The sequence below is a fragment of the Leptosomus discolor genome, chromosome 2 (assembly GCF_034619465.1).
Source record: "Leptosomus discolor isolate bLepDis1 chromosome 2, bLepDis1.hap2, whole genome shotgun sequence".
NCBI classification, from domain to species: domain Eukaryota; kingdom Metazoa; phylum Chordata; class Aves; order Leptosomiformes; family Leptosomidae; genus Leptosomus; species Leptosomus discolor.
In genome coordinates, this window is record NC_141392.1 from 73,088,068 (window position 1) to 73,376,425 (window position 288,358).

A 288,358-nucleotide genomic window follows, 5' to 3' on the forward strand; every position below is an offset into this window, starting at 1 on the left:
GAAATCTCTGAGTCTGTTTAACTTCCTGGATTCTATCATATTTTGGCCCTAATCCAGGCTCTGTTTTCAAGTTAAGCATTTCTATTTATAATGCTTACAGTAAAGTGGGATTTGTTTCTTGCACTGAAAGCTTTCAGAAGAAAACCGCTATTTTTTTTAATATTTTTTTTCTCTCCTGTGACTCACCAAGGGGGTTTGATATTCCACTTATTCAGAATGGCACAAGAAAAAATTATAGGCAACTGTATTTATAATGTGATTGAGCCTTTCCCCGGGGAGTTCTGGACTGGCTACGTGCCTGCTGGAAGGGCTTGTTCATGGGCAGTTGTTAACAATAGATGTCTGTGGCTATACCATTATAGCCATTATACCATTATGGCTGTCACTCTCTGCAGAGATAAGGTTCCTGTAGCTTAGCCTGGTCTTTTCCCTCATAAATCTGATGCTATGCTTCAGATGAAATATTATCTGCCTCCAAGCATGTGTACAGAAAGAGGCATATTTTGTTTTAAAAGGCAGTTGCTTAAATGTACTAGAAAACTTATCTTGCTCCTTCCATGATGCTGAGTAGCAGCAGGCTGCCCCATGCTGTGACCCTTTGCCAGGGACATCAGAAGCATCATCTTCCTATCAGATCCCTCGCTGCATGGACTAGCGTGTCAGACTTTTACCTTTTTGCACAGAAGTTACTTTTTTTCTAAACCTGACTTTCTGAGAAGCTGTACTGTAGAACATCAAGGTGGTGCACAAACCACGTTTTACACTTCCTGCATTTTTGTTCCCTGTGATAGTAAAAGAAGGATAACATGGAAGCTCAGACACTGCCTTCTCACTGTTGGCATCTCTCTGCTAATTTATATATTCTAACACTCTTCTGTCATTTGCCTTGGTATGACTTAATGCATACTTGGCCCTAGGAGGAAAGACTTAAAGGTGAAGCTACAATATTTATTTGGTATATGATTGGACAAGTTATGGCCAAACACTTCAAACAAGGCCACTGTGAGAAATGTAAAATCACATTTCTACTGATGGCAAGAAAGATGATTACAAATTGTATATTGTTCTACATAGCTAGAAAGTAGCTAGAACCATAGAATTATTGAATGGTTTGGGCTGGAAGGGACCTTAAAGACCATCTAGTTCCAGCCCCACCTGCCATGGGCAGAGACACCTTCCCCTAGACCAGGTTGCTCAAAGCCCCATCCCACCTGGCCTTGAACACTGCCAGGGAGGGGGCAGCCACGGCTTCTCCGGGCAACCTGTGCCAGTGCCTCACCACCCTCACAGTGAAGAACTTCTTCCTAATATCTAATTTAAATCTCCCCTCTTTCAGTTTGAAACCATTACCCCTCATCCTACCACCACCCTCCCTGATCAAGAGTCCCTCCCCACCTTTCCTGCAGGCCCCCTTTAAGCACTGGGAGGCCGCTGTAAGGTCTCCCCAGAGCCTTCTCTTCTCCAGGCTGAACAACCCCAACTCTCTCAGCCTGTCCTCACAGGGGCGGTGCTCCAGCCCTCTGATCATCTTCATGGCCTCCTCTGGACCTGCTCAAGCAGGTCCATGTCTGTCTTGTGCTGGGGGCCCCAGAGCTGGATGCAGCACTCCAGGTGGGTTCTCACCAGAGCAGAGTAGAGGGGGAGAATCCCCTCCCTCAACCTGCTGGTCACAAAATTCGACTATACATCTATAGGAAAGAGAAGCACTCCAAGGCCAGATTGGAAACCATCCGTTTTGGTATGACAGTAGGCGTTGGCCGTACCCTACTTCTCTCTCAAGTTGGATTAGTACTCCTGGAAAGAAAAAATTGAGGTTTCTATAGGAGAATGACTGTTTCTCAGGAAAACACGAGTGAACAGTTTTGAATTAGAGCAATCATCTCATGATAAGCCAGCCTTTACTGAGGGTTACATGGTTTGCAATCTGGTTGTAGCCAGATCTGATCCAGAGTGTCCTAAGGCCAATGACTTGGAGCTGGGCCAGAGTTTGTGTTTGTTTTCCCTTAAACAAAAGTCAGTGTTGTGTATTGCGTGCAGTAGGTGATTTTCTCCATCCTATTTGACAATACAGCAACTGATATGTAATCAACATACCTCAACTTGCCAGTGAGGTATGTTACATTTCTTCAGTTTCTAAAGAATCTGTTAAAAAGATCGTTAAAAACCCTAAAGCCTGTACAGCTGCTAGCAGAATGTGACCTAGGAGGACATGGCAGGCAGCGTTTTCACCTGTCATAGTGAAATGGTCATATTGTTATAGCCAACTGCTGCTATAAAACATTAAGCTAGGCAATGTGGGTAGGGCTGAAGGTTATTTATTTGAACGCAGATAATGTTTGGAGCTTTCTGGGACATTGCAGGGGATGGGTGAGATCAGTGGTTGAGGACACTGGAGGGAGTCCAGCCACCCTCAGTAGGCTGTCACGCCAGGCTCGACAACGTCTGCTTGCTACTTACGTGGATTTAAACCAGTTTGGGGACTGCTGGTTCCTGGTGCCTATCATCAGGCAGATTGTCCTGGGAATTCCCGTAGGAATCGCTTCAGCACTGCTGCACTATCACACACCTGGGACTCAGATGAGCTGGAGAGCCCCAGCAGCCTGGGGAAGCACCAGGAAGGCCTGTGTCCAGCAGTGCCAGATAAGCTATCTGCATTTGTTTATTTAACTTTTACTCACTGGGGATTAAGAAGTCTTTAGTTTCCAGAAACAAGCCCTATTCAGGAAACACTTGCAGTGAGCTCTGCTTTGCATGAAAACTGACTTCCCTATAGGTATTAAAGGTATTAATTTATTAAAGGTATTAATTTATACTAGTTTTTGGTTGATTTATACATCTTTTATTCTGAGTGGGTCAAGTTTTGCTTTGTTCAAGGCTGTAGCATGAACCTCTCCTTGCACTGCTTTGTGATGACCTTGCCTCCCTTTTTTCTTTTTGCTGCTCAGCTATAAAGTAAATTCAGAGAATGTATTTTTTTTTTTCAGAAATAAATTCTCTTTATTTTAAAATTCAGACACATGCTTTATACCAAAACAGACACCAGAAGAGACTTGGTATTCATCTGTGTTTTTAAGCAAAATTGTGGCTTTCAGGGCTATATAACCAGACACTGTGATTTTAATGAATCTTTACAACTTTATGTCTCCCTGCCGATACTCAAGATAGTTTTGCAGGCACTTCAGCGATCTGTCAATGGCCTCTCACAACAGAATCCAAGAAATTTGAGATTTCCAGGGGTTAAAAAAAAAAAAAAAAAGAGAAAGAAGGAAGATGGAGTCTTTACGGTGTCATGTTAAATATGGCCAGCTCTCTACCAATTTTCTGCCATGTGCTTTTCTTCTCCCTGGTCTCCACGCCACTTCCATTTCCAAGAGCTCTCCTGTTGCCACAACACGGACTGCCCTCCTAAAGTTCTTCCATTGCCATCCTCTGCTTTGTGATAAGACCTGTATAATTTCCAAAGGATCTTGAATAAGGAGAGTCTTTAGTAAGAGTTGTTTTCACAGAATGCCGTTTTTTTTTGGCGAACATTTGAATTATTTTTCCTAAGTCTTCCTGCATCCACAGACTGTAGTGGCACATGGAGTCATGCTTACAGTAGCCTTCTGTTACCCACTTCTTTCTCTGCTACTATGTGGTCCTTCCAGCAGCAAGTGGCTGGTGACAGCCTTCGTCAGAAATGGGTACTGTCAACTCCCAGTTGAGTAAGTCCATATATGTATTTCTTCTGGTGAGCTTTATGTTCAGGCTGTCCTTAGAACCTGTCACCTTTCCATTAAAAAAAAATACTGCTTCTCCACTGAGATGCCAGGAACCAAGGACTTAGATGATTTTCACTCTCATTTTCATTAACAATTAAATTTTAATTAATTTTCTTTGAAAAACAAGGAAAGAATCCCGAAACTACAAAAATCAGTTCCAAATTCAGAACAACAAAAGCGCGAGGGTACACAATATTGGCTTGGACCATAACCTAGTTAGAAATTATTTGCAGAGGATTACTTGACTCAGGTTAGAATTTCAATTGATGCTGTAATCAGGGATCTGAGATTTTAATCTGGCTTAATACAAATCACACCCTTATCATGAGCCAGATTTGCTGCCCGAGACATTGATGCTAATTAAAAAATTTCAAAGTAAACTCAAGTGTTACTTATTGCTACCTTCTTAAGCCAAATATTTTCAGCCTATAATTTATGAAGAGGAGAATGGCACTTTCATATTCCTTCCTCAGCCACCTTGTTTTAAGGAAATTTTTTCTCAATTTTTTCCTCAATTGTTTTATGCTTCCCTTTCAAAAAAACAATGCTTAATGTTAAATTGGAAATGTTGCATATTACTTGCAAGTATACTGGACCCCAAGAATGCAAAAATAACATCCTATGTAAAGGTAGGAAACCAAAGCTGGTATCTCTCAAATGAGGTGGGATGGTGTTTGTATCTGATTCTGACACAAAATAATTTAACTTGTGAAGCTGCAAAAATATAGAATGAGCTGTGGTGACACAAGTTACATGTTACTACAAGTTAAATCCCTTCTGATAATTGTCTAGGCCTAAGAAAGTGAATTCTTTTTCTTGAAAACAAGAAAATAAAGTTTCTGTTTATTGTTCTTTAAACTTTGAGGGGAATTTATCCAAGATTCTCCCATCCATCTGACAAAACAAGTATCTTTGACATATTTTTGCATCCGCTACCCTGTGTTAGTTAGTGAAGGCTTCCTGTCCAAAGCGCTGGAAAACGGGTTTTTGGAACCGAATCCACAAAGAACAGGATGCCTGTTTGCTTAAATTACCTGATAAAAAAGCACATACTCAGTTTATGTCTTCGGTCTTGCTTCTTTTCTGGGCTGAGGCTGTACTTAGCAAAGATGGCTCTATATAGCCGGGTGCTATATCCTTCCTACTCTTGGAAGGATTTCCCAGGAAGGTGGAGAATGTGAGAGCTGAGAAGGGAACTGTACACAGGTTTCCCTCCTTCCGCAGAAGAGCTCTGACTCTTGAGGCTTTGAAGACTAAAGAAGGAAAAGGCATGTAGGCAACCTGACTGTTGAATAGTGGTTAGGCACTTTCAGGAATATGAAGCATGTGACAAAGGCTTTCAGGACTATCAGTGTGCATTTAGTTGCCTAAATCCCATTCAAGTCTCTTTTTGGGTATGATGCATTTTTCTCTTTGGGCCTCAGTATTTCTGTATCTCTATGAACAGTTACAGTGAGGGAATAAATTCCTCCAAGCCTGCAAAACACTGATCTATTGTGATAACCTGAGGTGCCCAAGGTAATTCTGAATGAAATATGGCTGAGGGTCTGGTTCATGCCTTTCCTGGGGCTTACGGTAGCAACAGCGTCACCGTACATAGGCATAGTACTGAAAATGTCCTTGAAAATGTAGAATGTAACTTGGGATGAGTTATTACTATTACATTTCTCTGGAAGGCTTTGGGCAGTGCACAGAAAAAGCCAATAGCTCTTTGCGAAAGGTAGTGGTGGTCAGAAGATTTAGAGAGAAGGATGCATTGCTCACCTGTTCCAGCTGGACTACAGCAACAAGTGAAACACAAGTCTACACAGGAGTCTGCTTTAATCCGTCATTCTATTTTATGAAGCATCACACAGCATTTTCATCAACTAGCATTCGATAGCAGTTTAAGTAAGGACCACGGGGTTATTTAAGGAAAAAGCCGACAACTTATTTCATAGTCACTGACTCCTCATTTGGCAGGAGTGCTCTTGGAGGGCTTGGGTAGTACCCAGCAGTTGCTGAGCTATTTGAGGAAAATCGCATAAATCTATAATCCAGTGGTAAATCTGAAAGACAGAAACATACCACATCTGATTAGCAATGCAGCCCATATCACATAAAAAATAAGCCTGTAGTGAACAGCAGTACTTCTTAAGCCCTTAAGCTGTTTGTTCACCAGCATTAGAACGCAACCAGATTGCACGATTACATATTTATTTGACATCTTCAGCTGTCCAAGGGATTGATTTTCAGAGTTTACTCAACTGTAGTAAAGGATATTCAGTTCCTTGATTGCTGAAATAATGCTGGTCATAGGAAATGATTTAACTAATGCTTAAAAACTAAACAAAAATCTTCATTGAGCCTAGATGGAATTTTCCCACTAGAACATTTTCAAGTTCATTCTTCAATTTGTCACCTTTCTCTTTTATGTCAGCAATCTACTCATAAGAGGGCTATCTTTAAAACAAACAAGTCTATTTCTTTTTTTTTTTCTTTTTCATGGCTATTATAGCCAGATGACCCAAAAGCACCTGCTCTTAGACCTTCTTGCAGTCCAGTGTTAACAACACAATTTTGCACCAACCATTCTTAGAAATCGGCACTTGTAACTTAGCGTACTCATCACTTCCAGTCTGTAAAGAACACTGAATGCATTAAAATAGTTCTGAACAGTCAAAGCTTTCTTTTCTGTAGCTTTTTAAAAAAAAGTCCTTACTGTCATCAGTGATCCACCCACCCTCACAGCTAGAAAACTGATACTTCCCATGCTCACCTCTTATTCAAAGTTCAAGAAACCAAATTAAAAAACTGTACAAATAAAACTTTATTCAAGAAACAATCACCCTTCCAAGAAGTGAAAAAAGAAAACCCAACAAAAAAGGGTTAGCTTCTTCCCAAGTTGTCTGTTTAGGACCAAAGCAAAACATAAAAACTATTACTCAGCTCATCTGAACAGTAAATTATTAATGACAACTTTTTTTTGTTGTTTTAATTTGGATTAAATTTGGGGCGATGATATCCTGTTACTAAACACTACAAATCTTTTTGCGCTCAGCACCTTTTGTGAAACAGAAAAACACAATCTTAGCAGTTTCGGCACAAACAACAGGAAGTTCAGGTCTGTCTCACAAGCGATTCACAGGCAGGCACCAGGACCGCATCCAGGTCCGCAGCTTTAAAACCATATTAAATATAACTAAAGCGAGTAAATTAGTATTTAGAGCCAGCTGAAAAATCAGATAGAGGCTGAAATAAAGTAGGAATGGGAGGAGACTTGATTGGAAGTGAATAATGCTTAATTAAGTGGGTTACTTCAGCTTGTCAGAGAAGTACATTTTCTCATTTTGTCTGAGTCAGGGGAATCTCTGGAACCCCTTCTGAGCACGGCAGAACAGGCAGATGTTTCTCTAGTCTGCAGAGGGCCCAATGGATTTACTGGCTGCTGAGCCTATTTATGACAGCTCTGTTCAAAACAAAGGTTTCCAAAAAAACAATTAGTAAGAAAAAAAAAAGCAAATCTGAATATCTTTACGAGCTATAAAAAACAAATGCCATACAGTTACTGTTATATAAAAGCTTTCATTAGCCTTTTAGTCCAGCAGTCTGGAGTCCCCCAAGAGTAGTTTAACCAAAGAGCAGCACAAATGGGGCAGACTTGCTCCAGAGTTGCTTATGCTGAAGAAAAGAACCAGCTGGATCAAAATGGTAATTTTGTTGATATTTCCTGGTAAACTGGCTTAAACACCAAACCCATCCTGCATACAATGCACAAGACTCCAAAAGAAAATAACCACTTTTTTACACATTCAAACTCCAATCTATCCATTTAAATATTGCTTTTGTTTGAGCAAGCTGACTTTGGAAGATGACCAGAAGGTATCCATATTTAAAAATGCTGCCCAAGGCATCGCTGAAAGTTGCATGAAGCATGAAGCAGATACTATTCTTCACTCATGAAGCAGATTTTATGTATCACAAAGAAGAAAAAAATTCCTGTATTCCCAGGCGCTTTTTTTCATCAGTGATTTCATTTGCAGCATCTGCTCTGCCTGGAATATGTAACATTTTATATTATTACTTGTGTGATATTGTGTGATATATTTATGAGAAAGCTCCAGACTGATCCAGAAAGGTGTACTTGGAATCTTAGTGGCTATAAATAAACACACAGTGAAGAAGAAGGGCAAGTATACAGGGAAAAAGAAATGAAGATTATTGGGGGAATGCAAAATTTATGAAGAAATGAAAATACAGAAAATGTCATAGATGAAGACTGCTGTAAATTCATTTAAACAAAGGTCTTAGAAAACTTTGCAACTTAAAATAAATTGCAGTTGCCCTGGATTGCAACAGTATCATGTGAATTGTATACCAAAGCTCAATCCAAATTCTTTTGCTGTAAATGGCAATGGTATCACTAAGTCCAGCAATACTGGCTCATCAACAAAGAACAATGACACAGGTCTGGAGTCTGCCTCCTGGACAAAGCAGCAATTCATTTCGTATCTGGTCTTATTCCATATTATCACTGATGACATACAGAAGAAATAAGCAGTTCCAGTTTGCTAAACTGAAATGCTTGCACAGGTCACAGCTTGATGCAAAAGCTTGCAAAAAATAATATACAGTATTTGATAATAAAACCAGTCTCAGGAAAAAAATTGCTGCTTATTTCCAAGTTGATCGTTTTCCTAGCGTGTTTGCCAGTAAATTTCTCCAGGTTCTGCTACTGTGTGTGCTCAGGACCCTTGCATCTTGGCACCCACTTCTCACCTAACCCTGATGGAGAGTCATAAATTAGGCAGGGGGCAGGTACTCAGTCCTCTCAGAGATATAATTTGACAGCGAGACTCTAATTAGTCCTAACCTACACTGACAATGAATTCAGCAGAAAACTCATCTAATATTGCCACTATCCTAGAAAAAACCCAAACAATTCTAAACAAACTAAACAGCTTGAGGCTGGAAGAATGAACTAGCTGGCTCTGCCCAATTGCTTGAGGACCACAATCCCAGAATTTTTCTATCGTACTTACATAATTCCACTCAGACTCATTTTGTTCCCCAATAGGATATTCACTTTTAGAGACAAAGACTCGTAGAAGTCAGACATGGAGGGTCTCAAGGTCTATGCTCCTTTCTAGATCTGCAGAAATGTCAGTTGTTAGATGCATCGCCCTGAATTTCTGTCCCACTCCTTTCTTTGCTCCCCCACCACAGCCTGAGGGCAAGTGAGTGACGAAAACTAGTTTCCTTTGCAGTGACCACTCAGCATTACTAGTGTTTCCCAATGGCTTGGGCAGCCCTCATGGGTTATATGCCTTGGCTTGAGCTCAGAAGCAGGACTCCTGCCCTGCCCTACCTCGCTTGCAGGACTCCAGCAGCCCTGGTGTAAATAAAATGGCAATCATGACGTTTGAATGGTAACCACTGTCAGTCACTGGGTTCCAGCTGCTTTGTTCCAGTTATCCAGATCCAGGTATTAAGTGAATTAATTACAACATTGTACTCTGATGCTTATGTATGCCCATATCCATGTATGTATTTAGGTGTTATGCATGGATTTATTTCGTAGTTACTAAGCTGACAACAGCTCAGTGTCTGTGTGCTGTTCAGTTAGTGTAAGCAAACTAAATGAAAGCCACAAGCTTTTATCAGAAGAAAAATTAGAGTTCCAGCCACAAGGAAGGAAAAGGAAACCACAAGATGAAGGGAAAACGTAATGTTCTCGATGAGCGATCAGGAAAATATTTGAGTTAACTGAATGGAAGACAATTATAATCTAATCCAGACACAGGCCTGCTTGATAAACTTAATACTCACATCTAATCCTTTTTTGAGATTTCCTTGAACAAAGCAATACATTGAACAAATATAATCTTAACTAAGCTCTTTAGATGGAAGGCATTTTTTTCAATTAAGAACACAGTCCAAGACTGAAACAGATTTTGCCCAAAATGCACAGCAGAAATGTCAGGAATCATTCTGCAGTATTGACCAACAAAAGCAAAGCCAACATTTTTTAATCGTGACACCACAGCAGCATCCCCGTGACGAGTGCGAAGCCCTACAGAAAGCAGAAGTCCCGTCCCCTCCCCGAGGTCTGCTCCCTGCCAGTCAGCAGGGCTGGAGCCAGAAACCTCCTAGTAAGCAGCAGGGTTGTGTTCTTAAGTGAATCCAAATATATCCTTCTGACTGTCACCAAGGAAAAGGCACTTGGAGGAAAACTAAAACCTCATTAGTGATACCCAAGTTTTAACTTGAAAGATCTTTGGACTGCTTAATTGTGGCAAATCTCAGAAAAGACAGACAGAGCTCTGTCTTACAGCTCAGCATCCAGGTGGTGCAACTACAGGGGCAGATCATCAGCCAGTATTAATTCTTTTGCTTTTAGAGGATTCCAGTAATTTACCCTGTCTTAGAAGCTTTGCCATAAATCTTTCCTTGACTTTCAAAAGTGCTGTTGAATAAAAAGGAAAATATTAATTTCTTAATGGCAACAATTTCTAATAATAATTTCTTAGCAGTGGAGTAAGTACAACCGCTGCAGGAGAGCTCACCAGTTTGGCTGCACTGTTGAGTGACCAGACTTGCCAATCTACAGGTAAACTGTAACAGATGTTGGGCTTTTTCTTTAATACTGAATGTTTTTATCTCCTGACCCATTTCTCTTTTATAACAGTCAAAGCAGTGCTTGCAGCAAGAGCTCAGAATGTGAGGGAGCGTACTAGCGACAAAAAGAAAAAATCAGATTTATCTGATATGGCAGTTATTTTTAGCAAAACTTTCCTAAACAGGACGTCAGATGTTTCCTACTAAATCAAGGTACCCGAAACAGTGAAGTCAGTACGAGGAAAGCATTCTTTCTATCAATTATGTGAAAGTCATTGCTGCTGTCTGCACACTCTATGACTCAAAAGTTAGAGAGGAGGAGGAGGAGGAAGGGTATCTGTGCAGTGTCATATGGGAAAGGGGGGACTCTTCACTATAGGTATGCTCTATAGAGGGAAGTTGCTAAAACTTCTGAGTTTGGCTGTAGTTGGTGATATGAGCCAGTGCAGATTACTCCTGGGCATCCAAGAATAAAGGAATAAAGACTAAAGCTAGCCTCTGTGAAAGTGCAGGTTTGCTGCTTTAATTGCACCTACGTGAGAGCTTTTGCCAACACAGGTATATTGGTCGGAGATCACGCCTGCGGCTCTGCCAGCAGACATTTGTAGCATGAGCTTGGCCTAACGAAGAGCTTTACTGCCACTGGGGTTTATCACTGGTTACTCTTCTACTGTATCTAACATGGAAGATGGTGACATTGGAGAAAACCCAAGTGGCAAACCGGAGGGAGATGTGGAGCAGCAGCTTTGCTATCAGAGTTTTGCAGAGGGATGACTGCCCGGAGGATGGAAAGACCATCCCATCGTGGCTGCTGTGATTGCAGTTTCACTGCTGTTATCTTGGGAGTAACAATTCACGTTACTTTGGGTCTACCCTACGGCCGAGGGACTGCAGACCCCGGCTTGAACAAAACAGTCGTGCACAAGGCGTGCGCTAAACTCACATCTGAGCCTGACAGAGTCTGCAGTGAAGGAAAGCCTTAGAAATTCCTCTGCTATTTTGTGTTTATATAAGAAAACTCATTATTTGTACGTGAGGGAAATTTCTCTCATTTTTGTTTTAGTTTCAGTGGTGAGATCCTTTGCGAACATAGCCCTCTGTGGTTCTTTGCTTGATCTGGAACTGATCAAAAGAAAATATTGGACTATAATATTTTTAAATATTTAGATGAAGACTTAATCTAAAAAAAATCCTATGAGAATGCCAAGATTTTACTAGCAGGTGTTAAGTTTTTCAGGGATCTGCTAATTAATTTCTGTCTGGATGACTCATCCTGGATCTAAGGGGGGTGGGAAGGGCTTCTGAGGTAAGCTGAACTAGTTAGCTTGAAAGCAAGAATTGTTTGAGATAACAGGCATTTCTGATTGATTAAGAAAAAGAAATAAGTTGTATTTTGAGACTGTGAAGTAGCTATATTAAGATAAATGCAGTGGTAGTACACCCCTTTACTTTCATTTTGAGGTAAACTCACCAAGATCAAACTCACTCTCCAAACTTGGGTTAACGTTGTCATGTTCCCCTCTCTTGTAAAACAAATGTTTTCTTTCCCCTTCCTATTTTTCCCTCTGGATTGTGACAAACATTGCTTACCTTAAGGTAAAAAGCCACACACAGATACACATTAAGCTTTTTAAGCAGTGAAGACAAAGCCTACATTGTTGTTTGTGTGTGTGTGTTACCATCTTAATCCAGAGGGAATATGTTAGGCACCAAGCCAGAGTATATAAATGCTCCCAGCAACTTTTTCTTGTACATGTGAGGTTGCAGGTTATATGAAATTCCAACCTAGTCAAATAAATATTTCCTGTACTTGGTGACTTACCTATTTTCACTGTTTTTCACACTCAAAAACGATCAACACTTTGTATTACTATCGGTGTTTTTGAAGAAGCCATCTGAACCCACCCCATAAGTCTGCGATCTCGTCAAAACCCAATTATAGCTTTAATTGCAGCCTGCAAATGAAATTATGCTGCCTGAGTTGAAGGATAACTTTAAAGCAGAAATGACTGAGTGGTTCTCCCTTTCTTAATGAGTTGCTCATGAGTTCTCCCTTTAATCTTTTAGAGGTGGCTGTACTTTGACATCTCACAGAGCAGAGTAACGACGGCAGGAACATTTCTGTCAGTTATTGGCTAGGAAGTAATCTTTGGGTTCTGCATGATTTGACACGGCCTTCAGGGGCACAAGTCAATACACCTTTCTGGAGGAGGAAGGAAAGGCTGAACAAACTAATACACCGCAAGCTGTCCTTTCTACATTGAAAATTACTACCAAGTAGTCAAATCCTTTGGGAAAGCTGGGGTCTCAGATCCTTTGGGAAATAACTGGGTCCTGAAGACTTGTTACAAGCTAGTTCTTATTTATTGAATAATAATTTGTTTCGGTTGAAATGCAGTTTATTGTCCGTTCCAGTTGTATTTTGCAGCTGAAAAAATAAATGCATTGTATTTGCCTGTTGTGTTGAGTATGTTTTGCTTTCTCTTAAATTAAGAACGCTGATACTAGTTTCCTGGAACAGATGAATCAGATTTACATTATCTGATGCTTTTCAATGTACACATAGAGCAAGATGCTGTTAATACATTCAGAACATGTGTCTTCTCTCTAGTTATCTTTGCTACCTGTTTTTTTACTTGCATCAAAATCTCAAATCCAGAAAACCTCAGAAATGTTGCTGTTGTATACGCATACCAATTTTTCACCAAATGTAAAAATAGGTTTCTTGCATAAAAATTTTCATTTCGGCCTTTTAGTAGCAACTACTATTTATAGCAGCTAAGCCCCAAAGCAGTTTTAATCCTCAAAGCATTTTGATAAAGTTAGTCTTTAGATGACATTGTATAAATACATTCTTACACTGAAGCTGATAAGTAAAAGCACGGTTGTAATGTAAGGCACTAAATATAAAAGGTTACTGCTAATTAACAAGTAATGTATAATACAGATAGTTCTATCTGTTTAAGGAAATTATATGCTATTATTGTATTATTTGAATAAGTAAGAGCACATAATTATCACTCTAGTTACAGGAAAGACCAGTTTTAATAGGAGTTTGATTTGACTTTAAATGATGTAATGTCAATGAAAAAGCACAGAACTAATGTATTGAAATATGGGGGATTTTTTGTTTCACTTCAGCAATAATTATGAACAATACTGTTCACGATATAGAAGTGAGTATATGGCTATATATGCTTAGTGAAGTTCATTACTCCCATGGTAATAGTTGATTCTTCAAGGTCATTCACCTTTAAAATACATCTTGAAGAAAGAGTGTGGGGTTTGCAATTTGTACTTGATCTGTGATGGGCAGACCCATGGATCTGCAACCCATGTGTTGCCAGTTCTGGTACCCCAGCTCCAGCTGCCTTGGGCTTTCCATTGTGCAGATAATTTGCAACCCTAAGCAGAAACATGAACTTTTTTGCCATGGTTCACTGGCAATGTTATCATTATATTTATACAGCAAGCAGGCTGATGACTCAAACTCCTGCAGAAAGTGGCAGGATACAGATCGGCAGACGTCTTTAAAGAGACAGCTTTGGTAAATTATAACAGAGATTTGTCTCTTGTACGAGCTAATTGAAATAACAACAAGGCATGAAGAAAAACTTATGCACCCATATGGGCAAAGCATAAGATTTCATATAGCACACAAGATTTAAAAGAATACATTAACCTCATGCAAGACACAAGCTTGGTTGTCGGATCTCCAAAGTGTGAAAAAAACTCTGTCTCCACAAAACACTTACAATCGCACTAACTCTTCTCTGAAATGCAACTCTCTTGAGCTGCAATATTGCTCAATCTCCTGTTCTTGCTTGCAGTAATTTTTAATCCTAATATGAACATCACCATTTAGAGGTTATGAGACAAGTTCAGGAGATAAGGTGAACAATCATGAAATTTAAGAAAAATTTTCTTTGGGTTCTCCTTATTAGGATTTAAAACCCACTTTCTTGAGGTTTTCTTTGCAACGAAGAACAAAACAAACTTACCAAAATTCCCCCATAAGCTGTAAAACACAGTTACTCATCATGGATTTTTTTGAAGTGGGAGTTTTATAAAAATACCAACCATAATGAGATTCAAATGAAAAGCATTAAATTGAAATATGCACATAATTTTTGTGATCAAAGAATTGTTAATCAAATATGCATCTGAAATGGTAGCACTGGCTATTTGAGTAACTGTTTTCCTACAAAAACTTGCTTAGTAAATAAGATGTTATTTATATTTGATCTTCTTTGTGAATCAGAGAGATCTTCTGTAATTATGGTTTAGGTATTCCAACCTAACGCAAGACATATAATTATTTACATGGGTATCTGGAAATTTGATCAAATGGCCACACAGTAGTGGTCGTCTGCTCCTTGAAGGTAAAGCTCAGATTATTCAGGTATAGATAAGAGCACCTGCCTCTACTTGGCTCATACCCAACTTTCTGAAGTGGAGGAGGATGTATTAGAAACTGTGGTTTATGCAAAGTGCCATTTTTGAGACAGACCCCTACACCTTTTAATTTCCATGTGTGAGCTCAAATGTAATATTCCCACGGTAACAGATCCTGGTTTGGAAAATTTGGCTTCCGATATTATTGTGCTTGAAAATGGTCAAAATCTGTAAGGGAGCTGTAAATGAGGAGGGATTCAGTAACAGAAAAGTGAAGAAACAGATTTGTGAATGAGGCATATAGAACAGGAATAGGGGCATTGGCTTCTACTATTTTATTAACCATGTACTACCAATATAACCATGAGCTCCTCAGCTTTCCAATACTTGAGAAAAACTTCCCTGCTTACTGAAAGTAGGTAAGGAGAATTAGCTCATAAAAGATCTACGAAATGTTTAGAAAACTTTCAACTTAACTTATCTTCTCTTAACATTACAAAGATGCAACCATAACGCTGCTCTTCAGTTAAACCTTCTTAATGTCGTCTTAATGTCAAGGTGATAATGCTGTAAATGAAGAGTTTTATTTGACCTTTATCTGATTTCCACTCCAAACAGAGGAAAGTACACAGAAGGTATTATAGAAGATCCTTTCTGTCCTTTGGGCGATTTTATCAATAAACAAAACGTCCTTTTTCATGCACAAGGGAAACGCCAATTTCTCTTCAGGGACTGTCAGGGGAGCTTAGATGACACACTGTGATGCAGTAATCTGCAATCTCACTAATACTTTCCTTGCCAGAGGCAAGATTAAAGTTCAGAATTTCTGATGCATCTTTGAATGCAAACCCCTTTTGAGTCACATACTGAATTTTCAAGTAAAGATGGGGACAGAAGTGTTGAAGAACAACTACATTCGATTAGCACAGAAAGCTAATGAAGAATAGATACCATTATCACCAAGCTTTCATTATACTAATTACACACATAAATTCTGTATATGCTGTTATTTTATACTCTGAATGGCCAAAAACTGTAACAGCAGCATTCCCTGTGAAACCCTTTTCTTTCAGTGTTCTTTGGTAAATATCATATTGTTCCCATTAGTTACATGTATAAATTCTTCACATGAAGCTATCAGACAGCGTCTGCACCAAACCTACAATGTTTGTGAAAAAAATAACTGTCAAAGTTGTTTCTATTCCAACTTCTCAATCCAGATCTACAGCTTATTTATTTTATTATGTATTTCCTCCATTTAAAAAAAATGGAAACAGGCTTGAAGGGTTTTATTACCCAAAATGAATTTCTGATAACTCTTTCAAAAGAATTCTCATAAAGAGTTTTGATGGAAACTGAGTTATTTTTATAAAACACCACTAGTATTGCATAACATTGAATAATTTTTGGAAAAATCTTTTTCAATGAAAAATGTGTCTTGAGAAGTAAACCAAGCTGTTCTTTATGCACAGACCTATGTTGCACCCAAACAACAAAAATCAATTTTAAGGCTAGCATAGCAGCAATTGTTTGTCTTTCCCCAAATATCGCAAGCTGTTGGGATATTTACTTGTACATGGCACTTACTATCCCTCATGTAGACGTACAAAAGTCAGGTATAGAGAAGTCCTGCTGACCCCACAACTCACAGGAGGCTGCAGCACACCTCCAGGGAGGCAGCAGCTCGTTTGGCTGGGTCAGGCTGAGCTGGGTGCTGTGGGGTCGTGCCAGCTGGTGGCCGGGAGCTGGCCACCTACAGCCAGCACGCCGTCAGCCCAGCTGTGCATTTGGGCTTGGGAGATCTTGAGGGAAGGCTTGCGTTTTTGCAGCTTGGAAGTGGAAAGTCCTCTGCTGGTAATTAAAGTAGATGAATAGAAAAGGAAAAGCTGGAGTGCATCAAACTCGTGTAACCCATTTGAATCTCTTCTAGCTAGTAATTCCCAAATAGTTGCAGCTAGGCTATGACTTACAACTGCAGCCAAAAACTTCAGGGCTTGGCAAAGCAGGGGCTCTCACAGCTTGCTGTGACAGGAGTCAGACAAGGTATTCGATAGGAGTCAGGAATTCCTCAACATCCATAATAATGAACATCTGCTCTTCCGCACAAACAAACAAGAAATACCTCTCTCTGTAAGAAACCAGAGATGTTCTTGTACCTTGAGCTTTGCGTCTGCTTTCAGGTGCCCAGCTGCAAGTTAAAAACGTTATTTCTCCCCCGTGCTTTAGTTCTGGGGTATGAGTTTTGCAGATACCAGCCCTTGCCGCAGCACCCGTCTGACACAGAGAGGGATGGCACAGAGTGTCTCTCCTAATGGAGGAACAGACTTTGCAGGGGCTCCACCACCGATGATAGGCAGCTATACTGCTTGCTGATTTACACAGAGATGCCTTTCTGGTTCTCACCCCTTCACCTGTAGCTGGAATGTTGGTGGTATATTTGCGGTCTAAAGCCTCTGCTAGCCCTGCAAACTGAGCTGTGGTTGGGGGGAGCTGGCTGGGAGGCAGTTTCACAGCGTGTGGCTGACCGACATGTTTCCTCTAGGACAACACTTCCAAAGTGAGCCACAGAATGACTCTGTAAAACGTATTAGAAGGGAGTTTGACAGAAGTTACCTCTCATCTTGGCAACTTCCCTTGGTATATTTGGGCTTTGTACCTTTAGGCTGAAATACAGACTGTAACACAGTGAATATCAGAAACATAAATAAACTGTGTTATGGAATGAGTTTTCTGTTTTGAGACATCCTTATATGCACATGTGTAAAATATGGTTGCAAAAAACAGGTCTATCACATGTTCTGGTGCAGAAATAACTGCTAGGCAAATCTGAAATGCTCTCTTTTTATCCTTGGTCTTATGCCTGAAGTAGGCAACAGACACAGAACAGAGGCGTTAGTAAACTAGATACTTGTTGTGTTCTTCATACAGCTAAGCATCTCATTCATTTAATAATTTGTTTATTTCTTTAGATATGGTGTATTGATAAAGTACTGCAGTTGCAAAAATTACTGCAGTATTACTGCTACAACTATTCCTACAAACTATCCAAAATTATGTATCATCCCTCCAGGGATAAACATCAGTGAAAATCAGAAGATAAGCCATAATTGTACCTTTAACGCAGCCTTGATGTAAGAAGGTAGAAAGCCTGAGCTGATTTCTCAATTAGGTGAATTTTTGGAGAACAAGACATTGCTTGTGATTGCCTTGTTTTCCAGATAAGGAGAATATTTTAGGCTCCAGCTCTGTCCATAATGATGCAGTTTCAAAAGCAACACACACATTAAAAAAAAAAAAAAAAAAAAAAAAAAAAAGAAAGTGAAGCACAGTCATAGGGATTCTTGGCTTCATTACATTCCTGTGTTACTTCATCTCCATTTCAACTGTAAAGGGATAAGTGAGCTGATTGAGGAAGGATAACAAGCCAGATCAGAGAGAAACATATTTGGAAGTCTAAAAAAACCCAAGGAACTTGGCATCTGTTTGTTTCCTAAGGTAACTCACCCCTGAAAGCAGACACAGCAAAATACTGTGGGGAAGTCCTGAATCAAAATTCAGGAACTAATCTACAATCTGTTAAATGTGGCATCCTATTTCTAACGTAGGATAAACTAAACATCTAATATCTGCAGGCACAAACAAAAAACTGAACTGGTGTAGCTGACAACTATTAAAAGCATAAACATCAAAGCAATTAATAGCCACTAGCATTACCTCTGCATGATATGAACGGAATATTTTTGAACGTATTTTGGATACATGTAATCTCAAAAATAGATCTACGGTATAACAAAGTTACTATGAATACTACATGTTCTTTAGGAAAAAAAAAAAAAAAAAGCAATCTTCCTTACCTGCTATTGCTTCAAGACTAGGGATTGCAATAGTGCTGTAAGTGCTAATACATCTACAGGACCATGTGCGAACTAAGGTTTCCTCTGCATTTTCCAGGCCTGGCAACCTGTCCACGAAGAAAGAGCCCCACTGTTTGGATACAAAGTAAGGAGCTTTGAGCTCATCTCCCTGAAAGAAAAATAAATAAATACATAATCTTAAGAAAAAAAAAATCTTCTATCTATATCCAACCACAAGCATTAGTTTAAGGAACTCTAGTGTTTCTCTGATTTTCTGGGAAAACTGTATTGTATCTCAGGAGGAATGTGACTTCAAAATATTATAAAGAAAAACAATAACAATCTTCCTCCCGTAAGTCCCCGAGCTCCTCTTCACACAATTTATAGATTCCCTAGGACACAAAAAGTTGCCTTTAAAGATTTTTGCCTTTAAAAATCTTATCTTTTCCCTGTTTTTCTGCTTTCAATAGTGTGAATAGCCTGCTGCCTTTCTCTGCTGGAGAAGCTGGGTAGCTGCAGCACAGACCGCAACCCAGCCTGGACCTCCTCCTGGGAGAAAGGAGTCTCCTGGTGCTGGATGGAATAACTGCGAAGATCGCATCATGCCACCTGTGTTGTGTTATCTGTTTCTGAGCTGAGGAATGAGTGAGGACAGAGCTGCAGGATCCATGGAGAGCTATTCAGTTGCCTAGCAAATTGTGAAAAATTGATTTTTTTTTCATATATATTTTGAGACAACAACATGTAGACTCATTATGTTTTAAAGAAAGCATTAAAGCAGCATTGGGAAAAGGGATTTTTTTAGCAGTTCATCTTGGAACCTGCTATATATTGCCATGAGCAGCCAGAAAAAGCTCCAGGAGGCCTCTACAGAAAGATGAAAAAATGGAAAACAAAACTGTGAACTACACTATAGAATATCTGTTAAAGTCATTTGCGTGCAAAGTATCTTTTCAGACCAGCAAAGCATAGAACAGATACCCTAGCATGTGCCTCCAGATTCATGAACTTTTGTACTTCATTTTCCATTTAACCCCCTTCTTAATAGTTTTGAGAATCTGCTGGAATCATTTGTGTTTATGACAGAAGTCCATGGCTTTTGGTCACAAGAAAGCTGTTGATCCAGCCAAACAGACCACGTCAGTAAACACAGAGCCATTCTTTTTGTGATTCTGCTTAACAGTTTTTTCTCTGAGCATAGGTGGGGGTGAGGAGGGAAGCATTGATTTTAACAAATATAGATATTGGTTTCTGTCTTCTGATTAAATAGGTTGGGAAAAAAACCCCATATCTTTTGTTTCAAAACTAGCAGTTAACTTAAGAGCTCGGCTCTTTTGTGGTTATTTTTTTTTGCCTCACACACAGGGACAGCACTTTTTTTTTTTTTTTTTGCCAAATCTTATCTTTCCATGCAAATCCTGGGACTTTACCTCAGTTATAATTAAATGTAGATGCTATGCTGAATTAAAATCTGTCTGCCAGCTGGATGACACATGCAGAAAACTCTTAAGGCTGTTCCAGCTGTTCAGAACAACAACCCCAGTACTGGCCCACACAAGCACCTGCACAAGACGGGACCTTGTTTATTGATGAGAGAAAAAATCTTAGGCTTCTGCTTTTTGAAATATATGATTGGTCCAACAGGCAATTCAAATTGCAATGTAAGGAGTTTAACTGATTTTTTTCAGAGGTCTGATTCTTTGAGTGGGAATTTCTTCCTTGTTAAGGAGGAGGGAGTTACATTTTGGATTTACAGCCCAAGCCCTTAATAAAACCAAGCCTGGTTAGATATGAGAGTTGTCTTCAAGTCACCTGGTAGAAAACTCCCATCATTTTGCTACTGGCTAATCTCCACGTGACAACGGTGTTTTTGGTGATGATGCTAAATCCTGCTCTCAAATCTGAAAAGAACTGTCAAAACATTGCCCACATCCTTTGGATGCACCTGACATCACTACCCCTGCCATCCCTAACTGCTGCCTACAAGATGTCCATATCTCACCTGAAGCATATATAGGCTGCAACAAAGAAGACATTGCATACCATGAAGCCTGGTAAAAGTCCCCTGGCAACATCGCTACTGCTGACACACGCCTGGAGACACACATTCAGCAGTGGGGCCGAGGAGCTCTGGAAGGTACACCAGCCACTCCTGTAGTCCCCAGACGTGGGGTTTGCTCTCACAGCAGGACAGTAGGTCCTGGGAAGTGCTGAGCAATCCCCCTTTCATATGCAAAACCCCCAAGTGTGCGGTTTTGCTCTTAGACATGTTGGTCAGACAGTAGCAGGTCAGATGTTGATTGTGTCAGTTGAGGGTACAAAACCTCAAAGACTAGGTCTAGACTTCAGTGAAATAATGGTAAGAGCTCTCCTCAAGTTCCAAGGCTTTCTACGAAGTTAAACCACCTGGAATACCTACTATCACCTTTGCTTTATTAACTGCAGACAAATAGGGTCTGTTAAGGAACAGACAGAATCTGTTAACAGGACCCTTGGGTGACACTGATGACACTGATTTGTCAGCTCAGAAATGGCCTATTTACAATTGAAATAGGCAGGGAGCTGAGCTCTGAAGTTTTTCTACATTTGGTAAAGAGATGAAAGAAAGAAGGACATAAAGGAGACAGGAGTAAAAAGTCAAGCTGAAAAAACATTGTACATGCAGAATATTAGTATTTTTAGATGGAGATTTGCCATCTATGCCATCAGTGTTGTTTAATATCTTCATTAATGATACTGACAGCAGCATTGAGTGCACCCTCACAGCAAGTTTGCTGATGACACCAAGCTGGGTGGTGCAGTTGATATGCCAGAGGGAAGGGAGGCCATCCAGAGGGACCTGGACAGGCTGGAGAGGTGGGCCCAGGTGAATCTCATGAGGTTCAACAAGGCCAAGTGCAGGGTCCTGCACCTGGGCTGGAGCAACTGCCAGTATCAATACAGGCTGGGAGAAGACATGCTAGAGAGCAGCCCTGTGGAAAAAGACTTGGGGCTACTGGTGGATGAGAAGCTGGACATGAGCCACCAATGTGCAATTGCAGCCCAGAAGGCAAATCGCATCCTGGGCTGCATCAAAAGCAGTGTGGCCAACAGGTCGAGAGAGGTGATTCTCCCCCTGTACTCTGCCCTGGTGAGACCTCACCTGCGGTGCTGCGTCCAGCTCTGGAGCCCCCAGCACATGAAGGACACGGACTTGTTGAAGCGTGTCCAGAGGAGGGCCACAAAAATGATCAGAGGGCTGGAGCACCTCTCCTGTGAAGACAGGCTGAGAGAGTTGGGGTTGTTCAGCCTGGAGAAAAGAAGGCTCTGGGGGGACCTTATAGCGACCTTCCAATACCTGAAAGTGGCCTATAAGAAGGCAGGGGAAGAACTGTTCACAAGGGGTTGTAGCAATAGGACGAGGGGTAATGGTTTTAAGCTAGAAAAGTGTAGATTTAGGTTGGACATTAAGAAAAAGTTCTTTAATATGAGGGAGGTGGATCACTGGAACAGGTTGCCCAGAGAGGTAGTGGAAGCCCCATCCGTGAAGACATTCAAGGTCAGGCTTGATGGAGCTCCGAGCAGCCTGACCTCGTTAGAGAGGTCCCTGCTTATTGTAGGGGGGTTGGACTAGATGGCCTTTAGAGGTCCCTTCCAACCCAATACATCCTATGATTCTACGATCTTTATACCAAACATGGGACACTAGGATTATTTTATTTTGTACTGTATCCTGTATCCTGCGTCCAATATAACGGATGGTACTGATGGCTGTATGCTTTGTGCCAAGGTGGTAACACCATCCCCAAGTCTTAGTGCCAGAAAAAAACAATGCTCAAAATACAGTTTTGCTGGCATAACTGCAAGTATTTGAGGTGTTTCTGCCAGCACAGCTGTGCTGGTCACAACAACCAGGTGTCCCTGAATAACACAGCCAAGCTGAGTGTGCAAACTTGCCACTGGTCTTTTGCACAGAACCTGCCTCCCACAAGTCGTGCAAATATAAAACATTTCGCCTGTGATCGTTACAGCTAAACTTCAACATGGATCACTATAAGCAGACTTCCTTCAAAATAAAATACATTTAACTTCAGGATATTGCTTTAAGGATATGGCTTTAACTCGCCAGGCTTCACAACAGCCAACCAGGTTGTTTCTGAAAATACTGTTAGATTTGTGTCAAACAGCAATAAAGAGACAAACAGAGCCAAAAGGCACAGAGTAATTAGCCCTTGTCTCAGGTCATGCTGAGGGAGTCAGGGAAATTCAGGGGGTTAAGGGCCTCGACCTCTCAACCCACCAGCCACTGGGCAATACTGTAAAAAATAGGTTTTCCTTCTAACTGCAAAAATGTCATCTATATCTGCCAATAACTCATTTGATTTCTGCTCCATTCATTCCTATAGGTTTTTAAATGCTGACTAGCTCCTCTGTAATCACTTCCCTCGAAATCCTGGGACAAATTCCAGCTTTTCTTCGAGTTTTCATTGATGGAATTGATCACACATTTAAAGAACAGAAGGCAAAAACAAAGCCTCCAGCCAAGCAAACAAACCCCCAAATCTGGGGGAAATCTCGTTTCAACACAATGCTTGGTATTTTTTCCCCTGCATGTTGCAATTCACTTAGGAGACGAGTAATTGCATGAATAGTTTTTAGTTTGCTATTCTCTTGCTCATTTGGTTATGACTCATGTACTTGAAAGAACTGCAGATGTTACCATAATTTTACAGTTGTGTGTTTCTGGCTTATATCATGCATTTAATTGAAGAGAAAAGACAAAAAAATGCTAATGAAAATGGAAATTACTAGCCTCCCAGTTTGTGTATGAGGAGGTTGTTTTCTTCCCCTCTCTCTGCTAGTGATGAAATACTAGTCAAACAACTGAAACCAGTTGTTTGTAATTTCTTTCTGAAAGATGCAATTGCAAATCAGAAGTAGTGCTTTATTTCTTGAATAATATTTTGTAAAGACTGATAGAAGGGAGGATTGCATCTTGTATTAAATATTCAGTCCCTCTCTGCACACGCAGCATGGCATGGAAAATCTGCAATAGTAGTGTATTTTTTTCATTGCCGATGAGTAAGGCTGATAAATAAGACTAAATCTAATTTGTTAGTGCCTAATTTTCCAAAAACACCTGACTTTGTACAATCCTTTGAGTTGGCTTTTCTCCCTTCTTAACCAAAGGGTTAACGGGGGAAGTTGATTAGGGGAATGAAAATAAAACTCCCATAGGCCTGTAAAGGGAGTCCCTTTGAACCAGTCCTGTTAAGTTAGTGGTGTCCAGTCAACTGCAGAGATATGGATATGACCTGTTGTTCAGACTCCAGTGAGCAGCGTGGTAATGAAATAACACCACTGACCTGCCGTGGCCCCCCTCGTTCAGATTCCTTTAATCAACGCAATTCATTTCTCCCTTGCTTGCTTGCTGTCACTGGTAGCGGATGTAAACCGAACAGGGGTTGTGTGTGGCAGGGGTGATGTCTCCCCGAGATACTGCAATCTCTTATCAAGAATACTACAGCACCAGTGAAATGTCAAGCACCTGTCTAAAAGTCTCAATTTCCTGCTTGATAACTGCAGTGATAGAGAAGATGTATCTTGTGAGCAGTCGACCAGAGGTACTGCAACAAGAGAAATCCAAATCGTCATCAAGGGCTTAGAAACGCCTCACTCATAACTCTTCCTTTGTACTTCCAGGAGAAGAAACATGTTCTGCCTGTCTGTTTAAATACGTGTGCTTCAAAAGCATGTATTGAACATACTTAAGAAACCATGATTGAATAAAAAACCCCAAACCTTACAGAGATGCAAGTTCTATGCAGCAATGCAAGAGTCTCCAGTCAGAGAATGAACAAATTTATGGAGGAGAAGGAGTTATTTTTATAGCATTAATTAATAAAATCAACTACTACTCACTCTTTCTTCCTTCCACGTGCACACACACACACACACACCCCCTGCCTGCTTTTTTACTGAGAAACACATTTTTCTTGATAGGAGACTTGAGTTTGTTTGACTTAATTTTTGTTTCTTCTATAACCCAGTAAAAAGCCTAAACATTAATGATTACATTTCCTTATTTCAGTGACTGAAATGTCCTTGTCTGACCTTAGTTTAGAAATCAGGATAGAGGGGAAATTATTAGATATGTCTATTAAAAAAGTAGAGAAATAGATGTCACACCTATATTGTTTTAGTCCCATTGAAGATACCCTTTCCTCCATAAAAACCAGGGGCTTTAAAAATGTTTCTTAGTCAGATTAAAAACATCTTTAAAAGCACCCCACAAAAATCTTCCTATCTGTATGTTAACTTTTTAATCACAAAGAGCAATTATTAAAAAAAAAAAAAAGTGCTTTTCAAAGCCAAGTGAAAAAGCACATATATCTCTCTGCAATTAGACAAAAATGAGCTATTTATTTAGGAACGTAAGAAAAGAAGAAACACTCCAAACAGAGAGTGCAGCTGCACTGTAGTTCCTGCATAGGACACGCTGGAGGTACAACACTGCTGCATCGTCCATCCGAGAGCCATTCCCCGTCTGCTTTGTTCTTCAGCAGTGGAGAGAAGGATAAACCATAGTAAGCTTCCACCTTCCGTGGGAGAATTAAAGTGTGGCAGTTGTGCTAAGGCCCTGCTTCCCAGCTGCGATCAACATGAAAATCACATTATTTATCTGAGGTAACTATCAGTAGTCTGCACTGGACCAGACTTCGAAACACAGCTGTCACCAAAATAAACAACCTATGAGGGAAGCAGCAAATTAAAAGTTCTTTGTATATAAGGAAACCACAAGCAAATTGTATTTCACAGAGAAAGAAAGAGAGCTTTAAAGCAATGTAATAAAAATTCCTCTGTGTTTACAGTTTGCCATGACGTGCAGGGAAACTTCATGAACTTGGCAGAGTTCACGTGCTGGACTTGTGATAAGTGGCCATGAAATTTCTCCCTGTAGGACGGAGGGCAAGTTCTTGTTACTGAAAAGGGGAAGACTATGTTTTTTTGTTAAGGGAAAGCACATACAGCTCTTTTTCCAAGATCTGTGATTCAGCTCTGGGTAGAGGCTCTGTGTCACCCATGCAACGCTGAGCTGGGACAGGATGGCACCCTCCTGGTGTGGCCAGGAGGATATGTCTGTGAGGGATGCTGAGGCTTTCATCAGCCTAGTAAGATAAGCAGGCTTGTTCTTAGCACAGGTGGCATGAGGCTTTTTTGTAAGTTACTGTCTTCTGTTCCAGGAAACATCTGCAAGGAACCCTTACCTCATATTTTCCTTTCTTTTCCAAGGGCTCAGATTCAGTCTCCACAGGCACTGCAACTTTGTCCCCTAGAAGCTCCTCTAAGATGAAGACAGTTTCCCAGTTGCTATAGTGACGAGCTGGGAAAATATCTGAGTGCATGCTGTCACCAAAATAAACAACCTATGAGGGAAGCAGCAAATTAAAAGTTCATTGTATATGAGGAAAACACAAGCAAACTGTATTTCACAGAGAGAAAAAGAGCTTTAAAACAACCTAATAAAAATTCCTCTGTGTTTACAATTGGTCATGACACACAGAGATCTTATTAATGTCACAGTTTGGGGTTTTATCTTCAGCCAGATCCATAAGGAAAAGGATGGCCCTGCACACCCTCCTCACTCTCACCCTCCAGGGGCACTGGATGGGGATGCCTGGCTGGGACTGGCACAGAGGAGACCACTGAGATTTTTGATGGACAGAAATAGCCTGCCAGGAAGCAGTGGAAAAAACTACCAAGAAAATGCACTAAAAAACGTGAATGGATTTTGGACAGCTTTGGAAACAAGGGAGAACATGGAGCATCTCTCAGTGACTCAGAACTCTTCTGTGCCCAGAGGGTAGTTTACCCACTAGGGAAAATGTGGTCCCACCGTCTTCAGTGGCATTTTCACCCATCCAGACCTGTAATTAAAATAACATGATCCTAGTTTTCACTGATGACACCTTTAAATCTATTCGATCTGTTTCCTCAGGGAGATTGTTTATTTATTGATTACAGTCTGATTCTTCCCAAAGCTGCCAAAATGCATGACCATGCATACAGAATAAAATATCTATTGATAAGAAGACTAATATGCTACTTCCAGTTATGGACTGAAGTCTATTAGACAACAGCAAGCGTAACCAGAACAAAAATTTGTGAACGATCACATCAATAACTTTAATGAAAGCTTGTCTGGTGAATTTTAGACTCAAACAGGGTATTTTCAGAAAGATTTACTCTCTCTTATAACATACCTTGGGATCCAACTTGCCAGTCATCTTCTTCAGTAGTTCATAAAGCTGGATAGCATTACCTTGGGAATACCAGCCGGGCTTGTCCAGTGACAGCAGAGCCTCCTGCTCCTCGTCATTCTCTGAAATCACCAAGCAAAATCACCTACTGTCAGTGAGAGCAGCCCATGCTTCTGTATTCGTGAGATGTGTGAGAAGCTGCCTGTGAACAGCTTGACGGAATGGGCCAACTCTTCATGGCCAACTCTCCATGAGGACAACTTTACTCGGGCCTCTCACTGGAGGTGGAGAGGGCACCGCTCACAAGCTCATTCCTGCCGTGCCTGCAGTGTACGTTACATTGGGGGGAGGAGGAGGAGGTTCACAAGCAGGTGGGCGAGCAGTGGGGGAGGCAGGGGGGAGGCAGCAGAGGGAGCAGCTCTGGGCACAGCTCCAGGTGTGGGGAGGGGATGCCAGCTGCCTGAGTACGGCCTTGTGGGACAGCCTGCCGTTTGTCAGCCTTGGCATTTTTTTTTTTCTCTTTTTTTTTTTTTTGGAGATGTTTTTTAAATTGAGGGCCTTATGGACATGGTGTCCCACCACCCCAGCATTCTCCTCAGCCCCAGGCAACCGGGAACGCAGGGAGTCAGCAGTCCCTGCCATGGCAGCACTTCTTCCCTGTCTGCCCAACATGCCCGGCAGTACCAGCACCGGAGCAGCCGCAGGGACTTGGTGGGTGGCGGCAGACAGTGGGGCAGTCACCTGCTCCCCAGCTTCCCAAGCAAAACCCTCCCGTAGTTCTCCGCACCCACCTTGCATCTCACCTGCCCGTTAGCTGGCTGCGCTTATGCCCGGCAAAATTTCAATTTTTGTACTTCACATTTGATTTAGTTGCTTTTATCTCATCGTTGTCTTTATCTCATCGTGGATTTTTTTGGCAGGCTCTCTCGCCAGGCAGTGCTCAGGTGGTTGGCTTCACCCCCCATACCCAGAGCTGCTCCCCACCACCTTCCCCCACTGCTTGCCCCCTCTGTCTGCACACCTCCTCCTCTTCCTCCCCCTAATACAATGTGCACTGCAGGCACGGCAGGAATGAGCTGGCGGGCGGTCCCCCCTCTGCCTCCCGTGAGAGACCCCTTGCTGCCAGGTGCTCGGGGCTCCCCATGGCACTGTGCAGAGCTCTTGCTGGTGTTCAAGGGCTTTGCAGAGCTTTGCGTGTGGCAGGGAGGACCGGCGGAATCTGCTGACCCGTGTAGAGTTGTCCTTGCACACAGTTGTCCCCTGTAGAGTTGTCCCATGGAGAGCTGTCCATGGAGAGCTGGCCTCAGAGAGTTGTTCTAGACCCCTTTTTAGCTTCTTGCTGGAGCCAAAACACCAGCCTTAGCGAACCGATAAACTGGAATTTAATCAGGAATATTAATTTCTGTCTATTGATGCGCTTAAAAAGGGTGATTTTGTTATTCAGTCTCAATCAAACATGTCTTACATTCTATGCTAGACAGATGGGTTAGAAGCCAATACAGTACTCTGATCTGACTTCAGTGTAACACCAGGACTTCCATTTTTCTCCTGTTTTATAGAATTTTTCAAAGTACTTAAAATGTATTGGGAAGAAGACTAAGACAGAACAAACTTAATTTGGTTAGAGACTGCTGAAAGCTGGAATGCAGATTTCAGAGAACAGTGAAATGACATGACAGCTTTATGTTTAAAAGCACTGAAGATGTACATGGCATAGTACGTTGGTCCTTGAAAGAAATAAAAAAAGAAGGAAAAAGAAGGAAATAGGTATGTGGAGAGAGGCAGTAAATCATTCTTTAATATTATGAATCTAAGAATTTGAATAAACACAGGATTTATTCTCAGACAAAACAATTCTATATTAAGGATGTTTTATAAACTAGGAAAAACCAAGGAAATTCAAAGTTGACATTAACAATTCATGTAGAACTCGTGTGGAAATTTCTTTCCTTTGTTCTTCTTCAGAAACCTAACGATAAGTACGATAGCATCCATTAAAAAACCTCTTAATTTCCTGACTTTTAAAATACTTTTGACCAAACAACTTTTGATCAAACAGAAGTTGTCAAACTTCAGCAAATTTGTTTTATTTTCCCTGTATTTTTAGACATATTTGTAATGCTGGCTGAACATGTAGACACAATCTTCCAATAATACGGACGTAGAAAAAGAAACTTATGAAAACAACTCTTTTGAGCTGCTATCAAAAGTTTCTTGACATCTGTGAAGGTTTGTATAGCTATCGTTGTCTCTCCATTTAGTCAAGCAGGAAAATACTAGAGAAAAACGGGGCTATTATGAGAGGGATTTTCAGGATAACAACACTGCATTTGCAAATAGGTGCCCTGTGTATTATAGCAGCACCAGAAGGCTCCAGCAAAGAACAAGACCCTCCTTTGCTACCTCCATGGAAAGACAGTCCTGACCGAAAAAAAATCACTCTAATTACAAGGTAGAAGATCTCTCACTCTGTGAGATCTATTACTGTCACCCCTAGCAATGGGATTCATCTCACTTAACTCGGTACATCCGGAGTTTGGGCTTCTACTTTACAGTTACAATCTGAACTAGTTGGCCAGGCTCCCTCAGTAGGCAAAAAGAATGCTCAAGAAGCACTTTTTAGAGGTGCCATCTCTGGAGAAGGAAAAGATTTAATTAAGTTAGGAACTTTGCTTTTAGGCAGTGAAATGACAGGAAATTTCGAAGCCTGGTTTCCTCCTCTATGCTTGGAGGCAGCAAACAGCACTGAGAAGTCTAATTCGTTATAGGAATACCTTGATTTTGGAAGCAGCTTCAGAAATCTGAGGAGTTAGGAAAGGTCTTTTATAATATTTGCGTTGTAGGGTTACAGGGATAATGACTCTGAACTGGCAAACCTTGACTCAAACCATCTCATATGGCTGCTTGTGCTCACACTTCGAGGGGTGACCGTGTCGATTTTACTTCTGTAATCTGAAGTGCAAGGAAATGAATCGTGTTTCAGTTGCACCATGTCATTAATGAGAAGGGTTTCTAATCCACTTACACTTTCCCTGTGGCAAAATATAGTCAAGAAAATTATTCTTTAGCTCTGGCTGTTAAGACCTCTTCTAATAGTTCTGATATGTAAAAATTGACACACAACAACTTAACTCATTAATGACATCCTTGACTCTGGCCTTATATCCTTCAGATCGCAGCTACACGACAGCCCTGAAGAAATCTGCAAATTTCCTGCAAAAATGCTGCATAAATGTGATTATGATAGCTCCTAATATATTTTAGATATTCCAGGCCTAACACTGGCTACACTCAGATTAGAGGAAAACTGCTGCTGACCTTCCTTCCACGTTGCTGTTATTGATTCGTAAAAGTTCATTCAAAGGTCAGAAATGCTATAAATATTCCTTCAGCAGGAAGCAACACATATATAGGCGGAGATGCTAATGCTTCAGGTCTTACAAAGCTGGGAGGAAAAGGAGACATCCTGACAATTTCAAACAGACTGGATAACCAAAAAGAATTTCTCAGATGATTTAGATAGAGCGACTTGCTTCCTTCTGAAGTCTAACATATCACTGCAACCTGGATTCCTGGCTGTAGACTGAAAACGTGTCACAACAAGAAACATAAAGGTAGCAAGCAAGTAAAATGAAAAGAATTAAACCCAGAAAATCGTTCTATTAAAACACTTAACCCAAACCTTAAGAGTGATTCAGAGCAATTTTCCTGAGGGGAAGTTACTCTTCCTTTTTGAAAACAGCAACAAAATCTTGATTTATGCTGGGACAATGTTAATATCGCTGGAATGGCAGTTTGCATATTGCTGTGTCTAACAGCTTGGGAAATGTTTTCAGATTCAGGAATGTACTCCGATCACCATTAGCAGATACGTTATTTTTGGATAAACCAATTCACTAACAAGACTCAATATTCTTTTTCTTGTGAGAATTTTCTTGTCTGCCTTTAAATGTGCATTGCAGGTTTAAAACATGGGCTGAGGAACATCTGGCTTCATTCTGAATGAACATGCAAAAAGTAATCAGTGATGCTTATTCCCATTCAAATGACAAACTGATGGTAATGTACTTTGGCACGGAGTTGCTCGTTGGGAAAGACTCTGCACAAGCTTGCTTACTGCCTCCTGGTTTGCTATCCATTTATGGGCTATACCTGCTGAGATGGAAACCTGAACACATGTGGTGCTGAGGTTGTGTCCACAGGGTCTGAACGTGGAGCTCTATCCCTAACCTGGCTGGCGTTTATGCTGTTAAACCCCAGCCCATGGGTCGGGGCTCTCGTTTGGGAAGCCTGAAGTTAAGAGTGAAGCTAAGAGGTGAGGGTGAATTTATGCTCTGACAGTTATTCACCTATACTCAGCCACACCTACACCGAGGTTAATTTTCATCAGCTCACCATGCCTGAGGCCATCACCCCGCGCTGCTCCGCTGGTTGGGTGCCCTACGGCGAGTGTTGGTTACATGCCGGGGCAAGGACCCGCGAGTGACTCACCCAAGAGCCCGAGGACACCTTGCACCTACCTGACTGGGCACAGACGGGAGTAAGAAAGCAACTCCAAGGGCCCGGAGGCCATGCCAGACGAAGTGCATGGTTTAACTGCAACGTATGTACAGCTCCCCAGCAGCCCCTTCTTCTGCCTTTGTAGTGTTCCTGACAGCCTTTTACTCATTTCCATACAAATCTGTTAGACCCGCTATTAGGGTTACTGACATTTTTTATTCCTTTCAGCTGCATAATAGAATGAAAACATGCGGTGACCCTGTGGCTGCTGGTGCCTCTACCTGCTCCTGCCTCTTCCCACCATGGGCAGCTCCTGTGGCCTCTCACCACGGGCAGGCGCTTGGCGCAGGCAGTAGCCTATGTGTTTAGCACACTGGAGCCCTGGTTACCGCCTCAGGGGGCTACTGTAAAACAAGTACATTTTATCATCCACAACTATCATACTGATATGCCTCTCTGTGATTTAAAATAATGTCCTTTCAGGCCCTGAGGGCATTAATATAAAAGCTGGGTTATGTTCCAGCCTGGCTTGCAAGCACAGTCTGATCCTAGTTGGCATTTCGAGCTCACTTAAGAAATACAAACTCTTTTCCAGAAGGGTACCTGGGGCAGGAAAGCACATAGTTTTACAGTTGAGACAAAGTGACCTGCATAAGTAAAAGCCTTCTGGTTCCTTCCAGTTGTAAAGTTAATGAGGCGGGATGACCTAAACTGCAGACTTCCCCTGTGGGCATGCTCTCCATGAGGCAAGCAAGTACTCACAAGCTTGCTGGGGGTAAAACTTCATACCCTGTGGGCACACTTCTGTAGGGCAGCACCCCAAATTCCTACATATAGACCAACCACTTTTGCTGGGTGGTTTCCAGGATTCACACAGGTATTACTATGTGTTTCACCATCCCTGAATTACTTTGTGCCCTGGAAGCAGCTGTGAAATCCATCTGCCCTGACACCTGCACCAGCGCTTGCCAGGCTCCTGTCTGACTGGGCGACTGCAGGGAAGTGATAAAGAACAAATTATTCCCTTAGCATGGTGTGCTGAAATAAAGGGTTAAGGCTTCCCAAAGTAACTAGTGATTTTGGCCATCTCCATTTTTGGCTGTGCAATCTGATTTTTTCAGAAAAAGCCTGAAGATCAGCTCCCATTGCTGCCCGTGCATCATTCTGGTGTCTTCAGGGTGGCTTATGGTTGGTGAGACAAAGGCTGAAACATTCAAAATAAAAATTCACTTTTGAAAACTGGAATGTGATTTTTAATTTTACATAGGCAGTAATACATCTTTCTTGTGCTCAGCAACCCCAACATATATGTGCTCATTCATATGGAGAACTGCCAATATTCCAAAAGATCACCATAGATAAAGCTGAGAAAAATACAGATACCTGTGAAAAAAATAAACTATAGTTGCTACTTATTCAATTACCAACACTTCCTTTTCTCATGATGGACTGCTATTCTTTTGTCATTTATAAAGCATGGTAAGACCAAGGTACAAGTTAGCGTACTTTCAAATTGCCCTGGGCATATAAGAACCAAGACTTCTTCAAGATGAGGGGAAAAAAAAAAGTTTAACACTTTTAATTTTACTTAAACCTTTGCAGTTTTTATTAAATTTGTCTTACTGCTAAGGATTAATTGTGTCAAGCAAAAGGATATGGAGAGACAAGATTGAAGTTTTACTTGTTTGTAAGAAAATCAGTATTTCCTTTAGACAAGTCAGCAAGTAAGTTTCTTTAGGAAGTTTAGATTACTGTATCACAGGAACTGAAAATAATAGCTCATTACAGATTTAGTAATTTGCTTTCAAATCCATCAAAGCATTAACTTTATAACTTCCCAGGAACAGTCTGGCTAACGAACGAAGTGTTTCTATGTAAAACATTGATATGACGAAATACAAGCAAAGCCTTTTTTCCTTGGAAAAGGAAAATAAATTTTTTTGGAAAATGATTCATCTGAAGTTTATTTTTAAACGTAGTTCATGTGCAGATTTGGTGAAGCTTTTACCATAATCTTATTTAATTGTATTTATAATTCAGAGAACTTATATTTTGTAAGGGTAAGAGGGACATAAATACAGAATTTAACTTCTTTCTTGCATATACTTTGTAAATTTGTTTTGTTTGGTTTTTTTTTTTTTTTTCCTTTTAATTGGGATCTTTGGAGAGGTACAAAATGGCAAGACAAGACGTAAATTCCATTCACAGAACAGTTTTATCCTGGGCCTCATCAGTTTTGCTATAAGGCTCCAGAGCCTTATAAATGAGTAACTTCCAATATCCAGACGAATGTCCCCAAATATCAATATTAATACCATAGGCATTCTAGAGATCTCTATACAATTATGGAGAGAGACAGGCTTTTCCAGAAAGCATTTTAAATTCAAGTAAGCTAGGAGAGGTATAGTAATTGTGAAAAAAATTTACATAATCTTTTCAGGAATATGCAGTTCAGTTCAAGCAACTGTCTATAACCTTTCTTAGGAGGTTGTGCTCCACTGCCATACAAAAATTTGAAGAGTGGATGGAAGCAGAAGATGGAGGGAAGCACAGGAGATGAGATGAGGGCCACCAGGCAGTTCTGACCTAACCTGTCACTTCAGAAAAACGTCTCAATTAATTTTCATAATTAAAAGAAAACTGAGACATGCGAAGCATCTTCTTTGCACTGTGTAGACTGTAATCTCTCAGCTTACCCTAACCCTCTAAGTGTCTATAACAGCACCTACTGAAATAAGGCACATTGGAATTTGCTCTTGGATCATATTCTTCCACACTGAAAATTGATACTGCAGTGTGGTGGGAAAAAACTTCCTGCCATTCATTTACTTTGGCCTCAGACATTAGAAAAAAAAAAAAAGAAAAAAAAAGAACAAAAGTTCTTTAATCCTCAGTTCCAGAAAGACTAAGAATTTTTTCCCCCTATATCTTAATACTTCAGGTATAAAATAAATTACATAAACTAGAACAGGCCATTTGATTCTGAACAACCATATCTCCACAAAGCAATATATGGAAATGCTGCAAGGGGCCTCTGTTTTTTATTTCTTCAGTTCCCTAAAATATGTTATTTTAAAGGGCATAATAATTGCGAAGTAGACATGAGCACGCATAGTTATTGCACATACTCATTTGCCTGGAATACACAATAGACATTTTCATTAACTTTTATATGAAAACTATTTATATAGCCAAGTGGAGTTACTATTTATAAGAAAGCTCTGTTCTTTTTTCCACACTTACTACACTATCTAAAATCCTTACTTGAATTTTATTGATTAGTTCTGTCTGAACTTCCAGCTCTCCAAATATCAGCCACTTCTGATGAGTGCAGCTTCACATCAGCTTTTAAAGACTAACTGCAGATTAAAAATTCCACAGGTAAATGTAATTTGGGAATTAAAAAAATAAAATCCACCCAGCCTTCTGCCTGTTAATAACTGTATAAGCATTCCAGAGCTGCAGAGAGCAGTTAAAACCTTGCTCAGACTGTCCCTCTGACTCAGTAAATAAAAAAGAAGGACCCCACCCCAACCCACAACAGTTTCCTTAGCACAGCGCTGCTGCTGAGCCCGGCAAGCACAGCAAGCAGCTGCGAGAGCATTCCTGGAGAGTGCAGAGGCCTGGCCACTGGAGCCCAGGCATCCCCCCACAGCCGTGTGGAGGTTAAAAAACTCAAACATGTGTTTTTCCTGTCTGAAAGGAGGAAATTCACAAAATGAGAGAAGGGTTCTGGCTCCTGTTGACCCAAGACTTCTTTTCATCACATGGTAGAAGCAAAGCATTACATCACACACTTAAAAACCGCAGCGATATTAAAACCTTTTAAATATGATTGTCAGGGAAGAGACTACCTTGGCATTGCTTCACATATGTACCTACATTGGTAGGTTATTAATAATACTTAGCAGTTCAAGTAATAATACAAGAAAAAAATCTTTATTTATAATCAGAATATGACGGCATTAAATATTTAAGGATCATTTTCTAATAAAAACCAAAGAAACTCCCCTTAATGGTTTAAAATCATAAATATGACAGAATATCAAACATACCAGAAAAGAATAAAATATGAAAAGAATCAAAGTGGGTGGTCATGTTCAGTAGCAAATAAGACCTTTTTGTCCTGGTACATTTTCTGCCTTATATTTTGTTTCCCTTTGCTTAAGTGAATGTTCAAGAAGAAGCAAAAGACAGTTTGGGACCTAACACTGACTTTAGTTTCAGAGAATCTCCCCTTGGAGACATAGCTCTGTTCATGTATCATCAATGAATCCCAATGGGGATTTTGCAATCTTATTGCAATAAGGAGGACACTTAGATGCTTTTACTATATTCTCTACTGTATTTGATATTATTACTATCCCTTCTAGAAAAACAAACAAACAAGACTTAAAAAAATTGGGGTTGTGCAGTGGCCCCTTGCCACGAGCAATTTGCACATTAGAGTCCATCACAGAAAGCCTTTACCAGAAACTGCTAAAGAAAGAAAATGGTTTGTAGTTGTGCTGGTGAGTAATTAGGTTACAGTTAAACAGGAGAAAAAGAAGAACATAAACCAGGAAACCTCCCCAGACCATGGGTGTGCTGGGGTGCGGGCCAGCTGGGGAGCAGGATGGCCAAGCTGCAGCTGGCTCCTCGAGTGTGTGTCTGGCCAAGAGGTGTGGGGGAGCCGCGCCCGAGGGCACCCTTGGAAAGGGTGCTTGCCCTTGGGGGCGCAGCAGGGAAAAAGTATCCCAGTGCAGCTAGTGTTCGAAGGGATCGTGGCCGGCTGCATGGCGGGGAGGATGCTGCAGCCATGCTTTGGTCTGGGTTAGTCTGGCTTTTGGGGCGGGGAGTCACCAGCTCTGCTACAGATTTCCTACCTGACCTTAGGTGTTTTGTATGTAAATAGAAGTGTTTAAGCCTCCACACACCAGAAGTGCTATGAGTGTAAATATATTAAGGTTCATGAAGTATCTCAGTACAGTGGCAACAATAGCCACTAAATAGTGGCTTAGGAGGGTAAAGTGAGATGAAGACGAAAGAGGTAGAACTGGATTTATGTGGACTGGATAAAAGAACAAGTAACTGCACTGTGATGTTGCTCAGGCCATGAATGTGGAGATAAGAGACAGTTGGAAAACATCTCCTGGGGGCCAGAGAAACGAAGAAATATTTTCACCTTCTTTCCATCACTTTGTGCCTCTTCTGCCCCTTTGCAGCTTCTGTCTATGTAAGTTGCACACGCCGAGCTCCCTGTTGAGCCTTATGACCTGTGGCGGACGGGGAGCAGAAGGGAAGGACAAGGCATGTGCATGCGACAGAAGACAGAGAGGTGACGGCAAGTTCAGTCTTGAGGTCTGGGGACAACTTCACGGCCCTGTGGCCCACAGTCATGGATGAATTCCGTAGAAGGACAAAGAACGTGACAGGGTAAGAATGACTAACAGAGACTCTGGATGATTTTTAAGGTCTGCTATGGGGCCAGGCATGTCGGGGAACACCAGAATGAAAAAGAACAAGAAACCCTGTTCCTATTAGATCTGTTGAGATATAGTAGAACTTCATATATAATAAACAAAATATAAAATGTTAGGAAATTAATGTTCTAACAAAGAGGAAAAGTTTTTATGCATGAAATAGTCACTGTAAATCTCAGAACAACGTAACCAGGCTGGAGATGGCAAGGAAAAATGAGAACTTCTTTCTGGCAAAGTACATTTAATTACTCTTTGATGGGAAGATCAATATGGAAGATTTGTAGTGATGAGTTTTTTGAAGAAGTAAGAGAGAAATGATCCCTGTGACACTTCCTATAATACTTTTCCAGTTCCTTATCTGTGCATTTCGTGTGGTTTGCAAAACCACTTTGTGTCTATAAAAAAATGTGCTTTACCTTGTTTCTCAGAACCAAGAGCATTGTGCCAGATCTCCGTATGCAGGAATTTCACAGATAAAATCTCTTGCTACTATTATTCCAGAAAAAATAATCATCTTGGAAGGCTCAGCCTTAGTCTGGCAGTATCACAGAGACACCTGGGATCTGTGGACAGTAATAATATATAAAGTGGTTTCACAGCAGATAAGAATCAGGTTAGAATGAATGTGTTTACTAATGAAGAGAAAAAGTCCTGGGGTCACTAATTCTACCTAGAAAAACATGTAACATACATATTGAAGTTTAAGACATCTGGAGTCTTATGTGAAAAAGAAAAATCGAAGAACAAAGAGAGCGAGGAGGAAGACGGCACATCACTTTTACCTTTTCCTGAGCTTTCAGCTTGCAAGAAGCAATTCCCTTCTGAACACCTGCCATCCAAGAAACGTCCAGTTTTGTGTTCTCTGACTTTCGTTGGGTGGGACAGGCTGAGCTGCTGCTGAACTCTGTAACTGTCTAGCCACCTAAGATCTCCTCCATGCACAATAAATCCACACCTGCTATGTGTTGCAGCTCTCCTCTGCCACTAACAGATTTGCCGTTCCCCCGGGTGCTTCATAAACATTAGGTAAGCCTTGGTCTTTAGAAACTGGGAAACTGAGGCAGAGATTCAGTGTCATATCAAAGTGAACCAGATCTCAGCCCAGGCTTTGGTCATGATTTTTCCTTGTGTTCTCAGCTCATTTCTAGGGCTTCCTAAACAGTTCCTTTCACTACTTGCTTCCAATAGCAGATCTGATGCCTGCAGGACAAAAACCAACATGTGCTTTCTGCGAAAAACAATTCTACAGACTAACCTTAATAAAAGCTTGACATTTTGGAAGAACACACAAGAGAACTCTAAAGCTCCTTAATGAAAACCAGCACATACAGATTCATGGAAACTATGCTGAAGGGAAGCTTTCTGCAGCGGTTGCCAGCCCTCGTTCTGCCAGGAATGTACCATACACAACTCTCTATTTTTGCTCTACTATAAACTGCCTCAATCCTAATTTCCAAATTAATGACAAATCATATCACAAGGTAACTCTTTATAAGGTTCTCTGTCTAATCATGTACTTATTTTTGAATCCTACAGAAGAAACAATTGCACAGAGAACAAAGGTGAATAAAACCCCCAACTTCTATCACATATTGCTTATGCATATGTGATCTATATCAAAGAATGTTTTTTTTCCTGACAAGTCATACTGATAAGTCCCCCATGACATAGGTAATCTTTCTTTCTTCCAGAAATTCCCTGTGGATTTTGACAGCTGTTTAAGAACTATGATGTGAAGTTACTTCTCACAAGTTTGCACTGAATCTTAGTGAAGCGGTAAAGTTTACAAAAGTGTATTGACCCATCCCGCAGGCAGTCAGACCTTGGCTGCTGTAGGCATAGGAGTAGACCTGCACAGATCACAGCTTTCTACTCAGCAGGTAGCCTGGTTCTATTCAGTTGCTAAAATACTGGTGCTCAGAGACATTTGAGATGCCCTAAATTCCTCCAGCACCTTAGTCTGAGCTAGGAAGGGCATGAGTCTTCCATAGGTCCTGTGCCACTGCTGCAAGACCTGCTTTGGGTTCCTGGGGGTTCTCAATTAGCACTGGAGGCCTATAATTAGGCAGTGAGTGCAGCATGGCTGGGATTCAGCCCTAGACGCAGAAACATAATGCAAAGGCTCTACAATAGGGAGCACAGCCACTGCAGATCGCAGCACTGAGTCAATGGGGCCAACGTGTTCTGTAGAGTACAGCGTAGGCACTGCTGTTTGGGCAGCTGCAGAGCCCTCCACTGTACAGACCCTGCTGCCTACCTCTTCATTGCCTGCACCAGGAGTTGGCTGAGGAATACCAAATGGTAGCCAGACAGAGCAGTTTCTATACACTGTGGTTTCTGTATTCATTCCTGGTACTTAATTATTTCAAAACAGACCTCTGATTTTTGACACACGGCGTCACCTCTACAATGCAGTCGTGAGTCCATTTTTGTTTAAGGGAGGGGCTTGCAACTGAACGTAAAAAATTAGCTTCTGAAAACTATACACTTCTCTGATACAAGTTTGGCAAGAAGAGAGGCCAGGTTTTGAATGAAACTACCGAGGCTCTAACATCCTACTTACAAACAGCAGTAGAGTCTGGTAATGATCTGCACGAGTTAATAAGCTTTCCAGTGGGACCTTTTATTATTTCGTGGACAAAATAAAATGTATCTGTTTAACCATCTTATATTAAAAATGGACAAAACAGATTGAAAGGAAATATGCATTCTCTTAATGCCAAAACAGCTGCTGACTTGTGCATGGTTTGTTTTCCTAGTGTTCTTTTCAGTCTTCTAATACTTCCAATTTAGCTCTTCTCCCCCAGTCATGGGTGGACACTCTTATGTGCTGGGAAAGAGAATGGAGGTGAAAAGAAATACTTCATACAACCAGAAGTAATATTTAAAAACCTCCCTTCTAGTCTAGAATTCTGGATATTGAATTATCTGTATACAAATTTGCTAGACATTCTGCAGGTATTATGTTATACTAGTCTGAGCTCCTATGTATCCAATGTAAATGAGCCACAAACTACTTATCACTGAGACTACATCTTTATGTTCTCTTCAATAAAGTAAGTGAGCTTACATGTCCCTCAGATGCAATTGCTTAGCCAACCCTTTCAAACTTTCAGCATTTCTATGGAAGTATAAACATGAGAACTGAAGGTATTCTTTCAGAACAGCTGCTACTAATGCTGCAACAAGAGTCAGTGTTGCAAGTCTTGCTCCTGTACGGAAGATATGCATTTGCTTTTGTCTTCCACACAGAATTGGGTCTTCACATTCAGTGCAAAATCTTCTGTAACTCCTGTCTCTTTCAGCATTACACATTGTTAGAGCATTATCACACTATAAATGTGATCCAGTGCCATTCTATGAAGTCTGTTTGCTGAACACAGTTTTGTTTGGAATACAAACTGGTCATTTTGGCTTTGGTTTTGAAAACACAGACTAGGATATGGCCATTCACTTTCTGTGGGGACTCTCTACAGAGAGAGGATGGGGTTGGCAGGCCCTTAGCAGCTCATTCTGCTGTAAACAGGAGCTGCATTTTTGGGATGAATTTGGCTTCCTAAGTGTGGGAGCTTTCCTGCCTTATTTCTCTGGTACTGCAGGTACAATCCAGATCAGACTGTATCATGGTTCCATTCTCTGCTAATATCCTGAAATAAAAGAGAATAAAGTAGCAACACCAGAAGGTGATTACAAAACTATGATTGAGGATTTTCTACAGATCTTGACTTTTAATGACCTCCCAGTCACATGGTGTATGTTTAAATGCAATTATATATAGCTACTCTATTTAACTGACTTTATCTGTCGTTTATGTAGTTATAAATGCTGCTGTTAAAACAACTGTTAGATTTAAATCCTGATGTCACCCCTCCAGCGACCATATTCAAAGCATCATCATGATTTATAGATTTTGCAACCTAGTTCACAGAAATAGGTTACTTGATAAACTTAATTCTAAGTACACAGGCTTGGAAAACTTAAAATAATTCACCATATTAAGAAGGCATTTGACATGCTTCTCTACGAAGAGAGGTTCTTCCATTAAAATTAAACATAAACATGACCTGATTACCAATAACCAATTTTAAGAAATCATTGGTATGGAACTGCCTTCCAAAACAATCAGTTACTCTAGCTTATTGCTTTAAAGAATTTGAAATAATTATTGAATAATTTGAATAATTTCAATATAGAACACATCAAGTTCATAGGTCCAATTCCTTGAACCTGTAAAGGATATATCACTGAACCATTAAAAGAAAATCCAGCAGAATTAACTACAACTATGTTATCTTTATTGCCCCATTATGCTAAATCTTTGGAAAGGGCTAAAAGGATTTTCACAGTCAAGACTCTCAGGGAGTCCTTATTCAAACTTCACTTACAATTCTTCACTGCTTCTGGACTAGGACATTAGAAATCTTAGTTAAATACGCAGATCTGACAGAGATATGATTATGGGTAAGTCATTCAGTCTCTCTGTTCCTTGGCTTGAACAGAACAGCCAGTGCTTTTGTTTTTCTACCATTTGTTTATCTGGTCTGCCTGTGGGCTCCTTGAAGACAGAGGCTGACTCTTATCACATGCTTGCACAATACCTTAAAGAACTGGGGTCTGAGTTTTATCCAGGCCTTGAATATAATGTAATATAATCAATAACTAGGATTTTGCAGTACTGTTAGTTAGTTACTGTTAACTCCTTTGAAAATGAAAATACACTTTCCATACACAAATAATTCTCGTTTTGGAGTACTTAGCTATTATGCTAAACATGTTTTGCAGTTTTAACAAAAGGAATATTGTTGATATTGTGCTTTTGAAAGCAGCAGCTTTAGCTTGCTTTGAACTAGCTTTCTGTAATATTCTTATCAGCTTTGTGCCAAACACAGTATTTAATATCAAAGGTAATCAGCTGAAGCAACCCCTGCTGTCTTTATGCAGAAGCACATTGCAGTTTTTCACTGTTTTGATTTTTGGATGAATAACTTCTTATTCCTTTTATCCCCTGAGGTACTTTGAACACTATGCAAACATATGAAGAACTTGGCTTGATGCATTTACTTTAATTTTTTCTTTTAAAGAAGGATGGGCATTGGATAATGCATCCACAGTTCAGCACTCATCTCAATACTAAGAAACAGTGTGCCATACTTCAAAGACTATTTAATTTTTTCTATTTTTTTTTTTAATAAACAAGGATTTGTTTATGAACAACAGTGGAAATAATGGGGCCTGTCTTCCTGTGAAGTTATGTCTTGCAGTTGCATTCACTGAATGTCTAATAGGGTGCAAAGTCTCACGGATGCTCTTCCAGTAGCTGGGTATTTGTGGCCAGGTTCTGCTGGATGCATATCTGATATCTAATCAAGGGCAAGTTTACACTGCGGCCTTTCTCTGAGTTAGCAGTGACAGACCCATTTTTTCCTCTCCAGCCTGTAGAGGCTGTAATATCTCTAAGAATAGTAGGCCACACTCAAATGTAGTTGAAACTGCATTAATGATAGAGGTTTGTAGTAGGGGATGGGCAGAAAATCTTACTCACACAAGCCGTATGATTGCATAAGCTGCAATGTTTAGGAAAACAGACTAAATGTTAAAGAATTAGCCTGTGCCCTAGTAGCTCCTCTGACTAATATGGTTGAGCAGCAGTCCCCAACCCAATTTCCAATGGCTGGCTCAGCTGATAACCAGGTACCTCCCTGGCAGTTAGGAGGGGCTATGAGCTGAAATCTCAGTGCTTGGCCCATGCTTCAGGTTTACAGTGAATTGCTGTGGTCAGGCCAGCATTGTGCCCTCCTGGTAGAATCAGAAACTGAGCTTGGCCACTCAACCTCTAGCTTCTGATGTGCTCTAAAACACACATTATGAGTGAAACCCATAATCGATGACAATATGTTTAAATGATGCAATGACAAACAGGCCTCCAAACGCTTTTGAAGCAAATACCAGTAAAGCCCATTCAAAAGAAACCAACCCCAGAATAAAATAAACCCACTCCATTCTTCTTCCTAGGAGAAAGGAATGGCAGATTGGCACGAAGGATAGACCGTAAGGGAAAGTTGTTCTTTGGATACCACACAGTCTAACTACTACAGAGTGGCAAATTGCAGGGATTACACCAGCTTAACTATGTCATTGTATGAGTGGATACATGTACCATCATGCATACTGCAGAGTAGCCCCTTGCATCATTTTACAAAAGAGTCATAAATGACACACTGCCAATTAGTAATAAAATGTACTTCCTCAGTTTCTAATTTGATATCTCTGCAATGGAACCAAAGATGTTCAGAACCCTGTTTTTATGAGGCAATGCCCATCAAGTATGGTAGCCAAGGACTTTGAAAACTATCAGAAAAAAATGAAGCTTTATGCCAACATTTTGCTACCCTCCATTAAAAATGTATTGTGTCTGTCTGTGACTTTTAACAGTCTACTCTTAAAAGGATGTGTGTACGTGCTGGCCCAACTTTACTTCGCTTTTTGCATCTGTTCTAAATGTGTTCACATACACCACTGTAACTGAACATGTAAAAAACAAAATCCAGACTGTTATTGTCAAACAAGACTATGTTTATCAAACATGCAATAAAATTTAACCATGAGAAAAGAGGTCCTTAACTACAGTCTCCCATTTTACCTGCCCCATGGCTTAATTACAAATGTTGATGGCACAATAGGAAATGATCACCTCTGTTCTCAAATGACTCCCAAACTGTTGATTCCAAACTACACACAGGTACTATCTAGCAAAAAGATTAATTGTTAAACCCCTTTGATTACAAGGTAACATACATTGATTTTTTAAATGTTTGTCTACCACATAAACACTGGGAAACCAGAAGTGCCTGAGACAGCTGTTCACCCTGTCAGAAAGAAAAAAATAAAATCTATTGAGTGGCTGATATCTGTGCAAACAAATGTACATGAAGTGGAATAGTTTTAGACTAAGATCATCTAAACAAAGGGTGGGAGGTGAAACAGTCAGCCAAGGAGACTGACATTGTAGATTTTTGGAAACGCCCTCGGAGCTTCTTTGATGGGTGATGAGTATTTGTATGAAAACCCTGTTACACGATGTTAAGTTTGTTTGCATGTGTGTCCCACTGTCAGCCTTACTGTCCTACCCTAGCCTGCTTTTCAGAAAGTGGAATCAGGCATTGACCATGCTGCTGAAGAGGGTGTCAGCTGAAGGAATCATCTTTACAAGGCACTTCCATAATCCTTATGGGTTTTTATAATAAAAAAATAAAAATGGTCAGGTTCTATTACTGAATGTAAAGATCTTTCTGTATCACCATCCATATCAATTAGTTGCTTAAAAAGAAACTCCTCTTTCTCCAGAAATGATGGATAAAATGAAAATCTCTAGCTGAGATAAGAGTAGGGAATTATTTCTCATTGGTGGCTTGGGTGGACCTCCTGCTCCCAGCTACATACAGAACCTGTTTCTGATATTAAAGTTTGGCAACTCTTGAACTTAACATCATGATCTCATGAGGTATAGAAAGATCTAGTTTTGAAAACTAGAGTAAAAAATGTGATTATTTATTAGTTACAACCCTTCTTTTTCTTTCCTAAGTAGCTAGAAAATAGATGAAAAGCATTGCCAATACACTATAAAGAATTGCTAAAGATTTCCCTGAAAAGAATTGCATTGCTTTCACAGACTATATGGCACTGTGGGATGTTATAACAATATAAAGGCAGTAATTTTAAAAGACATATGGGAAACATTTATGGACTTTATTCCTCCTGAATAATGCAGCCCTCAGCCAGTGCAACCTTTACATGCCACTCTGTCACAAGCTCTCAGCAAATATGCGTTATGTGGCCTCATGTTATAGAATATTTCCAGACAGGCTGATACAAAGAGCCACCATCTCCAGAAGAAAGGCAGCAAGCACAGATGCAGTAAATCAAGAAACACCCCGAGTCATTGGAAGAGTAGATTACACAGGTGTTCTTTGCTGACGGTGTTGTTATTCTGCTTGTGTTTTCTGAGAAGCGGGAAGAGAGGCCTTTTGCTGTCTCCCCCCAAAATGCTTCCTGAGCCCAGAGAGCCTCTGGGAGGGCAGTGCCACATCTCCCGCTGTGGCTGGAGAGCCAGTTGGAAGCACCAATCCGCACAGTACATGGGTAAATAAGTTTAAGCTATATGTTTGACTCATTAGACTTATTTAAAAAAATTCTCCTTAAGGCAAGGGTAGAAGTCAAAAAGCAAAGACTTGAAATTCACAGAATGGTAGGAGTTAGAAGGGACCTCTCGAGATCATCTGGTCCAACTCCCCCGGCAAAGGAGGTTCACCTAGAGCAGGTCACACAGGAACGTGTCCAGATGAGTTTTGAATATCTCCAGAGAAAGAGACTCCACAACCCCCCTGGGCAGCCTGTTCCAGTGCTCTGTCACCCTCAGAGTAAAGAAGTTTCTCCTCATGTTCAAGAGGAACTTCCTGTGTTCCAGCTTGCACCTGTTGCCCCTTGTCCTGTCACTGGGCACCACTGAGAAGAGCCTGGCCCCACCCTCCTGACATACACCCTCTAGATATTTGTAAGTGTTGGTAAGATCCCCTCTCTGTCTTCTCCAGGCTAGAGAGCCCCAGGTCTCTTAGCCTCTCCTCGTAGGAGAGATTCTCCAGCCCCCTAATCATCTTTGTAGCCCTCCACTGGCCTCTCTCCAGTAGCTCCTTGTCCTTCTTGAACTGGGGGGCCCAGAACTGGACGGCACAAAACTGGACACAGTACTCCAGGTGTGGCCTTACCAGGGCAGAGTAAAGTGGGAGGATGACCTCCCTCAACCTGCTGGCCATACTCTTCTTAGTGCAACCCAGGATGCCAGTGGCCTTCATGGCCACAAGGGCACATTCCTGTCTCATGGACATCCCGTTATCCACCAAAACTCCCAAGTCCCTCTCTGCAGAGCTACTCTCCAGCAGGTCGACCCCCAGCCTGTGCTGGTGTATGGGGTTATTCCTCCCCAGGTGAAGGGCTCTACATTGTCCCTGTTAAACCTCATCTGGTTCCTCTCCACCCAGCTCTCCAGCCTGTCCAGATCTCACTGAATGGCAGCATAGTATTCCGTATCTGCCACTCCTCCCAGCTTCATATCATCAGCAAATTTGCTGAGGATACACTCTGTCCCTTCATCTAGGTCATTGATGAATATATTGACTAAGACAGGCCCTAATACTGACCCCTGGGGAACAGCGCTAGACAGAGACCTGCAGCTGGACTCAGCACCACTGATCACAACCCTCTGAGCTCTGTCCTTTAGCCAGTTCTCAACCCACCTCCCTGTCTACTCATCTATCACACACTTTCTAAGCTTACCTATGAGGATGTGATGGGAGACAGTGTCAAAAGACTTACTAAGGTCAAGGTAGACCACATCCGCTGCCCTTCCCTAATCCACCCAGCCAGTCATTTTATCATAGAAGACTATCAGACTGGTCAAGCATTATTTCCCCTTAGTGAATCCATGTTGACTACTCCTGATAATCTTTTCCCCCATGTGCTTGGAGATAAGAGCCAGAATGAGCTGTTCCATCACCTTCCCAGGAATGGAGGTGAGGCTGACTGGCCAGTATTCAGAAAACCCCATCTGAGTGAAATCCCTCTCCTCTGTGTGTTTACATGTGCTGCTCTGCTCTTAACTCTGCCTCCTCCTATGCTCTCCCTTCCCATCACCTGGCTCCTCCAGCCCCTCTCTGATTCATCTTTGTCTCACACACGCCTCTCTGCATTTAGGTCAGGAGATTTTCCCTCCCCTCATCCCCTCTGCTGCTCGTGGGGGAAGCAGTGGTCATCCAAGCTTCAGTGTCCAGTGACAAGTATGTACCAGGGATCCATGTCAAATGATGGAAGAAAAAGTCCTATTTAATCCCATCAATGACTTGTGCCTGGAGGAATTCAGTAGACACCGAATCTCTGGAAAACATGGCCATCGTTGCAGACTGAGGACTCCAAGCCATACATTTGGGGAAGAATTCAGAGGTGCAGCAACAGACCAAGTTCCTATCAGGACAGCGAGCTCTCTGCCAAATATCAAGTCTGCATGAAAACACCAACACTTGTGCTGTCATATCTATGATGAGCTAAAGGCTAAATCTATTTTTAAATTTAAATCTACATTTAAATGTGAAGTTCCAATGATCTAAAGCAAGACAAGATTGGTAAAGAGAGGTGACTGGAACAACTAAAATAGCCAAAAAGAGCAGACAAGCTTTCTTGAGTTTTAACCTCTCAGGCTCATACAAAAAAAGAAAAAAAAAGCCACCAAACAACAAACCACAATGTTTTTTTTCTTATCACAGCAGCCTTCACTGTAGAGGTAGCAACTGAGATAGCTGTAATAGCAATTATAGCAACTGAGCTATATTGTAGACTCAATTCAATGTGTTTTGGTTAAACATTTAACCAGAATTTTGTATAGATAGTGTTTAAGTTCTTCAACTAAGTGAACAATGCAAGACTACTGAAGTGATATATTCCCTTGTAATGGTGCAATATGATCTATTTCAAGATGTCCACATTTTTAATAAATATTCCTCAGTTTTACTAAAGGTCTTTAAAATATATACTAGGTAGTATTTTGGTATTCTTCTGGTGGTAAACACAGAAGTCTCAAATAAACAGAATGACCTAAAAAGAAGTTATATGGCTTACACATTTAACTTCCAGGAAAATGTAGGCGCTCCCTTCCTGATCCCACTCCTCAGGCCTAAAAGGCCTTAGAATATAAATGCATAAAAATAGCTATACAGGGTTCAGCCTTGATTCTCCACCCAGTTCTGTATCCCATCTCTGGCAATAGCCAAGCCCAGATGTCACAGAAGATGGCAGAAGAAAAGTTAAATAGCAGACATGGGATCACCTCCTCCTGAAGTCCGGTAGCCCCTAATAACCAAAGAGAGTCTACAGCCTAGAAGTACATTATTTTATATCCTGTTGCCTTATTTTCTTTTCTAATTGGTCCTTTCAGTTTATAGCATTTTCCTGTATTTTTAAAAGGCTAGAGAAGAATGACTGAGGGAGGAAAAAAAGCTTCTGCAGCGAGTTGTTAAAATAGCAGTTACCAGAGAATTGTAAAAAATTGGAGGACTGAAGGAGTTTCCCAAATTGGGGGCTACACCACATAGCAGAAGCACCATAAGCTGGACAGAAAATCAAGTGCTGGAGTAAGGCAGACAGCTTGGAAGTGCAATTAAAAGTGGGCTTTGAAAACCTGAGACTCTCTGCAGGAGAAGGAGAGTAGGTTGTTTCTCTGGGCATTGGATAAGGGCGCTCGACCTCACAGAAATATGGCATCCACTGATACTTCATACAGATGATTATTTTTGGCCTGTACATATATGTACACATATATATGAAGATATATATATGCTCTTAAATACATGCATTGTACATTCAGACACTGATCAGAAACACATTTTCAGTTTATCAAAAAAAGCAGATCAAAAAAGACAGTAACTCTTCCTTATATAAAAGATATAAAATGTTTATTTAGGACCAAGTGAGAACTCCCTGTACAGGCAGACTTATAGAAGGCTTTCAGGGAATTTGGGGTTACCTTTAGCATTTCTATTTTAATTTTGCATTCTAAAAAATATATTTGACAATGATCAGAACAGGCAGTTAGGCTAGTAATTTGACAGATATCGACAAGTGATGTGGTAAAGGGAAAGCTCTGCTGTCAAATTTTACAGAAATCTTGGTGTACTGCAAATTATAAGACAAGTCACAACTGTATTTGCTATTTGTATTCCTTCAAGTCCTTCATTGAAGGATATATTATTTTAAGCTGGATGTAACCGCTGAAAGCAACAAAAATCCTACATTCTCAACATAGTATTTACACAAACATTTTCAACCTGATCCTTAGATCCAACAGCTCAAGATATTGTTAGTACTTTCAAGAACCATGTAAACAATTTCCCTGTGTAAAAGAAAATGTAACCTTGTGAACAGCAGGTAAATTACGCGGTATTCATATTATGGTAGTAAAGTTTTATTTTTCTATGGCACTGTGTTCATAAACTATGTGCTTTGCCACATAAGCTACTCCTAAGTACAGAAACTGTTTTGCCAGGTAAAAATAAATGTATCTGTCCTAAAATCTGTAAAGATACATTTAAACTGTTCCTTCACAGAATGGTACTTTGAAAGACAATTATGCAAATTAAATAATTGATTTTTGTGCTTTTCAGTGCCCCAGCTCAATAAAAAGTAGTCATACAAATCTTTTAAGATTTCAAAAAGTGTTTTGGTTGCTTTAAATGATGCATGTCTTGTAACTCAATGAAGTTGTGATGCATTTTTAATTGTGCAATTAAAATCAGCTTTTACAGTTTCTAAATGGATTAGTTCTAAAATTACTTGTCTACTGAAGAAACACTTCTGCAGAGCACTTATCTGACATCACATTTCTAGACAATGCATTCTTTGTCATCTTGCCCTGTTTCTTGGCCTCCTTCAAGTGTGTACTGAACAGTCACCTTTTTGAAATTATTCACTGGAAAGAATTTGTCATTCTCTTCAGTAAACCTCAGAATCTTTGCCTTAGTACATTTGCAGCAAAAATCCTGTTATATACAAATAAACTTTAGCTCCAGTACACAGTGCAACATTTGGGGTGCTTGAAATTAAGAACACATTCCATATTTTGTGCCTTAAGTCCATTTATAACACAATTGCCTTTGAATAGAAGGGAATATGGTATTATTTGGAATGTATTGTAATTCAGACCCACTGATGGATGGAACGACATGGCTGAAACTCAGCCCTGGAGAAATGGATAAGACTGATAAGCAGTAATTTCATTTTCTGCAACAAATTCCTTCATGGAACAAGCTTTGGTTCACTTACTGGGGCTCTTCTCCCTGAATTACACTAATAAATGTTTACTCTTTGTCCTTTAAGAATATATTTACTAGGATGTCCACCTCTAGTTTTAGTCCCATTTCAAGGCAAAAATAAGGAAGTTTTGTCTGCCTGATATATTATGTCCAGTGCTCTCAGAGAAGAGAGGGTCTGAAGCCCAGTGTCTAAGCTCTTCCTCTGCCCAAAATTTATAGTGGAAAACAGAAGATAGAAACTAGAAACTGAAATTTTTCATTTTCAGTAGTTCTGATATGAAAGGAAGCCTTAAAAACGTTCTGGGAACTGGAACACAGCCCCCCTTCTCAATGTATTAGAAGCTCCACCATACGCTGTTTCAGAAGTGAATTATGTTCCTTGGTACCCGCTGTGACTGAGTGAAACTATCAGCACCTACCCTGAAGCTACATGGTTGTTATGACAAACACAGAAGGAGGGTAGCAAAAGATACATTATAAAAAATATATTATTTTGGACATTTTCTCATATAATTGCTCCTATTTTGATGGTTTAAACTTCACATACTCTTGAACAAGCTCTAAAACCCTGTCCTATATGTATAATTCTTTGCTTTGAATGTTTTGGCTGGTCTTTCAGAAGAAACCAGTTACTGTCAATCAAATACAAATATATTAAAAAGAGTCCACCCACAGGTTAGTAGTTTCAGCAAATTATTTTTCTGATGATTGCTTTAGTCACATTTGCGTCCCTTACCTATTTAGATAGTGAAGTCTCCAGAACAGAAACTAAGTTTAATTCTGCAATAATAAGGTATTGATGTAATGAGTGATCAACCCCCACTTGAGCCTTTTTGCAATGCCAAAATACAAAGTGAATGAAAACCAGTACATTAGAGACTCCAGGCAATGCTGTTCCTGTTTGCATGAAAAAGAAAGAGCTTCATGAAAATTGGTACTTACAATCTAATAAGGTGATTAGGCTAACGCTACACAACATTTTTCAACGGAGACAGTAATTTCAAGTCTTCTCCCTCTGTTCTGCCCTTGTTTGCACAAAAGAAACCCTTGTCAAAATATCTTGGAGCTTTTTGGCTGTCTATTAAATTTACTGTAACTGGCCAACAGGTTCAAAAGTTGCTGGCTGGATTACTGACAGATGGACACAGCAGGATTTCCTTAGGAAGTCAGGCTAATCGGATTGTTTAAAAAGTATCCAAAGCAAATTACATTTTATTTTCAATTTGCATTATATGAAACTAAATAAAATACTTGCAGAACTGAGCCTTTTTCACCCTTTATGTTTTTGCTTCCCCCTTTCCCCATTTTATATAAATAGTTCCAATTTCCCTTCTGAGCTTATTTTTTCTCAAATTGTCAACTTAGCAGTTTCCTATTGGAACTAAACCTTTAAAAATCACATTTAAGGTATTTCTTACTTATTTTCCTATATAAATATGTGAAACACTAAAATGCAGTTTCAATATATACTTCTGCTGCTCCTTTTAGTTTTACTATAAAAGTTCCACAGGCAAAATTTCTTTTGGGCTGGAAAAGCTAATTTTCCTGTCATAAAATGCTAGACTACAGTTCAACATATGCTGACTTATGCTATTTTTGATATAAGATTAATTTTCAGGTAACACTTAATCATAAAGGTATTCAGCAAAATATGGAAAAATTAACTGTCTTCAGCCATGTTACTATTGTTATTTGTAGTTCAATGAACACTCTTCTTATAAACCTCTTTTGTTACAACCTTAACTACCTAATGGACAACGTTGCCAAACATTTCAGATTGTTTTAATTAAATTAAGTGAGTACAAAGGCACTTCCTTTTCACCTCCTTTGTCATCATTTAGCCAAAGTACACACATTTAATACTGTCAGATTTCCATCATAAATCATTTCTTTCAGCCTTGCAATTTTATTTGTACTGTTCTTTGAATTTCCTTTGAATTCTTGAAATATTTCTGCTATGTTTTTTACCAGAACTAAATTTAATTTTCTTTGTATGACCTTGTCAGCACAATAAAGAAAAGTATTCTTACTTTTTCATTAATGATGCAATATCTGAGCGCTAATGTAATTTTTTAAATTACTGTCACAGCTGTGCCATTTTATTGTCCTCAGCAGTGTAATTCTTAATTTCTCAGTATTCCTCAGTCTTAAGAGAATTGTTTACTAATATCTCTGGAAGAGTCTTGTGTAGAGTCCATCCCTCCCCCCCCGCCCCATGCTAGCTTTTCAAAATACGTTGTCCAGTTCTCTTTTACTTTTTTTTTTTTTTTTTTTTTTTTTGATAGAGGTAAGCAGATGAGAAGGCAGTCATAACTGCAACTTACCAAGAGTTCGGAAAGGTCTTTGGTTTGGGGTATGGGAGAAGAAACCAGGTTTCAAAGCATTTGTGATCACAATGTCAAAATACTCTTCAAAATTGTTCCTAAAAATTAAAGGAAATGGAATTAGATAAACTAATGAATTAGCCAAGATGCCATTAAATACTCTTAAGAAAATAGCAAAACTGTTCTTTAGAGCACCTTCTTCTGTCACTTTTCTCCCAATGCTTGTTCAGGGTCACTACTGCCCTTCTTTTCCTGAGGCTCACAAAAGCGAGAAGACAGCTGGCTGAGAACCCACAGCGCTGTACCTCCAGGACACCTCATTATTTGTAAAAAGATGTTCCTTGGCCCAGGGAGTTTTTAAGTCTCAGGAGAACATGTAACAGATCACATACTTTAATCTCAGGCAACAACATATGCATAGACAAGTATAGAAAGATGTAAATCAGGGGTTTTCTTTATAAAGCAGAATATATGAAGTCAAGTGATGGGTGTCTACATTTAGCCTGTACCCAGGGCTAAACTATCACCCAACAAACCCTCACCAGTGAGAAAGGGGAACTAGGAAGAGGAGAGCAGACCACTGGGCAGAAGCGCAACAGATTCAATGAAAACACCACCAATACCAACAGAGAGATACTTAGCCAAATGAATACGCAGTTGTCAAAATCAAACAGAGTAGCCCTCAGGAGAAGCCAGAGGAGAAGCAGCCAGAGGAGGAGCAGAGGGAACCTCAACAGAAATCCCACAAGATCTCTCTCCTCAGTAAACCTCCCCCCTTTACAATGGCCACGACACTATGGTACGGGCTACACCTGTACCTAACTCAGGTCAGCTGCCCTGGCTGACTTGAGCCTGCCTAGTATGGCTGGCCTGTGATTCCATTCCAGCCAAACCAGGGCAATGGGGTAGGAAGTAATTGAAGACCAAGGACACTTAAACACAGATGCTTTATTGTTGGTATCCGATGCACAGGCCTAATGGATGTCTAAGATGCCACTGATGTCAACAGAGACCTAATTAACACAGCCAATGAAGTCTAAAGGGTGGTTTCACGTACCCTAAAGCTGAAATGCCTTTTTGTTAGCTGAACTCTTTCTTCAGACTCTGCTAGCTGCTCTGACTAAATCTCCGCTGGTTACAGGAAGGTTAGGCATGTGGCCCACAAATGAACACCCACTAAGAATGATTCTTACTCTGCCAGGTGAATCCTATCATTAAATTCAGATTTTTCAAAGATCATTAGGTCCATAAGAATACAGACTGATATCTGAACTATGTAAATCCCACCAATTTAAATGGGATTGAACATTTCAGCATGGTACATAAGTGGGAATTATTTATATTTAGGTATATTTAGAGACCTGTATACAAGTCAGTAACATTACAAAGCCAATAGGAAAAATAGGCAACCTTGGGGATCATTCATGACATCTGTCCTACTGTGAGATAGACTATTTCTGGAGGTGCCAGTTACTCCTACTCTAGCAAGGGTCTACTTTATTTTAAGGAATCTAACCTCATTTATTATATCATCAATCTGGGAACCTTAGCAAGAATTAATAACAATAATGCCTACCTACAAGCTTTGAAGTTACTAAAATATAAAATTAGACAAATGTTGCTTAAAGAGTTGGGTCTTTTATTATTATTGGAAAACGTAAACATTCCCCATCTGTGACATATTTTATTAGAGAAGTTTTGTTGCTTAGGTGACTTTATTGCCTATAACATCCAAAAAAATGACGGATACTCTTGCATGGAACAAAGAAGTCACAGATGGCAAATCCAGGATGGGTACAGGCACTAAAATGCTATCAACAGTACAGGAAGTTTACTGGAAATAAACTAGCTATGTCATTTTCAAATAATCTACAATCTCCCAGGAAACTGAGATATCTTAACAAAAAAGCTGAATGCTCTCCCTATGAACTTATCGTCAAGCTTCTATTTTGTGCTCTACATTACATTCCAGCCTTAAAATAGAATGTCTTTAAATTTCCTTCTTCTAATGAAATTCTAGCATTGTCTATTTTTCTCCAGTTGTTACCATATGTAAACCTTTACTTTTTTTAAAAGAACCAGTATCAAATATGACAATGATGTCTTTTTAAAATTAGCTTCTCTGTGAGAGATTCCAGAAGTTGAGAAAACAGGTGTGGCTCTTCTGTCCTTAGGTGAAAAGTATCAAGAGGTAAACTTTTCAAATTAGCATATGGTGCAAATAATGCTTCCACGTGTAAGTTAAGCTTGAACTTTCAAAATAAAGCCAACACTTCAGGAGTACAATGAAGACTTGTGGGGATAGTGCTGAGTGCTTTGTCTAAAAAATTCAAAACAGAATGAACAGTTTTCACAAGATTCGATTAACTTTTTATTGATTTGTTGAAGACAAACCTGTGTTTTGTGTGAAGAGGGGTGTTACCTATTGCCTTTTTTTGAATTATACTAAATCTCATGTACAAAGCCTGTACCTTGTGTTACATTACTACATAACATTATACATAATAAAATGGCTAAGACAAAGAGTAGGATGTATCTCATAGAAATTTAGCCATGTAAAAATTGCATGTTGAATTCACAGCTAGTGATCTACACCACAGACAAAGCCAATGGAGAAACATCCACATTCTTAGAAGGCAATTCATCCCACTCATTTCAGACATAATTCTATGGTACACAATGATGATGCCCACTGTCTTCTTTCCACTAACCACAGAGGGAATCAAAATGATCAGCTTCACAAAACTCCTAGCTTTTAGATGGCTCACATTCATGAAAAGGTGAAACGACACTCCGTTTCAGTGCCTACGTGACTTGTCTTTAGGTGTGCTCTTGCGAACACTGAAACACTCAGTTAACTGGACATGCACTTTCATGGTAGGTAAGCCTGAAAAGTCATCACAACCATGATGTTGCTACTTGTGTGAATGATCTGGCACTTGCTTCTATAGGTTTACATGCCTTATACACTGATCCCAGCAATATGTGTGTGCTCTGGCTGGGAAACGGTTCTCATTTTATTTCAAAATGAGAATTTCTCTTAGACTTCCTCTCCCCTTACCAAAATATCTTTAAGGACAACTTGGTCAGATGAACACAACTGGGATAGTTTCTCTTGAAATGGTAAATGATAACAGTTACGCATGAATTTCCCAGCGCTGATTTTATGCGGACAACAATTTCTTAGCCAAAAAGGAACTTCTTAAATAAAGTGTAAAAAAGTTAGCAGTGACACGGTGAGGATATTAGAAGTAAGAGGCTAAAACTTCACATGTATCTCTGCTTTTCATCTATCCTTACAGGGGTTTTTTGGATGTAAAATCATACAGTTCCAAACTTCTCAGTATCATATTGATTAACTGAAAGAAGTAAGGAAAGAAATTAATAAAGGACTACGTAGACGTAATTCATAAGGGTTGATGTCAAGAATAAAATGCAGTTAGCCTGGTCAAATTAAAGTTAAGGGCAGAGATAACAGGTGTGAACCTAGACTATATTCCAGTACCACAAAAAGCAGCGTGGGTGTGCTGTGCCAATCTTATTGTCTGGAAAAAAACAAAAGCAATAAGAAGTTTAGAATTATTTTCAGGGAAAAAACACTTCAGTAATGTCTAACGGACAGTGGAGTCCATACTCAGTTGTCCAGCAGGCATCTTGGAAGCCACATTGCATGAGTCACTGGAAAATATGACTGTAATAAACAATGTAGAACATCCTACACTTCTGTGGAAAGAGAGAGCAATCCAGTATCTTTCTAGCAGAGCACCTATTTTTCTTTCTTATGAAAGGCAACCAACCCTTTCTGCTACCTGGCTTACTGTCTTTCAGCAGGATCTCTACAGCTGCCTTAAACAGCTGAAATATTATTCACCAACAAAAAGAAAGCCAAAATCATTATATGTGGCCAAGAATTTAGTTTTCTACCAAATTTTCATTCAGAAAACAACTTGGCAGATCTACACAAAAGAGTTAATTCACAGGCATTTTACCCATAAAGGAGAATTCCTTTTTGTAAGGAGACAGATTTTCACTTCAAATGAGGAAGCATAATGCCCAGCAAGGCAGTGAGAACTAGCACAGCCGATGCTCCATTTAGAATTTAGCCCAGAGAGTACAAAAGAGAAGTGATACTGGCAGGACTGGTTTTGGAAGAGTAGCACTGTTTTGCACCTTACCTGTGGTTTTCTTACTGTGTTGCTGTATTCACTCTGTTGTTCACTTGCATATCCAGATAGCCAAGGTTGGCTTGCATGGCACTACTTTGTTTCTTTGATTAATTTATTAAATAGTCTTACCATGTCACCCACCTAGCTATTTGCAATACTGACTAATTTGTTTCAGGGGATGTAAGTGATGGTTCTGCTGAATTTCACTGAATTTGACTTGACCAGTCATGTTCTTAACATTATAGCTAAAAATAGCTGTTGTGATCAGCAGCTACAATCTCAATCAATTGCCAAGCGCAATGAACTCTCCGTTTTACCTTTTCTGCTGTGATCTGTAAATGTACATTTCTCACGAACAAACTACTCTTGGAAACCACCATCAGGAAGAAGTATTTGTAAGCTTTTCCATGCAGATTTACTGCAAGGAAATGAAATACTACTACTACTTGCACTCACCATTGGAGAAGCACAGAAGGGAATTAGTTTGAATAAGACAGTCTAGCAAAAACTTTTGATAAAATTTGGATTCAGATGATGTAGTGGGTTTTGGCCTGAAAGATACTCCCTGTCATCTTCAATCCCATCGTGATGCCCAGAAATGATGCAAGATCTAAGTGTGCTGTGGGTCAGATACAGCTCACAGGCTTATAGATGGACTACTTTGACTCAAGCACCCTGTAATACTCTGCTAGAGAGAGGCCCATCAGAAACCTCAGATCAAATAATTCACAACACATAAAGAAACTCAGATTAACTTCCCTATAGCTCAAGCTTATCTCCAGTTGCTGTCTGGCAGATATAATTTGAAATGGACATTGTACTCACCCAAGAATATGTTCACACAGGAGCCTGCAATAGTCACTGTGAGAACTAGTAATTAATAGCAGAATCTTCCCAGCACTCTTCAGCTGTTTCAACCACTTTTTTACAGACTCGGGACATCTTTGTAAATATTTGTCTGGATGATTTTTCACTTCTGGGAAATACATCCCACAGTCTTCTAAAAAATTAAAACATAATTATGTATAATCCAATCCTGCTCACAAACCACTTAATCCACACAACAAATATCCTTTTATGTGCAAACAATACAATTTTAAAAAGGCGAAGCAAAGTGTAAAATTTTCCCTGGATTATAACTTAATATAAACAAAAAAAAACAATCAAACCAAGAGGATATATTGTAGCAGAATAAGTTTGTGTCACTTTTTTTATTATCAAAGTTTCATAGTTATTTTGTTTGATGTTCTTTTGCTCATAAGAGTAAATAATACATAAATCACAGATTATAGTCTTACACAGCAAATAATTACATCCTGTTGACTTTGCTCAATTTTTGGATACTCAATTTATGATTTGAAAATGAGTTTAATGTTTAGAAAACGGTAAGGACCCGAAATTCCCACGAACATCTATTCAGTTACTTCTGATGCTTTAGGTTAGCATTGTCTAATCAATAACATCCATTTTAATATTTTTGCATTTTTCACAACTAGCACTTTATCTATGAAAGGCTGATAAAATAAACTGGCAAAGACTCACAGGTATGCAGAATACTAGGAACAGATGCAAAAAAAACCCCAATCCCAATTCCAGCATCAATAATGCTCTTTTTGCCGAATACAACACCAACAGAATTTTGCAAATACACTTGGAATGTAAGATTTTAAAAAGTATGCAATAGCACTAAGTTGGCAGTAAAAGCTACCTATTCATCAAAGTCAGTAATAAATATTTACCTTATTATAACCCCTAGCTGCTTTACCAAGATGTCAAATTAACATTAAACGTATCTTTTAAAATCATTCCTATGATCTAAGACTACATATTTCCTCTGTGCTCAAACCCTCTATAACCAAAAATGTCAAGTTAGTTAAAGGTCTAAAAAGAAATATAATAATTGTAGCGACAGAAATGATACCAAGTATTTGGCCCTCAGTGTGTGTGTGTTATAGTATAATGAACATCATCACAGAAAATTATTTTTCTTCCAGCATTTGTTCTATATGCAACTGTCTGTGGTCAACTTTGCCGAATGATTTAATAAATCCCAGACATTACTTAGCCTTCTGGTATGTGAGTAATGCTATTCTCTAGTTTGAAAAAATAAGATTTAAACCACTTGAACTTTAGCTATTTAATGAAAGAGAACATGTATGTTTGAAACGGTAGTATCAAAGAAAGACTGAAAGATGCTGGTTGCTAAACACAACACTATTTCATAAATTACACATTCAAACATCTACAGATGTCAGGAAAAAAAGTCTTCCAGAAGAAGTTTTGAATTGGCTGTTATCACTGCAACTAGACAGGAGGCAAAAATATCTTACTCTGTACTATGACTTGACAGATTTCTTCCCAAAAGCTACAGAGTGGACTACTATATCTGAAGAAAGTCTCCCAAACAAAATCTCCGAACTCATAACCAAGTCACTATTCCAGTTCTTCATAGTATTTAGGTCAGGATGTGTAACAGCCTGTACCAGGGGAATCTGAGCGTGTTCCTGCAGCCAGAATTATGGGATGCCATGATGTTTACCTTGAGAGCTAGCCTTGAGAGCTAGCCAAGACCAATGATTTCTTTGATTAAACAAAGAAGATTTACAAAAGAAGGTTTCCTGTAGTGTTTTCCCCAACTCTTTCCTGGGGCACGAACATTGTTTGGGACAAGCGATATAGTTTTTAGGAGCAGAAGCTGCATTTTTTTTTTCAGTATTATTATTAGTAATTATATTTCATATGCTATGCCATGACAAGTTTTCTTTGTTGTTTTGGAAAATACACAACCTTACATGAGAATGAAGGGGAACACAAGCAAAGCAGGCTTGGCATTAGCTCTCACAGGTTCAAACAATTAAAAGAAAGACGGCAGAGTTCATTTATATATACAGTAATCTATCACTCTTTTTACCCTAAGGTGAAAAGATCTGTTTTATATGAACTATACTGTTGGCCCCTCTCTGTTTTTCTTTCCTTATCAAATGCCTCCCACCCTCTGTTGATCATTCTTTGATGTGCAACTAATTGAAAGACTTTGAGTTAATTTAATCTACACTGTCGTCTTTGTCCATACTCTGTGGAGTATCTGCTACGTGATAAGTCTATGATATTTGGCCTTTGAGTTACATCTGCTTTGGAAAAGGTCAACAACTCTGTATTCAACACAAAAGCTGAAAGAGAGTCTTTTTCTAGTTTTCTATCCAGACCTTGAAGCCCAACTGTTAATTGCAGACAAGCAACTAATCAGTTCTTGACACTGGGATCTGAAGTTTGCCTCTGGGCTGTCTGCCATATCAGGCAGAGGTACCTTAGAAGAAACCTCATTAAAGCATACTCTACTGTAATTAGGGCAACTTGGCCCAGGAAAGCAGAGTTTAACTTAATTCCTAACATAGTATTGCGTCTGGTGAAAACCGTTCGGTCAAATATATACTTACACCTGTAAAGGAGTTTAACCACCAAAGCTTGCAAGATCTTATTGAAAGCTAAATAAAATAAAAAGCTGAAAATCTTGCTCATTATCCCAGGGCAAGAGCCAGTTTTGAGGAGGACAGTGGAGCCACTTTTGTTGGCAGAAGAGTTGTGGAAGTTTTACCATCTGATGGAGAAACACCACCATGTCAAGACTTCACAATCAAATAAAATGATTTGACAGTGAGAAATGAAGCATTTTTCCAAGGGTATAGATCACCACTATGCTATATGCTGCACTTCATTTTTCTAAAGCAGGAAAACCATAAATGTTACAAGAAAATTCTGTTGTGAAAAGAGTCAGTGAGAAATCAGAAAATAACTAATTTCACCAGAGACAACAGAGAAAAGAAGAAAGTCAGTTACTGGTAATGAGTGCTTTTATGCAACTGTCATACAGCTCTGTTCTTGAAAAACAAAAAAGTAATTCTTCAGACAAACATGATTCTTAAGACATAAGAAATGTCTCTAGCCTGCAGTACCTTCCTGATAATGCTTATGGACTATACAAGTTTCAAAATACTCTTAAAAATGGATCTATAAGCACTTTCTAGAGAAGCTTTGTTGGTCCACAAATTAACTAACAAAATGGGGCACTTGTGGTCACCACCAGATCTACAACTGCTGGTTTGCTATCTGTACACTGCCTAAAGTAAAATCTCTACATTTTTACCTGTTTGATGAATATCACTTAACATACGGCTATATGGGCATTGACATGTATCAAAATGTACCCACACACCAGTGAAAGGAAAACAGCAATAACAAAACAAATGTCTCAACTTTCACTTCGAATGTCTCTCTTCATTGTTTTCAGTTATCTGCATGCATGCCAAAGTGTACAGTAGTAGCCCCTGGCTCTTTGGCAGTGTGAACACTTTCTCAAAACACAAGAAAGCTTTTCATGAAAAAAACGGTGACAATCAACACAGCAATCAACATATTTACCCCCTGTGATGGTATGAGAAAACTTAATCCAATGCTGTGCAGCAAGAAAGCAAATGTCTAAGCATTTTATGCACAACTTTGTAATTTATTACATGTATGTTGCCATGGAACAAATGCAGCTTTTCAATTTTCATTCTTGTTACTAAACAACTCAGGAGTTTATCTGAAATCTCTGAAATACAGCCTGGGATAGCAAATTAGCAACTAGCCTCTGTAGGGATTTGTAATCATCTTCCAAATGCACTTTCAAAAGTAATAATTGCCTTTGTAGTGCATTAAGTATCCTTTCAGAAAAATGTATTTCCTTTTTAAGTGGAAGATAGAAACACAAGCAATTAAAATGAGTTGTCTAGAACTGCCACATATTAAAGGCCTGCCAGAGCCTCTTATCAGATCTACATCCTGTTGTATTTTCAAAGCAATATAATTTCCTCTATGTATATTATCAGAGGTTCCCTTAGTGTCCAGTCTGGGGTTTGTTTTTTCTTGTCTCATCTGACACTGTAATTTGATCAAGATGTTCTTCGCATGGTCTTGCCTTACAGTTTAATTGCTTGTAATACAGCTGTGATAGCAAGTGTGATGGGAATTATGTATAGCTGGAAATACAGAACCCCCAGACCAGTCTCAGAAAGAGCCTGTACGATGCTTGCTGTGACTGGACTGGCAGAAGTCCTTCAGCACAGACAATAATCCAGTCTTTAATCCACCCTCCTCTACTACAATCGCAAAATTACTTTATTGATGTATACAGTTTGATGTTCTAATATAATACCTTTACTTGGAGAAAAAATAAATGTGGATTTGTCCTGTGCTGTTTATTACACTGCTTCTACCTGGCAGGGTCAGTTTACACCCCACTAGCTCTGGACTCCTTTGGACTGAATGTCTGTAAATCGACACTGCCTTAACTGTTATTTGGATTATAAAAAAGGCAAATGTTCAAGAGGCATGTTTCTGGCAAGGTTTCAGTCCAGAACTAAAACACAGGAACACAGTGTATTTTTTAGTATTGTCACTGATTCTAAGGGGCACCTACTTGATTGAATTAAAAAGAATTTATCTGCTATTTATATGATTTAGCTAAGCAGAGAGGTATGGGGCTAAAAAAATCCCTAGAGTTCAGCCAAGAAAAATAAACTTTCAGCTGCCGATTTGTAGCTTGTATTTAGTGGCTTTAACAACTAACCATCTCTTACAATGAAAGCAGTATTTGGGAATGTGACTTTTCTCTCTCTTAAATTCAAAGGCAATTTGATAGCTTAGCTACCAATACCCACAGCCAGATCCTCTGCAGCTCTGGCACCAATAACAACTTAGACTTCTTCCCTAATTTTTGTCTGAATGCAGGCTTGCAGGTAACAGTTATTAATTTGATAAACAGCGTAGAGCTGAAATAAAGTGTAACTATCAACAATGATGCAGACAACTATATTTATTGTATATTGCTTTCCACTGCAGTCTTACAGTACTTTAGGTTTTTAGAGTGAACAGAGACACTTCTTTGACCACTGTTGTCTTCTTCTCTTGTCTACACAAACATATCCAACAACTAACATGACTGTTCAACAGAAACACAAGAAAAATACCTTCATTACAGAAGACTGTGCAAAATAATTTACATTTCATCTAATGAAACTAAGTAGAGGAGAAAGGAGGTGATGGTTAAAAATACATTAGACAAGTCCGTCTTTCATTTCCTTTCATTTAAGCTTTGTGTGTAGTCTAGTAGGAGCAGCAGAAGCAAAACGAGAGACAGAGGGACGGAAATGTTAACATAAAGTAAGATAAGAAAGCAGAGTGAAGCATGAAGCAGGGATGATTGGGCAAAATATGGTTACATTCTGGAGGCCTGGGTTCAGGCAGATATCTGGAACGGGGAGCAGCAGGAAGAGATAAATCATCCCTCTCCTTCCCCCAGGAGATAACGACACTTAAAAACAGAATAAAAGGATGAGAGTCCAGGAAGACGGGAGGTTAGGAAGAGGCAAATGTCATAAAAGCAAAAAAGAATGTGATGGATGTAAAATATTCTGTATTTTTACGTTTTCTGCAATTGTCTCAATTCCTTACTGTACAGTTTCTTAACAGACCAAAGTGTTGAGGATCCTGGTCCAGTTTAGGCAGAAAGGATACTAGCTATTTACACCTCTTAGTTAACTAGGAGCCGACATGGAAAGAGGATACTGAGTTTAGAGACAAAGCAGATGTTAGTATTACGGTACCAAATCTCTTGTTCTCACCTGAAAAAAACAAACAAACAAAAGAGAAGCAGTATTTCTGGGAGAAGAGAAGGGAAAAAAAGGAGTATGGCTGGGTTGGGCAGTGGAGACCACGAATTCAGAATGACACTTGCTTGTCGCAAAGCTGAACTTGGCAGCATGATGAACCTCTGCTTGTCGTAGCTAAGAATTAGCTTCGGTGCCCGGATATACGAGTGGCTGCCTACAAAGCAGAGTATCTGCCAAGCTACCCTTGTATACACAAGTGGAGCAGAATGGGAAAGAAAAGGGAAAAAACCTGACAGAAATCAGACAGAAGAGAGGAGCTAGGAAATATGAAGAGAAATGAAAAATAGACCACCATTAAGGATAAGTTGTATTCTATTAATAATGCATACCCATAGATATGGAACATGTATCAGTATGTCAAATCAAATCAAAGAGAAAAATTTTCCTCCCATGCTCTTGGAAAAGTAAGGATTTTTCTGATCACAAAGTAAACGCTTTGCATGTGGCATTCCAGTGTTGAACGAATCACATATTACCAACGGAAATACAGGATCAACTGATCCTCAGTTTGCCTCTTTTGCCCGTATATCTGTTAAAGAAAATGTTTACAGCTCACGTAACATTAACCTTCTCAATATTTTTAGCAACATCCAGCTCTGGCAGAAATAGATTGTATTTTCTAAAATAATAAACTATTTTCCAGTGATGACAACTGTATGTTCACCTTGATTAATTTAAAGGGGGAGACCATAAGGTAAGGATCTGTGGTGGGCTAGGGAAAACATGACTACTTGGATTAATAGTGACTGCAGGGCTATATAAATATTTAATATACTGAATGAAACACTTCAGCAGAACACACACAAAACATCACCTCTGCAAATATTTCATGGGTCACTTCCTCTTCTACTCATTTTCTACTCCTGTGGCCTGCGAGAAACTTACTGCAAAAATTAAAATGCTTTGGTAGCTAAAGATAGGTCCCAAACTAAAAGGAGGCTGAGTGACTAGAAACTCTTCCAAGGAAGCCAAGAGCAGCTGTTGTTTCTTCTGGTCTGATATAATGAGGCAGGAACCACCACACTCCCTCCAACCCTCACACTTCATATCTGAAAGAACAACCCCATTCAGTCTTCCCCTAACCTTCACCCTCTTGCTTCCTAGTCCTGCCTCATCTCCCATTGCATCAGCAGTGTCCTGGCTGCAGAACAGTCAAGGCTCCTAGGAGTGCAATGCCACAGCCAGATGCTTGCATGGTTTTTTGCATGTAGAATTATTCTTGCTTCTTGTTGAGGTCCATGGAGACTGGAAGAGAAAGCCAGGCTATTTTTGTATGTTATCAGTTCTTATCAGCATTCCCAAGTGGCTGAGACCACTTCTACCTTTCTGGTACAACTGTTCCCACTGCCAGAGTTAGCCCCACTCTGCAGTCCTTGCCCTGTATCATCCCATGCTTGCAGATCCCTTCCTTTAGTAAAGGGTCTATTTACTAAAGGTTTAGTAAATAGACAAATTTAAAAAAGTCAGGAGAAGCACATGATATGTGGCAAAGTTTGCACGAGGACTGTTAACACACGACATTTGTTAGAAAGGTGACTAGATGTGGGTAGTTTGAATGACCTTCCACAGTTTTGTACACACAAAACTTGGAAACAGCATTTCCTTCTGTCCTTGTTTTTTCTTTTCTTTCTGCTTTTAATATTTACATCAACATAGCGATGTTTCCACAGTACACTACAAAGCAGGAAGGATGTACTTTGGAGGTGGGACAGGATCTGTTGCTACGTTTTAGAGGAAATTATTTCTTTCTCAAAATAATCCACTTCCTTGCTTTACATTACCATGCTAGTTTGCAGTATAACAGACCAGATTTATCAAACTGTATGAGATCAATTAATTTGTGACAACACTCTTGCAACACATGGACTGAGCACTAAACCCACGCAGAGGTTAATTACCATTTCTTGGACAAACACATGCAGTTAAATCAGGCTGATTCTCCAGAACTTCATAATCCCTACTGCAATGTTTGAACATCTAAAGTGAATATTCTGCAGGTGGAAAAATCTGGTTTGTTCCATGGTCAAGAATGTCTTCTTATAGGATTCATTCAACATGCTTACCTATGCTTAGAAGTAAAAGACAGAAAGGTGATATAGTGGTTACTCAAAGCAACAAAATTCACATTTTTTCCTCCCGATAAAGATTTACATGGATCATTTGTTATATAAGTATTGCCATGGTGTTAATATTTATAGGCAGATGACCTATCAGTGGGAAATTATCAGAAATATTCTGGAAAGCTCCATTTTCACCTGTACTCAGGTTGCTGAAACTACTGATACTGCTCCATTCATTTGTCACACAAGCTTGCTCTTTGCCATGGAAGTAAGTATATTTGAGATTATTCTTCTACATACATTATGACCATTTGCACTGAATACCTTCTCCTCCCAACAAACTTTGCATACTTAAATGCCTGTTAAGCTCTACCTGGGGTCAACTCACAGACCTTTAAAATACATTACCTGGTAAGCACATCACAAAAAAACCTTGCAAAACAATTTAGCACAGAAGGAGGAAAGTGCTTTGTTCAACTGAATACAGCTAAGAAGGCGAGAAATGGGATCTGTTCAGGATGCCACTGTAGTCTAAAAGAAATGCTGGCACCTAATTTGGCAGGAAGTCCAATATCAGAGAACATTTTTATTCATACACCTGATGGGGCTTACTTGAATCCATTGGCTTGCATGACACATGCTGTTACGTTTTGTGTGAAAATGAAATCCATAATGAAGAAATAAAATACAGGCCATAGATATTTTAAAATGACACCCAGACTAGACTACAGGTTGCTGATAAACAAGCTGAAAGTCTTACTCAGCTGTAACTGCTCCATCAAGAAGACATTACAGGCAATCGCCTTTTCTGTAGATCTCAAATTAAAACAGCTCTGGGGAGGAAATGAAATTCTTTTTCAAGCATTGAATGGCACTTGTTGCAGTAAGAATGAAGTTAAAGTTCTCAGAAATACGTTTACTGGAAGAAGTAGCATCATATACCTCTTACATATGCACATATACATACTAACACACACACACATACAAAGATATAAATATATGTATACACATTGTAAAGAAAATCCGTATTTTTTCTTAAAACAAGAAATAACCTTTTTCTGTCTCCTGAGGAACTGTGTACTGACAATAACAAATGGTGTTAATTCCAACCTCTGGGTCTACCGTGGCAAACTTTCCAAATGGGTACAAATGGCCCAAAAGCTGTATGTAGACTCCAGTTTTGCTTGCTACTTAACGTTCCTGTACAGATGCCGCTTCAACAGCAACCTGATGGGCAACGGGAAACTGCAAAGCAACAAGCACCACAAGAATGGGGTAATGGGAAGAACTATGCTTAAAATGAGGCATTTTCAACTGTATCAGAAAATAAAAGACAATACAGAAGAGTGTGACAATAAGGGAGATTTGTAACAGGCTATTCACCTTTCATCTTTATGTCCAGAAAATTCAAGTTACGAGTCGCGCGTGCTTTATGTGATCTCATGATTTTTCTAACTTACAAGTAGCGTTCAATAATAACTACCTCTACTGTAGGTGATGCACCACCTTCTCTTAAGCTTATTTGTCATATTACACACAATGAAAGTCTCACTCGTCGTGCCTGGCATCTCACACTAGCTATCCTGTTAATAGAGCTCTCAAGTCACTTACACAACGAGCACTTTTGATGGTTCTGTCCGATAGAGCTCCATAAACCATTTCCTGGATGAGACTGTAGAAGAGTATTTCCAGTCCCCTTGTATCAAAGAAATATTAACAGGCAGATGTACCAAGAAGGGCCGTCAGGGTAAGACCCAAAGACTTTAACCGAGGAGAAGAGAGGTAGGTTCCATTTGGACTCCGCAGTGAGGCGGAGCATAAAGGCATTCTTTTACCTCCAAGGAGCCAGCACAGGGAGAGCAAACAAAACCTACATGTACGCGTGTTTGTTTGCCCCCCCCCCCCCCCCCCCAGCGCGGCCCTACGGCGCTGGGAAGCGAGCCGGCCTCGTCCCGCGCTCCACCGCCTCCCTCCGGGCGCTGGTTCCCCGGTACCGCGGGCGGGTGGTGCCACCTAGCGAGCAGGGCACCCGCCGCCCGGCAGCCCCGCCGGAGCGCGGAGCCCGGCCCTGGCCTCCCCAGGCCCAAGCCCAAGCCCAAGCCCCGGCCCCGGCCCCGGCCCCGGCCCCGGCCCCGGCCCCGGCCCCGGCGGGGCGGCGCGGAGGACGGTGCCCTCGGGCGGGGAGCGGCGCCGCCACCCCGAAGCATCGCTGCTTCTCTGCTGTCGAGAACCACCAAAACAGGGGTGCCGGGAGGGCAGGTCCCTGCCATTTCCTGGGCTGTTCGGTTTTTTGGTTTGTTTGTTTGTTTTTTTTTTTTTCTTTTTTTTTCTCTCCCTTATTTTTTTTCCTTTTCTCTGTTTATTGGCCTCCATGAAGGCAGAAGGGCCTTAGGAAATGCCCTGCACTTTTAAGATAAAACTTTTAAAAGACAGAACAGAACCGAAACGAGCAGTTCCACGGAAATGACCCCAAATGGCAACGATCCGCAAACAGCAACCATCAGAGGTCGGGGGGGGGGGGGGGGGGTGTGTGTGGGAGGCGGCTTAATGCAAAAGACCGTGTGATTTTACAGCTTAAAGATAAATCTAAGAGAGAAATAATAGCAGTCTTCAAACATGTAGAAAGCTCCTGCTTGGGAGAAAAAAAGAAAAAAGAATAATGTGTCCCAAGACCAAGATCAATGAGTCAAGAAGCAGTGAGCTTACACTTCTGCAACCCTAGATTAGAAATGGTAAGAAAGTTTCTAATTTTAAGGGTACTGACACACTTGAAAAGCTGCCTGGGTGTTGTATGATCTTTGTAAGTGCAGGTCTTTAAAAAGAGGGTACAAGATTACCTGTTAGAAAGTGAACACCTAACCCACCCCTTTGGTAGTAGTGGGCTAAATGCAAGATATCTGCTATAGTTCCTTAAAGTACTACAATTCTGTACTACAGATGAATATGCACCCCCATGTCCACCCATTGCTTCAATGAGTGATGGTAGCGTTCAATACTTACCTCAGCTGTGGATAATGATGCCTATGCTCACGTCAGAAACAAAACTTCCTCGTGGGCAGTAAAAGGAATGAATTCAGCAAGGAACACCTGCACAGCTTTTGACTTCTTGCTTATTAATAACACAGTTTTTGCCAATCTGAACAATACACAAACTAGAGGTCTGACAATTTCATTGAAACAAAAGAGACACAGGCTGCTGACTTCATGCTACTTTCATTGCAGACCACCCCTCTCCCATTTGTACCAGCTAACTTGCCATAGGAAGGCTGAGAGGAACATGCAATTTCTAATGCTGCTTTTTTGAGCACAAAGACCTGTTCATTCTATTGAGTGCTATCAGCTTAAGAACAAAGAAAAAAAAGCTGCTTTCTAGAAATTTAACATGATGTACACTCTCCATTAGAATATTAAAAAAATAACAAAACTAAATTAACTAATTTTGTGCATAGCCTGTGTGTTGAGTTCATCACTCTCTTATGAAGAATGGGAAAGAAGAAATTATTTAAAATTATACATAAAGCGCTGTTGGAAAGGTCGTTGCTAGTCAGTCAGTCTACAAGAATTTTGTAGTTTAGAGCCCAGGGAAATCTATCTAAAAGTTTTGAAGAAAAATCTTGTGAGTGGTCTATTTGTGATTCTGCATTCTTTTCTCTCCCAATTTCTTCTGTTTTAACATTACCCAAACAAGGGCAAACAGAGAAAACTAAACTTGTAAATATCATTTCATGTAAAATAGAACCCAAATGAACAGTGGCTAGCCCGGATTAATTCCTGCATTGAGCATGAGGAGGAAAAAAGGGTTTCTGTAAGCAGAATTGTGCAAAACCCAATTATTTTTAGCTCACAAACTTCTCTGGGATTCCAGATTTTCCCCTGTTCTGCACCAGGATTAAACAGAAGCCCTTAAAAAAAGAAAAAGGAAGAAGGGAGAAATACACGTGCACGTGGACTGGCACTCGCTTACTACGCACAAGTCCATTTTGCAAGCCAGGCAGAAGTACTGTTTCTGCCTTGCTGGAACACGGTTCCAGTATGCTGAGTCCTGGTGCTGACGTGATTTTGTTTTTGTGCTTTAATCTCACTTATCTGACACTCTCCACTTCACATGGCGACAGGGACTCAAACTTTACAATACCTCTCTGCGTGTGGATGTCCTAATCATCAAACCTGGAATTAGTCTCTCGCTCTGTATTTCAAGCTCATCCTTTGGAAGTCTCAGTTAGTCTAAAATTATAACCTAAATCTAGCAGAAAAGGAATGACGTGAACACGGGCTCTCTTACATGCTACGTGAATGTCTAAGGATATCTTCCAATACCTGAAAGGGGCCTATAAGAAGGCAGGGGAAGAACTGTTCACAAGCGTTTGTGGTGATTGGACGAGGGGTAATGGTTTTAAGCTAGAAAAGCATAGATTTAGGTTGGACAGTAGGAAAAAGTTCTTTTAATAAGAGGGTGGTGGATCACTGGAACAGGTTGCCCAGAGGGGTAGTGGAAGCCCCATCCCTGGAGACATTCAAGGTCAGGCTTGATGGGGCTCTGAGCAACCTGACCTCGTTAGAGAGGTCCCTTCCAACCCAATACATTCTATTATTCTATGATACCTGCTACGCTTGATTTCTCCTTTTTTCTCATACTGATCAGAAATTAAGTAACTGTTAATGCAAGATCATTTACTCCCATGTCCAGTTCCACTGCCATTTTATTGTAAAAAATATAAACTTTTTGTCAGATTCTGTTTCTATGAAGGAGTTGCAGAGATGCTAGCATGGGCAATTCAAGTTGATACCAATCTAGCTTACGGGCTTAAAGAAACTTGCATGTTAAAGCAGCTACATTTACAATTAGGAGAGTGGAGTTCAAACTTCAGTTTTGAAGATACATTTGAATACACGTCCTGGTGTGCTCTGGCAGGTGGTGACCTCTTGCAGCAAGCAGATGGTAACATACTCTGGACAGACAGTATATATTTGAACAGACCACTTTGCCATTTCAGGTCATCTACAGGCTCTATCAAGTCAGAACTCTTGGATTTCTGAGGCCATTTTTGTATGGATGTCTGCAAATACTAGCATGAAATACTGGAAATTTAAGACAATTTATATATTTGATAAAAATACTTACATGACAACAGAACATCTCTTACAGCATTGCCAAAATGCTGTTGCTGTTTCTATTGATGCAAACTTTACAGGGCTCAATCTCTCAGGTCTGTTGAAGTCAAATTTATTGAGCATAGCATTTGAAAAAACATTTTTTTCATTCCCCTGTAACTAATCTGCTTGTGGTTCAACAACTACAACAGTATACAATACATCCATTTTACTTCTGGAAATGATTCTCTCCCTTGCTAGCCAACAATCAAAACCTGCTTACATCAAAAACCCCAATTACAAAGGATGTGGAATAAGGTGCTTATTTTGAAAATATCTATATTCAGAGCTGTCAAACTACCAAGAACTGCATGGTGTCCCCTGATGAGCAAACAGCAGCTGGTTGACCTCAGGACTCTCCTCTACACAGTGACAGTGCTGTAAAGCTCGGTCGGGCCTCATTTCTGCCTTGCCTTGTGCTGATGAGCAGGAGCCTCTGCCTTACATCCTCAGCAGAAGCCAGGGCCAATGCCAATATTGCAGCGCCCCAAACTGCAGGGATAACAGCAGAGGCCAGAGGATGCGGCTGAGCCCCTGCCCTGCTGTGCAGTGGCTGGCAGCCTGGCAGAGGGTGGCTGGGTACCCACACCATTCGTTAACAGCAGTGGGGACTCCTGGGCACCCTCCCATTGACAGTGTTTGGACAGGTGCCCTATGTAAATATTTTCTAGTAATTCTTTTGTACTTTTTAGCTTTATAAACTGTGCATGGGATCAAGAGTGAAACTGTGTGTAAAAACCAAAATAACCACCAGGACTTGCAGTGGAGGATGCACAGAATGCTTTTTATCTTGAGAGAACAGCTTCAAGGACTTGAGCTACCTGAGCAGCCAAGGATGTCTGAAGGCTGGCAAAGCGTTTCTGCACGAGTAACAACTCCAGCTGCGCCCTGAAGTGAACTTTGTCTCAGAATAAGTAGGGGGTGCTTACTCAAACGGCCACCGACGACCACCTGAGACCCCCATGGATGTGGAGAACAGTTTTGCAATGCTAGCAATATGCAAATAAGGTAGAAAGGTGGAGTTGAGTATGACAAATAATGATGTGTGTGGCACGTAAGTGAGACATGCAAATTCTGATACATAAACATGCTCAGTTTTCTGTTTAGCTTTGCACTCGATTTGGGAACTTTCCTCAAGTATTTGTTTCTGCGCACTATCGAATAAAGCAATGTCTCCTTCCTAAACGTAGTTTCATTTCTGCATTTCAGGAGTTTGACTAAAACAAGAACACCACTATTCTCCTGGGTGGGTGGGCGGGCTGTGAAGCAGGAGGGTTTCTGTGAACCTCCACTCCACCACCACCAGCCCTGCTCCAATTCTCTTCCCCTCCTGCTACACCCTCAATTAAACACTTACTTGATGAGAAAAAACAGAAGGCAAGAGCCTGGTTACCACTTGAACTCTCACTAGGCTGCAAGGAAGAAAAGTCCTGCCACTCAAATCCCACTTACATGGGGCTAAGCCAAACAGGACGGAGTATTTATGAAAGTAAAGCCTGCATGAACAATTCATATTTGTGAGTGTGGTACATTTAAAATGTTTGTAGAGGCAGCTTCCACAGAGCAACAAAACTCTTCCCTGAATAGTCATGAAGAAACCAGACACACAAACAGCTCTTTTGTTTTCCAGACTGCAGGGCTGGTTATCAAGTCCCAAGAAAACAGACATGTAAGGAGTCCTGTTTCAGCTTTAGGCTTTAAATTACCGTTTGTGCCAAAGCCAATGACATACACAGCATGTTTGCATCTAGCTCTATGCATTCTGCAACAATGAGACAACATTTTAATCCTTGTTCACTTATTTTTCACTGATATCTGAACATTAATGTCAGATTCTTGTGTTAATATAATGTATTATATAGGGTTTCTTTTATTACCTTCTTTCTGCTAGAAGATATGAACTGAATATGGAAAATGTATCTATAATTAATGCTGGTCTCAGACTATTTATAGTGATATAGGACACAAAGTAGAGTTCTCTATTTTTATCATTAAAATGCTCCTATCAGAACCAATCTTAAATTATATTAGCAATAGTAGCTCTGTCACAGTTGCTTTTTAAAAGGAATTTCCCAGCTGTATAAGGACTCAAGATAAGCCAAAAAGAAACAGAAGTAGAAATAAGGTTTTCTTTTTCCTTTTTAAATGGAAATTGTCAGGCATCAGAAACCATTTGAGTATCAAAGGCATAACTCTGTCTGAGAACACTACAGCAGATATACTTATATGCAGGTCTTTCAGGAATTTGCCCCTATCTGTATTCATTGGTAAAGGCCACTATAAACCAAAATCTATGCGTGCACATTACACATGTGAGTGTAAGATGTTTTTGTACAGAGAGATAAATATACTTCTATGCAAAAAAATGCCATTGTAAGTACAAATTTATGGGCTAGTGGATAGAATAAATCAGTAACTGTACTTAAAGAAACAGTAACACCAAAAATGATGTAGGACAAACTTGGAGACAAAAATATCTTTAGTTATACATAGAGACAATTGTCATACAGGAGTTCAGCTGCAGGAAATTCCAAGTCTCTGTAGGCAACAAAGAGCTAATGTAATGGAAGGCACAGAAGCGCACCTGTGGAAGAACATATGAAATCCATTCAAGAACATCCTGCCATGAGATGGACAGCTTAGTACTAACAGAGTCAGACCAGTAGATAAGATAAGCATTTTGGAATGCTGTAAATGCATTAGAAAACCAAAAAGAGTAACAGGATGACCATTAAAGGTCCCTTCCAACCCAAACCATTCTATGACTCTATGAAATTCTGTGGTGTTTTAGAAGTATAAATTACCTAATTGCCAAAGTTGCATGTATAAGTTGCAATCATAGTATTTACTTGATAATACGCAATCTCTGACATTATTGCTTACAGAACTGCATTTTTTGTGAAATGTGGGCATACGCTTGTACATTGTCTTATAATGACAAAGTATTAAAAAATCTATACAATTGTCTTTGGATTTCTCTTTTTGCCTTCATATGCTTCCCATGGTTAGACAGCCAAAGTCTCTGTGATAGTAAAAGGTCATACTGGTTTTCTCTGAAAATTCGGAACTTTTGGCCTACTGTTTATGTCAGTATCCCAGGATAAGCCAGGGAATCCAATGTAATGCTATTAGTGTTTATTCCCTTTGCTCGTTGCCTACAAGAAATAAGGTCTCTAATAAATCAAAGATGTAGGAGGTTTTGCCAGTAGTATGTTTTCTGTATTAATATAACTGAATATAAGATGGCAAAGTGAGGATGGACACACAATGCCTGCATCCAGCTGTTACAACTTAAACCCGCCTTTCGCAGGCATTCAAACCGTGGTAACATAATTTTACTGCTGGCTAGCATACTATTTTACTATTGACTAAGTGTACAATAAAACCTATACTAGAAAGTAAAAATGAGGAGCATATAAAACAGTTAGCAATTACAAGATAGTCAAGTGGAAAAAAATGCAATCATCTAGAAGAATGAAATATACCCTCGTAAGTGAGAACAGAAATCCACACAAGAATAGCCTGCTGTGGATGGATTTGGTACAGGCAGGACTAGAACAATACTCAATATTTAGGTAAGCTGCGATATGACTGGAAAAATTATTCAGCTGCGAGGGGCCTTGATGTGGTAGCTATTCAGATGCCAAAGACGAATGCCCAGTGTGTGATTATAGTACAGCTGGCTGCTGTTCATGAAATCATTAATGTGACTGCATTTATAGAATATAATCATTCATTTACAGAAATGCATTGTTAGAAAATACAAGGAACAGCAGCACATGCTGTTATGAATGGAAACATATAGTAGAACGGCTATAATACAAATTTTCTTGGAATATTTATTTAAACTCGTGCTCTTTCATGATTAGCTCAACACAATCATTGTGTTAATAAAAGTCTTTCTTGGTTTTTCCTGGATCTATGGTTGCATTCTTGCATAAATATTTTTTGCCCAAAGAGTGGGAGTGCTATATAGAAAAAAAAGGTATCGTGCCACAGACTGTCTAAATAACTTAACTGATTCTTTCTAGCTATATACACTTTGATATGTTTGTATCTGTTGGTATTTGAACACAACTGACTGTGTACTACTAAGAGATATTTTATGGATTGATAGAAGCGTGCCTCTCAACGATTTGGTCATGTTCCCATGACAAAATTCTCACTGGCTTCAATGGGATACAGGTCTTCAAGGATTTTATCCTCCTAAATATGACAGAAGACAGACTGAGCATGTTACTGAAATTTTATACACTCAAAAGACACAAGCTCATTTTGCTCCCACTCCTGCTCTCATTTCAATTTCTGTGTTGCAGATGATTGCAAGTGATCAAACAATCAAACCTAAGTGGCTGCCATCTGGCAGCTGAGAACGTGTACCTGCACACCTGCTTCCTTTTCTCCTCGTTTAGGCAAACGTTTCATTTCACCGTGGGGACAGGTTTAATGTGCACATATACAACCAGTCACTCCATCTCACCTGCCAGGCAGTAACTTTTTATGCCATTTGCAAGCGCAGGAACATGCCCCATGTAAAATGCCAATCTAAAAACACCTTTCACAGTGCTCATCTGGGAATTTTAAACTCTTCCTCTTCAGCTTCTTTAAAATGTCCTTTACGTGAGCCAAACAAAATGGATACAGAGATGCCTGCAGGAGTCCAAGACTGGGGAAAGCATTCTGGATTATTAAGCACAGAGAACTAAACCAAACAGGTGAAAGTATTTCCCCACAGTGCAGTAAGAAGCTTGTCTGAGTGACTTACAATCTTAGGCATGCAAGAAACATTTCATTTACTACAAAGTTCTTCTATGCAATGTGTCTCATATGTTAGTCAGTTGACCTTATCTGAGTTGTAAGCATGGATCCAAATTCTAAGGCAGGAGAACTACAGAACTCCAAACAATAATAATAATAAAAAAGCAGAAAAGAAAACAGGATTATTCAGTTTTCTGCCATGTTAAGGGAGAGATTTTTTCCTCCCCAAATAATGCCATAAGATGAAATATCAAGTTCTTGTGTAGTAGGTGAGAACCGAAGGACCATCACATGTCTTATACTGACCAATTGAAGCAGGAGTTTGTTTTTACAGAAACTGTTTGTTCAAGAGAAATTTCAACTTGGTTGTTCACTAATAATGTTTTTAGTAATGACACCTTCCCAACCTCAGTGAGAGAGCAATGTATTGTAAAGTACGTAATAATCCACTAAAACCGACAGAAGATAAATATTTCGGATAGGCGCAATGGAGCTTGTAATATCTCTGTCATTATCTTTTAATTTGCCTTTACCAGGAACCTGTCAACCTCCTGCTTTTTCAACCATTTTCTGTCGTCTCCATTGCTATTCACATGACCTGTCCATGATAGGTTGGTCCTGACCCTTCAAGGAGTAAAAGGGATTTGTAATATCAGTTTCACCAGGAGTAGGATTAAATCCTTGAAACACCTCATGTCAGATGGATACAGAAAGTTGCCTTCTCACCACAATTTGGTATTCTTAAATATAATTCCAGTTCAGTATTAAGGACAGTTTATGTTCCCAAAATAGGTTTTCTAGAAATATTCTGGGAACAATTTAAATTAGAAGCATGTGTACATGCCATTTTTTTTCTAGCTTGACAGATACAAGTAGTTTTACATTACAAACAAAAACCAAAACCCAAACAACAAGCTAAGTTTCTACATGAAGGTTCCAAAATGAGACTGACAAATTATTTTTCTTTAATTCCATAAGCATAAAACTTGGGAATATAATGGAATAATATAATAAAATGGAAGGATTATTTATAGGGAAGATGGCATTCAGAGTAATATGAGAAGGTACATGTATTGCTTTTGTATTCACTGCAATGACCCCTGACTGTCTCTACGAAAACCCTGACTGAACAAAATTTTATTTTACAGTAAGATACAATAAGTTTTTAAATAACCTTACAGGTCTTGTAAAGAAAAAAATCCTCATTACTGTGACGTAATTAAGTCATAAACCTGGATTCAAATTTCACCAAGCACTGGCTCTGCTGAAACACCAGAGGGAGCAAGTTTCACAGAGGAGTGAATGCTCTTACTGAGACTCTCCCGGCTACTAAGAGCGTTTCATCATTCAGCAGGATGCAAAAGAATTTAGTCAGATTACCTGGAATGGCTGGGGATACGTCACTGAAGCAAAGCCCTTCAACTTGCGATGAAATGTGTAACAAGGAGACATGAAACAGCAGAAAAAAATGAGGATATGCTTCATTTGGACACCTGCATGTTTTTACACGCAGAGTTTAAAAGTCTTCTGTTACTGACTATAGGATGAAAAAAACTAATAGCCTGACCGTCTTTGTCTAATAAAGATTATTTCTGTTCAGACAGGTTTTTAAAAATTGACTCACACTCCTCCTCCACAGCACAAAGACACAGATTCAGTTGTGAGTCACACCTTCTCTAAAAGAAGATTAAGAAAAAGCCATAGAAATTATCAAAGTCAAACCCACTTACGCATTGAACTGAATTACTTCGAAAAAACACATTCTCTTGTCCTCCAGCAGGAACTAAGCCTAGGCAAGGCTCAAAAGGAAAAGCCCCCCAAATCAGATGTCTGGAAAACCTAGACCTGGATGAGAAGTGACTTTACTGCTAAGTCCTAACTGGGAACTCAAACTACTCAGCCACTTTTAAGGACTGACCAAGTGACAATGTATGCCGGCACCGTTAACACTGTTTAAAATTTAGGAATGATAAAAATCCTTCTGTGTCATTACACTGGGCACAGATTTGGCCAGAACACATTGCTACCCACTACATAGTGCGATCCCAAGGGATTCTCATCACGACCGCTGTCCTGTTGCTAGTGGTGCCCTGCTCCAGGGGGACTTCTAAAGTCAGGACTAGTCTTCCGTTACCATTAGTGCAATGTCTTTTCATGTAGAATTTTTCATCTTTCTTAATTGTTCAGACTACTGATGGTCTTCTGTTTTAGTTTAAAACACAGCTTTTTCATTTTAATTTCCTTTCCCTCCTGAAGTTCATTATAGATTCTAACCTGCAGCCTCCCTTTGCCAAACCATAATAATTTAATCCAAATCCACATTTACAAAAATATGATGCATCAGGATACGTTCCATTTCCATAAAAATTAGTCTATAGGCACTAAGTCACAGGTTTATATGTAATGCAGAAAATTTTGTTTGCTGGAACTAGGTGGCCAAGAGCTCTTTGCTATACAGATGTACCTATCTGCTATGCAGATATAATTGTTGCTATACAGAAAAGATTATTCATCTGTGTTCTGGGTTACAGTGTAAAATGTGCCAAAAGGAAAAAAAAAATATTCTATTACCATCTTCAGGAGCTGTTGAGACCAGGTGGGGCGGTGCTCCTTGCCTCCCCCCTCTGGACTATCTCCTGTTACTGGGCACAACAATGCCTTATCGCCTGACCCATCGATAACTCGCTCCTGGGCCATCTCCTGTTAATGGCCCATCAAGGAACTGCCTCACGACTCCCCATCCCATTGTGAGATGCTCCGCCCGGGGAGGGGGGGGAAGGAGCCAAGCAGTCCATGCCAAATAAAAACGGAGATTTTGAACACCCTAGCAGCCTTTCTTCCACTGGATTCCCAGAGGAGCTTTTCCCCCCACTGGAGTTCCAGAGGACAAGAGCTACCTACCTACCACTGGACCTTCGGAGGAAGACCAGACTCTTTTACCTGATTGCTGCTTCCACAGAACTACATCCATCTCTTCAGGAGGACTGCAGCCAGCATCTTATCGGACTGCTACTGCCACCCTAACAGAGTGTCAGGTTGTATTCCTGACTCTGTCAGTGTAAACCAGTGGGTTGTTTGTTTTTCCCTGCCTTGTGTTATATATATATATATTAGTAAAGAACTGTTATTCCTATTCCCCATATCTTTGCCTGAAGGCCCGTTAATTTCAAAATTATAATAATTTGGAGGGAAGGGGGTTGCACTTTCCATTTCAAGGGAGGCTCCTGCCTTCCTCCACAGACACCTGTCTTTTCAAACCAAGATAATCTGCTTAACTGACTGTCACATACATACCCACAAATTAAATCTTGATAATATTTTATATAGCCTCTCATGTCTTCTAGTAGCATTTCCCTTGGAAATCCTGACATACAGCAAAAATCATTCAGAAGTGTCCACATAGTTCACACAAAAAAATAGGCTTGAAGTAACATATACTTTCAAGCAATCAAATGGCATCTAATACTGTGGGATACTGAAATGATATGATTCAAACCCCAAATGTTTCACACAGTGTAGCAGACTGGGACATCTTTAATGACCACAGATTTGTTAAAATCCTCATACCTGTATTATGAAGCTTTATGTCCAGCTGATGGCCTGACCCAACAAATAGAATTAGAAAGGAAGTTGTAAATAATTCTAGCTTTTCATGCTCAGCAGATAAAACTTTGTATGAGTAATGTATTTAGTGGCTAAGTCCAGGGAACTACTGGAGAGAGTCTGGCAGAAGGCTACGAAGATGATTAGGGGACTGGAGCACCTCTCCTATGAAAAAAGGCTGAGAGACCTGGGGCTCTTTAGTCTGAGGAAGAGAAGACTGAGAGAGGATCTTATCAATGCTTATAAATACCTAAACGGCGAGTGTCAAGAGGATGGGGCCTGGCTCTTCACAGTGGTGCCCAGTGACAGGAAAAGGGGCAATGGGCACAAACTGGAGCACAGGAAGGTCCGCCTCAACATGAGGAAAAACTTTACGTTAAGGGTGACAGAGCCCTAGAACAGGCTGTCCAGGGAGGTTGTGAAGGCTCCTTCTCTGGAGATATTCAAACACTCTGGATGTGGTCCTGTGCGACCTGCTGTAGGTGAACCTGCTTTGGCAGGGGGGTTGGACTAGATGATCTCCAGAGGTCCCTTCTGATCCCTACCAGTCTGTGATTCTGTGATTCTGTGAAGTGTCAAAACCAACCCTTATGGAGTCAGTAGTTCAGTGACTCTAAGGGAAAAGAATGTAGTTTTGTTAAACTAATCATGCCACTGTTGACCATGGTTATGTCCAAATTCTTAAAGAAACATTATCCATCTGATTTTTGACAAATTAGAAGTAAAACTTTTATCTGGTTTGTCATTTTTAAGTGAACCAAAAATATTTGAAGAAAGCGTCCTCTGGTGCTTTTACACTCTGGTGGGATGAAGGGATTGATGTGCATGCACATCATCTTATTCCTTTCCACTCTCTCTGGCGAATGGTGCCTGATCCAAACTGTTAGCAAGTCACTCCATATGCACAGTATGCACAGGAAGGGCTGTTGCAAACAGAAGAAACCAGTTTGTGCTGTTTTTGGAGTCTGCTTTCAATCTAAAAACAATGAGTTTCAGAAAAGAGGGAGGAAGAGCAGAGGAAGCCATAGGGCCAAGCCTGGGAAGGAGAGGGAGAAGGGAAAAGAGCTGCCTCTTGAGTGAGCAGGGCTTCTGGTCAGGGAGCAGTAGAAAGCAGAATTCATGATAGGTTTTTCTGGAGCTGATCTAATTGGTATTGTAGTAGCAAATCAGCTCATATTACATTCACTCCAAACACTTTATGATCACATGGGAGAAAGGCACTAATCATCCCAGGGATCTAATCATCATAATTGTTGCAAGAAGCAAAGACCTGGGTGCAAGGAGCAAGCAAAAAGAATGCCTAAAAGACAGTATTTCACAACATGCCCTGTAGCTGTATTTAAGTCAAAGTCTGTCAAACAAAACAGTATCAGAGAAAGCCTTAGTGCCCCTAGCCACCTTTAGGAGGACTTCTAATGCTTAGACCCAAAGTATTTTCCTGCTTCCAAAGTACAGGCTGACAAAAGGAAAACTGTTACAGGATCTGGCAACGTAAGGGCTGCTGGGGTGCAAGCACAGCCTTCTGACTGGGGCAGTACAGAAGACAGATACATATGTGGAGAAGGTCACACCCTGACGGGCCTGCTCTCTGTGACAGAGATCTTCAGAAGCTCGTCCCTCATCTCTGCATGCATGGCTGCATCATATCTCTGCTCAGGGTAGATCACCACTACACTGCCCACACGGCTGTTTAGAAATAAGGAAGGTCCTGAAATGAGATTTTAAGGAACCCAAAGTGAACGCAAGCCACTACTTCTTGGACTCTGTCCACAAACTACACCCTTCTATCTCTTTCCCATTATTTTGTGACTTGAAGGCCTGCTGTTGAGATAATGTGATGCTGTGAAACACTGTGTTGAACTTTTTCTTACAGGGTTGCCTTCATAACCAGTTTGAAGTGCTGAGTTTTACTTCACAGCATGTGAAAAGAGTATATGGCTCTTGTAAACCAGTGACTGCAGTGTTTCAGCTCCCACAAATGGCATGGTAGCCCTTCATTTTGTATTTACCTTTTCATCTAAGCTCACACGTTCCCAGGGATTCAGTGTGGTCATGTGAGCTTAAAGTTTCTATGAGAAGCCACTTGAGTTCTCTTTTTCTTTGGATCACTGATACTTACTGGAGCTCTCATGTTTGCTTATGGATCTGATACAGTGGCAGCTTGAGGTGAGAGGGCTCCAGGCCAGCACTGTTAGCAACCCTCATCCAAAGAAAGGCCATTCATACAATGACAGCCACCTCTGGGTGGGACAGCCTTGCAACACATCTTTTTCTAATGCATCCTTTTCTCAGAGGGATGATACTGTGAATACAGTTTGCAACTAGTACAGCTCCATCACAAAATTGGTACACCAGTATGGTAGAACAGCGAGCTTTTAAAGACTGAAGGGTATATTTGAATGAAAGAAAGGTAACTGATTTTATAAATGCCACAGAGTGTTTTTCCCTCCTTGTGGTAAGCAGAGAGGTCACTGTACTTCACCTGACCTTACTGGATAAACTTATTAGCTGTTGGATCACTTCACTTGCCCATTTAAACTCCAAAGAAGAGGCCGTCTGGCACCTACACAGGGTACTGAGATCCAGCAGCGCTGTCACTAACTCTCTACTTGAAACAATCCTTTCCAGCCCTCTCACATACCACACAGGTCCCGTAGTTCAACTCTCGAGCTCCCAGAGACCACGAAATATTTGGCAGCGCAACAGGTCTAAGATCCTTCCTGTTTGGTTTTGCTCAAAGCTCTATAAGGCAAATAGTTGGTGCAAAGGCACAGGAGACTTAAAGGATTTCAGCAGTGGCGTTCTCCCCCTGGGTTTTGGTTTCACTTGCTCTCTAAGCAGGCAGCTGGCCAGTATCCTCCGGCCATTTGGAAGTTAGTCTCCTTCTGAAATACACATTAATGCCACATATTGGCTTTCAGGCTGGAAGGTGGATGCATGCCATATCCCCAGTGACTGGACATATTTCACAGTGTTTTTGTATTTACCAGCAAGACAGTTCAAGTGACTTTCTAAGACTGATGTAAGTTACCAGTGTGATAATTCCAATTAAAGTAGTTATCTGGCTTCCTGACAGATTTCTTTGACACTTATAATTCTCCAAAAATAGCACATGATCATGTATCATTTTTTGGTTTTATTTTTTTCAGAAAATCAGTTACCATCTGTATCAATATTTAGTAGACCCTTATCTGTTTTCAAATGGAAAATGATTTAAACAATTTTTTCAGCATACTTAAACTGCACACATAACTTCTTGTCCTTTTTCCTCTCCTATCCTTTTCTGAGACTTCTAATTTTTCTCTTTTTAGAAAGAAGTTGATCCCTTCTTCCTAAAGTTTGACAGCAGTTATAAAGTAGCTGGCACTGCACACAGTGTCAGATCCCATACAGACTTAGATCTCACCAGTATTCTTTCTTTTGTTTTTAATGTCATTAAAAAGTAGTATAGTAACAACACTATACATCCAATTTCAAAGAACTTTATACATTTGACCATAAGAATTCACTCCAGGTTTATATTTAGCAAGAAGGTTTATATTTAGCAAATCTCTGCTTTGGACTTATAAAGCAATTTCAATAGCTTCAAACTATGTAAACGTAAAAATAAATGTACCTTAAAGTATCTATTTATTATAAAAATGTATGCAAATAAAGTATTTTTTTTTAGGAGGGGAGCTGTTTATATTGCCTAACTTTTCCAAGCCAGTTTTCTTAATTTATTAGTGCAGAGACTGAGGCAGGTCCAGGTGGCGATTTAGAACAAGAGTTTAATCCAGGTACTAACTCTGTAGAGAGTACATCACAGAAAGATCACTGCTAATGTTCTACTGGCAGCTAATTGTGTCTGCTCAGGCTAAATAATTACCAAACTAAAGTGTACTGAATAAAGAAATAAAAAGTATTAAAAAACCCTAAAGAAGTCAGCTTTTACATTACATTACTTACTCCATCCCAAGAAATCCTGAAACAATTCACTGACAAGACTTAACCAAGGAGAACAGAAAATATTTTCCAGTTCATGAGGTCAGGAGTAAGTTGTTGGCGATCAAACAGACCTTTCATTATTATTTTGTGGGATTTAGTAAGTATTTTTCTCTTAAACTTTTTTTTTTTTTTTTCCAGAACTGGGAAGTATTGGTTTCCTTCTCTCCCCTGCTAATGACTAAGACACAGTGGCTCTGCTAGGCTGGTCAGAGGCAGGGAGGCAAGAAGAATGTGTGATGTCTCCCACAGAGATTCTTTTCGCTGGACAATTTGAATGTGGCATAAAAGCTAGTCCTGTCCAGGTCAGGTTTAATAGGAAAGAGGATTCTTACCATGGATTGTGGTTACTCTCAACACTGCATCTCTTGGGAGCACAAATATAGAATTCCATTAACAGCTTGCTATATTTTAGCTTTCAAAACTAAAGCCCTAGTGTGCTTTGTCATGTAGAGGAAAAGCTAAGATATTGAAAATATTACTGTTTTTTTTAATTAATGAAATCTTCACCAGAAAAAATTGGTATATTGTTTGAACCACAAAGGGGTACTAAAGGCTCAGTATCTCCACTTCTTTATTTTGTCTTTTATTTCTACTAGGAAATCTAGAACTAAAAATGAATAAATCAAGCATCAACAGTGTTGTCTTAGCAAAATGTGCTTTTTTCTTTCCCTCTCTCCCGTTCTCCCTTCCTTCCTTTTTCACTTTTCTCTAGGTAAGGGAATATTAGCGCAGTTGCAATACAAGCACCTTCGTCATCTTAACACCTTCACCAGGTGCTTTGTCATTTCTTTATCTCTCTTTATTCTCCTTAAAATAGCCAGGTAATTTACAGAAGTGTAACAAGATAAAACCTAAGCTCCACAGACATTTATATCAGATCTGTGCTCTAGCAGATCACCCAGTTTGCACCAGGTCAGGTGTGGACATAATCACATAACCATCACATTCCTAAAGCACACATATAATAAGCATTTTATGCTGATATTATGACTTTGTGCTGGTTTTACCCTAAATGCAGATCAAATACCTGATCCTTTATAAAGTCTGAGTGGTGGAGGCCTCAAAGAAAGCCTGCTGGGACAAAATTAACCTGATGATATTTCTGGAAAGAAATCTTACCAGCAAAGTGATTTTACCCTACACCAGTGCTTTATGTCATGTGGTGTTCTGGATCAGGCAATAGGAGCCTTAAGCCAGCTTCAGTCCATCATTGAACTGAAAAGCACAGACACTGAGGTTCAACTCAAACTGAAGTGTTTGAAGACAGTCATTCTTGGACACTAAGGATGTTTCTGAATGCACCCTTTTACAGTTATCCACAGTTACACCAGTTTGAGAACATCTACAATGTTTTCTACCTACTGCAAACACTGTTTCTGTGAAAGCATTACTTTGAGTTTCCACATCGATTACTATAGTCTGTTTCCCTTTGCTCCAAAAACATTTGCAGGGGCAAGCAGAACATTGGCAAAGTCCTGAAACTACATGAGGTCACAAAGAGCAGCGCCAGGAACTCCTGTCTGCCCCCTAGGTCTTCCAAGGCAGGTTTTCACTGCCTTCATCCCAGGGTCATGAATAAAAGTCAGAAGCTCCCAAAGCAGTTAATGACAGCACTGGCGGGTCACTTCTGGGAGGACTGGTCCTAAACAAGAGCTCTCCCCTGAGATGCACATACAGTCCCAGCTACATAATGTACAGCTACACTGTAATTGTGGGGTGAGCAAAGAGGGAGAAGTTTCTCTCGGGGACTTGGAAATTTCCCAGCTTTGCAAGAGGAGGAGAGGACTTCCTCATGAATCACTGCTTTGGTAAAAATCTAGCCTAGTACAAGAACAGTCCTTAAGGATGGGAATCACCCCACCTAAGGCTGACAATCCCTAAATTTGTGCAGGATGGCAAGGCTTCTTTTATAGTTGGTGGGGACAAACGCGTGTCTCTAGCATGCTGCTCCTCCCATCCCAGTGTACACAGATGTCTAAAATAGATCATGTGAGTCACACGCTACAAATGCCCGTTTCTTTGCTGTGCTTAAAAAAAGACATCTAGACAACAGATGCCTAATTGTCAGTGTCCAGTGCTCAGTCACACGAAACCCAGTCTGGCTGGAAGGATGAGATTTGTTCAGCTGGGCCAATTAAACATGAACATCTCTAAATCAGGAGATAGCAAACAATGGTTAGGCAAGAATGAACTGGATTAACGAATACCAAATGACTAGAGGCATAAGGCTGTCTGAATATGAATTATCTCCTTTTCCATCCTCTTCCTCCTCTCTTTCATGAAAGATGAATGCTGACTATGCAGAAAATTCACATCCCAAATCTTGACTGTCTCCTGCAAATACCCATAATATGGGGAAAATGAGACATCTTAGGTGGAATACAGGCAGTGTCAGAGGGCATGGAGGTGAAAGAAATCTTTAAACTAGTATTTACGCTAAGCAAAGTTGTGTGGGCTTACTCCTTCTACTTGCATTAATTTTTCTCATAAAACTTTGCAACTATGCTCTTTATTGCAAATTCTGCCATTAATCTGTATTTCATTTTAGAATAGGCTAAACTGAACAAAAAAATACCCCAATCCCAAAAATCAGGATACTACAGTGAGTAACAACAGGTGTTTCTGCTTCACTGCATAACCTGGATTAAGAAACTATTAATACGGAGATTTTTGAAAAAGGGTCTCCCAGTGGCCTCTGATTGTCATGCAAAGCCTTTTGCTTACAGCAAATATCGCCGAGTATTCCCACTGGGGAACATAACAGCCTCCTTTCACATCTGCAAAAGAGAATACTGGCCTCTGTACTTCATTAGCAACTTTCCAAAACCTCATTGACTAAACATTTGAACAAACTAACTAAATAATCCTCTTTTTCTGAGCTAAATAATCCTCTTTCTCTCCACTTAATACAGAAGAAAAAAATATGCAGCCAAGTGCCATTGATGGTGAGGTGTTTTGATTTTGTAAGAAAATACTCAGTTGTGATATTCTTTGTAACTGTACTCCCTTGTTTATTGAACTCGGCTGCTAGGATCACGGTCCAATTAGTCCAGAGAAACAAATGAAGGAGCAAACAAAGCAGCTGCTGTCCAAAATGGCATTAATCAATTGTATTTCTCCTTTCTTCTAAAGCAAATGGCCCAACATGTTGGCCTCTCAAAGCACTAAAGCGAAAGGCCCCATACTGTCATGGGAGAGCCATATCCACTGTGTGGGGCACGTGTCTACAGGCATTTGGTCTTTTTTCCATTCTACATCCTTCTGGTGAACTTATTGCACAATAATTCTGTAACTGTTACTGAGCAATGTAATGCCACTGCATTATTTTCTTACATTTTCTTTGCAAAATGTCTTTAGTCTGCTACCTCTTAATGACTTAAAATAGTCTGTTTATATCTTAGTCAAAGTGTTTTGTAAAAGTTGTTTGGTCACTCATATCAAAGCCTTTTTCTTTCTACTTAAGCAATGATACAGTCACTGAAAACAAGCTTTGATTAACCAGAAACTCTCTTGAAAGTGTGCAAGTAATATAAGCTTAATTTTACTATTAAACATGCATAGATATTAATTTCACCTGTAAAATAAACTACTCAGCAGAGAGGACATATTTTAAAGCATCTTTTCAAGGGCTCCCTTGAGTTATATTCGAAAATACTAATCCTCTCAGACAAAAAATTGCTATAAAAGACCAACACATTGACGAAGGACACCTGAATTTCTTTGTATTAAATATTCATATATTACTTGGAACTTGCATCTCAAGGACAGGGAAATGCTTTTATATAATGTCTTCAGATCCAAATGGACAAATAACAATATTTGAAAAAGCAGAGAGCCTGAAATGACTGGGAATAAAAAATTTGCCAAAATGGCAAAATTAATTACTCCTTGAAAAAAAGATGCTTAAGGATATGCCAACAACTTCTTTATCTTGGGGCGGGGGGGAGGGGCAGGAAGAGTAGCTCTAGGGAAGAAGTAGTAATACCATAGTAGAAATCATCATGTGATCGATCCTCAAATTAAATGGAAGTCTTCAGTGAAGACACTGTGGTAAGATAAGTATATGCCCACAATCATAGTCAAGGCACAAGCAAAGCTTAAACACCTTAATGCACTTGAGTCTACTCACAAGCCCACTTTCATCTCCGAACTCTGAAAAATGGCCATATAATACCAGATCCAATAGAGAAGATTTTTAATGCAGGTGTTACCTGAATAGAGCTATAAAATATGCTCAAATCATAACAGGATTTGTGCAAACACCAGAGAATAAAAAGTGAGTCAAAACTCTTTATCCTTTCACACCTCAGGCTCTATGTTAATCTTAGGATAAAATCTGAAAGGAAAGAATAATTAATGGCTTGAAGGTAAATCAACAATAGAATAAAATGTAACATGGCTTTAGTAAAGGTAGGTCATGTCAGACTAGCCTGATTTTTTCGTTTGATAGGATACCCGATTTTCCAGACAAAAGAACTGCACAGAGAGATTAGATTTTATCTGAGCTTCAGCAGAACATTTGGTAAGGTATCACAATGAAGATTACTAGGTAAACTGGAAAAAAGGAAGATTAGAAAGAGACTATGAAGGTGCTGACTAAAGTGACTCTTACAGAGGAATTGCCAATGAACTGTGCTGAAAGGGGAACCTCTGGGCAGAAAATAGATTACTCCAGTAGTGCTCCTCCTGGATTAGCCTTGGCATTCATTTTGTTTACTATTTTACTTCATGATTTCTAAAATAGGAATGAATGCAGGAAGTCTGGAAAAAAATGAGAAGCACTGCCAGCATGAGGGGGAAGAATACCATGTGAAGGGAAAAATTGACTGGAACAGTAAACGTGGGATGGAATGTAGTAGTACAAAGTACAGTGTCCTGCAGTTAAGATGGGATTCAGCTCAGATAATCCATCTAAAAACTTTGTATCTTCACAGCTGTTGAGTCTCCTTGTATAATAACTAGAAAGATATGAACAAGTCTGATGGTAATTTCATATGATCTAGTTTAGACACATGTCTAAATGGGATGAATGGGGACTCTTCTTCCTTTCTATAGTCATTCATAAAGGATGTTTGGAAGACTTACTTAGGCGCCTAACTTTAAACTTCTAACTTTGATGAGAAAAATATCTCCAAGGACTACTACAAATTTTCATTATGGTAGCTCATCAGCCAGAAATCAGACAGGAGGAAAACACACATTTTTGGTATGACCCAGGACTCTGTGAAACACAAGTAACTTCTTCAGACATACTACACAAGGTAAATTCAATTGAAAGAGCAAAGAGTTAATACAAATGTACAAAACAGCAGTGAGATTTCATCTGACTAAATATCTGGCTGTCCATATTCTGCAAGAGTCTTTCAAAACACAGACAGCCTGCCTTCCAAACAAACACTGCAAAAGCAACAATCATGCGAATAGTTAAATACATCTTATGATCAGACTGCCCCTGCAAGACAGAAGGACAATTTAATCTTAAAAAAGTGCAAAAGCAACAAGCTGTAAATTTGTCATGAACAGATTTAGGCTGGAAACTTCCTTAAACATCAGAAAAGTGAGGTTGTGGGACAGCCTTCCAGAAGGGCTACTGAAGGCTAGAAACCTGAAGAGTCTTAAAGTGAGTTTTATGAAATAGATTATATGATACAGCGCCTAAAAAGAAGAGGCTATGCTTGGTGTGCTGGGAGAATCCTGCTACTTTTATGTTCACTTGAAAGAAGACTCGAGGAGCTAAATTCCTAACTGTAATTTGGAAATGGGCTGAAATGCCCTGGAAAAATTTTATTTTAAACTTAAAAAACCCAAAAAGCAATCTCCCAAGCTGTTTTTTTCCAGTGTACCTTAGTATATTTATACAGTTTATCAGAGGGAAATAACAGATTTGTCAATTCTGATGACAGTAACAGAACCAAAAATCTGAATCCAAAGCGATTTTTTTTTTTTTTTTTTAATGGGGTGTGTTAATCTAATCATATCAAACATTTGGTTGTTGGTTTTATGCTTTTGGATTATTTTTTTTTTTAGAAAGAAACACAGAAAGAGTGATTTGAACAACATAGATTAGCCTTGAACGCACTATTTCTTTATAATTTTTTTTTCTCATTTGGACAGATCAGGCACATGAACATTTTATTAAAGAGCTTTTTTTCACTTGTTTTTTTCTTCTTGAGCTTTTTTGGTATAGATGCATTGTTAAATTAAATCATTAGTGAGACAATATATATCATAACTAAAATAATTATTATAACTTGGATTTGTTTCAGCAACTATCTTTTTGCAATTTCATATGAAATAGAAGGCTTAAGATTCATCATGAGATAAATCTACTTAATTTTTGATGTCCTTATTTAAATTTGAAAGACAGCTTTAAGAATTTAATCAAAAAATTGAATTTATAAAGCCTACAACATAGCTGCTAGCTGGTTTTGTAGCATGCCCAGTTTAAATCAGCTCAGTGTAAGCAGAGTCAATAACTGTGAACAATCAGATTTTATTTCTTCCCCTAGGACTTCAAATCTCACTTTGTCATTTTGCCATATGCCAGTCATAATTGTAGCAGTCCCAAATAGCTATGGATGAAATAGACATTTCTCTTATAAATGCATCTTCTTGTAGTATAGATCTTAGGTAGCACGTGCTGAAACAAGCACTTAATGACAAAAATGTTGGAATTGTAAAATAAATGCATGATACAAATGAATATTGTTACTCTTCAATTCCCAACCTTACATTTCCTCAACCAAGAAAAAGGAGGTAGCTAATTAAAAAGGTATAAAGAATATGTTACACTTGATATATCCCCTTTTCTTTCATGTGTCCTTGAAAAGTCCTTTGAAGAAAACATACAGTATCTTGATTTTTAGAAGGGAAATTGAAAAATGAAAAGTTTAAGTGGTTTATTCAAAATTCACAATAAGCCTTCTGCAAAACCAAAAGTACAGATAAAATTAAGACATCTCTTGATTTTTCTGTGCTGTGTCTTAACGAAAAAAGTCCAACAAACTCAGGAATATCAATTACATTATTCACAGGGATACGTATATCTTAAAATTAATTAGTTTAGCTGTACTGTTCTACAAACTATTTCCATCTGGTCATAAAATAAAATAAAATCTGTTAACTCAATTTCTGTCTTTATCAGAGATATTGCTTGCACTGTCCTGAGAGGCACTAATACTATGCAGTCAGAGCTATACAGCAGCTGTAGGCATATCACTATTAGCTCCAACTAGTCTGAAGTATTTTTTTCATGCAAGAAAGCTTTCTTCACACTCAGAGTACTGTGGCCATGTATCCCTTACATGCTTATCCCCACGCTGCCCCATACATATGGCAGAATTTTGCTTCTATAATCAAAACAAGGGCATGTGATGACCCTGTGGGTTTCTGTTGCATAGACTGACTCTGAATTTTAGCTGATGCTTGATGGTCTCTCCCCGACGTGGATGTCCTAGAGCTTGTTTGCAAATGAGCTTACATAAAAGGCAGTAAACCAGATCTCTTTCTTCCATCCAGTTACCAATTCTAATGAAGCTTTTTAGGAATTGAATTATATCTGAACTTGTAAAACTCCTTTGAAATTTCCCAAAGGTCTTCAGTTTACCCTGTGACACCCACACAAGCTACCCTTTTGTGTTCACGTAGACTCCGTATGTGTTTTCTTAAAGAGTCAAGCTAAACATTTGAAGATAGGAGACCACACCTCAAATAGTGCCATCCAGGATCGCTTTGCCAATCTCAAAAGGTGCCAAGAGAAGGATCGGTATAATAGTGAAACTGTGACCTGAAGCCAAAATTGTGTAGAAATGTGACATGTACATACGATGATAAAGAAAACACTGCAAAGCAGGGCAGAATAGCAGGCAGTGGCTCCCTGAAAAATCAGTGTGCAGGAAGAGCGCACTTTCAGAGATCAATAAACATAAATAAATAAACTTGACTGTTTACCCACACTAAACGTTATCTTGACGTCTATACACAAATAAAAAAAATATATCATGTGAACATGGTAATGATTGAAGAGGTAATGACCGATTTTAGTGTGAACTTCCTCTGTTCCTTCACATGAAGCTACAGTGTCATGTTGAAGACATAAGGATATTATGTTAGGGGCAATCTTATCCAAAACAGACATACAAATCTATTTAGAGAGTCAGTCTTGACTGTTGGGTCTCTATTTGTAATTAGCTATAGTATCTATTGAATAAGCATATCTTGCATAGATAAATTATTTTAGAACACAGCCCATGTGAAACTGTGCCAGAACTAATGTTGAAGTTGTAACATGCTAAGTGAGTATGGTTTTATGGTTAATTTTTGAAGCAAAGCTATACACTTTCCAGAAGAGCAGAAAATCTCTGCAAGTGTTGACATCTTCACATTTCATATACACACAGAACAAAATACAGTTTCCATATTTTTGATAGAAATATATAGAAAAATAAGGGTGAACTATATATGCCATTACTATCTCATTTCTAACTGTCTTTCTATCTATATTTTTTTAATTAGTTTTACAAAACTTTAATATCATGTGGTAACTTAATTAAGGGAACAAGAAAGAAGCCTTAGCTTTAAATCTCTTCACTATTGACAAATTCAGTTTCAAGCTCCAAGTGCTTTTGTTTCCTCCTGCTTATCTGTCTGTGTATTTCTATGATAGTGTCACTGAAATATTGAGGTTTCTTACAAATGTTAACACATTCATTTTCTGAACATGCCGAGGGCTCTATGGAAATCTGTCTGGTAACAGGCACTGGCACCCTCAGGCTGGAACTTGTTGCTGTGGTTAGAAGATGCTCAGCAGCCTGATCAAGAGATGCAGAGATCCTTCTCCTAAGATGACAAGCTTGCTCTTCCAGTTTCTGTACATTTGCCTGTTCCTCTGTTAAAGGCTTATCCTACTTACAAGTTCCAGCCCAATATTTTCATTAGCTAAGTGCCATGCTGGGTAGAGTAGGAGCCATTTTATGCCCATGGGACTAAGGTCCAGAGATAACTAATCCGCATAACGTGAAGGAAGGCCAGTTGGTAGGCATGCCTTCCCGATCCAGAGCTGTAACAACATCCTCATTTCACAGTGGTAATATGTCACCTGACATTCAGAGTAGCATTCATTATGAAGCTTTTTCTAATGAGCTTTAAATATATTGGGTTTTCTTTTTTTTCTTTCTTTTTCTTTTCAAAAGCAGCAGCAACAGCTGCGATAATGAAACAAACTCTGGCTCATTAACAGCAGGGCAAGATATTTTTTAATGGATGAAGAGTTTCCCATATTAGTACTACACTTTTCAAGAAGGGAGGGGTTTTTTTACGCAAAGCAGACAGTCAGAAACATTTTGCACTATCATTCCCCCTTAACAAACTTACTTACACGTAATTGCTATCATTTTGCAATTGAAAATGCTGAAAAGTAATGCTCACACCAAGCTAAGAGTGTATTGCTTTTATTTTGCTAATTTCAGGTATGTGTTGCAGATACCTGTTGTACATTCTTTCATTCCTAAACACAACACTGTCCTCCCCCAGCTCTGTTTATCTTTTCATAATTAGTTTGCATTGTTATGTGGCACAAAGCCTTAAAAAGTTGCTTAGGCCAGGCTAAAGCCTGGGATCAGGCTAAATCATTTTATGATCTAGGAGTGTCTAAGGACCTAAAATATTTTTGCAAGGTAGATTTATTATGCTATTATAGCTTGGTGCTTGTTTGAAGAAAGATGGCTGTATGTGAAGGAACTAAGAACACAGATAAGGGAGGACCATATCTGAAGGATGAATGGGATTGTAGTCTTCAAGTATACAGATGAAAGAAGTGTCAGTTAAGTACAGGGAAGTGGAGAACAAAATTGCAGCCAGAGCTTTTTAGAGACCACAAGTTTTTCCACTGTTGAAGAAACACCCACAGAACAGAACAGAACATTAAAGAATCCCTTCTTTATTAAGATGCCATTTTAACTTTCATGTAAAAATAAAATTTTCTCTCCACTGAAAAAAAGAGTACACAAACCCAAGAATATATGTATCATGATTCAAAAGTTTAGCAAATCAATATGACATCTGTTTCACAGCTTTCTGAGATGTTAGAAATAAATGTTAACTTTGGGATCAGGATACTGCCAAACAGCTCAAGAACTAATTTTTGTTCTTAAGAAAAAATAAAAGTAAGCAGTTGTAAATATAATTTTTTCAGACCAACTATAAAATTTAGTCTGAAATGATTTACTGAATAAAACACAGCACAAAGACATAATTATTTTAATAATTTTATATAGATTTTCTTCTCTTTGTTTTCTAACAGGAGTTCCAGAAGACACATATTCTTGAAATTATACACAATGTAATTTCTAAGAAAGATCAAATAGCTATTCAAGTTAGTCTACTGAAAAATATTTAAATATTTGAATGAAATACCATCTACTTGAAACAAATACCTAAAGTTGAGTTAAGACTGTGGACATCAGTTTATTCCAATGAGAATTTTGGCAACAGAAAAATGATCAGTCTTTTGGATTAAAAGCAGATTTTTGGCTCTCATGTTTCACTTATACCAGTACCGAAATCGAAACTGAATGAATAAAATTATAATAGTAGTTACTTTGTTTAACAGAAGAACTACCATATAGACCACGTGTGAAAATCTAGTAAGATTGGTATAATGGCACCAAAATTATGTTATGTTTACATGAAGAGAAAGCTGAGGAAAGGAATGCGAGGAAGTGGGATTCTGCAGCAAATAATCTGAGGTGTCTGGAAGTTGCTTAGAAGATCTGGCCTGTACAAAAAGGGCATGAGCTAGGCTGAAAATACAACCTAATCTACTCGACTTCTGCTATACTGCAAGGCTTGTCTTGGCACGTTCTGATTTGGAACAGGGCATTTGGAACTAATAGGATATGAGTCATCCATGGGTAAGTACTAGCAGAGGTAACACAGAGAAAGTCACACAGATGTACACAGAAAAGAACATACAGTTTATATGTTAATAGCATCTGAGTTTACTAATCAAGACTGATATTCCACAGGATTAACACCAGTGTCCCTACTTGTGCTCAGTGGAATACAACAGATACTCATGTAACTCACGTGACATAATTGGTATTATGTGGCATCTGTGCCCCTTATAGGTTCAACATGCCTTCTGTTGCCTTTCTGAACAGTCTAAAGAAAATAAACTATGATGAAGGAATAAGCCGTCAGTAAATCCTACCTAAGAGTACCACACCAAGTTAAAATAAATGCAGCCAATGGCATGGGTGAAAGACAAATCCAAGACATACGTCAAGAACATTCATTTGTGAAAAAACTTCTAGAGGTAGTCTGGCTGATCTATCACATGATGGCATGATGCAAAGTCTAATTAATGAAGCAAACTGGAAGCAAAATTAAAAAAATAAAGAAATAATGAATTCTTAAGCAAAAGCAATGTAATAGAGAAAGGAGAAGAATAAAGATTTCTCGTATCTGCAGAAGACATGACGATGAATGTCTCGTTTACTTCATTCTAGTTTCCTGAGAAAGCAATTAAATATTTAAAAGGTGGATTTATAAATTACAGAAAGGCTTTCCACTCGTTTTGGTTGCAGGAAGAATTCTTAAAGCAATAGATTGTACATAGGATGGAAATTTGTTCATAAAATTCCACAAATGTACCTCTAACAAAATGGAACCATTGAACTCCAGTTAACATTAAAAATATGCCCTTACTGTACTGTTTTAAAGACTCAAAGCAATGTTGCTAAATTTCAGATCATAAACTCTAAATATGTATTGTCCTTAGGAAAGTTCAAGATTTTGCAGCACACAAAAATTAAAACCAACCAACCAACCAACCAAACCCTCCACCCCAACCTAGATCAAAACTCACTGAGAACCTAAACCTTGCCACTTGCATTATTTAGGTGAGTTTCAAGCACAGTAACATAACACGATTTGGACCTCAAAATTATGATGATTTAGGCACATATTTAGATTTACTTCTTGCAAGAAACAGCATTTTTCTAGATTTATAAGACACTAGACAATTCTTAAGTTTTGTAACATCAACATCTATTAAAACTCAATGAGCTTTTAAAAAACATAAAAATCAGAAAACAGAAAATCTTTGTCTGATTTGTTTTTAAAAAACCCTGCAACTTGAAAAATACCTAACACTAGGCAACATAAAGGACCTAATATAAACTAAAAGCATGAAATTCCACATTTGAGGTTGAAAACTAATCCCCAAATGAAGCAAGATGTAGGATGTGTGTAATATTCAGTTGCAGCAATTTCTCGGAAGAAAAGCAAGAACAGATACAATTTTGTATCTAATTCTGAACTTCGCTGTACGTAAGTGTTAAAATTATATCCTTACACTTTAAAGCTAAGCTGTTGCATGAACATGATTTTCTGGAAGATATTTTCCCTTTCTATGTGAACAGGTTCTTATGTGCATTAACGCTTAGTTATAAGTAGTCTGCCCTAGCCTACAGCAACTTACAAAGTCATCAGGACTGAGGATAAACCCATATGTATTCCTATAAAGTTATGCAACATCATGTGTCTATCGGTCGTGACTTCTATGACACAGCAACAGGAACACCACTGTCTTCTGGCATTAGCTCTGGCCCATCAGCAATGCAACCATGGAAAAACGGAAACTCTCCCAGTAAGACACTTTGGCAGTAACAAAAGGAAAATGCTTCCATCTCAGGCTGTACGTATTGTAAGGTCAAGACTTCCAATAATAACTTGAAATAAGACTCATGGATTAATGAAAAGTTATTGTTGCCAGATGACACTTGTTTTCAGTGACTACCTGACAGACAAATTCAAATTAGAAATTATAATCCTCAGATGCTAGTTTATGACCAGTCTCCTAATTCATGCAGTTTGTCACAGATTACGGTCTATCACTTTCATCCTTTGCTTGAGCTATCTTTCAATTTTCAGTATTAAAAAGGTAAATCACAAATCCCATTTATACAACATATTTTGAAATCTGTATTTAAATATTTTTGAAAAGCAAATTATAATGATCAAATGCCTTTCTAAATGAAAGAGGTCAAACACTGAGATGCCAAAATCGTGAGGAACTTTGACAGTTCCTGTTTTTATTTCTTGTTGGCTTTTTTATTCTTACTTTTCATAATATTTATTGGCATTCTGGGCTAGTGAAAATTCAAAGTAAAAACTGAAATACTACCCGTTTCTCCTTTCCAAGTAGAAATATATTCAATATATGAATGTGTCTACAAATTAAATTAAAATTTCACTTTGAATGCAAAGTTCATTGTCCAAAGCAGACCAACACGATGCAGACAATACCCAGAATTCTACAATGAGCAGCAGAGTCTGACCTCTCTACAGCTCTAATGGAAACAAAACTAACAGCCATTAAATTCATTATACTAGGGTTAGTAACTAGGTATTCAGAGTAAAGAAGCAATGTTCAGTTAGAATTGAACAGTGGCTCTGTGTGAGTGTGCTGTTTTATGGCACTGATTTCACATTGATCAAAAGGTCTAATAATATATTTACATTAAAACAGCAAAGAAAATGTATGGTTAAATGTCAAGTAGAGTATGAATTGAGAAAAGAAATATGCAACTACAGTGTTCATGACAACATGATTTAAGATAAATAAAAGTCTATTAAAAAGCTGTGATTGCTAAAATACACTTTGCTGTATGCAGGATTTACTGCAATGAAGTCAGCGTGTATCAATGATTTTATTTTGGAAGTCTTTTCTAGTCTTACAGGCATTGCAATGACAAGTAATTTAAGATAAGAACCCAGGTCTGGTTTACATTCAGAACAAGATTTGTAAACAGGATTAAAAATATTTGTCCTTCAAGGATTTCCTTTGCTGTGAAAATGCATGAAAAGAATGAATCTATAGGTAAAGCACCATACCTACAGCTAGCATGGGTTGGCATTTCCCCTCTTAAACTGAGGGGCTGCAAAACTTCTACCAGTCAGTCAGGATTTTCCACACCGGATGGCTGCATCATGAGCAATTTCTCTACCTTTTGAAAAGAATTTTATTTGCAGAGAGTTTCAGGAAAATGTTTTGGCCACTGCCATGAATGTAAAGAACAGCAAAAAGTTGGTTTACTTGCACATAATAACAATAATAACAACAACAACAATAACAACAACAATTACAACAATAACCACCTAAAATAATATTAATAAGAAACCCTTACTTTTTATAATATAGGTCCTTGAAATTTATGTAACAGCACAGGCTGTCTCCTGGTGTTAAAGTGCTCTGCTTTTACATTTCAGCAACAATCTAAAACATGCACTTCTGAAATTTGCATTATGTATTTAGGCTGTAAAATTCTCCAAAGATTCCATCTTTCCTATGCATTTTCTATTTCCACGTAGCGCTGCCATGCCAGTAGGATTACATAATTCATTATTCCTGCCTAGAAACTCAACACACCCAGTTCCAAGTCTCCTTAGCACAAAGAGGACCTTGCCTGCCATTCCTTCCGCCAGTGAAGAAGCAGCCACAGCTGAGAGCAATGAGCTTCTCAGTTCTCAGCTACCTTGGTATTCTGGAGAGGAACAAAAGAGTCTACCAAGAAATGACAAATCTTGAAGAGAACTAGGGTGGAAATTTTTAAGAAACAGGCATGGGAAAGTGGGACGAGGAAGATATGAAGGGAGAGGGGAAGAAGCGATGATCTACTGCAAAGAAATGATGGTTTAGCCTGTCCTCATCCCAGTCATGTTAACTACCCAGCAGTGATGGATGAAAGGTCAAGTACAAGTGCATTCAACTCACAAAAATTCAGAATTTCTCAGCTCTTTATTTCCATAAAGTAGTTTCTGTATATGTGTGACCGAATTCTTTTCTGCCCTTCTGCATTTCAAGCCCTCAGTTCCTGAAGGATGATAAAAGGTACAGCAAAAAATGAATGATCATCCGTGAAGGTGAAGTGAAAGAGAAGTGCCTTGTGTCAGCCTTGCGCCTCTAAATGTAAAGAAGTTCTGCAGTTCAGTGAAAAGCTTTTCTCTCCTGAAGTCATTGTCAAAAATGCCATAGAAATGAATGGGATCGCTGCCTCCAGAGCAGCAATGCCCTAACATTGGTATTCCCACTTAGTCTTCTCTATGGCACTAAACTAAAATTTTTGGCCAAATGATTTTCATTTCAGGTTTAGAGCCCTAACTCACTTGCAATTTGAATGAAGTTAATAACATCTCACAAACTTGCTCATCCTTAGAGTGGCCAGACTCATATTAAACTGAAATATATCAGGCAAATAAGCAGCTCTCAAAGAATACATTCCATGTAGCAGGATCAAAAGCTGTAGACAAACCAGTCTCACAATGCAGAAAAGAATCAGAAGTAAAAAGTATTTCCCCTGTCATTGCAGACAAAATCCAAGGCCACGGAGCCAATTATAATTTTGATATCTAAATTCTGAAGTATTTTGTGCTGAATTTTGAAAAATGGTTTCAAATATCTCTGAAACTAAGGTACAGGAAACATGGCAATTAGAGTTGTCTATATAAATTAATAGAAGTATATAACTTTTCTAATACTGCATTTTGAAATAGCACAATAATGTAACTCTAATGGTGTTTAAGAAGCACTCCTAAGATCTAGTTACAAGTCTTACATCAGAGAAATGTCAAAATGAAACAGTGACTGTAAAAAAGATGAATCTGCCTCAACCAAAGGATATGATGATGTGCAGTGACCCTGCACTGTCATCTTTAAGATTTATACTTAATTTTCTAATCTTTTTTACTTTCTCCCAAGGGCTATGACCACGACCAAATAAACTGCAAAAGCAAGGTTTTCTTCCTTCAATATCAAAGAACTTTTTATGCTGAATATAAGTATCAGCATAAGAGATTTATCAACGAGATAAAAACAAGAAAAGAAGAGATAAAATACAGATTCAATAAAGCACAGCATAGCCATCTTTGAAAGTCTGTTATGGGACTATCATAGGCATGAAACCAGTGTTTAAAAGATGGAATTTTCAAATCGTCCAAATCCAGCACGTGAATTAATAGATTCAGAAGCAGTAATGGAAAGGAAGAAAAGATCTTGACTTGAGATTATTCTCTTGGATTCCAAGAAACACTAATACTTTGGACTTACCTATCATTCCTTAATATGGAAAAAATTCACAGATACTGTATCTGACCCATACATTCACAGAAGCAGAAAAATGGATAACAGATCTGAAGGCATTTGTAAGACCTTCTAGGAAGCTTCTCTCCCCTTTCTGAAATCTGAGTTTTGCTACAAGAATATGAATAGAGTAACAAACATGGGAAAATGCTATAACTGTTTCTCCAAAGAAGCAATTTTTATTGGTTATAGAACATAAAGAATTTTTTTTTTTCTACTCTCCAAAAAAGCCCATTCCATTAGACAGACATGCCAAATAAACTTCATGCTCCTCTTTAACACAGATAAATAAGAACACTGGGGTTAAACATGTAAGAATCCCCTTCCACCTCTCATACAGAGCCATTTTCTGCTAGGAAACAAAAAATTATTCTCTCCTGGAACTGAATCAGAAGGCAGACCCGTCAGTCAGTAGCCAGCATATGATTCAGCTCAGCTTTTCAATAAGTTAAAAAGTCCAAAAGCCACCAAAAAAGGGTTTTTGAATAAGAGGGCTGCCTCCTTCTAACTCTTCTGAAATGCCTGCTGAGCACTCCTGTGAATCATGCCTGCTGCAAGAGGAGCACCTCTGAGTTAAGCAAGCAGGGACTTTCGGTGACAGCTGGCAAGCAGACACTCCCTCTATCGAGGGACAGCTTTCATTCAACTAAAAGGTAGGACAAACACAAATTCCTGTAGCTGAACAATGAAAAGGAATGAGATTGATGATTAAAATGCATAGCAATTACAATTCTCCCCCAACCATAGTGTTTTTAAAGAAAAAAAATCCAATATAATGTTTTCTAAAAAGAAAATTGTTTATTATATAAAACAAGATGCTTCATAAAATATGCTGATTTTGCTTATATTTTATGATTATACTAGCAAGCATTAAATAATTGCGTAATAAACACTATTGCAAGTCGGAAAAAGACATTCCATTCAAGTCTCGGGAAAAGATACAAAAATAGCACAAAGTATTCCACTCATGTTAAATTCAGTGCTTGAACAGCAGAATGATTTGGCTGTGCCTTCAAATGCTCTTAATATTCCTTCATGTGATGTACACAATCAGAAAACTATTTCTGCTGTAATTCAATCACATTTCTAACGGGATGCATTCTGAACTAGGGTTTTGTCCTATTCATTAAGCCAACTGAAAGAAATACTACTTGTCTCCCAGATTAATCATATGTTACATTTTTACTAGTCTGATTGTTTAACAAATTACTAACAATGAATATTTCCCGTGTGTTCAAAAGACTTCTGTTTAAAATATTTCAGAGCAGCCTTGTAACGCTTAAAATAGCAGTAGGCAAAACTGCTGGAGCTTAACAAAAAAGTGTAAATTGCACAAAAGTGCTAAAAAATTAGATTGAAACCAAATACTTCATTTTCTTTCATCTGTTTTGACTTCTACTCTTACCGTTTAAATACAATGGAAACGTATCTACATGAAAAAGTGAAAAATAGGGTTACAAAAATGACCATCTTTTTGGGAAGCAGCTGATCACAGCTATAAAATTGAGGATGCTTTGAAAACGGTCTTTTTACTATAAACAAGATTCGAACAGATATCTGGCATACAAATGTCTTTTTTTTATTATTTTTTTTTTAATTTTTCTTTTTTTCCTACCTCCCAAGATTTCCTCTAGACTGATTTGGCTCTTTTTAGGCCACAGGGGGGGGAATACTTCAGGTATTTTGCACAGTCTACCCACTAATGTTTAATGAATACATTTTACCCCATAATCCTACTTTGAACTTTAGGCTCCTCAGCAACCAGTTGTGGTGGTGGCCTTATTTTATGTAAAAGTTTAAGATTTGAAAACTGGCTTTTGAAGAGACAAAAATTAATATTCAATGTGGACTCCAGATGACCCTAACCACTCTATGGACACAGTTAGACTAAGCTGCAACATTTTCAAAGTATCCATCTCAATAAAGTGAAAAATCATCTTATCAGAGCGCTACTGTGTTATACACTAATACAAGAGGGCCCAAATTTGGCGTAGGAAGCCACCAACACAACTTCTTCCGTGCCTTATCTTACAGCTCATATTGTAAAGTGCAAGAATGGGCTTATCTTTGCCCACACCCTTCCTTCATACCTGAAATTAAATAATGCATGGTGATAACTCAATAGAACTCAATAGTTTGCTCAGTATTAACACGAGTACTTCACACCTAATCACCTTGCAGACTATTAGTCTTTTAGTATTACATTATTTTAAATTACTGTATTTTTTATTGTGTAATATCTCTAGTGTTTTTACTTAAATGCATTTGACCTAGTTCTAGTATAGCTTTTGTTATAAGATGTTCTCAGATGTACCTTAGCCTGGTGTGGGAACTTACACACCAGGACACACATAAATCAACATGCCCCAAAACGAGTCTGTAAAAAGAAAGCATAAAAGCTGTCACAGCTATAGCTCACAATTACGCTCCACAGCATTTCTATATAGGCGGAGCGGGGAAGCAGAGAATCAAGCACAGAATATGAATGCTGGGTTTGTTTGTTAACTGGGGAATTTAAGGAAAATCAGAATCTTGAAGATGTTTGGTATTTGTTTTCAGAAAACAGGTCCCTGAAATTTAAAACATAGGGCTTTACAAAGGTGAAAATCAGGGAAAAGCTATTTTAAAGCCATGAATATGTCTGGGAGATGAAAATGGCCTCTGGCAGCTGAAGCTGATCTTGACTCAGGGTCCATTTTGCCATAGAACCTCCCATGTCTCCAGTCTTCCTCCCCCAAAGTCCTCTCTCCTAAAGCCCCTGGCTTTACTTCTTTTGACCCAGTTCCTCCCAATCCTAATCTGCCCTATCCCAGAGTGCCAATGTTTTACCTCCCAAAGTTCCTCTCTCCTAAACTCTGGCCATGCCACCTACTGCCACTTCAAATCAAACTCCACCTCCTTTTCCCACAATGCTGCCACAAAACCTCTTGCTTTTCCCCCCTCTACTTCTAATTCCTTTACAATCCTTTTGGAATAGAATAGAATAGAATAGAACGGAACAGAACAGAATAGCATAGCATAGCTCAGCTGGAAGGGACCTACAACAGTCATCCAGTCCAACTGCTTGATCACTTCAAAGCTGACCAAAAGTTGAAGCACATTATTAAGGGCACTGTCCAAACGCTTCTTAAACACTGACAGGCTTGGGGCATCAACCACCTTTCTAGGAGGCCTGTTCCAGTGGACTACCTTCTTGGTAAAGAAATGTTTCCTAATGTCAAGTCTGCACCTCCCCTGAGGTTTTACTGTCAAATTCTCTCCCACTGGAGCTTATGTCATCCAAGTACCCTTCCAAAATTATGCTTTTCCTGAACCACTCCCCTCCACACTTCACCTGAAATCTGCTCATATCAAAAACCACCTTTCCCCAGTCTAGCCCTGTAGCTCCTGACACTGGAATTACTCAGTATTGCTCATCATGCTCAATGTGCTCAATACTTTTTGTGTTTCCACTTCTGTATAACAAAATAAAGACACTGAAGACATGTTTAGAAAGCGATCAGCACTTCTAAAGTTAGGCATGTCCCTAACCTTACTTGCGCTGAATCAGGGCTCAATACTAATATTTGTGCTTCAGAAAAGGTAATAAATAGTCTTTTGTTTCACGCACTCGTAGTTATATTGATAACATAAGCTCTGTAATGGCTCACCATCTCTTTAAGGAGGTCTGTTCAATCTGTTCACTCCTACATTCCATGTTCTTGGGGACTCCTCAAGTGTGAGGTGGAGGATCTGGGTGGTCTGCTGCAGGTAGTCATCACCTGCAAAGATCTGCGCACTGACTGTGAGACCTACCCCCATGCTCATCCTCACACACCTTACCAACAGGAGCAGTATTAAAATCAGAGAAAGCTGGAAAATACCCCACAGAAAATGTCCCTCCTTTATGCCTAAATTGGTATTGTCTTCCAACAGCATTAAGAATTTAAAAGCACTTAGTTTTTAATACATTTTTGCATACAAAGCAGACAAACATATTTTTAAATGGAACATCATAATTTTTATTTGTGCAAAAGACCTAAGCAGCCTGTTACAAAGAGCAGAACACTCTTCCTTCACTTTGAAATGGATGTGCCAGAAATTCCTCTATGATACATTTTTGTATATATCCTTCCTAGAATTAAAGTCTTAAGACTTTGTGGTTGGTAAAAGAGTTTAGCATGGCTTGCCATGAAAATTGATAATTCTGTCTTTTAAAAGCAGCTTGCAGGAAGAAAAATATGTATTATAATAATTGTGTCCTAAATTACTTTGTGGTATAAATCATAGGAGAATATCCTTAATAATATAAGATGGAGTGAGAGAGAAATGTACCAGACAATATTGTTTCTCCCAAACACAGCCGTTGCTGAGTGAGCTTTATTTTCCCATAATTGTCAGTTACTGAACGCAATTTTTAAAGACTCAGCATATCTTCCATTGTTAGCCTAAAGGATCTCCAAAGTGTATAAGTGCTGTAAAACTTAAGATTTTTATTTATCTTTCTATTCTGCCAGGAGTTGACTTACTTGCTGTGCACTACAACTTCGACCTATTATCTCAACTTACTTCAAGCTATTATCTGAGGACATAATAAATAATGTTTTCTAATATATTTGTGGATTGACACAATAAAATTTACCTTATATGGAGCTGCACTTAGGAATCACCAAATTAATATCATTCTATCAAATGTCATTTGGCTTTGGACATATTTTTTTACACGACAACATTTTTCATTTCATTGCTATTTGGCGTCAATGTATTTTTTACAAGTTGCAGAACATTTTGGTGTGTTTTGGTAGTTCCCCCTCTACCTCTCAGGCCCCAAAGAGGGCCACTGTCTGCTGCTTTCTGGCCCTCAGCACAACTGGCACAGGCTGATCACACACAAGTAAAATATGAAAAAAACCAAACCAAACAATAAAAAAGGCTCCATCCAAATGCCTAGTGGGATCATTTGCTAGGCTGGGCAAGTCCCTAACTCCTGAAGTGTGCCTGAGGATTGTCCAGGAGCATGGCAGCTGCTTTGGGCCACAGAAAGGACAAGGGGAGTTCAACAATTTGCCTGCCAGACATGGGCCTGGACCCTGGCACAGCTCAATTTACTAATACAGGCTTTGCCTAAGATTACCAAATCAATGACATTTCAAAAGGCTGCCAATCGATCTGCAGATTCCTTGTGGCATAAATGAATTAGCAAGGTCAAAATCATGTAGCTGCTTCACTGAAAGCAATGAAACTATCATTATAGCTCATGTAAATACTGTGCTCTGGATTGCCTAACCTGGTAAGCAATCTTGCACCAAGGACAACTTGAACTTAAACAGAATATAAGAAGTCTGAGTAACTCTGACAGCAAAAAATCTTATTTGTGGCTCCTCCAGTGTCAGAACTGCTTTTCAGCTTCTCTTCAAGCTCAGTGACTTTCTGCAAACATATGGGAGGTTGCAGATCACCAGCCTTTTCCTCATTATGACCATTTTCCAGTGGACTCAGCCTGATCTTTCAGTTATAAATCACTTATCAATGCCCCACGTGCAATTTCTCACAGGACTGTGTATTATTTATTACCAATCATGTCAGTAGTTCCAAGTGCTGAATTTTCATTTTCAATATTTCCCAAGAAACAGCATTAGAGCTATTTATTTTTGCATTAAGTCATTTCTGGGTCAAGTTCAAAGCATACGTGTATTTCATAATTCTGCACGAAGATTATTAAAGGTTTGATAAATTTGTCTTACTTTGCCAAACTTAAATTAGACTAAGGATGGAATTGGTTGTTAATTATTTGAAGGATGAGAAAAGGGTTAGTTGCTTACTGAACCAATTCAGATACCTAAATATCATAGGATTGCTTTCCTCACTGACTTATCACTGATTTTTCTTCAACTTTTAATACTCTGAAAGCACTCACTCCCTTACCCTCCCCATAACTTGCAACAGTTTAATTACTCTTCTCAAACATTCCATTTTAATTCGAATATATCCACTATCATATTCATTCACTAAAAAGTTCAGGGAAAGGTTACTTACCAACCTTTTATAAATATTATTCCTCTTGAACAACAAAATATAATCTTAAACATTCCTTTCAAACAGTACTTTTTGCGTGCCTTGACTGCAAGGGTATGAGAAGTGGCGTTACTGAAAAACTGATCATAGCCTGGAAAATTTTTACAGAAAACTGATATAAAAATAATTCAACTTGCAAATACTGCAGTAGTACCTTGTACTTACAACTTGCAGTATTACCTGCTCCCCTGCAGTCTGGATGGCATGGCTGGCTCACATCAGCCATGATATGGTCCTCCACTCTCCCACCAGAGAGAGGAAGCGCTGTCACAGGTGACTCCTGTTTCTGAACAGGATGACCACAGGTACCACACAGACACAATGGCCCAGCAATGGTGATGCTATCAACTTTCACTTTACATTAAAGAAAGAAATCAATCAGTGAACAGAGTTCAGTCAACGCTAAATATGAAATCACACTTAAGGTCTTTCATGGAAAAATCAGCCACGTATATTGTGGTAGTGGTGTCTGGGAGAAAACTCAACCCTAACAATGATTCCAAGATACGCTCACCAAACATTTTTTGTGAAACATGGGAAAAGATAAATAGCACATAATTCAGATAAAAAAAATAAATCTATTGGAAATAAAAAAATAAATCTATTGAAAATAACTTCTGAACATGAAACTAAGGAGCAAGAATTTGGCTAAAACACACAAGGATATCTGTTAGCTCAGGATTTATCTTTCTCTAACACTTAATACTTACATGGAACATAGTTACCACCACTGATTATTGGTTCAGAACAAAATAGTATCAAAAATATCAAACCCAAAGAACTCTACTCAGGAATTTACTCAAAGAAAAAAAGGAGAATAATGATAATGTTGGGGAAAACATCTGTATCTTTAACTAAGAACACCTGCCTTCTGCAAAGACAAGCTTTGGGCCTGTACTAAGTCATCCATTAGGACAGAATCCATTTAAGCCTCAGGATACGATTAGGTAGTTATTTTGGTGGGTAATGTTTCACAAGTGCCACTGCTCACAGCTCCCTATCCCAGCATCAAATAATACATAGATCTTTGAATAATAGAGGTTGTCTTCCCCAATAACGTGTCAAATAGGTGAAAGGAAGAAGACAGTACACGTTGGATTCTTTAAACGACAGAACAGGCCATGGAGGGCAAAACTGCATGCCGTGATCAACTCTAAAGCAGACAGAACCAAAATGAGCATAACGCGACCCATCTGTATTTTAGATGATAGCTTGGTGTTTACAAGGAGGCACAGTGGTCAGTGGTTGCAGTCAATGTGCTTGGGGCACTACCTTAAGTAGCATTATCTGGTTATTTTTAGGGCAGCTACCCAGATGGGTGGCGTTAAGGAACATCGTAATCCTCTGTTAGGCCACTCTGCAAATGTGTGTGCAAATATAATACACAGCATTTGGCAGGTGCTCTTACACTGGGGTCTGGATGAATACTGCAAGCGATGACTAACTGTTCTCAAAATGAGCAGTACATAAGAATCACACCGTACTTCATGAAACAGAATAAAACAACAATCCATTGGGTCAAGGTTGCCTAAGTATAATTGACGTAACTGAAATAAGACTACGAAATCCTTATTAGCACTTTAGCACTACTGTTACCCAAGTATCAGGTTCCTTTCAAAAAGTGGAAAAGCAAAGACACAATACTTTGCTGAAGTTAAGCTGGTTAGCTTCTTTTTTCCTAGAAGAAAAAGTAAAAGTGTCCCCATTTTCAAAACCTGAGACATGAAAAATGTTCAGAGGAGACAGTATTTGCTATCTAAAAGTTATCTTTAATATTTTTTTCCTAACAAAATCAAGACATACTAAAAAACTAAATTTTTATCAGGAAATAAAAAGGAGACAGCATGATAGGGGTACTTAGACACAGAAGTATTGTCATCTCCAAGTATTCAAAAACTGTGACTGAAATTCCAAGAAACATAAAATTAAAACCAAATTGAACAGCCTTTTGACCTTTCCATCTCTTAGGAAAGATGTTCCTCCTCTTCTCCAAGCATCCATTTAGGACTATTGTAAGTTAGCACACTGGGCTGTAGGGACATTTCCTTGACAAAGTACGTCACTGCATTTTCACAGTTTCTTTGTAGTATCATCTACAGCCAACATTCAGTTTTAAATACAGACTTAAACATGTTGTCCGTGTTGCAGTGAATAGACAGATGTTGACCTTACCCTGTTGCTTGGGTAGGCAAAGCTGCCGTGCTATCCTTTTTAAACAATGGGAACTCATTTCCAGCTTTCCACTCCACCTCCTTTTGCATTGCTCTCTCCTTTTCCTCTTGCACATTTTCCTGCTGCCCCATGCTTCCTTCTACTCCTCTCAACTGTTGCTAATAGCTGACAATTTTCTGTCACTTTTATGCTCCATTTTTACTCTCTCCTCCTATAATGTTTATTATATGACATACATTTCCATAAGGTGACCTCATTCCATTTCCCTTGGGTGAGACCGCATCTGGAACAGTGTGTCCAGTCCTGGGCCCCTCAGTTCAAGAAGGACAGGGAACTGCTTGAAAGAGTCCAGCGCAGAGCCCCAAAGGTGATTAAGGGGGTGGAACATCTCCCTTATGATGAAAGGCTGAGGGAGCTGGGTCTCTTTAGCTTGGAGGAGACCAAGGGGTGACCTCATCAATGTTTATAAACACATAAAGGGCGAGTGTCAGGAGGATGGAGCCGGGCTCTTCTCAGTGGTGGCCAATGACAGGACATGGGGCAACGGGAGCAAGCTGGAGCACAGGAGGGTCCACATTAACATAAGGAAAAACTGTTTCACTGTGAGGGTGACAGAGCACTGGAACAGGCTGCCCAGAGAGGCTGTGGAGTTTCCTCTGGAGACATTCAAAACCCGTCTGGACACGCTCCTGTGTGACCTGCTCGAGGTGGTCCTGCTCTGGCAGGGGGGTTGGACTAGATGATCTTTTGAGGTCCCTTCCAACCCCTGACATTCTGTTTACAGCAGAGTCCATCTTTGTTGAGGACAGGCATGGAAAATAGTAACAATTTTGCAGTAAAGCAAATGTCATGAGTTTAAAGGCAGGAAGTAAAAATTAACTAAAACACTGAAAAGTTGAAGGATTCAGAATAATTAATTTAACTTCATGGAGCCTACTTTTTCATTTGAATTATATAAGACAGAGATCTTAAAAACATGCAGAATATCTCAAATGGTAGCAAGGGGTACAACTATATTTGTTATTTACCAAACCAAATGCCTATTATATTCTAATCTTTTGCTTATACTTTTCACAACCATTTCAACATGTAACCTAGAGTTCACAGAATGATGGAAAATAGTACATATGTTTTCTTTTGCATCCAAGTTTTATATGGAAGTCTGTACAGTTGCTTTTGTCTCAATGGAAGTTTCCTGGTTTCATTCACATTCTATTTAGATTAATAGGTTCTCACTATAGGTTTAGAGACGTGATTTAACTAAGAAACAGATCTCCTTAATATTTACTAAGTTTGAGACTTCTGCAGTCTCTAGTGCAGGATAAGGTCACAGCTTGTCCTACTCTCCTGCCATGGCACGAGCCACACACATGAGGAGTCCAGTCTAGGCGCTTGGCTGCTGCACTGCCGCATCCAGCAAAGCCCACCAGTGTGGTCCACCTGCAGCTGCCTGCAACTAGCTCTGACCAATCTGTGGGCATGGGCAGGAGGGTGGCCACATCCCAGAGCAGGACTGGCTATCTGATTTGTTCAGATGCTGCTGTGGTGGCTGTCTGTAGTCATGGATGAACAGGGGAAAAGAGGAGCTGGACCGGCCAAGCACTGGATGCCTTCCTCCAACATACACTTCACTCCAGTCTTGTTTTCCAGTATGAAGCGGTTTGAAATTATTGACCATCATAGATCTGAAACCAGACTGGTTTGATTTCCTGCAGAACATCACGTTTTAAGTCAAGATGCCCCAAACTATTAAGTAATCCAAAAGGATTTAAAATATCTGGAGTGCGCTGATATAATTAACCTTTTAAATTATAAAACATAAATTGCAACATAGCTCATTTTCAGAACTTCAGTTTACTCCTAACCATGTAAGCAAACAAATGGCTCTGATTCACATGCAAGATGCAAGTTTAAAAAAATAAATTACACCACTCAGCTAAACTGTAGTAACTATCTACAGTGCTCATGGCCAGAGCCAAAAATCTGAATTAAAAATATGGGCTACGAAACACAGATTTATGGATCTCTTCCTTCTCTGCTCACTCCTTCAGACCAAAGCTGATGAAATATCTCTGCAATGTTCTTTAATTTTCTAAAATGGGAGAAAACTACACCGGCAAATCAGGTGGATTAAACTTTAGCTATCTCAGCTAAAGCAGGTCCCAGAAGAACCCGACAATCACCACACATGGCATAGGGGAATAAGGAGAGGACAGGAGGGGGAGAAGAGGACAGAGCTTTGGCAGATGAGATGACCCTTTGGTGGCAGCAGCCCACGAAATGGGGCTTAGCCCATAAATATAAAGACTATAATTACTCACACAATTTCACATTTACCACAGGCTACTAAGCACATATTCACACACTGCTGTTCTGATGCCAGCTAATTTATTACATAGCGTGTCCCAGAGTTAAAACACAGAAATAGAGGATGACAGTTAGCATTGTGCTTTGGACTTTGTCCACACGCTGGTGGCTTATGCTTCTGCATCCAAATTACTTTGAATTAACAGACCACGGTAGCACATATTACTCATAAATATGAATGTGAATCTCCAAGTACCTACCCCCGGAAATACACATAAACCATTCCAATGGTTATGACACTTTGGTGGAAAGGTTTCCGAGTAAGAAAGCAGCACATATCTTGCAGAAGTGTAGGGGATACAATTTAGGATGTATAAAAACATGCACTTTATAAAGTGTAACGTGAAATTATTTAAAGTCATTGCTTAAAAATAAGAGACAGATGTCAAATTTGGAATAAAGTTCCCCTCTTGGCATTTGAGATATTAAGGTTAACCTTTGCAAAAATGTCTCATAGTGTTACAGTTTTAGGTTTATCCAATCATTTGTTAGGCTAAAGATTATCTTGAAAGTTATTATATTAGGAAGCAGTATTATATTACAAAGAAAAAGAGCTGGAACCTTTTTGAAATATGGAAAGTAACTTGCAAATCCCACAAATGCTGAAGATATTACTTTCTTTGGCTTCTGTTTTTTCCCTTATTATTTTTTTTTTTTTTTGTGAAACAAATGTGAAATTACACTACTACAATGTAAGCTGAGAGCCCGCTTTTGCCATCTTACATCTAAATCCAACCAGTAATTCTCACAAAAATAAGCGCTACTGCAAAATAAAGGTCAAAAATCTGGTACACTGACAGTCAAGGGGTACATTTTCTAAATACAGCCTCTCCTATCCCATGCAGATGACATTTTCTATGTTAGGCTGAACACTTAAAGCCCTTGTAGTGAAATACATACATAATTGTAGCCTGAGTTATTACAGGTAGCCATAATGTTATATCTGTGGGAATTACTCAGAGACACCTTTAGTTTTAAAAAGAAACATAAGAATACTGTTAGCACTCACGTATGTATTCTTTTTGTTCTTTACAAACACTTTTTCCTTTATGAGAGATTTCTAGTCTGGAGGCAGGAAGATAAACCATGACGTGTTTGTCACCTGTGGTGACCTCTGTATGAACAGGTCTTTGTTCATGTCTCTTACTACAAGAAAGCATGATGCAAAGGAACATAAGGACTAATTTTTATGTTGAATATGCATATAGGAATGCTACTGGAGGGTGCTGAAGCTGCTTTGATAGGATGGCCAGGGTGTGCTGTGATAAACAAAAAATTCTTTTTGACCGTGGAGTTCTCAGTCCACTGCATACTTTTGTGCAGTTCCTTTGTCCTACTGAAATAAGAAATTGGACATAAGCTTGTTCAAAAGTCATGCAGAGGAACTTTATTGTTATGATGAACCAGCTGAAAGCAATATTTCATATTGGTTATTATCTCTTACAACCACATTGCTCTTCCAGCTCTGGAAGAGGGCTAATCCTTCTTGCTTTCATCAAAATATAACATCTCTTCTCCATTACACATAAACCTTTGACAGTTAAACCCATAGCATATTTATATTTATGTAAAGATACATATATGAAAAAAAAAAAAAAGTCTCATTTATACCAATGACATAAAAGTGCTCAACCAACAATTCCAACAAGGTGCTATCTTCATTTAGTTCTATGTAGTGAAATGGATTACAAGAGATATGGCTTGTTTCTATTTTAATCTTAATGTACGTGAAGAGACAATGAAATAATTACATAATTATGTGATACCATATAGAAATATTATTACGTATAGGAAATGAGAAAAATAAACGTGGATTTTAGCATGTTGATGACAATAAAAAAATTAAATCTAAACAAAACTAGGAAAAGCAAAAGAAAAAAAGACTAACAAAAGGTGGAAGGTATGCAACAGTGGCAAAGATGCGCAAAGGAAGGAGAAACAGAAGCAGCAAACTGTGTTACTCAGTTTTAGACAGAGACATATGCCTTGTTCCTTTTTATAAGCTGATTTGTGGAAATCATGTATTTCTGTATTTCATCACATAATTTTTAAAAAACTAAGTTGAAACTCAAAATGCAATGGAAAAACCCCCCAATTTATAAATTAAGTATTACAAATTAAATGCTGTTTGCAGACCAGTTGACCTGCCATAATTTGTGGACATCAGTCCTCAGGCAAACAGAAGAAAAACGACTGAATTCCAGCTTCAGAAAAAACAGTATCTTCCCAGGCTAAACTCAAAAGACTGTTAATAATTTAAATACTTTCCTGACCCTCAGTCTTAACAGGAATTTTACTCTTTTGCTTTCATGAACTGCTAAGTAAGCAAGGTAGGTCTATAGAAGAGGGTAAGTTCAAACAGATCTACTTATAATAGAAGATAATGGTTTCTTGTAAGTCACAAATAATCAATAGCCATCTGCCAATGGTCTCTGACATTCTCAGCTAGGAAAAAATACACTTTCTCTACAACCACAGAAGGCAGTTCCATATTTTAATACTTTGAGGTCAGATAAATAAGTAGCACTGTTCTTCCTTGCCCACTTTAAAACATTTTAATAGCCCTTTCAACTAACTTGGCACTGTCCACCTCTCATACCATGTCTGCTTAAAGCTCCTGCAGCCAAAGTAAACATGTGTTTCATAAGCAAAGGCCAGTTTGGAAACAGAAATTTACTAGTTGACCATCTATAACTAATTTGGAACGGCTAAATTAGTGATGGGAAAATATTTCTTAGTCTTCTGTCACCTTTTCCAGGCTGAAGGTTGCCCTCCTTTCTCTCTCTCACTATAAATACACACACACACACATACATACATTTAAAATTTAATTTGTTTTTAGCCAGGGAAAATGCAAACCATATGAAATAATGAAACTGAGCCATAAACTTCCCAGCTTTTCACAATAATATTTAGAAGAAAATGGGTTTCAGGGAAAAAAATATTACTAAGTTTTCCCAACAAAGGATTTTTTGAATGAAAAGTGCTTTTTAAAGAGAAGCTCAGATTTTAAAACATTACTGAGATTTCTTTCCATTTTTGGGGCACAGAGGGAATTTAGTTACTGAGGAATATAATGATATTTTTCCAACAGCTCACTTCATCAACCATGTCACCTTTATCTCCATTCACATAAAAACAATAACTGCTTCTGCTGCTCTTTCAAATCATAACAGCTTGTTTCTAACATTGCATTAGTAACACTGTAAATTAACATTCTACATTTCCCTTAGCCTATTTTGGAAGCTTTAACTAACCCATAACAGGGTGAAAATTATGCATAGATGAACTGGAAATTTGTAGATTGAACTAGGTATTAAGTTGTAGCAGCACTAAACAATTTGGACACTTCCTTTTTTTAAAAAAAACTTATCAGTATCTACTTTGGGCAAATCCATACTCCACTGAATTAAGTCAGGCTAGTATAAAACACCTAGTTGCAGCCAACATTGTAAGTATTAAAGCTGCTGCTGGTTGTCAAATAAGGCATATTTATAGTATTTTCTGTTCCTCTACATTTTTTTGATGTGTAACTACACCTGTTTATTTAACCGCAACAGCTAGAAAATGTAGCAAAGCCTTCGAGACTGATTAGCTTGAATTTCTTTTTTTCTTTTTTTTTTTTTTTTAAGTTCTCATCAAATTCATTTTGAGTCCCAAAACTTGTCTCTTACGATAGCACTGGCTGATAGTAGATACTACTTCTTATAGCCCAGGTTTGGAGGCATCTCGTGCTGTAAATCAGTCCCAAAATATTGCTTCTACCAGTTGAGTATCAAACACTTTTAAAATATAAATTAAACTGTCTTCTGTGACTCTTGACCTTCTTTATGGAGGTAAAAAAAAAGCACCATCATATTGACCAAAGATAATTGTTCTCTGAACCACGTGAGCAGTTTGTGTGATTATATGGGGCTGTTCATGTGCTGTAAGCAGAACTTGTTCAGCTGAATCAGTAACTAAAACCATGAGTCAACTTTTGAGCTAAAGAAGGTGGCTCTTATACTATTATCTGGACTGACCTTTTCAGGAGACAAAGACTAATGCTACCTAATGTCACTTACACAAATATTTAGCTGTTCACATTGTCTAGTGTGTAAAGCAGGGCTTTTGACATACCTACATTTCCAGAATACTATCACAAACCACATTTATTTAAAACGAGGAAAGAAAACAGCTCTAGAGTTCTTCTTGGGGATGAGGTGAGGAAGTTTTTTGGTTAGGGTTTTTTTGTTTGTTTTTTAATCTATGTGAGTCATGGAGGCTATGCTAAAATCTTGATACAAAGGAAGCTTTTATTTTCTATACAGAAGGGAACCTTTAATTCATAAGGATTCTTGTCCTCTTTTCAGTCTTTACCGTTTGTAGGAACTCCAGTAGCTCTGATTTCTCAGAAAAAAAGTATTTCATATATAAGTTTAACTACAACAGATGTTCTGTGCTCAAAGGAAAATATCTGCTTTTCCAATGGGTGTGGAAGTATTTATCTTTCACTTTCTTTAAAATCAATCACCAAGTGAAGTTCTAGGAACACAGTGTAACAGACACCAAAGCTGTTCTCTCTGGATCCACTGCTTCATAGCATATTCCATAATTGGTTACGTATATTTATTAGAATTCTTACCATTTGCCACATACCAACTACCATATTTTGAAGTTCAGAATGAAGAAGTTCTGTTCAAAATCATAAGCACACACAATAGGTTTTCCAGCCTCCCCACTCATCCAGCTCCAAAGCCGCTTTCCTCTAAGCATCCAACAGAGAACAGCTGCGTGGAGGAGGCTCCTGCCAATTCCCAGTTTTGTATGCTCTGGCATTTTCATGGAAATAGTTTGGTGTAAAAGAAAAAGTTCTTCTCCCTCTCCAGCAGCATTCTTTTTCCACTGTTCTCGTATTCTGTAATGGTACAACTATTTTTTTTGCTGTAATTTGATAATTTATTTTTAGGTGGCCAGAACTGGCAGTTCTACACAATCTGTTGGACACAGCAGAGATACCTACACAGGCAGGTAAAACCAGTCTCTGCTTATGCCTTGGGCTGGCTGCATACAAAGCAGTGGTGGCCTGGAAGCAGCTGCATTAGCGTGGATGTCCCATCACTAATACATGTACTGGTGCTCAGGTGCTGCACCACTGTAGGACAACAGCGTAGCTTCCAGCTGAGGCCTGCTTCACATCCAGCCAGCTTCCACAGAAGTGCAGGAGTCTGGTGTCAGCTTTATAGACATGTCCAAGGTGCTCAGAGGCCCAAATATCACAAAGCAGAATTTGCTTTGCATACCTGGCCAGAGGCATGAAATACTGAGAAGCATCCTCCTGTAAAGCTCCAGCTGCTAGAGAAGAGGCAACCTTCAAATAACGCAAACGGAAGCACAAGAAATCTAACGGGATCAACTAGACAGCAGCAATGGAAGATGTGATGTAGCACTTACGAAGAGTTAATAATGACAGTCAGAGGAAAAGTACAACCTGCTACCACAATCTCAAATAGTAACTGGCGTCCCAAATTTTGTGTGTATTTGGCAAGTCACAGAAGGGGTTTTATATCCACTCTTCTGGCCAAGAAAAAAGGAGCTGGTTTGGTGTCTCTCAGCAGAACTTGCCAGATGCAAGTTCAGTCACGCATCTGTCAATAGCAACACTGTGAAATGCTTCATGTAGGACATGTAGGCTTTGGGGCTGCCAGACTTGACAGCATTCCTTTGTGGACTCGTATTTGCTGCCCCAGTCTTATTTCTACCTTAGCTTTTCCTGTTTAAACTCATTTTTAAGCTTGAAAGATACACTTCAGACTAATTTAGCAGTCTATCCTAATAGAAAACCTTTGACAAGGTCAGGACTTTTGTCAATATGGACAAAGTCAGCATCCAACAGACTCTACTTACAGATGCAGGGGACAAGTCTAGACATTTGCTCTGGTGAACAGTACAGTCTGTCATTCTGCTCCCCATCACTTGCAAAGGAGATTAGTTTTAGTGTACAGAGTGTGAAATAATTTTGAAACTACTCATAATTTCACTTTTGGGAACACCACCATTATGAGGCATAATGAATGAGTTAACTAAGGTCTACACATAAAAGCTTTAATGAATAATTCTCAAAATATGATTGCATTGTTTAAAACCGTTTTGGAAAAGAGAAAGAGACAACACTTTAAAAAGCAAAGATTTTTATGTACCTAGGGGCAAAGTCTCAAGAATAGTTCAGGGAATGTTCCTCTGATAAGGAAAAAATGCTCCTTTCTTTTGAATTTGCAGATAAACATATTAAATAGAATTTTTAAAAAGTTTTGCTATAGTTTACCTAGCACTGATGGATCTCTCTTGGGTGTCAATTAGTACAAAAGTTGAATTTTTAAGTCAGGAACTAGTTGAATTCACAGATTAGAAATAAATGGTTATATATTTTCTATGTAATTTCATAATTTTGTCTGGATTAACTTTTTGCATCACTTTTCCAGAACTAATGGCTATTTTGTAATAAAAACTTCATCTACCATTTTTACGTATGGCCTGAAAATGGCGTTGGCAACAAATACTGAAAAATTATGTGATGCTAGAAAACTTTTCATCTCCACATACACAAAAGATGTTTTTCCTAAAAAAATATATTTGAAAAGTTTATTTGTGCAAGACTATTATCCAATTTGTATACTTATATACAGTATATGCAGATATATACTGATATATATTAATAACAAAACATGTGCTGTATCCAAAAGACAGAATATATATCATATCTAAACAAGCAGGAACACAGGACAAAAATCTGATCAAAAGAGAAAGAAAGATATGAAAATGGAACCATTGAACTAATTTTTAAAGCAGTATTTGAGAGAGAGAGAAAAAAAGTGTTCTCAAAATACTGAACTAAGAAAAATCAAGTTTGTTTGGAGATACAGGACAGGTTGTGTGTCTAAAGTAGCCATCTATATGATCGTTTCTGATACTTAAATTCTCCCAAATCAAAACAAGGCCATACAGTTTTACAAAGTTCAGCTCTCCTTGCATACTAAAATGGCATGGCACAATACTTTTAAATGTGAATTCTGCATTAGAGCAAGGGGGGGTAGGGGGTGTGGTGGAAAGGATAGAAAGAAAACCCCTGCCAAACATTCGAAAGAAGTGATAACAAATCATCTAAAGGGAGCTCCCCTGTGTGGTGTGAAGTAGGAATTATCCTCCTGAGAATCAGAAGCAGTGTGTGAAGCAACTGGAGTAACCCACAGCTAAAGAAAGTCTAGGATGTTTTGTCCTTAAAGATATGCTTTGGGCAGAAACAGAAGCTACTGGGCAAGCTTCTTTGGCTTACATTATGACAGTTGGAATGAATTATTGTAATGACCCAGTCTGGATTTAGCCACTGAAAATATTTAAAATTATGTTTTGCTCAAGGGAGAATAAGCTGGAGACACATGTCAAGACTCCAGAGAATTACTGGGAAACCTGGTAGTAATTTCTCAGATAGCAAGAAGGTTCTTCAGTCTTACCGAATTCAAATAAAATTGAAGAAAACAAGTGACCGGGCAAGTGCAAGAAGAAACCTGAAACAAGTGGCATATCATAAAAATATCCTTATTTGTTTCTTGCTGGAAGAAGCTCTTGTCAAGTTCATGGACATAAACAAAAGTGTCCTGAATTCCAAAGCTGACCTGATCGAGCAGACAGCATTCTTGGGTTGTCATCACAGCAGAAACATTTCATCACAAGCCTGAGTCACTCTCCAGTTTCTCAGACCTAAGAGCCAAGAAGCAGGTTTTTTTTTTGTGTGTGCATACAAGCAAAATGAGTGTGAAATTTAAAATTTAATTTTTATCCAGTACATCCAGGCTAGCACTCAAACTCAGATGATCTTCAGTTCTGCTGAATGGAAAAGACACTATTTAAGATGAGACAGACTGAAAATTTTGCTCTCAGATAGCATGACAGAAATCAAAGATTAGAAAATCCAAAGCTTTCACCTGGAATAGACAGTGACTCCTTCTGAAGTTTCAGGATTGCTGGCTTTTGTCTCAGGTTGCATTTTTATTAGACCACCAAAGATGCTGGTGGTCTAATGCTAAATATTGAGTTTTGGATACAGTGTTTTTGAAGAGATGTAAAATGTGACCTAAACTATGTGCTAGTTCAATTATTCTATTTAAAAGCAGTGATTCTATGTCAATATGGTCAGACAATTTGCAGCAAGAATATAGTATACAACGCAGCAGTTTCTTGCTATATAAGGCACTCTGTTGTAGCCAACTTCAAAAATGTATTTCCTTCTCTGTCTGATCCTCTTGTTACGAAAAAGGACTCTCACCCTACTCATGCTGCTTGGCTCCAAGGAACCCTGCTTGATAACGCATGATTATCAAGAGCTGATATAAGCAGCAGCAACACATTCTTCCACCCTTGTACGCTGAATGCATAGATAGAACACAGTAAATAGTACGAGGAAGCATCAAATACAGGGAGAAGCAGACAGCAAAGCTAAAAGTATGGAAGATAGAAAGAAATGCATATAAAGAACCACCGAAAGAGAGACATAAGCCTTCATTTCTAAAATTTATTGCTTGTATGTTTTATGCATGAGATGTACAGTGTTCACATTTTTAGTTATAAGCTGTCTCCTCCATTTACCCCCACTTCCACCAGCCCAGAGAGTCCAGCAGAAGAAATCCTGCATCTCTAAAGGGAGTGAAAGCACATTCTGATGTGCTGTTGGAAAGAGGATAGGTTGAAAGCAAAACAGGTTTCCTTTGTTGTTTCCTTATGGTTTGCCATTTTCCCTTTTGCGAAGGTTTGCCATTTTACCTTTTGGAAAGCAACTTTCAAGAACTGACAGGCTGGGAAAAAAAAATAGCAGTAGAGGAAAGGGGAGGTATTCTTAAAATGTATTATTTTAATATCGATTACATTCTATTAAAAAAACCCTACAAAACAAACCAAATCAACAGAACCCTTTTGCTGCTGTAAAGTATATTCACGTCAACATAAAGAAATTTTTTACAACAAAAACAATCATTCACTGGAACAATCTCTCTGCAGACACGGTAGTGTTACCATCACTGGAGGTTTCCAAGACACAACTGGACAGGGTGCTAGATAATCTCACCTAAGCGCCTTTCCCACAAAAGTTTGTGCCAGAAGATCTTTCAAGGTCACTTCCAACCTGGGCTGTTCCATGGTTGTACGATTCTATTGAATTCTGTGATTCCATATCAGAATCACGTGTCCCTCTATGCTCCCAATACCAATAGGTGAAGAAACAGCATGGTTCACAGATATGGCAGCACATAAGTTTCTATACTGTTAAGCGCTATTGAAATTACTTTGCATAACAGAACACTTCTGAACTAAGGTCTTACACCTTGTGGCAAAACTAAAGTTTGCAGTGCAAACAAGATGTTATGCTAATATTTTCTGGCTCCCTGAATCTTCCATGGTTTTCAGCAGTAGATCCAGCTTCAGCAGAAACAGAATAGAATATTGCCTCCAATCTGGTCCAATCCATAGCATGGGAATTAGGCAAAGATCCTGGGGAATGAGACATGTGCTTTAAGAATTTAGAAGTGACCAAAATGGGTCATATCAAAACATCTGCCATAAGCAGATGCTGAGGGAACAGTCAGACAGGGAAAGAACATAACACGGAAGTCCAAATAAATAAAATGAAACCCCCCCATCCTCATCTAACTGTTCTAAATACAAACTATAATACAAATATGGTCAGCTGTACGATCTCATCCTTCTCCATTAGTGAAGGTATTTACAACTGCATTTTAGGAAGGTTTACCTAAAACATGGACAGCACCTGCTGTGATTTAGTCCTTTTGGGTGGTTCTACCTACAGGCAGAGGATGCCATTCATCAGTAGGCACTAAGGGCCAGATGCAATGAGAGATGCAGGCACTACAGAGCATTAGGTACTGCAGTTCACCAAATAAGGGACAGAGACACACTTAAGGATGGATTTATAACTGTCAGTACATTGAGCGCAAGCATGCCTCAGTCAGCCACCTGGAGAAAGGCATACATCTGAAATCATATCTCAAGACAGCAATCAGTTCCCTCTATAAAACTGGTATTCAGAGCATGAAACTGCCTCCACCATTTAGGACTGAGGCTGTCTGGAGCATGGGCTTCAATATCTCACTGCCTAAATGGAGGTAATTTTCTGAGTACTTCAAGCACCTACAAAATTTCAGTCAAAATGCGTGGTGCCTAACAGGGCAGCAGTTTTTAAAGGGGTAACTTTCACTGATCTGAGACAGCACTCTTTGCAATAGCCACACCTACTGAAATCTCTTCCACTGTTATATTTTCCGGTAGAAACTAAGCCACACTTTGTTTTCAGAATTAAGAACTTTAGTGCTTAGAGAAACTGATTAAGGCCTACATAGTTTATTTTTATGCGTATGGGACTAAAAATTCTGTCAGCATGCCCTCTTTTCTTACCTTCTCATAACCTGACCAAACTAGAGTTGATTTTTTTTTCTCATTTCTCTTCTGCTTCTCCTATTTATCCCTGAGCAGCCACAACTCCTGCCTTGGAGCAACTCCCATTCTGCCATACTCTGGCCCCCTGACACTGGCTTCTTCCTCACAGGAAGGAGAGGTAAAACATATCCCTAAGTTTCTGAATTACAGATCCTGTCTGACAACTCGGGTTTCCCAGATGACCACAGCACACAGTAATCCCGAGGCCTTCAAGAGAGGATCTACGCCTTAGCTGACCTATGAAACAAAACTTCCTGAAAGCATGCGTTTACTGTACGTGAGCACCATGACTTCATGATGCACAATACACAGACAGCAAGGCCAAACCTCTTTGGACAGCACTGGACTTGTGGGCTATGTCTAAGTAAACTAAAAAAAAATGAGAGTATGAACCAAGCACACCAGTATATGATCATCTGTAGTTTTATTTACCATTGTAGCTACTGCTCTTGAAACAGCAGTGGTCACATTTTTTTTTATACATATGCCATTGGCATCCAAGATTCCTAGCATGAGGGCACTAAGAAAAGCTGGAGTTCTGTATAATCATGAAAATCCTCAATACCTGCCTAACCACAATATCCTGGAACAAAACAATGGGCAGGGGGAAAAAGCAAACCTTAAAACAAAACCTGCAAAAATAACCACAGAAAAAAATGCTATCTAATAGTTATATTCTGATTACTTTGACAGGTGAAAGAGTGATCACCTACGCATATGTGCAGAGCTTTGAAACTCTAATCATCTCTCTGTATTTACATGCTGTAATGACCAACCAGTTTCCAAAAGCATCTTACAAGCCCACGCCCCTCAAAGGGATGCACTACAAAAGATATATTGATATGCCTAACCATATTTATAGTCCTCTACAGATTATTCTGAGATATATAGGAGGATGTAAGTTTAATAGTCGAATCAGCTCCAAAACATAGAGAATATAGAAAGCACTTCTAAGTCCTCATATTGAAGGACAATAACTAAAATTCAGAGCAAACGTTCTGTACTAGACTAAAGAAAACAAACGCCAGACCTTGGGAAAACAGAATCAAAAACCCCCAGTTCTTACCAACTTTGTTGTTGTTTTTCACACTTCAAAAGTAAAAAACACTGTTCTTCAGAAAGAGCCAGGAACATTGCAATACTCATCTTAAAAAGGTTCTCCAGATGCAAACTTCATAAATGACTGGGACGAAGAAGAGAAGAAATCCCATTGGGAAGAGATGGCAAGCCTGAAGCTAGTGTGATTGTGAATTTAAACTTTTCCAAAGCACTAGTTTCTTACTCTTAGGAACTGTTTGGCAAGAGCTTCTCAGAGGAAGACAAATATCAGTAAGGAGAGAGAATGCAGAGACAAGAAGTGATCATGGTTTAAACTGTAGAATTATGAAAAACACATGAAACATTTGTATTCTTGGCTTTTTTTTAATGAAGATTTAATTTTAATTCATAGCAATTTAGTCTTAATACACATCACTTTCAACACCAGTTTTTGTAGCTTAAACAGCTTTTAATAATAATAATATTAAATATTATGTCTTTAATAGTAATAATAAAAAGTAAAGACTGTGAAAGCAGTTCTCCTCAAAACAAAAAACTGGTGCCCTGAATTGTAAAAGCATAAGAAAAAAAAAAAGAGCTTAACCATTAAAATAATTACCTGGTGTTGTAACATGGTTTGCTTCATCTCTAGTGGGAAGTGTGATGTTTCCTCAAGATTAAGTTTTCAGACAATTAAAACATTACCAAGTTTTCACCACTCCAACTCCCATTTCTTATACCTCAGGCTTTTTAATTTTCAAAGAGATTTGTTTAAAACTGTTCATTCTTTAATAAGATTATTAGGGGGAAAAAAAAAGTCTCTACCCTAGTTCTGTACATCCGTCTTGCAAAGCAGCTTCAAGTCCTTCATTTCTTCCATAGGTCTGGAAAACGTCACATATCGGTGTAATGTGTAAAATACCCATTCTGCCACTACCATGAAATTCTATACAATTATTACAAGTTTCAGATTGCATTTGCACAATAAAGACTTTATCAGAGTTTGGCGGCTAAAAGCTCCAAAGCACCAATCTATATGTTCAACCCCTGAGACCTCACACCTACTTAGCTGTTTAATGGACCACTCTTAGAAAGAAACAGACTGTGTTTCTTTTGAGAGAGGCAGTAGCAGAATATAACCACATCTGCTTTGTCCTCCAAGCACAAGAACACAAACTTAGATGCTTCTTATGTGCCTTCCAGGCATGTTGCATAAATGCAGAAGTAGAGCAAAGTGCCTCACTGTAGGTTTAGAGGGAGCTGGTAAAGTTTTGATGGGCCATAAGTTTAATGCAGAAACGAAAACTAGGTTCTTAGACTCTGTTTATAAATTCATTTTCTGTTAAATACAGATTTGGGTCATACACATCTTTTAAAAAACATCAGAGGCCTGATTCATGTTTGCAGAAACCAGTGTAGACCCCACTGCCAAAAAAAGGAATATTTTACTTCACAGGCCACTGTGCAGTCAACTCAAACATAACTAGATGCCATCAGTCCTTGGATAAGTTGTTTGTTGAGACCTGGATGGTAGCGCAGCCTGCTTTCAGCAGAAGGACAGTTTAAAAATATTGAGATGCTAACTTGCTCTCTACTTTTGAAGTTGCAGAAGCCAACTCTCAACCAAAACTGATAGTCTGATCCTTTACCTTTATGATAGTTTTTGGCTTTGCATTCTCAAAACACCAAGTTCCTGAGTTCCCATAAGACCATTTAGCCTTAACTGGGAGATTCATAGGTAACATCACTGTGACTGCTTCTAATCAAATCCTCTAGAAACTAAAGATTGTTTTCTTAGAAAAATGAATCTCTACAGCAAGGTCTTTCTCTGGTTCTAAAAGGTGCTCCAGTAGAAGTTTAAATATTGAAAAGCAGTTTTATAAAGTACATGATAAAATCATCTCCATTACCCATATTAAGTTTGTAAAATAGATCTTCCTTTGTCAGTGCAAACGGTTGTCTCATCTTTACTTGGCATTTTTGATCCCCAGAAACTGGAAGAGGTATTAAAATTATCCTATACTATTGTTAAATAGTTTTTTTAAGGCTGTCCAGTTACCAAAGAAATTCTGCTCAGGCTCCTGACAGCTCTCAGTTTCCCAGCAGTATTGACACCACTTCCATGACTAGCCTAAATATATTTTCCCTTAAAGTACCTGCAAACTATTGGTACAAACAAAACAACCTGTTCTAAATGACACAACTGTCTCAGGGACAGAGTACTGCATGAAGGCCTCAGAGGGAGAAGTCTGCCAGAAACTTAGCATAGTTCACGTAAACATCCTGCGGTCATCAGCACGGCCCAAGGTGGAATCCAACTCTGAAATCCAGTACAACTTATGTACACAAGTCATACCAGAAAAGATCTGGATTTAGACAGGCATAAAAAGGAACCAGGAGGAATATATGCTAGTAATATTAATTTCACTTTTACTTACTAACACGTAGGTAAGCAAATACAGCCCACCATAGGTCTATAGACACAGGTCTATTTACAGAAACAATAATCTCTGAGTGACCTAACATACATTCTTGGTGACCTAATATTTCAATGGACAAACAATGTTATGTTTAGATTCTGAAAAAAGGAGAAAGATGCTCAGTTTTATGTAAAAATATTTCAAGTTGATAAATGATAGGGTTTCAATCCAAAACCCAAATTCCAAATCTCATTCCTGTAACTTCTACTGAATTTGAAGATGGATCTTCTGCATATAAGGATCCTTTTTGATTCTACTGCATTGAATTCTAATACTGAAGTCTATTTCTCACGTACTTACCCAAAATATCTGAAGTACCTTAAAAAAAAAAAAAGTTCTCATGCAGAATGAAATTGCAAATATAAAGACAGAATTTTGCCTTGTTTCTAGCGCAGAATCAGATAATCAGATACTAATTGGATAAGCCACGCAATGGCAATAAGACAATGCCGAATTGACTTTACCTGATTTAATGATAAATGAGGTGATGAAACGAGCATGAATAAAACATATCAAGTAACAGCATTCATTTTAGCCCTGGCTTCCCAGATTCCACGTTTTTTGTTTAAAAATAATTTAGAGTAACATGGCAAGCTGCGTCAGAACCTTCAGGGTTTACATACATCCTCCCTTATTTTCTACATGTTAAAAAGCCCTCCTAATCATCATATGATATTTTATTTTCCTTTGCAGACAAGTAGTCACACTAGCTCTCAAACTAGAATCTACAGCTTGTGGGTGGCCAAATCTTTGCACTATTTGAATAGAGACTGGAATACGTGTTAGGGAAGCCAGCCACTTGTTTATGTTAGACCCCTCTTCATTTCTGTCCAAGGTGAATCTGTAAAGAACTCTAAGATACTTGGAGCAGATGTTCAATTCAGATCTTGATCAACTCTTGCTCCCTGATATTTCAATGGTATAGCTGCAACGATTAGATGTATTCCCTAGCCAGGCAAAATACATTAAAAAAAATACCATTTTTAAGCCCTAATCAGAAACATAGAAGTGATGCAATTTGGAGAACTGACTTCCTTTGCCAAAGGTTTTCTACAGTTGACTTTCAGGCACTGTAAAGACCTACTAAATCCATTTAGTAGTGAGAATAAAATTAAATTAAATTAAACTATAGCAGTTTCTTACTCAAACTAAGTGAGTTTCAAACCTGAGTCACAACAATGTAATATATACCAAAATGAGTACATCCATGAGTAAGCCTAAGATGCAAAGGCACAGCACGTAATCTCAAACTAGACGTAGACGGAGATTGCTCGTTCCCACAACAGCTTGGAGCACAGTGCAAGCTAACCACAAGGCATTTACCCTGCCTTTCCCTCTGGTTTTGTAGCAGCTCAACACAGGTTGCAGCCAGACTTCTAAGTAGAATAAAACTGCTTCAGCTTTTCGGCACTACAATCCAACAGCCTGTATACAGCCAGAAGGGCTGGGTTCAGGCCCAGGTTAAGGCACCTACATTTAAGGCAGTTTAATGTCTAAATCAGTGGTACCCAAACACCATTTATTTCTCTTGAACTTGTGTATTACGCTTACATTCACCTAGTATGGTGAACTGCCTAGAGGTCTCATGAAATTTGATAGCATGTCATTGGCAGCAGCTGCTGACAGCACAGCAGCCTCCTCCTTGCTTATGGACCATGAGCTGTTTAACAAAAGGAGTCCCAGAAACTTTATTTTTACCTACATCCCTATCTCAGCTACTGCCAGAGAAACTGTTTCAAGAACAAAACCTGGCTATTGGTTACAGATCACACAGAAGAAAATGGCTTATTTGTTCATGAATCAGATGGGGACCTGGCATTTGTGGATTCAGTTTCCTGCCCCTCAACTTCTCTGATCTTTAGTAAATCCTTTAAAGTTTAAACACATTAACATTACAGCACTTTAACCACATATAATCCAAGCAGCCATTACCCTTCCATGGCTATATTCTTAAACTGTGACAATTACAAAGTCAGAGGTACAGTTGATTTACTGTGAATGTCCAGAAAGGTTAATGGCTTCAGTGGAACCTGCACACTTAAATCCAGGAGTAACACACTCAGTATCTCAAAGCTTGCAAAGTTACCCACTTTTACTTCTGTATGCAGCAGAAGTACATCAGGATCTTATCCATTAACTCCATGGAGATCCTTGCTTACATCTCACCACCAACGGGTGCAGAGGTCATCTAACATCACCTCCAACAGGATTTCAATTTTCAGTTCCATTTTTCCACTATTTACCACAGTAACAGCGGGGCCAGAAAGTACCACAATTGGAAACAAGCTTGCAGTTTGGTCAGGTTGTCTGTCATGAGTTTAGAAGTCTCTATCCTTCCCTGGTATCTGGATAATTTTTTGTATCAGTAGTTTGCGAAGTATGCAGCTGCTCCACGTATGAACCACTTCTATATACCTATCTTTCAATCCTCAAATCTTTGAGCACAAGAGCCTACTAGTTAAAGTACTTTAAAAAAATAATCCTTCATATTTACGTGATTTTTCTTCTGTGAAATGCAGGAGACATTGAAGCTTGTGGATTTGAGTCAGGCAATATGGTAAGTGTCACCTATAAAACTTCGCAGCCCTGATGCATTTTCTATAATAATAAAAGCAGCCACTTCATTAGCACTTTATTACAAGCAGGTAATTATGACTCTCCTTTATGACAACATAATGCTTGTAAAAATCCAATCTCAGTTAAGTGAAACTAAAAATAGTCCTACTAATAACCATCAGGAACAATTACGCTCCACGGACTCAAGCCTATTTCACATAAGTGAGAGAGTATAGGAAGTTTATATGCACCCACCAATAGAACTTTCCTAAGTTTCAATTTAAATAAATGAAACCAGCAATATTTAAAATGCCAGACTTAAAAACCCAAACAAATCCCTTATTTTTAAAGTGAACTCAGACAACTTTTATTTGTTCTGGCTGTAAAAGTCTGGATTTCCCCCTCCTGCCCCCACCTTTGGCACCTGTTTTTAAACATGAATATTTAAAAACAACTCTGTGCCAATTGTCCAAACCACAGCAGGTAGTAAGGTCAATGAATAAGACTATTCAGCATGCTGACTACCTGCTCCAGTGGGTACACTTGAAAAAGCAGCTCAGTTACACTTATTTTTCACCAACTATTTGGAAGATTCCCCTAATTATGGGATACTTGAGGAAGCTGCTCGAACTTTTTCACCTTTGGGAATGTAGGAACATTCCCACCCATTTACCATGGCTTCTCCTTTATTCCTTTTTTATTATGTGGTCCAGGGGAGTCTGACAGAAACGTCGAGTCCAGCAGGCACAGAGGTAGAGCAAGATATTAAATAATCTAATAAAAATCAGAGAAAAGTAGAACATGAATTAAAGAAAACATAAAAATACTCCTCCCCAGGAAAACATGATTATTTAGCTTTTTTACAATGTTAGACGAATGCTCTTTTTACTGTTATGTATCAGGTTTTTAAACAAGAATACCAGGAACTTACTAATAAAGAAACAATTTCCAGTAATCTTTAAAGACCAGTAATATATTTCAGGTGTTTAAAAATTAACACATCCTGTGACATGATCTGGACCTACGGAAAACAAGCCTCCCTCCTTCCATCACTCCCAGGGAAGTCTGATTGCATTTTAGTCCAAATCAAATCCTTACTAATTCAGCTTACAGAAAAGCTTCATAAACAATTGTGTTGACACACCTAAGAATGCAGTTAACATCAGGCAGAAGGCTGAAAATGAGCATCTCCAGCTAGAATGAACTGGAAACCTCTTTACCTGGTTATGTTTAAGCAGCTCCAGAAACAGTTTTGTGGAAACCCCTTGTAAAAATCCAAAGTCAGATTTTCATATTTGCTTAGGCTATTCAGTGGTCAGGCCCCTTTTAAATTTTTTTTTCCCCTAAATTGTGCACAAAATTAACTCGATTCTTCTGCTCTTCCCCTCCACCAAGAAGACACAAGTCCTGCCATCACCTGAACTTTTACACTTTTAAACAAATCTTTAAATACATAAACATTTACACTACTTAATCAGAAAAGCATTTGTGGAAGAAATTATGAATATCAAGATATAGAAACAGCTCTGTGTTTTCAGTGCTTGAAAACTGTTCAGTTTTCATTTAAAGTCACACATCTGATATGAGTTTCTAAGTAATTAATTCATTTGAATGATATTTGTTATTTTACTTTCAAAGGCAAGGGAGGGAGGAATAAAAATGAGGGAGGAGTAAGGTCAGGCCAGCAGCACACCCAAAGTATGAGAAAACATCTTTCTTAACACCAATACGTGTTTGGTGTCTTTACTCTGGTATCATAAATTCACACCTAAGGTCTGTTTTGAAAGTATAATGAAATAAGGCGGCAAACAACATAGTGTTGTTAGAAAGCATACATCAGTAATACTATCTGAGGCATGCATAATCAGAAATTCACGTCAGTCTCAAAGCTTTCTCTATAGCCTACGTAGAACACATCTTTTCCTGAGGTTTCAGCACGGTTATTCAGTGTTTCTGCAAGTTAACTCAGTCAGAATACAACTATAAATATTTAGCTGGGTGTCATCTATTTAAATATATTGCTATACTAAATAGAGCTCTTGTGATCAACAGTTACCTGAGCTGAACAGAACAACGTGGTCAGCAGTCAGTTTTGCAGTGCCAGAATAAATACAGACCATCTTTCCATTACTACTTGAAAGCAGGACATTTATTCAACCACAATTACAAGTGTTAAAAGGATAAGGACCTTAAATCTATAAAAAGACCAGTAGGGGACTGTGGGACTTACACAGTTTCTTCTGTTTGGTTTGTTTAAAGAGATAATTCTTTATTGGATTTCAAAATATGAATATAGATAGGACTGCACAGCCCTGCAGATTACCTCAACAAAAGATGATGTGCATTCTGAAACTCAGAAGAAGTGTTATTTATTTTGCAATTAGCAAGGTAAATATTTTCTTCACCAAGACATTTTCTAGTCCCATGCAGTCCAAAGTGGCTAGTGTTGAAACAGAAAATACCCTCCATGTAAATACAAAGAAATAACAGTAACAAAACAAAGAAACAACACGAAACAAAACAAGCTCCCCCCCCCCCCCAATTTCCCACAGATATTGCATTCCCAAATTTTCTTGCTTCCTGTTTCTCTGGGTTCATTTGACTGTGACCAGTAAGAAGCTGAAAAACCTCTGTATTAGTTTTCCCCATTAAGGTACAGTGGAACACTGTTCCCCTGCACTCCCAGTGAGGGCTTACCTGGCCACTATCACAGAAGCGTGCAAACACCCTCCACCATTGTATGACGGAAAGGGAGAGAGGACAGTTTTAAACCATGGTGTTGAGATGATTTAGGAGTTTCCGCAGTGCCATAAACTGCGCCACAAACTAGGAAGCCAAATTACTCCTTTAACTTCATGGCAGGCTTTCAAAGTTCTCTTAGAAACTCCTAAGTGCCTTTCTGTCACAACTTAAAATTGGAGACTCGAGAACTTCTTCACCAGAGATGGTGCTACAAGTTATCAGACCCCTTTGCAAAACGGTAGCTACCATGAGTTTTGGGTATAAGCAATTTAATAGAGGAAGACTTGTCACAGCCGAGGGCCAAATCCTCAAAGTTTACGTCAGGCAGATAGCAAAACTAGAACTGACAACATCAGAAAGCACTAGTCATTGATACTGAGCCAGAAGCAGCAGAAGAATTGTGTCTTCTTAACAGTGTTGAGATTTTATGCCATCGATAAAAGTTACTCCAAATTTTTCAGACTAATTTTTAAACCTCAGGAAAAATCTCCCACCAACACATTCTTGCCTCTTCAGAGCTGAGATTACCTAGCCAAATGAAAGGAGTAAACACCTTCCCCGGTTCCTTGGGTACCATATTTTAACATAAATAGTAAATATAAACTACCAAAAAAAAAAAAAAAAATCAGGATTAAGACTAAAAGCCAATTATTAAAAATAAGACAAATTCCGAGTTAAAGCTGTGAATTATTACTTTCAATGAACTCACGGTTCTTTGAAACTAAGCACATGCTTTGTGCTTAGATGGTGAAAAAAAATATGTGAAAGAATCACATATTCCAAATCAAACCAATAAATCTAAACATAATCACACTGAAAATCCTCAGCATCAGGAACGTATTTAGCCAGTTCCAAACTACCGCAAGGACCTAGCCCAACCTTTCTCTGAGTTTTGCGTCTCCTCTGTCCTTCTTTTTTTTGGGGGTGGCTGTGATGGGAGTGGTTGCTTATTTTATTACAATTCATGCTTAATTAAGATGTTCTACATCATAAGCAGTTGCTTATTGTGGGACTCATTCAAGTCACTTTGCGAGTAACTTGCAGGATTGTGGTGAAAGTCAGTTCCCATTTCCCAAATCATGGTGTCACTTCCACGTTACTTATGCATGTGGGAATAAGACACTGAAGCAACAGGGGGTTTTGGAAAGCATGCGTAGAGTGCATGCTTTCCAACAACATTCAACAACAAACCGAACATTCAGTCAGCAAATATGATGAAATACTGTGGACTGCTGCAAATGGCATTAAAGACTCTGTGATTCCAGTACCTACTTCACATGGTTCAGAGAAACTCTATTTTTAATCTTTATTGCAGTGAAGTTTAGAACTTAAGCTATTGCATCGCCATAGCATCTACCATGGCTACCTTTACATAGGAAGAAGCAGCCAATATATAACTAAAAAGCAAGTTCTGGAGTGGTGCAATGGATCAAACATTATTCCTAACTATTATAGTAATGGGACAGGGGGAGCAGGAGGGAGCAAAGACACCTTCATTTGTAAGCAACAACAACTTTCTAAATGCATAGCTTAAACAAAAGCATCTGTTTGTTTATAATTTGAAAACAGATATGCAAATAACCTTTCCTGTTTAAAACGTGCTGTTACTGTAAATAGGTATACACAAGTATGTCTGCTGCCTGTATTTTTGCATATGCAAATATACACCAAAGCCTACCTTTCGTATGCATGCTTAGAGCTAAATGCGTGTTAATGCTCTGCCAATAGGAAATATCCACAGCAACAGGGAAAACATACAAAAGCAGTGAACTCCAATTCTACCTTAGCTTTCCATACCCACAAAAAATAAAACCTCAAACCAAAGAAGTAGCATAAGATAGTACAATAGGGTGGAGCTGAGGTTAAACACAGGGACAACGGGTTTGCCTGTATATACCTTCTGACCCCACAATCATCCCTATTTACGCAGAGACACACAGAGATTATTCACCTTCCTGCCCAGAAGGAGCCAAGGCAGGAAGTGAGGCTGCTGGGCAAATATCAGTGTACATTATTGGTGCTTTTGTAACGTAAGTGTGCCTGCTTTGGGGGTATTTATGAATTAGGCTAGAAATTAGCATTAAACTGTGAGTGCATAAAACTGTCGCCTGCTGTTCTTAACTTTCTTAACCAAATATTGTCAAATTAGCAACAACCACACTTCCCACTGAGGGCTGTATATTTAAATGTTTTAAAATCAAAAGCTATTTTTGGATTTATGTGAACCTAAAAAGGGGCTAGAGTTGCATTTCTTCAAGGAGGAAATAAAGTCTAGGCCCATACATTTGCTGCCTCTGTTAAAAGTGGATGACTGGATTCTCATTTGAATTTATAGAGAATAATTTTTAAATTAAGCACCTTGAGAAGTTACACAAACAACTTGAGGACAAAGCTTCCTTCTCCAAAAAGTTAAAAGGAACTGAATGCACATATGGGGAGTAGAAATGCCATCTCAGACATGCAAACATTCTCTGAAAATCACTGACAAGATTGGGCATGCAAGCTTAATGGAGAAAGTAGTCTTTAGTCTGAAGACCCCTTCAGAGGAAAGGGTTTATTCACAAAAATGGAACATAGTGTTGTTTAGAGGATGGCTAGGAAGAAGAATAGAAGAACTGTTCAACAATACATTAAATAAATGATTGCAGCAGTCTTAACTCACAACATTAATACAGCCCTCTAGTAAGCAAAGGTATTAGCACAATTGTAAGCAGAATAGACGTGATGGTCCACTGGTCTCTTTCAGTACAGTAACTCGTGTTCTAGGATATTTGCCATAACACATAAAAGCCAAAAAAAGTTGTCACTTGAAGACTGTAGAATTAAACAAAGACACAAAGCAGGTAAAATTCAGCCCACGTTAACCTGTCATTCCACAGGATAGCCACACAGTTCAGGGCCACCAGCCCAGTCTTCTGGCTGGAACACCTGTTACTACAGGTGTCCCTTCTGTACCTACTGTGCATGAGAACTCAGAGGCACGCTATTCATTTGTATTCCCATAACATAACATGTTAGTACCCTTGCCTGATTATAATATTTCTACACTTGGTATTAGAATATGGGTGCATGTGTGTTCTTCTGCAAAGATACTGCTTGTACCTCACCAAAAGGCTCCTCAGACAGTTTCCACAAACGGCATAAGCTAATTTGAAAAATACATGCTTCTTTCATCAGGACAGTAATTTGTAGCATATGCTTAGCTTCCTTTAGTGACACACATATCATTTATCTTTGCTTTTTCCACTAACCTTTGGTGCAAGGGAAAAGAAGTCCTATAAGACTGAATACCATATAACAATGTCTAAGAAGTCTGCAGTTGGCAAAGGAGTTTTAATACACATAGAAAATTTATATGTAGGTATTTTTGCTGAGAATGTTTGATAAAAGCAAAGTGTACTATATATTTAGTTCTACAGTTTCACCCTAAATCAGAAAGGTTTGTTTCTTCTCTCTTACTTTGTTCTTCAATCTCAAATGTTTCAGTCCCAAACAATTCAAGGCTTGAAAGCTACTGCCTATTTAACACTAATCAAAGTGATGCTGAAACACTGCAAGATTCTATTATTTATTCAAAAAACAGAAGTCACAATGTGTGGATACAGTCTATTAAGCAAGACTGGTTTAACAAACTTTCTTAACTGCTAAAACGAGTTTAAAATCTGAAAGAAAAAAAAGGGAGACAAGCTGTATTCAAGTTTGACCCACCAACAGTAAACCAGCAGTAGTTTAAACTTACTAAACTGAAACCATGCATCTAGTAAAAGTACAGCAATAGCTGCATTTGATTGAACAAATCTTAAGAAAAAGTTAATTGCTGACTGCAGTAAAGCTCAAAAAAGCTCTATCAGCCCCAAACATCAGCCTGTATAACACTTGCAAATTCAAGCAGTATGTATTTCAATACACTTGTTACAACTAGACACAATGAAGTTCTCATTGTGTAAGGTAAGCTTGCATTTCAGGAATTCATAATACAGAAACATTACTTGTAGAATACATCATATATGTAGTACCTTACCTCCAGCATCAAAACAAAAGTCTAGAAATATAATGTGAAGATAATCTCCTAAAATAACAACTGCTTAAAAGTAATCTTCAGGTTCTCGCACAACTCCCTTATTAACATCTTAATTGATCTTTAGTTCCCCACGCATATCTCAATGAACAGTTACTCACATAAGTAGTCTCTATAGTCTTTAGTGGGGTTACTTCTTAAAGTAACACCTCACAAAAGTTCAAAATGCACAGTTCTTTCCTTAAAACATTTACAGAGAAATCCAAACGAAGCACTTAGCACTACCAACCTTACTTAGAAGTTCGTGATTTTTCCCAATGTCACCTTTCTCAGTTCTAAAAACAGAGGGGCCTTAAGACTTTAGAAAATACAAGCTATGAGCCATATAATTTAATCAACAATAAGAAACCCAAGCGAAGAAGAAGAAAAACAAACAAAAACTTAACAGGATCTAGGATGACTGCCCAAAATAGCTTCCCCCACCCCCAAGAAACACACATATACACACAGATAATTACTGCTTACTGATTTTTGGGGAGGAGCTTATGCCTAGCAGTCACCCAACTAGGGGGAAAATCATATAAATACTCAAGGGTGACACTGGAAATCATCAGCTTCTGCTCACTCACCAGTGGCAGAACAACTCCTCAACAGAGGAGGATTCACTGCTCTACCACTCTGCATCGGAGCTCCACAACATTTTGGTATGTTATGATTTCATTTCAGTCTACTCTGTTTTGAAGCTAACTTCCACAGGGTACATGTTTTCTGGCTGGGAGGGAAGGGAGTTGATATTCAAGGGCCAGTGATAGCATCCTTACTGCCACTGGGGCTACTTGAAAGGCTACAGATAAAAGCCTTGTTTCAAGAAATGCAATGTGAGATTTTTGCCACTGATGCTGAAGGAGCCAGGACTTCACACTTCATTTGCTACAGCATTAAGACAGAGGCAATAAGGTAGTGGCAGAGCGTCTATGTATTCCCACTGAAAACTTTCTTCATTTCAGGAGGTTTGATACATGCAACTCCTGAACTTACTGCTGGAGCCCTAGTGTAACAAGGAAAATAAACAGTTTCTGAAGACCTGGTTTTAACTAGGCTGGCATCCATTTCAAATTATTCTTTTTCTAAGACTAAGACTATTGCCTCTAAGCTGTCTATACAAGAGGCCTATCATTCAAAGTGATAACAATACCGATTCCTTTTTTCTTAGAAGATTTTTCACTAGTGAAAGCAGAAGGAAGTAAGCACAAAATAATATTACTTTTAATACCAATACTTTAAGGAAACTCATTTATTCATGCACAAGAAACAGAACTGAACAGATTTTCTTTATAACAAACTTTTTCTCCCTTTTCTAAAACAGAACGGGTTTGGAAACATGCATTTACAAATATCCTTGCTGCTGCTGTTTTGTCTGAACATTGTCCATGGTAGCGATGGATATTTTTCTGAGCGATATCAGAAACAATCCAGCATCAAGGGGCCGCATTTTCTACCATTCAATGTGAAGAGTCAAGGTAAGTTTAATATTTTTTGATAATAAATTAACACAATTATTCCTAGTGGGTCAATACATAAACAAAAGCTCTTTGTTTATACTATTGGTATTCAACTTTCACTAACAGCTTTGGTTTATTAAAATAACATCATCAATGCAGAAAGAACTGGCAGTGGCTCTGGTAGTTGCCTCCTACTGACAAAGATGCACACTTGTTACAGACAATTTTTTTTTTTTTTCCCACACAATAATCACTAAAGGCATATAGAGCAGAAACAAAATCACAGCTACAGATCTTATCTTCAGTAGTGGGAATCATACAACTTGACTGTGTACATAATTATGTACAACATGCTAATTATCCTCAAATTTCTTGATTCAGCGCTGGGGTTTCTAACAATAGACCTGTCATCTACAATATTCAGAAAGAACTTTTACATATTCTGTCATGTTATCGCTACTCAAAACAGAGCTTAGGTGTGAATTTAAATATATATGATACATGTGGGCTAACGAAGACCTATTTAAAGTCTAGAAAGGCAAAATAAATTGATACACAATTTATTTTGTAATTGTCATAAAAGTGTGACAAACTTCTACATAGTTTTATTCATGAGTGATTTAAGCAAATAATTATTAGACTAATCTCATAACAAGTCTAGCTTTTTTTATGAAAAGTTCTCTTCATTTCATAAATCATTCTTATGGCAGACTGTATAGACAATAAGTAATTGCAATGGTATAATTGTGACATCTTATTTCTGGGTACCCTCTCTGTCCTTGTAAGTCAAATAGGTGGCTGTACTTTGTGTTTGAAACTATTTTAGTTCAGTTTTATTTTTCCATGCTTAGGCCACAGCCTTTTTAAAAAACTTAAAGTCCAAACTTCTGACTGCATAGGTACTGGCTTTATCTCACAAGTTTGATCAGTATGATCAAAAGTCTCTATCCCCCAAAGTATGATCAGTAGTCTCTATTCTAAATTATCACCACTAGAATTGAGAGAACTGAATCTCCCTTGTAAACATCCCTCTCTTCCCCCCCCCCAAGAACAACCTCATTTTCTTTCAGACATCTCAACAGGCTATTCAAAATAGCTTTCACTTTTTTTGTATCCCATCCGCTTTTAGTTGTAATAATCATACTTGGGCAGAAATGAGGAAACTGAATGACAGACTCAGAAAACAGCATTCGCAAATAAGCTTATCTTCACCAGAAAAAGTACATTTTAGTTTATATCTACATCAGAAAATAGGGTAGCACAACAGAAGCAGATCTGGAGAGCAGAAGAGTTGCTGCTTCAGGCATTGCATACACATTACCTTCATTTAGGAGGTTTCATTTCAGAATAGCTCTATTTTGATCCTATGGACTGGATGCTCATGAGCAGCAAGTCCAAAGACACAGCCACTGGTCTCACCCCAATCAGCTCCAGCCCACATGCTCCAAGTATGCTCTGCAGTAAGAACCAAGCAAAAGCAGTACAGCTGGGAAACCTACCCCCAAAAATGGTCTTCTGGGCTGTATTGAAATACTGTCACAGTTTCACCCATTGTCTTCAGCACAAAGACTTCCTAGAATCCTACCAGCACTCTCACACCGGATTTAGGTATAGGTATATGTACATAAACAGCTACTCTGAGGACTTACTAACTGGAATTTTCCACTGAGTTAAAGTTGTATTTCCTCCCTCTCCCCTCATTAACTTTTCATAGTTTTTTCCCACTACTTTATTCAGAACAATTTACATATTTATATTATTTTTAAGTGAAGTACAATATTTACTTGGTTATCTTCTACCATACTTCACTTACTCATCTTCTCATAGCATTCCCCCCCCCCCCCCCCCCCCCGAAACTATTTGGAAAGGGGAAAACCAGCAGCAAATTAAGGAAGGAGCAGGGTAGAGAAGGGGAAATAAATTGTCCTGAACTAAGTTTTCACTTTATATGCTAATGCAGAACCTAATGTGCATGAAACTTCATATTTAGAATGAGAATGATTATATCAACATGTGAGAAGTGTAAAAAGCTGTCTATTTAGGAAATGAAGTCTATATCCTTAGACCTCAAGAGCAGCAACAACCTACAGTTTTACATATGTGGGAGTCCAGTCATGCAAAAATCAGTTGAGAAATCTTCATTTGGGGAACAAGCATCAAAATGGAGGACTGGAAAACCACTGCTATTCTTAGTCTGGAAAATAAGTGTCCTTTTAGAAGAGTTTAAAGAGAGCAGACTTAGAGATCACAATTTCTACTCTGAAATGATCATGGAAGAATAAAACATGAGACTTCTTACAGAACCAAATTTATCTAATTATGGTTGAGTGAGCTCTTCTGTATGGAAGTAGCTTAAGTAGCATATGGCAAGCTTTTCACCATAGCTCACTTTTCCTATTTGGTCACCAAACATTGGCTTCCAGAGACTTAGTTACCAATAAATTCTCTTTTTGTTTTGTACAGCTTTGTCAAAAGGCAGCCTGGAACTAAAGTTTCAGTCTGGGCCCAAACTAGTGACTCAGGACAGTAATAGATCATACAAATTCTGTTGGCAATCAAAACCTATTAAAGCTCCATTTAATTTAGTGAAATTGTTTTAACAGTTTTAAAAATTTTGTTCTTAACAGTCAGAATATGCTTTCCTTTTCTCTACGTATTTAGTGCTACCATTTTTTAAATAGACATAATTTTTAAATTTCAAGCTCTTTGGCTTGAAATCTTCGAAAAGTCCGAGTTGAGAATAATCATTGAATTAAGCCTGACTGTTCAGCAACGCTTAAATAAGCCATTACTGCAGGTTATGTGAAAGTCTTCATATTTAATTCAATACATAAATAGGGTTTGACTGCACTCAGAGAATGTAAACAAATTTTGCATCAAGATACATGCCAAGGAGTAGCCAACCACTACTTCAAATTTTCCTGGTAAAAATCCTACTTCTGTAATGTGTTCAGCTGTCCTTTCCTCAAAGGACTTACCATTGTCCCTAGACAGCACAATTACCAGATATTTTCATCTAAGACCAGCACAATTCTGAAATAACATCGCTCCTCACAGCAAATCTGTGTAGTAACATGAACACTGATAAAGTCTCTAGCATCTTATGCAAAAAAGGCAGCATCCACTATTTTGTGAACCCAGGACTGATACAAAGTTGCATCTGAACCATAGTAAAATTAAGAAAGAGTAGCACTCTGAAGCTAAAGTCTGATACAATTTGACACCAAAACAAAAAACAATAATTAGATCAAGTGCAGTAACTGCTTGTTACTTAAACACAGCTGAATAAAATGAACGTTGCCTCCCCCCCCAAAGAAATTAACCTCACTCTGACTGCTAAAGAACAAAATACACTGGGTAAGCCGGGACACAGTTCTTGAGTTGTCGTTACGAAAGAGCGCACCTGGCTGCGGTCACTGTTGTCTTCTGCCAAAGCACCTACATAAATGCTTGGTTTTGGATTCGATACAGTTGATGTAAAAACCTATTCATATTTTTTCCCCCAATGCTTCACAAGTGAAACAGCATTAACTCAGGAACCTGTTTAGGTATTTGTACTAAGGCTTTGATCTATCTAACCTGCCTGTATGCTCTGATGTGAACGAACAGTTTTTGAAGTTTGATCCATATATAGAACCTATGGAATAAATTCTGAGTCCTCCAGTTAGTAAGCTGTTTTCTCTGACAGCAGCTCTTTTATCTGTAGCGAAGAGAAAATTTGTAAAGTGTAAAGAACATTTACATGCCTCTTCTGCTGCAGGGTACGTGTTCATCCTGACAGGCTTAAGCCCTTTCCAAATTATTTTTTCATACGATATAGTTCAATATTTGCCATATCTTATGTCACCTATATAACAGAAAAATTTGCAATTGCACCCTACCAAATCTGGGAGTTCAGTAGCAAGAAATCCAACAATATCAGTAAGATACCAAAGACTGCACCAGACTTGTCACTGGTACTCACAGATTCCACAATCTCCTTTGCAGCTGAGAAGGATATGTGTTTGCATTTTCAGTTTGTCAATAAATCACAGACATTGCTTTCTTTCTACATGTAGGATTTTAACAGCTATCTTCCTTTTCATTGCCTTAAGGAGGAAGGTGTGCAAAATATGGTGATACACATTTGTGCTGATTTTATGAATCAGAGAAAGAAAAAAGCGCACTCTCTACACCTGATAGTTAAGAACAACTTCCCTGACAATACAGGAAGACAGTAACCTTGCAGATCCAATATCAAACCAAAATAAAATGTATTTCATATATACATCTATATTATTTTTTTAAATACAACATGTACAAGAATAGTTTTCTTCCTCCCTCATCTAATTTTTTGGTCATCAAGACTAGCTGCAGATTAGAAAAATCAATTTATTATCTAAGAGACAGCAGAATAGTCATTGGATAAACTTTTTATATATATATATATATACACACACACACACACATATATATACACACACATACACACACACTGCTTTTTTTTGTAAGAGACTGAAATGCAAATTTTAACTCATCCAATCGTTGGTTGATTATCAATCTCTTCTAAATAAGCAAACAGAATATGTTGCCATTATAAAAACCAGGCTCTTCCTCTATCCCTCAATTTTTAAAAATAATTAAATTAACAGTTATCATAGGCATGGTATTTCGTTCCATAATGCTGCCAGTTGCTGCAAACTAGTGAAATAGTCCCACAAAATCCATTTTAATCTTGCCTGTAATGTCCCACTAATCAGCATCCTAATTCCAACATGAAGCTGCAAGCTCTCCCAAAGTGCACAGAGAACCACACAGTAAGCTTGTTTGTTTATTCCTCTATTTGTGACATTTGGTTCAGTGGCTCCACCTGCTGTTTTGATAACTAAGAAAATGAAGTACAATTCATTGAAATGAAACAATACAAGAAAAAAGAACAAAACAATGCCAGAATTCTGACTGGAATAAGCTGAATTACCAGTTATGACATTGCCATTTTGTGAAATTTTTACGACAAACAAAAATCTTTAAGACAGTTTTTGAAAAACATAACATTCATATCTTTAACAAAAAACAGAGCCGTGGCCCACTTCTGGAAAGAGGGAGATGAAGGACAAAAACCTAACTAAAATGTAGCACAAAGCAGTTTCAGAAAAGCGGCTACACCTGCACAGGAAGCTGTCTCTGGTTTCGTTCATCAAGATACAAGTCTGATGACTTGCTGAATCAGTTACTTGGGTTTTTGTGGGTTTTTTGTTTGGTGGGTTGTTTTTTTTTTTTTTTCCTCCTTCCTTAATGGTTTGCATCTACTTGCACAGCATCTTTTAAACTCTCTGATGACCCTAAAACATATTGAAGCAAAAGAAAAAATTCTAGAGGCCTTGTAGCTCACAACACAACTCCAACAAATTTGCACTTCTTGTAAGAGCTCTATGACACTTTTGCTCGGAACATCAGGTTCTCAGTGATCAAACACAGTATTAGAAACTTGACTTCTATGAGGTTCAAGTTAAGTCAACCCTTCACACATTTCATCACAATGCTAGAAGTCTGCAACTCTGTTACAGCTGCCCTGGTTGACCCAATATCCTCTCTCTCACAGGTGTGCAGATAAGGGGTGAACAAGGACCCCCTGGTCCCCCAGGCCCTATTGGACCAAGAGGACAACCAGGTCCTGCAGGAAAGCCAGGGTTTGGGAGTCCTGGTCCCCAAGGCCCTCCTGGTCCCCCAGGACCACCTGGATTCTCTGCAGTTGGAAAGCCAGGCATGCCAGGTCTACCAGGAAAGCCAGGAGACAGAGGACTAAATGGTGAGAAAGGAGAAGCTGGACCTATTGGGCTCCCAGGAGCAAGAGGGCCACAAGGACCCCCTGGCACTCCTGGCCCTGCAGGACTGTCTGTTCCTGGCAAGCCAGGACCACAAGGACCTCCAGGAGCTCAAGGGCCAAGGGGCCTCCCTGGTGAGAAGGGAGAGCCAGGAATCCCTGGTATAAATGGACAAAAGGGAGAAACTGGATTCGGTGTTCCAGGCCGCCCAGGCAACAGGGGTCTTCCAGGCCCACAGGGACCCAGGGGCCTACCTGGTCCTGCTGGGGTAGGGAAGCCTGGCGAAAACGGTCTTCCAGGTCAGTCAGGTATGAAAGGTGACAGAGGTTTACCAGGTGCACCTGGAGCGGCTGGTATCCCAGGTCCCCAGGGTCCTCCAGGAGAACCTGGAGAACCTGGCATTGGCAAGCCTGGGCCAATGGGACCACCAGGAGCAGCAGGCATCCCTGGAGCCAAGGGACACCCCGGACCTGCAGGCTTGCCTGGATCCCCAGGTCTTCCAGGATTTGGAAAGCCAGGATTGCCAGGGATGAAGGGACACAGAGGGCCTGAAGGTCCTCCTGGCCTTCCAGGACCTAAAGGAGACCAAGGCCCAGCAGGTGTGCCAGGAGAACCAGGGCCTGCCGGGCCACCAGGGAACATGGGCCCTCAAGGACTCAAAGGCTTGCCCGGTGAGAACGGCCTACCTGGGCCCAAAGGCGATGTGGGCCCTGCAGGCTCTCCGGGATTCCCAGGGGCCAAGGGTGAACGAGGTCTACCAGGATTAGAAGGAAAACCAGGATACCCAGGTGAGCAGGGTCCTGCCGGTCCTAAGGGACACCCAGGTTTCCCAGGTCCAAAAGGTGACACCGGCCATGCTGGGCTACCTGGCTTGCCCGGTCCAATGGGTCCACAAGGAGTTAAGGGAGTGCCAGGGATCAACGGCGAGCCAGGCCCCAGAGGGCCTTCAGGAATACCTGGGATCAGAGGCCCCATTGGCCCCCCTGGCCTACCAGGAGCCCCTGGTGCGAAAGGTGAGCCAGGAGCACCAGGACTGCCAGGCCCAGCAGGTATTTCTACAAAAGGCTTAAGCGGACCCATGGGACCACCTGGACCCCCTGGGCCTAAAGGCAACAATGGAGAGCCTGGCTTGCCAGGACCGCCAGGTCCTCCTGGTCCCCCCGGCCAAGCTGTAATCCCACAGATGCCCGAAGGTTACGTTAAAGCAGGAGAGTCTCGGGAGCTATCAGGAATGTCTTTCATGAAAGGAGGAGTAAACCAAGCTCTTACAGGGATGCCAGTGTCTGCTTTCAGTGTCATCCTCTCAAAAGCCTACCCTGGGGCAACAGTCCCCATCAAATTTGACAAGATCCTGTACAACAGGCAGCAGCACTATGACCCCAGAACAGGAATCTTCACGTGCAGGATCCCTGGACTGTACTATTTCGCTTACCACGTACATGCAAAAGGAACGAATGTTTGGGTTGCACTCTACAAAAATGGTTCCCCACTCATGTACACCTATGATGAATACAAGAAAGGATACCTCGACCAGGCTTCTGGCAGCGCTGTCATTGATCTCATGGAGAATGATCAAGTATGGCTCCAACTGCCCAATTCAGAATCTAATGGTCTCTATTCCTCCGACTATGTTCACTCTTCTTTCTCAGGTTTCCTATTTGCTCATATCTAATATCCCACTTAAACTGTCCTGACATGCTCTCCTTCAGGCCATTTTAACTGGGCACTGATCTGATTCGTCATTAGCAGGTCATGCAACTTCAACTTTGCAACAGAAATGGAGGAGGGAGTGAGAAGGTGGAAGAGATTGGTTCAAACCTAGTAGAATAATATTCTATGTTTTTAGAGAATTACCATAAGAAATTTGTTTCAAATGATGATCAGTTGTCCTACTGAACGCAACATTAAAATTTTATGAATTAATATAATGCACCAGCCTCTCTCTCCTTTTTTTTTTTTAAATATTTTTTTAAAAATAGGATTTTTTTTTAAAAAAAGGAAAATCAGAATTTCTAACTACAACTCTCATGACACAAAGTAGCCATTCCAGGGCTCTAGAACATACTTCACTACACCTGAATTAACTGAAGGTATTATTCAAAGTAAACAGTCTCAGATACACCACAGTCATCATACCAACTGGATAATACACTTCAGGAACATTCTGCTATTTGTCAGATTCATTTTTAAGCTATCAAACAGGAGTCAAGAAAAAAATTCTAATACAGTGCATACCATGCCACAGTTTTAATTTAGTTCCCATTTTCTTACTACTGAATAACTACCTTGGAGAAAGGTAATTTACAAATTACTACCTGTTACTGAAGATCTAAGACTTTCACAATATGAAAAAGCAACCAGATTTGAAGCCTAAAAATCCACTTAGCTTCACTAATGCACATCTTGCAATCTGCAGCAACAAGTTCAATATTTTTAAGCTCCTAACATTCTGTAAAACTAAAATATTCAGAGTACTGCAAAACAACTATCACCAAATCCAGACATTAAAAACCTAACAAGCATGCAGATAACTCACACAACCAGAACAGCTTTACCACCCCAAAATTGGAGACAATCTTTGCACTGATTTTCCCTGAACAGTTCATTCCTTTAAAACACAATAGCCTGGGGAAAACATTTTACTTACACAGTATCTTTTCAGATGATGATAGTAATTAGTCAATAGACATAATATTTACCATACCTACATACACTCAATGTCTCACAAACATTAGAAATTACATTAATCTGTTATGGAATTGCGAAAAGTAATCTAGCTTAGTAAAATTAGTGCTTATAAAGTACAAATCCATAATGATCACACATCTCTTCCAATGATAGTTACCATTCACCTGCTTTAGAAGCATCATATAGACCAAGATCTTACGAACTCTTAAACTATTATTTTTAGCTTCATTTTTTTAAACAGAAGTTTTTCATCACTTGCACTAAAAGAACATAAGCCTAAGTTCTGAAGTTCTGTGATCTTACCACTTCTTCATGAAAGCAGAATCTGAGGCTTGTTACCTTGTGTACATTTGAAATCTGTAGTATGTGATAATATGTTGGGATTAATTAAAAAAGCAAGGACACCTTTAGATTGGTCCACAAAAATCACAGAACAGTTTGGGTTGGAAAGGACCTGAAAGATCATCTAGTTCCACCCCCCCTGCCATGGGCAGGGACACCTTCCACTAGACCAGGTTGCTCCAAGCCCCATCCAACCTGGCCTTGAACACTGCCAGGGAGGGGGCAGCCACAGCTTCTCTGGGCAACCTGTGACAGTGTCTCACCACCCTCACAGTGAAGAATTTCTTCCTAATATCTAATCTAAATCCGCCCTCTTCCAGTTTGAAACCATTACCTCTCATCCTATCACCACACTCCCTGATCAAGAGTCCCTCCCCACCTTTCCTGTAGGCCCCCTTTAAGCACTGGGAGGCCGCTGTAAGGTCTCCCTGGAGCCTTCTCTTCTCCAGGCTGAACAACCCCAACTCTCTCAGCCTGTCCTCACAGGGGAGGTGCTCCAGCCCCCTGATCATCTTTGTGGCCTCCTCTGGACCCACTCGAGCAGGCCCATGTCTTCCTTACCCTTGAGGGCCCCAGAGCTGGGCACAATACTGCAGGTAGGGTCTCATCACAGCAGAGCAGAGGAAGAGAATCACCTCCCTCGACCTGCTGGTCACAGTTGGCTTGATGCAGCCCAGGATGTGATTGGCTTTCTGGGCTGTGAGTGCCCTTTGCTGGGTCATGTTCAGTTTTTCATCCACCAGCACCCCCAAGTGCTTCTCCACAGGGCTGCTCTTGATCCACTCATCACCCAGCCTGGATTGATATTGGAGATTGCCCCGACCCATGTGCAGGACCTTGCACTTGGCCTTTTTGAACTCCATGAGGTTTGCATGGGCCCACCTCTCCAGCCTGTCAAGGTCCCTCTGGATGGCATCCCTTCCCTCCAGCATGTTGACTGCACCACACAGCTTGGTATCACCGGCAAATGTGCTGAGGGTGAGGCCCAATGTCACTAACCGTGTCGCTGACAAAGATGGTAGGAAAACTATACAATGTTTTGGAAACGGTAAAGAACTACCAAGAAAGAAACTTTGCAGAATAGTTTTTTCTCCCCTTATTCAGTGCTGCTGGATAAGGAAGCTTGTATATGAGGTTATACTTTGGTAAAATACAAATGAAAATGAGATACGCTCATTTTAGCGGACAAGTAGGCCTAGGCAATAAAATTGGTACTACTTTTACAAACACTGCACAGAAATGATTGAATGGAACTTATACAGTGGCCAGTACCAAAATTTGTAAGTGGCAATCTTGTGATACTTTTCTTTCAAGCGAAAATAAAACTTAAGACACAACTGCCTATCCCCACTTTCCTACCTTTCTGTTTTAGGCCAAATATTAATCACAGATCTCCTAAGAATTACCTCTTTTTTGCACTAAAAATGTTTTCCTGTGCAGTCACTTCCATTAGTTCAACAGCACTTTCCAGTATTTAAACGCAGCATGTGCTGCTGCCCATACATTCAACCTATCTGGCACTTATTGTTTCAGAAACAAATAGACAGACTGGGTACTGGAGCTGGAAAACACTGCTCAGTAGCTGTAAAGTTTCTGGTTAATGGTTTTACATATCAAATGTATGCCAAAGCACGTGTTTAAAACTGCTGGAGATGCTTTGTGCTCAGCAGTACATCGCCATCCTATGATTCCAACTAACTAGTCTCTGCACAAGAAACTAGGCCCAGACAGCATTCTTAAAAGCACAGTTCATTAATCCTTATCAGTACTTCATGCCTGTCTTTTTGAAGGTTTTTCATAATTGTTCACATATTAAGTCATTAAGAAAGCAACTCCTAACACTGAAAAACTAAGAGATTATACATGAAATTGTGGCACAGGCACAACTTCGATTCTAGCTTCAGATTCTCAATTTAGAGGGGACCTTGAGAAGGTCTGTAAGATTTTTAAGTTTTTGTGGTTTTTTGTTTTATTTTTTTTTTTTTTTAATATTTTCTCCACATGAAGATCATCAACCTATTTAAAGATAAAGCTTCCAGAAACCACACCTCTTCTGGATCATAGGCATTAGAAGAAAGAAAATCCAATGGGATTAAAATGAAAACCTAAGAGCCTATAATAGTACAAAACTCGCTTCCAAAGAACTACTGAAATTTCTGAAGCCTTAAGTGGTCAAACACACAAAGCACCCAAATTATCCCTTCTGTATTTAGCTGCAAAGCCCAGCTGAGAATTGTAACAGATTTACTTCTATCTTTGTTGCAGTTTACAAAATTAAGACAAATAAAGAACTCTCATCACTAGACTACATCAATATTAGGAATTTCTAATGTTTTGCAGAATTTTTGGAGGATTCTTTCTTTTTGGCCAGAAAAGCATCTTTGCTTTTTGTTTGTTGTATTTGAAGTTGCATATAAAAGATTTAAGACGCGTATCACAGACATCTAGATTAATTATTTTCTGCCAAGACAACAGGGCAATACCATAAACCTGTGATCAAAAACCTGTGTGTGGGTGTATGTGTGCACAATTTTGGGAGGAGGATGGTGTACTTTAGAAAAATTCAAATTTCTCCTCCCCAGAGTAACCCTTGCCATATATCAGTATGCCACTTCAGCATACTGATCAGTCACACAAAAAAGAGAAAACGTAAGTGATTAAAACTCAGGTCTTAACTCTACACTTTCTCTGATATTTTTCCTTTTTTGTAGAAGACTGTCAATGACAAACTTCTCAGATGCATCCTTGGAACTTGAGGGCAGATCCATCAAGCATTTTTATGGGCCATTTATGAAGTCTCTGCTGCCGTGTTAGTCGTGATCTTTTTACTTCCAAAGTGAAATATAATCTTATGAACTGACGGAAAATACTACAAATGTATCATTTTCACTATATAACCATAGATGTTATGGTTTTCAGAAGTATCACGGAAATTATAGGGAAAGACAATTATGCAAGAGAGAAAGTGGCCTTTAAAAGAAGAAATTTTACAAAATTCTCCTTTAAGAATCTGTATTAAGCAACTTCCTCCTACAAGAGCTATTGATTTTTCTGTCAAAAAAAAAAAATCACCAAATCTGACATTTTTCACATGGAACTAATTATACAGTACTTCAAGCCCTCATTACTCCTTTGAAGATCAAACTTTGTTTCCATAATGGGTTGTGGAACGTCTGTTCACATATTTATATTGTGTAAAATACATTGCCACATGATGTTTCCTTTATAATTGCTCTTTACTAATGTCTATAGAACATACAATAAATGAAACACATACAAAGTAATGCTAATCACCTTAAAATTGCAAAATATTCCAGTAATAAGTTAAGGATTTACAAAAAGGATTCTAAAGTAATTTAATGCTCAACTTGGATGTCAATTGCAGAGGGCATTCCTGCAGGTATTGCTAGGTAAGAAATGATCATTTTGCAAATACAACTATCTGTGTTCATTGCTACCTGACATGCTTTTCTGATAGTACTGGTCAATACATTCTTCCAATTTTTTTGAGTTATTGTTTGCAGAGGAAGGTCTGAATAACACAAAACTATTTTGGAACCCTCTTATTTTCCCTCTGCAAGCTTCAGTTCTTCACTTCTTCACAAGTAGAAGAGTGGGTTAATACCCTTCATTAAGCTGAGCCAGGACAATCATGCCTATCTGAAAGAGCCACCCCCAAAAAAAAAAATATCAGAGGGCAATTATCTAAGGCAATTACCATAGCTAAGACAATGAAAAGCAAAATCCACCAGACACCTGATCACGATCAAAGAAATCATGTGAAAAAGAGAAGGGACATAGAGAAACAAGGGCATACCGACAACAAGCCAAAGTGAACTGCAAACACTTAATGGATTTCCAAAAATAAAAACAGTCAGTCGTTCTGCTCTGCCACTGACAATGGCACTACCAAGACGGCATTTTGACTTGGGAACTTTGCGTCTCCTCAACTGACCACTTCAGTTCGTTTTTCAAGTTTTACCTTGGCTAACTGCTAATGAGCACTGCTTTCCTTTGAAGGGTTAAACCCTCTACAGGGCATCAAGGGCATGGAATTAAGTCAAGAAGCTGTGGTTTTCAGGCCAGGCTCTGGGCTAAGGACAGTGGGGCTTCCTGGTATTTAGAAGTTGGGCTGGAGCCAGGTTTAGGAGTTTCCTCAGGAAGTTATGTTAAGTTTGCAACTGAGAAGGGGGGAGAAAAAAAAAAAAAGTCTCTCGCACAAACTTGTGACAGACCATTACTCATATTTCACAGAGGGACCTGAAGCAAAAAGAGATACTCCATGGGAATATCACAGGCAAGTTATACAGGAAGAACTGAAGAACTTATCTCTGGTTCTTCTGACTCCTTGTTCAGTGCTTTATCTACTGGCCCATGTTATTTAAAGGAAAATAAGACCACTATGAAGCCTTTCAAAGAGATGGATGACAGAGCGTAGCACTTCTGTGTATTAAAATATGTAAGTAGTGTATAATATCTGCATTGTTTCACTTCTGATTTTACAGAGCTTTACCCAAAATAACTCGTGCATGCTATCAGTTACCATGTTTTCTTTTATCTGCAACACTGTTGTGCATATGCCTCATGACTTTTATAATAGAGAATGAGGTGTATTAAACTAGGTACCCATTCTGATACAGATTAAAAAGGATTAAGACATATCACACAGCTGTTTGTATGCAGATTCCATGCTTACATATACAAATAGGTACCTGCCAGGTAGGTATATGAATAACTGTACACCTACACACAAGAAGACACTCATATATAAATAAAACAGAGCAATTATTTATGTGTTCAAAGACCAGACTAACTTTTGTTTGGTCTAATTAATTTCCAAACACTTAAAAATTGTTCTTTTTGCAAAATGCTGCATGATTCACACATTTTAAAACAACAAGCTTTTATGATTTGAAAAAAAGAATTACCAAACCCACTAAAAATAGTTACAGTTCATGACAATTCGTTCAGTATCGGCAGAAAACAAAGGATACATTTATTTCACATATGAACGAGTTCCTAGAGGAATTCTGAACTACCAATCACACTCTACGCTCCAACGGAAACAAAGCAAACAAAACATTTTGGGAAGATCTTGCTGTCTTTTAGACCATGCACCCTGACATCAAATTTTGTTTTTGTTTGGAACCTCTCTGAGACAGTTTTGTCAATTACATTTGAAAGGAATACAGCAAGGAATACATCTCTGGTGAACAAAAGTAAGTGTTAACAGGGTCCAAGCTACACCCATTCCTAATGAATGTTGCATTAACAAAGGTAATTCTATGGGAAAACACTGTCGGGAAAATGATACAGAATTCTGAACTGAACTGCATATATTCTTTTTACAAAAAAATGTTTAAAAATCATTTCAATTAACTGTGTGCACACACAAGATGGGCTAGCCTTTATTATCAACTTACTATTTTATATGCCTAACAGAAACTCAGAAGTTAAGTCTGTGAAAGAAGGAAAATATCTAGCTGAATGGAATCCAAGATGTTTTCCAACTCTAACTTATATTACAGTATTATAAGGTTGGCTTTGGGTGGAGGAAGATACTGTTAAAAAAAATTCCAGTGCAATTTCTATAAGTTTATAACAAAATAACAATTTCCTCACTATTGTGTCAATACTACATGAGGAATTCTCATCAAAACTAGAGTGCTAAAGAAAATTATCAAATATTAGTTAGTGCTTCAATTTTTTTCCCAATGCATTTCTGATCATAAGAACATAAGGAACAGAATCAAAATATAGTTCAAGGATGTCCACGTTCCATACCAATCAAGGTAAGAAACCATTTTCCCTCTAAATTCAGTGAAGTAGCACATCACAAGTGTTATTAAAGACAACAAAGTGTCAACTAAATGAAAGAGACATAGTAGTGATAAAGATGTTCCATTCCAGGATAAACCTGTGTCTACTATAGAATTATTTGTAAGCCAGAAAAGTAAAAGCTGTGTTGAGTAGCCTACAGTACTTCTGAATGTATTTTCTTTGGCAAGCATATGCAACATTTTCAGCTATTAGAGTAAGTTTTCAGAGAATCCACTTACCTTTAAAAGCTGTTATTTTATAATTATGCTGGATAGCAGCCACCATGTCCTTCCAGAAGTCATATTTTTTCTGACCATCATGCTGTAAGTGTCAAAAGGAACCTAGTCATTATATCAAGTACCAGCTATTTTGAGCTTTCATACTGAAACATTGACATGAATGACATTAATAAACAAAAGTATTTGGAGTAAAACAGTCTTAATAGGATTCAGACCATCAGGACTCAGCAGCATCCAGCTTAACTTTGGGTAACCGCAGACAATTTATCTCCCTACTTCAGAAGGTAATGTTGGAGTTGGGGGGGTGGAGAAGGAGAAAAAATTCATATTTGTGAGGAACTCTAAAATGTTACAGCAAAGGGATGCATTAGACAGAACAAGAACGTAACTGAACGAGCCATCCCACAGACATTTGGGAAAAAGAAGTGCCTAGAGCCGCAGATACTGTACTTAATTAGCAGGCTGACATTATCTACAGCCTGCAGGTCACACCACCTTCTCTGCTCAGCACTGGCAAAACCCTTTGCTATAATTTAGAGGTAATGCCCCTCTGCCAACAACTCCACCCCAAACACCATATAAAACGTTCATCCAGAAGCCAGGCTGAGCAGCACTGTATTGCTTTGTACTCTGAAGACTGCCAAATCCCAGCTCTGGCAGAAGGACAGGGGAAGGTGATCTGCACTTGTGAACAGTCTCAGGCCATTCCTAGAAGGCCATCCAGGCACAGAAGAACTCCAGCTGACCTCAACTGCCTTTTCAGCATCTCACCAAGGGAGAAGAAAAGCTTCTCAACCAGCTGAGCCTCACAGCACTCTCAAACTCCACAAATTTTAGGAGTGCTGAATTAAACAGATGCAATTACACAGCCAGACAGTAAAGAGGCTGTGCAGAGGATTAGCTACAGAGCCTGTAAGAGGTGCCTGGAGTTACAAGGTAACCTGGCAGCAGTAAAGCAGGTGGTACAGCCTCTCTGAGTTTGTAGGCCATGGAAAGTATCTTTGTAGTGTTGTTACAAGCTTTCCATGCCTAAGTTAGCATAAATTTCAAGGCAGGTGTTAACAGATTGCACAGTATTGCTGCCCTCTGTGTCCTGATCACTGCACTGATACGTGAAAAACGACCCATTTTGTACGCATAATGCATTTTCTAGAGAGGGAAACATTTGGAAACAACAACAAAAAAAAACCAAACCAACAAACACACAAGCTAAAAAACCAATTCCTTAACATTGCCAACCAAAACCATACAGTTTACACGTACTGAAGTAAACTGCTATTTCAGGCCTAATCTACCATGGAGGCTTCCAGAGGAATGGCCTGCCCTCAATTTCACAACCAGCAAGTGACACAAACGAGGCCTTTTGTGCATGACTGACGAGCACTATGGCAGTCTGCTTATCATCCACTGGCTCTACAGGTTAAGAGCAGGAAAGACACAATGCTGTGACTTTCAAATTTTTGTTTAATCCATTCCTATAGCAAACTGCCACAGAAATACATAAGAAAACTAATAAAGAGAAAAGGTTTCATAAATGTCAAACTTCAGTTAGCTGGGTCATTATTCAAAGCCATGTTCAGGAGATGCTGGGGAGCACATATCTGTCTAGTGGCGATGGCACTAGCCTACACTAGCACTAACCTTGAAACAGACAGATTCAACTGTTCGCTCCCCTAATATGCCAGGTGGCTGACTTGCTCCTTAGTTAGGGATTTTTTTTTTCTTTCAAAAAAAAAAAAAATCAGTGCAGTGAGCTAACAGATTGTCAGAGTGTTGTTCTGAGGACATACAGATACTAGTTTAAAAGTGGTACACTTTCTTCAAAACATTTGAACACAGAGAAGGCTAAAATAACTGTCAAACTAATTCCTTGCAAATCTACAGCCATTGCATCAGACATACAAGAAAACAGACTGATTCCTAGAAAGCAGAGATAAAACTGTGTGCACGCCTATGCAGTCCACCATGATTTTGGTGTGATTATCAAATGTGACTTCATTAACCGAACTATCAGACAAAGCAGTATTTTCTGTAGCTCTTCAATGCAAAGATCCAAATAACCAAGAAGAACCTCTGCTTTGTCTGAAAATACTAAGAGTTCTGGCTCTGGACACAGCCAAAGCAGATTCATTTTTAACATGGTAGAGCAGCCCAGCATCCAACACATGTCTAAACCCATTCTGAATCTAAACCTAGCAGTACTCCCATCTGTTTCCAGTAGAAATCTTTCCTGATCCTAGAATGTTGTCTGTAAATGGTAAGAAAATAGCCCTTACTAAACAGGCTCCCAGAACAGTAAACAGAAGCCTCTACTTCCTTTTAGAAATGTAGAAGAAGAAAATATGATGGTTTCTAACCCTCAGGATGCAGCATTTTGCAGGCATGAGTGCTGGAGAGGCCTACCACCTCCTGCCTTGCATCTTTCTTATCTGGCTGATGCTAACCTTCCAGGGAATTACTGCGGCCCTCCTGTTGAAACTGGGCCAACATCCAGTAAAATATCCAAGAACTTCTAGCTGATAAATAGGGTGCATGATAGACTTCTGGTAGCGCTCTAGAGAAACGGCACTAGTTTAATTCTCTCTGGCTGAAGATGGTACAGATCCTGGGTCAGCACTCCAGCTTGTGAACAAGTAACTGAATGAGAAAGCTCATTACACACATGCTCCAACATGCTTTCTCTCCCAATAAGTAGGTGACTTGTGCTGAATCTAAATTAAATATAAAGTAATACAATGCAGGTGTTACATCTGAGACAGGGTTCTAAGATGTGAGCAGCTTAGAGGAAGGAGATTAATCAGGCACAAAATTAAGAGCCCTATGACACACCTGTCCTCAGTGCTTGCCGACAAGCTAGCTCTAGCTAACTCTTCATGCAGCACTAGGACTTAGGCAGCAATCTACTCAGCATGCTATTTTGGAGTTATACTCTGGATGCTATTAAAGCATCAAGTCAGCTGATACCCAAAGGGATCCCAGATACCCATCTCACAGCTCTGAATTTCACTCCACAGACAAAGTTTAGTATTGGCAATTGTCAGTGCTGCAGCGCTTTGGTACCTTTAGCCAGATTACATCAGTACTCTTTTGCAAGCAAGGTTCAAGCAATCGTATTTTCCATCTTGAGAACTAAATTTATTGTTTAGCATAGAAAAAAAAAATTCAATACTATTCTAGGTGTTTATATCTGTGTACACAGATCAATATATTTAAGACAAAAACAAGTTTAAAAAAGGATGGAAGTAAGCTTTCAACTCATTAACAGCTTGCAAATTAGAAAATCCTGTTATTCAGAAGACTTACATTAGACTTAATTCAAGTATCATCAAGTATAATTAAAGGATATTTTAAGAACTAGATTATGTACATCACAGAGTAAACTTGAGAAAACTGTGTTTCTGTTCGTATCCTAGTTATTTGTGCCCTCTGGTGGAAGTACATTTATTTTGAACATGCCATGCAGCTCACAATTATCTTCAGAGACAACTTTAATACACTAAGTGTGACATGAAAAAAAATTGAAAGAAGAAAAAAAGCTGAAGATCTTGATGTTGTTCAATACACTATTTATATGCATTTAATAATGCATGCAAGAAGCAGAGGGCGGCGGGGGGGGGAAGATAATGCAATACTTAGTTTCAAACAATCCAGTTCTTACCTGGTCTAAGCTGTCCACAACCCTTGCACACAAAAGAGCTCCTGGCAGGTCAAAATAATTATCATACAAATAGTATTTAGCTGGAAAAAAAAGACAAGAAAATCCACTTTGAAATTCATATTGTACACTTTAATCACAAATAAAAACCCATTTAAATAATAATATAAGCTCCTATTTGGATTTTATTGTTAATAAGCATTATCTGCTTCCCAATCTTTGTTAGCTTTTATTCTCGCTTCTGATTCTCATAATTGGCAACTGAAAGTTGTTCACCTATATCAAGGCAGTGAAATTTTTAAAATACATTTGAAGGTTCTAAGAGTTAAGGTGGAAGAGATAGGGAACAAACATGAGTCTTAAGAGTCAGAACAGCATCATCCAACTCTTCCAAAATATCTATTTCCCTAGCAGAGGAAACACAAAGAAAGAGTTTGAGAAGTTGTTTCAGAAACATTTGGACAGGTCTTACACATAGTCTTGTCCTTCACACAGACAGCACCTTAGCCCAAGGGGAAGCATGCACACATCATTAGGTAAGCCTCCAAAAGTGAACTTAATCAGGAGGATGCAAATGTCCCCCCAGACTCAGGTCACATTCGACAACTCTTTCCTAGGAGTGAAATGACTCAACCAGTGATTTTTTTTTTGTATTCATGATCTTATCTGTGCTGTCTTTTAAGTATATTAAAGAAAAAGTCAGCAAAACAAGGATTAACATTCAGAAGAGGGACCAAGTGTGCTTTTCAATGAATAAGAAAGGCACATTTGCTGTATGACCAAAGGAAACATTTCTCTTCTACCCTGTTGCAAAAGGCTACCTGCAGTTTACAATAAGCATCACAGACAAGTTTATGTCACCAAAAATCTCAAGGAAAATACCTTCGTCACATAGCACAATGCAACTTAACTGAGCACTTTATGTGTGTTACTCACAATCACCAAGATCAAAGTAAAACAGAGGAAGCACAGAGCAAGAATGCAAACCTAGCCACAGTGCCTTCAAAAAGGCTCCCATCTTAAAACCAAGAAATTTCAACTGCAGGAGAAGTTTTGTTTCCAGACCCACTCTGTTCTTTGCACCTGCTCTGAGGCCTCCAGTAACAGCACTAAAGCAATGAGTTTTTTTTTTTTTTTTTAAGAAAAATCTAAGATTTTCCAAGTATGTCCTAAATAAGACAGGCTGGTAACCTCAGTCTACTTCATCAAGGAAGTAGATGTGCCCATCTCTGCAACCAAAACACGCCTACAATGTCAGCTCATTCGTCTCATCATTGGTGACCTACATTTAAGTTGAACTCCAGTGTCAGAAGTTGACAACACAAAAAAACAACTCTCCCCAAAAACATTTACCTATTCCAATGATTATCAGCTCAAGTATTTTTTGATATTTGTGGTAAGAACTAACAGGATGAGGCATTGAAGGGGCCAGAGCAATTTCAAAGAAGAGGACATGCTAAGGTATAGCTACCTGTGCGGGAAACCATTCCACTGACTGTATTAAAATGCTTCCACTCCCTCCTTCCATATGTCTCCAGGATCTCTTCAGATGTCATGCTCTTTGTACCATGGCTTGCCCTATTTGATGTATTAAGTTATTTATTACAAAAAAAAAAAAAAAAAAAAGGGAAAAAGAAACAAGTTGAAAACAGCCAACTATTCCTTGTGCGAAGTAACGCATTGCAACTAAATACAGAGGTGTGTGCAAGTTGATCAAAAGTAACTCTCTTTATAATTTAGAAGTTTCCCAGGACCTAAGCTTTTATCATATACATTACAGTCCTCGATAAAAGCCTTACTACACAGAGGTTTGGTTGGCTGGGGGCACGGCTACTGTGCCTCACCTGCTACACAATCACTCTGTATGGCTCGAATGTTCTCAATTGTGTGAGGACACTCGCTATACTTGAACTATCAATATACACTGCACAATAAAACACAGTGCAGAAAGCCTATACATCATTCTGAAGCCCGGTAACATTCACAGAATGCAAGGCAGAACTATAGAAAAGTGCTAGTTTGAGCCCTGCAAGCAGCTATGTAATACAGAAGTACACACAAGCCTTTTTAGGAATTAAAAATCAACTAGTTTGACCATCAAATTGGGACCCAAAAGAACACACAGATTCCAGTTTTGAAGCACATGCAAGCAATACTAGGAGAAGTAGTCCTGTAACACTTTTCCCTTTAATGTGATATACCCTCTAGTCCTGAATTCTGCATGTAATACTCCTGAAATTCATGGTACTAAATGAATTTCAGGATACACAGCAGAGACTCACAGGTATTTCTTCCCTTCTTTCAACAAGATCTGATTTTTCCCTAACATCTTCAAGCTCCTTCCCACATGCTACTAGAATAGAGTCTATCTTATGTACTAAATTACACAGATTTTCATTTTGGGAAAAAATAAGGGGGAAATGGGACTAGGATTGATATACTTTAGATACATCTGCTTTTCAGATTTGTGATTCAAAATAGCAGTCTTCTATGTTTAAAAAAAAAAAAAGAGAGGGAAAGATAGACTAAGGATGTACTGAAATATGATGACTGAAGGCAAAGTACAGCTTTTAAGAGGAAAAAAAAATATGGAATTTTGAAAGGAAATGTGTCAGTTTCTGTGCTTAATTTTCCCTAGGCTATGTAAATTATATATTGTAAGCCTGTAAAATTTTGAACGTGTACAGTACAAAGGTAACAGCGCTCCTGTTATTAGCACTGACTCCAAGTCAGGTTACTCATAATCCAAAGACAAACCTTACCCTGGATCTTAGTAGAACTGGACAGAAAGCGCATTGGTAGCCACCAAAAAAGTGGATTTACTTTCAAGATCAGTATGCCCTCAGAGTCTTAAATGTTTATTACGAATGAGATCATCTTTACTAGCAGCTAACATGAAAATATTATGAAAAGACTGCATATGTAACATTGAAAGAAACTGATCACCACGTTACCAAAGAGTATTTAAACTTTCACATCTGATAAATTAATGTATGCTGAAAGTAGTATTTTAAATATTTAATAAAACTGAGAGCTGCCTTTCAGAAAGAGGATAAAATTCTGGTGTTTGTTTAACAATATAAACTTATTGTCAATACTACCTTAAAACCGTTCCATCTTCTGCAAGTTTCAGGAAGTTTCCTTCTTCAATGTCCAACACCAAGCCTTTGCAACTAAGAATCATTTGATTTTAAGGAAGAAAAACAATTAATGCTTTCAGAGGAATGCCTTGTTACATTATCAGTGAAATGTAGTTACAGACTATAGAATGACACTACACAAAACCAGTAAAGTCACAACTCTTCAAATACTCCCATGTTTGAACAATGCTCTATATATGCATATACATATTACTACAATGAGGACTGGATTTCACTTACATAGCAAATTCCTACTAAATAAACTCAGTTCCATTGTTCAGTGGGTTCAGGGACTGTTCATATAGATAAGGTTGGAGGATTAAGGTACAAACACATACAACTAAGAAATGGAGATTCAAGCCACTTCTATTAAAGAGATATATTTTTTCTTGGTGGCAACTCCCCTACTTATTATTACTAGACTGATAACTCCAATTACGAAGGGAGAGAGAGGTAGAACATTGTTCTAAATGAGGCAACTGAATATCCAAGGTTCACGTGAACCAGAAGCATTGCCATGCTACCCAGCACTAACAAGGTGAAGAGTTGACAGCATGGGACAGACACTCAACAGGAGTGCCTAACTCTCCTAATAAATCTGTACCTTCCAGATAATTGAATCTACATTTGCTTAGGTTGTTTGAAAAATTAATTCAGAGTTCAGTGACTAGAATAATAATGGGTAAACAAGACCGAAAAAGTAATGGCACCTGTTATAAAGTACCCAAAGTAAAAAGATATGCCATGAAGGCAGCAAGCAGACCCCAGCCTTTTTTGAATGACACCTGGGTGAGTGGCACTGACACACAGCTACCAACACTGCAGGCTTGCAGGTCTACATTAATGAAACTCCATCTCCAATAAGGGACCAAGACCAAGATACGTAGATCTTAAAGGATTTAATGCATCAGAGGCCTCAAAATATGAGAAACACAGATACATTGCTTGTCTCATGACAGTTGAAATTGTTCTCATTAGAAACCGTCCAGTCAAATAATGAACATAAAAGAACCCGATCAAAATTGTTACACAACAATGCATGCATTAGTTAAAAAATACCCTGGTTTTCCCCTAAAAAAAATTAGTGATTATCTGGCCTTCAAGCCCCCATCCTCGTGGCCTAGATAATAACCTATTAAAGCTGGAAGATCAGAGATTTGCATTCAAGCTCCTGCTCAGATACCACTGAGCTCAGAGCAGGAACTTGCATTTCAGTCTTTTGCATCACGGCTTTGTACCTGATGTGCCACCCGAGGGCAAGTCACGTTTTATCGGTCCCTCAGAAAGCTGTTGGGATTATTGTGCCTTACACAAAGAAAACCACACCTGTCGAGGTAAAAATGAGTAAATTCTGGTGGTTACTGGACTGACCAATTGAATTGAAGGTAGAAGACAAAGGAGATACATAAAATAAGAGAGTAAGTCAGATTGAAAGGCTTGTGTCTAAACTGCTAGAAGCACAGACAAAGCCAGCTTGGATGCTCAATTCTCTCTTCAAAACACCAGGTTAGAAGTATGTCATGATAAATACTTGTTTGAACAAGTATTTAAAACTGTAATTTTGGATCCATCTATTTGGCTTGACAATCATAGCAACAACCATGTATTAAGAGAAGCTGTTTTCCAAGCTTTGTAAAAGTTACAGCATAAAGGAAGTTATACAGAAAGTTTCTGTTCTTTTCAATGTACTCACCAGAAATCCAAGCTGTCTGGAGCTAGATTCAGCAAGTCTTCATCATAACCCTTCTCTGTTACCAGATACTGGGCAAAACTATCATATATTAGCTACAAATGAAAAAAAAAACCACCATGCCTTAATGATAGTGATTAAGTGAGACCAGATACTGCTTCCCTGGAAAGCAGCAAGATGCAAGTGTTAGTGCTTCCTATGCAAAATCAAACCAGGGTGCTAGGGGCCCTGTCCCACTGCTTCCCCACTGGGAAACAGTGCCCAAGGTTATTTCCATCATGGCCAGAAAACAGCTCAAGACATTTACACAACAGTTCTGGTGCAATACGTCCAGCACAACCAAGTTCATAGCATTCTACCTTATTGCCCCTGTGCTTCAAGACAGTTGGGAAACCAAGATGGTAAGTACTTAAGACTAGTCACTACTTCCCCCACCCCAATCTTTTTTTTTTTTTTTTTTTTAATTTTAAATGCCACAGTTATCAAGACTCAACAAGCGGCTTCCAAACCGTTCAACAACTACCTTTAGGGGACATTTTAGAAGCATTTGAAGGAACATATTTTGAAGGAAACAGGCAATTACTAAGTAAACTGTTACCATTTCAAAGTTCAGAAAGAATGCCGTTAAGGCCTGGTACAACAGTCAGCAATTTATTAATGTAATGTGCTGATAAAGTTGTACAAGATCTACGTAGATGCTGGCAGCTCCTTAAAGGCCATCCAAAAATAGTAATTGCTCCCTTCTTGCCGTGGTTCTTTCATTAAAGCTGTTCCCTGACCTTTTTTTTTTTTTTAATTACAAAAGCTGCTCTTGGAATGAATGAATAATATGAATAATGTCTGAGAAAGACTAACATGAATGCCAACAATGAAAGAGTAAGAATTAACTGCATCTTCAGTTGTGCCTTACAGCCTTTTAAGGTATTTTTTATTTCCAATAGATAAGGAGGCATGTGGTGGGCACGTGTCCATCTGTGTGCTATGAGATAAAGAGTGAACTAGGTTTAGTAAATGTCTTTGTTTTTTTCTCTCTGTTTTGTTCATTATTTTTTTTTAAACTCTTCTAGTTATCAATTGTCTAATGTTTGCCTTCATCAGACAAAATTCTAATCAGGAAGAATGTGCCTGTTTAAGATTTAATGTGTGTGGCATAACACAAAGAACATGGAAGGTAAGCCTAGAATTGTGTGGTTTCCAGCAGGAACTTAAGAGCCCATAACGTTTTACAACTTCCTATTATTGAACCCTCTTCTGTAAGAAAGATGCCTCTCTACAGAAAGTCACTCAGAGCTAAAGGAAGCAATGCAATTTTTCAACACAGGATGCACTGAACCATGCCTATTTATGAATGGGACACCTCATAAACATTTGTTTCTATACCAATTCTAAAGTATCTTGCAATTACCGTAGGAGTCCCATGCAGCACAAAATGTACCATAAGTGAAGGGAGGTAAATAAAAGGGGAAAGGGGACACCATGAGCAACACTACACAAGACAGCTCCGTGGCAAAGCCCTAACTTCAACAAAGAAGGACGAAAGATTATGAGGGAGTTTAAAATATGCCAGTCGGAAAAAAAAAGGCGCCAAGGGCGGGAAGGGACAGCACATGACAGCAGTCCCTCTCGTCAGGGACACCCGAGCTAAGCTCAAGATGCCTTTACGCCCGGCGTTGTACTTCAAGCACCGGAAAGTTTGCAAAGGTCGCCTGTCGAAAGTGCTGCGGAGTCCTAACACTGCCTGCAGCATCTCTAGATTTGGCGGGGGAGGGGGGGGGGGGGGCTCTACCTTTTCCTCAGCGCCGCTTCAGTGAGGAAAGCTCTCAAGAAGCACCGTTTCCAAGGAAGAAGACATGGCTGTCCCCTTCGCTCGGGCCTGCTGAGGAAGCGGCCGGCGAGACATGCACTTGCGCTTCTCTTCCCCCTTTCGCTTTCTCCACGGGTACCTGAGCCAGCGGGCCCGGCGCTCGCTGCCCCCCGCCACCCCGCTCCCCGGCACCCTCCCCTTCCCTTGGGCAGGCGGCGGCGAGCGGGGCGGAGCGGGGCGGAACGGAGCGGAGCGGAACGGAGCGGAGCGGGGGGCCCCGACCCGCGGCTCCCGGGCCGCGCCGCACCGGCCCGCACTCACCCGTGCGCTCTGCGGCAGGTGGTACCGGCACAGCGTGTGGTCCAGGTCGAAGCCCATCACGTCGCAGTCAGCCAGGCAGAAGTGCTGCTGCATCGCCGAGCCGCCGCCGCCACCGCCGCCACCGCGGGGAGGCGGGCGGAGAAGGAGGAGGAGGAGGAGGAGGAGGAAGGGGCGCGGGCGGCGCTTCCTGCGGCGCGGGGCGGGGCGGCCGGAGCCCCCCGCCCTCACCTCGCCTCGCCCCGCCCTGGCCCGGCCCGGCCCGGCGGGGCCGCCCTCACCTGCGCGGGGACCCAGTCCGGAGCTCGGGGCGAGCCTACCGCCCCCCGCCTCCCCCCCCCCCCCCCACCGCCGCCGCCGCCGAAGGGGCGGTCGCTCCCAGGGAGAGCTTGGCGGCAAAGCCCTCGGCGGTCAACCCGGAGCTTGGAAAGGCGAGGCCGGAGGCGTGTTTAAGAGCTCGGATTTAAAAAACGCGTTTCCCGCCGCGGCTTTGTGCGCTTGGGAAGAGGGGCGGAAGCGGAGGGGCTGCTGCTGGGCCCGGCCCTCGCTGCAGGCCACCGGGAGTGCCGGTGCCAGGCACCTGGAGGGGCTTTGCCGAGGCCCGGTAGCAGGGCGCGGGTGGGAGGGAAAGCAGGGGGTTGGCCTCGGTCAGCGTAGGGGTAAGGCCCTGCGGGAGAGAACCTCCCGAGGCGGCGGGCAAACACCCCTGCTTCGTGAGCAAAGGCCCTGCAGGGTGTTAGTAGCACTGTGGAGTAAGCCACGGTGGACATACAGAGCTGCTAAAAGTCCGAAACCCCAGGGGTAGCGAACTACCTTTTCTTTTCTTGACAGAAAAAAAGCATAACGTTGCGAACCGCACAGCCTGCCTGCAGATAACACAAATGGGTATTTCGAGAAGTACCCACCCTGCAAGTATCGCCGCAGCGCAATTAGAAAGAAAGTGCTGTCTGGAAGGACGTGCTGTGTTTGGAGAACAGTAAACGGGTGAGAGCTGCTCTGACTTAATTCTGTTCCCTGTGGTTGATCTTGAATACAGGGTCTGGTTAAGGCCAGATACAGGATGCTTTAACAGCTGGGCTTGACAGCCCTTTCGTTGGTTCTCCTCATTCCTCTCTGCAATTCTTTTCTCTCTGGAGACGAGTGACACTGTCAACACTTTCTTTTGATTCTCAAAAGATGAAAAAGTCTAGTTCAATTACTCTGCAAATAAGTCTTAGGTTTTTTTTTATTTCTTATATGGCTATAAATAGAATAATGTAAAAAGCATTTGAATTGAGAGCAATTGTTGAGGAACACTCAATGCAAGTCATCTTTTCCAGCGTTGCCTTCCTGTGCACAGCTGTAAGCGTTGCGCTTTGCAGGTGGGAAGGCTGGAGTGCCTAACCATAGCAGCAGTGCACAGCGGCAGTTTTGATTATATGAAAATAATTATGTTTTGATTATATCAAATTATGATTTGATTTTTACAGGATGGCTCAATGATGATTTAGTATTCCAGAGTGAAATGCTTTTGGAAATACACTCAAATAGTTGAATGAGATACAAGGTCCTTCTATATTAAAATTCAGTTTGCTATGCTCAGGTAGAAACAGATGAGAGAAATTTAAATAACATGACCTATCACATATGTTTAAAAATTCTACACAGAAGTTCAGTATCGGATTAGAAAATTGACTAGACAGAAAAATACATGGAAATTAGGAATAAAATCCACTAATGCTAATAATAGAACAGGATGAGCACTTAAAGTGTCAGCAAGAAAGAAACAGATTGCATAATTTTACCTCAGACCATTGTATAGCAGCTTCTTACAAAGGCTCTCAGTGTCTCCCACAAACATTAATATACCTTCTAATGCCGTTATGTATGTATATATATGCACATGGTATATATCATGCACACCATATGTTATATATACCGTAAATTAGATATATATGATGATACATACATATGTTGTGGCTGCCCCCTCCCTGGCAGTGTTCAAGGCCAGGTTGGATGGGACTTGGAGCAACCTGGTCTAGTGGAAGACGTCCCTGCCCATGGCAGGGGGGTTGGAACTAGATGGTCTTTAAGGTCCCTTCCAGCCTAAATCATTCTGTGACTCTGTTTTAGATGTATGTTAAATAAATATGTATATGCTTGAATACATACATACATACATGCATATGTATGTATATATTTTCCAGATTAACAAGTGTGAAGCCTGAGCAAATAGAAAGAAATTCATCCAAGGTCTTGCATACAATAGAGATATAAAGATGAGGCAGCAGCCTGGGAACTCTGAGCACAAGACGTTTTATCTTCCTAAAGCTGCTCACCTTAGGAAACACGGAGTAAATTCTCGCCCCACTGAAGTCAGTGGCCACAATTTCGATTGACTTCAGTAGGTCCAAGAGTTCACCTACAGCTGCTGTTTCACACTATCCTCATGTTAACTTAAAGTACGCCTGACTTGCAGATTATATCAGTACAGCTTTCTTGTTCCAGAATGACTTTTTTTCCTACAAAGCTTCCAAAATCGTGTTTGGCAAGATTATAGCATTTTAAATTTATAACTTGTCATGCTATGCCTGTAAAACATTTTGTATGAAAACTCAACACCAAGACAACTGAACACACTGTAGTATCAAAATATCTGGACAGATATCAAAGATCATACATTCGTGGATAGAATCACAGGATGGTTTGTGTTGGAAGGGACCTTTAAAGATCATCTAGTCCAACCCTCTGGTCACTGTATTCACTGTCAACTGAATGTAATCTTGAACACCCAGATTTTGTGAGTGCTACAAAATTATATTGGCAGTAATGACAGGCTATCTTAGACTTTACAACACAGAAGTACTAATCATATTTAATCTTAAACCACTTTGTGTGAGGAGCAGTATCACCGATGGAGAGATTCAGCAAGTTCAATTTCAGGAACGTGAAGCTGAAGATTAAATCAGAAATATGACAACTAAAAATATAGAAAATGTCGATGAAGGGAGTTGGTTTCAGTTCTGGGAAAAGAAGATGAATAAGAGAATACCACCTTCATCTTCATTATTCACAGGACAAACCTGATCACAGGAAAGTCTTGGCAGTTTACTTTCTGCACACAATCCCACAGTTTTATTTCTTTTTCTTTTGTCTTAGAAGCGTTGCTTTGTCTCTAAGTTTCTTCCTTTCAGATGAATCCTTTAAACATACTGACATCCCACTCTAGTGCCTTTCTCGGAAAGGAGCTGCCTTTAATCTAAATCCTCTGTAGCAACTGAACTACCTTAACGTGTTAACAGCATCCTTTCAGAGTACTTTTTCAGCTCTGTCTTCTAAGTTTGATAGCACCATGAGCCGCTCAGAGGTATCCACATAACTGAGGTTGATGTTTTAGGCTATCAGGTTCTAACTGATAATATTTTACGTTTCCCCATGGTTCATCTATGCCCCACAGTAATTACTTTTATATTGTAAATACATGGTAATAATCTATTGGGAAAAATCGTCAGTCCTGTCCTAGTAGGGTAAATTTCTAACTGGTCATGCTGAAGGCAGTATACTTGCTTGTGGTGTGGCTCATCTCCTGCAGCTGCAGCATCCCTCTGGCCGGGGATGGAAGGCCACCTGAAGAAAGCTCTCCATGCAGCCCCCAGCCCACCACCCCCCTGGCTGGCACTGCATGGTGGTGGGGCTGCCCGCGGCACACAGACCCCCGTGGGGCGGGCAGGACAGGGCAGGGCGGCGGGTGCTGCCCGTGCGCGTTTAGCAACCTGCAGGAAACACGCATGAAGTGCGAGATCTGTCAAAGCCTTTTCTAGACGTGCAAAGGGGCATTTTGGCGTTCATCGTGCCTCATGCCTGCTTTCCACGCAGAAGGGGCTCCTACCACGATGTAGTTTTAGAGCATGGGAGTTTACTGGCATCCCCCGGAGGGTAAAAGGAACGTAACAGAGTGTGGTAACGTACGTAAAGGCATGAGAGCCATGTCAAAATACCTCAAGTAAATCTTAGCTGTCACACAGAAGTTGCAGGCCTTTAAGCAAGACAGGTACTCCAGCTCCTCACTTTCTTTGTCCTTAAGAGGGCAGCATTACGATACAATGGAGCATCTCTCTGAGTTAACTTTAAATCCTCGGCACCTTAATCTATTTTACTTTCCTTATACTTTGGTTTTATTTTCCTAAGGCTGTGTAAGTTGACTTTGTCAGTTGTGTTTTGTCCCAACTATGCAGTTGCAGCCATTTGCCTATTGAGGCAAAGGTTGTAAGAGTTTCGTTAAAGAAAAGAAAGGGACCCTCATATTGCTATGGAAGAGTATGCAATAGTGATACATGAAAATAAAACAAGAATTTGAGCAAACATGAAACTTTTCCATTTTAGATAAGTAGCACCTTCTTACACAAAAGTAAGCTCAGAACATTCTAGATTTTCCCCTGTTTGTTTTTAAAAACAAATTAAAATACTTTTAGAGTAGAATAAATCAAATCAAAAAGTGTTGGGGTTTTTTATATTTTATTTAAGCACACTGGTAAGAGCTAGAATCTCAGGGTTGCACTTGATTTAGCTTTTAACCCATGAAGTTGTTCAATGCACAGGTAGAAGAGTGCCTCACAGCCCAGCATCCCCATCCTGCACTGACAAGAGTCCCTCCATCCCCCCTGAAGCATGATGCCTGCTGGGATAACTCCCTGCTCCTCACAGCACAAACTATCCATCTGAGAACTGTTACTTCTATCCCAGACTGACAGGAGGATGGAGCCCACATCTCAGGCTCACTCATCTGGCCCAGCTCAGAGAGCTCTGCATACACGTCTCCTGAGAGCTCCCCTTATCCTCCCCACAGTCTGCGGTAGCCCCCAGACAAACACTGCAGTTGCTCTAACTTCACTCCCGTCTCAGGTAGACCCACCTATTAGCCCTTTCGGTGCTGCCACAGCTCACAATCCATGAAAAGCCACCACACAGCTCCCATCCAACAGGCAGTTCATGAGAATGCACCACTACCCTTCTGCTTCCTCTCTTATGCCTGGATCAATAATCAGATTCCAATACAATGTGGATGGTTTGACATAACAGTGCTGTACCTATTTAACTCAAAGGACCCAGGTTGTGTAAAGCTAGCTTGATCCCTGACCCTGCACTCACAGCTTGAAAGAAAAACTCACTGGTAGTTGGTGGTAGTTACACAGGTACAATACATATTTCTGGCATTTTGCGTGAAATTGTACTTTCATTTGGATTCTTCACATGTTTAAAGTTAAACAGGCCTGCAGGATTTGGTTCTATGTTTTTAAGTTTAGGACACTTAGAAGGAAACACTTTTGTTTAGGAACCATCAGAGGAATAAACTAAGAATATACAGAAGCATGCCTCTGACTTACTACAGAGCAATGCTTTAGTAGACGGAGATCTAACAACACTAATTCTTGTCAAGGATAAGCTGGTTCTCTGTGAGAGAATGAAAGCTGTCAAGAATATATTTGCTTTGAAGAACAGTCACTAGCATTTACATTTCTTTAGCAGACCTTCAAAAGTTTACCAAAACGCTATGTAATCTTCAAGGCATCCCTCTGTGATACACAGGGTGCCTTGTTACTAGGTAGAGAGTAGTTACTGGTGGACATGCTTGACTATTGATCAGGATTTAAGATCTGATTAAAATCTAGCTGTTTCAGAAGTTTTACCGTCTGTTGGGTTCATCAGCCTTTTTATATGGCACAAAATATGGACACATTAACTTTTGCGGTAGAATCACGTACGTAAAATTTATAGCATCCCGCTGAGAGTAGGACATCTGGTTACAACTGGCACCTCGATACTATATTGGTTACATTCTCTGTCTCACCAGCCTAGAAATGAGACTCATGGTGCTAAAGAGACAAGATTGCCAAAACTGAACCCAAGAGTTCATTAAAAGGTTGAACAGACAGTAATCCACTAGGTGCTCAGAATCTCTCAAAAGCCTGCTTATTCTCTTTATCACCTGTCTCAGATCTTGTAATCTAACTCAGGCTGTTCCCATGCAACATGAAAGAAGGAAATGAAAATAAATTATTTTGTCAGAGTGATTAATAGCCAAGACTTAGTGCTGGGCCCTTAGTAAATATCTATTGTAAAACTCTGAATAGTTGTCTAAAGGTACTTTGAAAGATTTTTCTTTTTGAGCTGGATCGATGCTGCACTTAGTCAAAAGAAATCGTACTGGAAATATGGACTTTTTGGGAAGCTGTGCTTCCAAAGTAGACCTGTATGTGTTTTATGGCAAGAGAACTGTGCAGTTTTTATGATCTATGGGAGACTGCCTTGTTTCTTCTATGGTTTTTTTTTTTGAACATACCATTATTTTATTTTTACAGTTTTAAGCGTAAAATCCAGAGAAGGACTCCTGAGTTCTCAGTCCTCCTTTCCCATTCATTCATGGCGTATTCATGGGCAGATAACTTAATCACTTTATGGCTTCAACTTCTTCATGAGTAAAATTGGAATATATCTAATTGATGCGTTCTGAGGATTTCTGAGTTGTTCAAGGAGGTTACAGGCTTTCATTTCAAGCCTGATACTTGCTAATGATTGCACAAAAGACAAATCTGATGTATTTCAGTACACAGTCTGCACAAAGGAACAGAGCTATTGAACAGCCAGTGGGAAATGCCACAACTATAAAACTAGGGACATTAAGTTAACAGAGCTAGGAAGACCTAAAGACAGTCATCCTCTTGCCCTGGGGCAGGATCAATCTGACTACAAACATCCCTAATAGTCAATTGTCTAACTACTTCTTAAAAAGAATCCAAGAGCCACTGAGGCAATTTCTTCCAGTGTTTAACAGTCCTTACATACAGAACAGTCTCGAGTTTTCTTCCCATTTCCGTGTCAAAAAACAAAGGCTCTGTTGCTCTAATGCATCTTTTTTTTTCTTATGTCGTGTCCTGTTCCTAGCAGATGCGGAAACTGGCACCAGCCCTCTATCTATTTGAAGGCTGCTACTATATATTTTCCCACAAACCCTTTTTGGTTAGTTATTTAAGGTCCTTCCTTAAAGGCTTGACGGGTTTTGAGCCCACTTATCTTTCATCCTCAATCTGGATGTATTAATTCATCACTCATTCATTATTGAATTGGTCCATATCTTTTTTTTTTTTTCTGGAATATAGGATCAAAAACTGGACACGTTGCTGCAGTTTTGACCTTACTAGTGATGAGTACAGAAATAATGAACCCACAGTAATGTAACACAGCAATCTATGCTTTCAAAGTAACATGCAAGTTGCTTAATTTGTTCCAGTCACAACCATGTTGGGATTCATAAGATCAAATTCTACCCTATCGCTATGATGAGTAGAGAGATCTTTTTTCTTCTTCTTCTTTTAACAATAAGACATCTTTCTTAAGGAGTGCTTGATCTTTTATTTAAGAAATATTTTCTTCTGTATGTGTTCATTGCTGGGTATACTGGACACTGAGTGATGTTCCTTGGAACTGCGATAATAAAATGCAAATAGCAATGCTTATAAATCTCAAATAAGAGCTTATTTTGAATATAAATTGCATTTGATATCTACTGTTCTGCTTCTGCCTCTAGAGGGTGTCTAGTAGTGATGTGATGAAAAGATAAAAAAAAGTATGCTGGATTTTGATAAGAAGGAGGTGATCTAGAAGAATGTATTTTAAAAATCTAAGTGTATATGAAGCCTCAAGAAGATTCCATCATGCTGTTGTTACTTTTTAAAGATCTGTACTCTGTTTCTGTGTAAGTCTGTGAAGAAGGTCAGAGCCACCTCTTCTATTTTCAGGAAAACAGTATGTTTGCGTTTACCTGTGTTGTTGTGTTCAGCCTCATGCTCTCCTGAGGGAGGGGGGGAATTCCAATAAGATTTAAAGCTGTGGAAACAAAGACAGAGGAATATGAATCTGGAAGAATTTTGTCAGACAAGGAGAATCAATTATTTCGTCTACAACAACAGAAATCTGTATCACAAGTGTTCATTGAAAGTGAGCATCACTGAAGGTGCTTACTTCCTATCCCCTTTCCTTACGTTTATAAAGACCATGTCTTGCATGTTGGGCAGTGTTCTTTGTGAAAGACAGATACTGCAGAAAGAAAAGAGGAGGTAGAAGACTATACAGAAAAGGCACTAGAAGAGAGGGAGAGAAGAATACAGAAACAAAGGGGAAGGAAGAAGAGTGAGAGTACACATATTTACAGGACAAGTTTCATCAGTTTTGTTTGTGAAAGTATTTTGAACACACAGGAAACAGGTCAGACTGATGCTGAAACATAGTAAAGAAATAACTTCACATACTGCATCTTTACCTTTACATAAAGACTATTCTAAACGTAAGTCAAAAACTTGTACAAAAATAATGATAGATGAACTAAGGATAAAAATGAAATCCTGCTCTCAGTTAAACAAATGAATATATTGCACTGACTTCAGAGTAAGAAAAACATGATTTTAAGACCTTTTATACTGGATCAAATACAGAAATTAGTCACCTAAGTATTGGTATTTGTTGACCCTCAGATTATACCTATACTTCTGAAGATGGGTAGGTAAGATAACAGTTTTTAAATCAGTTGTGCCCTTCGCCATGGCTACTCTGTGGTGTTTAGGATTGTTTCCAGAGTTTAACACATGCTCTGGCTGCTGCTTCCCCACATCGTTTTGAAGAAAACTCCAGGATTATAGCTTCCTTTTCTGCCTGCCGTTTCCTTTTCATATGGAAAATACCTAAGTGCAACGTCCTGAGGTTGAGGTGGGGCACTTCTGATCCCTTTTCCTCTGGTTTATAAAGACAATGTCTTCCATGTTGCGTAATGTTCTTTGCACAACATCTTACTGCGTGCCCGTGAAAGACATATACAGCAGAAAGAAAACAGGAGGTAGGAAACTATATAGAAATTATACAAGGAGAGAAGGAGATCTAGTCTGGAAGGTGGATGGACAATGTAAAGGGTTCATATAACCGCAGGAACTGATTATAGACCCAGCCCTTTTCCTATAGAGAGATTTTATTTGTATAAAAACCTACTGTGTGCATGATTTACAGTAATGTGGAGCAATTTGTGTAAATACGGTTTATCTAGCAGGAAAAATAAAGATAAAATGGAGTAGAGAGAGAGGTACTGATCTCTTCTCCCTGGTATCCAGTGATAGGACATGTGCAAAGGGTTCAAAGCTGCACCAGGGGAGGTTTAGACTGGAAGTTAGGAAGCATTTCTTACTGAGAGGGTGGTCAAACACTGCAACAGGCTTCCTAGAGAGGTGGTTGATGCCCCAGGCCTGTCACTGTTTAAAAGGCATTTGGACAGTGCCCTTAATAACATGCTTCAACTTGGTCAGCCCTGAATTGCTCGGGCAGTTAAACGAGACGATCATTGTAGGTCCCTTCCAACTGAATTAGTCTATTCTATTCTATTATTAGAAAATTAATAGCTAGTTTTTTACAACTGTTTTTATATGTGATGTTTCAGTAATTTAAAGTAATTAAAATGTTGTGTTCCTTTATGTGGTATTTCAATATATTTTAATTGTAAGTTTTAACTCCTTGTAAGATGCTGCCTTTCCCACATGCAGAGGTCAGGAGAGAGTGCTGCATTTATTTTTGGGAGCGAAAACCCTGCTTTCATTCACAGGTGAAACAATGAGTATGGTACTTTTTGATGCACTGTTCATTTGCATCCGTCCCTCTTTGGACTTCTGTGCTTCTCTTGATGCAATCCCAACTTCTGAAGATAAAGATGGTAAATCATGTTCATAAGTCTTCCATGGTGTAGCATGCAGACTTTGATAGAGTTATGTGAAAAATGATCTTGACCCATCATAAAATCTTCATAAATATATATGCTTTCTAAATTTAAAAACTATCCATAAGAGGGTCAGTTTTGGAATACGTTTTCTTAAAAGAATGCCAAAGTCATGCTCGCTGGTAATTCTTTGTCATCCACTTACCATAATTTTTCCCACCCAGAGATAGATTTGATTAGAAGTATCTTTCGTGTCTTTATTCAGAAAGGCTGCTTCATAGAAAGCAAATTAACTTACAATTTTTAACACTGAGTGCTGTATATCATTTAGAATAATGTATGATAAAATGAAAAATAATGGCTGAGGTCTGGTCCCATTGCAGATAATGGCAAAACTCGCATTAAATTTAAGCAGAGCGAGATCTAATTGTTTGAACAAATAAAGAAAGTCTTTATTCTGTCAACCCTTGACAGAGCCTTATTCCTCTGTGGTCATTTGTTGTCAGACGTAGCCTGTTTTAGACCCAAATTCAGCTAATAAATAAGCAACCCTCATCACCGAAGCACTTGAAAATGTACTTTTAATGCTTTCCAGAGTAGAGATGGATTACTGGGTCAGCCTTATGAAAATAAATAGCCAGAGTTTTCTCATTACAAATGCAAAAGATTTAAGGTTGGAAAATGCGAAATCGAATACAACTCTATGTCTTTGTGGATTTATGGTTTAAGATAATATAAAAAACCAGGAAAGTGATTAATCAATAAGAGTAAACAATTTTGTCAAAAGTAAAATTACGCACATAATTTATTTTTATTGAAAAGAATGGCAGTTTGCAAATTACAGAAACAAAATGGAAGTGCTGATTAAAAGGATTATAAAAAAGCTACAAAGTGGTGGTAATGTGTTCCATTCTAATGTGCAAATGGAAAGAAATATAACTGAAAAGACAGCTGTAATAAAAAAATCACTGTGCTTCGTTTCAATTTGTTACCTTAAAGAAACAACACAACTTTAAAATGTTTAATCATTTAAATTATTTCCCAAGCATAGGTTCAGAGCAGTATGCATTTGCTTTTCCTCTGATTTCTTTAAAGATCATATTATTTGAATATTTTACTTTGCTGGAACATTTAACTTACTTTATCATAATTCATTAAGAAGTTATTTCTAAGTGAGGTATATTATGTGAAATATTTAAATTAGCATATATTAATGCAGCAGTATAACTACTGACTGGAAAAAGGTTATACAATATAGAAAGTGCTGCTACAGGCAGAAGTTTCATACATTATTTAATTAAGATTCTTGTATTTTGTGTCTTAATTTCTCATTTTCCCACATGGAGTTTTTTCCTGTATACAAAATTCAAAACAACTGAGGAGGAAAATATTTCTTTCTATTGTGATCTCATCTTATTATTAAGAAAAAACACTCTCTTATTCAATTTCCAGTTTGATCTGACTCATATTTCTTAACAAAACTGTTGGTGGATATTGCCTTGGAATTCTTTTTTCCCCAGCAGAGTACCGTTCTGGCTGTAATTCTTCTCTGCATGGCATAGGAGAATTGTTTCAAACATCATTTATCATCAGTACCAAAGCCTGATGCTCAGTGATGTTCACTCCCTGACTCTGAAATATGGAGCAGCATATTTATGAGGTGGAGGAGGGTTCATTTTTTATAAAACTCTAAGGTTTTATGTAATTATACCAGTAGTTCCATACAGAGCACATAGAAATCAATAAACGTAGAAAATATCTGTAATGAAAATACATAAAAAATCATTTTTGAAAGCATGGAACACAAATGAAAATGCTATCAAAACAAGACTTTTGAAATATTATGGATGCAAATCTTGTCTGTATTTATTTAATATGACTCACTCTGATACCTTGATTCATGCAGAGCAGTACCTCGTTTCAAGAGCACTTCAATTAACATCAGTGTTGTAGATTAGGTTTGTACTAGGCTTACTAAAACATATCATATTAATACAATATTTTTCTGTCCATTCAGGTGACTAAGAGAAATATGTTTCACCACCATGTTTAAACATGATTGTTTTGTAGAATAAACAAGGCCCAAAGCCTTCCAGTACCTAAAGGTGGGGCCTACAAGAAAGCTGGAGGGGCTTTTCACAAGGGCATGTATGGATAGGACAAGGGGTAATGGCTTTAAACTGGAAGAAGCTCGATTTAGATTAGATGTAAGGAAGAAGTTCTTCACTGTGAGGGTGGTGAGACACTGGCACAGGTTGCCCAGAGATGCTGTGGCTGCCCCCTCCCTGGCAGTGTTCAAGGCCAGATTGGATGGGGCTTTGAGCAACCTGGCCTAGTGGAAGGTGTTGGGTGAAGGGGGGTTGGAACTAGATGGTCTTTCAGGTCCCTTCCAAACCATTCTATGATTCTATGACTCTAAAGAATACTAAGTTATTTGTAATTTGTTTTAATGTATTTAGAGGACTGTAAGGAGCTAATTGATTTGGACAATTTCTGGTTTGACCCAGCCTTTGAAACAAGTAAGGATACAGAAGGCCAATAAGCAATACAGATCTGTTTGGCCTCTTTTTACAAAAAGAAAGTACAGTGGAATGCAAGGCAAAAGAACTAAATTAAGGCAAGAAATAGATGCTGCAAAGATTATCCTGTTAAATTATATGTAATACCAGTGCAGAGGACTCAGACAATGGTTTATATTGAAAAGCCCCTGAATATACATGATTATCCTCATTTGTTCCAAACTGTGAGCATGAAAATTAGGATTATGGGATTTATCAGGTTTTATATTTTTCAGTAAAACCAGCAAGAACATTTTTATTATGTGTTCATTTTTTTCTTGCCTGTGATCAAATTATATAGTCTCTAAACCATAGAGTGTACTGCTTTATTTTCAGAAATGCAGCGACTCCTCAATAAAGTCACTGGGATGGGAACAAAGACACTTGCAGAGGCACTGCTGCAGTGTGGCCACCACAGCTCAGCCACAGTCCTGCCCCACACGGGCATGAGAATCTGCTCAGCGGTTCTCAGCAACTCCACTCTGCTCTCATTTTGAGGAGAGTTTTAAAACTGACCAGTAAATTTCATGGCTATTTGTTAAAGTCTACTTGTTTCATAAATAGAACTGATCCTGAAGAGTTTGTTGGGAGGAAAGTAATCTGATTTATAGCTATTGATCACTTCTAGCAAAAAGTCTTTCTGGTCTTGTAAAGCCAACCAGGGGCATAAATTGGGAGAGAAGATTAATTTAATGCCTGGATTTATTTGAGATGATAAGATATTCACACACACAAATGTTTGTAGTTTAAGCCCTGATCTGAGTGGTTTCAGTGAATGCAGTGTGACTTTAATGTGTATGTGTATTGGTATCTGAGTGTAAAGATGGGTCTTGATCCTTAAAAAAGCAGTGCATGAGATGCAAGTGGCTCCACTGTCATGAAGAAACTGTTTTGTGCAGTAAATGTGTATGCAAAACTTTGCCATATTAACGCCCAAGTTGCCAAAACCACAAAATACTACAGGAAAAACGTATCAAACATGCAAACTGAAGAAACCCAGGTTATTTAATGCATCTTTTCTAAGATTCTCTGGCTTCAGTAAGTGTAGGTAATTCTTTAAACAAGACTAATGAATATAGTTTCTCTTTCAACACATGCCTTTCCTTACTTTGGATATTGTCCACCAGACCTAAAGAAAGTAAAGATCTCTTAGATATCTCTGTTCTTACTGATCTTAATAATTGCTGTGGGGAAAAATAATCTCCAGTGGTGCTTCAGAAACTAAATATGATTTTCATAACTTGCAAAAACAGCATACCATTTTTTATCAGACCCAAAGATTTCACTACAGATTATGAGGCTTAGTGATCACTTAAAGTGCCTGGTACTTTCTCCTTTATTCAGTTCCTTTTGCAGCATTGCAGAAGAGGAGTGAGTAAGCAGTCATAGAATGAATCACAGAATCATAGAATGGTTTGGGTTGGATGGGACCTTAAAGACCACCTAGCTCCAACCCCCCTGCCATGGGCAGGGACACTTTCCACCAGACCAGGTTGCTCCAAGCCCCATCCAACCTGGCCTTGAACACTGCCAGGGAGGGGGCAGCCACAGCTTCTCTGGGCAACCTGTGCCAGTGTCTCACCACCCTCACAATAAAGAGTTTCTTCCTAATATCTAATCTAAATCTCCCTTCTTTCAGTTTGAAACCATTACCTCTCATCCTATCGCCACACTCCATGATCAAGAGTCCCCACCTTTCCTGCAGGCCCCTTTCAGGTATTGGAAGGGCGCTATAAGGTCTCCCTGTAGCCTTCTCTTCTCCAGGATGAACTACCCCAATCTCTCAGCCTGTTCTCACAGGGGAGGTGCTCCAGCCCTCTGATCATCTTCATGGCCTGCCTCTGGACCGACTCAAGCAGGTCCATGTCTTTCTCACCCTGGGGTCCCCAGACCTGAATGCAGCGCTGCAGGTGGGGTTTCACCACAGCAGAGCAGAGGGGGAGAATCACCTCCCTCGACCTGCTGGTCACGCTTCTTTGGATGCAGCCCAGGATGTGATTGGCTTTCTGCGCTGCGAGCATACATTGCTGGGTCATCTTCTGTTTTTCATCCACCAGCACCCCCAAGTCCTTCTCCACAGGGCTGCTCTCGATCCACTCATCATCCAGCCTGTATCTATGCTTGGGATTGCCCTGACTCATAGGCAGGACCTTGCACTTGGCCTTGTTGAGCTTCATGAGGTTTGCATGGGCTCACCTTTCAAGCCTGTCAGGATCCCTCTGGATGGCCTCCCTTCCCTCCAGTGTGTCGACTGCACCACGCAGCTTGGTATGATCAGCAAACTTGCTGAGGGTGTGCTCAATCCCACTGTCTGTGTCTCTGAAAAAGATGTTAAACAGTACCGGTCCCAACATTGACCCCTGAGGAACGCCACTCATCACTGGTCTCCACTCGGACATTGAGCCATTGACTGTGACTCTTTGAGTGTGACCATCCAGCCAATTCCTGATCAACCGAGTGGTCCCTCTGTCAAATCCATGTCTTTCCAATTTAGAGACAAGGATGTCATGTAGAACAGTGTCAAATACTTTGCACAAGTCCAGGTAGATGGTGTCGGTTGCTCTTCACTTATCCACTATCACTATAACCCCATCGTAGAAGGCCACCAAATATGTCAGGCAGTATTTATCCATAGTGAAGCCATGTTGGCTGTCACCAGTCACCTCTTTTTTTTTTTTTTTCCATGTGCCCTAGCACGGTTTCAAGGAGGATCCCCTCCATGATCTTGCCAGGCACAGAGGTGAGACTGACTGACATGTAGTTCCCCAGGTCTTCCTTTTTTCCCTTTCTAAAAATGGGGGTGATTTTTCCTCTTTTCCAGTCAGTGATAGCTTCACTGGACTGCCACGACTTCTCAAATACTATGGATAATGGCTTAGCAACTTAGGCTTTCCACCATGTGGCCATGATGCCAATAAGATCACAGCCCTGCAGGTGTGCGCATGACTAACTCCTCTTGTTTATTCCCCATGCTACGGGTGTTTGCATAGAGGCATTTAAGTTGGGCCCTTGATGAAGCTGACTTACTGTCTCCCATCCTTCTTTGGTGGAAACGCACCTGATAATCATGAAATGGAGACTTTCAGTAGAGACTTTTTTCAGTCATCCCACAGTTCCTAGTCCATCAGTGGACTTCTGCCTGTGCCACTGGTCTCCTCATTCAAAGGACTGACTGAGAGACATGACGAAAACAAGTGGGTTTGGTTTCCAAGTTATTCAGTTGGGTTTTCTTTCTAGTACGGTAAAGCAACACAAGACAGCAACTAAGTGCAGATGAGAGACATATGTAAATGGTTTAGGAAAACAGTGATTATTCCTGGCAAAAATAAAATAAAATATGGGAGCCAGTTTTCTTTATCACCGGGAAGTTATAGGACCATGTGTGGGTTTTGATTGACCTCTCATCTGTAAGAGTTTGCCTCTTACTGAAATGCCATTGCATGGTGCAAACAGGCTGTCTCCTGTGCTTCCCGCTCCTGCTCCAAGCATTGCATGTCCCCCAGGCTGTGGCTATTATAAAGCTTGGTCTGCACTGCTGGGATGTGGCAGTCAGCTCTCCAGGCTGCTTTGCCACAGCAGTATCCAGACAGCTGTGGTTGGTCTGTATGCCAGGTTATAGCTGCATTAGAAATAGGACTACAGTTTCATTGGCTTACATGGTGACTGGGAGACACCTGCTGTATTTTATATATGATTGATAGTTAGCCAGCCACCTAGAGCAATTTTTTTTTGCCTGGTGTCTTTGTTTCCTTAAAATGCGGAATAAGGAATGAATTAAAACTTATTGCTGTATCACTGCAAACTGCATATATTTGTTTTTGTTTGTAAGAAGTGCCAAACCCAGAGGAGTGGTTTGAAGGGCAGGACATAGCAGGGGAAAGCATCTGGGTGTGAGTGAGAGCAGAAGGTGCAGGTGCGCTCCAGGTGAGGGCGTCTGCTGGCTTCGAGTGAGCAAAGGTATCCATGGGGAACCGAAACCACCGCAAACCAGGAAACAAAAAGAAATATTCAAGCTGTCCACGTTGGAGACTGCTAAGGACACAGGCAGGTCAGCTTGGTTAATCATTACCAAGGCAGGCTTTACAGACGTTCACCACTGATCATATGACAGGACCCCATCTGAGATAAGAATACACCCATCTCAAGCAGCAGGAGTTGAGAAGCCTCCCTTGCTTAGATGTTCTGACTTGATTGTTTTGCTGTAACAGAAGAGGCTCCGCGCTCCCCCATTGTTCCCAGAGCTCAGCCCAGCACAGCTGTTCTGTTGCTTTCCTGTTCAGAAGAGGAAGCGAGAAATTCCCTCCCCAGGTGCTCCAACACTTGTATATATCAGGTTTCACTCCTGATCCAAGAGCTGCCTGTAATGAGCTCTCAGTGGGGCTCGGGGAGGAGCTTCCAGCTGTGCCAAGAGTTGTTTCAGTTTGTGCCAAAGGAAGAGAGGGAGAAGAAATTCTGCAAAAAGCTAAAATGTTGATGGTGCAAAAGTTGGTCTAAGGGTATCACAACTGGGAAAAGCAAAAGAAAAGCAGAAGCAGAGGAAGGAACAAGGAAACAGGATGGGAAACTTTTGTCAGAAGCACTGCGCCTGTTTGGAGCCTTACATCCCATGCTTATTCTCGGGGAGTGACAGTGAGCAAGATGAGAAAGTCGGCCAAGTCTTCACCAACCTTGCTGTTGTAAGGCATGACTTCCAAGCAGGACAGAAAGATGGAGACAGTAAGATAAAAGAGAAACCTCTACCTCCACTGCCTGGCCAGCATCTGGTGAATATTTGCAGATTTGTGGCACTCTTTGACTATGAGGCTCGCACTGAGGAGGACTTGAGCTTCCGAGCTGGGGATAAGCTTGAAGTGCTGGATGCATCCCACGAGGGCTGGTGGTATGCTAGACTTCTGCCAACAGGGTTAGCCTGTCCTGGCCGCAAGCTCCAGGGCTACATCCCTGCCAACTACATAGCTGCTGACCAGAGCATCGAAGCTGAGCTGTGAGTAACCCACGTAATGCACTCCACAGTCTCTTTTCTGTTAGGGTAAATGGGTTTGGGACAGGAGGTTATGGCCTTTTCTCTTGCTGAGTAGTACCCTGTCACACTCAACCTCCAGTGGTCCTACTGGTGATAGAGTTAGTTGACGTGTGCAAAAAAGACACTGTGGTCACAAGAAAATCAATTACAAAAGGCAGAGTTTGAGGGGTTTGTTTCAGTTTAAATAATTTCCCTCTCTGATATACTCTAATCACTAAGAAGCATCTGGGAATAGCAGGTTGGTTACCACTGTGGTGGTTCATTATTTTTGTTTGTAAAACAGCAAGTGTGTGTCAGATGCTTCCCAGAGAGTGAAAAGATATGACCCTTGCCCCAAACAGCATTCAGCCTAAACAGCTGCAAAGTTATCAATTAATCAGAGTTTCAGGAAGCTACCTTTACATTTTTATATCTTCTTATAAATGATGGTTGAGTCTCCAACAGATAAGATTTTATGGTTTTCTCTACATTATTTTTTTCTTCTTTGGAGGCAAATCTCTGCTGTCAGGACAAACCTAACTGGAGTAAGTACTGCAGAGGCAAAAGAGTGGATATAGCCACAGAGTACAAACTGAATTTGTTAAACTTTCACAGAGTTTAATTATGCAGCCGATGTTTTTCTGCCTTTTCAAACTATGTCCAATCTTATTTAATATTCTGAACTAGAGCAGAAATCACACAAAATCAGTTACTTGTCTCCCTAGTGAGGATGAGTAGGATCTGAGTCAGCCTGGGATACAGAGCTACTTATGTGTGTTGCAGTCAGAGGCAGTGTTTGCTGAAATAGGTCTGACTGCAGTTCCAAAGGTATGTTTTGGCAAAAATTATCAGTGTGGAAAGAGACAGTAGAAATGGCATTCATTCTTAGTCTCAGAATTAATGTTGACTTTAGAGGGATGATGTTGCAGCTTTTCAGTTAAATCTCATTTGGACCTGAAACATCATCTGTGATCTGATCTGCCCGCCGTACTGCCAAGGGCTAAGAAAATTGGTTCAGATATGATTATGCCAGTCTTTTATCAGCTGTAGGATTTGTGCTAGAGACATCTTAGGGCAACTGTAAGATTCCTCTCTAACCTGAAGACCTTAATCTCCAGAGTCTGACCAGCTGTTTCTATTTCTGTATTCAGACGGACTAGCCTTTCAATGGTCATGTTCAAAAGAATTCTTCCAATTGCAGAAATTAATCTGCAGGGAAGGCATTTTCTGAACCACTAGAGGAATGGTGGTAGGCTCTAATTCAGGTCAGCTTGGCCTTTGCTCTTCTTCAAGATCTAGTTTTATTACAAGTCATCTAAGATTTCTGGTTGCTGTTAATACTTTGAAAGTAATTTCACTCAGTTATACAACAAAGCCTCTGCTCTTAAGGTCCCTTTTATCTTTCTACACCTACAGTATGAAATACAAAGTTTAGTTTGCCAAAGTGCATTGTTGCATAACCTCTGGTTTTCTCTTGTTACAGAATTGATTTAATTTTATTTTACTTTTTTCTATACCTTTTTCTCTTTATTAATAAAGACTAAGTTTTGCCAAAAGATTTTTATTTATAGATTGTTAAATGGAGAGAATGAAATGGAGAGCTTTTACAGGTCTCAGATGAAGTCATTCCTCCAAAAGAGGTTTTTAGTTTCATACCAAAACTAATCTGGCTAAACATGTTGTCTTTTCTCAGCTTTCTTTCTAAGTCAGTTGGCTTTAGTGATCCTCATATGTATACAAGACTATCTGCTGGCAAGCCACACACATGTAACCTTAGATTAACTCAGGTTTGAAAGGACCTCTGAAGTACATTTGAAGCAGTCATCCCAACTCAAACATGGCCAAAATATAGACAGACACATTTGCTTAGTTGAGCATTTCCTGTTGAGCTTTTCACCTTCATGGTGAGGATTTTTTTGCCTTGTATCCAGTTGGAATAATCCTTGCTACAATTTCCTTCAAGAATTCCCTTTCACTCACCCTCTGTTATCCTAGTGAAACAATAAGAGCAACGGTAATGATGGTTTAAAGAACTAAACCTTGTTTTCCCTGAAGTAAAAGAATGAGGGTGAAAAAAGTTATTGTGATGTCTCTTTAATTAAACTTCAATGCAGTAATCATATTCTCTGCCCAAACTTTAAATTTAACTTTCTTTCATCTTTCTATTTTGATTTTAATTAGCTCTCCCTTTAGGTGTTGACTGATTGCTCATAGCCATGATGTAGACATTTGTGGAAACAGGAAGTTTTTATGGCATCCTTTATACCAGCCCTTTATGGTCCCAGCACAGAACTGACAGAGAATGAAAGACTCTGCAATCGCCAAGATGCATAGATACCATATATTTGCAGTGTGTTGTTAATGATTTGCAATATTTGCCAGCCATAGCTGATCAACAGTCTTTGAGCTGGTTGAACGCACATTTCCTAGCACCAGCTAGCTTCTGTATATCTGCAGAGCCAGTGGGAATTTTAGCTTATTTCTGGACTGTATCTCCATCTTTGTAGATCAAGACAAACTGGCTAAACTGTTCTCGGAAACAGACTTGAATCATGGTATGACCTTTAGGAAGCTTGGGAAGAAAATCAAACTGACCATATTCTTTAGCAGCTGATTTCAGCATGTTTATATATAAACCTTTTAAAAAATGGCATTCGTATGCATACATGGATACTCCATAAATTCACTTAAATAAAGGGCTAGAGGTGCATGAAATAGTCTGTAATTCATGGAATGACTCAGAAATTAAGGTCCACTATGTAAGTTTAGCCAATATATGCTTGAAAGCTGTGTGCAGAACAGTCAAATTTCTTTTACTAATCATTTTAGTTTTGCCTGTAGCCTTCAATATTACTAACCACATATATATGTGGGACTTTTTAATCAACATTTTGACATGGTCCTTATTATAGAGACAGTTAGAGATCGGAAAGTCCATCTGGATTGGTGTTGTCCATTCTGGCAGAAGATAATGCTAGGTAATTACTTGTTCTCGGCAAGTGCCCCAGCAGACCGTTTTGTCTCCTTGCTGAAGTGTCTGTGAATTTTTTCAGGGAGAAAGCCTTTTTTGAACTTTTCCTTGGTAAGAAATAGGATGCAGTAAAGTAAGAAGGAAAGTGAGAAACTTTTCTTCCTTGTCCTCATTTAGATCACAGTTTTTCTTGCTGGAAATCTCTTTGACTCCATCCAGTATGACTGAGGTAGTGCTGATAAGGTGGATCAATAAATGGATGAAAGGGCAGAAAGGATGTGCAATATCTCCAGTCTGGGGAAAACAGAAATTAGATACTATTTATAACAAAGGGAATTTTCATGTATCCTCAGCTATCAGAATGTTCAAGCAGAACTGAGAAAGAATGGGATTTCTTTATTGTGTTGCTTTCCTCAGACTGACGTTTATTGGTAGAAATTGTATGCCAAAATTGAAGGGAGACTGTTTATATTTTGCTAATATATATATATTATATAAAAAAACCTAACATGCCAAATGTTAAACACTTCTTATTTGTGCATGATACCTTGTTAAAAAATAAGTTTATCTTGCTTCCTTCCTTTGACTTGAGTGTGAATGACTCAGTTGAAATTAGTAACAATCTGTATGAATATGGACAGGGGAAAAAAGGTAAATCCGTGGCTTGGGTTCTACCTGCTGCAGCATTGCAGTCCAATTGTGTTCTGCATAAGATTAAATACGTCTAAGAAATGCACACCTGCTACCACGAAGGCTGTTTTGGACAGACTGAGGAAACAAGGCCCTTTGTTCTTATATTTACCAGTAAAGTATCTTCTTATTGCTGATCTTTTCTAGCACCTGCAGTACTCCTTATACTAACAACAACCTGTCAGGTGGAGGGAGTGTGAAGGGATCGTACCTAGTGTCTCTGGAGACAGGTGTGTTCTCCTGGCCCTAACTGGGTTAGATGGGACAAGGCAGCCGGGGAGCATAAGCATTTGTTTGGCAAACCAGAGTCACACAGTTAACTTGCGCTTCATGAGGAAGTACATCTATTACTACAAAAATGTTATTTTACTTAATGTCTGACCAAAAGCAGACACAGACTACGCTAATGATAAATTAGCGACTGCAAGAAAACTTGATGCTTTTCTTCTCTCTGCGTCACAGGAAACAGTCAAAACCACAAGCCAGACAGATTTTTCATTTCTAAGGAAGTTTGAGTGAGGTGGTATCTGCTGCATCCCATGACTTCAGAATGCTCTTCTTTCTGGGTTTAGACACATAACATTTAGAAAAAAGGAAAGTAAAAAATGCAAATGGGGATAGAGTCACATAATTTAACTTGCATATCCAGCAAAGGATGAAGAGAAAAAGCAATTTGACTAACACCAAAATCTGAACTAAAAGTTATAAATTTCCTTGGCAAGGAGTGTGACCTTCCTGTCTCTGAGCTCTTTCTGTACCTGTTTTTCTGCGCTATGAGCAGGCACCATAGTAACGCATTCACCTGCCCTTACTTCATTACTGCCAGTTGTTTTAACTAAACAACAAAATGACAGAGTGCAAATTGTTATGGGCAACAAATATAGCCCAGCTGTACAGTTTATTTTAATGAAACAAAAAACCCCACAAACCTCGTCACTGTTGGAGGGACATGAATTCTTTTTTTTCTAGAGGAAAGGTAGAGTGTACTTAGAGGGGGCTCTTGCCTGCCATCCTGGTGGACCTGTCGGCTGCTTATTGAAAGTCAACTTCATTCCATACGTTCATGCCAATGTTATTGACACAAGTCTTCAATGCTGAAGGAAGTATATCCACATAAGTTCCTAGCAGATTAGGTCAAAGAAGATCACAGCAGTTACTTTTAACTTTTGCCAGTTTCAGAAACATTCCTTATTTCAGAGAGATTTCTTATGTAGGTATTTCCCAGCTGGTGGAAACTGAGCCCCAGACCTAATCAGTGAAACCTCACCAGTCAATTCCACAATGAGCTTTTTAAACAACCCTTTGAAAGCAGAAGTGACTTGTAGGTTATTTTTGTCAATCTCCATAATTCCTTCACCTTCTGTGACCTGACTCAGCTTTAACCGTTTCATACATTGACTGAATCTGTGTTACTATACTTGAACAATAAAGCATTCCCTGGGTTCACCTATTTCAGACTTTCTGCAAAGTCAGACTTAGGGCGTTTCTTTGGTTCATGTGGGTCATTTTTCAAAGTGGCATTTAGAGCCAATATGTCTAGAGGCTCTTTTTAAAGTGAAACCTTAGATTCTGCTGAACACCTCAGAAAACTGAATGTAATGCACTGTGGTTTCTGTGCACTCTGTCTCTCTTGCTCCCGTCACTCCTCTCTCTGTTACAGTACAAACTCCCGAGGACAGCACCAGAATCAGCAGTAACCCTTGTACCAAAATGAACTTGTGAAAACTGTTCATTGCTAACATGGCTACACTAAGTAGTAGTAGCTTGTTCTTACATTCTGGGAACATGTTATGTTAAATACAAAAGCTATTGTCATATAGTTTTTGATGGAAAATATTTCTTTATCACCAAATATATATATTTATTGTAAATAATTGAAATGGCTGTATGTAAACTCATTTGAAATTCCATCTTTTCCTTCTGCTGTTAGACTTTATGTATGTGCTTTTGTGTGTGCATGCACATGTATACACACACAACATAAAGTTTATAAGACTGTTACCTTTAAGACCATGCAAAAGAGCCCTGTGAAACAAGGTGTGTATTGCAAAGTCAGAAGATCATGCTTTTGGTATTTTTTCACCTTATGTTCATAGCATCTGAAGTACCCAAATTTTGGAACTGACATGTGTGTTTTGGCGTGCCTCTCTTGAATTTAAATGACTGAATTCTACAAAAAGAATCACTTAGCTTCTCAGTTGCTGTTGAGCATTCCAGTGCTGTCTTCAAGCACTCCTCAAACTTTGTCTTCATTTCTGCTCGTTTCTTAAATATGCAAAGCTACATTGAACACAAAAGGAGATGGTTTACGGAACTATGAAATGTCAGATTTTGTCAAATGCCAGCAGTATTTACACATCCATGTGTGTACCCATGTCCAGAAAATGTGTGTGTCTGCTCAGAAAGGTGGAAGGAATTACGGCATTGCAGATGAGCAGTTCATGCAAACTTGTCTGATTTAGGTCACCTATTTTCTGGTGATGTGGTTTTCTAAATATACAACATTGTCTATTCAAATTCTCAGAAATGAAGAAATTTCTTCCTACCTTGTCTTTATTTGAAATGAGCGTGTACGTTATACATTATAATCATTATATACTAGTTTCCATTACCCTGCTGTGAAAGATTTGACAGTGAATCATGTGAAGACCAGAAAAAATATCCTTAAAACTTGCAAACATAGCCAGTTATCTTTTCTTATGGCACTGTGAAACCCAGATGGCCTTTACAGTGTCTTTTAGGAAAACAAAGACCATATATATAATGGTCAGAATAACTCAGTAGCCCTGTTTGATGTTTCTTTTTCAGACTCAGTAGGAATAAGTGTTGTGCGTGCTAGCCTAGATTGGTTGGTTTTGAGCAATGTTGTTGGCAAAAGCCTTCGTCAGGTATTGTACAATGGTTACTGTTTCCTCAATAGTTGTCTTTGATGGCTCTCTGCGCAGCACAACATGGAACCAGGCAGAGCTGAGTGATCTCTGAGCAGGTTTAGAACTGAATAATAGTAACAGTTCAGCCAGGCTAAGAAGTCCTGGAGCTGGGCTGATGTTAAACAAATGAGGTCAGGTATCTCTGTGAGGAATTATTTTGCAATATGTAAAAAGCACTGTTGGTTATAGAAGACTTTGGGGCTGGAGAGATTAAGTCATAAAAATGAAAGAGATACCCTCTGAGGTCAAACCAATGGTCCCTTTAGCCCCATTATCCTGTTTCAGAAAGGATTTTATGAAAAGTACACAGACACATCCACTTTCTTTGATCTGTTCCCTTTGTACTTCACCAGAAGCTGGAACTGTTGCATAAGCAATGTCAGAGGGTACACCACTGCCATGTCTAATTACTGACCTATTGTCAAGTCTGTTTAGCAAAAGCGTAGGTGTTGACACTGCACAATTCTTTATTTCTGTCTGTAGGCGAGGACTAAGCAATTAGGAAAAACCAAAACCCACAAAAAATCCTCTCATCTCTGTAGAAAGTTTTATATTCCTAAACAAGTGTTTGGCTTTTTTTTTCTGGATTGGTGATTGCTTAGTCATGAATGAATCAAACCTCACACTCAAAATAAAAAGGCACAAAAGGAAATGATAGTGCTGCACAGGTTCCTGTGAAATTCAGGGACTGGTCCTTTACAGACAACACCTTTATCTGCCCCATCTACCCTAACGCAGCTGAGTCAGCCCGGGCTGCAGCCCTCAGTGACTTTACCCTCACAGATTCACCCATCGATTCATTTTGCTTCCTACCAAAGATGCAGAACTAAACCCAGGACGTTTCCTGTTATTATCTTACAGACATTATCTTCTGACATGAGGCTATTGCAGAGGTGCTTCGAGCAAATATTGTAATAACAATGCAACCTTCCAGTAGCCTGGTTCAGACAACACAAAATTTACCTGCACCTTAATTTTAAAACAGATTAGTAGAGAAAATATGATTAATCAGGATTCAATGTTTTTCTGTAATAAAATGTTTTATTCCTTTCCAAGCTATGTGAACAAAGTATGCATAGCAAAGAAAGAATATAATTTATTAGGTGATACTTAAGATATTTTTAAAAAGGCAAAATATGATGACATATTTACTACTACATATAAGAAGAAGAAAAATCCAATTTTCAGTGATTTTTAAATAGTACTATGTGTGACAAATTTGAAGACCCTTCTTGTGTTAGAATTTTTAAGATAAGAAATTAAACATCTTTAAGAAGCTTAGCTAAAGAGTTTCCTTAGATGTTGACATTCAGTTTTGCACCTCATAACTGTGTAAAAAAAAAAAAAAAAAAAAAAAAAAAAAAAGAGAAAAAAAGAGTGACAAGAAATTAGAATAGAAATCTACATCTTTGCAGTTTTCAATTCTCCAAACATGCCTAGAATTCATCTGGAAATAGCTTTTCAGAAGATCAAACAAAATATTGGTCACGAATGCATTCCTTTTCTCTCTCACTTAAACACACGATTTTTCTGTACTGGTATGCTAATCTTAATTAATGAAAACTGGAAAAACAAAGCAGTGAATTAAATAATAAGTGATGGTTCCATAAAGGATTCCACTAATTGACACTTTCTTTACTTCTGTGCTGACTATTCTGTAATCTATAATATTTTACATTATAAATTAGTCTGCAGAAACTTGCACATTTTCCCTTAGCTTTTTCTCACTAAAGCAGATGTATTGCTAGTTTGATTAATAACATTTTTCTGTATTTATAGCACAAACGATTTTGCAGCACACCTTTTCAAACCTCACTGCAAAAGAAGAGAAAAAAAGAAATCTGAGACACATGTGGGAACGAATATAACATGAATTTCAGAAATGATGAGAACTCACAAACCTCAATATTCCTTTTGAAACTACTGATCTTTTCAGTTAGTGGAAGTCTCCGTTAAGGGTATATGGAAGGAGTCTCTGCTCCTCAAAGGGTATGTATGTGGTGAAAGGAGCCGTACACAAGAACATGTAGAGACAAACCTGAGTGACATGTGAGAAAGGAGGTGGTGATGAGGACAAACCTGCTCTGTCACACTCACCGATAAGGGTATGCAGAGCGTAGGAATGTTTCTTTTTCAGAAGATTATCTGAGACCTCAGCAATAAGGAAAGGGAGGGAGACAAACACAGAGACACCAAACCTGACTGATTAATGTTAATAAAGACAATAATCAGAAATAAACCTGGTCAGTCACATTAATTGGTGGGCTATCAAGAAACAGCAGGCAAACTTGGACTTTGAATAGAATAAGGATGCAAACCTGGGGGTCCAGGGTGTTGGAGGGGGATGTGTGGGGCTACGTCAAGTGAGGAAGTGAGATTTAGGGAAAAGGGATCAGGAAGGAACAAAGAGGGGGTAGACAGAAAGGGGTATAAAAGGTGCTGTTAACATGTAGAATGGGGCCAGTCAGTACACTTGTCTGGCTGAGCCCTGCGCCTGGTCACCACACTCTGTCCTGTCTTCTCATTGAATCCTTTCTTGACTATCTCTCTGTGTAACCTTACCCTCTGTCCCATGCGTGAGTGCTGCAAGGACTAGGTGCCAGCTACTGGGGGGGCTGATGTGACTGGGTACTGGGCCAGCAACTGTAGTCAGAGCCAGGGTGTAGGTGGCCCTGGCCTGTGGTCAGCTGCTGGAGTGAGTGGGGTCTCAAGTCCCAGATGCTGGAGTGGGTGGGGGTCTTGGTATGCGTGAAGCAAGTGTGGGTAAGCGGGGCTGGGGTCAGGGCAGGGTTGTTGGATGGAGAGACAGGCCATGCTTCTGATGTGGGATCTGCAAATGTGCATGTGCTTGTGAATCTAGAGTGTGTGTATGTGTGTGTGTGCGCACCGTCACTAGTGACCTTCTGCCAGCCGAAGAGGAGGAGGAGACAACTGTGCTTGGGTTTTATGAGAGTGCTGTACGTCACTCTCGTGTTGACGTATTGAATGTCAATGTCCTCTCTGTGTGTCTCTGAGACACACGTTCAGCTTCACCGCTGGTTGAACCTGCAAACGGGAAAGTGGCAGCCACATCCCTCAGCATGGGTAGAGACCCTGTGTCCCTGGGCTGGGCTCCAGCAGCCAGGCAGGAGGTCCCTAAGCTGCAGCAGCTGGAAGAGGAAGAGGCCACTCCTAAATGCCCTTAGTGGTCTCCTTTACCTCTAATTCAAAAAAGAGAGTCTTGGCTTTCTGTTTCTTTTATTGTATGCTTTTCCCAAACTCCTACTGATCTATGAATGTTTAGAAGTGTGTGTATATTCTCAGCCACTGATGTGGATAAATATAATTTTTAACCATAGAAAGTCACCTGATGTTTTTGACTCTTCAGAATGACAACTTGATTAGCTTGGAAAGATAATTATTAGTTTTCTGAATACCTGCAAGGAAAGAAAAGAGAAAATGAGGTCTTGTTCATATTACAGAGCTAAAATGTTTGAAAAATCATAAGAAACTTCCTTTGATGCTGATATACCTTTCTGACACGGTGTTGTGATCTCTTACAAAAGAAACCGTGTGTGCGGGTCTTGGGCTGATAATATACACACTGGTATGGATTTCTGTGTGCTCCAGCTTTCCTTCTGGAAGTTAAAGGTGTCTTTAGTGTGTCACCCTTCCCATCTGTCACCCTGAAAAGGTTACCCTGAAAACTGGGAGACTGGTTTGTTAAGAAATTTGTCGTCACGTGAATGAACCGTTCTGCCCTTTGGCTCGGGGTCACCTGGGGGTGCCAGACTGTGCAGTTCCAAGTCCCCCTGGGGACAGAATGGCCTGGTTGTTCTCCACTGAAAGCTGACCTGAGAGAGGGCAGGAGTCTGCTCAGATTGCTGTCAATAGGCTGAGGAGGTATGTGCCCAAGTGAATGTCCAAGAGAGAGCTCTGCACAAAATGGATGGAGACTCCTGCTCTGCCACCAGTGTCCTGTGCAGGCAAGGGGGGCTTCTTGTTTCTGAGAGTTTCTGTATTACTTCTGTATTGAGGTGAGTTTCCCTGTGAGAAAAGAAAATAATTTCTCAGGAATTATTTTCTCAAGAAAATCAATTGAGTGCTTTTGGAAGCTGTAATGGTTTAAGTGAATGTATGATTGAATATTTTCTTGTACTGTTAAATCAATTGCTGTTATTAGTGTTCTCTGTACCATGTTAACATTAAGGCTACCTCAAGGTTTCAACATTGTTCCTCAGTTGTTACGAATAGCAGAGTTATTGCTACTTTTAGAGTATATCACGGCAGTACATCAGTACTTTTGTTCATGTATATGTTAACAAATGCATATAGGTACTACTAGCATTGACGCAAGATTTTACCACGCTATTTGAAAGACTCTATTCAGCAGAACTAAGGTCTGAGGAACACATTTTAAGTTTTCTTAAAAAGATGTGGTTATATGGCCATATTTCACACAAAACATCTCAAAGCAATGCCAATTAAAGCCAATGGTAGCCTTTCACTGACTCCAAAGACAAGTTGCTTTAGAGTAAGTTTTAAATGCAATGAAGTCCTTATCCAGGTAGAAAACCACTACTGGGAACAAACTTTGACTTTAGTCTCTTAAATTGGAGAAAGACTAGGGACCTAGGTAACTAAATCACCACAGAAAAAGTAATACAGTATCACTTTCATCTACCATTTATTTTTTCATACAGAAGAGCTTCAGAGCAGATCAAATAATAGAGCATGCAGATGACCAATATTGTGGAGAATGAATACAAATGTTGAAATTAATTATGCAATAGCGAAATGGGGGCTCACAGGATGAGATTTATTTATGGAGATTTCTGCAAATTAACTCTATCAGATTGTGATTTAGTTGCTGGTTTATTAACTTTTCTTCCTATTTTGCAATGAAACTAGTACTGGGTGAGCTATGCTAATTTACAGAGCTCACACACTTGGCCTTGTAATACTATACCTACAGGAGAAATAGTCACTTCCCAGTCATTGCAGAGTGTGAGAGTAGCCAACGGTGCAATGATTTGTCTTCTTGAAGCAGACTCAGACCAAATTAATTTCCATGGTTGTGGCACAGTCCACTGCTATTATCAACTATTGAAAAGTTAATGTGATATTATGCGTAATCCCTTACAACAGAATCACATGACAGTACAGTTATGGCCTACTAAAGTACTTTCTAAAAAGGCTTATACACAATGTGTCATGGATTTTTTAGACTATCGCCCAAGTAATCTTTGTGTTTACGTTTACAGGACAGTAAATTTATTCTAGACTGTAAGGGGAAATGCCAGCCTCTGTAGTGGATTTTACCACACTTACTCACTGTTGAACATTACCTTATCCAAACAATCCCACGTATTTACTTACTGTAAAAGTCCCTACAGCACTGGCAGGCATTTTCTTTCAGGTACAGCTTATTATTTCTAACAAAAACAATGGGGTAACACAAAACAAAGATATTTTTTAGACCAAAACGGACTTTAGAGGCTCAGAGTCCTTTTTGACACATCTGCTTCCCTCTTCTCACAAGCTAATAATTCCCTGCAGTTTCTTCAGCTGGACTCCCGCAGTGATTTGTTAGTGCAGCTGGGGGCTCCTTTTGGGTCTCAGGTATACACAAGGTCAGTCTGCCAGGGTAGGTGAGTGGTTCACACATTTGCTATGTTGTATTGCAGTCATTGGGATTGTGTGGAGTAAGATACTGTTCAGCATTAGACTCAAGTTTTGGGCGAGTAGTAAAATTAAAACTTTTTTTTTAAAGGCACTGTGTAATATAAGTGTGGTGAATCTGGTCTTTGAATCTAGAAGTATAAAGCTTTTTTTTTTTTTTTTTTTCTGGAAGTAACCTGCAATTTTCCATCTTGCTAAAAAGAAATTTTAGCAAAAGTTCTGCCTAATTTTGGTGGTAGCTCATGTACATTCAGTTGCAAAAGGATTACCTCTGTTGTAATAGTGGTACATTCTCCAAATTGCTGTATGTAAGCACCTGTGCACCTTGTATGTTCCAGCAAAATTGTGACTATGGTGTGCTAGAGACATAGGTTTAAATTGCTTTAAATTTTAGCTATAGATCCCCTGTTTCATGGATGAACGTATCACTTGTGTCCTAGTGCTCGTATTCATGATCAAATAAGTATTGAAAGAGAGAAAGGAAAAATGGCTCCCTTCTCCTGGAAGAAAGAAGCAGCAATGTTTCTCAGTAGTGCTTCATTTTAGTTTTGTATCGAGTCAAAATATTTAACATGGCCTGAAACAAAATGAAGGGTATTGCTTGGTTGTATCTTATTTCCAGATAATGAATCCTTTCTGAACAAAATTAAAAGAAAAAATGCTTATATTTTGGAAACTCCATTTGAAAACAGCAATTAAAAAACCTTTAAATTTGAAAATTTTTCAAATTGAATACTTTCACAAGTTAAGCTGTCATATTTTGTTTAGAAAATATATGGAGAAGTATAACTTAATTTTCTTTCCCTTTTTTTGCTTCTGTGTCTCTTCTGCTATCACCTATTATATCTATTCTGCCATCTCACCAATAAAACTCAAGTCTAACATAAATTTAGCATTTATGGAAAAATGCCACCAGTCAGCTATAATCTGTTGACAAGAACATTAGCAAAAAGTTATCCTAAGCCAAGAGCAAAATGGGAACTGTTATTTTCCAAAACTGTGTATTTCACATTGTAATGGTTATTTGAAGAAAAATCACACTGATCTCAAAATATGTAAACTACAGTGAGCTTACAGTGTGTTGCCACAGACAGACTGTCGCTTTCAAACATAGGGACTGACTTCTACACACATACATACATAACAAACTAATGCTGCTTTGTCATTTTGATGTATCTCTGTCACTTACATAGTGTAGAAATAAGCCTTTAGTTTTTCGTAACTGTTCACATGTTCTGTTTTCCCCCATGGAAAGAAAAACAGACTTATTCCACCTACTGGCATTGTGAAAAGACTCAGAAGCTCCAGGTCCCACATACAATGCATGCGGACAGTCTTTATTTTAGTTTGTGATAAGTTATCCAACAACAAGGGTTTGAGCAATGTACATGACTCAGGTCTTTATGTCTGAAGCAAATTCATTGTGGTTACAAAAGGTTAAGTATGCTGCCCTACATAACCATCCCTGAAAACCTGAATTTCTAGTTTCACTTGGAGGAAACTAGTTTCTGATTACAGTAAATAAGTAATCAGAACTGAGCTGTGTCACTATACGTGTACATTTTAAATGATTTTTTATATCAAGTATTGTCCAAGTCAAGTACTTTCTGCAGTGTGTTAATATTTTAACTGATTTACTTATGTAGATACAGAAGGCTGTAGTTACGTAAACATTTTTAAAGACTTCCCCTGACTCACTTATTGCTGATGGTGCTTTGGTGACTAAGGTTTAAACCAGCACATGTAGCAGTGAACTCTAGTCATATATGATAAAAATTATTGTTAAAGTATTCTCTTGGCAAGTACAAACATGAGTGGTGTGATGAACTAAGAAAGGGAAAGGGAAAAGATCTGTAGAGAACAATCCTTATAGTGAGAGTTAGTCTGTGAAATTGCTTGAGGAGATAGTCTGTGAAATTGTTTCCCCAAGTAGAACTGAAATTGCTGCCAAAGACACACGCCCTGAGGGAGCAGGATAAGCTGGAAACCAGCATTTGCTAAGCAGATACAGCAGTTCAGGCAGCAGCAGGTTATAAATGCTGTCCTCAGTTTTGTCTTGTCTTTATTTTCTCTTAATCATTGACTGTTAGCTCTGACTTTCTCCCTTCTCTCCCTCTGTCCGCTTGATAACATTCTATGGTCCTCTCTGCTCTGAGATTTTACTGTCCTGTTTTCTCCCTCCCTCCTGCAGTATCCTATGCCTTCCTTTATCATTAGTTTTAAATTCCTTCCTTTTAAATTTTGTCCTTGTCCCATGCATCCTTCAGTATCTGATAATAAATGACAATGAGAGATAGACAGTATTAAAAACAATCCCGGGCAAACCAGTAGAAGGAAGTGAGGAGGAAGGGCTCTGTTTCCAAAGGCCCTCAAACCAATCTTAGGTTTTCCGGCCTCTGCACAGTGAAATTCTGCAAGTCCTAGAGTAATCCTGGTTTTTTCACTATATAGATTCTTGTGCCTTATCTGGGAAGGCTTGTGTTTTTGAAAAAGGCTCATGAAGGGAAACTTGCAAGTTTTCATCTTCATGGTTTAGCCTGACTACAGATTTTTCTGTTGGTTTGTTGTTTTTTTTTTTCCCTCAATGCCATGATTGAGTTCACTGTAGACTATAAAGGGAAAATTGAAGCAGTCAGTGCCCATCTCCCACGCTCTCCTTCACGCACACAGATCATCATTTGTAAAGCACATCTGTTTCTTAACTGTGTTATATCTGGAAGGCTTTCATCTTTGCAGTGATATTTCCTAATATCTTGAAATGTCAGCTCTTGGAGAAATTATATTACTTCATTAGTCTTATAATTAAGGCAGCCTAATATTTTCTATCAGAAGAGCTTGTTTAGTTGCTTATAATTTTTTACAGGCTTTACCTGATTGGATGTGAATTTTCCAGGGTTGATACAAGGCACAGGCTGCCTCTTTCTCATCCTGAAAGCAAAAAACTTGGCTCAGAACAATATGAGACATCCTTTGTGCATGTACTTTGGAGGAAGGGCTTGATATTTGGTGGGGGAGATTGCTATATTAAGAGTGTGTGCTTTTTTGCTATATAAGAACACTTTTCTTCAAACTAACCAAGCCTTTGAAAAGAAAATTGCACTTTGTGTGTGGTAACTGAACATATTGATTAGAATTTGACGGTTTCATTCTATATTTTTGATATTTTTGGAAAACCCAGCAAGTCTTTTAGCCTTCCTCTCAACGCAGAGATGGTGTACTGGTGGCACACTTGGTAAACTTCTGTCCCTGCTTCTGCACCACTGTTTACCCACAGCAGACTGCAAACCTGGCATGGATTAAAAGCTGGCTCAGCAGCCCTCTTTGTCCTGCATGGATGACAGCAGTGAAGAGTGGTGCACGCAAGCCTGTTCAGGTTTCCATGTGCTGAGTCAGGGCAGTGGTCACAGGATGGTCATATGATGTAAGTAATTGAACAAGACTCTGGAGGATCTCTCTGTCTCTTTCCATACATCTCTCCTTGTCTTCTGTGACACAGAAGCTATCAGCTATTGCTCTCTGAATAAACTACTACATACTGCACAATGCTACATTCCCTGAAAGGTAGGCCCTAGGCTTTTCAAGTTGGCCATGCAAAATTAGTAGAAAATGCTTATAATAACATCTTATTGCCTTAGTCCCTTTCTGTGATGTTTCCTCACTGTAAAAAAATATTTTACAAGCAGAGGTGCCACAAAAAGAAATTAATGAATGTTTGTAAAGTGTTTGGGTATCATGAACACTGTAATACAGGCTGCTAGGAAATTAGCCATTCATGTAATCTTATAACTTGTATTGAGAGCAGAGACTAAATGTGCAGTAAATAAACTCTGTCTATGCAATGACAAAACAAAATAGAGGGTAACTATTCAGTGAGCAGCATTCATATTAACAGTGTAGGAAGCACTGGATGTGGCCATGTAATTAAAGATGGTATCATACTGGGTTTTCCTCAAAATGTCTGAGTTGATGTCATGAAAGCAATATTAATATCGCCATGTCCTAAATTTGGAGTTCTTGCCTTTTCAGTTAGAGCTTTCTATGACTGTAGATTTTGAGGCATTTAAAATGTAAACTTCAATGCTATTGAACCCTTTCTTTAATCATTTTAGCTATTGCACAAACTTTATGCATTCCAGAAGAAACTGGAATATGTTTAATTTCACTATATATGTGGTATCTATTTTTCGTTGTCCTCACACAAGACTTTTTCTCTAATTGCAGTAATTTTTTGTTCTTCTCAGTCTAAGAAACCTCTTCTTCTCATAACTTTGTACTATGGACACAGTTAGCACACACCAGTTAATCTTCGGGAGGGTCAGCTGACCTGTTTGTCATCATTGTTTCTTCCATAATGGAGACTTCTGGTTGTGAACCACAGGAAATGCAACAAACCCTTTCAGCTGCTGAGATTTAGTGTCTAACATGAGTGGGTAAATCCCAGTTGCCAGCACTTGTGAAAAATGAGAAGTGAGATGCCCTCATGCCACGAAGTGCTGATCCTGGATAGAATCATGCTGTCCATTTTAACATCTTCAGTTACTTTTGAAAATAAATTTCATGTGACTGATTTCCTGCTATTTCTTCTGTTATGCCTCCTCACTCTTTGAACGACCTTGTCATGTAGTCCTTCTCAGCAATTTTTCTCCCCTTTCCTCCCTCCTCATTCCTATTGTAATGGTCACGGTTTCTATATGTGACTGCACCTTACTGCTGACTCAGCCCTCAGAATTTTCCCATTTAGTTGAACATTCACAAAATTCAGCGTGTTTCACAGACCTCTGCCTTTAGCCTTGTGTTACCTCCAGTGTCCTGCAGCTTGAATGAGAAACTGAAATAATCCCCCTTTTTCCCAGCTACACCTAGTTATTAAAGCAAATTCAGTGATTTCAGATATGATGTTGTGGAGCTAATTCTGACTTTGCTCCTGTACATATTAAATCTAAGTAAAGGTAGAGGGTAAATGTGGGAAGCCGTGCTATGGCGAGCCCTAATGGGAACGGGTGTCAGTCTGAACTTCCACGTCATTTTCTCTGCTGGTCTTCAGTGTGGATAACAAAAGAGCAGCGAGGGATCTGCTGAAATTTCCAAGAAAGCCGAAGATTGTAGCTGTTAATTCAGAGTTGGTGTTCTACTTGGTGATGAAGATCTTACCCACATCCCAAAGGGGGATGCACAAAGAATCCTTAATTGTGACTTTAGAGTTTCTGCTGGAGTACAACTGCAAAGGGGCTGCCCAAGGAAAGGATATGCTGTCAAAAAGTTTCTACAGTAACAAATTTTTCAACTGGACCATGGTTGGTGGTCTTTGGCTATGGTTCCTCCAATGCAAAAGCAGGAGGTTCGATTCAGAGAAAGGAAAATACTAGAGCTCCTGCTGGAGGTGGGTGGCACAGTGGGCACACAAGGAAATTTGAGGCTGCAGAAAGGTTTGTCCCCTTAGGACTTTTGTGTTTGGCTTGTGCCAAGGGGTCCTCCTCCATGGCACCTGGCCCATGCCTGGTTGATTGTTCATTTGGCATGACTGAGGATCTTTGACAGTCGTCAGACCATGCCTAGGGTTAGAATTAGGAGAGAGATGAATATTGGAGTTCCAGTGTGACTATGGCTGCTAAGGGACTGCCCAAGGAATATCAAAGCTGCAGAAAGCAGCTTTTAGGCTAAGGCTCAAATCAGGCCTAGGATTAGTGTTAGGGCTTGGATTAGTTTTAGGGTTAGGAGGGTGACAAACCCTAGAGCTCCAGTTTGAATAAAGCTGCAAGGGTCTGCCCAAGAACAGACTTGTCTCCCAGGAAGTGTTTTGTCTGGCCCATTACTGAGGGGCTTTGGCTAAGGCTCAGCACACACCTTGTATTAGAGTCAGGAGTTATCATGTTAGGGATTTAGGAGAGACCAAATATAGAGCTCCAGTGTAAGGGGGGGGGGGGGGTGTGAGCTGTAAAAGTGCTGTTCAAGGAATAGTAGGCTGCCAAAAAAATGTTTCCCCTGAGACCATTTTCATCTGGACCATTACTGGGAATCCTTTTGTTTGGGTTTAACTTTGTGTGTTGGATAGAGTTAATTTCAGGACAGAAAAAGAGACTGTAGTTCCCAGATTAGTTGAGATCTTCTGTAAATCTTTACTCTCAAACTTGAATGAGTGCATTGCACTGATATGATCAGAAGCAAATATCGCATTATTGGGAGGGAACAGAGGGAAGAAAACTCATTTTGCATACCCTTTTTTTGGATGTGGATATTTGTGGGTTTTGTTTTTCCACTGTTTTTTTCTTCTTCTAAGTGTGTTGCCAGGCACTGGAAACTTTATTAGTGGTATAGCCTTGCAGAACTTTGACTCTCTATCTTTCTCTGCTTCAGTGATTCTGTCAACGGCTATGCAGCGTGTGATAACCCTTGGCCCGCATTATTCTGTCTTCTACTTTCTGGCTTAAAAGTTCCTGCCATATCTTCCTGCTATAAGAAAAAATGTGCAGAAGTAGAAGTAAGTATTTTTATTTTAGCAAATTGTTATGTAGCAAAGCACAGGGAGACACAAAGAACAGCCAGGTAAATGGGGCTTTGACGTTTAGAGAGGGATCAGCAGTGCACTGCACCCTGGAGGACAGAGGCCTTCTGAGCAAAGGCAGTGATGGAGCCACATGACATCATCAACTTCTGTTGAACTCATGACTCCATTTTAATTCAAGCTGGACTGAATGGGGAGGCAGGAGTGAGTACAGGTGACATGGTCTCTGTTTCTCGAAAAAATTTACCCTTCAAGTATAACCACCAGCATTCGTCTTAATGAAAATATATCCATTCCTTTGCTGAAAGAAGAGAATCATAGGGTATGAGTATGTATCTCAGCAGTGATACTGTCACATTCAGAGAACATCCCATCACAAAGCTTGCTACAATCCATGATAATGATCCTGTGATCAAAAACCTTCCAGTGGAATTGATGGCCTATAGACATGGGATTATGTGCTCTGAATAACCACAACAAACCACACTGGTATTCTAGTATTGGGCATCATCTGCACCAAGGAAGGACTGTGTTTGTTATGGACTTACATGAAGGTCATGTTTTCTGTCCCTAAAGTCCTCCTATATATGATGGCCAGAAATGACCTGGAAGTAGCGTGGAATTTTTAATGAAGGGATTCCTGAGAGCTATGAATAATGGTGGAAACAAGGGATTTTGAGGAAGCTGCTAGAAACAATCCCCCAAAAGCAGATCTGGCATCCTACACTGAAAAGGGAGTTGGGGTGTTGGACAGAGTTCTGGCAAAGAAAGCATGTTCCTGGGTCTCACTGACAGAAGAGCACTATTGCTGTGCTAACCAGACGGCTCCTGCTAGAAATGGAAACTTATGCCCAAGTCTGAATACACTCATTTGTGTCATACCTGGTAATCTACTGATCCTGCATTGAGAATTGTGACCCAAAGTGATCTGTCTGTGAGCTGAAGTTCAGAGTGAAACTGTGTATGAATCGCTAATTCAACCTTCTCCTGAACTGTCTAGTGCCGATATATCACACAAGTCTGAGAAAGTGCTCGTTAGATAATGTGTGCAATGGATAGCGCTTGATATTTTAGTTCTGTTTTTCCGAGAGTTCTGTTTCAAAATCTTCATCTATCTCTGAGCTATAAAACACAAATAGATTTACTAAGGATTGGGTGTTGTTTTGGTCTGACCTTCGTATCCCACAGAGCAGTATCTCATGGTAAGCAATTACTTTGATTCATTATTACTCTTTAGAGTACTTTTTCCTCTAGCATAGATGCTTTTGGATGAAGTAAAATATTAAGCCTTTTGAAGTATAAGTTCAATTGCTAGAAATTGAAATAAGCCCTTCATGCTTTATAAAAGGAATTTAAACTTCCATTTATAATGAAAATAGTACTTTAAATTCAGATGTGCTTTTGTTAAAAAAAGTGAATAACAAATTAAATTATTTGCTTTGAGGTTAAAGGGTTATTTTTTCACAACCAGTATTGCTTTTAGTACTGTATGATTATTGCAAACCCAATGACTTTGAACGAAGAATCCCATACTCAAGTGCTATTAAAAGTAATTTTCATTATATTTTTCTGAAACATTTTAATCAGATCATATAAAGTCAGGCAAATGAGGTAATATAAAATATTTGTCCACTTTTCACTCTCCATAATAATTGCTTTAGTTACATTTACCTTCTCAAATACTATTACTCTGATTATCTTGTTTTGCAAGTCAGGATCTTTTTAGCTGCTAAGTTTATCTGGAGTCAGAAGCTACATATTACATATCCTCTATGTAACCTCCAATGGTAAATTCATATTGATTTAAATGAAGTGTTTCCAACCTAATAAAAATAAACATATAATTTGCAATATTTTGAACTCAAAGGAACAGATACATATACCTGAATACAATATGCACTTACTTTTTTTTTTCCAAAATCCTAGTCCATATTCTAGTCATAATTTTACATACACAAGTGCAATAGTATTTTAGAGTTTATTTCCCAAACAAACCAACATTTTTCTCTTGTTGCATACATTGTATTACTGCTCATGTTTTCAGCTTTTGCAATTCAAGTTACTAGACTATACTTTTGACTATCCCGAGCATAAAATTCAACCAATGTCTTGGAAGCTCTTTTGGGTTTGATGTCAAATGAAATCCTTTTGAAAGAATTCTATCCTCTTAACTTATGAAGACAGGAGACACAAAATTAAATACCTCGTCTTATATACTTTTATGAGAATCGGACACTTTGGACATTACTAAGTGATATCTTACAGTTCAAGGAGGAAAATATCAGTTCAAATTTTTTTTCAGATGATATAACTTGTTAGTTTTCAGTTGTTGTTGTCAGAGCAGGTGGATTTAGGCATTTCAGAAAGATTCTGATTCAGTTTTATATGGCAGACAAATTTTCTCTGGGAATTGAATAGAGTTGAACTTGTTCTCTGTCCTGTCATTCCTTTGACAAGAACCTCAGTCAAGGATTTGAACATTGATTGATTAGTTAGTTTTCTACAGTCTAGTTAATGAATTAATTTAATTAATTAGTTGAATTAATGAACACATTTAACTAATTAAAAATATTACTAACTCATTCTAGCTTTCTAATGAGATTCTTTTCCTTGCCAAATATGTATCAAGGCCTATTTTATCCTCCAAGTCAGAGGACAGGAACACAGTCCGGAATATCTGGATTTCATTTTCTTTTGTTGACGAAGCATATTCAATGTGCATTAGTGCCATCAGTATTTGCCTCTTTTTATTTCCTCTTTATTCATACAAAACCATTTTTCATTCCTTGTACTTGCTCAGCCAAGGTGTCACCCAATGTTCTTTTTTATTTCCTCCATTGCTCTTGATGATTACAAGCCTTACAGATACTGAAGTAGTTTTCACTAGTAATTGACAAATCAAATAGTTAACTGAATAGGCAACTTACGTGTTGTGTGATGCATTGATTGATCTTTAAAATTTGCATAAATATGATTAGTTTAAAAAGAGCTCTCTTATGAGTATATGGCATATTTCTGATAACTATTAATCACCATTTGCTTCAAATAAGGGGTGGAGCTAACCTCGGAAAGAGCTTTGTATGTTTGTCAGATGGAAGCTGAATGCCACCCCAGTAGAAAACTCTGACTCATCTCAGTCATTTAATTTAATTTTCACTCAGCACAAAGCAGCAAGAGAGCTAGATAGTACCTTCAGAAGAGCAACTAAAACTATTGCTTGAACAAGTCCTTGTAAACTACAGAGTTTAGTGCAACAGGAAAAATACGTTTTAAAAGGCATAGATAGGAGTAGATATTCACGGAACGTAGTTGTTGAGATGTTTGCAGTGACTTGAGGGACATATTGGTTTTGTTTGTCTAACAGCAGCAGAGCTGAAAAGTTGCCTTTAACTCATTTGAGATGTTGACGTGGCAGTGGAATGGGGAAGTCTGCAGGCTGATTTACGTCTTGGAAGCTGAGGACCCTGCTGCAGTTTCGGGGATCTTTTGACTTTTAAGATGTTGGGATATTAGCACATAGCTACACCTCTACATAGTTCAGGTGGCATCATTGGACTTGGCATCAATTTTTGCCACAGTAGGCTTGGCAAAATTTCCTGGTGAATTTTTCCTGGGACAAGACCAGTCTGTCACTTCTGAATTCTCATTCCCTTGAAATCAGCAAGACTTTCTATCAGCAGTAAAATCCAGATTTCACTCAAATATGTAAGCAATTTTTCTAGCAATAAATTTGCTGTGTAGTTCTTGTTGGCTTTTTTCTCCAATGCTATTAGAATTTAATTAGCATAGCACAGATTATCTTTTAGTAAATATGCAGAATGTTTATAAAAGCTAAATTGTCTTCCTGGTATGTTTCACTGACTGGTAATAAGAATATTTTTTCTTTGTTCAGATGGTTTTTTGGCCCAATCAGACGAGCAGATGCCGAGAGACAACTGTTATGCCCTGGAAACCAGGCAGGAGCCTTCCTAATCCGAGAAAGCGAAAGTCTAAAAGGCGAATACTCACTTTCAGGTATATTCTAGTTTTTCATCTTAAGCAATGTTTTAAAAATTTCACAGGTGATCTGGACTTTTTCATTTTTGAGAATGATAAACTGTGGGCATGAAAACGAAATTCAGCTCATAGTAATATTTCTTTCCCAGAGGATCTCTAAAGAAAACTTGGCAAGAGTCATTTCGGTTTTTACTAACATTTATTTTATGGGCTTTGTTTATTAATATGCTCCAAACAGAAATTATGCTTAGAACAGAACAGAAATTATGCTCAGAAATTTCTTACGCTGAGTAGTTCCAGTGAGCCAGCTGCCTTAAAATAGAAGCTGTTTTCATGATTAAAATGCCATAAAATACATTACAGTTGTACACTACTGTTCTGATTAGTACACAAAATAAAAATTAAACCATGTTGGCAGGTATCTGAAATTTAATAAAATGAGATTTCTGCTAGAGCACACCCTTAGGTTTGTATTTGTTTGTTTTCAGGGGCAAAATGATAGGAAAATCTTCAAAGCTGTACTTTAGGATCAAGCATATTTTATTGAAAAGTTAGTTGTAAATATCAGCAAAAAGTTAGTTTTATGATGATGATGGGTTTTGAAATTTATTTGAAGTCCTTTGTTTGAATCCAAAAGACTGTCACGTAAGGACACTTACTTGATAATAATTTTATTTACTCACGTATGTACGTGTCATGTTTTTCATGTCATAGATATTTGCCATATTAGATAGTAAGTGTGATTGTTCATTGATTGTTTTCGATAAACATTTTCTATCAAGCTTGTCATATAAGTTTGAGTCAAGAGCATCACAACGTCCCTGAGACAACAGGGCTAGACACCCAAACTTCCTAATGTGCTCTACCTATATAGTTCCATATGCCAGTAAAGACTCTTGATGTTTGTTAATAAACCATAAGTTGTCATGTGCAGAATTATGTCAGAGAAGCACCTTGTGCATAACCAGATTCTTTCGCATTGACTCCTCTTCTGCCTGGCTGTTTATGTGTAAGTCACCTTCTGAGCATTACACAGAAACACATTAAGTGGCTTAATGAACTTTTGACACATTCTTGGTTTCTCTTTCCAAATCATGAGAACAGGTGTACACCTGCACTGTCTTGTGGTAATGGAAGGGTTGCTTTTTATTGCCAAGACAAAGAAATATGTGTTGCCTGTGGAGTGAAATACAGGGAAGTTTATGAAATAAATATGGTGTTTACAGTTCTGGGAGAGTTCAATCCTTAGTCTTCAGTTTGCCCTCAAGGAAGTTTTTTCTTGCCAAGAAACGCTGATAAGAAAACTAACACCAGCAAGGAATCAGACTGCTTCTGAACTGTGACAGAACTGACCCCTGTGCGTGCACCCTTTTATCTAAAGACTGTATTATAGATGCAGACCTTTCAAAATACCTTCTCTCTATGTGCCAACTTATCCCTGTCTTACATGGTTTCAGCTTCCTTCAAGTGTTCTTCATCAGTGAACTGATCTCATCCAAGGACGGCTAGAACGTTAACAGCGTGCTGTTATGCAGGGAAGGATAGATAGGCCTGTATTACCTGCTTAATGATTGTGCTTGAATATGTGACACTTCACTAAACATCAGTGAAAAGTCTTGTGCTTTTTCACCTGGGGGTGGAAATGCAATTTATTTTTATTACTGTAGTCTTCTAGGCAAGATTCAAATTCTTAATTCTTTACCCTGCATCCTGACTAATTCTCTAACAGGAAGGCAGCAGTATCTTATTTAAACTATGAAGTACTGCAGAGAAAAATCCAAGAGAATGAAAATAAATATTAGGCCAGCATTTGTGGTAGGATGAGATCATCCTTTGATGCTTCTTTTTGATATTTTCCTTACAAATCATTGATAGAAACTATATTCTATCTGATTTAGTATATTTGATTCATTTTTAAAAGCTTGTGGTAGACATTTTTTCAGGTTTCTGTATAAACTTATTTGGGAACAGGGGATTTGATGATGGCTGGTAACAGCAAGATATGAAACCATCAGTGTGGATTTCTTCCATGCCAGTTCGTTTGATGAAGGAAGGGAAGAGTGGTGCTGAAGAACATAATACACAAGGAAGCACTGCTCCAGCTGCAGGAGCCAGCACTCCTTCATGCACAAACACGGGTTGCCCTCCGACCATGTATGCATGTATATATGTGTCATCTCAGATTTATTAAACATTTGTGCTATTTTAGGCAAAAAATCAACTCTGAAGCAGTCTGTAGACAGTAAGTGTTAACGACATGATTTACCAGAGCTGCTAGATCTTTTAGCAGCTTCCCAGACTTGAATGTAATTTAACCTCGACATGCTACTTCATCCTGAAGAGCTAAATATTTGCTGCTTACTGAATAGGCTTGACTGAATGGTGTCTGTTTGTGTTGTGCAACATTTTTTTGCTTCCAACCTAATGGTATCCTTAGTGGTCTTGTATGTCCATAATCTCATTACTTCTGTCTACTTTTGGGAGAGCTAGTGCATTTGAAAGCAAATGATGAAGTGAATTGTACTGTGGGGAGTATTAGTTGGAAGGAAGGTTGTTTAGTCCACCAGGTGCTATGAAGAAGGCATTTTTCTGACTCTCTTCTTTGTTCAATCAGAAGGAGTTATGAGACGCTCAAAGCTGAGGCAGAAAAGCCATGTTTTCTTGAGGAACAGCGATACAGAACTGTTTCTTTTAAAAGGTCTTGGATGGCTTGTGTCTCCATGGTAGCTGATACACTGGCAGGGGAGAAGTCACAGCCCGATATTTTAGAATATATCCCTAATTTCTGTTTCCATTTTTTTCAGTGCAGAAAAAATAGACGCCCAAACTCCCATCCTCTGTAGGACTGGTTGGATTTGCTGTACTTTCTATTGCTGTTTTATTTTCATTCCAGAGTAGAAAATAATGTCTAGAAGAATGATAACCTGGGTTTCAGAATCAACGTCTTTAAGAAAATATTGTAATTCTCTGTCCAGCCTAACATTTAAGTGTAATAAAGCTAACAAAGAAAAGAAGTAGAAAAGGGAGAGAGATTTTTACCCAAGCACTCATAAACTCTCATGGCTTTCATGCTTGATTTCATACTCATATGGGCAATGTATAAGAGACTTAATGTTGACGAGGGAAACAAATGGATCTCCTTAGGAAAAAAAAAAAGAAAAAGAAATAGACCCTACATCTCATTAAAATGTCACTTCTTACTTCTAACTTGCCTTAATGGGAAAACTCACAATTTGTAAGATTTAGGTGATAAATAACTATTTAAATTAAAAACAAAAAGTCATGTTCAGAAAGGTTTTTCTCGTCTGTGAATGGTTAAATGGAAAGCTCATCAAACCAGCTAGGCCACTGAGATGTGTTGCTATCATTTTAAAGTGTTTGACATTTTAAAAATAGGTTTTCCCATTTTAAAAATGCACATGTTGTCAACAGATTTTTATGTTGATGACTCCAGCATCTGGTGTGAAATGTATTAAATTTTAAACATGCTGGTGCCATCTTAGGCATTACCTCTTTTTAATTAAAAGCAATAATTTAGCTGTGCTCAGCTTAATTGAGTGTCATTGCCAATGATAGCAGGAGGCTCTCTACTTCCTCCCTCACTGAATAAAGGTATCTGAAAGACTGATTGCATTAAATGACAATGTAAATGGTTTGTGTTTTCTTCCATTTTTTTTTTCCATGCTCCTAGAAAAAGATTGTTTGGTTTCCTCTAGGCCAGATTGGCTTTCAGCATAGGGAATAATAGGTAATTGTTTAGGGCAGCAGACTGGTAGGAGTGGCAAAATCACGACCACAGCAGGAGAATGATTTTGGATCAGCCCCTGCACCCATTCTGTGCTGGTGAAGGTGATCTCATAAGCCACTCTCCTCCCACATCCACCCTGGTCATGGAGACCGAGCACAGCTCCTGCCAACAGAGCTGCACTGGCAGTGCTGGAGGAGGACTGCTGACAGGAGACGTGCTGGGACACTGGCAGTAATGGCGCCTTAGTGTCTCCATGATTCATCTGGTGAAGATGTTGACTCTGCTGATACCACCATAAATTTTGCTGCCCTCGGGCAGGAGTAATAAATTATTTTATTCGCTTCCTTGGGGTGGCAAAATTTACTTCTGTGTGGCCCAGCCTTATGAAGATGGGAAGCAGGGAGAGAAGAATGCTTCTGTTAAACTGAAACAATGAAGAAAACTAATGGGGAGCTGTGATTCTTTTCGGAAGGGCAAGTTGAGGGGAAAACCACTGCAGTCTTCAAACCCAGCTGCTGTCAGGCTGTGTGAAGCTGAAGTTGTGATCCTGTCCTGTTTAGCAGTCTGGCATGGACATAGGGAAACACTTGAGAGGTTTGTGGCTAGCTCTTTCCTGAGACACGCGGTCTCTGTTGTGTTGGGCAGAGGAGCTGCATCATGCTGCAGTGCTGCGAGTGTGCAGTGTAGGACCTGTACAGCCAGACACAGCCCTGGGATACAAGTAAACAGCCCCCTGTCAGATTCTGCACTAACCTCAGCTGCTTATCACAAGAAGAGATGGTACTGGTGCAGAAATTTTCTCCAGTTTCTCCACACACATCAGTGCCTGACCTGGATACTGCCAATCATAAGACTTCATACAAGGCTCATATAAGAAATTAAAGCACATCCTTCAAACAAGCTCTTGCATTAACAGTAGCTGCTTCACAAGTAATAATTATAATACTGCTAATAAATAAAGCACGTAGTCAAACTACTATCACTTGTGATATACAACTGAGCCTGGATTAACATAGTCAATCTGCTGGCCTTTTATCCAATGCATCATAAATAGCAATTCATTTGGCCAGATGCACTTTCCTGTGAACTTTGGAAAAGTCATTACATTTTCAGTCTGTTACTGAATTACTCTTTCCTTCATTTTGCTTCAGCCCCTTTCAAAAGATGCACCACAAAAATATACATGCATTTTATAAATAAAACACACCACCTATGGGTGTTAAACTAAAAAGAAATGGCATGTGTGATGTAATTATCTTTATACACTGGAGTTGTATTTACAAATATTCTCATTTCTGGTCCTCATGCAAAATTGTAAGTTCTCAGGCCTCTAAAAATACTGTGGCAAAATCCCCATAAATTTTCAACAGCTCCTGTATGCCCTCTGGTGGCCTTGGATGACAATCGCACGGCACAGGTAGAAAAATATTTGCTCATACATGGTAGTACTTAAGGAAGTAGAGATTTTCATTCTTAACTTAATCACTTATATAGTGAGAGAAATTATATTTTATATCAGCTTTGTTAATTGCATGCAACCAATAATTTTCTATATTTTATCTACATCCAGTATGCAGCTGTGAATTCTCCTGTTACTGTAACCAAAGCCAAAAATTCATGCAGTTACAGTATCAAGGATCTATCAGCTATAGCATCTTCCGAGGAAAGCAATAACAATTTTTTTGATAATTAGATTCTCGAACGTACCTAGAATGCTTCTAGGACTGAAACGTATTTCCATTAAATTGTTTAACTAAGAGTACCCGCTAGTCAACATGACCAAATTGAATATGTTTGCTGGAATTTTGTCTACTAAAAAGTATATTGGAGGTAAACAGCAGAAGGGCTTTCCCTTATGCCTCCCTTTTGCTTTTCAGACTTTAGTCTTGCTTGAGGGGCCTGAGAAGGGGACAATGGTAATCTCACACATCAATGGGTGTGGAAAGAGACACCTGCCTATTGAAAAGGTGTAATGTTGGGTGATGAGGACCAGGATGGCAACTGAAGCATCCTCCTCCCCTTGAGAACTCTTTCTCTACTCATCATGGAAAAGCACTGTGCTGTTTCATTAAATGCAGGGTGGGATACTCCTCTGATTTTTATACCCTTTTTTTACCTATTGCTATGTGTCTTTTTCCAAAATGTGGTGCTTCACATTTAGTCCTGCTCCAGTGTTTCTCCTTCTGGCCATTCTCTAGACTCACTGGATGATTCCTATTCTCATTTTGGCTCGATTCTCAGTCTTACTGGCCCTCACCCTAATTGGACAGCCTGGGTCCTTTCACCTTGCTCCCACACCAGCTCTGACAAGTGTCAAAAAAACCTCTCCACACTTTCAAATGCTTGTTTCTCACTTAATCACATTACAGCTTGGTTCCATTCCTTGAGCTCTGTGCATTTTTCCACCTGAAATTCCTAGGATCAGAAAACCTCCTTCCACTGATGCATGTATCTTCTTTTTGAGATGCAGAAAATTTATCCTATTTCTTAAACACCTTTCCTCTTAAGTTATGCTTTAGATGGTCAGGATTCCTCATTACCAGCTAGGTTCATTATGGAACACAATATTAGAGGTAACAGCCATAGCACTGGTAGGAACTAAATCAGTTACCACTCAGTATGTAACATAAACACCCCGTTGCCCATTGGAAATGGACAGTGGCGTCTCAGTCATGGAGTGTCAAGCTAAATGACACTCCATGTAAGCGACTAAATCCCTTTCCAGGTCTTCAGAACTGCCCTGTCTGCTGATGCTCAGCCCACCGTTGCTACTACTGATATACCTCTATCAAGGAGGTCTCTAAGCTAGTGATCTCTGAACTTTTTTGATTGTGCACCTCTACCGGTAAATAGATTTTTGAGTATTCACCCCTGATATATGTTTGTTTATTTATTCATTTATTATATACCTGTACCACTGTACTGGTATTTTATACATTATAGAACATACTCAAAAATAAAATAAATTAAAAAGGATGAGATAAAGGTGAAATAAACAGTATTTTTAAAATATTTATTTTATTTTATTTATTAATAGTACCAAAAATACTTTTTTCCCACATCCCAATCTTGCACAGTCCCTGGGACACACCCTGCTTTGTAGACCAGTGCTCTAAGCCCTATATGATGGAGACGTCAGAAATGGCAATTACAAGCCTACTATCCCTTAAATAATGCACTCTGCGAGTGGCAGTGCATTTTTTGTCTATCTCTGGTTGTGCTGATGGTCCAGGCCTAGCCCTAGCGTGCAGTGGCCCAGCCTTCTTTCTGACACCTCTAAAGAGTGCTCTGATGGTCACAGGGGAGGACACTGGGTGTCATGACATGCAGGTAAATAACCTACAGGAGGTGAGAAGACAAAAGTCTTGGTGAGCAAACAACATTAGTACAAGATCAGAATAAAACATATTTCAGTGGAAAGGGAGTCATTAGCTACTTGAAAAAAAAACATTATTGGCCTGATTTTTACATACTCCAAACATGCACAAAGCTCAGTAAAACCCATGGAAGGCATGAATGCTTTTCAGAGAATCATGGCCATGTGAAGGATATATCCGTTTGCTCTAAAATGCCTGCCAGCCCAGCAGCTGCTATTTGGAATGTTAACACTGATAAATGAAATATAGAAAATTGATTACATGGTTACTGTGAATTAGTTGCTCCTGGCTGATTTTGGTGTCCTAAAAGATGGAAAATATGAGCTGCATCACAGAAGATGTATTTATGTATTTTTGTGTCATTTCTTATGGTGTAAGCAAGAATCTCCGAACCTGAATGGTTGAAGACTGATAGATTAGATATATTAAGATGTCTAAAGAGTGGGCTTTGGTTTGAAAGAGGTTTTCTTATAGTTGTCATCTTTGAAACTAAAATAATTTATTTTAAGGCCCCAATAAATACGTTTAGGAAACTTATGGTTTGTCCATAAGCTATATTGTACTATTGCTATAATTCCTGGAAACTTAATATATTTAAATCTTCTTAGTTTTTGATGGTGTATCTGTGAAGCACTACAGGATCAGAAAGCTGGATGAAGGAGGCTTTTTCCTAAGCAGAAGGAAAACTTTCAAAACTCTGAATGAAATTGTTGACTATTACAGTAAGAACAGTGATGGCCTCTGTGTGGTGCTCGGAAAGCCATGCCTAAAGGTAGGAGCGGATGCTACACTGTGCAATGTATTTTCTGTAAGCTGACTCATCAGGTGTCAGTCAGAAGGTGTTAACCACATATCTGCTTCTACCATTTCAAAATGTTGATGATCTGCTTATTTTCTAGGAAGTTCTGTGTAGCGCTACAGTTTCATTCTTGAAGTTGGCTTGTTAATAGTTAAATACCGTGCCACTTTGAACAAATCATTGTGTGGCTGTAGGAGAAAATATGACAAATCATTATTCATTAATACCTTTTTATAAATGTATATGGAGATGAAATCTCCAACTTCATAACTCTAGCTGTCCGTAAGCAATTACTGAGACAAACCCACAAGGTTCAGGCAAGCAATATGTCACTGTTCAAAAAGCTTGCTAGAAGGATGATTTCTAATTTTAACTTTTAATGGAAGGATATTTTCTTTAAAGTAGTTCTTATTTCTAACAAAAAGTACCCAGGATGTGAGCTGTATTTTATATTCTTAGCTCACTTTATCATGTGTGTGTACTCTAAGGAGACATTGTTTATATCAGTTACAACTGTACATGATATAGAATAATAGAATCATAAAATGCATTGGGCTGGAAGGGACCCTCAAAGGTCATCTAGTCCAACCCCCCTGCAGTGGGCAGGGACATCTCTGACTCTGGACAAACTGTTCCAGTGCTTTACCACCTTTATGGTAAAGAACTTCTTCCTAATATCCAGTCTAAATCTACCTGTTTCTAGTTTAATACCCCTCATCCTACAGTTAACAATGACTTGTATATGCTGTTGAACAAATATTAGAAGTCTCAATTACTGTATTATTTATTTTCTTTTACCAGATACAAATTCCTACTACTTTTGATTTATCATATAAAACTGTCGATCAGTGGGAAATAGACCGACAATCTCTGAAATTGTTGAAAAAATTAGGATCTGGCCAGTTTGGTGAGGTATGGCAAGGACTGTGGAATAATACCACCCCTGTGGCAATCAAGACATTAAAACCAGGTATGTGGATTACTCTTAAATGCTAATAATGTGAAATGTTAGCAAGGGTGCTCCTTTCTTTTTTGAATGCTACTGAAAAGAGAGCCTATCCATATAAGCAACCATTCTTAAAATCCGTGTACTTAAACATGAAGGTTAGTAAAGCTCAAGGCCCAGATGTTCTTTGGTATTTTGCATTACAGTCTTAGACAGTTTTCTGTTTCCATATGAATTGAACTCATTCTTATTCAACATCTATATTACATAAAAAGGCAACCCCAGCAAGGCCATCTCTTTTGTACAGTATTACTTGTATGGAATTGAATGACTACACTTCATCTGAAGGTGAAGTAATTGATTTACTACTGGTTTGTCATCTGTAGAATTTCTCCTAGGGATTAGATGCTATATTGTAATGATTCCTTTGGTAATATAGCATATGTACTGTGTTAAGTTTGTATTTCAGAAGTGCTTTAATCTTAATATTGATTGAATAAATTTTCTCAAAGTTTTTGAGACACAACATTAATAACCAATATTTGCATATAGTATAGGCTCGTTACTAATACAGCTTTCAACATTTTTCCTAATTATTTTTCATTAATTTCCAAGTAATATGTGCATTTTAAATTGACAACATAAAATATCTGCCAGCAGATGGCAAGAACCACATAGATAAGAAAGGTAACCTGGATGATATACATGTTTTTTTAAAAAGAGATAACAATATAATGAGTTGTGGTTAATTGAAAAAGCTTGTGTTGGGTGTTAATGGTCATGTTTCAGGAAGCAGAACAGATTCAGGTCTTTGATTCAGAATAACAACAATATGCTTGAGCCCTGCTTGCATGGCCTCCTGAACAGGGAGGAATTCAAGCATGTGTTTTAGGGCTATCTTGTATCAGGGTATTGTTTGTGTTTTGGGAGTTGCAAATTCAAAGCAAATAAGCACTTTTATTTTTTTCCTCAACTGAAATCAGAAAAACTGCTCAGACTAAAGGCTTTCTATAATTCATGTGAAAGACAGCCTACTATTTTCAGTCAACTGATGCATCTCCCTAGTGACCCAGTAAACACAGAAATCATCTTGAAATCTCTTTGTCCGTTTCCCTCTCCTAAGACAATATCCACTAAGCCTATACCTTTTGTTACAGCGATCTGTATGCCTATTTTTACTGACTTCTGAAACCACAAGTCAGAAACCAGTCTTTTTGTCCTTGTGTCTGACTGGAATCTTTCATTCTGCAGTGCAAGCCCATTACCTCTTGTCTTATACACTATGACTAAAGAGTATCTATTATTTTCTTCCTCTTTACAACAGTGTTGTCCATCCTAGAAAACTATTAATTTCCTCTTTGGTCTTCTTTTCTTTAGGTTAAACAGCTCAACCAGATTCTTCATGTAGCTTAGGTGTTTTTTAGATGTCCCATTGCTTTCAGACCTTTACGGGACTGTTTTGAGGTGGTAGCCATATTTTTTCCAGGTATGATGTTAAAAGGAAGAACAAGTCTAGATACGTAAAGAGGGGGATTTGCTTCACATTTCTGACATTCTAGACCTCTGTTTAAACAGTGATGTTTGCTGTTCTTCTCCATAAGACAAGAACCTAATTTGTCCATCTGAGTTTACTTTCTTTTAATGTTTTAATGTAATGTCTGGACAAGTCTATTTTATGGCAGAAGACTGAAGGGCTCTTACTAAAGTGTGAAATCTCTTAAATTGTATTAAAAGAAGGAAATAAATGAAGCTGGAATGAAGAACAAGACTAAGCTGTCTTAATTTTTTGTGATACTAAGTTTTCTTTTAGAAATTGTCTTTTTCTTTCCTCTTTAAGAAAGTACGTGACAATTAGCACTCTAGGAAAGACTTATTTCTCATCAAACAGAATAATTAGATTTTGAACAAATTACAATGCATACATTTCTACTTATTTTCTTTAGCAGGAAGCTAAATAGCATGGAGCTGACATTTATCTGGTATTGCATATGCAAAAATGGGAAGTTATCTTAGTCATATTTCGTCTTTTCCTCTTAATAACTAATTTCAAAACTCTAATTCAGCTTTTCCATCTGTATAATGGGGACAGCACATATTATCAGTTCTTCTTGAAACAAACTACTATTTTAATAATGGATTGAATCAGAATGACAAGACTACCCAGAAATATGTGAAACACTGGTGGCAAGTTCCAGCTGCAATTGCCTTTTTTTTTTTTTTTTCTTTTTTTCTTTATTTATTTTTGATGCTGATCAGCTGAATGACTGTTACTAATACCTGAAGAAAAGGAAGTTAGTTAATTTTATATCTGATATGGCTATTAATGTGTTTAAGGTCCAACTGATTTGTGGAGATCTGTTCTTTGACTGTTCAATTAAGTATCCTTTCAATGTCTTGCTGATAAAGCACACAGAGAATACAATACTTCTAGAATGTCGTGAGCAGGAAAAGAAGAGGTTTTTTGGTTTCTATGGTAATAGGGTATCCTAAGAATGCACTTACAGAAGACTATAAAATGATAAAAAATGATCACATAAACTTTTTCAATAGGTTTGTTAGCTAAAACTTATATTTCACACTGGGATAAACATAATAGTCACTTCAAGCTCATTATTACGTACAGACTAGCACAGCATGATGGAAGAAACCCCTTCAACTGTGATACTTTTTGTAGTATCATAGTTCAACTGGGAAAAAGGGCTTGATTAATCAATACTTTTTCCATCTCTGTTTTTTTTACTCTAGTCTGACTCCTGTTAAGGTCAACAGTAGTAGTCTCATTGATTTCACAGTGGGTTATATTGAGTTAGGGCAGACACAAGCCCCACCTGGATGTGATGCTTTGATAGCAGAGAGTTTGTGATCTAATACTGTGATAAGGAAGTCATGCATTGCACTTAGTGACGCTCAAAATGAAGACTTTGATTCTCAAGGCCATCTTGATGAATTATATAGGTAATACTGAATCTCTTATCACTGTGCTTCGTGAACTATCTTGTTCTACAAAAGCAGTTCAAACAGTCTCAAATGGAAGCATTTAACCTTGTAGTATACTTCTCTAGGGAATTGTCCTCTTCTACACAATGTTTTTCACCGTTTGGAGGGCCTTGCTGTAATCAGTTAGCACATTGGTTTTCCATAGCTTGTTCTCGTCATCACTCATGAAGAATGACATTTCAGTAATTAAAGGAAAGCCCCAATACCCTCACCCTAATCTACGTAATAGATGCTTAGCTTGGTACTAATAAAATTACAGCAAAGGCTAGGTCTGGTAATTTCACTCATCATAATATGAAGATGATAAGTGAATGGAAAACATAGTAGATCATGAGTAACCAAGAAATGCATCATGTTACATACTGATAATTGAAGCTTCCAATATTCACATAGACAATATTTGAGTGTAACACACTGTAAAACGATCCTCTCCTGTTGCTTGGTTCAAAGGTCTAAATCAGTTGTCTTTACACTGGGGGAGGAGGGAACGTATTTTAAATCGAAGTCTTTTTGCTAAGCTGCTTTACAGTGTAGACCCACTGGAAAAGAAAGTCAGAACAACAGAGGAGTGTGATAAACTGGATGTGATGTGGCAAATATAGGGGATTGAGACAGAGAGGGTTCTGTTAAAATAGCTTTACTAACAGAGAAATTGTGATGTGGAACCATTCTCTCATTACCAAGCAGGAGCAGGTTAATCAAGTAGGGTAATCACATAGCAAACAATATAGAAGAGCATAATGCAATCAGTATGTCATAGATTTATAGGCCTGAAGGCCTGAAGGGACTTCTGCTAGTTAGAGTTTTTCTGTTGAGCATTATTTTGCAGTGTACATCTGTCCTAGATCATGTGTAGTCTGAATACTTTGCTGTTATATGCCATTACGTTTCATGTCTCTCCTGAGATACAGTATTTATATTTAATCAAAACACAGCTTGTTCTTGGCTAGATAGTAACTAGAAGTCTTCTTGCCCTGAGAGGGAGGCACATAGAGAAGTTCCTTCTGCTATCTTTGACAGTTTGTATCAATGGTATGCCACTCTACCTATATGAATGTTGGCCTAATTTCTTGTCTGGATTTACCTGGGGTATTGTCTTTAACTCTTGTTATGTCTTCTTGTAATAAAATAATGGCCTCCTCATGTGCATGATTTTTTCTTTCTGTCCTCGAGGTGTATACAGACCAAGTTAATCCAATTTTTATTTGTCTTCAGAAAGGCTCAATAACGTTTCTTCTTATATGGTACTCTCCTCATTTTTCAAATAGTTTTTCTGGACTTACTTACACTAATTTCTAGCAATTGTTGCTAAAAGTCTTAAAATGACGCTGTTTAGGTAGATGACCTTCCAACCTGTAGGAAAAAATTAAACTCCCAGAATTCTGATGAGATGGCAGTGATGGATTTTTCCTAGAGCCAGTTCTTACTTGATGCAAAAGTGTGATTCCTGACTTGTGAGTAATTAGGATATTCAGAAATCTGTTTCCATTCCAGCTTGGAGCAAGAGCAAATTTTTCAGATATTGCATACAAAGTGAAAGTTTCACAAGTATTTCTTTCAGAAACGTTGATGAGTGGCATACTAGCTACATTTTCCCTGGTTTTAGGCATCTATCATCTAGATATATCAGTCTTTTTTAATAATTAGTGGGAAGAAATAAGCACTTACATGTCAGATAAGTCATACTATAGCTTAGAAGTGTACATTACAATGAGAGAATGACGTGCTATTAAAGCATGTTTCTTTCCATTGATTGTAAAGTCTGAACAACTAACTCAGATCTAGGTGCCTGAATAATTGCCTGCAGTTGGAGGAGGTGGATTCAGCCACCAGCAGTGTTCTGTAATTCCACAGAATTTACAACATTAACTAACAATTTACAAACAGTAACAGTCAAGCTGGTGGAGCCTATGAGATCTTAAACTGGTCAGCCTGGGAGCTGTCTGACCAAGAGCTACAGAAGGATTGGTGTTCCTAAGGAGGCCACAGGAAATGTCTGTCTTCTGATGAACCTGGTGGGGTGTCATCCCCTGCCTTTCTGATTATGAAGTATCTTGTTTAACCAGCTTCAGGGTTTGGCATTTGCAGTCCACTCGCTAATGAAAACAGGGCTCCACACACAGCCCTTATGGACTGTAAGGGAGATTTTGCACGAAAAAGAACTCAGCTGAAGATGTTTTCAGATTTAATAAGCCATCCATTTTCAATGAATTCCTGTTTCTTCTAGCCGTCTGTTGTCCATCTCTAAACAGAATGTTCAATACTTCACTATCAAAAACATCAGAACATGAAATCTATTGATTCAGAACTGTTCTTTTTTCTGCTGACTCTTTGGACTTTTTTCAGAGCCAGTGGAGGATTATGGAGATCTTAAAAATGTCAGAATGATTAGTCTGTGATATTTATATTTATTAAAGATTTCTATTAACCTTGCAGGCAGAGTCACAAGACTCATAATTAAACTAGTCTTTTGGTGTGGTGGATTGACCCTGGCTGGACACCAGGTGCCCACCAAAGCCGCTCTATCACTCCTCTTCAACTGGACAGGGGAGAAAAAATACAATGGGAGGTTCATGGGTTGAGATAAGGACAGGGAGCGATCACTCATCTGTTACCGTTTTAGGCAAAACAGACTCGACTTGGGGAAATTAGTTTAATTTATTACCAATCAAACCAGAGTACAATAATGAGAAATAGAAACTAAATCTTAAAAACACCTTCCCCCACCCCTCCCTTCTTCCCAGGTTCAACTTCACTCCCAAATTCTCTGTCTCCTCCCCCACAGCAGCACAGGGGGACAGGGAGTGGGAGTTGCAGTCAGTTCATCACACGTTGTCTCTGCTGCTCCTTCCTCCTCACACTCTTCCCCTACTCCAGCGTGGGGTCCCTCCCATGCCAGACAGTCCTCCACAAACTTCTCCAACAGGAGTCCTTTACATGGTCTACAGTTCTTCACGAACTGCTCCAGCGTGGATCCCTTCCACAGGGTGCAGTCCTTCAGGAATAGATTGCTCCCATGGGGTCACAAGTCCTGCCAGCAAACCTGCTCCAGCATGGGCTCCTCTCTCCACAGGTCCACAGGTCCTGGCAGGAGCCCCCTCCAATGTGGGCTTCCCACAGGGTCACAGCCTCCTTTGAGCATCCACCTGCTCCAGTGTGGGGTCCTCCAAGGGCTGCAAGTGGATATCTGCTCCACTGTTAACCTCCATGGGCTGCAGGGGGACAGCCTGCCTCACCATGGTCTTCACCACGGGCTGCAGGGGAACCTCTGCTTTGGTGCCTGGAGCACCTCCTCCCCCTCCTTCTTCACTGACCTTGGTGTCTGCAGAGTTGTTTCTCTCACATATCCTCACTCCTCTCTCCCAGCTGCAATTGCTGTTACATAGTTTTCCTTTTTTCCCTTCTTAAATATGTTATCACAGAGGTGCTACCACCATCGCTGAAGGGCTCAGCCTTGGCCAGCAGTGGGTTCGTCTTGGAGCCAGCTGGCATTGGCTCTATCGGACAAAGGGGAAGCTTCCAGCAGCTTCTCACAAAAGCTGCCCCTGTAGCCCTCCCGCTTCCAAAACATTGCCATGCAACCCAATACATTCCACCCCTTGCTTCTGTGAGTCACATATTTAAGAATTATCATTAAAATCCATATTCCTCACACAAACATCAACAAAAATAATTCCCCACACCAATATCAAAATAACATCATCACACCATCAAACAAAAGTGGAAAATTTACACACAATCCACCCCTCTTTCCTTCACAATTACAACAACTGAAATTCCCCACCATCATTCTGCTCTTTGCTCTCTAACTTTTGTTCAGTCCATGTTTTGTCCGTTACCTCTCCTTATCCTTATTACAATCTGTTGATCACTGTGACTATAAACAAAAAGCAGTAGTAATGTGATGCCTTCATTCAGATAATTCTCTTATTTTTTCACTGATGTTTGACTGTGCTTTGGAAACATCTGTGACATTTTACCAGCCAAAAACATCATGACAGATGTGTGAACGAAAAAAAACCAAAACACAAGAACATCTTTGCCTTAAGGAACATCTCTGACTTTTGAATTGTTGACCCGCAGTCATCAGAGAGGTGTAGGCATCAGCAGATAGGAAGATGGTCTGGAAGCCAGCAATTGCTATTTCTGTTCTTGGCTCAACCCAGCACTGTCTTGCTGTAGGTCCTTGAACAAGTAATTTCACATTTCTGTTTTTATTTCCTCACTGAGACAGCGTTTTTTCTATTTAAGTGGAAATCATTGTGGCAGGGATGTGCACTTTGTCCTATGCTGAGTGTATTGGATTCTCTAGAACCTATTGTCGGGCTAACTTGCTTCTCCAACTGTCAGCATGTAAAGCAGACATCTATCACCACCAATTAATTGTATCTGAGAAAGTTTCTTATGCCTGTTCAAGTTGACACATGCATTTGTCATTATCATATTGTAAAGCATCTCCCAAGCTTTTCTCTGCATGGAAGCTGCGCAAGCATGAGATTTTTTTCGGGAGGCTTTCTCAAAATAGTCTCTGGGTTGGTACTGTCAGCGGAGGTTTTAATAATATTTTCAGTTCTTCAATATGTCATCTCTTCAGTGCACATGCAGTGTAAAAAGCTTTGCACTCAGAAAAGCCTCCCAATTTCCCTGAAAAAGAAATTCTTTTATTCCATTTAGTTCAGTACATAACCTTACACTAACTTGTAAGTTCACTTCTGTATGGTGAGAAAGCTGCTTGAGGATTGTCAGTTACCTATCTCATTCTCCTGTTAATGTGAATAGTTTATGCTTAGCCTATTGTGTTACCAAAAACTTGGTCTTTTTAATGTTATTTCTTTATTACGCATAAACTTATTCAGAAGGTCACAGTATATGTTCAATGTACTCTGTACATAAGTTCATTTTGTATAAACTTATTTGGAAGACAAGGTCGCTCTGAAGTACAAGTTTACTTTGAATTCATTTGGGAAGGTTTATTGAAAGTTGCAAATGAAGAGTCTCTGGAGGGTCTTATCAAATATTTAAGGGCCGCTTGCATTTAGGCCAGTGGAAACTGGAAAATAACTGACCTTTCTCTCTAACTCATTTCCAAACTATCAGTGTCTATCTTACAATGTGAAGCTTCCTCAATTCTAGAACAAAATACTTTCAGAAAGAAAGTAGTCAGAACTGATATACCTGCTTTAAGTAGGCTTAAATTAGAGATGATTTCTGGCAAAGCAGCACATCATAGAACACATCAAATAAACATTTTCCAACATTTTGTTCTTAAGAAGGACTTTGACATTTACAAAACTATTCTTCATTCAAAAAACAAACTATCAAACCCGTATTTTCTTCAGGTACTGATTAATCTACTCCTAAACTGGTGTCTTACACAAGGGATACTTGTAGTTTCAATAAAGGCTTCTGTTAACTAGTTGGGTTTTGATCAAGTGGTTTCTACTTACAGTAATCTGCTCTTCATACTGTTTACCACTTAGAGCTGAAAACATATACTTCATTAAAAATACAGGTAATTTAACTACAAACTGAAACCACACAGTTATTTGAAACTCCATGTGGCACATATGTTATATATTTAATTTATATAAACTTCCTCACAGAAATGTGTTCTAACTTCTATGTCACTATTGTGACAGACTTTATCTAGCTAATTTGTAACAAGCATGTTTGCTTGTTTTTAGAGGCAGTTTTTATTCTGCTTATCTAGTTGCTAAAACCTAATCTAAAAACACTGATAAAGACAGTTTTTAATTTTTTCAGTTAGCATTCAATCCACTTACTAACTACAGTATAAGAGCTACAAGGCTCGGGGGATTCTGGGCACTATCTGCTACTTGTGCTATTTAAAGATATAAAGTAAGTAAAACTGAAGATTACGTATGCCCTTTAAAATATGCAGGGACTACTTATTGATCTTTGTCATTGGTTTGTTATCACTGTTATTATAAATAATTACTTTTACAGCGTAAAGAAGGATTTGCTGCTCCTGAGCTAACAGAATAGTTCCCTCCTGATCAATTTATTGGAAGTTATCATATGTGAAAACCATGTTGCTTGGTTTCAGTATGTTGGAAGAAGTTTGTAGCATGATTAAACTGAGAGATTCCTTGTAGGCAAGCCTTGATGATGGGAACAAATCAGACTGTCATTTTCTATGGTGTGAAGAAAGCCTGTACAATGATCCATTGAGGGCAGGTGATTTGGTAGACCCCAATTTAGCAAACACTTTATCCTTTTTAGGATCAACTTGTCAAATTTTGGCACTGATGCTAAATAACTAGTCATGCTTATGCAATTACCTTTGGAGGCAGAATACTTCACACTACACAGCTTCTCTGTAGACTTTAGGATGATTTTCTTGACAAACGCATAGTATCTTGAAAAGAGTAAGCAAATGGACCACGATATTAAATCAGTATCAATGTGAGTCCAAACCCTGTAAAGACAACACTAGGCTTTTCTTTTTTGGCATCTAGGATTGGTGGAAAGTTCAAATAAAGCTGTAAAGATTGTGTTGCTCTAAGAAGGAAAAGCACATAGCATTAGCATTACCAATATTTGGTTTTTTCCACTTCACTGTCATAATCTCTGCTTTATCCAGACCAGGTATGAGTCATTTACTTTTCATGCAGGTCCCCACTTTCCTCTGACAGTGACTAAAGGAAATGGGTATAGCCTGTACCTGTTGAGGAGATATATTATTGGCTGCTATCCATTTTTTGATGGCATGGAAATCTATTAACTTTCACCATCCCTCCTAATGGCATCCTATAAAGTATTGTCAAATTGGACCCCATGGGATTGCCAAGGAAAGTCTGAAGACATGGGGGAGAGGAGCAACTATCCCTTGCAATAATCTTTGCTCTGCAAGTTGCAATGTCAAGTGGTCCTTTTTTCATAAAGTCTATGTCAGAAGCATTTCTGAGTCATTCCTCTTTCATTGATGCAAGGATATGAAACCACACATCATTGCTTTGTTTGGAAAATAGGTTGGAGCACTTTTCAGGAGGTAGCATTCAAGGCTGGTGTTGGATGAAGGTGGCCCAGGCTGATCTGCTAGTTCCTTCTGTAAAACAGATTTTCTGGCGGAGTTTTATTGCTGATCCATTTAGCATCCTCCCAGCATTACATTTCATTTAAACATCCATGTTTGAAACTGAGCCAAACTCCCAAATGAACCTTGTCAGTTACCTAATGTTAAAAAGCGCATAAAATAAAAACTCTAACTCTTGCAGCCCTGGCTTCTCAAATGACTCTTACTGCTTTCACTAAGAAAAGAGTATGTTTTTAAACATGGCATAGAGCAGACTAGACTTCAGTAGATTTTTTTTCCCCCTTCATGGTAACCTTTTCTTAATGAAATGATTTGGATTCGGGAGGAAGGAAGCATTTGAGTAGTTGGATAATTTTGCGTTTGTTTGTACAAGTATTGTGAAGTAGATGTTATTTACCATCTTCCTCAGACATCTGAGAATATCTGATCACTACTGGCTTATTCATAGAGAAAGTTGTGCTTCTTTATTTGCATGTTTTTCTAATTAATCCCCTATTCAGAACATATGAAATATAATCCTAAATTTGCCACCGACTTTAGCTCCCTGTGCCATTTCTGTATTGTTTCTTTGACATAGTTTATGCATTGGGTCACTGTGTATATGAGTAGAGATAGAGATATTATGACCTTATGTAACACTTACAAAGTTGGGATCATAAGCTGTTTAGTTCTGCATTTAAGGGAGTAAAATTACTGTTATATCTGTGCATACATTGGTATTTCTAATAAGGTTGCTATTATGTGAACATTATAAATAGATATTTGCATTTATATATACAAAATGCACACTTCTAATCCTTATATGCTAAAATTATTTCAATGCTTTCAGGCTTTGATTGCTGAAACTGAAAAAAATAGTGCAACATATTCTTAATGCAGCACTATTTTTCTGTCAGACTATTTTATGTTCATTACCTAGTCACTCTTACCTCAGTTTCTGGTCATTTTGTTAATCAGTTGTAACATAATTGTTTGCTTAAATTATATCAGTTAACATTCTAGCCTCACTTTTTTCTGTTTGAGGGAGGCATAGGGGTGTTTAATTTTAGCCTTTATATTTCTGGTGGTTGGAACACGTACGTTTTCTGTCCCTACGCAACTGGCATGTTTCACTCATTAACTGTGTATTTCAGCTGCACTGCCTGTTTTCTGTGGGAACTGTGAGGATCTGAGATGCTAATGTACTTTGAAAGACAGAAAACAATCTCAGTTATTCCCTTAAGACTGCCAGGCTGGTAGGAAGTCCTTTAATAACCTCAGCTTATGTTTTGATATGTGCTGTTGTTTCAGGTTCAATGGATCCAAAGGACTTTCTGAGGGAAGCACAAATAATGAAGAACTTGAGACATCCAAAGCTTATACAGCTTTATGCTGTGTGTACTCTGGAGGACCCGATTTATATTGTTACTGAGCTGATGAGATACGGAAGTCTTCTAGAATACCTTCAAAGTAAGCAAATGACTATAAACTCATTTCAAGGGGTGCCACAGCTGTCAGTTTAGTAAATACACTAACATCAAAGATAGAAGTACAACACTCGGGTTTAATATAAAAGCTACATTATTTGTTGCATGTGGGGATGAGAAAAGAGGAAAGAAAGGTTTATGAATTTTTGACAGGCCAATGTATTTGAGAAGTAGGAGAGAATCACATTCACAGTTTGATTCTTGCCTTATAATGACCCACATTTTTCCACTCAGTTCTATGAGTAGATGGGAACATACACTGACAGAATAAAAATACAAGCATCCAGAAGGATGGGTCATCATATTTGATGTGGAATAGAGGCACTTCCACAAAATGTACTTAACAGCTTTGAAATCTATTACTAGGCAGAGATAGCCTTTCACTGTGAATTTGTCCCTTGCCTATCACATCAGGGCTTTTATCTCAGCAGCACTTCAAAGTGCTCTTTTGAAGGCAAATAGTAATTAAAAATAAAGTTGTACAGCCTGGAACAGACTAGCATAATTATTGCACTTTATATTCACCCCTGCTATTGAGAAATGCTTGATTCTAGTGTTGTTACCCATTTTCAGTTTAGCAGATATCTCTGAGATGTTAAATGTCTCTAAAGCTGTAATGATGAAGACAAGATGTTCGCTGCGATTGTCTTGCTAAATTTCTTCTCTGTTTCCAGCCCATAAGGCAAAGCCCTGTGAAATACTACAGACACTGTTTACCATGACACATGCCTTCCCCCATCTTCTCTGTGGAACCATTTTTAAGTGAGGCGCAATCCAGGGACAATTACAGCTACAGTAATCTCTGGTAGAGAGACAGCCCCACCAGGAACCGTGCAGAGAGGGGCTGCAATGCGTTTGGGCCAGATCATCTACAGTTTTGTAGGCATTTAGCGTCCAGAGGTACCAAGGCACAAATTACCTTTAAATTCTCATCTTTGCTGCCTTTGTGTGCAGATTGCCGCTTATCTGATTGAAAGAGCCTGGCACATCAGGAAATGATTGCTGTGCGTGAAAACATTTATTGCACCGGAGAAATAGCTCTGAGAAAGCCAGGATGAGTCACAGCTATTGCAGAGGTTGAAAATTGGTCTGTTTGTGTATGGAGTACAACATGTCCAGGACACATCAGTGCTGCAGCCTGTGTGTGGATCAGTTGCCAGCACATGCACAGCAGTTGCCCTTGCTGTGGGCAGAGCATGTGTGCTGCCTGATCTTTGCCCAAGTGCTCGTTCCTGTAGCGCTGTATCAGAGACACTGTGGAAAGTCAGTTGTTTTCCAGGCAGCTGTCAAGGTAACCGTGGAAATGGAGAGTTGAAACCCAGCCTAGTGGTATGTCTCCTTGTCTGATGGCCTCTGCAGGGGATACTAAGGGCACAGAACTAAGAAGTGGAGGCAGAGATCCCTGTTCTTTGATACGTATTGGTCAGAGAAAAGTCGTCATTGTCAGTGGGAGTAGTAAGGAAAGAGTTTCAAAGAGCTCTGTGACTGGAAGTGAGCTGTATCAGCTGGCAGTCAGTGCACAACTCCTGATAAGCTTTCTTGAGACTCAGCCACTGCAGGAACCAGGAAAACATCTCTAGAAGGCTGCTGTCTCTGTGTTCACTATGAGTAAATATGTCAAACTGGAACAGAGGGAAAGTCCAGAGATCATTCTTTTGCTAAGTTTCCCCTCCTAGAAACACATGGTAAGTTTTTCCAGCTTTAAAAATCACTAATATTTCATGCATAGTGACTATCGCATTCCACCATAACGACAGCTAGTTAACGATGGACATGTGAATTCCCTGTGCGCCCTGTGAATGTACTTTGGGATACTTCCTGACGAACACTGCTATGCAGAGTTATTGAGCTGCCGCCAGTATGAGAAAAATGCAACTGAAAACTTCTCTTTTTTATTGAATGTGAATGACATTGTCATAAATGTATGAGTATTTTTATCAAATCTGATAGACCTGGGGCTTGTTCTGGAAGGGACGCAGTCTTGAAGTTCAGTGAATTATTACGGAGGCATTGCTCTCAACTGGAGAAAGTGCTGCTTATTTATTTATTTTTTTATTATCAGCAGTCTTTCAATGAGAATATTTTCCTGTCTTTCCTATATGAGCTATTTTGATTGATGGCTTAGAATGGGGGACAGACCCTAAGCCTCCTTTAATATTTTCTCTAATAAATTTTTCATATAAGGGCGATAGTTTTGTCAAAAAATATTAGTAAAAATGGACATGGAGGCCCTACGTTTTCTTTATAGGATAAAGCATAAGCCATGGAAAGGTTTTATAAATTCACCAGTAGTTCCTGATTTTGAGTGTGGAAGTAATACTAACTTTGTTCTTTTGTTGTAGTTTTTTAAAACAAACTAAAGCAGATGTATACCCATATGAATATAGCTGTAAACTCTTCTGAGCTGCTCTGAACCAGCCAGATGGGAGCTGGGTCTGGTCTGGAAACCTCCATAGTTGTAGTAATGCAGTGTTGTGCTTGAATTTGCGTGTTTTGGCTGGCCCAGCTTGGGATTTTGGAGGTATAGTCAGAAATCTTTATGAGACAACCATACATGATTTGCACCTTAGATCCCAGAGAGACCTGTGCTTTCATCCTCTATCTTTGTGCACAGTCTGCAGCTCCTGATCTGCTGAGGCTCCTCCTTACATCTTTCCCTTCTTTAGCTCCAGAACAGCAGCAGCGCAGAACCAGCTCGAAGAGAGAAGCCCTCCAAGAAGTACTGCAGCAGCCAGGGCAATGGTGGCCTTTTCCCCTTGCTCAGCCCACATGCTAAAGATAATAAGTCAGCCTGGTCTGGGACCCCAAACAAGCCCCAATAGGAGAAACAGTCTTTCAGCTGCAACTCCACCATTAGAGGTGGATCTTGTCCTTGTCCTTTAACCCAGTGCACCTGCATGTCCTGCGGGGAATAAGACAGGGAGGGTTTAGCAGCTCTAACGCCTGTTCTGCACTGAAGCAGCTCATTAAACACGAGGCTTGTGAGTCATCCTTTTTTTCCTATGACATTGCTGTGTCCTGCTTCTTGGAGCAAGCTTGTGTCAGGCCAGCCTGGAGCATCGTCAGGGCAAAGACAAATCTGTGCTCAAGTCTGTCTGCATCCTTGTCTGCTTTCACCGGGAGGTAGTTCACAGCCTGTGCAGACGAAGGCGCAGTGTGAAAGGGAACATGGGCAGAGGGATTTTAAACTGAGACACATAAGCTAGTTTCTAAAACCCAGGTACTCATGCAAAGTATTGTACATAGTTAGTTATTTTCTGGTTAAATACAACATAAGCATTATTTGTGGATTTATGTCTTTGTCCAGCAAGATGAATAATAAATGTTGTTGTCTGCCAGTTACCAGAACTGCAGAACTTCAGAGTGTTATATTATTCTGTGGCCTGATGATGGATTTTCTTGATGGTTAAGTCATAGATTTTCACACGGCCTGATTTTTCTCCCTCTCGCTTTTAAAGGTCAAGGCAGCTATTAAACATATGTGTGAGTGAAGAAAAGATTTTCTAAATCAACAATAGAAGTAAATAATCAGTGCTGGATTATCATGACAAAGAGTTTAGCCTCAAGAAGGAAGTAGGACAATACACATACAGGGCAAATTTAATCATTTAAAATTCGTTTATTTTACCTATTCATCTCAGAACATCCAGATGAGCAGGAAATTCAAGGCCTGGAGATTGCAGAATAGATTAGTAAACAATGGAATTTCACACTCTTCATAAGGGGTGACTGCAAGGTTAGGGCAGATAAAATGCCAGAACTGGAGGAGGCTATGCAAAACAACGCTAAGACACACTTTCATTACAAATCAATTCAAAATAAGCAACAGAAAACTGCCAACTACAAATGTGTTATTTCTTTAACGTAGAGGCAGTAAGGAAAAGTCACTATCCTAACGAGAAAGGAGAACTGCCAATAAACCCAGCAGCAAACACTCAGCTTTTTGATGTTGTTAAGATTCTGAAACAGAAAGTTGAAATTGTTTTGAGTATTAGAGGCTGCAGAGGTAGGCGCTTATGCTTCAGCACTGCAGTGTTTCGGTTTGGATGACAGAGTGATGCTTGAATATAACACTGATTTGGCTTACCTAGATTACCTTGGGGTTTAAATTCTTTGCTATGAGGAGGTCAGCTGGCCCCAAAATGACACAAAGGCCCTGAATTTGTGTTGTTATGTTGTATTCTTATATTGTATGTTATACCCCAGTGACTTTTTTCGTGGTACCTGTCTTACAATTTTTGGCTGCACTTTTTCATGGCCTAAGGCTCTTTCCTTCATTTGTGGAGGCAAGTTGCTCTGCTCGAAGTTCTTCTACTACTTTGAACAGCCAATCTTTTATTGACAAATCTCTATTTCTGGGACGTGCTGATCTTACAGTGGTGGGAATGGCATGCACGTTGCTTCAGAAAGTTCTGCTAGAGAAGCAGGCAGCTTGAAAGCAGCTCAAGGAGTCCTACTGTTGAGTAGTAGCACAGTGATAACAGCATGAAGCAGTCAAGTGGACTGGAAAATGAAAATGAGAGTTACACTTGACAGCAGATGGTGTATTTCCTAGTAAGAATAATTGCAGAACAGGGAAAAAGGATAATTTTGTGCTTTTCCATCTTTAGTCAGCTTTGGCTACTGTCAGTGAGTACTGACATTAACTCTTACTCAGTTTGGAACAGCTTATGCACATGTCAGAAAGGCAAACATCTGCATTACTATCAGTAGATAAATGCTTTTTTCTTTACACCATGTCAGCAGGTCCTTCCAGGCCTAGATCAACTGCTGCATTTAGTATCTACTGTAAGATGGGACAGACATTGTTACTCAGTTATTGTGAAACTAGCTGTGTGACTTCAAGTAGTGTCATTCACTAACCTCTGTCATTTGGTTGGGCCGTTACTTTATCGTATTGCATGGTTTTGTTGCTTTGTGTTGACTATTTGAACCAGTCAACTGTTTCGTTATTTATATCTGAATATCATAAATATTATGTTATCCTTGTAACCTTCCTTTTAAACAGAAGATGCAGGGTCCCAAATCTTCCTGCAACATCAAGTCGACATGGCTGCTCAGGTGGCTTCCGGGATGGCTTACCTTGAAACTCAAAACTATATCCATCGGGATCTGGCAGCCAGGAATGTTCTTGTTGGTGAACACAGTGTTTACAAAGTGGCAGACTTTGGACTTGCAAGAGTTTTTAAGGTGGGTTGTGAGTGGGTGAATTTGCTCTACTTTAACTCTGGGGAACAAGGTGGAAGAAGTCAACTAATGGATGTACTGTAGCCTCTGGATTGCTGGGTTCAGGCAAAAGGCATGCCCAGGGAGAAAAAAAAAAAACAACCCTAATGTGTTCACTTGTATCCTCTACCTGCATTATCCCATGCAAGGTTAGAGGCTGGTCTGTGCCTTTGTGTCAGTCTGAAGATGGCATCCCGGTATCTGCTTCCCACTAGCCACCAAGGAAGGAGCCTGTCAAGCAATACTCTTTGCTGCACAACCTTTATCCACAACACTTGTGTCTGCCACATGGAAAGAGATGACAGGAATGATGGCAAAATTATATTCCTGAACCTGTAAGGAAAGGCGTATAAAATGCATTGACAACTATTCTCTCTTTGTTCACTTCCCCACTGCCTCCATGATGCTTGCAAGTGCAGGCAGTAATGATAAAAGGACCTTATTCCTTTCCATGACTAACTACAGAGTTCATAAAGTGAGCTCTCAGAGCTTTAAATCTGATGCAGTTTCAGGTTCTTTGCCATTGGACTGTTTTTCATTTCTCTAGCCCTTGCGGACATGGAATGCCAAGTAACGCTGACCAAGATCACCCTAGGAAAGAGCTGTGGTTTAGGAATGAGATTTCCTACCTGTGAAAATTATTTGATCAGAGTTGGAAAGATTTCATTTGCCATATTTTATGGATTTCAATATGTAATCCATAATTTCTGAGGTCTTATTATTGTTTTTATTGATTTATGTTCTTGCACTGAAAAGGAAAAACAGAGGAAAAATCCCTCTGCTTCTTTTTTTTTTTTCCCATTCAAGCAGCAGAAATTGAAATTCATAACAGAGTTGGATTTATTACATACTGAAGTATAGAATAATGGCTTGACAATGGCATCAAGAGACTTTGAAAGTGCTTTTTCCTTAATTTTGATTCTTCTAGTTATGCGTAAGTTCAGATTGCACATTTTTTGACATGAAAAAAGATGTTTTTAAATGAATAATGCTTACAATGGATAGTTCTCCTTTGTCCTCACTAGAGGGGGTAATAATTTACAGCTGTTGACATTTCTTGTTAAAACTGAACTTTACTAAAATACTCTGTCATAGAGTCATCTTGGCAGACTTTCTTAGGAATATTCTGTCTCCTAAGCCAAAGCATTAACATGGTCACATGCAAAGAGTTCAAAGGACTAGGTGTGAGAAATGAACTCTGTGTTTCTGTATGTGTTAATTAGCATAATGAAATAATTTCTTTTTTCTAGAGATCAGTCTTATAGTCAAGATGCCAACTGTATCAGTATGTAGATACAAAACACTAACAATCAGTCTTTTCAAAACTATAGGTCATTACAGCTGGGAAATGTGCATTCTATATTATAAACAATAAACCAAACAAAATCTTGTACACATTTGCCTGGATTTGCATGTGAAAAACCTGACCAAGGCTTAGATGTGACTGATGTGTGCTAAATTATGTTTAGGAATTAGAGAGAAAATAACTGTTTGTGAAGTTAAATGTCTGTGGTATAAAACTTTAAGGGCATGATCCTACAAATTTGAAAATGAATAATTTTTCTTTTTCTATGTGTCTTTCATCTTCACTTTACATGAATTAGTTGGACCCACTGTAAGCTAATATGTTAATCTGAATCATTTGGAGTTTGTTCTTTGGTCCCCAAAACCTGCTTAAGTGATTGTTATCAAAGTCAATGGCCCTTCAACACTGCGATAAATCACAGAAGAAAGATTCCGAAACTCATTAGCTCTTGCTCTTGCCTCCTCTGTTTACTGAAGACCAGACAGTGAAGCCATTTGTGCTCTAGTGCCAGCAGGGTGCTTACACTGCCACTCCTGACAGACTTTTGAAATCTTGCATGCCAGGTCTAGAATTCACAGTAGCAGGTCATAATTAATCATGAGCCACTCCAAGGCTGCGTGCTCACTTGAAATGATAAATGCTTTAGAAAAGCCTCCAATGAACGGTAGCATTTCTCAACTGTGAAGCCCAATTTCAACAATAGACTTCAGAAAGTGCATGCTTTAATACCATGAAAGGCAAGGGCTTGGCTAAAAGAGGATAAGATTAAGCACATGCTTAGCTTAGTCAGGTGCTTAAGTGCTTTGCTGAAGCAGATCTGAAATCAGGCTTGCTTCGTTTTACCCATGACAGGTAGAAAATGAAAACGTATATGAAGCTAGGCCTGAAACAAAACTCCCAGTGAAATGGACAGCCCCGGAGGCAATCCGCTACAACAAATTCAGTGTTAAGTCAGATGTCTGGTCATTTGGAATACTTCTATTTGAAATAATCACCTACGGGAAGATGCCTTATGCCGGTAAGTGCTTTTACCTAAAAAATGATGTCTAGTATTTACTTACTTTAAGAACAGCACACAAAAAAGTTGAATGCCTGTACTGCGGGCATGTTAAAGGGTTAAGACTGTAAATACAGAAAATCGGCTGTTCAGATGAGGCCCATTTAGTGGGTCAGACCTTCTGGCTGCCCCAGGCTCCCTGGAAGCTTTCCAAAGGCTGCGATTAACAGCCATTCAGGCTTCCTTTGCTGGAGTCAACCTGCATTGTGCAGGCACCTAAGCCAACTGGATATTTCCCTCCAGCATCAGATCGAAGATGCCAATTCTTGGAATGCGGAAAAAGGGAAGGTTTTTCTGTCCCCCGTCCCGCCCTTGGGTTTCTTTTTTAGTTTATTTTTTTTGAGGATATCTCATGAAAGAACAGGTTATTATGTGTGAAGTGCTGCACAGCCACTTCAGGAAGAAGGCATCTGAAAAATGAATCAGGGTGTTTTTACCTCTTTTTCTCATATTTGACTATTGCAGTTGAAAGTCTTCATAAAGAGAAGGATCACAAGAATTAGGAATAAAATGTCACCAACCTCAAAAGTAGATTTAACGGCATGAGAGCAGCTATTATTCCTAGCAGTGTGAGAAATAGTCAAGGAACTGTGGCTCCAATAACATGTTATCAGTGAGATGATTGACTGTGACTCATTTTGTGCTGGTGAGGAGAACACAAGGGAAGAACTAAAGTGAAAAAATGTTATGCTGCATCTGTACAGGCCTGAGGGGTGGTGCATTGGCCATAAAGTACATTTCACAGGGTCCCAAACTGGTATTTCCTGTAAGAGGAAAAATTGATTTTGCTTTTTGGTTCCCACCCTCACCTCCTGTGAAACCATTCTGAAAAAAACAAACCCCAAAACCAAAGCCAAAAATCCTCAATTCTTTCTTACATAAACTGTACATGTGTGCGTACGCACGCACACACACAAATAAACTATTCAAGTATAAAGGACAGGTAACATCATGATTCTTCGTGTTGTCTGAAAATATGTTCAGAGTTATCCCTTTGCAAAGGCATAGTTTACCTGTAACTTTACAGCAGAAAACTTCCTTTTGCCATGGCTATTTTCTTACTTGGTATTACTTTCAGGATTTTGTCCTCAGTGATCAGGAGAAGAGGTTATGTTGATCCATGGTGGCAGTGGGTAATATACAGAGGAAACAACTTTCAGAGATCTAGGGAAAAGAAGTAAAGATTATGCAATTCAAGATCTAATTTAAAGGGTAGAAAATTGAAAGGGAATGGGACAATTGTCTTAATATATAAAGGTACAGCAAAGGTAGGGAAATGGTTTCTTCTCCACGCCTTGCAGTGACAGAGCAGGCAGGATGCTATCGCATAGCTGCACCAGAGGAAAATTAGGGCTGGTGTTAGGGAAAACTTTCTAAATGTGAGGAAAATTCAGCATCAGGACGGATTTTCTTGGGAGATGTTGAAGTCACTGAGACTGGAGGGATTTAGGAACAATTTAAGTGAAACAGATGTCAGAAAAATTTTGGCAAAGCTGGGTGGCGGAGTAAAAGCCTCACTCTCAGATGAACCCGTTTGCTGTGCCTCTCAGGTGGTGTAGTCAGGGTGAGGGGGATGGGAAGGGCTGGAGATGGCTTTTATCTGCTGGTTTGGGATCCTCCAGTGACTGAGGCTAGCTCTGCTCTCAGCGTGCATGTGTACCTCACAGGGGTGCATCCCATTGCCTTGTCTCAGTAAGAGGTAGGGACAAGCAGCGTCACTGAGTAGACCCCCAGCAGTCTGACAAACTCCTTTTGGCTTGCAGGTATGCCAGGACACCAGGTGATCCAGATGCTGGACAAGGGGTACAGACTTCCTCAACCGGCCACCTGCCCAGCGCCGCTCTACCAGCTGATGCTGCAGTGCTGGAACGCAGAGGCGGACGGGCGGCCCACCTTTGAGGCTCTCTGCGGGCAGCTGGAGTGCTACTTTGAGACCAACTCCTCTTCCTATGCCCATGCTCAGGCCGTGGTGAAATGAACCCCCAGGCAGGGGCTGAAGGACAGATACTAACCCACATGGCTGAAGGGCGGGCTGTGAAATCAGCCTAACCTCATCCGTGGTAGTTATTAGGGGGTGCTGAGGAATTCTGGTACGTTTTCATCCCCTCGCTGATACTCAAAGACACTTAAAATTTTTGCTGCTGGCAAGTGTTTTTGCAAGACTAAGCATCAGGAAGATGAAGGGATGGGGGCTTCTAAAAAATAAAATGTCTTCTATTTATTTTTTAAATAACAGATTGCAAGAATAAACAAATGAAATGAGTGTTGCTCAATAACCATTGTAGCGTTTTGTTATTCCTTTATTGGAATAATTATTTGCTGTTCCTTAGATTTTTCATTCCTACCATGTTGTTCTCATGAAGGAACGTGATGGCTTTGCACAGCAGGATCTGTGCTTCCAGAGTCCTCTCGTAAAAAATAAAATAAAATAATAATGCCATGATTGTGATGATAGCAGAATCCAGATTAATTGCCTTGCTTAGACTTGAAGACATGTACTTTTGCTATATCGGAAAATAAAACAGATGTTCGTGGAGAAAAGGAATTATTTTGTTTTGTGGATGCAAAGAGTGATCTTTTTTAGTTTCTCTGCTGTTCCTCTTTTACAAGAATAAACACAATTATTGCTAGATTCTTGAAGCTGTTTGTTCTTAAACAGTGCCATGGAATCAATGAGTTATTGTCCATTGAAGTATAAGGATTTGTTTTATAGTTCTTCATTTTAGGGATATTGGAGGAAAAGATATTTTGACATGAACTCAAGACTGCCTTAGCCTTTTTAGAGTGCCACCCTTTCCTCTCCTGCTGCCCAAATCACGGACTCTCTCCAACAGGACAAGGCCCAGGGCAGGTCTAGGTATTTTGCAGAGAACTAGCAATCTGCGTTTCCATCTTCTCCAGATGTAGCTTTAATATGGGTGATTTAAATAATAGATGATCCATTTTATTTTGTTCCATGGGGAAATGGAGCCCAGGTGCTTCTGCTAGCAGTCTTTCTTTACAGCTACAGCTTTTAGAATCTTTTTGCAGTTTTTCTAATTAACTACAATATTGGTTCTGCTAAAATCTGATATCACTGTGACAGTTTTATGTTCTCAATTGTGAGGCTTAGAGAACCAAGTTTTAATTATTTACTTATGATTCATCAGTTAATTATTTAACAACATAATCCAGGAATTAAGAGCTGTACTGTGTTAACATAGTGTGAGCTCAGTATAAGTGTATTACTGTTTTCCTCTAATATCAAAAAAGAGTATAAATAAATGAAAAGATTCATTACTTTAAAGGCTGAGTGGCTTTTATTACATTTTTTTAATTTTCTTTTCTTCTCTTTATATTCAAATCCATTCATCTCAGTGCTTTGCTTTTAATTTTTAATTTCCTTTTCCCCTTCTCCACTTTTGGATGGCAGCACACCTTTTTTTTTGTTTCATACACATTCAAAACTCCTTTCCTTATTTATTATTTTTCTCCTCTTTCTGTCTTACTACACTTAAAGTCTTTCTAGCATTCTGTCTCTGTTCACTTTCATTTACTGTGCAGTGTTTCTCCCTACTAACCCTCTTTATACTAATTGTATTTGTAAAGCACAATACAGAGATAATTAATTAGCTGTCATAGCATCCATACAATTTTGGAAAGTAATCACCCAGTCTGAAAGAAGAAGAGGTTAAATGGCTTTGCCAAACCCATCCTGATAAGAACTGGCATGGATGGAACTGGGAGACTCCCAGGCAAAGTCTCCTGCTGTCCTCCGTCCATGTTTGTTTTGAGATTCATGCTAGCTACTGGCTCATGGCCCCAACAAGATGTTATTTATGATTATCAAACCTCCATCAATCCATGCGTCTCTCATCTGGCTGGGAGCTGTGTTTAACGCTGTTACAGTATGAGGTTAGCAAATCCCACAGAGTAGGTTGATGTAATAAGAAGAGGAATGTTGTTATTTGGAAAGACCTCTGTGGCAAGCTAGCAATCTTGATGTTCAAGCACTATTTCTAACATGATTTTTCAGACTTAAAACATTAAGAATGTTGCAAATAAAAGTTGAGTTTGCCCAACTCAAAAAAAACTGTTGATAAACGAAATATAACCTTAAAAATCCAGGTGTGTGCAGTTCACAGGAGATGAGTTGCCAGGCGAAAAAGAAAAATTTGACAGCAGGAAAATAGCAGAGTGTTCAGAATTCCAGATGATACCAACTGCTCCAAGCTGCTCTGTGCTAGCCTCTGCCCTTGGGTGGAAGTCAGCAGAATCTTGTAGAACTCCACTGAAATGACACCAGTAATTCTGAAGAAAGCACACCTCTACAATAAATATCTAAACCAACATATAGGGAATAGAAGGTCAGTTTGTCTGGCTAAGTGAATACTTTGTCTCCTTAAGTTCTCCTATAGACAAAGGACACACAGAGAGGCTTATTGTGATGGTGAATCAATGCACCAAAATTGCATTTCTCTTCTGAAGCACCCCTTTCAAACTTTCTGTTTGCTGCTCTAAAGGCATCTGGGAGAGATGAGACTCTTTGCTGAGGGGTGTGTGTAATAACCCACACGTTGTACACTGACATTAGCTGTTTCAAGCTCCCTCTACCAAGTGTGGCCTCATGAACCACCTTTAGCTGAAAGGAGCAGAAACTGTAAGTGAGCTGCACCCTGACGAGCAAGGAGTGGGCACCTGCATATGATGTCCTCCAGGTGACACGGACTGGCTCTCTGGGCTGCTGCTGGCAGGCGTATTCCCCTGCTGCTGCATCCTGCCATATTGTCTCTTGTGCTTTCTCTCCGTGCTTGCACAGCTGCAGCTAGCTACTGGAGTTTGGATCTGCCAGCTGCCTCTAGAATGTGCTGGCCCAGGGTGGGAGACAAGCAGCAGCACTGGCTGAAAGCACGAGGTAGTTTCACTTTGGTGCATCTCATTATAGGTGCCACATCAAAGGAATTAGTTTATTTTGTATTCATCTTTGAGGCAGCCTGTGCATATTTGGCCTCCCCAAGGTGATATACTGTAGGTGAAGAGGTGCAGTCAGGTTTTGTCTTCCATGCCTGAACACCATTTCCAACCCATTGGTGTGTGCCCTGTGACCAATGCACCCTATTTTCTCAGCAGAAGTGAAAAGCAAGGAAAGGCAGGAAGGCAGGTATGCTGTGGGGCCCGGACGTTCATTTTACTCTTGCACTGGGTTGCTCTGAAAACGTCTGGTGCCTGGTAGAGGCCCTTTGCCACTGTCAACAATCCAGCTGAGGCCAAGCTTGGAAACCACAGATTCTGCTGTGAGATCCAGTGGTTCGTCTTTCTCTATTATATCCGTGTACTCGCACTTGCTCCCTTATTTTGCCTGCTGGTAAACTGCTGTTATCCCAGTGAAATGCTGCCACTCTTATTAGAGCTTTAATTTGGATCTCTTTTTCCCTGGGCTGGCAGGGGAGCAAGGGAGAGAAAAATCAGCAATATAATGGAATTAGCAAAGCTCTGGAAATAGAGAGTAATGTGGAAAATTAATCATTTGTTTTCAGCCCTTTCTCTCCCTGTTTTTGCAGTCAAATGGCTCCATTACTGAGAAAGACTGGAGGAAGAAGGCAGTAAAGGGTGATGAACGTTCACAGAGTTCAATTTGCTTACAGGCAATGCAACAAGAAAAACTATACCTTTCTAAGTCCAATTCCATTTTATAATAATTTTATTTTTATGACAGATAACAATTATAGTCAGAGATCTTTGCTATGACTTGATTTAAATTAAACATCAAGGTTATCATTTTGTTATAGTGCACAGCAAGATGAGTTTAACTTACCTCATTCTATTCTTGAGGCCTTTTGTGTTCAAGGTTCTGCTGGAGCTATCTATTGCACTTGTTTTCACCTGATGTATCATGGAGGAAAAATAATGGATTCAGTTATGAGAAATAGTAATAGATTTTTCTGAACTGACATAAATTTCTATGTTTAGATAGAATAAAAGGATCAGGAAGAGATAAGTTGAATTTTCTACAATAGACCAGTCCTTGTGAAATTCATTTCACATAAATTGTACTGAGACATCTTTTATGTAATATTTTATTTATGTAATCCAGTTATTCTTTGAGAACTAAATCATTTTATGTGGTCTTACAAAAGATAACTTTAAAATATCCAACCAGAAAGAAAGAACCTCAATTTTTCTTAAACTTTCCATTGTTCAGGAAGTTATGGAGCAATACAATTGAACTGTAAGTGTTAGGGAGTCCCTTGTGTTTATTTTTGACTCCCTGTTGAGAACCTTTGCTCATCTGATCTGCATTCAAGAACATATGCAGGGTTACTAAACATGTGATAGGGCAACTGGGAACCTTCTATCACTTATACTGCTTTCCTATTTTTGTTCATTGTATCTCATACTTGCTCTCTGAATGCCTTGTCTATGAGCAGTGATCTTCTTTGTGTGGATTTGTAACTTATAGCATGCAAGGAACTGAACCAGCAGAGTGCATTATTTTATTGTGGTTCAGACTCAATGAGCTATCAGTGCGTAGATATGGAGCACATGACTCATTCGAGTGATTGCTCCTTATGCTCTCCTAAGTGCTTCTGTTTTACTCCTTTAAAAGTGCTGTGGTGTCATGTCCACTCAGTGCTCCCACGGTCATTGCGACGACTGACCAGCTATTTGTAGTGTATGGAACTCGGAGAAGATAAAAACGCCACATGCAAGAGTTGTGCCACTATGCTCAAAGAGATACAGCTGCGTGATACTTTTTTATGGAAAGCTGTGTGGTTCCCATTCTATTCCAACAACGTCTGGGCCAGATGTGTTCTCCAGTGTGAGACAGACGCCTGCACCTGTCACCTGCTGCAAGCATTTTCGTGGAAGAACTCTGCATGTGCTCAAACAAAATACTGAACTGGGTTCTATGAAAAAGACTTCGTTCATCCACACTTAGTATTAGCAGGTCCATGTAATTTATTTTTTCAGTCTCTGATTTCTCAGAAATGATGAATCATCATACAATGACATGTATAAGAAAGCTAAGGAAATCACTGAAAAGTACTTTTACATTTTGATCATCACAGCTACATTGTGCTGAAGAATTCAGTCCTTCCTTATTTTGGTATAGAGAAAATTAAAATGTACATTTGAAGCATTCAGTATCCTAGAAATGAATTTTAGCCGATTCCTGGGTCTAAGTATCACTGGAATTGAAAAACTTGATAGAATTTGCACCTTGGTTCCCACCGCTGTATTCAACAAAATAAATTCTGCTAAAATTCAGCAGATATATGAGAAGAAATATATACAGCAAATTCTTTATTTATTCTCCCTCCACCTAGTTCTTTAGCAATATTATTACAGGAGGATTAGAATTCCCACAGAGTAGAAACACTTTTTGGTTATGCTGAGAGATAAGAGGTTTTTCCTGTTCTTCTTCTAAAGTAAAAAAAAAAAAATTAACTTTGAAGATTGTTCCCAAAACTACTCCTAAAAAAAAAAAAAAGAAGGGAAAAATGTAGGAAGTGTTTCTCATACTTGTAGAAATGTTCATGAATTTTGACAATGCAATGGAAAAATGTTTCACAGCAAATGGAAAGTTGCTGCTGAAGTTGTAAAAAATGTTTTTGTCTAAGCCGGTTGTGCTATTTACCCTATTAAAGAAAAGGAAAACATATTGCACTGCATTCTTTTCTCTAATTACTTTGATATAAATATCTGAGTATACTGATTGGACTTCTGTTTTTTAATATACTACAGAATTAAAAATGATATATATAGCACAATATCAAAACAGTTTTATTTTTTCTTTCCCATCTCTCTGTGTAGCTGTATAGTTGTAGCTCTCTGTTTAGAATAATATCTAAATAAGTTAAAGTTTTTATTGTTGGTCAAGTATGGTTTTCAGCATTGTTTTTTCTCTCACAATTTTTTTTTCTATTCTTAATATTTAAAAAAAATACTTGGATGTTTTTATACTGTGATTAGTTTATTTACATTTGCAAACAGCAAAACCTGTTCATATTCCAAAGTGCCAAATATTTAAATCGACCAAAAATAGAATGCAATGCATTCAGCTTTTTTTTTTTTTCCCTATTAGGCAATTTCTTGCAAACAAATACCTGTCCACAATATGCTACCACCAGCATCTCAGTTCCACACCTCTCTCAGAAGCTAGAAGAATGAAAATTGAACTTGTAGGTTCTTCTAGAAGTCTTGGGCTCTGGATTACTTTGCATCAAAAATCAGAGTTTCAAAAATTTGACAAGTACTATTAGGTATGGATCAAATACAGCACCTGTTAAGGAGCCAACACCATCATGACACACTGCAGCAATGTAGCACAGGCTTTCAACGACACTAGCTTTGGACTGTGATTATCCAAATAATGTCATGTCAGCTTACAGGATTACAGGTTCTGTAGTGTAGGCACATTTCCTTTATATCTTTTTCTTAAAAAAATGTGACTTGTTCAGTAGTCCTGGCTTTAGAACTGATGTGAGATGTAGATCCATGTCTTGCATTTGATTTCATCTCAACTGAAAAACTTAAGAATGATGATAATGAAATTTTCTTATGATAATTTTTTTTTTTTTTTAATCTGGAGAGGTATAAATAATAAAATGTGTATTTCATTGTTCCTTTTACCTCATCTTCTAAACATAGACATCAGTTCTCTAAAGTCAGCAATGTCACTTGAAGCCACACTTTTACCACAACACTTTGATGATAACTGTTTCTCCTCTTCCAGTTGTTTCACCACCAGCACTGCCTGTCCCCTTAGCAAGCTGGCTCTCATCCATACTGTCATCCCTGCCAGATACCAGATCATTTATGGAAAGGGAGGCACTCAGCAACGAGTTAGAAGCCCATGGGTCTTCTTTGATTTATTTAACTGTCGCCCTGCTGCACACACATACATTGAATTAGGCTAATAAGATAGACTCCTATCGCAGTTGACAGACTGCCTTCAGAGTTAATGAGAAATGACTCAATACAAATCTTTGGGACCCCTCAACTATGAATGAATAATATTACTATAGTCAGATTAATAAGGTACTGGAATTTGGAAGAAATGAGCTATGAGAGCTGCTGCATCACAAAATTCACAACAGCCTTCCCTGAAAGAGAAACTTGAGCCTGTTTCTGTAGGAAGCAGTAGTGGCAAGAGAAATTCTGTTACAGCCCTGTACAGCCCTGTAACGCCACAAATTGCTATGTAGGGTCAGTGGTAGGATGAAACAGCTTCAGGATGACCTGATACTTCTCCCCATCCTGGCACCACAGTGGTACATGGTCGTGTTATGGTATGTCTGACTCGTGAAAACACTTATCCACTTGACTTCAGGAGCATGCTATGTAGCTATGATTTTCCTCTAATCAATTGTCACGCTAATAAAGGAAGTGTATTTGCTGATCCCTGCCTCATACAGTGATAAGAGATTTCACTGTACTTGTGGTTTCTGGAGGTCTGATAAGTGCATATCACATCCTCTTACGGGTCTCAAAGCTCTCAAATAATTTTGTGAAGTTTTTCTCATTCACCCTTGAGATAAGAGATGTGGCTCCAGCAATCAATTATCATGTGAAATGATTCTTAAGGGCAGAGATAAAACATCCAGAGTATTAGAGAATAACCATAATTTATTTCTTTAATTCTTCATATAACTAAATTATGAGTTATAATGAGATATTACACAAGATTTATTTAGGATAGATTTTGGAACTTTATTGCGGGAAACATACTTAAAGTTATAAATTGTTTATTACATTGGCCCTTCTTTAGCCTGATCTGTGGAATAACTGTGTTCTCATCAGTGAATTCTTAATGTACTTTACAGCAATATAATTTAAATATAGTGCAAGTGTCAAATATTGATTTGGAGTTAACTTATGACTGATATCTAAATCATAATGGCACTGTTTCTTAAGGCTAAAAACATCTGACCCCTTACTTTATTATCTTTTATATTTTATGAGGAAAATTAAACTTCTGTCCTTCTAAAATTAAAATTTACAGTTGTATACTCTCAACATGAATACATTTTTGTGGCTATAAATGTGGTTAAGAAACCTTCTGGTACTTCAAAAAGGCTTTTTGAGATTAGGAAATAGCAATTTTCTTTACAGTATTTCTATGCTTCAGGCAAAGGTGTGACTTTAATATACATGTATATAACAAAGCAAGCTTTATATTACAAGATAACATGGATGCCACTACCAAATAGTTGTAGGAAACTAGAATCTATTACCAGCCTCACAGAGAAAGCTGGAGAAATGTATCATGGAGTTAGTCTCTGCAGTTTTGTGATGTTTTTGCCTCACTGTTAGCAACCCCTGGTAAAAAGGGTCGGGTTTTTTGCACTAACTGGTAAAAATACATCCGGTAGGCTAGCATGTTTCAGCAACTGTGATGAAGATATATCCTCTGCACTTTTGAGAAATTGATAAGAAGGTGGTTAAATTGCCTAGTCATCCAAGCTCAGTATTTTAGTTTCAAAGAGAGAGATGAAAGTTTAATAAATAGTCTCCTGAGCAGCACTTTGGGCTAGCTTTTAAAATGCCATTGTTTCTTACCCATCGTAGGTAACTTGGAGTTCAGTACATGGCAAATGTTCAGCTGAAAGCTTTTACCCTGTGTAACTGCAGATGCACTGTTGCCGGGTTCAGTTAATAGATTAGAAATGGCCTGTACAAACTGCAGACTTACTGTTCATTTGTGGTGTAAAACACAAAATGATTTATATCTGCCTTATGTGGATGAAGGTGAGATGAAAAGACAGTCAAAGAGGAAGAATGGCTATGGGGATAAAGTGTTCTGGTCTAAAGACCAGTACTGCAGTAAAGGATGTAAATACCTGGAGTCCTCTGCAAGTTTCCAACATAACGAGGCTAAAAGGCTGGGTCTCCTTGTGACACCTCATGAGTCCAGTAGGATTTAGATGTCATTCATTGATTTTGTCTAGAAAAAAAATAATTCAAAGAAACCCATCAACCTTTTTTCCAAAGACACAAATTCCTCTGGCTGTTTGATTACCTTTCCTTGTGTGGCATAGGAGAGAGTAGTTCTGGAATAAACTTTACAACAGGCTTTTTCAAAGTTTACATGGTGCCTGAGGTCAGCAAGGCTTAGGTACATCAGTCTCTACAGTGAGAGCAGTGATATGCCCCGTGTGGCATTAGGAACAGCTGCCTCTGCCTCCCCGTTTCAAATACTCTTTGGCACAGGGCAGAGCTGGGGGGCAGCGCCGCACCTCTAGGCACCTCACGGCTTACATGAACCACTTGGTTTCTACCACAACAAACAGGAGCTACAAATCAATAATATAGCTCGAGGTTTCATAGCTGTATTTAGATCACGTGACTGAGAAACTCATTTCTTCAAAGTAGCTAGTCAGACACCAAGAGCAGACGGTTCGTCCTCTGGAAATGCCTGGCAGAAGCAGGACAGTTACTGCTGGCTGAGGCATTTGCTCTGCGGGCAGCAGGCCTGGGCCACCCTTGGGTGTCAGCCATCTCACCCTGGAGGGAGGCTTTTGCTTTTCAGGGAGAGCTGGTAGCTGGAGGAGGGTGCAGCAGCTCTGTCAGTGGCTGCTGCCAGGGGGTTTCCAGCCTGACCCCCACCCCTGGGCCTCCCCCACCCCTTTTTCTTACTCTGTGTTTCAGCTGACAAAAGGGATACTCCAGCAGTCCTGCAGCCTTTCTTTTTTTTTCTGGGGGGGGAGGGGGGGGGGGGCAGGGAGGGCATGGGGGGCGGGAGGGTCTGGATTTTGTTTGTGTGATTTTGCTTTGCTTTGTTTTGTTTTGTTTTTAAATTTGCTTCAGGAAAGGCACGAATCATTTATGTTACAGAACAGCTTGGGAGTCAGTGTAAGACCTTGCGGGGAGACCCTTGCATAGTAGAACTCCTTCTTTACCCCATATTTCACTAAAACATCTTTCAGTTACAATGCTAAGCATAACATTGACAAGTTGGTGTTTGCTCAACCTGATTTTCCCTGCTGTGATCCTTGTAGCTGTTACTGGAAACCCTGCTAGTCTTGAACTTGGTTCAACCTTTAACATTTTTGAGAGATTTTCCTTTCCCATCTTTCCAGACGGGGGGGTGATGGAGGACAAACACCGGATGCAGAGACATATACTTGCTAGCATTTTCTGATGTGATTCCTCTTCCCTCTCGTTCATGGAAGCTTACTGAAGTCCAGGAAAAAAGTAGAGCAGAAACACACTGGTATAAATTATTCAAGGACGCTGCTGTTTCTAAGAAGAAGCCAGGAGGAGTCTGCCTATAAAACATTAACATGACATTTTTGAATTGTGATGGGTGGGTTGGGAGAAGAGAGCTTAAAAATGAACAGAACACTGTTCTAAGGAAGCAGAGACATTTTTTTAAACCACAAACAAGCCTGTTATATCACCAAGTTGCATGCAGGCTTCCCTGATTATGAGTTTGGGAAAAACAGAGATGGGTGTAGAGGAGTGGATATTAAAATCTTAGAGAGTCTTGCCAATCTGTTACAAAAGATCTGGTTGGTGCTGCTATAGGAAATCAGAAAGAGGGTCAGAATCAGAGCCCATCTGGGTTCCTTTGCTATTCCAATCTTTTGGTTAAAATTAAGGAGTAATCTACTTGCCCTACTTAAAATGTTGAAAACCCCTTTTCCTTCCAATTGAAAATTTGGAATCTTAACGGAGTTGTGATCTGCCTGATTTCCCTGGAGACTCTGAAGTACAACAGGTGCAAAGAAGTTCTAATTTTTTATTTAACTTCAGTAGATATTAACAATACAATGATGCCAAATTCCCTCATTTGACAGAGCATTTTTTCAATTGAGAAGCCCTATAGCAGTGTCAGATGCCCTCTATTTAATGACATCCTTATGTCTTAGAACTGAAATACTATTTCGGACAAACTGAAGACAGGTTTCCAGGTGAATAAAACATCTCCCAGAACTAGAGACAGTGAACAATGTCTTACATTGAATGGAGCAACTATGTAGAATTTATGAATTTGTCACCGTATTTTTTGGCTTTGTACCTTTAGTTCAGTGTTTCAAGTCTTTGACTCCTATGATACAGCTCTATGGCCTTTCTCTTTTTCCCCATAGGTGATTCAAGTTTTCTTTTCCTAATGCATGGTTTTCTGCAAAAGCAAGGTCTGCTACCTACATAGAAGCTAGGGATAAAAGTAACGCTCACAAAAGGCTAGCCTACAGAAGTAGATTTCCTTCTCTTTTTCTTTCTATATATAATTTGTATATAGTACTATTTCATTTCCTAGCTGAATTTCTTTCTTTACTGCTTTTCTGCCTCTTGGGTTGATTGTTGATTTTTTTGGTCCTCTCAGTCCTGCATTTTCTTTTTATCTGCTTACTGTTTTTTTTTTTTTTTTTTTTTTTTTTTTCCCCCCCACAGATGTACAATGCCAATAATATTTGAGTTAAGTTTTTAACAGATGAATAAATTTGAAATGATGCAAAGTGATCCTACCCACTTTGCCCAGGAAACTAACACCACTGCATAGTTAGCCAAAGGTGAGAATCAGAACTATGTCTTTGACTGAGTTTTCATCAAATTGAGGTCCCTAAAATAGAATACCTTGTATGATGTAGATCTGTTTCAGCTCCCTCTAGTTGTCAAATGCGTGGCAGAAATGCCTAGGTTAATGTTTAAAAAAAATCCCTAAAAGAAGACTTTCGACTTTCAGGCCTGCTCACAGTAGAGAGAGGCAAATTTGGGGCACTGAATGTCCTTCCCAAGAACGGCAGCCAGGCGTTCCCCTGCAGACAGGTCCCCATTCACACTTCAGCAGGCCCATGATCTCCTGTAAAAGTAAACATCTGTGTTCAGGGGCAGGGGGTTATTAATTCAAAGAAAACCAAGGGCTCTATTTGCCAGCCCACGTAATTCTGAGCAGAGAAGTATTCTCTGGTGTTTACTGCTTGTGTTTGCAACAGATTAGAAGATACTATTCAGGCTAAGTATTTGTTTTCCACTTAGTTTTGTTTCTTGCGTATCCTCCAAGGTATGGGCTTCTGCAGCCATCCACACATGCAGGTGACGGCTGAGAGCACCGCTCAGCAGGTCACGCTGGCAAGATGTAGCATTTGCTGTGCAGCTTCATGCCAAAACTCTGCTGCCAGAGTGCTCCAACTGTTCACTCTCCATTTTTGTCTTGGCTCGAGGAACAGCCCATCTCCTGCCACGTCTGCTACTACAGAGCAGAAACTAGATTCTCACCATTATCACAGTTCACCAGCCAACTCCTACTACTTCTACCAACTGCAGATATGGGCATGAGCAATCACATTTATTCAGTGTGCTTACTTCCCACATGTTAACCCAGACGTGCCTTTGGTTTGCCAAACACTTGCTCCTGTGACATTAAAATAATACATGTAACGCTCCTCTGTCTTTTGGATGGAGGTGAGACTGACTAGATCTCACCTGTAAATGACAAGCTTGGCTTGACAAGCCAGAAAGCCTCATTCTCTAAATTAGAATCGCCAAGACAAAGCGCTAAGATGAAATCCCCTTCATACACCAAGTTTGGTGTGATGCTTGTGGGTGGTGGGCTGAGTAGCCATGTGGGAAATCTGTGAGAGGTGTCAGGCTTTTCCTTCCTCAAGGGCTGGATGCAAAAGAAAGTGCAGCGCTAATGTGCTGAGTCTTTGGCATAAGCCAGCCAGGCAAAGTAGCAAATGATTCTTCACTCCCAGCTGCTGGTTGATTGATGGGAACTGAATTGGTGGTAACTCTGGAGGGAGATGTTTGCCCTGTCTTCCATCTGGAGCTGCTGTGTTATGACTCACGGAGATGGCTATCAGACAGGCTGGGCTGGCAGACCTTCTCCAGCAAGTCAGAGACGAGGCTGGGGAAATAACCATGTTATCCAGGGGTACTTGCAGTGAATGGAGTTTTATGTATCTTACGCTGATAGCTTTTCTAAAAACACAAAGTGCTAGGAAATTGTGGAGAGTAAAGGGAAAACAGAGTGTCTCTCTGTCTTTAAGACAAGGAAACAATTGCAGATGGCATCTTTCATCTCTCAAAGCTGTTGCATCCTCAGGGCCATATTCTGCCCTTGGATCTGCTTGACGTGCTTTAATCAACATGTATGGGGGTGCCAGCTGCCAGAATTTAAATTGCAGCCAGAGACTATCATGTCTTTCCTTGAGCCCAGCGTCCTTCTATGCCTGAGACTTACTGTAATCTTCTGCACCAAACTGGTCATTGCAACACAATGTGTAAAGCAAATGGAGATGTGCTGCTATCTAAACATGAAATTCTTTAAACAGCATTCATTAATGGGTATAAAGTAATGTTTCTTCTTCTGCAGCTGGTGTAATATTAATAACTTTCTTCACTTTTTGTAGCCCAGGAAAAACATAAAGCTCTGAAGAGAATTCAGGAGAAAGAAAAGTATAGACATAAATCGTGCTATATGGTACAATGACAAGGGATATAACATGCCAAGAATCACAACTGAGGGGTGATATCTACGGGAAATATACATGTTGCAAAGTATTTGGAAAACACCATTCAGTTTCTATGGCTTTCTAGCTATACTGAGAAAAAAAAGTGTTTCCAAATCATAATATTGAAGAAAATACTAGGAGAGTTGCCCAGAGCATGACACCTTTATGCTTGAAACATACTGAAACTGGTGCATATACAGAATTTCTACTGCAGTTCTGGGTAGAAAAATGGAGAAACAAAATCTTTTAACTCTGTTCACAGAGACAAATCCCCACATGCAGATGGCTGGGATGCAAGGTCAGACTATGATACCTATTCAGTTACTTCAGTTCTGAGAAAATTATCCATCCATATAATATTAAAAGAAAAAAAAAATTCAATCCTTTTCTATCTGATGTTCTTTGTAACATTTTGTATGAGTTACCTTTTTGTGAAAAAAAGAGATATCTTCCTGAAAAAACGCTTGCATTGTAACTAATTTTCATTTCAGAGAATAGAATGGCCCTTAAAAACAAAAATAAATGAAAGGCCGCATTTTGGAGGCAGAGGAAGTGCTTAATTGAAAACTCTTCTAATCGAAAGGTTTTTAACCTCTGGTATCTATCCAGAAGTCCCACCTCTAAGCTCTTTTGCCTTCAAAGCAAAGTGCCCAGCATACAGGGAAGAAACATGCTGAGAGAAATGATTGCTGCTCATTTCTTGTCTCTTTAATGTTATTGGAATTCCTCGACTGGCTATACAGTATTCTGTCCTTCATGGTGCCCTTGAATAAGCACAAATGACATTTTCTCATGTCTCATAGGCATGAGTTTGCTGAGCAGGTTGTAGATAAACCTGAAGAGTTTAGTAGGCTTCTCAAATTGAGAACCTCTCAAGTGACTTCTTCCTTCCTCCAGTTGCAGCTATGGGTCTGGCAAACCTGTAACACCAATAGGATTTAAAATATTGTAATTAGCCTGTGTTAAACTTTGAAGGCATTTTCTGTATAATCTGAAGAAGAGATCTGTGCAATTTTTTAACAGATATGACAGGGTAAAGAGGAATTCTAAACATCCTTCCCCTCCAAATGGTTAAGGTAGAAAAGCTACCGCCACTGAAAAGACTATCTATACAAAGCAAAGTTTGTCCATCCCTATCCAGTGTAAAAAGATGATGTTAGATGCTGTTTGTACTTAATAGATAGGTAACAGGTCTATTCAAAATTTCTTGACACACACCCTCACCAAAATTTGAAATATATGTTACTATGAAAAAAGACACCAGAAAATGTCAGTTCTGATATTTTCCCAATTTTTTATTAATCTGATCAGAGGAATTTTAAAAATGTGCATCCAAATAAAAATACATTGTCTTAAAATGTCAATATGATTTGTTAACAATATAGTGAAATACTGAGTCTAAATTCTCTTCAGATGTTAAAATGTTTTCTTTCACTAGAACTAGAAACATCTTTCACTTCTTTTTATGCTAATGATTTTGGAATTTGCTCTGAACAAAGAAAGCACTTCTGCTTTTCATTTTGATTATAGGCCAACTGGAAAATCTTAAAATATCTATAGAAAGAGAATGCTGTTTTCCTTTAAACCACTTGATTCACACAGCTAGTCTCTAAGAGATTTTCCGACTCCCCTAAAGAAACTAGAACAGTAAAGAGAATGTTTAGGCACCTAAAAATCACATAGCATTGGAATCCCAATATGCTTGATATTGCTGTGAAATGAATTACCTCTAACCTATACAACCCCCGAACTACAAATGTTATATTACTTTAGATCCATGAATAATCTCTGGGTTTATAGAACTTAAGATGGCATTCCAATTAATTCTGTTTTTCAAAAGTGATCCTGTTAGAACTACAATTCAAGATTTAGAAATTGCTCAACAAAACTGGATAGTTAACATGAAAATACAGCAACAGTAACAGATAAATTCCATGTTAAATTGCAGTGAAAACCTGTTGAAACTTTCATTTAAGTAAAACAAAAAAACCCCACCTGAATGTAGTATTTCACTTATCCCAAAACAAGATACCTCTTATTTGTCAACTTCTAAAGACTGTAAAAGAGAAATATTGAAATTGCCATTAAACTGACGTTCTGTGTAATATAAAAAAGGAAAGATGACAATTTTGACAGAAAGTGTGAAATGTATTGACTTTTTACCATAATTTGTGTTCTATTAAAAATAAACCAAAATAAAGTAATTAACTGAAATGGGCACACATTTAGAAAATATGTTGCTGAACATGTATTTATATTTTGCTTCTTACTTTTCAGCCAGGAATACTTACGAACAAGCTAAGATATCACTTTGACTTAATCACATCTTTAGTTAGTCATCTAGTCTGGAAGGAGAATTCACTGTTTATAAGATGTTTGCAGTCATACTTTCAATGTATCCTGTTGGAAACTAAAATTATTTTGTCCAGCCTCTATGAGTAGTTTGGTAACAATGCACTCAAGTATCCAGTTTGGTACCTCTTTAGCTGTTTGGCTTTGAAGTACTGCGGGAACATTTTCAAGTAGTTTTATGAGGCTATAAAGATGCACCTACAGTTTGGTTTTGGGTTTTGTTATTAGATGTAGATCAAAGTGCATATGCAAAGTGGGATAAAATCTGTGGATGCAGACAATGCTTTTTATTATTCCAGCCAATATACTGGGAAAAGATAGAATTTGGATTTAGAGACTTTGTAATGACTTGAGAAGGGGCTTCTGTGCTTTGTTTATTTTTCTGCAGCTGGAGTAATTCTCCAACAATAAACCTTTATTTGTTTATGTCTAAACACTATTTGTTCCAAAGTGGTCAAAACCCACTACAGCTGGACTAGCACTAAACAAAACCTTATGATACACAACATTATAGTTCCATCTACATTGCATGTCACCTTCAGACTTAAACCCTGGTTTTAAACTTCATCTAACTTCTCACTTACTTGTTTCCAACCTGTCCTAGGCTTTCTCATCTCTTGATCCCTTTTGGATCAGCATAAAGGAGATCAAGTTTGGCCAGCTATTGCTAACCAGTTGAGCCCAGAGCCCAGAGCAGAGATGAACTCTCCTGTCAGGTCCAAACCACAGCTGGGCAGCTGAGCCATCCTTTCCCAGCTGGGCTGCGTGCCTAACTAGGGCTGCAATCCATCAGGCCAAAGCACGGAGTTCATATTCTGGATATATGTGTGCATAGTTTTGCCAGTTCAAGTTTTCTTACCAAGGACAAGTTATGCAAAAGAAGGTGGTAAAGAGACCAGAGATGAAAAGGCTTGTCTCTCCCATTTCCTTTCCAAAGGACCAGCTTGTCCAGGCTGAAGTCAGTGGCAGTCTTTCTACTCTCTCTATATTGAAATCTGTCCAAATTGCCTTAAAAGCTGTAGGAAAGATGTCATTGCCTTCTTTGGGGACTGGCTCATCCCTTAATACATCTTTGACAATGAAGCACAGAGCTGCTCTTTATGGAAGAAATGTGAACACCTGCAGATTGCTGTGCAGTCACTGCTCAGCTCTCATTACCAGGTGAACTAATTTGGCCTGGACTTACTATTTAAAAGTCATGAAATTCCTAATAGGCAGAAAACCAAATCCTGAGCTCCCAATGCACACACTTAGACCATGCTCACCATTTCATTTCTGTGATACCCAAGCTGTGATATTTGTGTTCTGCAACTGCCTGGTTATCCCCTTACTGCTCTTAATGCTTTAATGGCCTTTTATATATGGATGTTAAGTGTTGCACATCTCCAGAAACATCTAATAGAAAGAAGCGTATGTAAGCACAGACATGATGAAGGGTTCTCAGAAGAGCATATTGTAAAAATGGAGTGTGGTTTACTGTTTGCATGCCTGGATAAAATGTGGCTGTTTTCCTGCTTCATTCTTCTGTATTTTTTCTTTGGTGGGGGAGTTCTAATTTTATTTCTAGTGTGAGTGCAGATAAAATCTATTCAGCAATAATAATAATAATAATAATAATAATAATAAACCACAGATCTTCATATGTCTCCCCATTATTTAGCCACTCTTCAAAACACATTTAAAAAGGTAACTGTGGAAGCCAAGAAACCTGGGACAGACTCACTGTTTTCTTTAATGAAGCCAGGCTGATACACCCCAAAAAAGATTTGCCCGTTATGACACATAAAGAAGGAAGGATGGTTTTCATCTGTTAGACTTCTCAGACAGGGTTTTTTCTTAAGAATTTTCACTAATTGCTCAAGATATATTTTTAGTTCTATGCAAAAAGGAAGAATTGCACCCAATTTCCAAAAGCAAGAAAGAAATCATAGTGACGTCTGTTAACAATCAAACTGCATTAAGAGGCTTAAACACAATTTTTTTGTCAAGATGCAGCAGAATTTAATTATTTAATATCCATCCAAATTATTTTAATTACAGGGTGAGAAGGTGAAAGCGCCCATATAAAAGTTGAGAACTGGTGATGTTTGGCATCCCATAGGATGTGAAAAGGTTGCAGTTCTTTAACTGTTCCTTACCCCTGGGGAAAGGTTGGCAATTACCCTAGGACTAAACAGTTTATGACAGAAAATAATACTGATAGGATGGTCTGATTCTGAAAGAGACACACATGTACATTTCCCAATGCAATACAGTGCCTCCATGTCCCAGGATCTATCAGGATTAATAATTTTTATCTCAAATAAGTGAGTGTGCTGGTAGCCCTGACATATGAAGGAGCAGAGGGTTTCACTTATTCATGAAAGTTTGTGTGCCCAGTGGACTCAGTGAAGACTTGGTCCTGCTGTCTTATCAGGATAGGATTATTGTTGCTTGGTAAAACCCAAGTCAGAAATGCTTTTATTACAGATGACTGAGACTTTCCCTATTTTTCACAGCTACTTTTCCCCTCAGTCCAAAAAGTAACTAAAACTCAAGTGATCATGTCATCTAACTTGGTTGAACAAGACTCAGTTTTCTACAAAAAGAGTAGAATGGGAGACTTGAGTTTTCCACATTTAAGGAGTGCCTTAGTTCACTAGTGGCTATCTGCTAGATTTTCATTCTCTTCTTCCTTCCCTCCCTCTGTTTTTGACCAGAACTACATCATGCCAAAAACTGTCCTATCAAGAACTAAATTAAAATTGGTATATTTCTACCGAAAGTTTTTATTTCCAAAGTTGATATTTTCCAATTAAAAAAATTTTTCTACTCGGTATAGGTTCCATCTGGATCAACTCTCAGCTCAGTGTGATTTCTTTTCTTCTGTGCACATTAATCCATCTCCTCAAGCCACTGCAACTTCTTTTTTTCCCCCTCCCTGATGTTCCTCCTACAACAAAGGCTTGTTGATTAAAGGAAAACCAGTCAATCTTCTCTTTTAAGTTTGGGAGCGTTAGCCGGCTGTTCCAGTGTTATGTAATTTATTAGCAACCAAACCTTTGTGCTGATTTAAGAATGTCATTGTTGCTCTTTAGTGCAATGTTTGTATAATGTGCCTTCTGAGACAGTCCTGTTGCCAAAACAGAGAATATTCTGGAGTCTCTCACCTCTCAGATGCAGCCAGTTCTAGATTTTGGATGGTAATTTATACAATCTGAAATGGGTAATGCTGTTTACTGTGAGCCAGCCATAGAAACCATATTGTCAGAAGCAAGAATACGTTACTGTGATTGTAATGGATTGTAATAGAGTTATATAAAATCTCTATAAAATAAAATTCTATTATACCTATTTAAGTGTTCTCTTGTACTTATGTTAAACAATGACAAACTAATTACTGACATTCAAATCACTTAGTGCTCCAATTACTATGTATTCTAAAGTTCATGCTTTGATTTCCACAGTCAGATCACAGGACACCTGTAGGTCTGGCTCAAGGCCAGGTAAGAGGCTTTGCCTCCCCTTTCTCCCATTCTTGCTATATTTCATTGTGTTACTTGGTGAATATATAATTAGGAGGTTTTGTTGGAAGGGGATAAAAATGATGCAACACCTCCATTAGCATTTATAGATTGCTTTTAGATCCAGCCTTTTATTTGTTATGTCTGTGTTACGCTGAAAGGAGACATGCTATGAAAAAGCAATACCTAACTGGTACAGAAATATAGTGACGCACAAACAACATAAGTAATTTTGATGATTAATACCACATTATGTGGGTAATCATTTTTAGTATTTACAGAGGAAGTTTGTTTGGTATGATGGGACTGGAAATGTTCAGTGAGGAAAGATAACCTGATAAGAAACAAATGCAGTGAGTATTTAGTCTTTGGCACCTGGCTGAAACCAAACCAGACATTTTCAGAAAAGAAATGAAAATGGCACTCCGCTTGGTGAGTCATCTGCAATAATAATAATAACATTATTACTTGAGATGAAATATTTCCCCTCACTTGAATACTTCAAAGGTCTTCATAATGAATAAATCTCATGATCACCTTTGCACAAATGAAGGAATGGAAGCACAACAGAGTGAGTGAATCATTAAAGATCACTTGATACTTTTCTGGTAGAACTGTGAATCAAGTTCCTATTTGTAGTTATTGGAGAAAAAGGGAAGGAAGTTTTAGACTGTACTTTGTGTGATATAATTTGGTTGTCTCAGAATAGGTTGGACCACTCCTTGAAGATGCTTTCTTTCCTATGACTAGAAAGAGAGCCTGTGGGGGCCTAACCTGGATGTATACATCTACATTTGTTGAAAACGACATTTGTTCAGATGAATCCCACATTTAATTAATTGCATCGACACATTAATTACTAAAGATGCTTCCTATAGGATGGTGTTAACCATGTTTGCCAAGTGGAAATGGCAGCTAATATACCTTCTGAACTATATGTCCAAAGTACCATAATTGCCTCCTCTACTTTCTCTTTCATCAAAGTACATAGTGCTGAAGAATGTCTCATAAAAATAATCAGTGATTCTACTTCCCTTGCATAAAAACCTTCAAGAACTATTAATTAATGTTTAATTCAGTACACGATATTTTAATAATACTGCCTATTTATTATTGACATTATTAATAGGTTTCGTTGGGGAGTATAGTGACAAGGCATTTGGTGATTTCCTTCCAAATCTTCCAAATCTCTGTCATGACCTTCATGAATATACCTTCAAACTCGATTCTTGTGTAGCGAATTGCTAAGAGCAGATAAACCAAAGCAGAAAATTATGTGACTTGCACAAAAACATAGCAAGCTAATGAAAAAGAGTCAGAATCAGGCTTGATGCTGAATCTAGCAGCCACATTTCAATCTGTTAACTACAATCATCATTAGTCTAAAATACTAGCAAGTTAAAAAAAAATCTAGTTCAGCTTTGACAGCATAAAACAAACTAAAAGATAGTCTGTTTACTCTGGTTGATTTTCTTATCATAAAGAACAGGTATGCCTTTTCATTCACAGCCAGTGCAGTTGTAGTCATCAGAGGTATTGCACAGTCTTTTGTAACTCAAAGTGTTTGTTTTAAACCAGACATGTTTTCCTTTCTAAGCTTAGAAATGTGAAAAGTCCAAGGAGTCTTCACCCTTGCAGTGTTCTCTGGAGGACACATGATGGAGCCAGCAAGTTCACAAATATTAGTTTCTGCAGAGGATGTGCAGTGAAAACCAGGTAATGCATGCTGGCTTCTTTGAAATGTGTCCAGGGACAGAGATGTCAAAGTGCATCGTCACCAACGGCCATTAATGAATCTCCACAAGCTCATACAGCAAACAGAAGCAACTCGCACCTGAAGAGTATCAGACAGAGTCTAATATTTTAGTACATTTCTTTGGCAGAAATACCTACACTGGGGAAGGTGGCTGAATTCTTAAGATATTGGGTCAGAAGACCTTGCCTTGAGAGATCCCAACCTTTCCGCGATTCCTCCATTATTCTCACCTTGTGGAGACCCAGCATCAAGGAAGGCTGATTCGAGTCTATGTCCTCAAAGGATAGGCTTCTGTTAGGTATATGTTTTGAAGCTTCGAAATACCTTTCTCATGAGGTTTTCACAGGGAGAATTTGAAGAAGATGTAATGATGCTGGGTAAACTCAGGGTTGTCAAGGGAGGAGACAAAAACTGGAATTGTTTCTCCACAAGTCTGTAATAGTAAGAATGTCCTGGAGAAGTTAAGAAACTTTTCTCCTCTCCTTCTCTGTCCTTGGGCTTCTTCAGATGCTCACAGCAACCTGAATGGCAGATGAAGCAGCAAACCAGCTGGGGACTCAAATAGATCTTTAACCCTTGCCTCTACTCCCCTCGCGCTTATGGACAAGCAATCTTACACAATCTGTACAAGTGGTAAAGCACTGTTGTGTTTGCCTGGATCAGTTCTCATTTTTCACAAACTTGGGTGTAAACCTTTCAAGTTTACACTGCAGTGAATCCATAATAGCATTCTGTATCTGTCATGAAATGACCAAAGAAGTGTTTGAAATCTATTTACACAAAAATTACCCTGTGTTCAGCTGTAAAAGCTTCCACTCTCCCTTTCTCCTTCACCTCCAAAACAGAAAGTGGTGGAAATTGAAGCAAATGCTTTGACACTGCAGCCAGCAACGCTTTGCAGAGAACCTTTCTGAGTTGATAGAAAGAGTAACAAGATGCCTTAACATACTTTTTTTTTTTCACCTCTAATTTTTGGAATTGCGTGATTCTTCTGAGGAGGTTTCAGTTTTTAACTTGAATCTTGATCTGACAAGTTAAATATCACCGCATCTTAAAAGTAGCTCCTGAAATCCCTGCCTGTGTTCAAGGTCTGTCTGGGTATATTCATTCCACACTAAAAAAATCTCCATTTTTTTCCCCAGAATGTCTTCACAGGTGTAAGAAGCACCTGCTTCCTTTTATTTCTATTGTCCCATTAGCCAAATTTCATCTACTCTGACCGGTAAGATAAATTAATTTCAGTCCTGCAGCCCTCACCTATGGTGGATGGTCTAAGCCACTCAGAATTGGAAGGCTTGAAACCCTTTTGAATGATTTAGGAAGATAAAGGTTCTGTCTCATTTGTAATCTTCAAATTAAGAACATACATTTGAAACAAAATATTAAAGCTTAAATAAAGCTATGGGTTGCAAGCCAAGTGGAATCCCATATGGGCAGCAGGTCAGACAACCCTATTACTACGGTTCTTTCTGCCTCAAAAGCTGTGAAAAGAAGGGGAAAAAAAAAACAGGAGAAAAAAAGACAAACGTAGAAGTCTCGGAGCCTAGGCAATAGGAGTTTTCTTTTTCTTTTGTCTGTGTGTGCGTGGCTTCAACAGCTATTCTTGATAAGATGAATATACAAATAGTGTTTCGAGCAAAGATAGCAAAAGAATACACTGGCATATACAGATAGTGCTGAAGTGTTTGCAGTGAGGGACCTTCTTAATTAAGAATCACATGGAAAGTGCAAGTACCCAAAAGAACACCGGAATAAGTTATGTTTATGAGTTAATTTCTCCTTTAGTTCTAGTACTCCGTTGTTCAGCCTAGAAAACCTATAAGCATGTAGCGGTTGACTCCTAACCTGGACATTTTCCTGGTTGGAACTCCTCCCAGTTTTCTTTCCCAAGGGAGTAAGGGCATGAACAGATGAAGGATTGTGTTGGGACCTGGAAACTACAAAAAGGCAGTTTAGATGCATAGTGGTACATTAACAGAATCTGGAGGTGGGGGATACTTCTCTGGCTAAAGAGAAATAAACCAGAGCATATCTTTGACTCTTAATGATGCTCCATACTGAGCTGGTACTGCAGGGGCTCACTCTGAGCTGTGGATTGAATACACACAGCACTGAACCTGAGTAAAAGTTCACTGTTTTCAGGGTCTGAGCTAATATTCTGCGAACACGGCACTCTGCTGTGCTTTGTTGAAACATCAACACAGAACTAGCTGAGGGACCGGGAGAAAGATGTTACTCTTGAAGTATTCACCCTGGCTTTAATTGCTGGAGGTTAGAATGATATTCTAAGTGACTTGAGTCAATACAGGGAGATTGATGGGAGTTATTAAAGGTATCTTAGGATACGTACAGCTGTGTGATAACTGAGGTGAAAAGTTAGCAATAAAATAAACAATTGCAAGAAGTTAGAACAAAAGGATCAGGCCTAACAAACGTCACCGATAAATGTCATTTGTGAAGAAGAGATTTCAGGGGAGTCATTGTTATACCATTCAACTCCTTCCCCCCGAAAAACTCCACAGTGGCCTGGTTATCAAAGGTGTATTTCTGGGATCAATGATGTGAACACAGCAGTACTCTTGATCACTTTGTTTAAAGCAGGAAGTAATTACTTCATCAGTTAGAAGTGCAGCAAAATCAAAACCAAAAATAAACATAAAGAAAAATTAGTTATGTCTAGCAACATAAGAATTCAGCTGATCAATTAATGAATTCAGTTTTTGAGGAAAAAGAGTGATTGAAGGGATGCTGAAGTGATACTGCAAAGGCAAAGGTTTAGCACTGTTTATTGAATAAGTATAATTAGCAAGTTTTGTTAATTTCTTTGCTCTTATACTATGACAGACTGATATTATGAGAGATTATACATTTCTATGGCATAACAAGGGTCAGAATTCAAATGTCTGTTTTTCCAAGATGAAATTCACTCTGGTGAAATTAATCATAAGGGTCAGCAGGCGATGGCATGTTATCTGAAAGAATTTTAAAGCCCGTAATAAGGAAACTAACCCCTTCACAAGAAGCAGCATATCAAAGCAGACCAGAATATGGTATAAGCATAATAGCACTTCTATCCTATTTGGGGCAAAAATAGAATGATGTCCTTTTATGCACATTCCTGTGTTTAAACTCCCACTCACAGTGAGACTGAGTTTGCATTCTTGAATGAATTTCAAACATCAAACACAGCAGGATCAGTTCCAATGATACTTGCTATCAGAAGATGCCGAAGTCCAGATACTCAGATTTATTTATCCATTTATTTCTAGTCAAAATGCACGTGAACCTTCAGAGCCAAAGAACCTGATCTAGCAAATCAAAGACCTATACATTTATAGAGATCAGACTTAGCTATGCAGCGGTTTCTGTGTATTCTGTAATTGTAGTAATTCTTTTCTGTGATTAAGAACTTAGAGAGAGAGATTGGGGAACAGAGCAAAAAAAATAGACAAACCATGGCTAATGCTGAAAGACAGGAATACCTGGGATGGTTTAGTCAAGAGAGGAAAAGACAGAAGAATATGTAAAAGATGGCTATGACATGGAAGGCAAAAAGCTCTTCCTCAACACATGATTTTAGGACAAGGAGGGTTTCATTACAGCACAGATTAGTTAGACATTGAGAAAAAATAATTCTTGTGGTTAAGAATAGGAGCAGGCTGCTGAGAAGTTGAGGAGCTCATATTCCTGGATGTTTTTGAAAACAGACTGGACAAGCTTTTGTGAGGAATGACATCAGTACAGCTGATCCCACCTTTGGCCAGGGGTTAAATGAAACAACCTTTGGATGTTGCTTTCTAGTCTTACTGTCTATAATTGCAATGATTTATGAGGCATAGAGCAGACCAGGTCCTACATTTGTGCCAATTTGCATAGCTGAGAAGCTGGCTTATTGTGTGCCTAATTCTTTACTGGCCATTAATTTGTAGTTAATTATCCTACTGTTCTAACATGTTAGATTGATTTGCTATATAGCGTGGTCTGCATATCCATTCTGAACAGCAATTAGTGCTGTGCTTGCAATCTTCTTCCTACTTATTTTTGTTGTACTTCAATGTGATGTAGAATTTCTCAGACTAAACTTAACTTTAGTCTTAGTGTGTATGTGTGTCTGCTAAAAAGAATTTGACTTACATAAGTTCAGCAGTTATTCTATTCTATTATACTATTTATTTTCTATTCTATTCTATTCTATTATACTATTTAAGAAGGGAAGAACATAGTCATTTTTGCAATTCTTTACCTTAAGTACCTTATGTAACAAAAGGCTATATTAAAAAGAATAGATTTTTTTTCCAAGCTCTTAATAACCAGATTAACCCATTTTGGTGTAATGACAATATTGTTGAAATAGCAGAATTTTTAATGTCCAAAGTGTGCTTTTTTGACACACACTATGGCTCTGTCATTTTCCGTAATGCTTTTGAATGTGGGCTGCATTCCGTATTTTACACAGTTGAGGAGCATTTGTCTGGAGAGTTACATTAGAATTGGTTCTTCAAGGCTGCCACTATATCACTGTTCTGCAACGATACAAGGAAGATTACTACATAATTTGTGGTGTCCTTAAACCACATGTCTCAGCAGGTATAGCACTGTCAATAAGTGATAAAATCCCAGCAGATGTTGGTGTAAATGGAAGAACTGGGACAATTCAGATCAGGGCCCAGAAGGAAAGAAAGTTAATAGTTCAGTTCAAATTGAGGTGGGTTCGAAGGATCCCTTGTCCTTTTATTTGACTGCAGGTTTTATTCTAGTTTTGGTACGCCAATCCAATGCTCCAGAGTACTCTGTACAATATTAAAGAAGTACAATTCTCCAGATCTCTCTTTCAGCTAATAAGGCTTTCGTCAGAAAAATTTTGAATAGAGCATTGAGGTCTTTCTTCACCTTTAACTTTTGATACCTAGAAGTTAGAGACTATTCCAAGTTAAGTGCCAGAGATTAATAACCCACAGGAAAGGGTTATTTCTCTGAACGCTGATTACTGAGGCAGCCTGGATGCCTAACTTAGGTTTGGCTTGTAATGTAAAGTTACCTAAAGTTGAATAGGATAAATCTAGGCGTCAGGATACTAATAGGTAACCTTAGCCTGATGTCACTGTCCCCACCTCCCACAGTACAATGATTAAGAGGTAACTTGTAGCTGTGTCTCAGCTGTGCAAAAGAATCTGGTATTGGAGAACACAGAACTTTTCTTCCATGTAATTATTGCTATGGATACAGTTTCATTGTTTTCATGTGTTTGGCTTTTTGTTGGTTTGTTGGGGTTTTTTTCTTAACATACGTGCACCTTGCATCTATAGGGCTGCACCAGGAGATCAGCAGGATTATCTTCGGATCTGGGAGCAAAGTTGAAAGAAGATGAAAAAAACTGAAAAACACTTTCAGGTATTCAATGGCAGAAGCTTCCACTTGGGAAGTGTGTAAATGGCAAACTGAAACCTCTGCGTACCAGTTGGCCTTTCCTTCACTGGAGATCTCCAGTCCCCTGGACTCTCTATCGGTTATAAACAGTTTGCTAGTCTGGTCAGGATGTTCAGAAAGGAAACTGCAGACCACCAATCGCTAAGTGCACCTACACTATAGTCAGCCATCACCTACAGATAAGTCTCCATCCACCACACACCACAGCTCTTGAGCACTGCCTAGATAAGGGGAGGTAGAGGAAGTGGCAGAAATATGACACACTCTTAAGGCCATGCCTCACCCCCAAATCCATCTTAATATCCTCTCTATCTTCCCTAGGACTTGAATTTAAGAACACATTTCAGGGATAAGGCATATATAACATTACATACCTTGAACATGAAGATGGCAGAAGCGGTTTGCCAACATCCCCAACATAAAAAAGAGATGATAATGATGGCAGATTCTTCTTTACAATACTAGTATAATTACAACTCTCTACTATTTTAAGGGCTAAAGAAGGATATTCCCTGTTTTATATTTCTTGACTTCGTCTTCTAAAGAAGCCACAAGAAAGCCTATATGTACACTATTTTAGGTGTTTCCAGGAACAGAAGCCCATCTCATGCCTTTGAAAGGACTATGCCTAAATTGAGTTTGCCCTATTAAAATAAGATGGCCTACATGAATGTATTCTCCAGACATAGGCTCCAATCAATCTCGGTAGGCATGAAGGAAGTACGGCCTTTTCCATTCTCAAGAGAACAAAGAGCCTTGTAAGAAATAGGCCGTAAACAGGAGTTCAATGCCCATTCCTTCCTAAAAGCCTTTTAACGTGAGGACACCATTTCTGCTTTCTCTTGACAACAGGAAAGTGTTTCCTTAGTAATGAAAACAGTAATTTTCTTTTACAATGGATAATATGTGTCAGTTTAAATCGATACTGGTGAAAACCTGCAGAAATTACATTCTCCCAACAGCACCCTTAGATGGACCTAGCTGCAGCTTCTTGTGGGAGCATACGGTAGGGTTCACATGCTGGAAGAGAGTGGAAGCAGGATGTGAGATAGGGCAGGCACTTGACTCAGCAGGGGAGTGGGAAGAGAAGTGATACAGGAAAATCTCTAGGCAGGCATTAGTCATGACACGATTATTTTGTGTGCTATGAGGTGATGATAGAGGAACAGCAAACATGGCAGAAGTTTTATTGTTAAGACCTTGGAATGGTCTTTTCTCCTTCCCTTTATGAAGATAGTCAATTTGCATCACGGTTAGACAGAACTGTGTTTTAGGTAGAAATTGATGGAAGGTAGAGGTAGAATGAGAAGAGAAAATGCCTCTTTTTGGTACAGTTGTTAGGTCCTCAAGTGTTTTGGATGCATTAGAGTGCTCTATGTGTTGTGGTTACACACATTCTCTGTGCGGGTGCCAGGAGAAAGTAATTGTCTTCCAGGGTCAAGCAAGCCTTTCCTCTACTCAACAAGATGAAGCATGTAGTTTTCCTCACATTATCAGTATCCATGCAGTATAATGCAAGTGTAAGTCACGGAAAGACATACCAGAACTCTGAAATATGAAGGTGTTCAGTCCTTGCTCTTCACCTCTAAAACTGGTCTAACCATGCATAAAAGACTTGTAATGTGATACTTTAGGGTCAGAATACAATTGATGAATACTTTCAAACCAATCCAGCAGATATTGGATCAGAATATCTTAGCAGTACTCGTGCAATTGACTTCCCTGCTTGAGGGCTGTGCTGATGTTTGGGATGTCACAGACAACAAACAGAAGTAGATTAAGCAGCAAATGGTTTGGTACACTCCACTGCAATGGACTTGCTGATACAACTGTTGTTCCACAGGTTCTGTTCATATCTGGTATAAATGTCTTCCGAAAGCTAGTGCCTGACAATATCTGGACTGAGTTTAGATCTAGAAATAGGACAGCTGCAATCAGTTCCCCTTTGTTTCAGAAGGCAGGGAAAGTGGTTTTTTGGCTTTGGGCATTTGTGTCCTCCTGCAGCTGTGAGTCTGGAGTTGTCAAGATACAACAGGCCAAGATGTGATTTCCCACAGTGGTGCCGTTGTGCAGGAATACAGATTAGCATGCCCAGGACAAGGCGTGAGGCTGGTGCTTGCACTTAAGAGATGGAAGTGGTCAGGCAACTACATGGCTATCTGAACAGCGCCATGTAGTTGTGTGGGAACTAGCTTCTTGCTTATTTCTCCTACTCTCTCTCATATCTTTTCCCTGTGTCAGCTAGTATTGCTAAGTTAAGCCTGCTGATGCATCAGTGTCAGGGTGGACCATGGGGTGCAGTGGGCTCCTTATACAATGAAGGATGTTGCAGAGTACAGCGTGATACATATAAGCCCAGATGTACGTAATTTTCGGGAGGTCTTAAATGTTAGATTATGTCTGTCACATACCTGGGCTTGGGGGACTAGTGTTATCCCTAAAATCTCTCATCTGTGTATGCAAATCTCGTAATAGGGGTATGCATGGAATACCCTAGAGCTACTTTGTGAATGCAGACAACTGCTCCAGACTGTCTCCATCACACCGCTGTCTCAGGAGTGCTCTAAAAGATCAACAGGAATGTGTCTGTACAGGCTCTAGCTTGTCAAAGGGCAAGTGTGTGCCTGTTTGGCCTTAGAGAAGCACATGTTCAACTCCCATTGGCTTCAAAGGAATTAGACAGGTGCTTAAGCACTTAGTGTAATCAGAATCTTAAGCTCTTTCCTACCACATAGAAGATGTGAGTTCAAAAGTGAATTTACTAAGATTACCCTTAGCTTAGTGTTTAATATCCTTCCTTTTCATCTCTTTTCATTGCACCATTGGAATTTTTTTTTTGAGCATCAGTAAGGATATTTTAATTATGCCTTTCTGGTGCTTAATCACAATTTCTTTAGGCCATGAGCACCTGTTTAAAGATCCTTTATTATTATTTATTATTTATGAAAAGTACGTATTTACTATAGTTTTGACATGCTTTTATGTATATTTACATTATAGAGTTAATATAATTTATTGGAAATATTGCTAAAAGATTCCCTTGGAAAAATAAAGATCAGATAATAATGTAAGGCTTAAGTGCTTTTTTTCATAATTCTTATTTTTGCACATATGGGTCACTTAACATCCTCTCTCCCAACACTTTCATTTTCTATATTGAATGCATCACATCTTTGTTTAATACTGCTACTGGCCAAAAGAAGGATACAATATTTTTTATCCAAATGTCAAGTTTTATTTGGGAAAGAGAATGTGTTGTTATTTACTTGAAGTATCTGTGGAAAACCTATTGTTATAACAATATAAGCAACTGAAATGGTTAATATTCATATCCTAACATAAGATCATCAGACATTCTTGGCTTGTATGCAAGAGAGATAATGGCATATGTTGCTGTCAATAAAACCAATACAAGTGAACCTGTGCTGTTATTAAAAATGATCAATTTGTATTCAATTTTTGGTTGATAAAATAAAGATTGATTTTACTTAAATAATTTGCTTTTTCCTCAGGAGAGAGTATCAATTGCATTATATTCTTTTAATTATAAACAAAAGAAAAGAGTTACTATCAGCATAATCCTTACTTAAACTTGATATTTTTAATTACTGTGATGGCTTTTGACTTTGGGATATGCAGTATGAGTTGCGATTCATGACACCAAGACATTCCAATTTCTTAGGCGTCTCTGAAAACGTTGTAAATAAATGCCAATAATGAAAGCTTCATCAATGCCATGTAATAACCTTCATTGTAAGACAAAAGCAAATCCATTTGTGGTATGGGATTTTAAACACCAGGACTGCTAGCCTTCAAAAGTATGGTAAGAAAGCTAGATTCCTTTCTTGGTAAATAAGCTACTGACTATGCTTAAGGTTTTTAAAGGCAGCTATACTCAGCTGTTCTTGGACTGGAAAAATGATAAAGGCTACTTCAAGGCTGGGTGGAACAGATTCTCAGCCTAGCCACTGGTGACTGACCACTGAAGCAACCTCTGCTGTTGTGTCCACTGACGTAGATGACTCACTGCACACATCATTTTCAGTGTTTGTACATATAGTCCTCCTCCCTGAAGTGACTGGGCTCCACTGTTGACAGATGGACAGCCCCAGTGGGTGCTTCATTCCATGCTGATAGTATCACAGGTGAATATGAATACTCACCTCCTACAGTTCTTTTTCTTCTTTGCATTCCTGATAACCAGTTCCAGCATATGCTTCAAATGACTGGGTAAGATGTTATCCATTTAAAGAACATAACTATGGTTTTAAAGATATCAAAGCAAAAGTCCTGCATCTTTTTCTGATTGTGACCAAAAGCAGTTGTTCACAGAATCACAGAATGTTTCAGGTTGGGAAGGACCTCTGGAGGTTGTCTGCTCAAGAATGCCAACTTAATCCTGGTTGCCCGGGACTATGTCCAGACAGCTTTTGAATATCTCCAAGGAGGGCCACAACCTCTATGGGCAACCTGTGCCAATGCTTAGTCACCCTCGTAATAAAAAAGTGTTTCCTGATGTTCAGATGGGACCTCCTGTGCTTCATTTTGTGCCCATTGCTTCTGATCTTGTCACTGGGCACCACTAAAAAAAGCTTGGCTCCATCCTCATTGCACCCTCTCTTTAGGTATTTGTATACAGTGATAGTCATCCCTGAGCCTCCTCTTCTCCAGGCTGAACAGTCCCAGCTCTTTTGGCCTTTCCTCATATGTGAGATGCTCCAGTCCTTTCACCATGTTCATGGCCCTTTGCTGGACTCTCTCCAGTAACTCCATATATCTCTTGGACTGGGGAGCCCAGAACTGAACCCAACACTCCAGATGTGGCCTCACCAGCACTGAAGAGAGGGGAAGGATCTCCTCTCTTGACTTGGTCATACTTTGTCTAATGCACACTGGGATACCATCACCTCTTTTTGCAGCAAGGACACTATGCTGGCTCACGGTCAGCTTGGTGTCTGCCAGGATCCCCAGGTCCATTTCTGCCAAGCTGCTTTCCAGCAGGATGATGCCCAGCATATACTGGTGCCTGGGGCTGTTTGTCCCCAGGTGCAGGACTTTGCACTTCTGCTTGTTGAACTGGATGAGCTTCCTGTCAGCACATTTCTTCAGACTGCTGAGGTCCTTCTGGATGGCAGCACAACCCTCTGGCATATCAGCCACTCCTCCCAGGTTTGTATCATTGTCAAACTTGCTGAGGGTACATTATGGCCAGTCACCTAGATCATGAATAAAGGTGTTGAATGGTTAATGAATACTGAACCCAGTATTGATAGCTGGGGTGCAAGCCCTGTTACTGGCCTCCAACTAGAGGTGAGGCTGCCCAGCCTGTACTTCCCTGGGTCCTCCTTCTTGTCCTTTTTGAAGACAGGAGTGACATTTGCTTTCCTCCAGTCCTCAGGCACCTCTCCCAATGGCCATGATCGATCAAAGACTATCGAGGGTGGTGTCACAGTGACATCAGACAGCTGCCTCAGCACTTGTGGGTGCAACATACCAGTGCCCACGGCATTGCATAGCATCCAGGGTTCTTAAAAGAAACTACAAATATTGTCTACCTATCTGTCTGTCTATCATCTCCTTTTAGTTTTAAAATGAAATATAAAACTAACCTTTCTGTATCACTGTTTTGTTTAAAAACACCTATAGTATTTTTTTTATCCCCAAACCATAAAGGCTTTCTGGCACTATACTGTATATTCGCACACACCAAAGCTTACCATGAACTGAAAACATAGTGAGAGCAGTGTAAACTACAAGGTTCTGCTGCTTTATCAGCATTAGCAGCTACTATCAATTTCAGGTGCAACTGCAAAAAAGACATACAATGCAGTCTGCTGTGGTTGTCATGCTTTAAAATATCCTCCTTACTCCTCCTCCAGCTACTAAGAGTTTAGTATTTCATCTTAATGTCCTCATTGCTTACCATAAATATGGATAATGCAGTTGACCTTACTAGAAGATTTCGCTAATGTTGTGATTCATCAGCTTGTTTTAGTGATTAAATATATTTTTAATTATTAACTACACAAAAATCTTTCACGGTAAAGGCCACTTTCCCTCTGGCTCTGAACTCTGCCTCTTTTAGCATTTTTCATACGTGGGCAAAAATTACAGGTACAGAAATATAGCTATTTTCCACTTTAGATTCACTAATCCATTATAAAAATATCTGAGTTCAAACACAGTCTCTTAATGTTATCAAATGATTTGTAGTTTTTCTATTGCCATGGCTCAATAGAATGTTGTTCTTACTACTCAGTACAGTAAACAGTGTAGTCTGGCAACCACAAAAGCTGAAAGATCAGAGAGAAAAATGTCAATCATTACAAAGAAAGAATCTTCAGCTCTAATAGGTGACTCCCTAACGTAACATCAGGAGAGTAAAGCAGCTGTGTGATGAACTCACTTAGATCCCTGTCCTCAAACAGTGAGACGGATGAATATTGGCGGTGAACTCATCAGCTCTCTCTGCTGCAGACATTTGGGTCCAATGGAGACAGAGCTACCAGAAACATACTCTCTGTGCTAATCGATTCAGTAGCCACATCTTCCAAAGGTCTCTCCACTCATGCACAAAATTGTCTGAGGAACCCATGTAAAGGCTACCGCTCTAGACAGAATCACAGGATGGCTGAAGTTGGAAGCGGTCTCTGGAGGTCATCTAGTCCAATCCCCCAGCTCAAGCAGGGCAGACACTGTGGATGCCTGCCTTAAATTGTCTCTGAGCATTGTACACTTGAATGTGCTTCAGTACACAGTCCGTAGCTTCACAAAGGCTCAGCCATGAAAACAATGCTCACAGTCAGAGGCACAGGGTAACAGCTCTTTTGAGTCACCGTACGAGCAAATACAGAATTTCATAGGTACTAGGATATTTGCTAAACAAAACCAAGAACTAAAAAGCATGTGCCTACTTCCAGCTGTTTTGTCTTGACTATATGTATTTTTGCTGTGTCACCAAGGTTGCTATAGTATCCATAATATAGTTGTTATGTTAATAATAATAAATTCATTGAGCTAAGAGTAAGCATGCAGTACTGATTTACTCATTGTTAATAATGTACTGTCCCTGGAGAGCAATATTGCTTGTCTTTTGCTTCTTTTTCTCTCTGAACTTCACAGCTGATTATCATTCATGGACCTAATTTAGATCATAATTTCCCTGTAGCAAGTATCTTGCCTTTTTATTTACCTGGAAAGTGTTGCAGCAATAATATTACACATGTGATAAATAATAGTTCAACACTAAGGATAAGATTATGCAGCTCCTTTCATAACAAGACAAAAGTGCTTTAGTTATGATCATACATTGACGTGCTTCTACTAGTGTGATTTTTCTTTTATCTTTGTTCACATAGAATCCAATGCAAATTGTGGATGACCAGCTGTACCAGAATTTTCGTGAAGTAAAGTCTTAGGAACATCTCAGAGTTGCCTACAGGATGGATTTCAGATGTGAAAGCATGGGTAGGTCCAACCTTAGCATTTTTCTTTGTGTAGATTCTCAGGCATGTCAGAAATTGATTTACTACTTATCCTGAAAACATAATGATGCAGCAACATTCTGCTCATTTCCAGAAATAAAATAAAATAAATTTTAAACTAGATATTTTAAAAAAAGAAATTTCAAAATACAGGACCTTGGTCTTTAGGAAGAGACCATTCTTAAGAAAACTACTCTTTCTCTTGTAGCATTAACTACTGTTGTTTTTTTTTAAGTATTTACCAAATTAATCCATTCATCAAAAAATAGTGAAAATAAGATGTGACCAAGGATGAGCTGGACTTTTGTGTGTTTACTTCCTAGAGCAGTAAGTTCCTCAGGGAAAGAACAGGCTCTATTACATAAAGTTTAGCGCAACGTAAGGTATTGTGGCAAAAGTTACTGAAATGTTAGCACTTAGTAATTTCTCTATTTTTGATATCACATGATACTTACCTTGTATCTCAATGTATGCCCCATACTATGCTATATTATAACTTAGGGATCAGACAGAAAAAAAACCCTAAACCTGTATCTCCGCATTTTTTAAAGGTTTGCCACTCCTGTTACTGAGAAATTTCAATCTTTGTACTCTTCTCTAGGTCAGATGTAAGTTTTGTCTATACTGACTTACAGATACACGAACTGCACAACTATCAGTCAGTGCAGCGGTGAAGACCAACATCCACCATATCCCCTTGGCTGAGGAAGACCATTCACGTATGGGAAGATGTCAGCCTCCACACTCTCTCTTTGTGGGAGAACACGCAATGGTGGCTCTCTGTACCTGTGGAAACAGATGGACCAGCATGACAGCAGTTCCCTGCTTCATGAGTGTGCTTAGAAACAGGCACTTCAAGGGAGGTGGGCGAACCTGATAGCTTCGCTAATTAGCACAGAGGCAGGGAAATGCAATTCAGGATTGGATGCTGACCAGTTCTTATTGGGCAAAGGAATTGGGTGGTCCATATGATTGGAAGGATGGGTGCCATGCTAAGTGGTGCTGGTGAGGAAACCATTGCACTACAACACATTGAGCCTTTGGGGTAAATTCATACCTATGCACAATGTCCTTGTGACAGTGGGGTATGCGCCCTGACTGTTATTGCAATGGTTATCATGTAACTTGGCTAAGCTGCATAAAAACATAATGTATGCTGTGATGTTGCCACACAGGAAATATTCACAGCATTTTAAAGGTCACCTCGAAATGTTTAGTGTGCTTTTGAGTCTTTTTCTTAAAAAAACCCAACCCCAACCCCACTCAACCAACCAGTCAAAAGAAACAACCTCCCCACCCCAATGTTTCTCATAGTTAAATTTAGTTCACGGATTTCTGGCTCTCAGGGGTAATCTCTAACAGCTGGGCATCGAGGCAGAATAAGAAAAAAACAAAGAAAGAGAAGAACAAGAAAGGGTGAGAGTAATGTTACTAGTAGATAGTTTTCTTCAATAATTGATTATTTTCTGTAGTTTCTGCAGATGTGTTGGCTATTTGACCAGCATGGTGTGTCTGTTGCTGTAATAAACTAATTGAGCATTTGGATGGCAATGGCCCACGGCTGTGTGTAGTATGGCAAGTTTCACCACCTGGTCTGCCTGCAGTTTTCACGATGCTCACATGGGAATTTTGAGGCTGCTCAAACTCCTTTCATCTATGACCCTCTTTATAGATTTTCAGCATGTGTGATACTTGCCCCAGGGGGGACAGTTCTCTTCAGAAACTTGTCCTGTAGGTAAAAGCAATAGACCATCCATTACCCTCTTCTTTCCACTCTCAGGTTAATGACTACATTAAGTATTAAACAGGGTTCCATCTCCAGAGTGCCTGTATAAGTGATTTTACATTATCTCATTCAGCCCTTCTCTGATTTCTTATAAAGTGTGTTGCTTCTTTCTAGCATAACTCAGTGAAAACCATGATTGATTTGACAACCATTAACATAATGTTCAATATTAACCTTCCTCATCAGTGAGTGAAGAAGATGGTGAAAATGGAAGGAAGAGAATAGGGATATGATGTGATGTTGATTTCCGTTATTTAAAATTTTATTACATATACAGCTCCTGTAAGTTATTACCTAGTAGGTATGGGCTGTGGGCTTGCTGGAGGTATCACTGAGAAATAAATGGAAACTTTTGTAAAGATTGGGATTAAATTCATAAACAAAGGATCGAGCTTAACAAGGGACATACAGTTCCCATTACCACACATACTGTTTCTCTGAATCACTAATGCATTTATTTTTTACTGCATGTTTTGCTGTGTGCTACACATCACATTTGAACCAAGAAAATTCTGGGCCGTGATATCCACAGAATGCCCTCTGTTGCATTTGTCAAGGTGAAATAAAAATTGAGGTTGTAACAAAGAATCATGTCCACCAAGACACAGGGTTATCCTGAAAATACACTGTATAGCTTTGCACTAAGAAAGATATAAAATTATGTAAGAAGAAGCAGCAGTTACACAGTGACAGAAAATACATAGCTTTATTCAGTACAGAAATGTTTATGATGGCTCAAGGCAAAAAGAAGGAGGAAAAATAGTCCTGAGGATTTGTGTTATAGCTCTCACATCCTGCAAATGGAAGCTCAGTTGGGGAGAGCAAGAAAGACATGCAAATGTAGGCAGAAAGAAGGCTACAATCTAATAAATATACATAGCAGTATTTATACCTTTATGAATATGATTCTGAGGGAGCATTGAAGTCCTTGGTTTAGGACTAGCTAAATGATCTTTCCTTTCCTATTTGAAAACGAAATAGAATAGAAAGCCATGAAATAGCATAAAGAGACATGAAAAGCCTGAAAAGAAGAAGATAGAGGCTTTGATTTTGAGATTTGTCTAGGCTGTTCTGTAAGGTATTTTGATGTCTTAGGGCAGTATATCAGTTTGGACTATGCTTTTAGGCCTGATTTCCACTGGTGAGCAGTCTCACTCCAAGCTGAAGCCAGTTTTAGAACAGCAAAGACAGAAAGTAACAATCACATTCTGAAATCTTCTGAAGGCTCCCTCTTTCTCTATTTGACACATCCCTTGTACCTTACCATTGCTACAACTTTCCCTCTGATTATATGTCATAAAAAGCAGTATGGGATGTTTATTCTAACTAGGGTTTCCTTATTCAAGTACTGATTACTAGCTAGTTTGGACCAGAGTGTAAATGAAAACAGTCTCAAGATGCTGTATCTTTTGTGCTGCTAACCTAGGAATTGACTAATTACTGGGAAAAGCTGAACTATAATACAGACCAACCCCTGACGAAGAGCCTTATGAACACCCACCACAGAAACCAGCATTCATTTTGACCTAGGTTGGAAATTACTACTTAACTAGTAGTGCTATAGAGGTGTTATTGTATACGGGATCCTGGTTTGGATATTAACAGCTTTTTATTTTGGTATCCAAACCGTGAAGAAGGGACCTTGGGTTCTGCTCTAAAAGGTATCCTCTAAATCCTTGTAAAGGATTAATCGAAAATAACAACAACAAAAAAGCAAACCTACAATCAGCAGCTGTAAGGACACTATGGAAGATCTCCACTTCCACTAGGACTATTTTATAGCGGTAGCCAGTCTGAAAATGATGACTTCAGTGGGGTTATTCTTGATTTAATATAGTGTTAGGAAAAGGCTGCACTAGAAATGCACTAAAACTAAGAGTTGGAGCAAATGCTCTGCTTACCAGAAACAAGTCACAATCATATAACCAGCCGTTTAGTTGTTAAATATTTGAGGCTTTTTCATCTTCATCCCTGACAGAAACCAGAGAGTTCTGCTCTTCTTTCTGGGAGCAGAAGAAGTTAGTTCATCTTTTTTCTGTCTCCATCTTCTATTCTGGTTTAAACAGGTGCAATGAGCACAGCTCTAACGCACAGACCCAGCTTGCACAGCTGCAGCCGTGATGAATGACCGGAGGCTGAAAAAGACCCTGACCTAAGATGCCAAAAAAAAAAAAAAAAAAAAAAAAAAAAAAAGACTTAAGTCAGCTGAGAGGGATCCAGCATGAAACAAGGTCCTTTGATTTCATCACTCCACTGTGCTGCTGCCCACCAATTCCCAGTGTTGCTCTCAGCAGAAGGTTGTCTCAGAGCTGGCTGAATCTGCAGTCTCTTTGTGACTCCTGGCATGCTCTGCTGTAGGCTGAACCCCACAGATCAGGAATGAAGTGCACTGATGAGACTACTGAACACAAAATACTCTGTGATAGAGCTTCATTGCTTTAAACCTAATAAGACAATCACCAGAGAGGAAACTTAATTTTCATCTTCCTTTCAGCTTTCACCATTTAATTGTAGTTAAGTCTAAATGTGTCACATACAGCTTTTATTTGTAATCTAGTATCTAATCTGTGTGAACTTAAATTAATAATGTTTTTTTTCTCCTCCTTATTCCTTTCGTTTCAGCTCTGGTTTGGTCTACCCACTATTACATCTGTAGTCAATCATCCTTACCAAATCAGCTTGCTAAATTATCCTCTGAATGTCACAAGAAATCAATCTGAAATGATGATTTAAAGGAATGATGCTTACTTGGGTCAACTAAAACACATAAAACCCAAATAGGTATTTTCATAGTTTCTTTAGCTCCACTGAATTACATTTCTCTTTGTAACCCCCTTTGTCATTACTGTCACCCTTGGCCGACAAATCACTGGCAATTAACACCGAGGTAAAATGGTGAGATAACATTTACTGTGTCATTGTCATTATTCTGTGGTTGATACACAGGAAATCACAAGCAAGTGACCAAATGGGCTAGAAGATTAGAATTTAATGGCCAATAAATAAATAAATAAAGGATAATAAAATACCATGTATTTGGTAACACCTTGTAAATAGGGCTGTTCTATAGAAGCACCAAACAGATTTTGCTTCGTATTTATCTTCATTTGTTGTTAACTGGAACAGGCTGTGAAAATCACAAAGAACACACACTGTCGATATAAATTTAAAAAGCCATTTTTCCCCTTAAAATCTAAACACTGGTTAAAAAGTGTAATTCAAAACCGATTTAATTGGTATTTACACACAGCAACATTAGCAATTAGTAAAGTATCAGCAGGGGGAAAAGAACAATTACCACACCCAGTCTAATTGGTCTTCTCGGATGAATTTTAAAAAAAAGTAAAATTTAACCAGCTATTTGCAGAAGGAATTATTCTTTATTTTCATAATCATGTTTATTTGAATGAAATTAATCTCCACTGGCAGTAAGGCAGGATTAGAGTTGTTTTTCTCCTGTTAGCCTGTGTATATTTTTGGGGAATATCAGATACTGTAAACATTAACAGCTTGCCTGCTTGGCTTAATGATCATCCAAGTATGATAAAGGATGACAGATTAATAGTATTTCTACTCATGTAAAATAGCAATTGTCCATGGGTTTCCTCAGTATGGATTTCCACCTTGTTACTCAGACAGATTAGGAGAAAGAACTGATTTGCCACCTCCCTGCTTTCCCTTTAAGACATTAACAAAAGAGTAAAGGATATCTGAATATGGAGACCCATTTGATCCTTACTTCTGAAAGTCAACACAACATACAGAGCTTGTCTTGCAAACATGCAAATCTCTCCTAGTTGAGAAGGTGAAAAGTAGGAAACTTTGAACTAATTTTATTGCCCTTGCATCTCAACTACTTTGACCAGGCAGTTGTTGTGGCATTTGTCCTTCAAAGTCTGTGACTGATGAGAGATGCTGGACATATTTTGTGAGAATTTGACAAGCTGATGCCCATTCCTGAGTTTACAACTCTGGGTGCTATAGTGATGGATAGCAGATTTGCTGCTGTAACAGCCAATGCCATGCAATGTGATTTGGGATTCATTCTGAGAAATCTTTGTGGAAACAGCTGACAGTGACTATTAGAGGCAGAGTTTGGAACAGAACCTTCATCTTTGCCTAATTTTTTTCCTTACATATGTTATTTGATTTTAATTAGGACATTTATTTCAGGTTTTTTTCCTTTTTTTTTTTTTTTTTTTGCATGTGATAAGTTTAAATAAGTAAAGCTTAAATGTGCACAGAACTCACACCAAAATATTAAGTTATCCTCACAGAGAAGGTTGATTGATAGGAGTGATCTGAATGTAGACTTCATAGGCAGGCAGGGAGCTAAGATATCCCTAAAATTAATGTTATGGCCTGTAATGTAGAAGGATATGTTCAGCATCACTCTTTGGGCAAACTCTGATGGGTAACCCATAGGATAATTTTAATATTACTGGAGACTTTCTGCATTTTTTATCCCAGCATATTCTAGAAAATTGATGCAAAGCATGACTATATTATTTTAGAAATGAAACAGTCGTGTTCCCAAAACCATCATGTGCCAGAAATGCAGGCAACCAGGAGAGCACATGGGGCATCTGCTCAAGCAGACCTAAGAAGGGGCAGCAGCCGCAAGGGGAGGAGGCATATGAGAAGATACGTGAAGAGATATGTTGGGACAAATGTGAAGAGACACTCTTGGATGCACACAGAGAGTGGGGACTGCTGAGGAAACATGCGGCGGGGGGTGCACCCTTGGAAGGAGGCACTCTGGCCTGAAGGGACTTTAGCTTGCTGTTGGACTGCTGATGGAGCCAGACTGGGGCAGTTACACCTCCCAAGGACTGCTGCCTATGCAGTGATACTAAAAAGCACAGAGGGGCGGAGGAAACCCAGTAAGGAGCACAAAGTAGCAGAGGAAATCCACTAGGAAATGAAAAGCAGCAGAAAGAAACCATTACACTCCACTCCAACCCCCTGTATTGCCTGTCACCTTATTGAAGCAATTGGGACAGACTGATTGTAAAGTGTGTCCAAAAAAGATGGCTGTCAAGAGAAGGAAGGTGCAAGAACAGGTGATTGGCTCAAATTAAGCCTTGATAAGGTGTTTGCCTAAGTGTTTATTTTTTTTGTGTTTTCATTTTCTTAATACAGGAATCGGTGATTACAAGTTTGTGTTTATCAGGAATAATTAAATTAAGTAAAAATTCTCTGAGTTGAGACTGTTTAGCCTGCTACTCAATACAGGACTTAAGAAGGTGTGTGTGTGATAGTTGCTTTCTTGGCTGGCAGCACGGGACCGAACCAAGGCTCTAAGAATATGCCAGTTATAGTGACATGTACTTTTGCATTTGTAGCCATTCTCCTGGAAAAGTTCTTCAGGTTCAGAATAGAATATGCAGTCAAACTGTCACAGAAATTGTCTGGAAAATGTAAGAGAATACTACAAGAAGATATAAACCTCTTTGGAAGAGCACTAAGGTATATGGTATAATGGTATGCTTGCTTTGCAATTCAGGTTGATCACTGTTGAATTCATGTCTTGGGCAAGCGACCATTGGTGGCTCTGCAGTATGGTGCTATCTTTCACTTAGGTCTACAGAATGGCGTTCTGAAATGAAAGTACAAGCTGTTAACTAATCACTAAGGCTTTGTAGCAGGAGCAACAAAGTCACACCCTCCACAGGGCAGTGCAAATTTGGAGCTGTAGCATATACTCCAGAGCGCATCATACTTGCAACAGGTGACTTCGTCCTAATGTGGATGAATGATGGCCGATTGAAAGTGGCTGTGTTCAGCCTGAAGGGAACAGAAAGTACTATGGTGAAAGAAGGTGAAAGAATGATGAAAAACACATGAGTATTTCTTTAGTGAAAACATTGAAAGAAAAGGCTAAGTTAAATTGATAAACATAAAGAGAGTACACAGCAAGGAATGAGGAAAAAACCCCATAAAAACAAACACAGAAGAACAGATGTGTTGTGATGGGGAGATACAGGCAGAATAAGCATCTTGCAGAACTGTGCCAGGACCTGAAATGTAATAAATGGCACGATATTCAGACACGGTGAAGTGTGAGAATTTAGCGTGTCTGAAAACCAAGTTAAAGACTCCTGCTCAAGGGAGGTTTCTATTGTGTGTTTCTATTCTATAACAAAGCTAGACAGAGAAATTGAAGGGAGGCGAAATACGCGAAAAAAGGTTTTCCAACATGAACACATCCAACGTGATTGATTCAAAATAGAGCAAAGTATTACAATAAAGGAGAAAAAGTGAGGGTCACTGTGTAAAAGAAATATAAATAAGTAGCTAGGAAGAGCTATTTCTGCTGGATTCAAGTAAAGAAAAGATGAAAAGATGCTTTGAGCTTCTTTTGCTCATGGAATGCATTTTTCTTCCAGAAACTTGTTTCTCCTCTGTGGTCCTACCAGGAAGAACTGGGTCTCCTGTGCAGAATTCTTCTGTTTGGAAAGCATCTAGAACAATTCTTGGTTTATTTTGACTTTTCATTCCCTTTAATAAAACTCAGACCTTTCAGCATGGTCATTCTCAACTTGCCTCTTTCTTCTAAACATTTCTTTTCTGTTCAGCACCCCAAGCAGCCATGTCATTTGGGTGAGATCTGAGGAGGGCTGCCAGAATTGATTCATGGAGTCAGGGAAACAAGGTGGTGGTGTCAGGCTGTATTCAAGGGGAACTACAAACAGAGATGAGGCACTTGCGATGATTAATCAATCGGTATCTCTGAGCTGATGTAGGATTTAACAGTTCATTAACAAAAAGTGCATGAAAATGAGGAGAACCATGATTAATTGCTCATTTTTAGTGACCCTCTATTCAGAAAGGCCAGTTCTCAGCATCAGCACCAGCCAGAGCTCACAGTTTGCCTTCCTTTTGCTTGAGTTGTTGAAGTGAGGTCTCGCTTGAGGTGATGTTAAAAGGAAAAGCAAAATATCCAAGCACAATTTTGCAAATAAACCGGGCTTTCTGTTTATAAATCTCCTGCCAGTAGTGGGTAGGGAATAGTAGGGAGTATGAGTTTATCAATGGGGAAGAACACTAAACCTACAGAAAACAAAGCAAATACAAGCATAACCAATTTTAATGTAGAAATTAATGTATTGACACTAAGTATTATGTAAAACTTCACTGTGTGTTTTTTACTATATAAAAAACTTGTTCAATCATTCTCACACTGACTTACGTTTTTCTCTCACACATATTAAAAAAATAATCCATACTTGAAGTTTCAGATGCAAAGGTTAGACTTGCAACTGAGAAAAAAAGTGTGGAATGGAAAAGTGTTAGTTATCTTTGAGGAACAGGTCAGCAAGGGAGACGCAACTGATGTTACTAATGGGTCATCTTTCTGCACCACAGCCCCACAGAACTGGGAATGTCTACACAGACATGTCTACACACAAGACCTGTGGCACCTGTGTTTTATTGTATAAGAAAAATTGAAAACACAAGATAAGCACTGGTGAGCTCAAACTTACAAGATTTGGGCTGATAGTCCCAGAAAAAGGGATTCATCATCATGCCCAATATACTGAAGAAGATGTGCCAAAGATTTCTCCTTGGGTTCTCACTGTGTCTGCGATCTTTGATCTTTCATATTCTAAAGTTAATTGTTCAAGATCAGTTCTTTATTTCTCACTGGAATCTGTAGAAACCCTACTGCTCGAGAGTAGTAGTTGGTTCAAATACCTGGGAAACGAGTGACCTGTTTTGAAGCAGGGACTGAATCTGTGAGGTCTCAAATTATTGTGGCTCTTTGACTGTTCAGATAAATGGTCAATACGTAACTTAGCTGCCCTAAAATTGTGTTTCATGTCTCCACCTAGATCGTCTAGATTCTTCTTTTGAAATTTCACTTACTTTTATACCTGGACCTGGCTTTAACTTTTATCACTTTTCTATTATTTTGTTTTACACTTCAAAAGCAGCTGGGACCTGACTTTGTGCCCCTTTCTGTTTCTGAAGTGGACACTTATTCACAAGAACAGAAATCTAGACTTTTCCAAAAGGTGTTGTTTGATTAATGGTATTAAAACTACTGTATCTAAAAAAGAAAAAAAAGTTGTAACCTCTTGACCGATTTGGAGAAGAGTGTGTGACGGTGTACAGGGACTTGATCAAGGTTGTAACTATAACAGAGTAGGTTAAGCAAGAATGTGAAATGGGCAAGAGGCAGAGGTAAAATAGCTGAGTTGAGTGTGTTATGTAAGAATCTTTTGATTTATTCTCTGGTTTGCTTTATTTTCTAGTTTTCTTCTCTGACTTTCTGCTTCCTCTCAGTAATTTTATCTGCTAAATGGATTGTTTTACTACCCTTAAAACTGGAGTGATGCACTCTTGATTTTAAGGATTTTCACAATAAGGATTGTGAAAGACACAAAACCAGGCAGAACAGTCAGTAAAGAGATAGGTTTTGACTGAAATTCTGTGTGTTTGTTCTAGCTACAGCTTGCTTTATGAGTGTTGTTTCCTAACACTGACAGTTTTGTCATATTCTTTATTATGATAGATGATTATGTATTCTTTAGCAGTAGTTACTGCTCAGTAGTTGGTAGGTCTGAAAGTAGCTACCATGGAAGGTAAGCTTGCTTCCTTTTCCAAACACTTCAGTACAGTCTTCTCTTTATCATGAAGGGGTAGGAGAAGACAGCTTTGCAGCTTGTGCTTGCCCTGTCCCTTGCCTCCATTTTTGGACTCTCAGTGCCCTCTTTTTTACCAGTCTCTGACTCTAGAATTTCATTTATTCAACAAGTTGTTTCAGAACAGATCACAGGCAGCCCTGCCTAGTAAGTTACATTAAACATGCAGTGTCTGTATCAATATAGACAGAAAGGAAATCTATATGATAAATGACTAAGACAGATAACTTCTTTTGCTCTTGAGAAAGAAATCCACTTCTCAGCCAGTCTATAGTCTTTCCTTATCCTTCCCACCTGTATTTTCTGGAATAGAGGACATAAGCCAAGACTGGGAGAGAAACCCAGTATTTTTGAATTTCACAGTGGAAACCATGATGGGATGGTTTGAAATGAAAGGGACAGAAAATGAGGTTTGCATCATGGCATGAACAGGACATTTTTAAGGCTGGGAGAAGCTGTTAGGATTCTCAAAAGAGAACTTGTTTTGTTTATTTTAAGAATTTTATTTGTGCCTTTCCACAGATTGTAACTTTTGTACCATTTGTGAATTAATATCAAAGCCAAACAATCCACTGAAAGAGTTGATGTATTACAAGGACAATGCAAAACTTGATCTTCCCTCCAATTATTGTATTCATTTTGAAGAATCTGCACTACCTCATTTAAATCTTTCTTGAAGTTTGTCACACAGGGAAGCTGATTCACAAGGTTTTGGAGAGTTGAACTTTACAGCTGAGCAGCAGACCTCTACCAACTGTGGGGTGGGAAGGGAGGTGTGCCCCAAACACAGTTTTCACTGCTGCAACCCTGCTATTAAATCTTTAAAACTGGAAAATTTACATCCTGGAAGAAGGGGCATGGGCTGATCCACACATAGAGATTGAATATGGAAGAAGAATAATTTGAAACTGCAGTGAGTTGTTGGCAGGAGACTTGAGCTCTAGTGAACAAATCTATCTGAGCTCAGTTGGGAAAAGTGTGTAGTTGTGCTGCCTTTCATCAGTTCAGTGACAGGCTGAAAAGCACGTTAAATCTTCTAGTACAGAAGCATTAAATTCAGTCTCTTTTTTTGTTGAGAGCATGAAACCATGAGAACAAAAAGAATAGATGTAAGCTGCTTCTTTTGTGCCAAAAAAAGAAAAAAGTAAAAAGAAGAAAAAAATAAGAAAGGAGTAAAGAGGACTGCCTTCATTGCATCTCACGGCCTCATATACTGGCAAGTGGAGCAGTTACCTGACACTGTCAAGGAAAACTGGAGGTGGTTGAGGTGTTGTGAAACTATGACCTACTTTGAAGAAACCACTTAAATCTGCTATACACCAGAAGGATGAGGCAATTGTACAGGTATGACTAAGAGCTATTGTGATTATCAACAGACATCGTCAGTCCAGAATGAGTTTGAAGACATTAGGTTTTTTGGGACAAAGCTATAGCATGATGACTGCTGGCAATACAATTCAATTGAGCCAGCATAAGTATAAAAGCCTACATCTAATCAAGGAAAAATTAGGTGACTATAAATTCTAGTAGTAAACAGAGTCTAACAGAATACAATAAGCAAGCTAGCGCTTCAATAATAACACTTTGCAGTCCAATCTGTCTTGTGCATTTTACCTTTTTCAGCACTGTTTGCTGTATCATAAATTTGGGAAAGTTAGCTACATTGTAGTACAAATCATTCTACAACTTCACTGAATCATGTGCTTCGTTTCAACTGTGCTATCTATTTTTGTGTCTGCTCGGTGATATAATATTGGCTCTACCTGGACTGCTGAAGTCATCCTGTTCCCTGGCCTCCAAGACAATGGAAATGGTGTCTTTTTGGAGCACAGTATCCATGCCTATACCTCACAGATTTTACGAATGACCTCCCGTAGAGTCCTTTTGTACCCTCTGAGATCAGAACCATACCCTTTTTTGTGCATCTTTTGTAACTTAAAATTTATTAACTGATGTCCTTATGAAACTGGATATAGCTTGTATTTCCTTTAGGCATCTTTTTTCCCTTTTTTTTTATATGCCATTCTTGTCAGTCACTTCTGATTATGAGCTATACTTAGATCCCATTGCATGATCAAATAAAAGATCAAAATTATGTGCTTAACCCCTAAGTATTGATAAAAGAACATACAGATATTTGAATTGGTGTTTGGTGCATGTCAAAGAAGAGAATGGGTAAAAATGGAGATATAATTTATGGTTAAAACTTAGTGGGAAATATAGTTAAAAAATCCCTTCTGCATGGATTGAAACCTAAACTGTACCAGGTAAAAAATAGAGAATGAAAAAATATCTTTGTCTCAGAGTAGCTATTAGTTTAAAATACTTGTGCAGGCTGAATAGGAAGAGAACACAAGTCTTTGTTCTAGCTGATTCAAAACAGGGACTTGAACTTCATTATCTGACATGCCAGTTAAATATCCTATCAGCTGCTGACTTTTCTGGTTGGTACTGTCATTCTTGTCTCTAATTTTGATTAGCTATTCTATCTTTGCTGAAACTAATATGATCATTCCTGCAAAAGGTCTCAATTTTAATAAACCAGAGCTTTCTAAAAAAAAAAAAAAAGTTATTTCACTGGAAATTCCTGAACAATTCTGTTTATTAGGAGGTGTACACTACTGGTGCAATTCTGTAGTTACATTTGCATGCAAAAAACAAATCAAATGAGCCAGAGATTGTTCTCTGGCCCTGAGGCTGCCTGCCTTGGCAGAGTCTGCATTCACATGGCCAAACTCTCCTGCCCCTTTCCATAGTGGACAGGTTTCTTAGCAATGGTTCCCAGTCTGATTAACTCTAGAAATAACCTGGGCATTGTTAAAGAGAGTACTGGTTGACTGAGGCCAGAACTGCACTAATCATTTAACAGTACGGAAAACTACAGGACGGAACCCATACTTGTGTTTTTAATTCACTAGCATAGATGTAGTCTGTGATTACAGACTGGGTCCTGTTCTGTGCTTGGTGTTGCCAGTGTTAGTTACAGGACCATATTTTTACATCAGTGTGTAGGTGAGCAGGTGTGTGTCAAGTTAAAAATCCATAAACTTATTGAATCTTTTTGCTAAACTTGATTTTTTTTTTCCACGATTGAAAAAAATCTATCAAAATCACTGTGGGTCAGGGCAAGTATTCACTGTTCCTGTCTGCCTAACCTGTAGACTGATGGAGTCTGAAATTTGAGCAAAAAATTTCAGTGAATGTATCTTAAATTTTAGGAAAATCAGAAAAGTATCAAGAAGAATAAGAAAAATATCCTTCACACTATTATAGAGTTTGACTAATGAGTAAGATAAACATACCTCAACTTCTACAGCATTTTGTGTATGCCGCTGGCACAAACAGTAAGAACTGTGGGTCACATTTCTGATATACTAGAGGAGGTTTATATAGTAAAACTAATATCTCTGAATTAAAGTTTCTTCACAGGAAGGTGCCAGTTAAAAGGGTAAAAGAGGGTGATTTGTATACAGATTGTCAGATAGGAAGAAAGCTGATAGAGAGAGGTCCAGTTTGTTATGCAGAAAAGAGAAGTAATGTCTGGATATATTACAAGTGTTCTTCAATGCTATCTTACATAATATTTCTATTAAAGTCTTTGGCATGCAAGTAGGTGTGTACTAATAAAATTTGATAATGACACACGGGTAGGTGGCTGGAATTTATTCTTTTAATACCGAAGCTAGAATCTATGATTTTCATTTTATCCCTCTGGGGTACATGGGGGAGTATATGTGGGCCCTACAGAAGGATTTTTTTTTTCTTCTTTTTTAAAATCTTTTTTATACAATTAAATTGGGAGGCAGAACACTTGAGCTTGGCTGTGGCTCTTGTGAACCAAAGTTACCTAAAGAATATATTCTTAACATAATGCAACATTTATTAATTTATAGTGCTAATTCAGCTTCTCTGAGGGCTCATTATTTCAAGTAACATAAAGGCTTTTTTTTTTTTTTTTGGTTAGTTCATTATTTAAAGTAATGTGAAGGGTTTTTTTTGGTTAGATTTTTATTGTGATGGTACATTTAACTAATGGTGCGTTATGAGGGAGCTCTTATTGGAGGCAGAAATAAGCGTTACTTGAATACAAAATTAATTCATCATCCTCTGTGCTAATAAGAAACCCTAGCAAATGAATTCATAATGGGACTGCTTAATGTGCAACTTTCCTCCTTAATTGTCTTTAGAAGGTGAGAGAAGTGTTGCAAATCAAAGTAATATTGGAAATAGTCTGCTGTTAGTGTAGAAGGATGGCTTTCAAGAGTGTGTAATGTCTGTGTATATCTTGTATCTGATCTGTACATATACATATAGGCATATTTACAAACCTACACAAACGTGCGTGTCATATTATGAAGATCTACAGAAATATATACACATGCACCTAAACACAATCATGCGTATGGCTACGGGCCTGATTCTAGTCTAGTGCAAGCCAGCAACAACACCATTAGCTTCTGCTCTGTGCTGAGGATCGATCTTTGAGGAAATTTTAGAAATCCATCAGAGCTGTACAAAGGGCACACTGCTCAGGGTGCACACTCATGGTCTGACACATACTGATCTAAGGCTATGTCCATATGAAAAGGGGAATCCTGCCTTATGTGATCCTGGCCACACGCTTCCACCTTTGAGTCTTCTCTTCATGGTACTTGTCACGTGTGATTCAGGTTCCCTGCTGGTCTGAAAACAATGACCAAAAAATCCTTTTAAATTAGACCAGAGAATTTGCTGAACGTGTCCTGAAGGTATGTTGTCCAGAGGCAGCCCAAAAGGAGGAGTGGGAACCCATGCCTGAGGATGGACAAATAAACCAGACCATTTCTTCGCTCCACAACTCACAGTTAGATCAGCTAAAGCTGTCTGTAAAATCTTAAGGTCTAAAACATGGGTAGCATCTTTGTATATTCCACACTGCTTAAGTATGGAAGTTCTCTTTTAGGACTCTGTATTCCAACTGCCCACTCATTTTGTTTTCCCTGTCCCTTATTGCATCACTTACACCTTAATGAATTAAATCACAGTTATTTCCTTTCCCTAAAACTCACATTTTTGCATCCTGCTTGCTGAAAATTGTAAGAATAGGGAACTGAATTAGCCTGACTTTTTAAGTCTCACTGAAAATGAGTCTGATCTGAAGGCAGTATAAGTGTAAATAAACTCAAGTAACTAGATATGATGTAAGGGGTGTCAGAATCTTTTCCCTTGTTGTTCACTTTTTAGGTTTAAGTTTGGATAGAGGGGAAAATGGAGACATGAGAAGGATTTTTCAACCGGTTTTAATGAATTTAGTGTATTTTTTCTTTACCATCCCTCAGGTCACTTTGTGACCAAAATTTTTATTTTCCAGAAATGAACAGGACTTGGGGTTTTGGGGTATTTTGACAGCAAACACTTTTCACCCAAGGCAAAAAGGGACATGATCCTTACAGCATACTTTGCTCAGCCACAGGGCTTTCACGCAAATCTCCAAGTGACTATGGACTAGAACCAAGTCTGCTTTGACTCCATACCCCAAGTGAAACAGAAGCTCAGAAGAGCACCTCTTTTGTTTATCTCCTTACCTTTGCTTAGTATTAAACTAACATTGGAATGTAAATATAAATGAGATCAAATATTTGTCTCCTGAAATTATTTATGTTTAGTAAAAAGCCCAGCTAAGTGTGTGGGAGTCTGAGTACATAGCCTGTCTTTCTAGATAACTATAATTTATGTTGAGAAAGGTAGCAGGTATAAACAAATTAGTACTCATCCCTTTTTCTGGTCTGTGACCACCAACATGTCTGTTTCTGATGGACTCCTGCAGAGCATTACCCAAAGTCTTCTGACATTTGTCAGTTTTGCTGATGGGCTGCTGTCACGCAGGCTCTTGTCAGGCGAGGACCATGAGCTGGAGTACTGTGAAATGGCTGCAACTTTAAGGAGCCATTTGCCAGGACAATTTAAAGTGCTGAATGTTGCGTCCACTAAAATAGTTAAAAATATTTATTTCTGGTGCCATTTTCTTAAGGAAATCTCTCTGGGATCCAAGTTCTTTCTGCCTTCTACTATAGATTTCCCAGGGGGAATAACCTGCCTGTTTTCCTATCTTTTTGTTTTGCTCACAGAAGGGTGAGACTTAGTTTCTTTCTCTGATGAAGGAGATGAAGCATGGAGCAAATTTGGACCAAATTTGGAACCATGGTCAGGCTGGGCTGGGCTGTGGGGAGTTGGAGACCAGCCCTGCCACAGTGTCACTGGGGCAGTGGCTGACAGCCCTATGGGCTGTGGGCAGGCCCAGGGATGGCTCAGGGCCTGGACATATCAGGCTCTTTTTTGGTGTGACTATGAATTGTATCTGACATGACTGTGTATTGACATCTGGGCTCTTTTCCTGCCCCTGTGTAAAGGATGAGTAAGTGGTAAATTAACCAGCAACTAACCACTACCATAGTGGAAATAGAATAATTTCTAATGGAGAGATAGTGACCATCTAAAAGTGCCTTAAAATTCATTAAGAGGCTCAAGAAACAGTGCAAATTCCACAATAAGAATATGTTTTGCAAAATGTTCAGTGATGCCTCAATTTTAGTGTGTGGTTTGGTTTTTTTGCCTTTTTTTTTTTTTAAATTATTTTTTTGCAGATAACTTTATTTCAATCAGAGTGCAGTTAGGTTAAAGTTGCCTTTGGAAAATTCACTCCTAAAAGATTTGAGATGATTTGGGGTAGTCAGTTTTCCCCTTGTACTGATGTTGTTTCTGTTCCGACATCCAGAATTTTCCAGAAGAAACAGGCTCTGCAGCTCCTCAGTCTGCAGTCGGTCATCCCTGAAAGTTTTCTTAGCTGTAGTAGTAGGGGAGTAGAAGTTTGGAAAACTGCCTTACTGACTTCCTTTTTCAAATGTTAAGATAACATTTATTTTAGCTAAGGAAACACAACAGGGCTTTATTTCAATTAGTTTTGTAGTTCTGAAGAGTCAGTTCTGAGGAACCATAGAGATCTGTGATACACCTTTTCTTTAGACTTCTTGGAAGTATTGGAGTCCAATACTTTTGTCAGGGTATTTATTTGAGAAAAGGACATAAACTACATATGAAGTTTATGGCTTCTAGAAGTGATAGTTAAAACTTTTTAAAATTAAAAGAATTTGTATGTTAATAAGCTCTGAAATCAAGTCTATGGAAAATGCAGAAGTTAGGCTTTGAGAGCGCTTTAATTAATTAATTAATACTTTTTTTTTTTTTACCACTTACCCTCCTCAGTATGCCATATTTTCATTTTGCTTGTGTATCTTCAGCTAACGATTTCCTCAGGACTCCCATTGTCATCAGTGGAGTCCGGACCCGATGCCAGTTTAAAACGTGTTCTGGACAGATGTCCATGCACAGAGGCATGCAGTGTGTCCACAGGAGGAAGCTTTCATCACTGAGGAAGGGTGTTGCAGAGCTGGAGACATCAATGCTCTGCCTCTGAAGACTGCCTGAGCCTTGGCTCAAGGAGTACTTTTGTGCTAGGATGCTATTTGGAAATGTCAAACTCAGAGTGCTAGTGTCTACTGCAACACTAGAAAATGTTGACTGGCTTTTTTAGTAGCATTTTATCCTTGTAGTGGTACCTCTGGATTTTTAAGCCACGTAATAATACTGACAAATGATCATTAGTACTGAGTAAGTCTAATCACCATTTAAATGGAAACAAGTACTGTGAGTAACCGAGGGATATGAAGTTCATTATTTCACGTTGCAAATCAGTAACTCTGGGGAAATTTCCATTTTAATATGCTGTTTGTTTTAACATAATGACTAAAAGGTTAAGATCACATACATCCTGTGGATAATGTAAACAAGCACTTCTTTCAGCCTCTTATTATCTGAACTGAGGCTTATATGCTGTAAAGTTAATTTATTTATTTATTTACTCACATACTTACTTTGCCAAGCACTTTGATATTTGTCATCCTACTGCCCTTACTTCTACTGTCTGTATTCTTAATTCCTGCTGAAAATATTTGGTAACGATTGTGATGTGTATTAATAGGTTGTTTCAGTGCAGAAAAAACACATGGTAGAATATGACCTTACATTTTAGGAAGCCTGTATTTTCTCTGGACACATGTTATTTATTACATTATTAGGTTTACATTAAAAGACCAGTGATCATGCTTAGGTATCAGGAAGTAAATCAGGCCCTGAATTTCAGAGGTGCTTTGTATGATGTGCATGAATCCATTTTACCTTAACATCTTACCCTGATATTTTGCCAATGGCTATTGCAGTAAAAGTCTTTATAGAAAGCATACACTGGATCTTTTATAATTCCAAAATAGAACTTGTTCTTTATATTTTCCTACCTTTTTCCGCTTGTATTTTACTGCTCCAGGGCAGAATTACAGTAACTTGGCAGCATTGGGAGGAATGGGGTTGTTCAGAAAATATTTCTGCGTATAAATAAATAAATAAATGAAGTAAAAAAGATTATCTGGAGCAGTGGCAGATTGATTTAGCAGAGAGACTGGGGTCAAACATTTTTACTTGTCTTAATGATCTTCATTAGGGAATTAGAGCATCCTGCTGAGAAAGACTGGCATGCTTTGGCTCCGCCAGTGTCAGGCTGCACTATAAACATACTAGTGCCTGAATGGTGAATTGCTTGCCACACAGATGAATGTTCGTCACAGTCTCTGGGAGATAGATCTCTCTGCCTAGTGAAGGCCTGCTTATCATTCATGTGGTCACTTCTATTACCTCTGCTTGGACTGTGCTGACCTGCTATTAGTGACTCTAATTTAATTTCTCCCACCAGTGTCATGGGTTATTTCTTCCATTACTTTAGAGATTTAATTTACAGGGTAAACTCCATCACTTGAAAGAAAGAATTTTTCATGACATGAAGAACAAGCTCTTTTTGAAGATTAACATGGTGCTGTCTATTTATCTTGGTCATGTCTAAGGCATGAGGCTTAAACATCAGCGAATGACAATATATTCATATGTTGCTACTGTTTCTGAAAGACATGAAATATTGCATGTTTCTCACTTCAGCTACACCACAACATCTAAAAATGATTCTGTGCACAGTGTTATGAAAGACCAGTTACACTTTTGTTGCAGCTATAAGTAAGCTTGTGTGGAGCTGAGCCTGGGCCCACATTGAAAAGGCTGACACATAAATACAACAGTGACTGTAACAGGCTAATGTGTTAGCACCTATATCTTAGTCTCCCCGCATATTATCCATTCCAAGTATTAAAAAATGAGAGGAAGCAACCCTAAATATCAAAATATTAATTTAACTTCGTTAATATGATACTCATTTTCTAGAATAAAAAACCTTGTAGTCACTAGTGTATTTCTCAGTGTGTTCAAATTCAAATGCATGCACCTCCTGGACAACAGCAAACCTTGACTACTTATCAAAAAAAAAAAAGATGATTTCCTTACGTAGTCATAAGTGTAGCTACCAGATCTTAATATAATTTTATGTGCTAGTGAAATAGTTTTAACTGTTTGCCAGAGGCTTATTTTCCTGTGTGGCTAAGAACATTTTCCAGGAAAATATTTGCCAGCCTTTTAGTGTTGCTTTTTCAAAAATGCTACCTGAATCAATTTATGCTTCCTTCGGGAATTTCTACCCCTTTATAGCCTCTAGTCTGAGGGTGCAAGCAAGGCCTGTGAAAACATGTTTTGGTCATTGAAAGGGAGCAGGCAGGGCTTTCCTGGTCCAAACCAGGAAAGAAGAAGGAGAAAGGTACCTGCTAAGTTCGTCAAGGGCTATATATGACTCTGGGGTCAACAGAGGAGACTGCAAAAGGAAAAGGCACCTGTGAATACTTTGACTGCCAAGGACAGGGGACAGCACAAGTAGGTATATGTGAGGTTGTAATGAAATTTATGCCAGATCATTTGGAAACCGACCACAGTTTCAGCTGAATCAGCCCAAGCTTTCCTAGCACAGTGGAACTGCCTGTAAGGAGTGAATTAAATGATGTTGAATGCCTTCACCACACTCTGCCAGTCCGTCTCACTGTCAAGGGTTGAGGCTGGGCTGGCTGCTACTGAATGGCAGATGCTCTCTATTAACCCCTCTCCCCTCTCAGAAGGGGAAGAGAGAAGGAACAAGGGAGAGAGGCTCACGGGTTGGAAAAGAAAACTAAAACAGCCTTAATGAAACAGTAACAATAAGGAAAGCAAAGATAACAATACAAATACAAAAAAAAAAAAAAAGAAATATATACAAATGTATACAAACTCAATACCAATCCCAGCCCTCCTGATGACCATACCTCACCACTGATGCTGCAGAGCTGGCACTGAGAAAGTCCCAGGTTGGACTCTGTAGCAGACAGCTGGATTCAGGAAATGGATTCAGCAACGCACATATCTGGATCGAAGATAGAAGAACTGGAGTCCTCCCTGGATGTTGGCCATTGAAGAAGAGACCTTAACCCTTGTGATCCCTCAGCTTTATACTTAATATGATGTATACAGGATGGAATACTTAGTTGGTCAGTTTTGGGTCACCTGTCTGGTTCGCTCCATGCAGGGATGAACTTTTTACTTCATTATGACCCTTTTCTGTTACGGCGCTTCAGCATGGGGTACAGGATTTAGCAGTGACTCTGGTTGCTACAGGAGCCAGTATAAGCAAGAGCCTTTCTGCATACCATTCCTTGGTATTAACTATAAACATTAAGCACTATCACTATTAGAAACAGTCTCTGTCCGAACAAAAAACACGCTGTTGATTTCAGAAAGTGCGATTACTTAGAAGAGACTTAACTGAAAAGGAACATCACTGAACAGAGATAGTTGTTTTAGCTCAAACCAGGACACTCATATCAGTTTTCATCAGACAGAGAAGTAGACGCTACAGTGAAGTCTAGGTTTTCCCATAGCTAAATTATAATCCAGTAAGTATGATGGGTTTGTGTCTGGCAGGGTTTTGGTGGTAGGGAAGGAGCTACAGAGGTGGTTTCTGTAAGAAGCTTCTAGAAATCCCCCAGCTCCAATTTGGACCTGCCTCTGGCCAAGGCTGAGCCAATCAGCACTTTTGCGATAAATATATTTAAGAAAGATCAGGTTGGATGGGGTTTTGAGCAACCTGGTCTAGTGGACGGTGTCCCTGCCCATGGCAGGGGGATTGGAAATAAATGATCTTTAAGGTCCCTTCCAACCCAAACCGTTCTAAGTTTCTCTGAAGAGGGAAAAACCTGTTGGGCAAGTCTTTGTTTGGGAGCTGAGGAGGTAAGGGGAGATGTGGGAGAAAAAGTCATGCGGACACCCAGGTCAGTGAAGAAGGAGGGGGGGGGTGTGTGGTGTGTGTGTGCCAGAGCGGAGATTCCCCTGCAGTCCATGGTGAGATGGCAGGCTGTTCCCCTGCAGCCCATGGAGAATAACGGTGGAGCAGATGTTCACCTGCAGACTGTGGAGGACCCATGTTGGAGAAGTTCGTGGAGGACTCTCTCTTGTGGGAGGTATGCCACATTGGAGCCGGGGAAGAGTGTGAGAAATCCTCCTCCTGAGAAGGAAGGAGAGGCAGAAAAAACTTGTGATGAACTGACTGCAATCCCCATTCCCTGTCCCCCTGCACCGCTAGTGTGGATTTAGTAAAGAATTCAGGAGTAGAGCTGAGCCTGGGAAAAAGGGAGGGATGGGGGGGGAAGGTGTTTTTAAGATGTGATTATTTTTCTTATTATCCTACTCGGATTTGATCGGTAAATTGGTGGTGGTGGTGTTTAAACCAAATTGACGTTGTTTCTCCAAGCTGAGTTTTGCCTGTGACCATAACTGGTGAGTGAGCCCTCCCTGTCCTTTGTCTCGACCCTTGAGCCTTTTGTTACATTTTCTTCTTGCCATCCCACTGAGGGTGGGGTAGGAGTGAGCGAGTGGCCGTGTCATGTTTAGTGCCAGCTGGGTGGGCTTACACCACAACAGCATCATATTTATATGCACACATATTCAAGTACATATGTAAGATACTGAGGTATCTCTGGAATACGCACACATATTCAAGTATATATATAATGTGTGTGTGAGAGTGTGTATGTGTTGCATTTGTTTGCTTGCAAGAAAGGCAAATCATTATTAGCTTTTCAGAATCTGACTGGCAACAAACTTATACATAGAGTATATGACATCCATGAAGAGTTCACTGGGAGTATTTGTTATTCACACTGTTTTGACTAGCAAAGTAGGTCATGTTGCTATTTCTGTTCACATGAAACTCAGAGAGAATCAGGTTTTCTCTATGAGGACTTGTGATTATTAATTTATAATTTACTTCCTGCAACTGCTCTGCATTATTCAGTTAGAACTAAAGTTTGTCTTGCAAAGATCTTACTCGGAAGATTTAAAAAGAACTGCCTCCTACATTTCTCCTTGTGTTAGTGCTACCTCTTGAAATTTGGTCCTAATTCAGTCAACAGGGGTACAAACATTGATTAGAGCAGTAGAAAATGCAACACAGAATCTTACTGCCAAATATTTTTTCTATAAATGATCATTGCTTACCTCTCAATAAGGTGGTCTTCTGTTTGTGTTGTCATACACTTGTCATATTTGAAGAGGAACATTGCAGCAAGGAATGTGCAGTAGGACAATATTAAATTATAAAGAAAGGAAGGTTCCAATTTTTATGCAAATAAATTTGTTGATGTAAAAGTGCAAGAAACAGAAGAGTAAATATCTGGAGACAGACTCTATTCAGTGTCATAGATTTACACACAGAAATGCAAGTGAAGTTTTCAGAAAGCTATTTTTATTTCAGGTCCTTCTGCCGCTTGCTTTGAGGCACATAAACCACTGGAGAGCAGACAGAAAGGAAATGAATAAATTCTCCATGTTGTGGGACTCCTCTGTTACCTTGACATGTGCCATGCAGCTTCTGTGGTTTCAGAAATGAAGGACTTGGTCCGGAAGGGAATTCTGGCTACTGAAGGGTATAAAAGATACAACTCCATTTAAAGAATCTGGTCTGTAAGTGTAATATATGTTTAACTATTCAAAAATATTTTTCAAACTCTTCAAGAAGTTCCTGCATGTATTCAATTGCCAAAATCATTACTAGCTGTATGTTCACTTTAAAACAAATATACAATCCCTCTACTGAAATGTCTAGTCAAATGCTGCGATAAACAGTTCTATTTTGAAGTTGATCTGCAAGTAATTTAGCACAATAAAATAGGTACTACTATTTTTGTTTTCTTACTGCAACAGTTCAGGGAGTGACATATTTCCTGGTGACAGGGTTTTTCCTTTCAAGTGCCTCTGAGAAGAAGTGTCACAGCAAAAGTGATACATATAAGGTGAAAGCCAAACTAGCAAACCTAACATTTCCTTTTTTGAGTGTACAGCATTTGAACATCAAGTTGGTGTTTCAAGGTAGTCAGTGCCCCAGAATCAAAATATAACTGAGCTTTTCTTCCAGTTTCTGCTGACAGAGCAGTCCAAAGGAATGCTGACTGCAACAAGCCTCTGAGCCTTAGGCATGACTGAAGCTCACTTGACAAGATTCACTTACTAAACCCGATGTGTGTGATGAGACCCTGTCACAGTGGAGTGCGACAATAATGCAGAGTGGTGGAGAAATAAGAAATACAGCTGAGTCACTATATTTACAAGTCACTAATCCACTCTGGCTATAATCACTTAACAAGCCTATGGATTTGGACAAAATATTTTTGAGTGTACTTATTTTTTTTTTTAAAGGTAACTTTTTGGACTAATCTCCCTGACTTAATAGTGTCTGCTAAATAGAAATTGAGTTTTATAATCAAAAATGCCAGAGGAGAAAGGAAAGAGATTCTTTTTATGGTGTGGAAAAAAATTACAGAGCTAACTGGGTTAGCTGTTATTGACAAAGATCTCAGAGGAATTTATAACTGCATAGAGGTATCCAGTAGTATTGCTCATCAACCTGTCTTCTAGTACTGATACAAAATACCTCAAAGAAACCACAACTAAACCTAAGATTTTGCTAAAAAATACAGATCATTTTCAAAGAAATACGTTTTAAAGCGCATAACTATATGAGTTTTTAATGTAAGATGAAGTATAGATGCATCTGGAGACCTTTAAGATGTTCTAAATTTGCATGAGTTTAAAATTATCATAGATCAGTTTGTGGGTTTTTTTTTGGACACATCGTCTCTTTCAAATCCTGGAGTCCTGCCTGTGTGGGTTTCTCGTAAGAAGTGTCTACTTGATATCCCTGCCATAAGCATTTGGTTTCTGCAAGAAAGGCCATGGAAGAGTGTGGGCTTGGCTTCAGCTGTCACTAGGAGCTTGACACCAAATGCCAGGATCCTGGGGAATGTGATGAGCAAGAGGTTAGAAGTGAAATGCTGGGGAGCGGAACCTGAACAAAGTAACAGCAGGAAGAAAGAGGAGGTTCAACATACATATGTATATTTTTTTTACTTAATTTTAAAATAAAATATATAATTACACCCATCCCACCCCTATATTTTAATATCGTGAGTCATAAGC

General features: G+C 39.2%; 3 protein-coding genes across 4 annotated transcripts; 2 read left to right on the forward strand and 1 right to left on the reverse strand.

The window, feature by feature from the left end:
* Nucleotides 1–5,690: 5,690 nt before the first annotated feature.
* On the reverse strand, nt 5,691–159,582 carry NT5DC1 (5'-nucleotidase domain containing 1). 2 transcript variants are annotated; one of them, XM_086461284.1, is made up of 13 exons: nt 159,478–159,570; nt 157,356–157,447; nt 155,624–155,695; nt 153,994–154,100; nt 152,526–152,605; nt 151,718–151,720; nt 148,868–148,949; nt 56,979–57,153; nt 51,988–52,085; nt 26,851–26,969; nt 25,855–26,013; nt 18,608–18,776; nt 5,691–5,809 (listed from the first exon to the last, which is right to left on the reverse strand). In XM_086461284.1, the coding sequence occupies exons 1-13, from the start codon at nt 159,568–159,570 to the stop codon at nt 5,691–5,693; spliced, it is 1,368 nt and encodes a 455-aa protein (XP_086317410.1). The 2 variants fall into 2 exon arrangements, with proteins under 2 accessions (XP_086317410.1, XP_086317411.1); XM_086461285.1 differs by lacking the exon at nt 151,718–151,720 and having other exon boundaries at nt 159,478–159,582.
* On the forward strand, nt 133,854–141,450 carry COL10A1 (collagen type X alpha 1 chain). Its single transcript, XM_009958859.2, has 2 exons — nt 133,854–133,992; nt 139,556–141,450. Exons 1-2 carry the CDS (start codon nt 133,854–133,856, stop codon nt 141,448–141,450), a joined length of 2,034 nt encoding a protein of 677 aa, XP_009957161.2.
* A 16,736-nt stretch (nt 159,583–176,318) lies between the features above and the next one.
* On the forward strand, nt 176,319–229,471 carry FRK (fyn related Src family tyrosine kinase). Its single transcript, XM_009961334.1, has 8 exons — nt 176,319–176,746; nt 199,411–199,532; nt 207,248–207,411; nt 208,240–208,408; nt 219,729–219,887; nt 224,913–225,094; nt 227,289–227,454; nt 229,257–229,471. The coding sequence occupies exons 1-8, from the start codon at nt 176,319–176,321 to the stop codon at nt 229,469–229,471; spliced, it is 1,605 nt and encodes a 534-aa protein (XP_009959636.1).
* Nucleotides 229,472–288,358: the final 58,887 nt, after the last annotated feature.

Bases quoted from the DNA above. Each gene is read 5' to 3' on its own strand.
- COL10A1 (XM_009958859.2), top strand. From the start codon at position 133,854: ATGCATTTACAAATATCCTTGCTGCTGCTGTTTTGTCTGAACATTGTC. The intron at 133,993-139,555 runs GTAAGTTTAATA...TCTCTCTCACAG, and splicing joins ATTCAATGTGAAGAGTCAAG to GTGTGCAGATAAGGGGTGAA.
- NT5DC1 (XM_086461284.1), bottom strand. From the start codon at position 159,570: ATGCAGCAGCACTTCTGCCTGGCTGACTGCGACGTGATGGGCTTCGAC. The intron at 155,696-157,355 runs GTGAGTACATTG...AATGATTCTTAG, and splicing joins CCAGACAGCTTGGATTTCTG to TTGCAAAGGCTTGGTGTTGG. The intron at 5,810-18,607 runs GTAAGGAAGATT...TCTGTCTTTCAG, and splicing joins TAGTCTTGAAGCAATAGCAG to ATTTACCACTGGATTATAGA.
- FRK (XM_009961334.1), top strand. From the start codon at position 176,319: ATGGGAAACTTTTGTCAGAAGCACTGCGCCTGTTTGGAGCCTTACATC. The intron at 219,888-224,912 runs GTAAGCAAATGA...CCTTTTAAACAG, and splicing joins TCTTCTAGAATACCTTCAAA to AAGATGCAGGGTCCCAAATC. The intron at 227,455-229,256 runs GTAAGTGCTTTT...TTTGGCTTGCAG, and splicing joins CGGGAAGATGCCTTATGCCG to GTATGCCAGGACACCAGGTG.